The sequence below is a fragment of the Diadema antillarum genome, unplaced genomic scaffold (assembly GCF_040938485.1).
Source record: "Diadema antillarum isolate AM-2024a unplaced genomic scaffold, OU_Dant_1.0 seq00000286_RagTag, whole genome shotgun sequence".
Lineage (NCBI taxonomy): Eukaryota > Metazoa > Echinodermata > Echinoidea > Diadematoida > Diadematidae > Diadema > Diadema antillarum.
In genome coordinates, this window is record NW_027271314.1 from 833,750 (window position 1) to 1,102,681 (window position 268,932).

Genomic DNA, 268,932 nt, shown 5'->3' on the forward strand with positions numbered 1-268,932 from the left:
ATCAGAGTTTACGACACTCCTGTCGCTCTGAACGAGAAACAAGTCAACTCTTCATGGGTCATATAACTAATCACTACTTTAATGCAGAAACTCACGTTTCAAGCATTCACAATCTGAGTTATAACTCAGAAGAAAATCATTTTTGTCATTCAAGGTTGCCTTACTGTTTTATTTCTTGTGTCCTTCATTTTTGTCTGCAGCACATCCCAAAACATTCTTGAGGTCCCATGTTTGTGTCTTTGCGTAATAATCCTTGTTATACTCTTTGTTTATTTCCATCTTTATTTTTGTTTAATCTTGATAGTAATATCATAATAGATAAGTTTACTAGCATACTCAAATTCGAAGGTATTTCTTCAGTCCTGACAAAGCATTTTTTTTTAATGCTTGAAATCCAGTTTGATTAATATAATTATCAATTATTGCTCCGCCAGGCAAACTTCGGGCAAGCTTTCAGGCTGTCAAGATGAACTATTGTTAGAAAGGCATGTATAAGATTTAAATAATATTATGTCAAAATGCCGGTGTATTGGGCTGTAATATGTGTTGCGTATACACGTTTTGAACCTTAAAGGGAAGGTAAACCCAAAGAGAAATGTGGATTGAGTGAAAGCAGCAGCATTACTAGAACACATCAGTGAAAGTTTGAGGAAAATCGGACAATCGATGCAAAAGTTATGAATTTTTAAAGTTTTGGTGTTGGAACCGCTGGATGAGGAGACTACTAGAGGATATGACGTATGAGTGGACAACAATACAAAGAAAATATAAAGGAAATTCAACAAAAATTCACTTTTCTAGAATTATGAAAGAGCAATGGACCAACCGCTTTCAGAAAGCAAGGGGAATAATTGCTACCCTTAACAAATGTCAATATCAAGTTGATGGAATTTGTAATTTTCTTGAAAAATTGAATTTTGTAGTATTTTCTTTATATTTTCTTGGTATTGTTGTCCACTCATACGTCATAACCTCTAGTAGTCTCCTCATCCAGCAGTACCCACACCAAAACTTTAAAAATTCATAACTTTTGCATCGATTGTCCGATTTTCTTCAAACTTTCACTGATGTGTTCTACTAATGTTGCTGCTTTCACTCAATCCACATTGCTCTTGGGGTTTATCTTCCCTTTAAAGCGTGCTTCATCACATAGTCCTAGAAATACGTTGAAAGCGTGCTTACTGACATAGTCCTATTTAGATTAGTAAGTTACCTTACATTAACTTTGCATACGTCGAATGATTATCATAATCAATCAAAACATCGAGGGGTCATTTCAATATCATGCTAAGACATGATTCTATTAGGATTATGTAAAATGCAGTTCTTATTCCAGGAAACACATGATAACTGATGCCCTCGTATTCTATATTTGCAATCAGCGTGAAAAGAAGAAGAAGAAGCAAAAGCCATGTTTCTGTAATGTTGGATGTTATAATATAGCATGAAATACCTTTCCAGTGCACTCAAAGACCATTATCACCATGAATTAAGATCAGTGGGGACAGCTTAGAAAAAAGTTCAAACAGTCTCTACCGAGATTTTATATCTATCATTTTTTTTTTCTAGAATAATCGCTCCAGAACATAATTACAGACATCATATTGAATAGTATGTATATATATGAGCACTACATTTTTTTTTCTTGACAAACATTATGATAATAAAACATTACAATTATAATGGTAACAGTAATGGAGACAATGTTAACAATATGATTGTGATTATGGTACTACTGCTACTGCTGCTACTACTACTACTACTACTGCTACTTATACTACTACTACTGCTACTACTACTACTACTACTACTACTACTACTACTACTATACTACTCTACTGATAATTCTTCGTTCTCCAGGTAGCCTTTCCAGTGTTATCACTGCTCACTACTAGAGAGCCTTACCAATAAGAGCAGCCTTCAGCTGCTTGGCATTTTTCTTTTTGCTCAGGATGGCAACAGGGATTTTTACTTACTTTTTGACTATTTGACATGTTTGTATTCGATTCTGCTTTCATATTTATGAGCGTTATTCTTTTTTATTTGAATCTATTCTCTTTTTGAGAGGAATCAAACGAAACTCGATTGACAGTATAGTTAAAATATGTTGAACCAATGTAGCACATCAGATATAAAACAAAACGAGAGAACACCAAAGACGTGTCTAAACAGACAAAAAATACACACTTAGTTAACAGAGTGAAGGAAATAAACTGAATTATGCTACATAATAACCCCCAACACCTCCAGGTTATAAAAAAGATAATGCATGGCTTTACTACCAAGATGACCAATGCATGGAAGTCTCTAATACTACAGTATATACAGTAAATAATGATCATAAAGACTTTATAAACTATTATGAAAATATAATACTAATTTCAGAAGGATAAACCTACAGCACTGACACCAGTCCACTAAAACACTCACAATCACACTTACACTAAATCACACACACAATCACACACACACACACACACACACACACACACACACACACACACGCTTACACTCAAGCACACAGACACAGACAAACACTTATCATACACACAATATGAATAGTTTAATCTGTTATGGCAAATCGCACGTTGATGAATTATTTACTGGGGAGTTTAAAGGGATCGTAAAGTTTTGGTTGAGACCTAATTTCAGGTTTCTAACATCTTTTGGTGAGATAATGAGAAACATCTTATGAAATATGAAAGAGCATGTAATTCTATGAGGAATTCAACGTTTATTTAATGAAAATTGGTTTTGAAATGGCTGAGATATCCAAACAAGAGCGATTCTAATAAAGTGTAGGACCCACACTTTGTTACGATCGCTTTGTTTTACTTTGTTTTTGGATGTTTCAGTCATTCCAAACCCGATTTTCATCAAATAAACTTTGAATTCCTTTTAAAATGGTATGCTCTGTACTATATCATAAATGTTTTCTTGGTATCTCGCAAAAAGTTAAAAGCCCAATTCTCATCTCCACCAATACTGTACCACCCCTTTAAAGTAGCTTTGTTTTTATGACCAATCAACTTACCTACTTTGTTATTGTTCTATATCTGTCAGTCTTTTCCCTCCCCTGCCTTTATTTCTTTACATAATGACCAGTGTCATGTATTATGTATGAAAAGAGAAGATATCATATCCTTTATTTATTGGTCTAACGTGAAAAGTATCTGTAAGCAAACGCGGCCGATTCAACTCGCGTCATTCTATCCCTTAGCTTTTTTTTTTAATTCTCTCTTTCTCGCCTTCTCCTTTACTTTTTGTGCAACACCTCTTTCTTCATTGTATTTTTTTTTTATTCGCCTTCTTCCTGATGTAAGCTTTAGGATATATCCCAGTATAGCGTTACCGTACGATTAAATCGCAAATGCGGAAGCGCAATTCGTCAAAGTCGGATATGGGATAGGAAATGTTTGTGAAACCTTATAGCGTTTCGCATACGTTAAACGAATCGTGTAATCGGCCGAAATTTGGGTTTTTATTATAAAAGCAAATTCAAGACAAGGTGTAGAAATCCACATTTATAGCTGAAGTATACACCGCAAAATTGGATGTTTTAGCCGAAAAACCCCCAAACAAACATCGAAATCTGATTTTATTCAGGTATTATACCTTTTCCTTATATCTGAACTGTTTTGTCTGATTAGTGAACTCTAAGAATAACGCGACCCTCAGAACTTGTCAGATATACGAAGCATTTGACTATTCTTCTCAATTCCTTGACTCTGCACGCTTGACAACATCTGCACTTCAAAAACGACATTCTGCATATTTTTTTTTTTCTCATGGCCGACTCTCATACCGGTTCCTGTTGCAGTCATTCGGAAAGTCAATATGAAAGGCGGGTACAGGATATGATAATGCACTTACAAGAGGTGGAGTTCAGTGATTCCAAGATCAGAAAATCGATGCCACTCGATTTCAACAGGCTTTTCTTGTTAGCCTGCTGTGCAAGGAAGTTAGCATCCTCTCCTCGATTCGAATCATAAAATCATTAATATTTCTGCTAGCTGCATTGACTGAAATCAACGGCTTTACACACCTTTAAGCTACATGAAAGCATGCACTTAGTTTTCCTGTGACCTTTTAAACAGCGCGCTAATTTGCGTGCTAATTAATGAATTTGCTGCCTTTAACCGGATTAATCAGCACTCATTAAAAGCGTAGACGTTCTCACAGTAGAGTAGTAAACAAAACGAATCCGTTAAAACAATAACAACAAAAACAAAACTGCAACAGCAACAAACACAGAACAAGGCTCGGTCTACGTCAATGATTGATGGTGGTATTTTCCTCTAACGACCTGTAGTCTTAACCCAAAATGATGCAATCAATACCTACGTTGTTTGCTTGTTGGTTTTTTTTTTCGCGCTTTTCTTTGAGAATACTTTCATGATTGTATGCTTGCCTTTGAACAGCTAAATCTCATTACATCATTATTATCACCACCATCAAAGAAAGTTTTCGGGTTCTTTCCATTTTTTTTTTGTAAGCCACGTTTCTTCTAAAAATGAAATAATTATAATAACCTAAGTTGAAATTTAAAAATCATATCAAGTCTGCCCATCTTATTTGTTGGAAAATTTTTGTACTGGCATTATCCTCAGTTTCATTTTACGATTTGGAATTTGTATGTATGCTATACTGAGTATATCACTGTTGGAAAGTACACAGTGTGATGACACTGTGTTCACATAGTCGACTATGTTAAAACGTTAAAACGATTTTTCTGATCTTGGAATCATGCACTGAACTCCAGCTCTTGGTAGTGCATTATTGATTTGATTTGATTTGATTTGATTTGATTTGATTTGATTATCATATCCTGTACCTGCCTTCCATCGATTTTCCGAATGACTGCAACAAAAACCGGTGTGAGATTCGGCCATGAGGAAAGAAAAATGCAGAATGTTGTTTTTGAAGTGCAGATGTTGTTTAGCGTGGACTTGAGGAGATCAGGCAATTGAGAAAAAAAAAATGACTGTATGCTTAGTAAACCTGAAAAGTTCTTAAAGGGATATGGTAATAGTTTTGGTGGTAATGAGGATTTGGCTTTTAACTTTTTGCGAGATACCAAGAAACCACTTATGAAATAGTCAAGGGAATACCATTCTAAGAGTAATTTAAAGTTCATTTGATGAAAATCGGTTTTGGAATAGATGAGTATCAGTGTTCACACTGTGTTCACAAAGTCGACTATGTTAAAACGTTAAAACTGTTAGAACTCGTTAAAACTGTTAGAACGCTCAAATTTAACAGTGTGAAAAGATTTCACACTGTGTTCACACTGTGTTTCAGATTGTGGGACACTGTGTTCTTTCTAGCATGGATATCGTGGTAATCACATCAGGGGCCTGTTTCATAAAACTTGTCATCAGTGACAACTGCCACATTTCTATGACAAATTTTCTCTCAGCCAATCAGATGCAAGGATTTCAGTAGCTTGTCACATCTATGACAACTTGTCGCTGATGACAAGTTTTATGAAACGGGCTCCGGTTTGTATCATTACTCATTGATACCGCCTTACATCTTCAATTCGATTCACAATTGGCTGCCGCCTTCTATCTTGATTGTTTGCCATTCCTCAACCATGGTTATCAAACTAGGAACGTACAAAGGCTGATATCGTATGAAAGACAGAAAGATATTATTCAGAGGGGTGAAGGTTCAGGTGCAAGCTTCTTCACTTTGTCTCCCTCTACGAATTAGATTTGTTAAGATCGCAACTGCTGATCTGTAAATTAACAAACATCTTACCAAATTTAATTTGTAGAGGGAGACAAAGTGAAGAAACTTGCACCTGAAGGCTGATATCACAAACAAACGTAACAGTCAGAAGCCATTCAGACATAAGTAGTCAGTCACTGTCATATACGCCAGTCAAAGAAGTTGAAATTCTTGTTACACTAAACAGACCTCATGTCGACACGCCTTTCCAACACCATGGAAATAAATGTTTATTTCATTGATGGAAATAGATGTTTTACGGCATCATGTTGCTCAGTATATAACTATGCGATATTTGTCGAAGAAAAGTCCAGTGACCGGAAGGTATGCTTTATCTCTTGTCTCTTTTGTTTGAGTTGTAATAAGATAACATCTATGGATAAAAACTTTATACGCCGAGCGCTGTGGCTTGATGAGGGATGACAATGATTTATAGCATCTAGTGGTTTTTCTTTTGGTGGTTCTTGTCAGTGATCACCAATTATCTTGTCTACCTTGTCTATAATCATAATGTTTATCTTGTCTATAATTATGTTTGTGCATTAGGGTCGAGTTATTCATGGAGTTGTTTAAGTTTCGTGTTTCCTTTGATGATATCTTTGATGAGTGTAGTTTTGTTTGAGTATTATGTTCGAGCTTTACGAAAATGTTTTTTTTATTACATTATTGTGATAATGCCATAATATGTAGTTCATCACCCACAATGAACTTAATTGTCATTGTTTTATCGATCGGAAATTACCATTTCATAAAATCCAAGCCACAACCTTTTTTTAGTTATCATGGTTTTCGGACTCATCTATCATTTATCTGCCAGCATAAGTTTCATTGCTACCGCCGACACTAAAGATTTACTTTCTCCTCAAGTGTCCGTTAGTTGAGTCTCTTCTTCATCTTTTTCACGCTTATTTCTCATGGAAGCTCGTATCTGTCCTTTTATTATATGATTGATCATTTGTCTAAACAACAGACAGAAGAAAGAAGAAGGGGAAGGAGGGCAGACGCTGATAATTGTTCAACCTTACTACCAGATCTTTATTCAATTCCAATTTCAATTTCAAATAAAAATTTTATTTCCAATAGCACATTTTTGTTGTCTGATACAAATTCAAGGAAAACAAAACGTACGATGTTTTTCAACAGTTTATTATAACACATTTGAAACTAAGGAGTTTTGTTCGCAAAAACCGATAAGTCCATTCTTGAAGATTTTGAAGTACTGGTCTCTGTCATAAAGTACAAAATAATACATTTTAAATGATATATATTGGTCACTACAAGGTACATTTTTTGAAGTTATGGTCAAGAGAAGCAAAAAAATTCTTATTATTTTCTTTATTTTTCTTGACCTTTAATCGCAAATATCTCCATTCAATTTTGGCAAATATGGACTTATCGGTTTTTGCGAACAAACACTTCTTTATTGTTCATAATAATTGTGTCGGTGGAAAGGAAATCAAGACTCATGAAAAAGACAATCTTGTAGAAATGTGGGCCACCTAGGAAATCGAACTTACAATAGAAAACAAAAAAGGAAAAGGAAACAAAAACATACACAGGACAAACAACAAGAGACAATGGGAAGGGGCTGAAAAGAAAGGAAAGGAAGGAAATAATGTTGACTATTCTTATTCCAATTAAACTTATGAAATAAATCAGGCTGAAAGCAATCAGGATCGTTGAGTCCTTCATATTTATTGCCACCATCGGAAAGAAACATAATTCTCAGCTGCAATGCATAACCATGCAACGTTTGCATAGCACAGGCTGAAATGTAGTCACAGTCATTACTCTCAAAGATCTTTTAACGTCACTGCGCGTGAGTGACCAGTAGATGGCGCTCGTTCAGGGGTATATTTCTGCAACTTGAGCGCCGGACTGTGCGGGCCCGCTGCCTGCAGCACCACGTCGAGTTGTGTAAAGAATTATTGCGATGGTTAACATCAGGATTTGGATATTACAAAATCTCCTTAAAGGGGAAATCCAGTCCAAATATAAAGTTAGTCTGATAAGAAAGAGTAAAATATTACAAGTTCAACGTTATCATTTTGATCGAACTCGGATGGAAAATAAGGAAGTTGTGACATTTTGAAGTTTCGCTATTTTGAGGGGAAACAGTTCTTGAACAGTCAATATGAATATGCAATTGGAAAAGTGAGCAAGCCATTCCCTCACACCCTTACTATATAGTCTGTACACAAAATTTAGAAATTTCCAGTTTTTCATTGCAACGCAATTATGCCCAAGGCTCTAATCCTCATATATCTAACCGATCACTATAATGTCTGAAGTTATTCAACCAGGAATAACTTTTTTCTTGCTTCAATGACAGAAACATTGCATTTTCGTCATTTTTTTTTTACCCGATCAATGGAAAATTGTGAGTTTATGACATTGTTATCACTATACAAGAACTGTTTGGTAGAAATTAGCAAAACTTGAAAATGTCATAACTTCCTTATTTTTCATCCGATTTCAGTCAAATTTTTACCCTTGAACTTTTAAGATTGTACTTGTTTTAATCAGACTAACTTATTTTTTGGACTGGATTTCCCCTCTAAGGTGAGTATCAATTACACGTATCACATTCTCCCCTTTCTATTTCTCCCCATAGCATTCCTAGATAAATGTACACTTTAAATGCTTACAAAGATCGTTATACATGTAGCTTAACATAAAAACTGTAGACCTTTCCAGGCGGTTGACGTTCAAACGGATGAAGAAACATTGCTGCTGCATACAACTGTTACAGCACATTGCAAGTATACAGTCTTCATCTGTCTTCATTTTCGTCCTCGCCTTCCTAATATTCCTCCCTCCACTCATCCTACAGAGTAGTATGTTCTCTCTGCTCCCTCCCTTTATCATACTTCTCATTTCGTTGTCCTTCTCTGCTCGTTTTCCCCTCTTTCTCATCCCTAGTTTAGTCCTCTTCTTATCTTGCTGCTCCCTATTCTTTCTCATTCCCCCATTCTCCTCCCCCTTTCCCCCTCAGTTTTCGTCCTTCAATCGACCCTCCCTCTCCTCCTCCATTCCATTATCTTCTTTCCTATTCTTGGCTCACCTTGTCTCTCTCTTCTCTTCATCCTTGTTCAATGTTTCCTTTCTTGACTCTTCCTCCTTTCCCTCTTCCTCTTCCACATCAGTCTCCTCTTTTCAGCTCCACTATCATTTCTGTTTTGCTCACTCCGTTTCCAATACCTTTATGCTATGTGTATCCGCAAAATTGAACGATATTAAGGCAAAAATGTTAATAATTATCGTAAGTACGATTGCTGGTGTGTCTTTCTCATTCCTTAACTCTGAGACTAGTTATCTCTAATAACCGAAGCAATCCAGTCCACGTTGCTGCTGACCCGTATAAACACGTTTGGTGTGTATGGCGTGCCGCATGTCGTTCCACCGGACACCGTTCCGACAAGGACCCACCTTCCGTCCCGTTGAATCACCAGCGGTCCGCCCGAATCGCCCTAATACCATAGAGGAGAAGAGGAATGTGTATGGGTTAAAACCTCAACAACAACAACAACATCAACAACATCAACATCAGCATCATCAACATCATCAACATCAACATCATCAACATCAGCATCAACATCAACACCAGCATCATCAACATCATCAACATCAGCATCATCAACATCATCAACATCAGCATCATCAACATCAACAACATCAACAACATCAACGACAACGATAACAACATCAACCACCACCACCACAACAACAACAATAACCGAAGCACTGTTTCCTATAGCTGTATATCGAAATCGTGATTCCGCGTCGCAAACCTGAGAACTACGACAACGGTCTATTTTGGTTGTTATCATGTTTGTGTATAAAGCTTGTTTTGTATTGTATTTGTACAAGAAATGTTTGTGTTCTTCTCAGACATTTTACCAGATGTGAATCGAGTAACCTTTGATGAAATTGCAAAATGAAAATATTTGAACATCTATCATTCGGAATAGAGACATGTTTTGTCGAAAAACTAAGAATTAAGGTTGAATGTTTGATAAACGTGCGCTGTATGGGAATTAATGCTTCTTTGTGAGGCAAAATTTCCAGGTGCGGTATAGGCATGTTATCAACATCAAAGTGACATTCAAATTGTATGTTTTGAAACGTACTTTGATTGGGGTAAAATGTCACTTACGTAACATCCACTCTGCACCCCTCTCTCGTAGCCAGCACACACGATTCGCGTCTGCAGTGTCTCCAGGTCGAAGAAACTCCACCGCTCGCACACTTCCGGTGGGATCACGGGGAGGCGAGCAGCGTTCAGAGTGACGGGATTGTTACCTGTCAAAAGAGGGCGCCATAACACTCTAATGAAAACACAATATCAAGGGCAAATTGAGAAAAAGGAACAATACATCGTAGCACTGAAAGTTTGAGGAAAATTAGACAATCTATTAAAAATGTGAAATTAATCATTTCTATTATGCAATTACAAGATTTCTTTATAAATTCTTTATGCTATTTTCCATACATGACCTTGTTAAAATCCCTTGCAGTAGTCTTCTCATCCAGCAAGAATGGCACCAAAAGTTTAAACATTCATTACTATTGAATTCATTGTCAGATTCTCCTCAAATTATGACTGATTTGTTCTGTTGATGTAACTGCTTTTACTCTATCCCTATGTATATTTCGGGTTTGGTTTCCTTTAATCCAAAGAGGTCCCTCCCGATATAACCAGCCCTGCATGCAAAAAGGCGTGTTTTAATCGTTATTATAGTTTCATTTCAGTAAAAACAATTCAATGCAATTTGATTTCAATTCAATTCAATTCAATTCAATTCAATTCAATTCAATTCAATTCAATTCAATTCGATTCAATTCAATCCAATTCAATTCAATTCAATTCAATTTATTCAGAATTATCTTTGAACATCATTATCCTACATATGAAATAATTATAATAGCATTTTCCCGAAAACAGTAAGGTATACACTCTGTACAAAACTGAACATGACTGAAATTCACGGTGACAATCATGGACTATTATGCAGATTGAAGAATAGAAGGTAAAAAAATGTCGATTTGGAGCTAGTATGGAACAAAAAATTGGCTGAATAGATTATGGTCATGATGGTACAATGTATTGTGGGATATGAATGCAGAAGACTGTGATCAAATAAGCAAATAGCTTAAGATACAGCAGCGTAAAAAAACACCCAAAACAAACAAACAAACACACAAACAAACAAACAAACGTATAAAACATTCGTTAGGTGTAAACCAGAAGCCAGGTTGTCTACTATACTGGCATCACTATGTTTGGACTGTATGGTTGCTTGTTTGTTTCGCGCGCAAGGATGACAATGTAAAGTTCGAGAACCATTTTCTTCCCATAAAAGAGGGCCTTGCATAATCACCACACACAAAATTATCTTTGTATCTGTGTTTCCATGGACCTACTAACGAATGGACTTTCAGCGAATCCAACCACTTTGAAGTACGAGGTCCGCCGCCACCTGACTATGCGCATCTCAATGAGTACATACAGGTTTTTCGAAAATGACGATTGCATAATGATTAATGCATCGTCACTGACAAAGGAACTATTTCCTTAACTCCGGATTTATTTGGCTGATGCGCCTTTTCAGGCGGAAACGTCTTTAAAAAGCGCCAATATGATGAGAAGCAGCAAACGTCAGTGCATGACTACATACATGTCATTTGCTTGGAAATTACAGATTGGCTCGCAATATCTCACACATACAACCCTGCTCAACAATGAGACATACATATCCGCTTCCCTTTCTGTCTCCTTTTACTCTGGAAAAATGAGCGGAAAATATGGAAAATGAGATTAGAAATTATAGTCAATCAGTTAAAAAGTTAGCTTTCTCTTTTAAAAGTATCTGCACTAGCTTCGCCAATGAAGATATCTGAGCGGTGATATACTGAATACATACCACAACTGCACGTGCATTTTCCTTGATTTAAGACAGTAAATATTTTCGGCGCATTTGGTTTATAGAGTTTTCAAAGCTGCATTGTGTTTTGCTCTGGCTTGCCGGCGGCGGAGATCATAAGATCGAAGCAGGGAAAATGTTTATAATGCTTTCCGTGACATTTTTGACGTAGATAGAGGCATGCATAAATTAAAGAAATGATGAATGTCCACGTGTAGTAGGTCCATGATATCAGCGTTACTCACTGCTACCCGAGTCGCCCCAGCCTGCGACGGTGACGTATTCACCCGGCGCAACCTCAAAGTCGGCATCCGGTAGACAGACAGGCCGGACCAGGGCCCGAGTAGGTGAATGGCCGATCTACTTTCACCAGAGCCTGGTCGTGACCCGGTCTGCTGCCATTGGGATGATGGACGACCTTTGCGACGACCCGGGGTTGGATGTACTCGTGGATGTCCTTCCGGTCAGTGACACCGGCTCGTATGAAGAAGTGGCCGATGGATCGCTGGCTGAGAAGTTGGCGCACCAAGGAGATGATTGATTCAGAAGCAATCAATGATAATTACTGTGATCTTCTCAAAGTTTTCAAGTTGACTTCAACGTTAAAGCACAACAACAAAGAAATCGACTAGCAAATCAAAGCCGGTAGAATGTGGTGATCAATGGATTGCAGTACTGCGTATAGCACACTACATTACTTGCTTACAGACGCTGATATCGAGAGGTGTTTTTGATTTTGAAATAGACTGTTATCCGTGCTAAAGGCAAATACCGTCTTTTAGAGGTTAAAAAAAAGAATATCCAAGGTACCGTCTAGAAAGACTTTGATTTTGTTGTGTATGACAGAAACACCATTTAACGATTCGTCGCCTGATGAAATCGATGTAACGTAAGTCTACGTTGCATAGATCGATAAATGCGATACTACCACTGGGCCCAGAGTTGCAGCCTACACCCTTGCACACTTGTTGAATGAACGCGAGTGCAAATAGCATAAACAAAATCTTCTTTAATCCTGTGGTTCCCTATGAAATAATAAAAAAATGTGAGTCCTTTATGCTCCACTGTGAAGCCCTGATTCAGAGTATAATATTATGCATGAAACGCTAAGCTAGAAAGTTTACAAGGGATATCAGCTTTGCGCCTTTTGTTGTTGTTATTGTTGTGTGTATGTGTGTGTGTGTGTGTGTGTGTGTGTGTGTGTGTGTGTGCAAAGGTGAGGGGCATCAGCATCTAGTTGCTGCCAAAGGGTTGAGTCCTTTTTAAGGTGGACGTATACAAAAGGAATGAAGAGAATTTGTGATTGTGATTGTGTTTTGTTTGTTTCTTTGGGTATATTCTACATTGTTTTCAAATTCAGAACAAACTTGACGGCAGTTACCTGACACAGTGCGCAGCTGTGAGAATCCAGTTTCTGTTGATGATAGCCCCTCCACAGCTCGCTCCGCGAGTGGAATTGTAAACTGTAAGTGCGATAACCAAAGATACATATAATCAAACTAAATTTATTAAAGTGAGAGGGCCTTCGTTTGTTTTATTGGTTTTATTTAAAACATTATGGTTAACGACGGGTGGGAATGAGAACATAGAAAGTATTCCATCGTCAAGATTGTAGGAACTTGAAACTCAATTGAGGAAGACTATGTAGATAGCATTTCAAATCTCTCTCCCTTTCAAAAAAAAAATGCATGGTTTGTTAACGTTTTGGTAAGTCAAAATACTCAGAGAGCATAATCTTAACTACCAAGCGTAAAACAGGTGTGTCTCTCTTCTCTCTTCCTCTGTAGAGACTCAAGCCAGGCATCTTAAAAGTCGACTGTTATAATAACAGTAAATACAGCAAACATTCATAACAGTCACAAAGGTTGCGAATAATCCGTTGATGTAAATATTATTCAACTTTTCCGCTTCAAACACCTCTTCTGATATGATCAATCAAATTTATACAATATGAGTAACTTACCGCTAAACATGACCAGCCACGGATATTCGCCCCTCCTCGTGATCACTCGACCGCCGTAAATCTTCGATGCCAATGCTGGTGTTATACCGCATTCTGTATCAAAAGTAGCCAATGATATCAAATAAAGCAATCGCTCGTTTGTTAGGTTATAGCACATCTAAAAACTGTTTTCTTAGGTAACCCCTGCTCACAATTTCGTTATTCTCCAAATCTTTCATTTTTTTTTTCAAAATCAAAGAGACATGTACAGTGCATCCATCCTGCACGTAATAATGCAACTATGCAGGCTACTGATTCATGATGAACGCCTATGGCAAGCCAAACGTCCCATAAAGTTTATCATTCGATAAAGTTTTTTTTTAAATTTATGGGACATTTGGCTTGTCATAAAAACGTGCTAGATGCGTGCAGTCTAGTGATTATCCCACTGGATAAATCGCTGTGCCAAAAGACACAATTTCAATATGACAGAGCACGAACACTAAAGCAAATGATCTTAAACACGCCTTTACTCCGTACAATTCGTCTAAAAACATAAACAAACTACCTGTGACGATGAAAAGTCGAATCTGAACTATACATCTTTACAGAGTTAAATGCGATGATATGTAAGTACATGTGTACTGAGTGTTAAAGGATGAAACAAGAGAATATTAATATTCTCTCATACTCAGCTTTACTGGGCCTATAGGCACTGAAAACTCACCGCACATTTCGTCGGCACCACCCTCACAGTCTGTCTTCCCATCACAGACGAAATAGGCATTATCGTCCAAGCTCGAACACGCGTCTAAAATCCAGGTGAAAGTGAGGGTGAGAAAGCGTTAGGAAGAAGGTTCAATTTCATGTAATCACGATGGCATCAATTTCTGCAGACGAATTTCCTGGCCTTCTGACATTGTTATTTGAATAATGAGTAGTTACGGTCAATGCTTCTATGGATGAAAATTTATGTGTCTGCGTTGAATTTCCAGTGATAGTCCATTTTGTTTTCAGTTGCCTTGCTCTTGAATACAATGTAGATAATCATTGTCATGACGGTACTTGTATAAAATGGTTGAAAAGTGTCATGTGGAATACTAATTGAACCAAACCGAAATATCCGTTTTAGAAGAGACTTCTCACCAGTCGTTTGATCGCATGCTGTCTCGTCCTCACGTTGAGGGCAGTCTTTAATCCCGTTACATCTCCGTGATATCGGTACGCACGAGTCATCAGAAGTGCATAGGAACTGTCCATCTTCGCAAGAGGCTAGAAAGAGAGCGAGAAAAAAACAAAACAAAACAAGAATTATTCACTAAATTATTAGGGAGGCGCCGACAGTGAGTTTTGTCCATCTTGAGCAACTCTCTTACATTGACATTAAAGGGATGAAAGTTTTTGTTGGCACGCGTTGATTGAGATAACACCCCCCCCCCCCCCCAAAAAAAGTATATAATTATTCGTCCGAAGAGGAAAGTACACGCTAGATCAATCAATCATTTTTTGTTTGTTTTTGTTTTTGTGAGCATTTTACAAATATTTATGTCAAGGTCCACATTTCCTTGTTATAATCATATTGGGCATGTCAAGGCAAATTCTATAATTATTGTTCCATGCTGTGTAGTTTCTGCACTGACCACTGTGCAGTATGTATGTATGTTTGGGTCTAATTGCCCCTATCCGGTTGCGTGGAATAGCATGTAATGCAAAGAAATCACAAACTCTGAACAGGAAAAGGATGAGGGAAAAAAAAAACACCGATGACGAGAAAAACGCCCAAATAAAACCAAGTTGAGATTGCAATGGTAGATGCGTACGAGGGGCCGGAGTTTCCACCATGCACCCGTCCTCATCCTCTCCGCTGGCGCAATCGGGGTTCCCGTCACACCGGGCACTGGGTGGGACGCATTCCCCGCTCGAGCAAGGTATGCAGCTAGGATCCACACCATTTGACTCAGTACTAACCTCTGGGAGGGGAGGAGGTAAGGTGTTGAGAAGTTTGGGTTAAATAATATATATTCATATTTTCGCTTTTCTGGGGAAAGATCACGCATCCACCCCAACACACACACACATGCACACACACATGCAACCACAAAATTCAACGCAATCTACCAAAATAAAAGAGGGTTTGACAGGAAGACCCTTAACATGCGATAATAACAAGTTGAGGGAATGTGTGCTTTTCATTAAAAAAAAGAGAAATTTTCTGAAATTTACTTTATATTTTGCTATACATCGTTGACATATACGTGACCGCACAAACTGTAGTAGTCTTTTCATGAAACCATCGCTGCACAAAAACTTTCAAACATCCGTAATTTTGTATCGGACTTCCGATATTCCTCAAACTTTTGCTGATGTGTTCTACTAATATTGCTGCATCCACCCATATTTTGGGAGGAGTCTTCGCCTTTGAATGTTTCTAAAACAAATTTATGGCGCTATACAAATGATGTGGATCATCACCATCATCACTATCATCATCATCATCATCATCATACTCTCTAAAAAAAAAAATCGAGTGAAAATATTCACTCTTAAAAGAGTGAACACAAAAAAGAGTGGATTTAGAGTGAAATTGGAGTGAATTTTGAGTGAAAATGTTCAATTTCACTCATTTTGGAGTGACCTCAGGGATCACTCGAAGATTTTGGAGTGATCCCTGACATCACTCTAAAACGAGTGAAAATGAACATTTTCACTCAAAATTCACTCCAATTTCACTCTAAATCTACTCTTTTTTGTATTCACTCTTTTAGGAGTGAATATTTTCACTCGATTGTTTTTAGAGAGTATTTGAGTGAATTTGTCCTTTAAGCTTAGCAGCATTTATTCATACCTACCCGTGGTGCAGTTTTCTCCCTCCACAAGTATCACATCTGTAAATACTGCGGATCATCATCATCATCAACATTATATTTGAGTGAATTTGTCCTTTAAGCTTAGCGGCATTTATTCATACCTATACCCGTGGTGCAGTTTTCTCCCTCCACAAGTACCACATCTACAAATGCTGCGAATCATTATCATCATCGTCATCATCATCATTATTATTATTATCATCATCATCATCATCATATTCAAGTGAACGTGTTCTTTAAGCTTTAATAGCAGCACATACCCATGGTGCAGTTTTCTTCCTCCACACCGCCGCGGCACTGGTCCACTCCGTCGCACACCAGGCTTGGTCGGAGGCACTTCCCGTTCGGGCAGCGGAACTCGCCCTCCTCGCAGCTCGGTATGGTCTCATTGTCTCGAAAATTAAATCAGACACATCATTTAAACTTTCGTTATTGTTGTTTATAGTCTCTCTATTCACATTTTGGTAAGAATTTTATTCATCTTGCAATAAGTAATTAGTCAACTTCATCTCCTTGCATGAAACCGTGCTAGATGACAGTGCACATGCAATTGATTGAGACGGTGATTCAAAAACACTATTAAGATTTTAATGATTTCTTTCTTGCGTCAGTGGCAAATTTTCCTGCAAAATTCATCCAAATCCGTTCCTAATTTTATGAATGATTTTGCAAACAAGTAGACATACCAACAGACAAACAAACTAACGCCGGCCAAAACATAACCTCGTTGGCGGTGGTAATAAAAAAGAAAAAAAGAAAAAAATCGATAACACAAATCAGGTTGTAAAATTTGAAGCATGATGACAGAAAACATTATTGCCGTTAGCTTGGCATCTTTTTTTTTTAACTCACCACAGTTAATTTCGTCATCTCCTCCAAAGCAGTCCCGAGCCCCGTTGCACACCTTGTCTGTGGCGATGCACTGGAAGGATTCGCACTGATGAAGACGGCCGGAGCAAGCTGCAGGAGGAGCAAAACATCGTTAAACAGTTCGACTGAAAGTGACCTTTTATCTTTATTATTATCATTATTATTATTATTATTATTATTATTATTATTATTATTATTATTATTATTATTATTATTATTATCATTATTATTATTATTATTACTACTACTACTACTACTTCTTCTTCTTCTTCTTCTTCTTCTTCTTCTACTACTAGTATTACCAGTACTATATACTGCTGTTATCATTATCATTATTATCCTTTTTTTTTTTTTGCTGGGGGGGGGGGGGGGGCTCGTGACTTAATAGGTTTGCATTCAAACCACGTGGATTACTCGAGTGTGAGCGTATAGTGGTAAAAAAAAAAGAGTAAACAGGCTAGCAGGTGCTCTCGAATGGTTCACCGAGCATTGCCTCAACGTGTAAATCCCAATGCCCACTGTGCGACCTGAGCCTGCGAGCTGGTGGGGAGCTGGTGCGAGCTGTATGGGGCGCCAAGTGTCGCATGGCCTATTTCGTTACGAAATCAGTCATTTCGTCGACGAAATGACAACATCGTAACGAAATGACACCATTTCGAAGTAACTTGTAACTTGGACTACACGCCTGGATACAAGAATTTGATAACTACTGGTACATGAACTAACATCTACTTCTACGTCTACTATCTGAATTATTTCTGCTTGAACAACTTCGTCCACTGCCGGTCCCTCTGATACTACTTCTATTCCTAAATAATGATTATGTCGCGTTTGGGCAAACTATCAACATATCATGGGAACTTAGGAGACAGTTACTTTTTGGTTTTTAGTTCTTGAAGTGTTTGCTATACACGTGAACGATAACTCTTGTAGATATCAGTATAAGACGCAGCCGATAAAACGTGATCCTCATATTGGTAAATAATAAAACACCAATCATGAAGGTGGGAACATATCCTTCCCGGTAAAACATTCCTTTATATTAAATGGGTTAGTCAAATACCGGTTAGTGATTGGCTAAACACTGTCACGTGATGGAAGCTCATTGGTTATGTTCGCCCATGGGCAGAACATTTTTGTGATGTTCTCCCATGGGAAAACATTTTCACGTAACAAATGACAAATGATACCAAACGATTGAACGATCATCTATTTTTCACGCAATCGATAGGATAAACTTGCCTATTTCATACAATGTGAAAAAGCAGATTTGACTAACCTATATAATATAACAGATGATGACTTTTGTTGGCGGGGGAGGGAACAAACGTTCCACCCTCAGGGTTTGAAATACCATTTCGGGAGGCTATAAGTCCCTCGACTTCATCTCGGGACTTATAACCTCCCTCAATAGCATTTCAAACCCTTCGGGTGGAACATTCGGTATGTTCCCTCCCCCCGCCAGTCATCATCTATATAATGTATAACTATATTCTATTATAATGACTGAATGACAAGTATCTTGGCGTACTTGGACAGTCCTGCTCATCGGAGTGATCGTCACACTCGTAACTGCCGTCACACCGCTCCCAGTACGGGATACACACGCTGCTATTCGAACACTGAAACTGCCAGGATTTACAAACTGTGGAAAAAATGAAAGTGTAGAGAAAGTGTAGATTAAAGGGAACAGGAGACAAAGATAAAGGGAAAAAGAAAAGCAATGATGAAGAGATTTGAATTAAACTTTACATTGTGTTGAAGTTGACTTTAACAGTTTAACACATAGAACACAAATGTAAGAGTTTTCATCAAATCCGTGAAAAAAAAAATAAAGATAAAGAAAAATGACAGTTGTGGCAACCCAAAATGCAAATTAGGTGGGAGATAGGCCGAGTAAATATTCAAAATAAAACGTAAAAAGAAAACATCTCGAATACAATTTCTCGTATTCTACAAGCTGTCTTTTTCGTGGGTCCTTCCATTTTCCACGTTTGAGTATTGTTATTTGATTTTTATTACTTTAATTTTCATGACAACGTATAATTAGCTACTATAACAGGCTCCACAATATTGTATCAGTTTACTTGTTTTGCCTATGAAACCGTATTCTCTGTTACCAAATAGAGTGAAATGCCTATGATCTCGTCGAAAAACGAAATGAAAAATTCAACTGAATTGAATTGAATAGTGGCTGGCAATAACCTCTGTATAATGTATAGCTATGAATATAATAGTCATATCAATTATAATCATTCCTTGAACTTATGGAGTTCCTTTTAGTTCATAACTTTCTTGCTCTATGTACTATATCGATGAAACTGTTACTTTTCGGATTTGATGCTCTCTTTTATTTCAGGTCGACCTGAATATGGTTTCGAATTGCACTTTCGCTATCGCTCTCTCTCTATCTAAACTTCCCTGTAGTACCTCTGAAATTCTCTGCCTACAATGGTAAATGCCGTTGCGAATGGAATCTTCGATGTCATGGCTTTTGATACTGACACTCTAAAACAGGAAGAGCGCGGCAGAGCCCATCCGCTCTGCTGACTCCAATAACCTTATGCCTGAAAGACTTCAAGGTTGCCATGGTATTAAACCACTCATGACACCAGCGAATTAAAATAACAATGAAGTCCCACATCTGTGCATAATTTCCCATGCACACATGTGTTGGTCGCTCGAAAACAATTTCAAGCGATTCGATAGAATGCCTTACGATAAAATGTGTGATCATTTTTTTTTTAGTTGGATACCATTTTCTAAACTTTATCAATAGTTAAATCTCTTTCAGATTGATAGCTACAGTATAATACGTACATCATTATGTGGAGTTTGTTCAATTGGTGGGCTAGAATTTTTTTTTTTTCAACAGCAAAACAACACCATAATCATATTTTGAATCCAAGACCGTTTTTGCTCAATTCCATTTCAATCATCGACACTGCGCAATATATCTTCCTAAATCTACTACGTACTTCGTAGACATTGAGATATTGCAAAAATATCTTGATTAGAAAATGTCCTGAAGATTACGCCTTTCAACCACAGCAATCTACAGATCAGGCCTCAATGTATGAACAGCAGATCAAACGATCTACCCAATAACAAAAATAGTAGACATGTACAATAAGGTAAGCAATGTTGCACTTGAACAATTAAACCTTCCGGCTTGATATTTCTTCGACAGAAAGCTATACTAACAACGTCATTATCAATGTCCCATTATCAGGGTGCACGTGCAGGCCGAAAATTGTGTTTCAGGTGGATCATTGAGCTTGAGCACAATAATTGGACAAGTCAATAGAGGGCGGTTTTTTTTTTCATATGCGGGGCACTGGTACGTCGAAACGCACAGTGCATAGTATTATGATCTTTAATACAGTTTATTGTACATAGGTAGGAAGAGCATTAGCGATTATGTGCACGACTAGATTTTGTGATTACAATTCACTTCATTTTCTTTTTTATTTCGTCTCCAAGAAAAATTTGATTGCACATGAACATTTGAATACACATAACTACTCAAAAACGATACAACAGAACAATCAAGGAAAATGATGTGAACCAATATGAAAGGGTTATTACTTTCATGATAACTGACGAGTCGAAATTGATCGGAAATGGAGAGGACTGCTAAAAAGCAAAGCTTGTAGTTTGCAGTCTCTTCACAAACAATGACTAATATCTGACCAGTTAAATAACAAGACTAGACAAATTGCGTTTATTAAGAGAGGAAAGACAAAAAAATACAATCATTCAAACAAACAAACATACAAACAAACAAACAAACACAAGGCAGCTCTCTTTCTATGAAAAGAGAAAAGATAAGTGTGGAAGGAATAACAGGAAGAGACTAAAGATGACGGGGAAAGGGTGAAGGAAGAGAGGTTGGAAGGTCAATACCAACGCACACAATGAACGAGTTCATGGTCTCACGGAGGTATAGACAGGAGATTGTGTTATAAAACGATAAACGAGTATGATTTAAAAAAAGGACTTGAAATTAGCGCCTACAAGAGTATGATCATTCTGCCAGAAAAGAATTTTTGAATAGAATAATTTCAAAGGAGAGTATTAAAACACCAAGCTTTTTTCATGCTGTTATCGAGAGAATTCCAAAATTTAGAGCCAGAGACATGAGAGAGGGGAATATGCCTTTCGCCGAAAAATAGTTCTATAGTCCTAACTAACTGTTACCATGACAATGATAGTGATTCTAATTAAGTTACGATGTTTATCACGACTATGACAGCTCCCTAAGCAGCTCGTAATCAAACAATGAAATGTTACTATTATCTTGAACAAGAAAATCGTATAAATACCACAATTTTGTTCATCTTCTCCTCCTGGACAGTGCAAGTAGTCGTCACACACGTTGTTCTTATAGATGCATGGGCCTCCGGGACACTGCCACCGCTCCCCAGTGCATTCTACGGATGCAGATTATACCAGACGTCATCCCGGCGTTGCCATGGAAACAAAGAAAAAGCATTTCATATCTAAGATTAAAGACAAAGCAAGGCAAACGAGTCCCTGAGGCTAAACAGATCATAAACCCCGCATCCCTTTTAGACGCCGCACTATATTACTGTAATTATGTTTCGATGATACTACAATATGTAAGTATTTATTTTTATACACAAATATTGATAATCCTCTGCTAATGTGTTGATGATTGCTCTCTTTTAGCTCTTGACCTTCCTTGCAAAGATTAGATTTCTTTCGTAACGATATCATTGACTCTATGACTGATATCCATCGACTTGATTTGAAAATTGAAGACTAATATAAGAGCAAGCAATGACTTGGAAATAACGCGAACATAATAACAGTAACAAAGAATGCCTTCCAGGCACCAGGCAGCGCACAATGTTACTATAATTACGTTTTAGCGATCCTACTGTCATGACTGTAAGTACTTTCTTCTTTATCAGAACATTGATAATCCTCTGCTCTTGTGTTCATGATTGCTCGCTATTTTTCTCTAGACCTTTCTTGCAAAGGTTACATAACAAGATGACTGACTCTATGATTTTGCTCCATTGATTTAATTTGAAATTTGAAGACTAATTATTGTAACAGCAAGAAATGACTCGGAAATATCATTAAAATATAACAGTAACATATGGCATGCCTCCGAGCAACGCTACGTCTGGACGATCCTACGTTACGCATTTCTTCTTGCACGAAACATTAATCATTTTCTGCGCTTGTGTTGATGATTACTCTCTTTTAGCTCTTGACCTTCCTTGCAAAGATTAGATTTCTTTCGTAACGATATCATTGACTCTATGTCTGATCTCCATGGACTTAATTTGAAAACTGAGGACTAATATAACAGCAAGCAATGACTAAGAAAAAACAGAGAAATATAGTAGTAACGTGGCATGCTTCCAAGCATTGTTACTATGATTATGTCTGGACGATCCTACTTCATGTATTTCTTCTTGCACAAAACATTGATGTTTTCTGCGCTTGTGTTGATGATTGCTCTCTTTTAGCTGTTGACCTTCCTTGCAAAGATTACATAACGAGATGATGTTTGACTCTATGATTGAGTTCCTTCGATTTGATTGGAAAAATTAAGAATGATATAACAGCAATTAGAAATAACTCTGAGATAAAACAAAAATATAACAGTAACATGGCATATTTCCAAGAAATAACAATTTATATTGCTTTTGCCGATTTCTTACCAGCATGTAGCATTTTTTTTCTTAATTGCCCCTTGTCATTCCTATGTGTTATATATTCCATTGAATTGTATTGTATTGTATTGTTTATCGTACTGATATACTGCGATGTTTTTAGACGAATAGATAATAATAATAGTAATAATAATAATAATAATAATGACCAGTTAACATGGAAAAGACAATAAAGCTTATCAACGATATAAATGTTGACCGACTGATGAAAACTCAGTCAGAAAGATTACTCACCACAATCCTTTTCGTCGCTGAAATCGCCGCAATCGTTCGTGGTGTCGCATACAAACACGCGATTCACCGTGTAACCGACATCGCATTGGAAATCTGACGGATAAACGAGCGATTAACAATGACGAATAATAAACTGATATTGCCTTTAAAATTACTTTTGCTACTTTTGCTACCATTACTAGTTTTTTCTATACAACAACAACAGCTACTACTACTACTACTACTACGTACTACTACTACTACTACTACGTACTACTACTACTACTACTACTACGACTACTACTGTTGTTGCTGCTACTACATTTACTACTACTACAACTGATAGACTGCTGCTATACTACAACTACTACTGCCACAACAGCTGCTACTACTGCTCAACAACAACAGCAATAATCACATGTACTACTACTACTGCTACTACTATTCCTACCACTGTTGCTGCTGCTGCAAGACAACTAGCAGCTCCGCAAGAGTATTACGTCAAGCGTGGGACGATGATAAGGAAAAGAAAAAGAAATGGAACAGCGAGACTCGAAGTCTTTAGAATATTACCTGAAGTGTAACATCCTCGAGAAAATGATAACACGATTCACTTCAGCTGTTAAACATAGCTGTTCTCCTTACGTCAGAACAACTAACATTCAATTATGGGAACCTGTTAAAGGGATGGTGTGCCGTTTCAGCTAGGATGGAGCTTCAGGTTTCAAACATTTTTTTTTTTTTTTTTTTTTTAGAAAATGAGAAAAGTTCTATAAAACATGAGAGAGCATATAATTCTGAAAGAGAAATAAAAAAAAAGTTTACTTGATGAAAATTGGTTTTGAAATAGCTGGCATATCCACAACAAAGCAATCCTACTAACAGGTAGGATCCACCTTTCACTAGAATCGCTTTGTTTTCACTTTGTTCTTGGATATCTCAGTCGTTTCAAAACCTATTTACATCTAATGAACTTTGAATTCCTCTGAATATTGTTTCTATGCTCTTTAAAGGGACTGTACAGTACTGGTTGAGGTGAGAATTCATGTTTTGAACATTCCTAAGTGAGATAATGAGAAACCTCTTATGAAATATGAAAGAGCATGTAATTTTAAGAAGGAATCAACGTATATTTGATGAAAATTGGTTTTCAAATGGCTGAGATCCCCAAAAAACTGATAATATTAAAAAACGAAAGGCCACGCCTTTTATTAGGATCTCTTTGTTTCACCTTTTTTTTGGATATCTCAGCCATTTCAAAACCGAATTTCATCAAACAAACTTTTGATACCCCTTAGAATTGCATGCTCTTTGACATCTCATCGAGTGGTTTCTGCATATCTCGCAAAACGTTAAAAGCTAAGTCCTTACCTCAACCAGCACTGTATACATTCCCTTTAACATTTCATAGAGTGGTTTCTACAGTATTAGTATCTCGCAAAAAAATAAATAAATAAATAAATAAATGCTGAATCCTCACCTCAGCCAATAGTATACCATCCCTTTAAAGTAATGTGTACAGTATACGGACATTTCTGAAACTGCGAAGGAGTCGCGGCTTAAGGATATGATCACGTAAACACATAAGCCAACCTCACCACAGTGAAGTTCATCATCCGAGCAGTGGGTGACATCGTCGCAGACACGAATACGGTCGACACAGCGGCCGTCTGAGCACTTGAAGAAGAATGGGTTCGAGCAGGCTGTGGACGTGGACGGTGAGAAGGGATAGTTTATTAATCTATCGGTGTTCATTTACGTTAATGAAAGGTAGTTTGTCAATTAGTTGCAATAAAAGCACCTCGAGGCAAGAATCGTAAATACTCCGTACCTGCTGCTATCAGCGGGGTTCCCACTATCACGACTGGCGCCACGATTGAAATCGTGGTCTTAATCGTGCAGCAAGCGTGATGGTCTTATCAGATTGTATCAGATCTTAAAGATAACATAAAGTTTTGGTACCTCAAAAGTTTCCCTGAATTTCCTTGTCTTAGTTTGTGTTTCAGGTTAAAGTATCTTTCATATAACTAACACTGTGAGACTTACTCGCCCCAGAGTGCTCTCATGTTTTAGTAATCATCACATCTATTGCTACCTTTTTGTGTTTTGTTTTGTTTTGTTTTGTTTTTGTTTTTGTTTTGTTTTTGTTTTTTTTGGGGGGTGCTTTTTGTTGTTGATTGTTTGGTGAACAGGTTCGGTGTTTGTGGGCGTGTGTGTGTGTTTGTGTGTGTGTGTGTGTGTGTGCAAATATGTGTGTGTATCTGTGCTGGAGTGAGGTATACCTGGAGTATGCCTATCTAGAGGGGGAAGTGTTTTGATTTGATTTGATTTGATTTATTTCTGCTTAATTCCGTTACATCAGATATGATTATGGTACATGTCATTTATGACAAACAGTATATCAACACATAGTTTTTAGTACAATTATACAAGACAAATACAAACAGCTTATGGAACTTAAGCATAAGGGTCTTCAAAATAAGCCGAGGCTTGACGGTATGGAGACTATATGCTTACCTACTCTGAATAGAATAGGGATATTCTATTCAGAGGGGGAAGTGTTGATGAGGTTATGCGGGTGAGCGATGAAGGGGTAATGTTTTATAGGTATGGATTATGTACAGACATTGATCATGTACATTTGTAAAGCTTTTGTATGTATTTGTGTACATAGGTATGTAGGCTTTTTGTTGACCCCTGATAAATAGGTATGCAGGCCTTTTGTTTGACCCCTTAACAATATTTGATTTCATTATCTAATAATTACTGCTGTGACGAGTATACGGACGAAGTCAATGGGTATATTTTGTAATGTGTATTGTACATACATATTGGTTTTGCTGACCCATTAGGCAGCGGGGATGACTATAATTGTGAAGCAGTTACTGTGTATTGTATAGTAGAATAATCAGAAATTGACACAATGACAGTCCTAAGAATCATTTTGTAATATTTTGATATAGGCCTACGTTTGAAATGTCACGCAGCAAGCAACACAACTACATGTTGAATTGTAATCAACGATGGATGATGAAATCGAAATAAAATGTTGTTTGAAAAAAAAAATAATACTATGTTACATAACATTCAAAATGATCCGATCCTCTTTCTTAGCTTCCATTTCATCATATAATTATTTTCTTCATGTATTGGAGAGAAAGGTCATTTTGTCTTGCTGTTTTTTGTTGTTGTTTTTTTTTTTGGGGGGGGGGGAAGAGGGGCAATCAGCTGATCTTATTTGTTTGGGTTCGATATTTCATTTTTTTGTGAGGGGGGAGGGTGAGCATGTCGATTTAATAATCTATTAATTCCTTTACGTTTAATATCAGACGAGGGAATATCTGAAGTTATGGCTGGCCTGGGTGCTGCTTTCTCTCTGATAACATAATCGTCATTAGCAATACTGCAAAGGTTACGTTGTCATCATCGTCAACCTGTCAAGCCTTGCCATCATCAATGGTTGTGGATAAAATTAATAGGCCTAATCACTCTGCATAATTTAAGTGAAACAATGAAATCCATCGTCAACCGGACTATAATATTCCCATTCGGGTCCAATCGCGCCTTAAATGGGGGTCGCTTTTGATCCCGATCGTGAAAGATATCGTATCTTATCTCAGCAGCCCGTTTTGGTTCGCGGTATTCGTATTGGAACGTTGCTGCACGTACCAGATCGGGGATCCTGATCGTCATGGTCATGTTAGATCGGTTCCAATCGTGAACTCAATCGGGACAATCCTGTCGGATCGTATTTGAACGGCAGACCAGATCGTGACAGATCGTATCGCTTGAAATAGACCAATCGTGACATATCGCATCCAAGCGTACCAACACGTATTGACTCGCATAACCTCGTATCGAAACGTGAAATTTCAGACCAGTTCAACAAATTTTCCACGATCAGTTACGAATGTCCAATCGTGGCGTTCGCAATGGATCGCACGATAGTGGGAAGCCCGCTGGAGCGGGGTTCCTCTAAAATTTTGCTCAACCAACCACAAAAGAAAACATGAAAAGTGTCACAATAGATGTGAAGGGGTCAAACGTTGGATGATGAAACAACAACAAGGTTTAATTATTAGACTATATGATACACAAGAAATAGAATACTTCTCACCCCCCCCCCCCCAAAAAAGGATACTGTTGTATACTTTTAAAAAGTAGCCAAATGAAGACATACCATTGCCATTTTCTTTTTATTCATTTTTGTTTTCGTAAAAAAAAAATGCCCAAAGCGATTACGGGGAACTCCTTTTCGTGTGACTGTGGAATGGTGATATGGATTGATCATACATGTATGAAAATACCTAACAATTTATGATACAACTTTCATTTCATGAAATTATAAACCAATAAATCATACCTTTAATACAAATAATGTTAATGAAATGCCTTAACAATCATACAATTTACCATTTGGAAATGGTAATCTAAAGATGGAGGCTACCACCTCGCGGAATGCAAAATATAAACGATTTGCGAGTAAAATAAGGGAAATGTGCACACAAAAAACATAAGCAGAAGGAAAGTGGAAAAGCCGATCCCGATCAACACGGTTAAGACGCACGATTAGATGAGATTTGCTGTGTTTTGATACGATCCAAGACAATCTGATGCGATGATCACGATCCAAAATTAATCGTGTTAATCGCACAAAATTTTTGAGCCGTCCAAAATTTTTCTAACGCGATTGCCACGATTGACCTCAAGATCTGATACAACCTGATACGATCAAATTAGGTCACCACGATTGCTTCACGTTTAAGACTACGATTTCAATCGTGGCGCCAATCATGATAGTGGGAACCCCCGGTCGCTTTATACTGATTAACAGGCGGAAGATTGGTAGTCCAGTGGATATAACGCCTGTCTAGCTATCAGGAGGTCATTGGTTCGAATCCAACCTGACCATGTACGCACATGTTTTTTTGTTTTTTTGTAATGGCTACTTCCAAAAATTATAAATAATCGGTGGTTTTCATTCATTTTGACATTCGGTTGCAATAAGGAAGCCGAATGTTTGCCGATGAACATGATCAATCCGTGCGGCATACGCATCTTCATTTGTATTGTCGAATACCGGTAATTGTCAATTTTGCCTCCAGTGGCGTATGTACCCCTCAACCCTCTGTGACGTTCAAAAGAGGTGCAGGTACATGGCCCAAGGAACCAAGTTTACGTAAAAGTCTATGGATAAAACGTTGAAAACGCAATCATTATTAATCTTCACAATCCAGAACGTCGGATATAGGTAAATTTCATACCAGATATTTATTTGAGGAGCAGGGCCGAATTGTATGCGGAATTACGCGTTGTACTTTTGCTGACACTTCCCCATGTGTATATTTATTTCATTATCTTTGCGCGATAGCAATATACATCAAAAAGGTACTTATGTGAATGTCCAACATCTAGTAAGTGTTCAAATATGTACTACCACCCCGACGAAGGAGAGAGTGGGGGGGGGGGAATAGAAAAAGGTGGATTGAGACACACACACAGACACACAGACACACACACAGACACACACACACACACACACACACAGACACACACACACATATATATATATATATATATATATATATATATATATATATATATATACATATTTATATACAGAGAGATAGTGAAAGAGAGAGAGAGAGAGAGATGAAAGAAGGGGGTGAAAACGAAACAGAGAGGGGAGGGGTGGGGGATTTAATGTTTTATATGTCATTGATACAGTAGGCGGCATACCCGTGCAACACATCAAAACCGTCTCCTTCGAACCTAATCCGCGCAGTCACCGAGATCAGCTGTGTCCGGTTAATTAGCTCAGAATCTTTCTTCATTACATGCCATTAAGATGTCATTACACTTGTACGCTCTGATAGCTACAAGCGTCGCCAAGCTCAGCTGTTGAGGCTGACTTTGCTTTAGATTGATTTTACCCCTGGTGGAGGCAATTGCAAGGTCGGATAGTCATGGCACGAGCTGGAAATCTGTCAAAGACCAGAAATCTTTCGGCAAGGAGTACGGAGACAAAGTAAATGTTCAGCCAGATGTGCCATCTTCCACTTCATTCGAAACGAGTAAATTCTGCATATTTTATGCACCAGGCTGGAACATGGATGCACTATGTGCGTGACATTATTATGCTATGAGTTCGTATTTATGCATGTCGAAATGTGTAAAGCTAACAGAGATAGGAGTGGATAGCAAGTGTATAAATGGTGTACTTCGCATTAAAGCTTTAACCATTGTTGGTGCAGTGATTTGTGTCACACTTAAAGTGTACGTACTGTAAACTTTGAAGTCTAATCAGTCCTCATTCAGTAATATTTTACTGAAGGGAGACCTATTTCACTTTGACATTCTTTGCTTTTTGCCATTGATTTGTCATTCAAGTGTGGATGGTCATTCTTCTCGTTGTGAAAATGAATGCTTCTACTGTACATCAATGCGACTTAGAGTAAAATAATATCAAACCTAATTTAACGAAATGACTTGCCATCATTCAGCGGTCTCAATGTGTGTGTGTGTGTGTGTGTGTGTGCGAGCGCGCGCTCGCGTGTGTGTAATATGTGCGTCTTCATGACAATGAATAATGCGACTGAAATAATAATGATAATAATAACAATAATAATGATAATAATGATAATAATGATAATAATGATAATAATAATATTGTACATATTATAATATATGAAAAAATTGAAATTCGAACTTACCACAGCCCACCTCGTCTTCTCCAGAAACACACTTGTAGCTTCCATCGCACCTGTCCTCCTCGCTATAGCACGCCCTCACGTACCTACAAGGCAATTCGTCGCCGCTGCACTCCATGGCTGCATCTACAAGAAGGATCGAACGAAGCGGAGCATGACTAAAAATAGAAATCTCTTCCCCTATCTTTGCCACACCGCCGACGACTTTTTAAAAAGACATTCACAGTTTGATTTTGATGAAAATCATTTTTGGAATGGCTGAAACATCCAAAAACGAAGGAAAACAAAGCAATCGTAAAAGGTAGGTCCCGCCTTTTATCAGAATCGCTCTGTTGTGGATATCTTAGCCATTTGAAAACCAATTTTCACCATATAGATGTTGAATTCTTCAAGGAATTACATGCTCTATCATATTTTAGAAGAGATTTCTCATTATCTCACAAATCTGAAGTTAGGTCTCAACTAAAACTATATAATTCCTTTAAGAATTTTCGAAATGTCGTTCATATATTTTTGCATCAAAACTCTTCAATTATATAGATAGATATGTGTATGTGTGTGCATAAATATGATATCAATATGTAATTATTTTTATGTTTAAATTTCAAAGCAACATCATTACAATTTGGGTAACAAATGAACGACTTTACACAGACTAAATTCGCAAGAATTTCAAAAAGTGAAGTAAATTTCACGAATAAGTAGCAGTAAACGCAATGTTTACCACGTTAGGACTCCTTCGTCAGTATAGGTGTCTTGACCAGTGAAAGTGCTGCAATTTAAGTCTGTAAAATACGAAACATTCTGATGTAATAGACTGCTTATAGACATCGTTATTCTCATTAAGCAAACTTAAAGCGTAGTATGACAGACACCATGAAATTCACCATGGCTGTTCATAAACTTGGTCGCTTTATTTGTTCGTTTGTTTATTCTGTACGATGTCATAGTGACAGATTAATTTTCGAGAACTACTTTCTAGCAAACAACAATGCTCGCTTCATTAGACATCAGTGCAAGTGGGGAGCACACCATGTTCCCGGCGTCCACGTCCGCCCCATTTGCCCGAAACGCAGTGCGCCGTGGGTAGATGAGACATTCTCCTGTTTTCCCCTCTTCGTATTCTAGTCTTGTTCGTTCCAGTCCTTGCAACGGTGAACATAATGACGCTGTTCTCATGGCGTCTGGTCAGGTTAGACTGTCAATACTTCCATTCTCGTTCCGCTACGGACCGCCTCCAAGTTTTGTTACAGTCTATTACGTGCCATCGTGTTTCGTTGTGTTCAACCCGTTTTATCACGGCATACAAGATTCCTCATTAGCACCGGGACTGCCGTGACATTTTTTTTTGGACAGTTTTAAAATCTGACATGACATCTACGGCAATCACGGCCTGGCACATTTGCCTATCCCGTGTCAACGCGTTGTTTCACGTCCATTCTGTTTAGTCCACGGAGGCCTGAAACAACCGTGGTAGCCGTGTTTGCCGGGAACATACATGGTGTAAACGCAGCATAACTAAACCTACCGTCAACGTGAACGGCCGTCACTTTCGCAAGGAAGCCGCTTTCCGCCGTGCCGTCGTCACTCAAAAGTTGGATCCACAATGCATTGCCCGATGACGTCATAATTGGTGGGAGATCGTATCCAGTAAAGGAGGCGATAAATTCTCCCTCGGCTTCCGCGGAGCTACCAACGCGTACCGAGTCGTAGACTGTGCAGTGTCGAAAGAAAACGGGACAGTATTATGAACACCAGAATATAGAAAGCCCAAGACAAAACCGAGAGAGAGAAAAATTTTGGAAAAACTGCAGAGATAACAATTAACGTCCTGATAATCTTAGTTTTCAGGGATGGATATGTTATATCTACTTATTGAAATATAAAACAATCATTTTCATATTTTGTAATCATTCTAATATGACATATGTGTATATTGTTATACAATATACATACATATATATATATATATATATATATATATACATACATATATTTATATAGGTATTTTGTATATTCAAGAAATGAAGAAACACACATCTTCGATATGTTGTAGAAGCCAGAGAAAACAAGGACAGTAATTCTTGGAGGATTTCGAGGAAAACAGTTTGTTTCAGCCAAGCTATTACTTCACTCTGAATCATATGCCTCCGTGTAGATTTGGATTTGATGATGTCATTGGTGTCTATGGGAAATGCGTGTTGTAGCAAAATCAGTCCGTCCTCAACGGGTTTAGGTGCTTAATGACTTTCATTCCTGTTGGGAACTTGTCCTTGTTGGTAGGCAATGTTAATCTACGTTGTTAACATCATACTCTTTTGTTTTCAAAAGTTCTTCGAAAAAACAATACAATGTTTAAAATCGGCATGTTGACCTGGTTGCCTTTTATTCCACACTTCCTGCAAAAGCCATATAAGGTCTAGTTATATAGAAGCAGGGAGGATACACAGGAAATATCGTCTACTGCAAATTTACTCTCAAAACATTGTAGGAACCTCACAAAGGTTAACGGACTTACAGTTTTCAGTACGCAAGTCGAGGAACTCGATGGTAATGCGGTAATCGTCTGGAGCCGTGATCAGCCAATACTGGGTGCTCGAGTCCGGGTAAGGGTCGGGGTAGCCCGGGGACGAGACCTCCCTCGATTCGCCTGCCGTAAGCTGAACTTCAAATTGTTCATTTTAGATCAAAAGAAAAAAACAAATAATGAGGTTTACGTGAGTTTTGGCAATTATTTTTCTATTCCAGATAACGGAGATGTACTAGTAGTTTTATTTGTTTCATAGAAAACGGCCTACACTTGTAATTCTTTTACAATTAAAAAGGATAAAGAAGGGATGAGCCAGTTTATATCATTTTGTGTTGTAGCACAAAAGAAAACAGTCAATAGACAATGAAATGATTTAATGAATGAAAACTGTTATAATGTCGTTCAAGTTCTGTGTATTCTTTATAGAATGTGACAAATTTGTGATAAAAAGATTTCCCTCCAGTGTGGATCAAACCTTTCAAATAATCACAAAAAACTCTTTGAGGTAAATTTCCTATTTATTCATGTCTCCGTGTGCTACTAAAACATGTCACTGTAAAACAAATTCAAAGTTCGAGTAAAAGATTGTGCAATGTTGAGGTCTTTAACAGCTCCGCTTGTCTCATAAAGTTACTATCCAATTTAAAGTTTCTGTGTGTTCTCCGTTTGGCATTTGTTTGGTACACGCTTCCTTGGTTGATTTGATATGTTCTTACATCCATTTGTCAAAAATCCGAGCAAGTTCTGCATGCTGCAAGAAGTTTAAATTACCCATCAAATTTTGACCAAGGTCACGATCGATAAAACGCATTGTTAAATCTCTTCTTTCTATACAAGTACCACCCCCCCCCCCCCACACACAAAGTATGTCATTGAATCTGCAAAGGGCTGCCTTCATTCGCTAAACCTTGGCAAATAGAAAAAGAAAAAGAAAAACCAAACAACAAGAAAATGACTCACTTGTTCCGGTATCCTGTATGTCCCCTGGGCCGTCTTTTGTCCTTGGCCCTTTACAGTATTGAAGCAATAACACAACAAGGGACGGGAAAATAGCATATTGCATGATATGGCGTACACATAATCTTCGATATACAATCATGAATTCACCATTTTACATGACAATTTATCTCATTTTTCCCTTTCATCAACAGATAAGAACACAACAAAACAAAACAGAAAAGCATTTCTTTCTGTTCATTATCCTTTTCATTATTATAATCATTATTATCATCATCAATATACACATACTTTTTCCCTCTCTCTGTGTTATTTCAGAGTCTGCATATCTTTTTAAAATATCATGTGATGTTGGGAATGCATTGTGCGGGAAGTTATTAATACCTCGACCACTTGTGACCGTGCATCACAAAACAAACAAGAAGTCGCACCCCTTGATCTTATGTGAGGACTCGAAAAATGGTTCAACCAAGTCAATCTTGAGTTTTTCATATTTTCTGAAAGAATTATCCTTTTTCTACATTATTCTTCAGTTTCGGATATTGACATGAATGGGAAAGTGTGTTTTTAGCAGTTTTTCTACGGCCTTATTAAGGGGAGAGTAGAATGACCAGGTATGTCTTAGAGGCTGCTTCTCATTTCTTGAAATCCTTGGCACTCTCTTCACTTACATGTCTAATAAGTATTGAAAGGATGAGGCTGCTACTGCTTTGAAAATTAGCATTAATCTTGGACAGAACTTGTTAATAGAACATGCTGAATTTCACCTAAATCTGATTATCCCTTCATTGTTGTTGGTCCGGTGGTTTACATCCTGCGTTTTGTCCCTTATACAGCTAGCACGGCTTGGTAAAGATTAAGCGCTTGAATAGACTCTGTAACTTCAGAGCCTCTTTTCTCCGTTCACACTTTTCCAGAGTGTGTGCTTTCTTTCCAATGTTTAGATAGGTAAGGGGAGTCCATTTAAATTGAGTTATACATCATTTTAATGCTTAGAGTCTGCTCTTTCAGAATCAGCCCTTAACTAAACATCCATGTCTGGCATTTTTTTGTTGGTTTTGTGATGCTGAGTCACACTTAATAATAGCAAAATGCAGTTGGATAATACGATTCGGGTTTGTCTTAGTTTCTTTCTTTACACATTTGTTCTTTTCTTTTGCGTGTTTGCAATACACAGGTGTCCATAGCTGTGATTTTTTAAACAATGAATAGAAATTGCAATTCTGCATGGAACCGTAGCGCTGGTCATGTCAGGGGAGAATCGATAAAAAAAACAACAACTCACTGAGAGCGATCCCGAGCGCGACGGTGACGATGACCAGGGAAAGGAACACAATGATTGCAACCACCAGACATATCTTAGGGGCCTTCCTCGAGGACTTCCTCGGAGTCTCCTCCTGGAACTTCTCTCTCTCATCTCCAGAGCTGTTCAAGAAGGAGGTAAAATTACCCTAGATCCCACGACCCCGATACTCACGAGTCATACAACCCTTGGGCATACAGCACAGGAATTTGACATTGAAAAAAAAAGTCCATGAGCCATGCAGTCCGTAGCAAGAATCATTCAGCCCATGAGTTCGATATTAGTTAAAAACAGCCTACGACTTCGACATTAAAACACGGGGGTTAATGTGTCAGTTTCGTGGACCTTGTTTACTTAGTGTCGAATTCATGGGCTGTATGACTTGAGGGTTGGAGGACTCGTGGGTGTCAGGTGACGTAAACCCGGTAGTGTGCGCAGTTCTTGCTCTAATGCCACGCAAATTTACACTGAGGAAAAGATCTGCTGTGAGTTTTTCATGACTGTTTTAAATAATAAAGGTAAAGTACTTGATAATGTTGTCTTTTTGAAATAAATAATAATTTTCAACACTTTCCTTTGCCTAATGAGTGGAACATAAAAGTGCTCTTTGGCGGATTGCTGATGAAATACTCAAAAAGAAACCTACGGAATGTCCTGATAGCATTACTCATAATGATAAAGTTATTACTAATCCTGACCAAATTGCAAATATTTTTAACAATTTCTTTGTTAATGTTGGTCCTTCTTTAGCAGCATCTATTCCCATAAATGATATCAAAAATTATAAAGATTACTAACCTGAAAGTAATCAAAATTCTTTGTCTTTTACTCCAATTAATGAATCAGAAATTATTGACATTGTTCGATCTCTGAAATGTAGTAATTCCTGTGGGCCGGATAACTCAAAGGTGAATTTTTTGAAAAAAATAATTTACCCCTTAGCAGCCCCTCTCATCCATATATCAAATCTATCCCTACATAACGGTGAGTTTCCAGACTCTTTTAAAATCGCCAAAGCTGCGATCTTGAAAAAATATATAATTCATAAAGAGAGAGAAAAGACAAATAAATTGAAGAAAACTCATACTCCATATCATCACCTGTCTGCTTAATAATCTCTTCCTGTCATTAAACACTCTTTTTGCTTGATTCTACGCTAGCAACTATCACGTAAAGAATTAATACTCCTGAAAGAAACTTGATATAAAAATGCTGATAATTTCAGTCGTCCAGGAACATAATATGCTTTTTCAACCTTTTGAATAATTTGTTTGATTTGTTTTTGTTTCGTGATGCATTGTCATAAATAAATAAATGCACGTACATGTATAGGGCCTATATATTTCAATGTAGGTTTATACATTAAATCAATGCTATCAAGCTATAGTCTCTTGTTTAACATTTTCCATTGTAATTGTCATCATCATCATCGACATTATTATGATTGGCAGTATCACGTTTTCAAACGTGTGTGTGTAGGTGTATCGCTCGCGTAAGTGTAAATTGGTCCTTTCGGCATTTTTGTTTGTTTGTTTTGTTTTAAGTGTATGGGCGTCATCACGAGAACACTGTCCTTTATAGAAGCCTATTGAAATCAATGGCTCCTTATTACACAAACAGATTTCTGAGAAAGAGGCTCTTCTAGATCAATTTCGAGACACAAAATATATTCTAAAATATCATGATTCTTTTCAAGTCGTGAAATGTTGGCTTATTATATTTGTTGAATGTCTCATTCTACTAATATAAACCAGTTTATTTATCTTGGTATCGATTTGATGCAACGCTACTATCTATGGACCAAGCTCATCGTTTTCATTAACACTTTACCTGTACTTGACATTTAGTTATTAAACGCGTGTTATTGACACTTTTAAGAAAAGGAAATTTTACCACTGTTCATGTTTTTCAGTCGGAGAGGCACTTAGATAGCAGTCTCATTTATGTGAATTGTAATAGGGCAAAAACAACAGATTCTTTGTTGAAATTAAAGAAATTACCTTCAGTTGCTTAAAGGTGGTACAGTTTTGGTTGTTGTAGAGGGATTTAACTTCTTGTGAGATAATAACCACTTGTGAAATATCACAAGAGGCGTACGATTCTAAGAGGAATTCAAAGTTTATAATAGATGATCAAAATCGGTTTTGAAATGACTGAGATGTCAAAAAACAAATTGAAATAAAGTGGTCCTGATAAAAAATGGGTCCCACCGTTTATTAGGACCACCTGCTTTGGATTTTGTCATTATATTTCATGGATTTTATGCATTATCATTTTTTTTTCATTTTATTGTTTAAATGAATATTTCATAAAAGGGTTTCTCATGCTCTCACGAGAAAGTTCATATTTCATGAACTTTATTCATTATTTTTGTATTTTTGTATTATTTAAATAAATATTTCATAAAAGGGTTTCTCATGCCCTCACGAGAGAAAAAGTTGAAAACCTAAACCCCATCTCAACCAAAACTATACCCTCCCTTCAAAACATGAGCGAACAAAACGACTCAAAATATATCGGGATTAGTAATTTAAAAAGGGGGACACACAAACACGCACACACACACACACACACACACACACACAACCGATATGTAAATTCAGTGACAGCTTAGGGCCGTGAGGAGCAATCGTAAGTAGCAATCGTAATGACCAAGACTCTTTTTAACCAATCGCTATCATAAATAATTATGTAATCAATTTAGGTGTGCAATATTTTAATTTTAAAGATCTTATCATTTTGTTTGTTTGTTTGTTTGTTTGTTTTTATTTCTGCATTCAATCAGATGCAATTTGAATGCAAACTTCAAAAAGTACAAAGACAAAGAATAACAAGTGCAGTGAAATAAATCGATAACAGTACATAAATAGATACACATAGGTGATTGCATTGAGCAATGTAGATACACAGAAAGATAAAATAAGATATACAGTATTTTTCAGTAAACAACAGAGATCATTGAATACAGGAGACCACCATCATAAGCGATTAAGCTTGAAATGGATGTTCTCATCAAATGGATGTTCTCATTTTGTTCTCATCAAAAACAGTTAAATGGAAGGAAGGTGAAATCTAAGGCAGGTTTCTTAAGTAGATATTGGATGATTTTGGGTATTTATTTAATTTCATATCCTCTATCTAAATGTGATGTCTTTATTATTGGTCTGTTTTGATAAATGCGTTTATGTTCATATGTTCTTTACATATGCGTTAATTTGATTCAGTTCAATTCAAATAAAATTCTATTTCCAAAAAAACATTTTTGTTGTCGATACAAATTCAAGTAAAACAAAAGCTACAATGTATACAACAGTATCTATACATGTACAATATGTACATATAAAACTGATTGTTTTCAAAATAATTTTGTTATTGGAAAAGGGATGCCCACTTAAAAGGCAATCTTGCATGTATGTACAGGAATGCATTGCATGAGGGCTCACACAAGTAAAGGCGATAGTAAACTAATAATGACTTTTGTGAGCACTATAGCCCATGTATTGCTTCCCTGTTTATTCTTTTGTGTTTTAGTATACGTCTTACTGTACCATTTCCTTGTGAAAGTATGTTACATCACTGTAATTGTTTGATTGAATAAATGATTATCAGAATCATAATCATCGTCATAATAAAAACAATAATATATGAATTTTCGGAGATAGCTGCTTGATCAGATAATTGCTATTGGGATGACACGCTACCGGCACTAGAACAATAAACTATTTTGTGTACTCTTGCTTGGCTTTAAGTGACGTCTCATTAATCTAATAATGTTGTTTCAATCGTTCTCATAGCACTGTTTTCTCCTTTTACAAAGAGATTACACCATTAGTCGCCACCTCCTGGGTGTATACTAAAGGTTACAATTATTCGGAAGGTTCGTAATTCCGAAAATGAAATAAGTTTCGCTTTTCAGAAGGTTCGTTGATAGAAAAGTTCGTTAATTAGAAAGTTCGTTATAACGAAGGTGTGTTGTTTTGAAGGTTCGCAATTCCATCAATTTAATGATGTCCGTTATTCCTAATGTTCGTTAATCCGAAAAAAAGTAAAAATGTTCGTAATTCTTGAGGTCAGTTCCCCTTGTCATTTTCGGATTAACCAATCTTCGGAATAGCGAATCTTCTGAATAACAAACCTTCAATTCACTTTCGACTTAACGAACCGTATTTCATTTTCGCATTAGCGAACGTCTAGGGACTAAAATATAGAGACTTTATGTGTTCAAAATGACGTACCTTATGAATAACAATTTTTATTCCATTTTCAGATTAACGAACACAAAGAACATAGTATAATTATGACCGCTGAAAGCTCTTGTCAACTTTGAATAGCGTTGAAAGAGAGAGAGAGAAAAAAAAATAGGAAGAATATGTTTTCCGCAAAGGAAACGCTTTCGCGAATACATTATTATAGGACCTAGATATTCTCAAATGGGAAGTCAATGTACACATCTGAAATATCCATCAGTCACTGGGATCATTCAGTGCAAAGTTCGAGGCCAGACAAGAGCAAGACGGAGAAGGACACTGGTATCGCTGGTATGCCAGTCATTTCATACGCAAACCACTCCTTAAAGGACAAGTTCACCTTCATAAACATAAGGATTGAGAGAATGCAACAATATTAGTAGAACACATCAGTGAAAGTTTGAGGAAAATTGGACAATCGATGCAAAAGTTATGAATTTTTTTAATTTTTGTGTTGGAACCGCTGGATGAGGAGACTACTACAGCTTGTGAGTCATATGCGTACAACAGTATAAAGAAAATGTAAAAGAAAATTCAACATATTTTCACTTTTTTCGCATAATAAAAGAGCACTTGACTTGCCTCTTTCTAAAGGCAGGGGGAATAATATTACCCATAACATTTGTCGGTAACGAGTCAGGGGAATGTGTACTTTTTTCAAAAGATGGAATTTTGTGAAATTCTCTTTATATTTTCCTTATATTGTTGTACGCATGTGACATCTAAGTTATTCATACACTGCAGTAGTCTTCTCATCCAGCGGGTACTGCACAAAAACTTCAAAAATTCATAACTTTTGAACGGATTGTCTGATTTTCCTCAAACTTTCAATGATGTGTTCTACTAATATTGCTACATTCTCTCAATCCTTATGTTTATGAAGGTGAACTTGTCCTTTAAGCCTGTTGAACTTATGTTCACGGGGATATTAGACATGTTAGATACAGTACCAGAGATATTTGCTTTGGTATAAAAGTGGAATCAGAAACAAACTACACAAAATACAGATCCTATAAAAGGAAATGAATACAGAGTGTTACTATGTGGAGTGCATATTGTGAACCTTGGAAGAGCCTATTCAATTTAGTCCGACACCTTGGTGTAATCATCCATTGATGTAGAATCGACATTACCAAAAAAAAAAAAAAAAAAAGTGGTAGAAGACTAGCGTTTGAAAAACGCAATTTGCATGAACATTTGTATGTTACACATTCCAGCAAAATGGCTACCACATTGCTATGAGAAGAAACATGGCAAACAATGGCATCATTATTGCCAAGCAAAATATTTTGGTGGAGTTTCTGGGCCTATAAAAGACCTCGATGCTAAGAAATGCAAGATACGATGACCAGAGACAGAGGCCATGAAAAAGGCTAATATTCCTACCTGTTCGTGGTGGTCATAGTTTTAAGAAACAACACTCTGGTCCTCGCATGAAATATTCCAGGTGCGCGCTTGTAGGGCCTATAGCTAACAGCACCTTTCCAACGGATTCTCCTATACGACGAACTTGACTTAACTTGACAGCGTCAACAACGTCAAGGCCTAATGTATTACAAGCAACGGACGTAAAGTGAAACAGACAAGCTGTGACGCCTGACCGGGGGTAATGAGCGGTCTCGTTCGGAGTTCTCGGGTCACTACCACCAGCAGGCCCGGGGTTAAGTGGGTCTGATACGCACACCATTCGTGCGCCTGGTATCAAAGAGAAACATGTGTGGTAGAACAACACCAAGCGCTGCTACCTAATACCTGAAGGTGAACTTGTTTTACTAATACCTTGTTTCACGATCTTGTCTATACCCATGCTGATTAAAGGGCAGACGTCGTCTCTACATACAGACACACGCACACACACACACACACACACACGCACACACACACACACACATTCACAAACACATTTTGATGGGATGCTGCGAAGGTCAATACAGTATTGTTCACACTTTAAAGTTGTACAATGTTGTATGCATGTTCTGAAATATCCCTTTTCTCTAGGCGGGGGATGTTAGCTGGTAGATTTAACTATATAACTCAAACAATGTATATTTTCCTTTACTCACCCCCTTAATCCTTATTAGCAGACTGATGTCCAATATACTGTATTCGATTACGTGTATATGTTAACAGAAAAAGAATGTTCTTTGAAGGTCTGTTTGGCCACAAAAAAAAGTATATATATATATATATATATATATATATATATATGAAGAGTTTCTTTGCAAAAACCGATAAGTCCATATTTGTCAAATGGATATATTTGCGATTAAAGGTCAAGAAAAATAAAGAGAATAATAAGAAAATTTTTGCTTCTTTTGACCATAACTTCAAATATATACCTTTATATATAGTGACCAATATATCATTTAAAAGGTATCATTTTGTACTTTATGACAGAGATCGTACTTCAAAAGCTTCAAAAATGGACTTATCGGTTTTTGCAAACAAACCCTTCATATATAATTGTCTTGAAAATTAATATGTATTATGGCCCTAATAACACGAAAAAGTAGAGTGTGTATTCTAATTCTGTTTCACCTGCGCATTTAAAGGTATTATTTACTATTTGCACATGAAACAAAAACCCAGCTTTAGTGTTTTAAAATAGTTCTAAAGTGCGAGTTAGAGATTAAAACAACCAAGGTCAAAGTTTGAATCAGTATAATCAATGTTAGATATTGTTAAAATATACAACATGTGAACAATAGTTATAATAGAAATCTTTGGGGACTAAACCGTCTGCAGTTATGGTTTATTGAGAAAAATAGTGATATCTCCTTATATTTCAGGATTTATTGCGCAATGTTTTTAAAATAATATAATGGTAGGGTGTTTTTTTGATACAACTGACCTGTACTTAATAATCAGTATGCATCAAATATGATTTTTTGAAGATTTTTTAAATCATTGCTCCCAATGGTAAACAGTACCTTTAGATATTCGCCATCTGTCTATCTCTCTCCTCTGCCGTCTCCTCTCTCTCTCTCTCTCTCTCTCTTTTCATTGTTCTCTTTCTCTTTCTCTGTCTCTGCCTGTCTCTCTGTGTTTATCTGCGAAAAGAACTGCACTCTGAAAATGATATTTCTCTTGTGTATGCATCATTGAGTGAAGTATTACAGATATAAAAACGACAACATAACCAAGTACTATAAAATCGTAATCACCAAGTTTAGATTTCGCGCGGATGATAACAAATCCTACAGAGACTGCATATCTGTAACTTTAACGATCGTCGGTATGACGCTGGGTGAAATCGAATATTGCACACTTGGGTTATTTTCCGTGTCAACGATGAAGAGAAATACACTTAAATAGCGCCATCTATCGCTGCCATACACATTTGATGTTGGTTAGACACTTTCTTTCACATCATGTAGTACATAAATCGAAAGCTCCATGTGTAGATTTGTGGAATTTATTGTGGTTCTTGAGCAGAGAAACCAATACTCTGACAAATCTTAAACAAATTACACTGATCAGTGTTGATGACACAGGAACCTCACATGTTTCAGAAATGTAGCAGTGCAACTCCATTACAATACCGCTTGCTTAAGTAGTTCCCCTGTGTAAAATCTATGCATGCCTTATTCTTTTGTTCTGCTTCCTTGAGCCCAACTCATGTAATCTTTTGGTGAGGCTGCATGTCAGCATCCTTGTTCATTGCAATTTATTATGAATTTTGCAAGCATTCTTATTCCTCATCCTAGTCACTATAAATTGTGAAACTCTGCACTCAGCAACTAATTTGTACTTGTTCAATAATGTGAAAGTCTGAAAACCATCCGAAGGTCTCCTTATCCTCAGATAGGCCCTGTCACACCTCTCCGGGTAAGCTACGCAGGCTTGTTGCGAGTAGGGATTTTCCAGCACGCAGGAGAATTTTCTGCGGGCGGACAAGGATGTTGGCGAGTTCCATACTTGCGTCTTACTGCTAAACGCGTGCTATTTACCTCATACTTGCGTGTATTCCGTGTGACCTGCGTGAGAGCTTTGAAACCGATCCATTTTCAGCTACACTTTGTACGAGCGACATACGGGGTCTGCGAAGTACCTGCGTGGGAGTTGCCTGCGAGGTGCTGCCGCTATTAGGGCCTCCTACTGGTATTCTGCGTGTACCTCTGCGGGCAAGCCCCCGCGACTCACCCGGATTGAGTTTTGAGCATGCTCAAGGCCTTGTCACACCGTGTATGGGGAAGCCTTGCGGGTTGACTTGCTACCCGGACCTGGGCCAGTTGTTGGTCCGCACCTGAGAGTACCCAGTACGTATCTCGCCTGTAGTTGCCCGGAGGTGCGCACGCAAGACCGATTTACCCGCAGCCAAGTTTTGAGCATGACCAAAACTTTTTCCGGGTGAGTCGCGAGGATTGCCCGCAGAGGTCCACGCAGAACGCCAGTAGGAGGCCCTTAGCGGCAGCACCTCGCAGGCAACTCCCAAGCAGGTACTTCGCAGTCCCCGTATGCGGCCAAGATAATGACATTCTGTGGGACTTCTGCCATTCCTTCAGAGGGATTCCTTCACCTAGTTGTCAACCCTCATTCGCCACCAATGCGCCTGATACGCAGGTCACACGGAAGTAGAACGCAAGTAGCACGGGTCCAGCAGGTAAGACGCATGCGAACCTTGCCCAAATCCTTGTCCGCCTGCAAAAATTGTCCAGCGTGCTGGTAAATCCCCACACGCAACAAGTCCGCCTAGCTTGACCGGAAAGGTGTGGCAGGGCCTAAACTTGGCTGCGGGTGAATAAGACTCTGCGTGAGCAACTCCGGGTAACTACGGATGAGATACGTGCCTAGTACTGTCATGTGCGGGTCATCTGCGGGGACCTCCGGGTAGTAACAATTGTTCTTCGCAAGTTACACGCAAGGCTTGCCCGGAAAGGTGTGACACGGCCTTAGTAGCAGATGATATTGTGTACTTCTGCTGCTGTGTGTATATATATCGCCTAACAATCATTCACCCTCTGTGTGTCATATTGATTGAAGGTATGTATGTGAAAGGTGTACACATTTGGCTCAGTGGCAAAGAACGGGTTACCGTCTTATATCAAGTTCGTTTATTTGTTTGTTAGTTTGTTTGTTTTGAACACAAGAAAAAAAAATCAAGTCAATTATCATAAAGTTAAAATATATACCTTTGTTTTCTATAGTGTTTGGGATTCTACGTTGCTTTTTAGATCAAAGCAAGAACTGTTAAGGAAGTTTTTTTTTTCATGCTTAGCGATTGTAATTACTTTGTGCACACGCTCTGCCAGGACTCATTTTAAAGCTATTCCCTGATTCCCTGTGTATTAATATCACCAAAGATTAATTTTGCATTTGTACGTATAGCATTGATATTGTTTTGACATTACGATGTAAAAAGGAATGACCTTGATTTGTTTTACTTCGTGTATGTTGAATTAACTGTTATACTTTGTTATTCTGTTGCAGGGCCCCCTAGAATAACAGTGTATAAACTACTGACGGGACTACCTTGGGTAAAGAAAACTGAATAAATAAATAAATAAATAAATATATAAAATTCATTTATTTCAAAGGAAGCAAAGTCCGTAAGATTTAGTTCTTAGACTTTTATCACTGAAACACAATGTGACAACAATGTATGTGGGCTGGTCAATTGTGCGACATTGAAAATTCCATTGAAGGATTTTAATCAACTATAGTACAAAGGGAAAAGGACAGCAGTTAACAACACGTCTCACGTACTTCACCAAAAAAAGACTAGACAACTCAAGCACACACACACACAGACACACACAGACACACACACACACAGACACACACACAAGGATGTCTTTTAAGTACTTTTAGAACATATAAAGTTAAAGTGGAGGAGATAGCTTCTTTTATTCATCAACAAGTTCCACATTTTTTGTCTTTAAATTGCAAGGATGAGTACGTTAAGAAACAGTTACCTATTAAAAGAACGGAGGTATGAACTTTGATAATTGCCAAAGCATCAATGACAGCTGTAAACATTTCGTTTGATATTGTAAATTATATAAATGACATAAAATAATAAGATAATAAAAAGATATTGTGCGCTGTTCAGCAGGAGTTGTAAACGTCAGCCAAGGATTTTAATCAACTATTACAAAAGGGAGGACAGCAGTTAACAATGTATCCCATTTGACAAAGACAACACTATACAAATCACAATCACTTACAAGTGGCTTACAAATACGTTTTGTACTTAGTTCAGGTAGCAAGCTGTCTATCTCTATTCATTTACAAGGTTAGCGAGATAACATTCTTTCCTCTTCCAGATTGCTAAGAAAGATGATTAAAAAAAAAAGTTACCTGACGGGGGTGTGTAATTCGATATCAATAAGAGTTTGACATCAATGGAGATTGAAGATGCTTTCGTATAAAAATTGATTCAATGATAATGATTAATGTGATTGAGTAGAGTAATTTTATGTATGTATACTATAATAATTGACAAGAAATAATTAGCCATCACAGTGCCGAAAACAATGGACCATGTCAGTTGTTGTTTTTCCTCCGTTTTTATGTGAAGCTTGATTGAAGTTAGAACTCAAGCATGCGGGGGAAAAATCGTTCTGACACTATGCTTCATGTCTAAGACTATTCCTAATCCTATGCGCAGTTTAATAAAGATAGGGTAATTTCATTTTTTTTCACTCTTGTCTTATTTCCAAATTTCGGAGCAGCGCCAATTTCATTTCAAGGACCCACACTTTGACAATATCCTCAATTAAGGAATTTTTTGAGCATTTCGAGTCTTTTAGAGGTTAGAAAAGTTTTAAGATATCGATCTATATTCCTTACATTGCGCTGATTAACTTAACTAGTCATGTTTGTTTTTCTTTTTTTTTTACTCTCAGTATAGCTTATCAAAAAAATGTAAACATTGAATCGTATCATTGAATGGTTTCTTTTCTTGTAATCTAACCCCGACTTCAAACTCATTTCTTCACAAAAAAAAGAAAGAATGAAAGATGCCTGTGTGCGTGCGTTTCGTTTTGATGATAAACACTTGGATTTCGATTTTCTGGTTTCTAGTCTGAGCTATACATAGGATGTATCGGTCCCAATAACCCACAACTTGTGTGTTACGTTAATAAAAGCAGCAATGCACAATTCACAAGTTGGATTCCAAACAATGTTATGATCCATAATATGTATGTGTGAACGGATCGCTTTATAATGAATACTTTGATATAGTTAACACGACATGCAAGGGATCACATTGACGCACTTTGCTAAATAAGATCGTTTTCCATCAACGAATGCATTGCAAATTTCAAACTCGCTTTTCTTCCTCGACCTTACATTGTCTTATCTGCGTTAATTCCATTCCATAATGGACGCAGACAAATAGAAAAAAAAATCTTTTTTTGATGGAAAAAATAAACTATTGAATTGAACTGAATTGAAAAAAGATAAAACCCAAACCAGCAAGATGGGTTTTAATGCAATGATTGGATACCGTGTGACCACCCCCCCCCCCTCGTTTTTTTTTCCTTTTTTTTTGGGGGGGGGGGGGGGGTGAGAGGGAGTGTTGGCTAAGAGAAGTTGCAAACGCCGTAAATACACGTTAAAACTCCTTGGTAATTCCTCTCAGCGATACATACCTCCCCTATCACTCCCGCGGGGCGGGTGCAGCTAATTTATTGCTGCCATTTTGGCAAATGTGACGGCGACGCCACGCCACGACGCGTGGACAATGGCGTGATGTGTCGCTGAAGGAGTTGTGTGAGGGTGAAACACGACGAGAGCTTCACGCGGAGCCGCGGAAAGTTTGCTGAGGCGGAAGGGGTTAACTAAAAAAAAAGGCTTCTTCAAGAATAAAATGTATGTGCTCCTACATATTAGTCGGTAGAACAAAATATGCGAAACAATCGAGGCCATTGTGAGGACGAAACGCAACGAGTTATCTTTCGAGACTAGCTTTCACATCAAAAAGAGGGGAAAAGGGTGGCCTGTTTTGGTTTTCGTTGTTTACAGATTTATAGTTGTAGTAACAACGATAAAAGTATTTATTTTCCGTGTAAAATAATACAAAGAGATGGATTGCCGATATTCTGCTTAGTCAACAAAACAATAGTGATCTTCCATGGGGTCTAAGCAAAGAGTGCATGCACATTAAAAGAAAGAATGAAACAAACAAACAAACGAAATTATAATACATGCAGTATATCCAGTGAAGCAAAAACAAATACAAGAGGAAATGATCATGAAGATGTAATTGCAATGAAAAGAAAATACCAAATTTTCACAAAACTGTTCAACGAAAGTGAAATATATGCACAGGCCTGTTACCATGATCAAATCAATGAAACAATTTACAGAAAATGCAAATCTTGTATAAATTCGTACCGTCTGAATGTTTTCTCTCCATCCCCGCATAAACTTCTGCGTTTTCCCTAAAAAAGTGGTGCATTAAAACATTTTTCCCCCTCAGGTTTTCTTTTGTACTTTTTTGTGCGGAAAGGGTTGCTTATTTTTATGAGTTTGTTTCTGAGAGGGACTACAGTAATATACAAGCTAAGCTTTTCAGCAGTTCCCTTTATTTCCGTCAGCCTATACAGGTTGTTACAACATTCATTGATTCTATGTGACTTTGTTTAAAGTTTGTTTCCCAATCATATCGCAATTCAAGCGCAAATGTACATACTTGAAATACTTTATATGTTTACAATATGTTACATTTATGATTATACATAATTTACTCGTTAGAAATGAAAAACAAATGAAATGAAATGAAATTAAAATGAATAATTTGAGCAAGCTAAATAGATAAATGGGGACAAAAATTAACAAAATCCTTGGATAGATCTAGAATATGAAATATTCCAAATCTATGGGAAGCAGATTTTTGATAGAAATGACCGTTAAAGTATACATATGATTATCAAGCAAAATAACACATCAAGTGGGTATATACCCACCAGTAGCAATATAAAATTGGGTAAAAATATGTTGTTTAAGATAAAGGTTTTAAAAAAATCGTATATTGATGAGTAGAACTAATACATAGGTAAATTGACATTCGTGAAGTGAGGGGGACTGGCAAACAATGTAGATTTCACATAGCGTTCAAACTGATTGAGAAGATATCGAAGTACAAATCTTTAAAAAAAGCGACACAATACTGCATCTCATATTAATCTCTAGTTGTATCTCGTTATACATCGATTAAAAAAAATATTAAAATGTATGTACATGTGATTCGTGACCAGGTTGTAAAATATGCTGAAACTTGATTTCCTATAATAATGTTGTTTTTTTCTTCGATGCAACAAACCCTCTATTTTTCCCCATTGGTTTGGTATATACATGGGCATATCTGGCAGATCAAATCAAGGTGAATAAACGAAGAGATAGTGCCTCCACTAAAAAAAAAAGTATACATTTAATGTAAATATGTATATTACTACCAAATTACACACGCATGCGCACTTTCGTTTACTTGCAGGAGCTCGTCAATACATGTATTGCACATGCATTGCACTATCTTCAAACTCAGCACATTCATCGTATTCCTCGTCAAATAGACCGTTTCATAATCTTTGGTTTCCATTTAAGAGAAGTATAGCATATGCTTAATTCCGCATCATATTCCCTTTGATACTACTGCTGCCAAGAGCACTTCAAATTTTCAATAGTTGACCATTTACAGCCTCACACACACATACACACACATACAAACACACACATATACACACGCAGTGTACTCACACACATACTGTAGATATATGGTTCTTATTATAAACTAAACTAGCTTTTATATTATTTGATATTGTGACGTTTATTTAGCATACATTTATATGCAGTATAATCATGGTTATATTCATGAAATATGACAACATGCTAATTCATTCTTATGTGACTTCCTTTGTATAATTAACATTATTGTACCATTTTATACCCAAAACAAACACAATGATATGCATACATCTTGTCTTAACGGTAGGGTTCCTACTTGCCAAGTTGATCTTATCTTCTTCTTCTTCTTCTTTTGGCTCAGTTTCAATGTAGATGGAAATAAAGCAGAAACCTAAACTGAGTGCTTGTGATATTCACATTGAAATCATTTTTCCTTGTTCTTCTTGCCTTTATTCAATTATGTTGTTATGTAACGATATTTTATTATGGTGAACTTTGTCCTAAAATGGGGATTGATTTTTTCCTCCTCTGTTTCTGATGTACTATGATAATTTTGGAAGAAGAATTAAGTGTAGGGCGTTCCGACAATCATTGTGATCAACAGCGAATAGCAATTATCTTATCTTGTTTTTGTTTTTGTTTTTAGTTTGTTTGGTGAGGAAGTGTTAACACGAGATCTCCAGTATCAAAAATTGAACGAGCCCTTAGTGGGTGATATAGACATTCCAGAAGGATAGTACTAATATCATGACTTAATGATGACTTTATGATTAAATCAACCTTTCGTAGGATACAGTGTGCAGTGTCGAGTGGTTTCACATAAAATATGCTCAGATGGAATAAAAGAGAGTGGTATATTACGCCCACGAAATTACGGTCAAATCTTTTGGGAGGGAAAATCAGCAGAATCATGTATCTATCCTCTTCTTTGCAAAGCAATCACATTATCAATACCAATAGACAGCATCGTCCAGTTGGTCATTTTGTACTTTAACGATGTATATATAGAAGCAATGGGTTATTAATGGTATGGACATGTTCTGGGAATTTGAGAGATATGGCTTTATTGTCTCCTGCAGACATTACGTGGTATAATCAAGGGGCTCAAAGTCTATCAACTCTCAGGCCAATGGGCTTTAGTTTGAAGACAAGAATTTGATATGAACGAATTAGTCTCCCTTTATAGCCAAGACGCTGCTATCTGTATAATTTCCAGCATCTATCGTAATTATACATGCTGACCAACGTGAGGCTGAAAGAAAGACCGTATAAACTCTGACACTATCATACAGTGCGTATCAAAAAAGAAAAGAAAAGAAGGTAATCCTACTTTGGAGGGCTACCATTTCATGATTGTCAGCTATGGGTAGCGCAACGTTGGTTGTGAGGAAAGAAAAAAAATCTTCCTCTTTTCAAAGTACGTATCACACACACACACACCCACACACACACACACACACACGCTCACCTACACACACAGAGAATGAGAGTGGAAAAGAGAAGGAGAGAAGACGAGGAAATAATTATATAGCTGTAGATGAAATAAGGTACAGAGTATAGCTGAAGATATACCTATATAGAAAATCCCTGAAACAAAAATATTCTAAACATCCTTTTATGTTTAGTGAGTGAGAGTGGCACTGCTTTTGATATTATCATGCGATGAATTAAAAAAAAGACTTCAAGAAATCTAGGTGAAAAGTTTTTGGAGTGAGCTTTGAAACAGTGGGTGGAATTTAATCACATTAACAAGTCGAGTAATTATGAATAGATGACTTTATCTGAAATATATAATGAAATATATCACGAAGAGTTGTATTTCAAAAGTTACATAAATAAAAGTGTCTCTCCTAGTCATTTCAAAATAAAGGAATAATTTCGAGTGTGATAAAAAGTGGCATGTTATTGTCAGTAACTAATAAGAACCTGAAATAGACCACTCACAAGGCTCTGTTTAGTATATAATTTTGAAAGTTTTTATTTATAGATATTAACCCATATCATATCAACAACAACAACAACAAAAAAACTGAGGTGACGACGAATATTAAAAGATATTCTTTTCCGTACAAGGAAAACAACAAAAAATAAACACATGTATAGAATCTCGTGGAAAATTGTGGAGAATGGGTTATTTAATAGCTCCATAATTTAATGACAACAAAGTAAAGTTACTTCTAATAAACACTTATTAGTGCTTGTACATCATCAACATCAATTGCATAAACACGCATGTATCCTATAAGCTGTTTTTTTTTTCTCTGACCTTCTTTATGATGCTTTGGTTGTTGTTGTTGATGTTTTTTTTGTCTCTTTCCTTTTACTCCAGTTATCAGACTGCGCCTTTAAAGGCACCGTGGATTTCCCTACCATCTACATTTGATATTTCCAGAATCATGAGAATCGTGCACGCATTTTTGATACAATTCTGTAATAAGAACCCCCCCCCCCCACGGACATGTTCTTTTTATCATAAGGCTTCTTTTCCTTACCACGATAGTACAAACCGAATATTTCTCAGAACTCGTCTACTCCTTCTTTATAACCATAACTGTGTTAACAACCATCGTTATAACCACACGCCACAGGCACTTTGTAATTTAGACTGTCGGGAAACTGTCTCGTCAGCGAAGAACACTATATAGTCTGTGTGACCCTCATCAGCACACATCTATTGTACTCACAGGAAATCTGGTGGTCGGAATTTGTGATAGGCTGCATCTTCGAAAGGAGAACGGCCCACAGACCACAGGGCAATATATCATTGGGGAAGCGTAATTGGGTCACCGCGGGACATTACGTGCCCGTCACACCTTGCGCGTGCCAGCACCCATCCCCCGCACCATCGGGAAGATGGTCCTGTTAAAGGCCCAAAGACACAGGTTTCCGGGAAACGACATCTACCAAAAGTCGCCAATCACTTTCAATAGGAATCCCTCGAGAGAATAGGCTCGAACCTTGTAAAATGCGGTTTCGCCTCAAACAACTGTGTGAAGTATGATTGTTTGCCGATGCTTTGTCCTTTTTATTCGTTCTCCTTGTACCCCAACAATTCATAAACAACTTCATACCAAACTGTCAAAGAAATATCACCCAGAGTAAAGTAGCGTCAGTCGGAAGGCGACACCGTAAACATAGGCATTACGCACTCTATACTTTTTCGACATATACATTGTAATTAAAAATAACTAAAAGTACACCATTATACAGGAGCCCATTACTTTATAAATGTCTATCAAACATTAACGAAATATCAAAGAAATATCACCCAGAGTAAAGTAGCGTCAGTCGGAAGGCAACACCGTAAACACAGGGTGTTACGCACTCTATACTTTTTCGACATAATTCAGAACAACTAAAAATAGATCATTATACAGGAGCCCATTACTTTATAAATGTGTATCAAACATTAAAGAAATATCAAACAAATATCACCCAGAGTAAAATAGCGTCAGTCGGAAGGCGACACCGTAAACATAAGATGTTACGCACTCTATACCTTTTCGACATAATTCAAAACAACAAAAAGTACACCATTATACAGGAGCCCATTAGTTTATACATGTCTTCTTCATCAAACTTCGAAAATCTTTTGTTGATGTTTTTTTTTTATTCGTCTCTCACCATATCCTTAGTAGACGTCAATCGTTAAAAGGTTGGTTTCGCATCTTGCTATTGTTTTGCAAAATGAACACCCTGTTTGAAGAGCTTAAGAATCAGTCACGCTTTTGAAATGAAAGGACAATTCACTTCAACCCGTGGCGATGACACGGGCAGAAACAATGCCCACACGTCTTGAGCCCACAGCAAGTTGACGTAAGAATGTCGTACGTCTTGTGTGAGAGAAACAGTGTTATGATATTATTTCTACTAGGTTTTTGGTAACTTGCTATAACGATGGCATAGCCACACCCTGTACCCTCGTGGCAACGAGAATGCCACTGAAAAAAAAAAGTTGTCAATAGTTTGCTCTCATTGGTTGCGTAGGTAACAACGTGAGACGTAGACGTAGACTAAGGAAACAACTCTAGTGTATTGTTGGTATTCTATTTTAACTTGTTTGTTTTCATTGTTCTTTCCCAATAACAACATAAAGAATACTTTACTCTCTGGCATGCGTTTTTGCGAGGATTTTTGTTTTGTTTTGTTTGTTTGTTGTTTTTAGTGCAGAAAGATAGCAGTTTTCAAAGCCGTTGTTTTAATTCAACACCTTTACGTAGCGAAACATAAAAGAAAAAATACATGACTAAGAATCGAAACAGAATACCGGTCATGCAACCTCTTTCACGAACATAGCTCACCAGCTATTGATTCTCCTTTAAAAGGGACATTACAGATGGCTTTTCATAATTTCAAATCATGTATTACATAAATCGACAGCTCCATGTATAGATTTGTGGAATTTATTGTGGTCCTTGAGCTGAGAAATCAGTATCAATACTCTGAAAAATCTTAAACAAATTACACTGAACATTGCTGATGACATAGGGGCCTCACTTATTTCAGAAATGCTGCAGTGTAATTCCATTGCAATACCGCTTGCTTAACATGTTCACCTGTGTGAAATCTTTGCATGCCTTCTTCTTTTGTTCTGCTTCCTTGAGCTCCAACTCATGCATTCTTATGGTGAGTGAGGCTGCCATGTCATCATCCTTGTTCATTGCAATTTGTTATAATTTTTTGAAAACATTTTATCCCTCATCCCAATCACTATAAATTCTGAAACTCCCTACTCAGTATAACCAATTTATGGTCGTTAAAATGTATAAGTCTGAAAACCATCCGGAGGTCGCCTTTAACATCCTCCGTCATTATCTTATTTGGGTAGGGGGTGGGGTGCTCTTTGACTCACACCTTTACTAGTCACACGAATATAATAAGATTCACGTTAAACATTGAATGATGAAAATACTGATGGGAAAGAATGGACGCAAATTGATTTTACCTAACCACAGGTAAGTGCCCCCGAATTGGAAAAATGAAGAAACTCACCAATCGCGCCGGAAGTACCCCCTAATGGATCCAGAGTGGCGAGCAATACAAAATGAGGACATCATTTCCCCGCACAACAAGAATTATACCCGTATAGACAATGTGAAAGAAAAGAACGAAAATAGTATGGAAAATACATTCGGATATCAAACAGGCCAATTCTGACTGTTTCCTTATCCTTTATTTATTGCGAATTGTGCTGATAAATTGGTGCCACGTTTGATTAATAACACATTCAGTATCTTTAGCGTAGGTTCTTTTTTAATCTTTATACATCTTTCTACTTTAAGCCTGAATACTGTTTCCTGTCTTCTAGGTAAATGAGACACGCAAATACATGCAGTTGTGATTTGGTGAAATCAGTTATGATAAATTAATTTTGTCTTTATCATAATTTTCTTCTTCATCAACACGTATATCAAATGTAGTATACATTGTAGCACAATATGTGACCCTGCATCACAAAACCAACAAAAAGTCTTCAGACATAGATTTTTATTTAAGGGCAGACTCTGAAAGAGCAGACTCTAAGCTTTAAAGTGATATATAACTCAGTTCAGATGGACTCTCTAAACCTATATCTAGATATCGGAAAGACAGCATAAGCTGTGGAAAATGTGAACTGAGAACAGAGGCTCTGAAGTACAGGGTCTATTCAAGCGCTTAATCTTCACCAAGCAAGCCGTGCTGGCTCTGCGATGAATGGAACAAAAGACATGATGTAAACCACTCGAGCAACAACAATGAAGGGACTATCAGATTACTAGTAAGCTGAAATTGAGCATGCCCTAATAATTAACACGTTTTTCCATGATTAATGTTAACTTTCAAATCACTAGCATTATCTTTTCATAGGTTATCAAAGTTGAAAGTGTTTGAGTGTGCCAAGGATTTTCAAGAAATGAAAAAAGGTCTCTAACACATACCTGATCACACTACTCTACAAAAAGAGGGGTTGTAGAAAAACTGCTGAAAACACACTTTTCCATTCATTTTATGATCCCAAATTAAGCATAATATAGAAGAAGAATAGATCTTTCAGAAAATATGGGAAACTCAGAATTGACTTGGTTGACCCGTTTCACCGTTTTTTAGTCCTCGCATGAAATCAATGGGTGCGAGCTTTTGTTGGTTGTGTGATGCACGGTCACATAGTTGAGTACTGTCAGCCATATTCGCAGTTCACACTTTGCTTACGTACTATGTACTCTGTATAGTAAATGATATGTGTAGGCCTGTATGAATATGTACACACACACACACACACATATATATATATATATATATATATATATATATATATATATATATATATATGTATATATACATATTCATTTATTCTTTAATTTGATTTACTTAATTCTCTCTGTTCTCTTATCCATACGATGTTTGCAGTAGTCGTTATTTCCATCAAATTATAAGAAATAAGCCATGCAAGCCTGTAAAAAAACGAATGAAGTGTGGCTGACCAGAATACGAATCCCTCTCGAAAAATTACACTTGATTTAGAGGCTCCACGCCTTTTCTAACATTTAAAAGTCTACATTGACCCGTTGAGGACGGACTGAATTTGCTACAACACGCATTTCCCATAGACCCCTGCCCGAGTATACTCGGGACTCGTCCTCAACGGGTTAATTTTCTTACTGCGTAGATTCAGAAAATACGTCATTATTGTTGAGTAAAGCAACCGTAGTCTTTCTTTAATGTATTGTTATTTGAGTTTGAGCTGAAAAAAAAAACCCACTCCTGCATGAAGTGAAAAGTAATTGATGAACTTAGATAATAAATGAAAGACGAAAGGCAGAGAGTTGTTCGTGTATATTTTTTCTGTAAATGTTCCCTTTTAGCGCATGTGAAACGGAAAATTATTTACTGATGTGACGCCACTAAATATCATTTAAATAATGTATTCTACACACTTTAAAAAAGAAATGTAAATCAACGTTGTTTTTATTTCCATCTTCAGGTAACATAATATATACATATGAAGAGTTTGATTCCAAAAGGCGCTACATCCATCATTTTTCAATGGATTTAGCACCTTTTGGAAGCAAGCTCTTCATATATACATTAGAATACATAATTGAAGAGCTTTCAGCCCAAAGGCGCTAAATTCATTGAAAAATGATGGATTTAACGCGTTTTGGAAGCAACCTCGTTATATACAATATGAAAAAAGGGGGATTGCCCGTTCAGCCATATTTGCAAACTACGAATGTTCTTCCACATATTTACAATATGAAAATAATGCACTGTATACACAAAACATGAAAGAAAAGAGATCGTTTAAAATGAAAATCATTTACAGAAGTGGTACAGTGTGAGTCTACAATAAGCAGAGATAAGTAAAAAAAAAAGAAGAATAAGAGGAAAAAAAGAATAAACCTAAAAAGAAGCATATCCCCTCTACCCCCCCCCCCCTCCAAAAAAAACATTATGAATGACATTACGTTTGGTACTTCACTGTGTCTCATATATATATATATATATATATACATATATTGATTGCGTTGATATTCCTATGTAAATTTTTAATGTTGTCACCCATATAGCACTCAAAATGTTTGATTTACATTTTCTGAAATAGTAGTTCATCATTTCGAGTGTTATTTTTTTTCATTTAACAATTAACAAAAAGGTTGGGAGTGACAATATCTAGAATGCATTTCCTATCGTGTCACCGATTTTCGAGTGTTGCTGCTTCAAACAACTTTAATATGTCAACTTACTTATCGCTGACGAATAACATCTGCTTCCACAAATTTTGTAATTCCAATGTATTCATTCATCTTTCTATTTTCGACGGAATCATCAGAACAGAGCAGACAAAGTCTGTATAACTTTCATCCCTGGGATATCGCGAAAATACACACTTGGCATGATTGGTAAAGAATTGAATATGCTTTTTTAATTGAAAGAAGCGCAAAATTTTGAGACATTTATGAAGGACTGTTCGGAATGTTAAAGAATATACTATCTAGGTTCAAGCTGCTTCAAGTGTATAGGAAAATATGGAATATGATTTTTTCCTCCATATTCTCATACAGGGCATGGTCAACATTTGCGACAAAGATTGAAAAAACATTGGTAAGAAATGAAAAAAAAATGACATCAAAGGAAATGGGAAGACACATTCATCATTTGTTTATGTGACCGTGCACCACAAAACAAACAAAAAGTCGCACACCTTGATTTTACAAGAGGACTCCGAAAAGATGAAACAGTGAAACAGGTCAACCAAGTTAATCTTTGGTTTTTGATATTTTTCTGAAAGAACTATTATTCATCTACATAATTTTCAAGTTTTGGGGTCACAAAATGAATTGGAAAGTGTGTTTTTAGCAGTTTTTCTATAACCTCTTTTTTGTAGAGTATAGTGTGATCAGGTACGTCCTTAGAGGTCCCTTTCTATTTTTTTAAAAATCCTTTTCATACCCTTCCCTTTCAACTCTAATAGCTTTTGAAAAGATAGTGCTACCGCCGTTAAAATTGGCAGTTACAGTGTATATCATGGACAGAATGTGCCAATAAAGGATGCTTAATTTCAGCATAATCTGATTATACCTTCATTGTTGTTGCTACGGTGGTTTACATCCTGTTTTTTTTTTTTGTGTGTGTCTTATTCATCCACAGCCAGCATGGTTTGGAAAGATTAATAGACCCTTTGAGTAGACCCTTTACTTCAGAGCCTCTTTTCTCAGTTCACACTTTTCAAGAGTGTGTGCTTTCTTTCCAATATTTAGATAGGTTTGGAGAGTCCATTCCAGTTGAATTATACATCATTTTAAAGCTTAGAATCTGCTCTTTCAAGATCCGCCCTTAACTAAAAATCCATGTCTGGGGACTTTTTGTTGTTTGTGCTTTATTTTGTCATGTAAATATATATATATATATATATATATACACTGCTTTTCGAAGAAACCTCATATATCAATTTATATTTTTGCTGTGTGATTTATATCAACAATTATTGTAAAATGAACTTCTGGTTTTTCACAGTTATGGATTTGTTTCTGCTTTTTATCATTTGTTTCCTTGTATCCCTGTGTTTACGCATAGTTTCTGTTTTCGTCTATCTGGGATTTGAATGATGGAATCCATGAATACTCAATCGAAAAAAAAAAATGTCTGATGTCCCAGGTGTCATCTTAACTGCAATGTTTGCTTGCCTTATGAAGCTATTTAAGTAAGGAAATGATAACTCTTGTATTCATCAGGTACGTTCGTGTTTTGATTCCTCTAAACATCTTTATACTGCAATATGATTATGAAAAAAATGCAGCAGTGCGTTCTGAGAAGCAAGCATATTCGAGCACACTCTTATACCGCCGGTAATACAGCTATCCACACACTTCTTCCTCCATGCTATGTATGTCGAAAGGTTTGGCAAGAGAGTAAATGTTTAAGAAGAGAAGATTGTGCGAAAATAGTTTCTGAATCAAACTGATCATTTTGTTGTTTAAAATGTGTTGATTTGATTAACGTTCATAACATCACCTGCATTAATAAGTATAAATGACCGGTATACACAATTAGCACAAACTTAATCTATTTAAAGTATTGAGAATAGTGATATAAGAGATTGTAATTGCAATATTTGTTGTTGTTTGGGTTTTTTGTATTGTATGTTGATTTCATTGTGCTATAGTTAAGATGACTTAGCCCGATTTTTTTTTTTTTGGTGGTTATTTTTTGTATTTTTTTTTTCATTACTACGTTGTATCTTGTGCATATTCCTTAAGTACATAGTGTAATGATCCTTTGCGTATAATTTCTGCAATTCATCCTGCGGGCTGCGATGGATATTGATCAATAAAACACCTTTCAATTCAATTCAGTTCAATTCAATTCAATTCAATTCAATTCGATTTAATTTAATTCAATTCTATACAATTCAATTCAAGGTTAACTCAGTAACCGGCTTTTACTAATCACAGAGATTGAAATAAAGCATGTCACTCTTTTTATGCAACACTAGTTAGTTCGCACACAGTAGAAGGGATAATAACATTTCCATCTAAACAGTGTCGAAAGCAAACAAAAGACTGAGCACCTGCAATATGAACTATGATTTGTTTTTCAATCATTATTGTCATATTCACTGTGCTAGATAAAACATTCTTAGTTCTTTTTCGGTGAAAAAGGCCACCGCCCGAAGACATCATTCATTTTGAATGTCAAGAAATGCGAACTCGTGCAAATGCCTCCTCAAAATAGGCACGGTAACGACCGATGGAATTTCAGAAGACGGAAGTTTTAGGCTGTGTTCAAGCAATTTTTTGAAGCCAGAAACGCAAACATGAATCATCAATCAAAACGCCTACATGAAACACGTTTACATCGTCCATATGGCAAGCTCTTAATAATTATTCCTATTTCTTGATATCACAGAATACAATTCTTGATATCACAGAATACAATTCTTGATATCAAGAATTTCTTCTTGTTGAGTGCATTAAATCGTTTCTAATATCAGAAATTGAATTCTCTATAGCAGAAATTGAATTCTCGATAGCAAAAATTAAATTCTTGACATCCAGAAATACTTTTCAACAAGTAGAAACTCTTTATATCAAGAATTGGATGCTTGGCATCAATAATTGTATTTCGTGACGTCAAGAAATAGGGACTAAAGTTAAAATGGATTGCCATACATTCATGCTATTTTTTATCGACGCTGGTTCTACCTCAACTCAATCAATTTGCCACTGCGCACCGTAGTGCGCAATTTGACCCAGGAGGTATCGGTCCTACTTTCGCGCGCACTTTCTCAATTTCTTTTCGCACCAACCTTGCCAACAAGGAAGCCGCGGCCAGGAAATTACGTCATAGAATCATGATTGCAAAACTCCGTTGAGTTCATGCAATTCCAGCGAAACTGATTCTGGCAGAAGCATATCACAGTATTCACCTTTTTTCGGTATTTCATGTTGGCGTTTTGATACAAGGTTATTTTAACGACAAATTATGAATGCATTCGTGCTTTAAACTAAACGTGTTTGAAAACCGTGATTTTTTGAGAAAAAATGGAGCATGAACGCAGCCTTATTGACACGTGTTGAGGAAATGTGATCATATTGTCATAGCCAACAACTAAGGCTCGACCATAATCAATCACGGAACTACAACATTTACATGATGGATTATACAGACGTATGTAACAGCCGCCCTACTTTTGAAGCTTTCTTTTTTCTTAATCTTCTCTCAAATCTGGAGACTCTTTCGAATAGGTGTATAAAAAACGGAAATCAGTTTGCCTGTTTACGCCATCACCGAAAATGCAACATCCTGTCGAAATATCAAACATTGTCAGAAACATTATTCATAAGACTGATGTATACGCAAAGACTTGCATGATGGCATACGCTACCGATCTTGCTCAACTGCAAAAGCTAACCTGCAGGTATTTTGAGACATGATTGAAAAATGAAACAGAGACTAAACAAAAAGACAAATAAAAAAAAGGAAGAGTGACTTTCTTTCCCATCATTTTTCACTTGATAGGTTCTTCGTTTAATAGTTTATATGTCATGTTTAGTTTTTTTTTCCTTCATAATTCCCGGTTTGATATATTACCCAGGAGGATAAGCACCTGGAACGTTCATTTTGTATCAAACTGAAAGGGCAAAGCAAATCGTTGATTGGGCACTCTGATCTGTGGGTAATCCTGGTAGACGTTAGGTTTTGCGTCAACGACTGTGCGTGAACACGTGTGTATAAGAGTAGAGGGATGAGATACTTTCATTCCGGACGCTACCCCGATAGCAGCAGTCATAAATCAATAACACTTACAGTTTACGAGACAGGGTAAGTATTTGGTAATAGGTCTTGTCTTACTTCCGATGATACTGTAGCCGCTTACAATGCCAGCACCGGAATTCCATGCTTGTATTCGCTTTTGTACACATGACACGGCCTATATAACTGTATGTAAGTCATGACGAGGGAGTGAGAAAAGCAGAACGAAATATATATCTATATCTATCTATCTATATGTATATATATATATGTATGTATGCTATACATATGTGACCGTGCATCAGAAAACAAGCAAAAAGTCGCACCCCTTGATTTTATGTGAGGACTCAAAAAAGGTGAAATGGTTCAACAAAGTCAATCTTGAGTTTTTTATATTTCCTGAAAGAGCTTTCCTTCTTCTACATTATTCTTGAGTTTGGTATCTCAACGTGAAAGGAAAGGTGTCTTTTTAGCATTTTTTCTACAACCTTTTTTTGGGGAAGAGTAGAATGATTAGGTATGTCTTACAGGCCACTTTTCATGTCTTGAAATCCTTTGCACACTCTTCACTTTGAAGTCTAATAACTTTTGAAAAGATGACGCTACTGCTTTGAAAGTTAGCGTTAATCATGGGCAGAATGTGCTGATAGAGCATGCTCAATTTCAGCTTTATCTGATAATCTCTTCATTGTTGTTGGTCCAGTGGTCCCCATCCTGTTTTTGTCCCTTTCATGGCACAGCTAGAACGGATTGGTGACAATTGAAGCGCTTGAATAGATTGTGCCCTGCAGAGCCTCTTTTCTCAGTTCATACTTTTCCAGAGTGTGTGCTTTCTTTCCAGTATTTAGGTAGGTTAAGGGAGTCAATTTGAATTGAGTTATACATCATTTTAAAGCTTAGAGTCAGCTCCTTCAGAATCTGCCCTTAAATGAAAATCCATATCTGGCGACTTTTTGTTTGTTATGCGGTGCAGGGTCATATAATATATATATATATATATATAGGCCCTATGTATGTATATATGTATATACATGTATATATATATATATATATATATATATATATATATATATAATACATATATATTACGTAGGTATATATACAAATACACACATATTCATGTATCATATTCAAAAAATATATCATATGATATCATAATACATACTTGGCTCTGTGTGTGTTTGTGTGTGTGTGTGCACGTTTCTAAGCGTTGTTTTATGCAGACTACAGAAATGTAGGAACAACACTTTACACAGCAGCAACTCGAAGAACAGACACATAAAGAAATTAGGAACAAAAAAAAAAACACCTGATATGGCAATTGATTTCTACTTCTTATATCATACAAGCCAAAACTGTAATCATGTGTCATCGTGCTGTTTCCTTTTCATCTATTTTGTTGGAAAATACAGATAAAATTGAACCAGTTCCTATACCAGTTACCTACTCCTAGCGTAAAATTTATACGCCTACCACCAAAACATCGAAGAAAGAGACTGAAACATTTACTTGCTTTAATGCCTTCTCACAAGAACCTAATACAACAATGACTATTATTGATTATTGATTGAGTGAATAACGAATACATTGAGTTATTTATCTAATCATATTCATCCATAACAAATTATTAAAATAAGATAACTTGAAGGGTTAAAGCCACTTTTATTCATTTGCAGATGATCAACTTTAATTAGTGCTTCAAAATAGTTCTAAAATGTGAGTTTTAGGGATAGACATGAAAATAGCTGGATATCACGTATTTCATTGAATTTTGTTATATTTGATGTATTTTTTTCATCGAGAAATATGAAAATAAATTGAAATTGAAATTGAAATTGAAATTGAGATTGAAATGTAAAAGTGTTAATCAGTGTAATGAATGTAGAATATCATTCATGTATACAACATCTGAACAATAGTTCTAATAAAAATCGTTTCTATAATAAACCGTCTAATCATAACTAATCATATATCCTTATATTTGTGGCTTTATTGCGAAATTTGTATATGGTAGGGTGTTTTGTGATACATCGGAACTATACATTATTATGCATCAACTGTGATAACTCGAACACATTTTTAATTACTGCTCCCAAAGGTAAACAGTGGCTTTAGGAATTCTCTTCCGATACCCATTACATCATTATTTATCGTAAGTTTCTTAGGTGGTCATGAATGGTAAGGCATGATATGACATTATCTTAAAAAAGATGCTTAAGCAATCCCTATCAAATAACATTAAGTACACACATGCAAAAGACAAGTCAGTCACACACACACACACACACATACTAGCATATGGAGAAAGAAGGAAAGATAGAAAAAAAGGCGTTCGTGTGGGGAAGGTTCTAAACAAGACGTCACTAGATGTCTCAAGGAACTGTGGTGTGACCACAATTAAATATAAACGAATTGACCTCCCGTCGGGCAACCGATGCGTATGTATGGAATGCACTTTTTGATAACATTTTCAGAAGCTAAAAAGCATGATCCTAGGATGTGTTTTGTATAGGGCATTCTTTCAAACGGCGTTGCATAAGATGGTTTCACATGATTTTATCTTAAAACACAGAGCGAAAATGGTCAAAGTTTGTGAATGACAATCCTTTACAATTAAGTGTGCATTACGGTCTGGAGGGCATTGGAGATACAAACCATGTTCTCTGGAACTTATGTCGCCGGAGCAAGGGGGCGATTTCATGCTGGGGGAGCCATCGTGATTCCGACAAGGATGAGGCAAGATCGTTTTCCAGAGGATGGGAATGTCGTCGAATCATCGATATATTTGCGACCCTTTCGCGAATGACGATGTTGTCTTTGTTGTCGCCATTGTTTCGACTTCGACAATCGCTGCCAGATGTTGAAGGCGTCCCTCGGCCCGGCGAAATCATTGTAGACAAGTCATCCTATTACAATCGCCCCAATCCGCCTACCAATCGTGCCCCGATGAATAGCGCGAGACGATCTTGTCACACTCTATAAAGGATGCACTTTTCCGAGGTGGCTGCCTCTGATGTTCGAGAGATGAACGGAAACGTTACCGTGCTTTAAATATGAGACGCCCGCTCTTGAAAGCAGTCGGCTGAACGTAATATGGGTCATCAATAAAACGTAATAAGAACCCCAACGAAACATAATCCATGTTACCAATTACATACTCCCCATCTCCCCGTAGGCAAGGGAAGGTGCCACATGAATTGTTAAAGCTGATGTCCATTGGTTTCGCAGCAGTATAATTTGACGAAATATGTATGTAGAAGTTTAAGACTTAGTATGCAATTGATTTTACGCTTCCTTTGTCACTACTATTATTTCAACTACTTTTCTTTGTCATAAACAATTGACACCATGGAAATAATTGTACATTGTATGTGTCTGTACATAACTCTATAGTAACATTCTTTTAAGAAAGATGGTTTGAAATATTAATGTTGAGGGTAATGACAAATAAGAAAATGACGCCAAACCAGACTGGCACTAGTTCTGTCGGACAAAACAATCTGTTCCATGCTTATGAGTTTTCTTGCTGAAAGTGATATTTCAGAAATCTCACTCTTTTCTTTCTAATAATAACTGATCTATGGAAAGAGGATTTAACTGACTGTTTAAAAAAAAATCATTAAAATGAGCTTTCTAACATACTTGAAGAAGAACGTTTGTGTCTGTGTGATTATTTCAAAATGACATCCAATGCAATACATATATATTAAAAAAAAAATATATATATATATATATATATATATATATAATATAGAATATAATGCGCTTAAACATATAATAAGATTGTTCTTGATTTTGAGGTATATACAAAGGTGTATGGGTTTAAAAATGTAATTTCCATTCATGCTGGATCGTCACTCCTGCAAAATGGTCTTTTTCACCATCTGAAATCACACACACACACACACACACACACACACACATCTCTACACACACATGCACACACAGACAGTCCCGCTGAAATGACCGATGTACAAGTGCAACCACTGTGAAGAAAAATCATAACTGGATGCCGGAGATAAGAAACGAATACATAAACATTGCATTAACAAACAATTCTGATATTCATTGTCAAGTAAGTGCTTCAAATATATTCAAATCATTATGGGACAGGGTTTTCCCTTCTAGTATGTTTTCATAAGTGATTTGTCTTTGTTTAAATGCGCCCATATAATGATCATAATTTCATGTCGAGCATTAGTGACATTGTGCTGTTAGGTGAATTTTTGCAATCCTAAATTACAAATGTGTGTTTGACGTAAGACTCACAGTAATAGGATAATCTTTCATATTATACTCTCCCTAATGGAACAACCTCCTCGGCCCTCCCCCGTAATGCGATACCAAACCACACTGTATTATAGACAGACTAAAAACCATCCTCATAAAGAAGTTGTATTAAATCCAAGAGACAGCCTGATGGGTGCTTGGAACTAATATCGCTATGATAAGAGTAATAACGGCGTAGCAACGACATTCGTCCATCTAACCGATCTTAAAATGTTACTCCGAGTCAACTCTGCATATAAAGCTCTCGTCATGAATCGTTAGCCAAAATCCATTAGCCATAACCACGACAACGTGAGCAACAGCAACAAAATTTAGCTAGATGCAATTAACTTAATAAAGATGGAATAATATGAACGTTATTATCTTGTCATGTTGTGTCCATCAGTAACTTCTCTCTGCTCTATATGGCACACTTCTTTGCAAATCAGCATTTCTCTTAAAGAAGAAATTTATAGGAAATAATATCATATAAATTGACTGTTTTCCATCATTTAATGTTATTTTGATTAATTTCTGAAATAAATCATGCAATAAAGTTGTCTCTGCTTTGAATATAAGAATCTTTATTTTTACCAAATTTGAGCACTGGAAAAAGTTCGATGCGGCTACGAATAGTGCCAAATCTGCGACGTCACTAAAATGTGTATGCAACCCAGTGGGATTTCCGTATCTATAGGCAAACTGTGTGCACTTTTCAGGAAATTGGTGTGTAATTTGTTGTCAATCAAGAATAAATCGTCCGCCAAAACTATATATTCACGTCGTGAAATTGTTTGTTTGTTTGTGTTCATTGGAATCATTTTTTACACCCATAAATTTACGGAAAAACAAAGTTTTAAAAGCAAAAAACCTATCGTCAGCTCAAGATTCACGATTGCCGTGATCAGCTATTCCTTCGTACAGCCACAATTTGCTGTTATTATCGACACAACAAATCGATCATTGTGGGGGAATTGCGTATAGCTGAGGTAATCTTACATACTCATGAAGGATGATAACTAAGTCAAAGAGCTGTAATTGATTGGAAATCATTTTTACACCCATAAATTTACGGAAATACGACGTTTGAAAAGCACAAAACCTACCATAATCAGCTCAAGATTCGCGATTGCCGTGATCAGGTGTACGCACAACTGTACCAGCAGAATCGACAGTGAAGAGGTATTCCTTGATGCCGTGATTTCAGCTTGATTCTTCTTCGAAATGGCATGATGAAGGTATGTTAGATAAATGTGACCTTCTTTTTCTCTTGTGTGTCGGTTTAAATTCTAATTTCTACCTCAACTTGCTAAAAAAACAGTCTAACAAAGCGGGAAACTGCAACATTTCCGTGCTGAGCAGCAGTCACGATACACGTGTTGCATGCAAGCATGCACCGCTGCTGCAGCGATCCCCATAGTATAACACGTAGGTTGCTTGTAAACAAGGGGGTCCTCGGCGCAGTTGACCAATCGTGAACACGTATTTCGATCACGTGTCTTGGTAAGCAACAAGGCTGTTTACGCGTCTGGGAGACGATTTGCATAAACTTACGCATGTTTCAGACGAATTTATGAATGAAAGTGAATAGCATGACATCATGCCATGACCACATTTGGAATAAGCAGAGGTGGAGCTTTCTGTAGGTACCAAATGTGTCAGGGTTCAACGCAGAATATCTAAGACACGATCGCCAAAAGAACGGTCATTTTCGCCGTAAGCGAAGGCGATTTGGTCTTTAGACCTAATATTTTGGCCAACTTTTGAGATTGACATCCCACTTTTCTCTTCAAAATTCCACGTTTTGTAGGTTGTATTTCGAAATGTTGTTGATATCAATCAGAAACTAGAAAATTTCCCCTACAACGTGATACCAAAATGTCAATTTGGTCCCCGAGGTAGGTCATTTTTTGACCCTTTTCGGGCTGTAGCGCGAAATCACATTTGCCGAGAAGTTTCGAGTTTTGCCAGAGCGGGTCTCATATAGCCGTTCGGCAAATCAACTCATACACATTTGGTGACGTCGCTCAAATCCGATGTTTCTTGTAGCGAACGGAGCTACGTGGTCATGAAAATTGGGCGTTTTTTTTTTCAATCTCAAAAACAGTTTGGGGGTAAAGTTTCATCGTCTAAAAGATATCCAGTTTTGTTAACTAGCTTCTTAGCTTTCCGTAGATATCAAACTTGTCATAATTATTTCTAGATTCTCTATAAATTTCTGCTTTAATTAATGGACACACTTGCTTGTTTGATTATCACCCCCTTAATATTCTTTGAACCTCTGTGTCAGAAATCTTTCTATCAAACTTAGTTCGATAAAATGTTTACATACTTCCCTTCTGCGGGCGATTTTCAAAACTGTTTTATTTTTATTTTACCTCACTCATATGATTAAATGCATTATCTGTTCTGGAGTTAACGTCTACTTTTTTGTGTATAGCCGTTGTCAACCGAACTTCTCAACCTCTATTTCTTCGATAAAAGCTAACTGCTTTTGTTTGCTTGCTTGTTTGTTTTTGTGTGTTGATGGGGAAGGGCGGTTACGTCACTGATCACCTGCAGTTTGTCTGTATGTTGTGGATACAGACGAAAAAATGAATAGTGTAATGAGTAAAGAAATATCGTAATCCACATCACTGTACAACTTCACAATTATAACCATTTGCTCCTAAAGAACTTCTTGGAGGGATATCTGAGATTGTTTGTGTAAAGAATTCATGGCATTATAGTACTTAACAATAAAGATTCTTTATTTGCTTTTACCACGCCATACTAAGAGCCACCATAATTCTATATTATATTCTTTTTTTATACTGCAAATCATAAATGGTATAAGTTAACGTTGGATGCTAACACAAATATACAAATACGTTCCCATGCTGTAAAATCGGCGCTCTCAAATTTGTTTTTCTTTCGTTTTCTGACAGGGGTGATCTCTGCTATTCCATCATGCACTGATCATCTGCTTTCCACATGGATTTCCTTGTCTGATGTCTTGTCTGTTTGTCCATCCATTGAATCATGTCTTCCTTAAATGTAACTGAGCATTATCACATTGTAAAGCGAAATCTTCAAGCGAGGAGTCAAGGAGCGCGCGTTAATCCGTATATGCAAAGGAAATTTGCATCGGATGGATTCTGTTACTGTTTCAATGGTTATTCAGCCGTCAGACTTTCGTTGCATTTATTTTTCACTTGTCATTCAAGATTGATCGTGGAGGCAGAAGAATGCATCTTGTGTCATGAAGAGAGGGGCATTATGGAAATACTTGCACCGACAATTTTGTTCATCTTGATGTATGGCCGTGCATGCGTTGCCTACATCTGGCATCCTCCGAGCGTTTGAGGATAGCAAGCACCAGATAACATCCTGCATGATGATGCAAATGGGAGCTTTTCAGAGCCCCCTTATCCTACCCTGATCATCAGAACTATTACCATACTCATTACCATTACCATTTAGCACACAAGAAATTCCATTTTGTATTCCAATCGTTATTTGCCAGACAACAACAATGTATTGTGCTAATACCTTTAATTCCCTGAAATACATTTCTTATTTCTTGTAATAATCGTATGAACCTCTACGCAGATTTAAAACGTATTCAAAATGTTAGAATGTAAGATTCAAACAGAGGCAGACACTAATGTTTGTTTTTGCTTTTGTTGGCTTGCCTGTGATCAGAAAACATGTACGCACGCGCGCTTTCAGTTCGGGGGAATGGTGTGACAGTTGTGAAATTCCCGCTAGATCTCTTTAGATATCAGTCAAACAATGCAGGGATTGCGGAACAGAGAAAGAAAGGGGGGGGGGGGGGGCTGTCTGCCCCAGACACATTTTAATTCCTTAAGAATTTTTTTTTTTTTGGGGGGGAAAATCGGAATGAAATCGGAATAAAAATCAAAGCAAACATCAAAACAATGCCCACGACTTTCTGAAGGTTTGGTTAATAAGATTCTTCCTGTCGGATGAGGAGGAGGGGAGGGGGAGGAGCAGAGGGAATCATTGACCCTTGAACCCCCATTCATACACACACTAAAACAAAAACATCAATAAACAACAACAGCAGCAACAAAAACGTCCTGCAGCCCCTGCAATGCATGCGGCGCTTTATCTATTTGGAAATTTATATACTGCTTTGACAAAAAAAAATTAAAAAGAAATATTAAAAAACGCAGCTTCATTCTTCTCGTATATCACATGGTTATATACTCAGGATTTTCGAATCTTTGGGACCACTACAACGTATAAATATCGAATATATCACGATGTTTGTAGACAACTTTAAACACCTATATACATGTACTAGAATAGCTTCAAAATTATGGAGTAGCTACGTGGGGGTGTCTTGTCCGTGTTATTATTTTTCTCTCAAGAGAAAAAAAATAACGTCTTCTGAATCTGTGTACTAGAGTATCCTCTTGAAAAAAAAAATCACATACTTCAAGGAACAGGGAGCAGTTTTCATAAACGATAGCTTACAAATGCTTATATACATGTTAGTCGAGAGCCTGCTCAGGTAGCCATTCAATCCATCGAAGAGTAAGACTGTCAGAGAGCGCAGCTCCGGCCCTTGCAGGTAGCGGTGTGAATGGCCCTGCTGCCCGCCCGCAATCGGCCTCAAGCATGGCAACATAATTGTGGCAAGAGAAACTACTTCACTTTACCCGACAAGCATACTATTACATCAACACTAAAGTATTACTTAAATCAGCTTTTAAATCAACCAATCCACAATTAGACCAACCTGTAGGACTCTGGGGTCTGTCAGGGAGAAATGAATCTTTGATTTCCTTAACTGATAGATTATGTTGAATAATGAAAATGAATAGGCTGGATTGAATACTAGCCTGCGAGAACTTGACTATACGTATTGGTTTATACGTCACCTCAAATTGTTTTCGGAAGTGCGCCTGTCAGGCGGTAAGGTGTAGACATGTTTTTATTTTTTTTTCCGGAAATCTCATCTCTGGTCATTTGCAAAATAGAACGAAATTGTGAAAAACAAGAAGTCTTTGTCACAAAATGAAACTTTGATCAGGAATGAACACTGCACATAGTCAGATTACTAAGGGGGGCGAGGGGGGGGGGGAACCATTTTAGCAGGTCTCTTAAGTAGCTGCTATGGCGCCAAAGAAAACAACGGAAACAAGACGGATGTGAAAATGACCCCTTTGTACTGTTTCTATATCAACGGCTTACTCAGTAGAAGTAATGTGACAAACAATTGTCACAAATTATTCCATGCACCGATGCAAGGAAAAACAGAGAGGGAGGGAGATCGAGAAAGGAAAATGAATGCAAAGAGAGAAGGGGGGGGGGGAGAAAGAACAGATGGAAGAGAAATAGAAGGAGAAAGGGGAAAATTACCAAATAGAAAGTGAGAACATCAAAATTACTGCAGAACGCGACATGCATATCATCAAACATAGAGAAAAATAAAAAGAAGAAAGACGTGATCTCTGAGAATGCAAGGAATATGGGTGGAAATCTATGTTTCACTTGCCTTTTTTTCAATGCTAACCTCGGAAAGATATTCTAATTAGAACACACAAGAAAAAAAAGAGATGATGAAAGGAACACAAAATGAGGGTTGTTGTTCTGATACTTGATTCCTCCTTCACTTGAAATTAGATATAGGGAACTACCTGGTTTCCATTTAAAAAAATGCACAATTAGTTAAGGGCGCTAATGTTTATCGCTCTTTCCACAATTTTCAATTGCCACTATACGGTTATTGCGGTTTGTGTATTAGACAGGAGCCATTGTGTACCTTTCCTTCTGAATAATTGAAAATGTAAATTCCACATTTTACACCGCATCTTATGGGCTCGGAAAATTCGATAATATTCAATGATTGTGATATCCGTATAGCAATGCTACTCTCAGTATATGAGGAGGTGGTATGCGAGGAGAAGAAGACGAAGGGATAAAAAACAGCAGAAAAAGGAGAGAAGGGAAGGCCTTTGGCGAGGGAAGGGGGGGGGGGGAGATCGAAAGGCAGAGATGAAATGCATAAGGAATAGTAAATGGAACCAGATGCGCCCGATATCTTCAGCCTATTATGGGAATTTTCTCATCTCGAAGACAAACGGATAGTGTGTCATTTATTGCAGTCGCATTCTTACAGTCCCATATACATCATTCCTGTGTCGTGATGGTACTTTGTTTTCATTTTACACTTTCAGGCTAAGCTTGTCAAGAAAATAGTTTCTTTGTCTTTTTGGTAATAAGAACACAAAATCAGATTTTTACGGGTGTGTTGACTTTATGCCGTTTAATGTTCCACAGCAGTGGCGGATCCAGAGGGGGGGGGGGGGGGGGGGGGGGCACCGGACGCGTGCCTCCTCTTTATTTGTTTTTATTAAAAACAAAAGAAATAAAAAGAAAAAAAATGAGATAAAACCCGGAAGTAGCACCAAAAATATCCTTGCGCCCCCCCCACCCCCTTTACGAAATTCCTGGATACGCCCCTGCACAGTGCATATCGGGGCCATCCCACGACCTCGACACCCACGAGTCATACGGCAATGGAGATACACATTAACGGAAAAAAAAGGATCGTGAATCATACTCTCATGTGAGTCAAGCACCCACGAGTCATGCTGCCCACGAAATAGACACCAAGCGAAACAGGCCCACTGTAGCACTGACTAGCTAGACACTAGTAAAACAGGCCCATGAGCTAGACATTAAAGGACAAGTCCACCTTTATATGCATGTGGATTGAGTGAATGCAGCAATATTATTCGAACACATCAGTGAAAGTTTGGGGAAAATCAGACAAACCGTTCAAAAGTTATGAATTTTTAAAGTATCTGCATAGTCACTGCTGGATGAGAAGACTACTATAGTGCATGATGTTATATGCGTACAACTGTATAAAGAAAATAAAAAGAGAATTACACAAAACTTTACTTTTTGAATAAAGTGCACATTTCTTCGACTTGTTACTGACGTATGTTAAGGGTAATATTATTCCCCTTCCTTCTGAAAGAGAGAAGTCAAGCGTTCTTTTGCTATGCGAGAAAAGTGAAAGTATGTTGAATTTTCTTTATTCTTTCTTTATATCGTTGTACTCATGTGACATCACAAGCTATAGTAGTCTTTTCATCCAGCCTTGAGTGGGTAGAAACTTCAAAAAGTCACAACTTTTGAACGGATTGTCCGATTTTCCTCAAACTATCACTGATGTGTTCTACTAATATTGCTGCATTCAGTCTACCCACATGTCTATGAAGGTGAACTTGTCCTTTAAGTAAACAAGGCGCACAAGCTCGACACCAGGTTATCAAGGTAAATGAACTCGACACTACGTACATTAAGCCCCGTGATGTAATGTCGAACTAGTGGGCCTTAAGACCATTACTTGCCTAGAGTCTACCTGGAGGACCGTATAGATTATGGACCTATTGTCGTTGATGTCAAGCTGATGGGCCTTGTTCACTTTAGTGTCTATGTCGTGGGCTGTATGACTCATGGGCTGTACGACTCGTGGGTTGTATGACTCGTGGGCTGTATGACTCGTGGGTGTCGAACTCGTGACGTGCATTCGTTGTAGCACAACCATCAAATTATTAAATCCAGAGTTTCCGGTTCACTGACGTCATTGCGATAATTATTTGCCACATAGTTATCTCTGTAAATATATCGTTATCATTAATGGTCTTGTCAAGTGACCTTCTTGTCCAAACCTTTTTAGATAAGTAGCTCTTTAGTGGAATGAGACGAAATATTATGGAAGAAGAGCTACTAGAGAAAAACCCCAAAATAACCTCGTTGAACAAAACAATTCATTTTCCCTCTCCTAGCAAAAACAGTCTGTAAGACATTTGAGGAGCGGTTGTTGCTTTTTGTCATGATTAAAATGACATATATCGTCTCATCCTTTCTCTCACCTACACACTACTAATATGCGACGGCCCAGGGGTTTAACAACTGAAAACACACCTTTCACACACCATACAGAAAATAATAGAATGGGGATTACAAAAAAAAAAAATAAAGGAGCGGCATATATGCTATGATTACGCTATAGTGAATACTGGTTAATTACTCTATTATCTATATACGTGTACGTTGGCCATTTTTTTTCTTCTTCCGATTTTTACTTTTGATGAAAATCTAGCCATTTAAAGGCAATAGCATATATAATAACAACCACAAAAGAAAAACGATTTTTTAGGGTGTTCTCACAGTTTTAAGAATTGAAACGAGTCTTATTAAAAACCTGCTCACATTTTTTTTTTCACCGATGACCAACTAATGGACATTTATGAGTATCGTCTGTTGTTTCATTAATCCACTTTATGAGTCCCATGTGTCATTTTTGCAACCATTATCTCCATTTGCTTGGGCAAGGACACGCACACATTAAAATCAAATTATTAAATGCAAAAGTTAAAAAGATACACAAAAAGACCAACAACAACAACAAGCAAAAAGTAGCAAAAGGGTATATCATAAACAATGCAGAGACACTAATATGTTTGCACCTACGCGTACACGTGCAAACGCAAGTTAGTTACACAATGCACTGAACGTCAGGAATTATATAAAGAAGTAATACATAGAGGTAAAACTAATTAACGCATTAACAAAGGAAAATGGAAAAAATACTTTTATGAATAATGGAATCTTCGTAAAAAGGTCTTCTTTTTTTCGAAAGGGGCTGGAGACATGCTTTTGATACTAAAGTAGATTATTCAGAGAATTATATTGTTGACATGATCTTCGAGGGGAGTTTATATTGAAAGGAAGTGAAATAGATTGATGTAGACAGAGAAAAGAAGTGATACAAGAGGAAACGATAGCGATGGATGGTTGGAGAAAGGAAGGTATTTTCGAGTCTTCGCTCAGCACTTTCTTCCAATGCACGACCGAGTGACAAACTCGAGAGTGATATTGATTTGTTTGTTTAGCCGTTGATCCTGGCTTGTTCAAGACGACATTATGGCGGGACAGCTCCCATATAACGACACTCGTGTCATGTGAAATGGTCATTTATCACGTAATGGGAAAATACTTGTCCGTTTCTCTCCCCCCCCCCCTCCTTTTTCCCTTTTCCCGCGCGCCTCCGGCTGTCAGCGATAGCTGCCGTCCACACACGCACACAATGACTTGGCAGTCTTACCAATTATGCATAAACTATCTACCACTCCTTGCAGCGAAATTGGGAAAATGAATGAGCTAAATTATTTAATGTTCACTTGGAGAAAAAAAATAATATGTGCCATTCGCTCATGTTCCGTCGTTATAACTCACTCAGAAAGCGATGCGTTTATAATCTTATTATGTATGATCAGCGGCTGCCCGCCGGGTTCGACATCGTGGTCTTGTTATTCAACAATAGATGTTGTAACATTACCGTGACGATAATCGCATCTTTCTTGTTGTTGTTCTTTTTTCCAATGGGAATGACTAAGCGACAAAAAGCTAAAACAAAAGAAAACTCACACTGTATTCATTCTATTAATGACATAGATGAGAGATTGATTGGAAGGACTGCAATAAAAGCAGAATTTACAAAAGAGCCAAATCAACATGTTCAGCAGCAGGAATCAAAATTGACACATCTTGTAATATGTTTTCTGTCTGCCTCGAAAGGATCCATTCCCAGCACAGTATAATTATGCTTCAAAGAAGGTTCTTCTTTGCCTTGCTATAGGCTTCTTGACCTCAGATAATGGAAACTTCGAGTCAAAGTATCAGTCGGGTTGTATGCTGAGATCACAAGTTTAAATGATCTTAAAAAGGAAAACAAATCGCTAGTTAATTTGCTTTTCTGCGTTGGTTTTGTTTAATAAAGGAATAGATTTAGAAACAAGAAAAACAACAAGGCGATCTAAGAATTTACTTCTTGTCGTTGTTTTTGTGCATTTTTTAGCCATTAATGGTTTCACCCACGTCACTCTCAACTTCCTGTTCAAAAGAGTTCTCAACGTTTCATTCATATTCACAAATGCTTATAGGAATGAGTGAAGTGAAAAACGGAAGCACGTTGTGGATTCGTTACATGCTACTGCAGCCGATCATTCTGCGGAAGCAGCTTGAAGTAAAGTACAGAAGGCACTCAAATTAGCCTCTGCAGCTGCTATTCTTTCCTCGAAAGGATCCCTGAATACAGGATAAAAGAGAGGGCAGAGTCGGTTTTTTTTTTTTTTTTTAGACAAAAGAAGAAGGTCTCTTGTACAGTTCGGCCACGCGCCATGCCTTCTCATTAAACCCCTTCACTTGATAAATTTCATTGTTTGTTTGTTCGTCTGTTTGCTTTTACCATTGGATGCTTTCAATTCAGCCAGAGAAAATATCAATCACAAAGACACTTTTGGTTTGTCTATCCAATCATCTACGTCATCACTCTCCTTGGTATGTATAAGTGTTAATAAAATAATAACTTTGCGTGGTTTGTCCATTTATTTGCAAATCTCATTCAACAAACAAGAAGAGGGCCGGTTTAATGGCAATTATAATCATGATGGTATACTATTCATTAAAAAAAAAATCAATGAAATCATGGGGAGGTGAACAGCTTAAAAGCCAATTCGATATACAAAGAAAAATAAACAATATCACTAGTTACGTTCAGACGCCAAGCCTTAACCTCGAGGTTAAGCTTGTAGTTCGGGACCGTGAAGACGCACTTGTAGTTAGCTAACCTCGAGGTTAGCTCGATGTTAAGAGCCACGAGATATCTTAGGGTTAGCGCTCTAACAACGAGCCGCGGGTGGTCCCCATTCGTAGTGAAGGACCCTGTGGACACAAAACCAACGCACTCAAAGGGGCAGGAGTTTAACTTCGAGGTTAAGCTTCGTCGTGTGGACGCATGTCGAAGTTAGGGGGCGAGAGCTTAACCTCGAGGTTTGCTAACCTCGAAGTTAGGGCTTGTCGTCTGAACGTAACTACTGTCTCTATGGCCTCAATTTACAATATCTTTAAACAATCAAGTCATCACTTCAGTCTTGAATTGTAGCAGATGGTGCTTTCAAATTGATGAGGCGTTACTTTTTCTGAAAAAAAAAATGATCAGTTTAGTCATAACTAAACGGTTAGTTATGACTTTTTGTCTCTTAGCCAACTAGTTAAACAATAATAACAATAACACAACTAATAATTATTACGATAATAACGCTAATCATGACAGTGATTATGCTATTTGTATGATAATGATGGTACCAAAGATGATGATAAGCTGATATGGCCAATGTAACGAACATGGCGTGATATTTTGGATTGTAATATATACATTTATTCTGGACTCATGCAAATAATATAAAAGATTGATAGACTATCCAATGACTAAAAAAACTACTATCAAGGAAGAAATTAATCAATCTGGAGGTTAATGATTCAATGAAAAAAAATTAAATTAAATATCAATACTCATTTTTTTTTTCGTTACGTCAGGAAATAGAAATTCCAAGTCATTGGGTATGAAGCGATATAATTCAGTTCATTCAGGATGTGAATATTCATGGAATATGTATGTTCTATAATGTAGTTATTAAAAACACATTTTATTTATCATCGGTATACCGGTTAGGCCCACTGTTGACCGTTATTTTTGTTTTGTTTTGCTTTGTTTGTTTGTTTGTTTGTTGTTTGTTTGTTTGTTTATTTGTTTGTATGTTTGATTTTTGGTAGGGGGTTTAGTTTGGTTGTTATGCATTTTTATGCGCCTCTCGGATGGAAAAACACTAACTCTATAAGAGAGGGTCCTTCATAGGGTGTGGAAAAGCAGCAGTGATACTTAAATCTGTGCCTCAGAGATTCATTTCAGACACGACCCGATTCCAAAATGCACCTTACTGACCCAAAACATACACGTTCGGTGCTGGCATAGAAAATCAGCCTGGGGAAGCTGTCTTCTTTTAAACTTTGGTCTGGTTGTTGTTGTTGTTGTTGACGTTGTTTTAGTTAGTGCGTCCTGTGTGTTTTTCTTTTATGCATGGGCAAAAATTGCAGGGCCTTCATAATTTTCATTCGATACGAGCAGAGCGGAAAAGTAAGGCATCGGGTGGGTTGCCATTACATATGGGATCGACATCAGGGACAATACTGGTGGACTTCGGTATCCCGTGATGCTCTCATTTCCCCGAAGGTACGTCCATTCACTCTTGTAATATCTGTTACAATTTCTGTACACACGCCCGCTGTCGTTCGCCGGATTCTGATGGTCTACATTCCCGCCACTGACAGCTATCGACCACGCCGGTCTCAGCGCAATACCGAATCAATCACGAGAGTGTTTCCACTGGTAAAAGCAATATGGAAATCTGCATATTATTGCAACCAATGGTGTAGGGATATAATGTCACCCACATTTGGATTGATGACGGCATTTTACGAAACATATCCACATCCGCATGTAAGTTTCACATTGACGGGTTGAGGGAAACTCATCGCATTTGTGCTTTTTATCGACTATTCGACTACCGATCATTCGTCATATGTGCACCGACAACTTGGGCGGAATTGACTGTCTTTTACGAGTAAGATAAATTATAGATTATTACGATGAAAGCATCAACGCTTCCCCGAATGAGAGATTATATGATCGACACGAATTCTTCTGCCCTCTTTGTCGGGAGCGTCGATCATGGGAACATTGATCATTATTTCAACTCTTATGCTTAGATTTTTCCCCTATTGAGAAGACAATAAAAAAGGGGAGGGGAGAGGGGAGAAAGAATCAAGAAAAAAAAAACTGTTGGTAAGAGGTTAAGAGATGGTGGAAATGTACTGAATTTGCCAGATCACGTTTACGCAAAATTACATAAAATATATATGTACGTTACTTTTGTATCTTTTATTTTTATAACAATTGTATTTTCTAGCTATTGATTTTCATGCCAACGTCAGAATAACTTTCTTTCGGTGCTAGAACAATGAATTGTTTGAAGTGCAGACAACATAAAAAAAGGCTTTATTTGCCTTGTGAATGCATGATAATGAAACGGCATTATTGTCCCTGTAAGTACATGTTTGTAATGGGGTCTGAAGAGGCCTCATCGTAACGGAGTACTCGTGGTGAAAAAAAAACACTTACGTCTGGTGGTCATTACGATGACAGTGAATATTGCGATTTACCTTGAAATTTATCTGCCTGTGGACCCTAGTGAGAAGACCGAAAGCGCACAATAACAATAAGAAAAGAATCCCTCGTACACTGCTTGAAATTTTACAAATATAACACTGTCTGTGTGTTTTTGTTTGTTCGTTTTTAGTTTTTCAACTGCTTTTCCCTTATAACCTCAAAGCAAATGGGTCAGAACTCATTGATTGACTAACCGCTCTTCACGCTCATATTGTTTCTCGGGTATTAAGTTCGAGAGCGGCGGATAATTACACGCTCACGTCCTTGAAACGGCGGACTTTTCTTCCCAAATAATTAGTTGGATATATAGACTGGCATCAAGTTATACCAATGAGTTCCTTTTGTGAATCCTCCTAGAGTAAAGCAGTTGCCGGGAGCAGTTTATGTTCTAAAAACTCAATTCAATGACTGACCAATAAACACTTGAGATTGCGTCATCCCGTAGCCTCGATTTATCAATAGTATAGTTTTTGATTGTGATGATTCTATATACAATGATACACGTGACTGATCTTTCACGTGATTCTTTCCGAAAGCTTTCATTCAGCTTCGAGTCCGCCGAGCATAATGTATGACATTTGGTGACAATTGGATCATTATAAATCATTAATGTCATACAGTATGTGGTACTTGTATTTGTAATGAAAGTTGCACTGAAGTATACTTTCATACCTCACCTAGTCATATTAATCTCTAAACATTCTCTCATAGTCATTACTCGATCGCACCACACGTATTGTCACACCAAGGTAAAATGTGGATGACTTTGCAATATTTGACATATCAGGAAAGCTTTCTGTATGTATTTGACTAATGTACTTCCTCATTTGGTCTTTTAATACTCAGAATGTTCTTTTATGTCCTAATTCCAGGTTTTTATTTGGGCAACATTGCCCATAAATAGGTAACATTGGACTCGAACCATTATCCGATCGGTCCCGTTTGCTCAAGGAAGGAAGTCGGGTTTGATGAAACTTTATTTGCTATAGGCGATTGATCTTTGCCATGATGGCGGTGGCTATAACCCTTTCTGCTTTAATTGAAATTAAAGGGACGATTACTTTATCATCGTGATGTTTTAAGAATAGGCTGGATAGATACTTGTCCAAAAGCCAAGATCTTGTATAGGCTCTGTGACTCCTTCTCACGGTATGTCCTTCCCCTAATATTCAACTTGATATTCGTCTCGATGTCTACCCATACATATCAGGGCAATTACCCCCCCCCCCCCCCCCACCCGCGGTTAAGTACTGGTTAGTGATAAGGTTAGAGTAAAGATTAGGGTTAGGGTTAGACTTTGGGTTACGGTTAGGATTAGGTTTAGGTCCAGGATTAGGATTAGGGTTAGGGTCAGGGAAAGGGTCCGGGGCAATTGTCCTAGACCCCTACCCATATATCATATAAAGTATGAAAACATAAGCTTCGATCGATGAACAAGCATCGTCATATATTTATTATCAGAAATTAGAGCACTAGTAAAGTAAAGTACGCAAAGTATTGCACGTTGACTTTCTCCCAATGTTTGAGCAGATAACCGTTTCTTCACTTTAACTATTAGCATCCAGCGATGCGTGACAGCGTAACCTTCTCGGCATGAATGGTTCATTGAAGGCATTTATCACTGGGGGTCTTTTCCATTCATGTACGACCTATTACTGGGGTAGTAGCTTAATAGTTTTCTTCTAATTTGCATTAGAATTGCTTTCACAAAAATCAAGATCGTCAAATTGACGATTTTGTACGAGCGAAGCATACCTACAGCAGATGATAATGTAAGATTAAAAAGTGCGTAGTGTCTCCGTCGTGGGAGGCGATCAGACAAGTTTTTTAATGTTTATTGCAAAATGCATAGCGTTTCGAACATTTAAACAAAAATGGCGGACGGCAGGTTTATAGTTATAGTGTTGATAATAATGACGTTGTTTGATGGCTGTACCCGGCGTTTAGGCCATTTACTATTTCTTCTCTTTTACTGGAGCATTAAGCGTTGATGCCTGCGTAACATTTTCGGCATGAATGCTTCGTTGAAGGGACGATCATTGGGGAGTCATTTCCATTCATGTAAGACCCATTACTGGGCTAGCTTGAAAGTTTTCTTCTATTTAGCATTTACAAATGCTTTAACAAACATCAAGCTCTTTAAAATCTATAATCTTGTACGAGCGAAGCACATCGCTGCAAATAATAATAAAAAAAGATTTTAAAAAAAGATACGCGGCGTCTCCTTCATGGCGGCGAGAAGCTTTGTTACTAACAGACTAAAGTCCTTGTAAATTTTTCGAATATATTAATGTTAAATAAGGTTGACAATCGACAGTTGTATAGTTACCATGTTGATAATAATAGCACGATGCGCGCATAATAATGCAGAGCACGGACAGTTTAAGGAAATACGTCGCCAATATGAACATAAAATAAAAATGAGCAGTATCATAGCAATGGCCCGAACTTACAAAAGAAGCTTGGATTGAAGGTTTTCATGACCATGTAGTCCATGTACAAAAACTAGAGCGAAACAGACGTCTGCCGAAACATGCAGGCGTATCTTGCGCATGCGCATGTCAGCCAGCATTCTCTATTGAAGGTCTGTGGGCGTATTGGGTGTGTCGCGCGCAATCGATTTTGCATAGTTGATGGACAGGGAGAAAAGTACCTACAAAGGGTGTCTGTGAGTTCCACCCTGAAACACAAGGTACATACAATGTACTCTAAAGACAAGATTTGGATGTACACCCCTTTCACAAAAGATTCTGAAGTTCTCATAGACCTATTACAAAACCCAACAAAGTCTCTTGACATTTTTTTTTTGAATGTCAAATTCTATTTCAATCTATTTCTGCATTTTGTTTTCAAGACAGCAATGTACAAATCAAAATTCAACAATAAGAAAGAGATTACGGTATCTAAAAATAGGACTTTCTTGGGAAAATGAAATTTGACAAACAAATCCAATGAATAATTTAGATACAAAATACAATAGATTGTTGCATTTTCTTTGCTATAACAAATTTCATGTTGCAGAAGGAGTTACAATAAACACCCTAAATGATGTTTGATTATAAGTGACAGCCCTTTCCTATTGTGACAAAACACCTGAAAAAGCTTTACCAAACACAGTGTTGCCCACGAGTGAGGTACTACAGGCGAGCCTCCTTGGTATCCCTACAATACCAACACAGCCCTACAGTACGTGCTCGCTTCTGCAATACCGGCTAACCTCTGAAATAACAACACACCTCTCCAATACCTGGGTATACTCTTGCTATACCAGCTCACTCCTGCAATACCAGCTCACGCCTGCAATACCTGCTCACTCCTGCAATACCAGCTGACTCCTGAAATAACAACGCACCCCTGCAATACATTCTCGCTCCTGCAATACCGGCTCACTCCTGCAATAACAACACACCATTTCCAGCGCACTCCTGCAATTTACCACCTCATCCTTGCAATACACTGTACCTTCATGCCTGTTCTTGCAATACCAGCTCACTCCTGCAATACCAGCTCACCCCTGCAATATTAACACACCCCTGCAGTACCAGCTCACTCCTGCAATACCACTTTACCCCTGCAATGCCAGCTCACCCTAGCAACAACATACCCTGCAATACCAGCTCACTCCTGCAATACTAGCTCACCCCAGCAACAACATACCCTGCAATACCAGCTCACTCCTGCAATACTAGCTCACCCCAGCAACAACATACCCTGCAATACCAGCTCACTCCTGCAATACTAGCTCACCCCAGCAACAACATACCCTGCAATACCAGCTCACTCCTGCAATACTAGCTCACCCCAGCAACAACATACCCTGCAATACCAGCTCACCCCAGCAACAACATACCCTGCAATACCAGCTCACCCTAGCAACAACATACCCTGCAATACCAGCTCACTCCTGCAATACTAGCTCACCCCAGCAACAACATACCCTGCAATACCAGCTCACTCCTGCAATACTAGCTCACCCCAGCAACAACATACCCTGCAATACCAGCTCACCCCAGCAACAACATACCCTGCAATACCAGCTCACCCCAGCAACAACATACCCTGCAATACCAGCTCACCCTAGCAACAACATACCCTGCAATACCAGCTCACTCCTGCAATACCAGCTCACTCTTGCAATACCAGCTCACCCCAGCAACAACATACCCTGCAATACCAGCTCACTCTTGTAATGCCACCTCACACCCTGCAGTACCAGCAGTCAAGGGAAATCAGCGGGGTGGACCCTCCAGCTTAATAGGGGTAAACTTGTAGACAGTGGTGACACCTCATGGATTCGTGGTCTATAGTCGAGCTTTTCCAATATTTGACATGGGGAGGGGGGCTGGGACGGGGTTAGAGATGGAAGGTTCTTAAAAGGTTCCTTCCTCCCTCGTAGCCGTATAGTAGATCCACAATTAGTGTGAAGTGTAGGGAGGTGCTTGAACATTGAGATTTGCAGGAAATCTCTGATTCATAAATATGCCCGACTGGGGACAATATGATTATTTTGTAGTATTTGTTTTATCTGTTTATTTGTTCACAAAGACATCATATGGATTAATCTGTCTGACTGGATAGAAACATTCAGTGTTTACACTATTCAAAAATGTATCATCTGTATGGGATAAATATTGAAAGAAGCAACTGCACATCATCATGTTACTTAGCGGTATCGTTCACCAGTCATACGCTTTGGGATAAACGACTGACGAACAGTTATTACGGAAGGATCGCACAAGGGAAGAATTTTCGTTCAAGAACTCTCGCAATACAAATGCTACTTCTCTCGCGGAGATACAAGTGGGTCGCTGTCTGACCGGGTTCTTTGACCCCCAAGCCAACCAACATCCAATCTTGCGCCTTTTTTTTTTGTGACTGGAAACATTGCCGATGTTAGCACACTTGCAACCCTACCAACATGCAGCAATGCTAAACGTGTATTCTTGTTTTCTGACTTAACACGTTCCATACGCGAACCTGGTGGCCTGTGTATTAAGTCTATGGGAATTTCAGAATTCAGTACGGAACGGGTTAATATCACATGTGATTGAGGATCCATACGCCTTCAGGGAATACCAATAACAGTAGGCTTATACCGCGCCCGATATTGCCGCAAAACTCTGGCAGCTTAACGGTGTGATTTTTTTTTTTGTTACTCGCTATAAACAAGGACGATGACTCGTAACAAAAAAAAGAAAGAATAGAAGCATTCCAATTTGGAATCAGTTTATCGAAGCAACTTAAAAACAGTTCCTTTTTTTTCCATCACTGCACTGCCTGATTTGTTCCTGACTATTTCGTTTTTGTAGGAGTCCATGTTAATGCTTCACTTCACAGTATATCTAAAGTTTGTCGTTGGAGAAACTTTCTTTAGAATATTTCATTAAGTTTTAGAATAAAATGTCCTTCCTTTGACTTTGCATCCAATAATGTATTCATCTTAGAGAGAATGCAACATATAGTTATTCATATATTTGATGCCATAACGCTTATTGATAGACGTCACCCTTTCTCGAAAATCAACAACAAATTGATAAAGCAATTTTTAATTCAAGCTTGCCTATTAATTCTTTCCGGCTGTGCTTATGGTTCCATGACATATGCTCAGCGACATACTTGCTCCAATGAAATATATGCACTCTATGGCAAACATACATTCTATTAACAAACATAACCCTAAAGAGAAAACACTAATTTTATCCTCACATAGAACTAAACCTAAAACCCTATCACAACCCTAACTCTTTACGTCCTTTGAGAAAATAAGACGGGAGGGTCGCAGGAGCAACAATTTTCCCCTTCCACTAACCCTTTAACCCTCTAATCCTTTGGCTAACAGATCCTGTATACACAAGCACACATGCACATGCACACACACACACACACAAGCACACACACACCTTCATGACTTTAGAGGAAAATAAAACCAAAATTCGTTTTAAATTGGATTATAAGCTCGCAATTAATGACAATACACATCCTGTTTCAACTTTAAGGCAGTCCAAACGGGCATACAGTGGAATGCCCTGACGTCCATGAACATTACCTCCCAACGAACCTATCGATGGCCTCCTCACCCCTCCCCCCCTCCCCCTGCACCACCACTTCAGACGTGGAAGATTGACTTTGCGGATGCCGAAAATTAATGGACATCTTTCCATAGATGTGACCTGGTTTTAATCAGTCCTCCCACACCTTTTTGGGAAAAGTCGAATCCCATGCAGATCTGTTTTGAGTGGTGAAGAGCATGACTAAGATAAAAGGTTTAGAGAAAAGAGAACTTCCTACATAGTCCCCTTATTTATTTGATAGAATAAAAACATAATAATCACTCAAAAAGAGTCAACGGAATCTCCTTACAGAAAAAAATAAATCTGTTCCATCCGGGGAGATGAGAAGAAATTTCGTCTCACGTCCCTGTTCTATCTTTCCATTTTTTATTCACAACATGTCGCGTAGCTCAGTCCTCGTGTCTGTGTATCAGTCTGGACGTGTACAAACCAGTGGAAGGAAGCATTATTCGTTTTTGTATAATTATTTATTTGTCCCGAACGTTACAATTGGCGAGTAAAGTGTTGATTTGATAGTGTGATGACAAACAGACTTTTTTTCTTTTTTTTTTTGCTGAATGTGTTGGGAAAGTCTTTTTTTTTCTTCGTCAAAATCGTAAGCTTTCATCACATTACAAAATCTAATATGAGAAGAAAATAATAGTAATTGTACTAAAGTTATTGAGATACACACCTGATGTCTGAAAATGGGTTGGGGGGAGGGTTCAAGCATGTAACGGAAAAGCATTGTGTCGTCATGACAGTAATGAAGAACTGACACTATCAAGGGATCCAATTAACCCAATGAATAGCGCCATCAGGCTAATTCCATTACGCTCAGAGCACGGTTTAATTGGGTTATGTGACATAAACAGGAACTCTCGCTCGCCCCAAGTTTTCACGACAATGTGACACTGACTATACAGTGTCAATTAAATCTCTGCGGGGGCCCTATATGTAAGTCGTCCCCGTGGGGACACCCAGTGTGGTCCATGATAAAGCCCTACAATTATTACCTAGGGCGAGATAAAGTATCATCTTACGGCCCAATCCCAGAACGAAACTTGCGATGCAAAACACCAAGCGCGTCCAATCAGCAATGTGTTTATTTATATCAGGCCTAAAGCGCCAGAAATGTGATATTTTGGCGCCACAAAAACACGACAATGAAATGCTTGACGGTGTAGCAGAGCGTCGATATCAACCCAGTGTCTCGACTTACAGGAAGAGAATCCTCTTGACTTTGGGGATTACTTAGAGTTATCAGGAATATTAGAACATCATTTCCATGTCCTCGGTGATGTTCAAACTCATCGGATATCCGAATCTAGCACACATCATGTTCTGTCTGCAAGAAGAACTAAGTAGCGTCAGAAAATACCCTCAAAAGCCCGAAGTCTCTTCTTCCATCTCTCTCCTTTTGTGTGTGTTTTGTCCTCTTCCTTTCTGTTGCTCCTCCTTGCGCCTTTGTTCCAAAACATATCCGTCTTCTTTTTCTCTGTGCCCTAGCAATGTTATTGACAATGATGATTTTTATATTACTCTTTTACATTACAGGATGAAAATATGGTCTTGATTAAGAAACACCTAACACGAAGTTACGCTCAGAGGTTTGCTGCCATCTTTATTACTATTTTTTATTGTACCATAGTTGCAAACATTTCTAACACCATCATCATCATCATCAACAACATCAGCGTGAACATTGACATTATCATCGATAATCTTTAAATTCTATTCCTCCCTCTGAAAAGACCGGAAATGTTTCTTCACCATTTCACTTATCGTCGTCTTTGTAAGGTACAACCTTGCAACGTCCTCCATTTGGTAGTCACTGGCATGACTGACGTGAATCTAATCCCTTTGCTATCTTTTAAATGCATATATCTGTAATGGATAGAGGACATAAGATAGGATGAATAATAGGAAAAAATAAAAACAATTCTGAAATGTGATTTAGCCGAAATTGGCTAAAATGCACAGAGGATGTGAGAGGACATAAATTTAAATGAACGGCTAATAATAGGGTCACGGAATTTTGCACATGCAAAAGGAGATAAGTGACTAATGCTTAAGCTTCCATTTCAGTTTAAGACTTAGAACTACACCGGTCAAGACTTTGCTTTCATTATAGATCAGTCACAACAATAATGAACAAGCCGAAATGAAAAAGACATGTCATTTAATGTTGGCTCATCTTACTACTGTTGGAGACGAGTTTCTTTGGGATGTGATCTGTTCTCAAACCGCAGCTTATACTGAGAAATCCGTAGTTTACGAGTTTTCCTTAACCTATCTATTGCGTGTTTTCTTCAGTGAAGTGCCACCTTTTTCTTTTCAAGCCGCAGCAAAAACACACACACATACACACACAAAAAAAAAACACCTCTCGTTACTTTCTCATTGATTCATCATTTTTTTTTTTCGGTCCCTTTTTCCTTTTTGCGTAGCTCAGTTTATTTGATGACCCCTTTGAGAGGCTAAATTCTAATATTTGTCACAAATTGATTTGATCTATCAGCGATATCATGACATTAGAGGGAAGTCAATGGCATGTATCCAATTTGATAAGTGTCTTGCTTCGTTTTGGATGTAAAGCCGCAAAATCCTTGTCTCCTTTACTTCATTAACATGTTCCGAGTGCTCTTTTCTTGCGAAAGGGAATGTTTTGATCTCCCAAAAGAATGTTTGGATCTCGGCGATGTATTTTTGATCGCATCTAATAATTCGTCGGCACTTGTTGGCTTAGTGCTGTGATGGGGGACACTTCATAGTTCACCAACAAGGGCTTATTTAAAATGATAAAAAAAAGTATGATCGCTTTCGAAATGATTGCTTCGGGGAAGATGATTGCAAGCTTTGTAATAAGTTTCTTGTGATATGATTGAAGTGCCGATACATCCAAAATATCAGTGCTTGCCTCTGTAATCCTCGTTTGATGTCGTCAACAATGAGCTATTTCTGGAAATGAAAACGACAAAGGGAGAGGTGGTGTAACGCAATCGCACTTTTACATGGTATCAGGTATTACGTGTGGGAAAGGCTTGTCGTTTGAGATCTTTTTTTCATTCTTAAAAGCAAAAAGAATATCTGTTTGAAACATCTTATTCGTTTAAATGGGAAAAGGATTACACTTGATCGTGTTTCATAGATCATCGTGTTTCAAAAATCATAGCACTGAAACTGCTTTGTTGAAAATCAAGAATGACATTCTCCTCAACATGAACTCGCAACAGGTCACTCTAATTGTGTTGTTGGACCTGAGCTCCGCTTTTGACACTGTTGACCACAAAATTCTTCTCAGACGTTTGCACACCAAGATAGGGCTTTCCGGACATACACTGGAATGGTTTCAGTCATACTTGCTTGGTAGGAGTCAGCGAGTAACCATCTGTGGCTCTCAGTCTGAGAGGTTTGATCTGCACTGTGGTGTCCCACAAGGATCCTGTTTGGGTCCCCTCTTGTTCTCCATCTATACATCTGACCTGTTTGATGTCCTAGAAAAACATCTCCCACGCGCCCACTGCTACGCTGATGATACTCAACTTTACTTTTCATTCAGGCCTGATGGCAATGTTAGTGAAAGAGGAGCTGTAGAAGTGATGGAGTGCTGTCTCAGGGATATTCGAACTTGGATGGTAACAAACAGATTGGATCAATGATGATAAGAATGAGTTCCTCATCATTGACACACGACAACTCCAAAAGATCAACATTCCCAACATCAGGATTGGCAACGCTAACATTGTTCCTGCATCTCATGTCAAGAATTTGGGTTGCATCTTCGATTCAACCTTGAACATTGATCAGCATGTCCTAATGACAGGTAAGGCAGCCTTCCACCATCTGCACAACATCCGTCGAATTCACAAATATCTGGACCAGAGATCATTACTCATCATCATTAATGCCTTCATCACCAGCCGCCTCGACTACTGTAATGGCCTGCTCTACGGTGCCACTGCTACCCAGATTGAGAAATTACAGCGGGTTCAAAATGCAGCTGCCTGGCTTGCCACAGGCACATCCAAATTTTCCCACATGCAACCTGTACTCCGTCAACTGAACTGGCTTCCCATCAGGTCCAGGATCCACTACAAGATACTTCTGCTCACTTTCAAAATGTATCCATGGTCTCGCCCCTCCTTACCTATCTGAACTCATAACCATCCGTCACCCATCCCGGTACACCCTCCGCTCCTCACAAGGTATCACACTGAATCACCCAACCTCCAAGATGCTGGCCACACTTGGTGATAAAGCATTTTCATCTGCTGCTCTCAACCTGTGGAATCAACTACCCAAAACTCTCCGCAACCAACAATCTATCGTCACTTAAAAAAAAAAAATTTAAAAACTAACTTGTTCCGTTAATATCAATAATCCACTGGTAAGGCGCATTTGAACATGTATGTTTATGGAAAATGCGCTATATGAATGTATTATTATTGTTATCAATATCATTATAAATTTTCTTTCTGAATACAGAAGCGAGAACTGTGGCTAATCCCCAACCTATGCTAAAACGCTGCGCAGTGGTGCATTTCTCCACGTTTAGAATCATCTTGAGTACTTATCATAGAGATATATGTCGGTCGCATTCAAGTTCAAACTGATTATGTTACCTCTTAGGAAAGTGTGTCGGTGTAAATTAGAATTTGATACTGAGTTTATGTTTTGTATTAAAAGAAGAATAAACTTCAGCCTACATTATGTCACACTGTTATTGTGTGAAAGACTTTGGTTAAAGTGAAATGATACCTACGATGATGATGCATAAACCAAAATATTTGTTCACCAATACTGTTTCAATAGTCGCGAAGTATGCAAACCATAATATCCCATATACAAGATGAAAACAATTCCACAAACATTATATAAGGTTTCACGTCAGAAATTAATTTCGCCATATGTAAATTGCCGTTACAAAAACGATGAACGGTTATCAGACTTAATGAGTAGACATCTCCAGAAATCACAATAATTACATAGTATTCATGGCAACCTACGTTGTAATACACTATTATTATAGGCAAAGACAGGATTATTTGAAACGAATTACTAGTACTTTGTGGCATATGACAAATGATATTGATTAAAGTACCTCTGAATGAGGAATACATTGACAGAGCTATTTTCTGTTAAAATTCGCATTTTTAAATAGTAATCATATTTTATCTCTGTATTCTTGTTCTGTTGTGCTGTTGTAGGGCCTACTACACATAACCAAATGGCAAACCTATGAAATAAGTCCTTGAGTTGCAAGGGCAGTTTTTGTTTTTGGAATTGTTCAATTGGGAAAAGCACTCATCAAGTATAGATCCAAGAAGCATCATTTCTTTATTGATGAAGATAAATACAAATAATAAAAAGACTGCGTGGACGGTTCTGAGGCTTAATGGTGTATCATAAAGTTATGGCCGCATTACCAATAATCACGATGTAAATAAACTCAATGACATTTTTCAAGAATAATTTCATGAATTTGAATACATTTTTTCAAGCCAAAACGTAGTTCTCGTATGCCTGCAGAACTATCGATTTTTGCACTTAAATTTACACAAAAGCATTAGAAATGTGTGAAATAACGCTGTAATAAGACGATTTCAGTTGGGTAAACGACGAAAATGCGAAGTATTAACCAATAGGCTCCGTCGGAATTAATGTACGCAGTAAATTGCAAGTAGATTGTTCCGCATGGGATTCAATACTATTGCTTTGACACTATTCAACTATCACGTATAATACCAGCAGCCTTCTTCATACCTACTTCTGAGCGAGGAGGCGCTTCAGAAATAAATGTCGGGTAAACCGACTTTATTATTACAAATTTCTTGTTAGAGCTTCGCAATATACTCCAACAGAATCCCAGATGATGGATGATGAATTTTATGTTCTTCCGAGTTAACTACTGTTTAGCTTTAAGCTGCCTTACATAATATTTAATCTAACGGTATTGAAGAGGTCACTTTGGAATTCCCCATGGAAATAAGTTTTTATGCACTTCGCGAAACTGTGATATTTGTCCAAAAGTAAAAGCAAAAACAAAACGGAAATGAATAAATAATGATAATGACGAAGACAGTTTAGGATTTTGTATTGCTGTCACTTCCGGCTGCCAGCTCAACTGTTTCTAAGTTCATCAAACTGACTAGCAAACCTATCTCTAGCGGCTCTAAAGCGTCCATGTATCACTGTTCCTTTTGATACCAGCTATTATTTAGAAATGTATGTGCGACAACGAATCTGTGATATCATTTATTTAAAATGAACTTGAAAAAGGTAATGAGGCATCGAAAACATAAAAGGGGAAAATGTGACTACACACCAATATTATTGGCAGGAGTGATTACGAAGCCGGAAGCCGAAGCCGGCAAAATAATACAAAGCAACAACAATATCAACAATTACTACTACTACTACCACTACCACCACCACCACCACAACAACAACAAGCACATTAACACTGCAACCTCACAACATTAGTCTTAGTCGAGTGCCTACGTGCTGACAATATTTACCGCAAGCATTTCATCACCTAGAATTTCCAGATCAAATTTGACGTCACATCGCGTACATAATAAGTGGTACTAAGGAAAGCTTTGTTATCAATCGAAATAATGTAAAACAATGAATTCCAAAATCGCACGAGCCTAAGATCAGTGGCCCTATTCATTTTACAATTTGTTGATGAAAATGCCTGGAAAACGTTGCCATCACAGTTCTGTTAAGCAAAGGTGAAGACATTTCTTTTCATTCATTGCTATGAAACTGCGGATGACATGATCACGTCACCAGTATGCTTTAAGCTTCTATACTTCGGTGTTCAAGTAAATTAAGGCCAAACGATCATCCCAAAGGTCCTCATCTGCGGTGGTCACGTTTTCCACTAAAGACGCCGTCTTCTTTGTGTCTGAGCCAATTATAGTGTCGTGATGGTCGTCTTTATTCACGTTCCAATGAGCACTGAATTTTCGGGCATAAAACCTTCAGTCACACTAGTGTAGCAGGGTGCAGTGACATTGTAAGTTAACATCTTCCTTAGATCGCTTGCACTTCGCAGGAGTGTCTCCGTAGCAGGTTCCGTGACTGGCAGCATGGATAACATTCTAGGGGGAAAACAATTAGTAATCTGAATTCAGACAAATAAAAACATAACAAAACAAGTGAAAAAGTGTCTATCATTCGGAATTACTTTACCTTTAAATCAACATGCTTGAGAGGAACACTCTATACGTGAATGTGCTAATCTTAATACATGCATATAACAAGCTTTATGACTAGATTTATGCTTCTTTCATAAAAAGCTTCTTCCCCCCTACAAGCTATATCAGAGTTGAAATAATTCGAAGGGGCATGCAAAGACTATGCTATTATATATTTCTTATATAACTCACTGTGGCCTATATACACTGGTATGAGCACACTTCAGCTTCCCCTTCTTGAATACATTGATTATGTGCATAACATCTATTATGCCTTTTTCATGAGTCTCTACACACAACTATTCTTTATGTCATTTAAATATCTTTTCTTCAAATTCAATTCTGCGTCATGTGCAACGCGTGATTTAACCTTACGTGTAGTGTCATCAGAAACAGGACCGGTATATAGACAAATGATGTTATAAGGACTACTTGAATGTGGGAAAATCACTTTTTTTTTCCAGTACTCGAAAACACCCTTGCCATGGATTTCGCTATTGTTGTCGATACTTTCAATTATCACGCTTACTCGGAAAAAAGGCAAAGTTGCTTTTATTACCAGGGCTATAAAATACTTTGCTAAGTGCACTTTGAAAATGTATGCCATCAGAGTGACATTTTTTCTTTTCTTTTTGAGACATTGAAAAATAGTTGAGATGTCAAGATTGTTTTGCTGTATTATGTTTTTTAAGCATTGAAGCAAGAATAGCATTTCAACAGAACTCTATCAGAGCAAAACAATGAGAATGGATACTACGAATGGAGAATGGAGACTTTTAGACAGACAAGGATATTACAAAGACAAACGAGAGGAGACTCAGGATATAGACAAAAAATGATGAAGAAAGCGAAGAATAGAGAAGGATATGAGAGAGATGAGATGGAGAAGGGGGGGGGGGGAGGAGGGGGGAGGGAGCCAAACGGAGACAATGAAGTCTCTATGCATGGATAACAATTTTTAACACTTTTTTGCTCCACTTATTTCCTGTCCATTGGTTTGTTTGTGAAATTTGTTCACATGGTACTCATTGGCCATGAAAGAGTAAAAAAAAAAAACTTTCAATGCTTTTAGCCCTTTAAACTCAAAGAAAACTAAACAAAGTAGATCTTTTTTTCTTTTTGTTTTCTTTACAGGCAAATCTTTCCCGTTGGTCAGAATTCTAAAATGTGAACCGTCATCATGCAAACCTGACAAGGGTTTGTGATATATGTATATATATATATATATATATATATGTATACATATATATATATATATATATATATATATGTATATGTATATTTCCTCTTTTTTTTCGTGACAGGATTGTAAAATTTCCTTCTTTTAAAATCTACACTATTATGTTAGTACTTGTTGCATTTTCTCAATGTGATATCAACTTTTGTTGATGTAGATGCAACAAGCATGCGGAAGGTAACGTGAATCAAAAATGTGGTTTGGTTCCAAACGATTGCTGATTTACTTATGAGTCATAAAGGTAAGAAAAGACATTTACATTCGGACAGGAAATATAACAAATCAGTCTTTTGAATTTTGAAACAAACTGAAAGTTCTAATTGCTTCACATTACTTTGCCGTTTTGGTTTTTCAGGATAGGTTACGAATGATTACGTTTTTGGTCTGTGGTGTAATTCGCTTTATCACCCAATCATCGAAAGGGTGTCAGCTGTTGGAGATTTCCAGTGCAGAACAAGTGCGTCACCAGCTCCAAAACATCGAGCCACCCTAATGTGTGGATTGACGCTTTCCATGAAAAGCCGCGTCCGCCGCGAAACTCCCTCAACAGGGATTAATATCCCCCACTTCACACAAGATGTAGACAGAAGGAACTATAAACGCGTAACCAGATCTGCCGCGCGGTGGCGCGGTAAACACCATTTAAGCAAACATAGAAATGCTCATGGCAATCTGTGTATAGACGAATCCTATACATTATATAGGTCTAGACAGAATATTATTTAAAGAACGCCTACTATGTTTGATGGCTATAGCTTACGTCTTTAGATATAGAATAAAAATCACACACAATGTGCCCATTGTTCCTGTCGTGAACATATAAATCATTTCAAAACTCATTCGACGTTAATATTTACCTGTCACAAAGTGTTGCTCGTATCTCACTTCCCCAGTCTTTTCAAGTATAGTACAACTTTCATTTCTTGTTCAGTATCCCCATTGTCACACTGATTTTCTCTGAGTAACTGTGCATGCATATGTTGCATGATGCATTACGCATAATACACTCAGTAGGCATACATCTATAGCCATGTATAGATGATTATGAGTTACAAATCGTACTCTTACTTTCTTATCATCTTTTTAGCGGCGCGGCTTCTTTCCACTGTATTTCACTACGCATTCATCTCCAGAAATGTGAATGTCTAAAATCATGAAGAGTTTTATGGCAAAAACGACCTAATAACTCCATTCTCGTTCAATTAAGATGTTTGCGAACAAAGGTGTTAAAAAAACAAAGAAAACGATAAGAAAATATGCGATATAATCCTCCTGATTTTAAGAATAATCACTGTTTTGGCTGTTACAAGATGGTGAGGCATTTAATACTGGAGTGGCCTTGTTCTGCTCCATCCAATGATAGACATACTTTAAAATGTTTGAAATGGTGCTTAGCTCATTTTGCGATGAATCTCTTCAAATGCATTTATATTCAAAAGCAATATTAAACGTTGGAGGAAAAGTTCAAGGACAAGTGCCCCTGTTTACCTGCATATTATATTACAATATATCTGACCTTGATGGCTATCACCCTCCTTGTCCAACACGTGCTGACTGGTCGAAGACCCCAGTGAATTGATTTTTTAAACACTTTTTTAGTCAATCGATGCTGCATTAAATTTTTTAACGAAAACGGGCATTGGATTTTTACTCTGCGTATATTTTTTTTTTGGTCTCTCTACGTCAGCCGTTTGCTTGCAATATGAAACATAGTGTTTCTTTCCCGGTAAATTAGAAAGTATGGTTTCATTTCGGTACGGTAAAAGGTGTCACAAGGATAACAACCTTTCGCATTTTGGTTGCTTATATGATTTCGTATAAGGACCGATTTTAATGCACACGCCTTACTTTGCTTTGGAAATGCAGACCAAAACAAAGCGATCTCTATTTTTTGCTAAATTCATTTCGTTCGTTTGCTTATTTGTTTTCTGTTTTCTTCTGTTTAAAAATGACGTCAACTAAGGTGAACCGGATCAAACTTTGCAATTCATCATTAAAATGAATTAGTGCAATACGTCATACGGTGGTTGGTAAAACTTAAAACCTATAGTTGGGACTCTTTGTTTACAGAGCCGTCTTGACAGCTCATAATGTCCTTCTGCTCGGCAAAATAGAGGCAGACCCATAGGAAAGCCAATGGATATGAACGACATTGACAGCTGGAAGCTTTACTCAGTATTCTTAGAGCTGACAGTCCGCCACGTGAAAACCAATCATCAATGCGAACAAAAGGGACGGGGTCGGTGGGGGCGGCCACGCGGTGGATGCCGGTCCCTCTCCATGAAATTTATGGTCAGGCTCATGTTTCACTTGATTTATGAGCGCGAAGCGATGCAAAGATTCGTGGAGAATAAAGGCGAAATAACAACAACAACAACAACAAAGATAATCATATCCAGAAGCGCAGGAGCTCTACCCGTTTATTCCATGCACAGAATGTTCGAAGTCGAACCATTTTGATTTAGCTCTAATTTCTTCGTTTAGTTCGTATCAATATGCAACACGGAAAGGGACTTTATTACTGATATTGCATTATGTCTATATTTTAACTAATAGTTATTATTAAAATGATGGGTGCCGACTCATCATGAAAATATAGAACGTGACTCCAGACTAAGCAATTTGGTAATAAACATCATCGTCCTCCAGGGAGAGGCCTTTTCAACGGTTCTCCTGAGAAATCGTTACGCCATTAAGGAAGGGTTGAAATTTCATGCGCATTCGTTACATGATGTGTTTACCCAAACGATGTTTCTTCGGAAAGACGTTGTCATTACATGTTTGCAATATCCGCTGTCAGTGATATCTTCATGACCATTATTGTGTGTCGCATGAATGTCACTATAATCACCGACTGAAATCCATGTGATCATTGTTGTGAGTTTATCCTCAAAGCGCGACTCTATACCACGTTTGAGATTCATGACGATTTATCGAAGTATGGAATCTCAACATGTTTTCACCGTTTTACGTTTTACGTTACGTTTTAAGTTCAAATTAGAAAACAAGTTCTATGTCATCACTTCACTAGGCCCTAAATAACTTATTCTACGCACAAAGATTATAATAAACATTAGCAAAGAAGACACAATCCCCATATCACTTTGTGTGTTATTGCAGGGATGTAATAGTTTGTCGAGAAGGTGCCAGGTAAAAATGGCAGGGGTAAAAATGGCAGAGGTAAAAATGGCAGAGGTAAAAATGGCAGAGGTAAAGATGGCAGAGGTAAAAATGGCAGGGGTAAAAATGGCAGAGGTAAAAATGGCTGAGGTAAAAATGGCAGCTAGAGGTAAAAATGGCAGAGGTAAAAATGGCAGAGGTAAAATTGCCATTTTTACCTCTGTCATTTTTACCTCTGCCATTTTTACCTCTGCCATTTTTACCTCTGTCATTTGTACCCCTGCCATTTTTACCTCTGTCATTTTACCTCTGCCATTTTTACCTCTGCCATTTTTACACCGAACCGTCGAGAAGGGGGGGGGGGGGGGGGTTCCTGTGCAAAGACTGTGGTAACCCTGTAGATATTCGTGCCTTTGTGGTCTGCCCCTGGTGACTTACTGTACTCGGCAAAGGGCATCAACCAGTAATATTGCGCCCAACATACGAAGAAAAAGACGATGTTCATGCCAATGCGAGCGAGCCTTGTTAAGGGTATTGCTTTTTGATATCACCATCTCCACCAACCAATTATTCGTGAAAACAAATAACTCTTTTGAAATGTCAAAAATTTAGCAGTTTTGGTCCACTTCCGATGAAAACTCTTTTATTTTCTCAAAAATTATAGTTATGAACACAACGCGGTGTTGTAATTCAAGGCTTTGGATATGGAGTATTAGCACTCTCCAGTAGCGAATCCAGAGGGGCGCACCGGGCGCGCACCCCTCTTTATTTTTTGTTAAAACAAAAGAAATAAAAACAAAAAATGGGCGGGCGGCGGCCTCCCCTTTACGGAATTCCTAGATCCGCCCCAGGCCTGCGCTCTATGACAATCACAGCCACTTATGCACCACACGTCTTTTACACCGTTATCGTCATCACCGATGCGTGCATTTGTTCGTGTGCCAAGTTACCCCTGGTACTTTATTCTTCACGTTAAATCATAAGCTCATCGATAGCACAATGGTTTGCAAAAGCGATGGAACCATCCATTTTGGCGATCTCCTTGAAGCCTGATGACTTTTTATCGAAAGGGAAATTCCATATATTGTAAATGAATGGTGAATAAAAAAACTCCAATTGAACTCGTTGAACAATGAGCTAGTGCGTCATAATACCTCTATCCACTATACCATTGTCACCATGTACGTATAGTATTACTAATAGTGCATCTATGCTAGAAATGTTTTTTATTTCTTTGCTGACACAGATAAATTTGAAAACGGCAGCATCTTGCTGCTGCATCCCATCCCCACCCTTACACACAAACACACATATTTTGCTTTCTTTTGTTGCTTTGTTTTTGTTTTGTTTTTTATTTTATTTTTATGGTTTCTTTTTCCAAAAACCTGTAGACCAGAGGATCTCTTTGCTAAATAGTTATAACTTTGATTTCAGACATTTTCTTCTCAAGGAGTATAAAGGCTATGCTTGTGTGTGTGTGTGTGTGTGTGTGTGTGTGTGTGTGTGTGTGCATGTGTGTGTTTGTTTGTTTGTTTGTTTTTATCTTCCACATGTGGTCATTTCTTTGGGCCAGACTGTAGAATGCAGGCGGGACGATGGGAACAAATGGTTTGTGCTGCCCAAATAATTATTGTTAAAATTACTTTTTGGCTTCCGTTATATCCCGGCATTGCAACAAAAACTTTCGCCTTCAGAACAAATACATGTCTATAAAGTGAGAATAGTGACGTACTTACCAGTATCTTAATTGATTCTTGCATCAAGAAACTTCACTCATTTAGGAAATGCATTTGCATTGGATAGATAAGGTTAACGGACGTATCTATCTCAATTCATTTCAAGTCTTCGTCAGAATCATTTTGAACATTTTACAAACCCATCCGTTTATTTTTGACAGTCCTCCTCCTTTTCCAAAACATGACAGAGATATTGAAGCATGCACAAACATGCTTTCACAAAATGAAATATCCTCAGTAAAAACGGATGAATGCACGAACGTGTGGGAATAAGAACAAATAATATGATTGTGAGATATGAAAGCCTCTATCTGCCCCCCCCCCCACCTCGTTGTGTACGTGACACTCTGCTCACTATTTGAAAAATTGATCCCTAGTTCTTTTCTTCTTTTTTTCCTGATCCACTTCAATGTGATTTATAGTAACACAAAAGCCTAACCTAGAACTGTCAGTTGAGCTGGTGTGTTCAGCGCTACGAACGGAAGCATAATTATGTTTGGGGTAGGAGGACTGAATTTTGTACAGTCGGTGCTTTCTTTCTTTAAGTTTGTATGCAGGGGGCGCTCCAGCTAATTACGACTAAATACTGTACTTCTAACCCATATTTTATTGATGGCTCATATCCAAATACATGAGTGGAGTTAATTTTGTCCTCAAGCTTGTCTTGAAACAACCAGAGATAGCAGTATTTTCCACAAACGACCAAGAACAACAATGTTTAACACTGTGGTGTAAATGTTCCTTTGCCTCAGATACAGATACAAATAAGTGAGCTATTACGATAGTAATCTATTTGAACCAAAAAAGTATTAGTAATATTGACGTTAAATAAGCCAGAAATGCAAAGGAAAGCCAAATGTCACTTACATGGCCACTATACAGAGCAAAAGTCTCCGATCAATTCCACTTGATTCACACAAGTTTTAGAATAAGAAAGAAAAGAAAAATTATTAAGGCTGGTTTTAGCATCAACAACAAGACAACAGTAACAGTAATAAAAACGGGCAGCGTTGATGTCAATGTGTCTTTTATGATAGGCCTACTACGTACGATAAATAAGGGTTTTTTTCTTGGTTAATTTTGAGAATTGCAAATGGATGTAGGGATATGGATATATAGCTTGACAAGCGCAGGAGTCCTTGTTCTATTGCAGAAGACTGTGCACTGATATAGACGCCAGAAGGTGACGGGCCAACAATATCGGAGACCGTGCTGGAATAGGAAAAAAAAGATCACGAAAGAAAGAAAGGAAATCGTTAGTGACACAAATGACAAGAAATGAGAAATAAATGCTTTCTGACATGAGATGTCGAAGAAGGCTGTGAGAGATGCTGTTACAAGGTAGTCCGTCGCAATTAGGTCGAGAGAGGATCGTCAAGATCGTAGCAAACGGCCGAGGAGTGAGACGCGGGAATGCGAGTGGTTACATTCGGTCGTCTGCGCAGCATACGTCACAGAAGACGAAGTCAAGAGTTGGCGGGAATCGAGATAAAAGGCGCTCCAACGCACGAGCCGTTGTCAGAACAGCGATCGGAATCAGGGGCCCAGCAGCATTGGCGTTTTGCAGTCTACATCATATCCGTACTCTCATTTAGAAGTTTTGCAAGTCATCGAGAGGAGAAGAAGAAGCATTCGATTTCTGGATTCAGTTTGGCAGCTAAAAATCGCAGGATTCCCCATCTACTTGTGAATTACGTGAGCCAGGGACAGGTAATTTGAAATAGCTTTACTTGTCTTTCACACCTTTGATATACACGCCATTCCTGCACAAGAACGAGGTAATTTGATTCGTTATTTTGCGCTTTTTTTGGGGGGTAAATGGATCACATTATCTGCACACAAATGTAAACAGGTAGTGCATGCATGTGGCGCTCGAGTATGTCATGTGTGCGTGCTTCAGTTATGATGATTAGCGAAGTTATTTGTAGGCCATCTTTACATTCAGGAAACTATCGCAGTTGCTCCAGCTTCTCCCCCTTCGCTCTCCTCAAAAAGAGCATTGTGAAAATGCAATTTTATTCCCATATTCAGAAATCTATCGCTTACTCCAGCCCCTTCCCAGCTCCTAACAGGACCATTTGAATGTAGAATTTCATTCGAAATTCGCAGATGAACTGTTAACTCACTCAAGACATCTTTAAAGCGATGCGTAAAGCAACGAGATGTCCACCATGTCAAGGAATAGCATCCCTCTGTCAGTCCGATGTCAGTGGAGCTTGCGAATCTATTAAGCCTGATTAAGCGGAAGGCATCACTTTCGGCGGCTCATGTCTGGTCGGTTAGCTAAGCCATTGCCTGTGGAGACCAAATGAATCCCGCGCAGAGTCTATTGGGATTTTGGACTTCTCGTAGCGAAAGGGGTCACCGCACGTGCCCTTTCTTTGCTGCGACTCTTTTGCTGCTGTAGATGCAGGGGTGCTTGAGAGGGGCGTGGTGGTGGATGGTCTTTCCCCTTCATCCTGCGCGGTAAAGATCAACCCCCTTTGCGCCCGCTACAATTGCAAAAAAGGGTAAACGACTAGCAATGCCATGATTTTTGCATAAATAATATTGTAAATATTGTATAAATAAGTGCGATCATTCGGTGCTCTATTAAGTGTCTTTTTTTCTTCGTATTTGTATGTCCGTATGATACCCAAATAAGCTCTAAAAGTATCAATCTTTTTTTTTTTATTTGTATATCCTTGTACATACTTTTCAAAATATCTATGTAGGTTTGTTGAATATATACATAGTGAGGCCTGTGTGTGTGTTTAGAGTGTGCAAATCTTCTATGAGAGAGGTGTTTTCAAGGCTTCTGAATGATTCTCAACGCTGTCAGGATGTCTTAAATACAGACTACCATGTGGACAGTGCTCTTCTGTATAACTTGGGTTTAAATCTTGAACTACTTGTTATACCGCAACAGACAATGAAAAGAATGAAAATCCGAACATCAACATACTGTCAAACCTCATGCGTTCCTCGAAAAAATATTCATTATCTGACGTCGGTTGTATTATACACAGAGGTTTGAAACAAAGTAGTTCCTGCAAAATACCACTGTGATGAATGGTAAATCCCACGTCTTAAACCATCCCTGGGATTCCGGGGTGCTTTAGCCGGGAGGTTTCAATCATGAGATATTAAAATATATCTCCATGCATGGTAAGAGGACTATTTTAAGTAACTATCGTCGTGCTTTTGTTTATGGCTTTACACCTGCAGTTAAAGATGTAAAGAACATACAGTTTTCTCTTTAACGGATCAAGAAAACGAAAGCTTATTATTTCGTTTATGTGAGTGTGTGTGTGTGTGTGTGTGTGTGTGTATGTGAGTGTGAAGTGGGAGAAGATAACACGTTTTAAGACTAAGAGTGAGAGCGGGAAAGGAAGAAAAAGAGAGATTGTAGAAAAGGGCATTTCACGACGCTAGGGTTTTACTCAGTTAAAGAAAGGCGCTGTCCATATTCTTAGCTGTGTAAAACACAAGGGTCCAAAAAAATCGTGACCTTGATATAAATCCGTTTTTGATTTTGTTTTTGTTTTTATTTGCAGGGACCACATTGTGTCTGACGGTATTTTCCGATTTTAAAGCCCTTTATGATTTGTGCGGGAAAAATATCAGATAATAATGCAACATTCCCGCCAAAATTATTTGCTGTTCTACACTTACACTTTTGTCAATAACTCATACCATTCAGCCACTGTGTAGAGAACCATAATATGTCAGCTTACAATCAGAGTTTACATCAAATTAGAGGGACATGGCCGCGGGATATTATTTCATCAGAGCAACCGCCATTTCATTTCTTATTGCAAGAAAATGAAGCCTTTTGAACATTCTCGAGAAGAATTTGTCTGATATTCAAAACCCTACGACCATGATTATTTTCTCCTCGTTTGAGTCATATTGAACAAGTTGCCTTAATCACATAATCAAAATGTACGCCAATGTCCACAGAATTCCGTTGATCGTCGTGACGTGCTGACTGTTAAACACACAGCATACGCCACAGGGCACACAGTACCAGCGTAGGTAAAATATATCAACTGACCCCAGAGACGCCTCCGCTCAACCATAGGGTTATATGATGCCAAAGACAGATGCTCAGTAAAAGTTACTTGACTTGCCACACTCTTTAATTTGTTAAACTAATAAAGCTCTCTCTTTAACTTGGCAATCACTGGTAATGGAAACGAAGGAAAAAAAGATGGATGTAGCGTAAAGAAAATATTGAATAAGAATGTTTGGAGACCCTTTTTTTCGGAGGCGGAATAGCGCTTGCAAGAGTTTATATTAAGATGATATTCGTTTTGGGATTAGATACCTGTCAAATTTATACCACCGGCGTGTTTCTATTAGGCTGTCTGGATCGCAACTTAAGTGTTACAGAGAGATTCAATGTATTGCCATGCCTTTCTTCAACTTCAATCTCTGTGGGGGTTACTTTCTCTTCTGCGGCGTCTTCAAAGATTTCGCGCCATTAAGTCATCTTGTTTCCTGGATAATAATAATTCCTAAAACAGACTCGATCATGGCTGTAAATCGTCTGTGCTTGAATATCAACACGTTGAAAAAACAACAACTTGTGTATACCATTATAGACATAATCTAGGTTACGCACGTCATTATTGGGTTGTTGAATGAATCTTAGGTTTGCGAGAGATTTCCCTTTCACACTGCGGTCTAACATCGAAAAATTTGTTTAAGTTAATTCTTATGGAAATACAGTATTCAATTATTGTACGTGCCATGACAAGTTAAAAAGCAAATTCTTAATGTATCGTGCTGTCCTTGTCTAAATCAGTTAAAGCCTTTAATACTGCACAGCTGGGCTATATGATTGCAATCGGAATAATTACCTCTTATACATCCAAAGGGCCTCCCTGTGTAGAAGAAAAATACTCCTACATTGAATGGAATACAGTATGCGAGTTCCGGGCATAGCGTGGCGCAACCCATTAGATGTCATCACGACCAGCGACTCCGCTGTCGCATCCGAAACGGATGCATCATCCACAGACACGACGCAGTGGGTGCCCTTTTGCTATCCTTCAGATACCATTTCGTGTCGCAGGGGTGGGCTATACGGACGGTTAAAATTGGAAATCATCCATACTTCTCTCCGCTCGCCCTCATACATCATCTTGCCATGGCCAAGTGGCATTCTGTGAGGCCTTTAAACGGACGGTAAATGGAACAGTATTAAAAAGAGAGAGAAAGAGACAGGGGAAAGAGCAGAGGATTAGAAAGAAAACAACAAGAAGAAAAGTTCACATTGCACTTTTGACTGCCCATCTACAATATGGAGACTGAGTGATTGAGTCAATCATGCAGTCTTACCTGTAGTTAATGTGTAGTTAGGCTTATCTGCTGTAAAATCTCCAGGCGTCACTCCAACAAACACTGAGTTTTTTTTTTTTTACTTGGGTACTCAAGTCGACAGACGCTTCTCGCCTCATTCACTCTTATTGTAGCGTTCGACGCAAATCTGTGAATCGGAATAAAAAAAAAACATTTTATTCAGCTCGCAGTCACCTTGATATTCTTAGTATAAAGCTCCTGTATTTCTTTGAAAGTTAAAGCCTTTTGACTCACATGGCTACATAAAACAACAAAGAACACTGAAAGAACTTTGTAAAGAAAGTCAGCAAACGATTGAAACAGAATTTAATAAAAAGCTGATTTGTCTTGAAAAGTTACGATCATGACGATTGAAGTAGACTGTATCTACAACTGATACCACTAGAGAAAAAACCCACAACGCATAATTATTTAAAAACTCTCTGCTGCCAGAACTAAGCGTTGTATCAACCAAAGTGTCATATACGTGGTTTAGGAACACAAATCGACAGCGATGGTGTCTTTGCACTGAATATTGTTTGAAGACAAACTGATAAATATGAAGATGAGAAACATGTAACTAGAAAAAAAGATACCAAAAATTTAGTTTCTATGAAGGAGTCGAGGGCATACCAGTACTTCACGCCTTAAGATCCTAAATAAAATTACACTATGGATACAAAGTCTTCATTTTGTGTAAACCTACCACAGTTATACTGATTTGTGGGTGGGGAGTTGGGGGAGGGGGCAGGGACTGATAACAAGTAATTTAAAATCCTAGTGGCTAAATGTTTCATTGAAAATAATTTCATGTGGTAGTGTCACTTTTACCACAATTTTCGGATTAGTTTTATGCCGGCATCAACGCCAAACAAATCTTATTACCAACAACCTGAAAAAATACTTAAAAATTGAATAATCTGATGACTATTTCTTGAAAGTTAAACGATCGAAATCTCAAGCACTTTTTGTCCAAAGTGTCTTTCTCATTTTTGTTTTAAATATTGATAAGTTAAGTTTTAAATGCATCGCCTATTAGTGCAAAAGGAACGTGTGTATTTGTTTTGTTTGGTTTTACTTTTATTTGCCTTTTTGCTGCATTGAGATTTATCACTAAATTGAAATATACAGTCACGATAATAATGGTTTTGCATTAGTCAGTAAGTTGGTGAGATATCCAAAGAAATTTAAGAAAATAATTGATTTCTAGATTTCCGTTTTGTGAAAATCATATTTTACCGACAGGAAGTGTACTGGGAAGAAAAATTCTCAGATTTATGATGTATTTCTCTTCTTTACTCCACAGCACAATACAACCTTTACCTTTCCTCATTTCGTCCGCCCCACCAAAAACATGTTTTGTACGGAGGGTTACCAGCTAGTAACGACACAGAAGCAAAAACAACAACAACGAAACAATCGTAGAGAAGTCGCCGATTCGGAGAAGGCTTAAGGCAGTAGTGTAACACCTGACCAAGTTGTAAAACCACTAATTTCTTGGTCTTTCAGAGCTAAGGCAAGTGTGGCAGGCAATCTATCAAAGGAATCTCTGCCGGCTTTCAGTTCAGTTTCAGCCGTTACCGCCTTTTCATCGAGCTTGATCACGTTCTCCTTGTTTATCCCCCTTCCAATTACCCGGCACGTTTTTCTTTGAAAGTATAAAGCTCACAGCCATTGCGCTGGTGATTAATGGGGCACTTGGAGAAATATTGTCGACTTTTGGATGTTGTTAAACGAGTTTTGAAAAACAATCGCGATCCATGGCTTTAGTAGTATCTTGTAAAACGGGACAGGCCAGTAATGACAAATAACACGATTAGGTACAATTGAGGTTACTCTGTAATCCTAAGCGTTTTGAAGCATATTATATCCATTTGTGGAAATATACATACTTTGTGGCGTAAATTGTTACCTAATTTTTTCTCGCTCCTGGTGTGTTTACAGAAATGTACAGATATTATGGGATTACACGAGATCAGGTTGGAGAATCTATGTAATAAATTCCAGCACATGTGTGAACGCACTGGATACTAAACACTTTAGAAGAAGAAGGGGAAAAATGTGGCTCTCATCCTTTTTGAACCTTACTGAGCGCAAATAATATTTCATCATATGGCAATTGAATTGATTTCACATCTGTTTCTAGAATTAGATAAAAAAAGGATTCCTTTTGCTTTTTTTCAGCGAAGTGCATTATTCTTTCCGTGTTGGGTAAAGCCAATGCTTATCCAACCTTCGCAAGGAAATCTAGCTTAAATGCTCAAGACACGTAGTAATCAACAACCAATCTTTATATCAATATAATCAATGTTTATCATGCTTTTGTAATTCTGAGGTAAAGATTTGACGTTGAAGTTACGGCTATTCATATATTTTCCAAACATTTATTGAAATCTAACATCAGTGAATATTCTTGGAGTTATTTCAATTTTTCAATTAATTTGTGTAGATTGATTTGTTTTGCTATTTACGTAAGTAAATGAAATGAAAAGGGATGAAAACAACCACTACTTTCTTTAGGTAATCATACGGGTGAAAGAGTGATAGAATCGAGTGGAGAAGTGAAATATGTCAGGTTTTGTATCAGAAATACTAGAAGCTTTTTTTAATATCATTTCTCTTTTACCCCTACTTCTCCCTCCAACACCCCCCATTTTTATCATTTGAAAATTATTCACTATACTCTGCAACGGCCGTAGTAAAACTCAGAATGTCTTTGTTGTTTATTAGAGTAAACGTGACATTATCCCAGTACTTCGCAATCATTACGCACCTCACCTAAAGTTTTGACCATTCCCTTTAAGTCGCAGATGATGATAACAGGATCACCAGATCCTGATATTCCCTAATCTTCGGATCTGATGTTCCTAATTTCGTCTTTAACACTCGGCATGTAGATTATAAGTTTCTCACACTCGGCATGTAGATTATGAGTTTCTCACAGGTTGGCGTGAAAGCTGTTCGCGCGCTAACTGTCATGGACCAGCGGCTGTCACTATATTCCCTTTTCTCCCCCCCCCCCCCCTCCTCTCCTCCCCCTCTCTCCCTATCTCTCTCTCTCTCTCTCTCTGCCTTTTTTTCAAATATATCTTTCCCTTCTCTATGCTTCCTCTCTCCCTCTTTTTTCCCCGTAGTTTCCTATTTCTCTGCCTTTCCAATCAGTGAATATTTGATTCCCTTCCAAATGATTTCATTGTTCACCAGGGAGAGGTGAGAACTTCACAAAAACATACTTTCCTCGGCGGGGCACTTTTTCTTCCCTTTAACCTGGCTCCGATAGCAGGTTTTACCATTAACTCCCGCCTCATCAGTCAAGCAAACGTGCTCAGTCGGCAAAGATAATTTCTGAGTTAAGTGACGGTAAGCTTAAGGGTTCACGTTTTTGTTTTGTTTTTTTTTTCTCGCGATTTCCCTTTGACATGTACCTGCGAGGCCATTCGTTTTCACCCCTTTTTGGATTGCATTTACATCGAAATTCTGTGGGCCCTCGAGAAAGAAAAGAAACATCTATTCATATCAGAAATCTACTTTCAAAGAAGACGGTGACAGATCGACGTTGGTTGGAAGGCTTTTTTTTCAGAACCATTGACAAGAATCATCTTGAGGTTCGTACATTTCTAACCTCTTCCTTCCTGTTTAAGGCAAATTTCATAAGCCTGATGACTTCTTGTATCAGCGTTGAAGAAAGTGTTATCAAACAAAGAGAGAGAGAGAGAGAGAGAAAAGGCTATAGTTATGATAGCTGAAAGGGAAAATTCACACGCACAATTACATTCACACTTACAATAATTATATGCGTTCTACTTGTTCTACATCTTAAGAAGACGGCAAAACATTAATAGCAAACACAATGGCTTTACCCATTCACATTCTTTTTTTTTAATTTGCTGTTCACTTTATATTGATTGATTGATTTTTATGTCAACATTTCCTCTCTTATATAAAAATGTAACACAAAGACAGTTGAACAAAGTTATTCAGAATTGATTGAATCTAACAGTTGAAAAAGGTAGGTGATTAAGAACGGCAGTATTCCATGATAGTACAAATAAAGAAATGTTAAAAAGATACATCAATAATAAAACCCAACAAACATTATTCTTCACGTTCTCTTGCCCCTACAGAATCGACTATTTCACACGGCGTTGCAATCATCCACAAATGCAAAGGTGATACTGAAACCATGTCAAATGAAATAGAAAACAAATAGAATGTAATATATTTAACAAAATATACTGACCAATTCTTAACGGCAGATGTGTTTGTAAATGACGTCAAGATTGCTAGCACGAGCAAGGAATTCCCTTTCTTTATTTGGTATTGTTCATGATTTCCTCTGTACACAAAAATAGTGTAAACATAGTACAAATTACAGACAATGTGGCTTAGTAAAGTTCCCCTATGGTCTTCAATGATTTTAACATCATTGTATATCATATTGACTGAATGACTCTATATGTGACCCTGCATCACAAAACAGACAAAAAGTCGCCGGACATGGGCTTTTAGTTGAGGACACATTCTTGAAGAACAGACTCTAAGCTTTAAAATGATGTGTAACTCATATCAAATGGACTCCTGTAACTTATCTACATACTAGGAAGAAAGTGCACACTCTAGGAAAATGCGAGCTGAGAAAAGAGGCTCGGAAGTACAGGGACTATTCAAGTACTTAATCTTTACCGAGCCATGCCAGCTGTGCAATGAAGGGGACAAAACACAGGATGTAAACCACTGGAGCAACAACAATGAAGGGATTATCAGATTAAGTTGAATTTGAGCATGTTCTATCAACACATTCTATCCATGATTAATGCCAAATTTCAAAGCATTAGAGTTATCCTTTCAAAAGTTATTAGACTTGAAGGGAAGAGTGTGTAAAGGATTTCAAGAAATGTATAGGGGACGCTAGGATATTTTTATGCACTTTGGGGGAAATATCATGCATGCAAGCATAGACGGCTAGATGTCAGCACGACAAGAGGTATTTACCATCACTTTCATGCTTTCTCACAAGTTAACCCTTTCGGTCCAGGGACTTTGGACAATTCTGTACAAAGCTATATCAGGGCTTTCTCCGCCAATTGCCACTCAAAATACGCAAAGGGTTAAGAGAAATAGGAAGACGTTTTAATAGAAGCGTCCCCAAATCATGATTAAAGCACCATTCTAGAGTGTACTTGTCTCTTTTCAACTCGGCTGATGGTATGGACTGCTAGCTCATTATGACTGGTATACACCCAGCAAGACATACCATTCCACGGTGAAGTGATTTTCATTCTTTCTTGTCCGTAAGGGAGGTCTACGTCCTTGCAATTTTACGCCCCAGAAGCCAGGTAGGTAAATGGAACAAATTGCACTGTAGGGGATGACCTGCTCCTGTAGGTCAGAGTAGTAGTGAAGTTTAAGGGGTGATATTCGTTATTCTGAAGGTAAGTTATGAAATATGGTTCGTTAGTCCCTAGATGAAAAAAGAAGAAGAAAAATCCGCGTACTTTAAGAGGAAATCCACCTCAAAAAAAAACTCAAAAGAAAGAAAAGAATATTCCCTACAGAACGATACAAACATGACAAATATTGGATGAGAAATAAGGAAGATATGACACTATGAAATTTCACATTTTTTTCTGAAAACATTTCTTTACCAGTCCTTATGAATATTCAAATCAGCAAGTTGACAATGTCATGCTCTCACAATTTCTTATTCACTTCATATAAAAAAATGACAGAAATCTCATATTCCAGCTGTATAAAACATAATACTTGTCTTAAAACTACCAAAAATGTAAAATATTAATTGTTAAAACCGATCTAACTTGGAAGAGGAACATGGTTTTATTTGTCTTAGCTAATGTTTTTTTTTCCGAATGTCGTTTATAAGATACCTGAAAATTTGTGAGGGTATGACATCATCAATTCGCTCATTTAAATATTCATAAGGACTAGTCAAGAAATGTTTTCAGAAAAAGTATGAAATTAAAAAATGTCATCATCCTTCTTTATTATCCCATTGTTGTCATTTTTGTATCAGTCTGTAGGAAATATTTTTCTTTTTGATTTGAAGTTTATACATTATTTGGGTGGATGTCTTCTCCAATACGAACCTCTGAAATCACGTACTTTATACTCGTTGTTGAATTAATGAACCTCCAGAACAACGAACCTTATTTCAATTTTGGAATTATGAACCACTGAAATAGCAAAACTTTTGAATAACGAATTGTGACCGATTTAAGAAGGACAGTTCCACCGTCTTGATGAGTGTCTCAGAGGAATTGATTTCAAACAGGGTGTTAATCTTAACACAGAACAATTGAAATACCACCCCCTCCTCCCCCCCCTAAAAAAAAAAAAACAGATCATGCTAAACTTACTTATCAGCGGGTAAATGGCTGGAAAGGAGTGAAATTCGAATGAGTATTTATCATATGAATGGCGAAATACGAGGAAAACTATGAAAGTACATTCCAAGGATAATTTCGAAATGCAAGTATTTTAGCACTTTGCCTTTTTTTTTAAAATTATCATTCTCACAGGACAATGGTGCAGATTGCATGTCTCAACTGCTAAAATACCTGTACTAATCATGTCATGCTAAACTTTCAATTAAACCTTCTCTGTCATTCAAAAAAAAAAACAATGGTAGGAACCCCTGGTGGCTTTTTTTAAGATTTCTTTTTTAGTCCTAACGAGGAAGTAAGTCTTAACTACTTAACGGCAATTTCAAAAAGTATCATCCGTAGATCATTAAATGTATGTTCTATCAGCTTTACAACTAGCTTTACAAGTGGATTGGATCACAAATTCGCCCTACGCACTTTCTTGATCTCTTTTCTGAAATTCCCCATTGGCAGTTTGTACGCATTAATATTGACATTTACAATCATGTCATGTTGCTATGTGCGTCTTTTTGTTCTACATTCTTTTTGTCATTTTGCCTCATATTTGATTATTTAATATTTTACTTTTGTAAAATAAGAAAGTTGAAGTTCTTTCACAAGCACTGCTTTTTATTGTTGACACCTTAAAGGGGATGGCTAGTAACTGATCAGTGGGAATCAGTGGGAATGCTGAGGGATGATTGTTCCAATCCTTGTGGGGTTTCCAGGTTAGCGTGCCTGGTCAGTGACGGGGCATTAATCTGCACATTACTTGAATATGAGACCGTTCTGAAGCAAAAAAAATGTTCACACAACAATAGACATATAATGTACTCTTAAATGAATCCCACAAGGATTGGAACAATCATCCCCCAGCATTCCCACTGATTCCCACTGATCGGTTACTAGCCATCCCCTTTAAATTGATTATTTTTCCCAAAGCATATTGCAATCCGTTTGGTTAAAAACTTTTTCAAGATTTCTTTCTCAAAGATTATATGCCTAATATTAATGTTTTATATACCATGTTATTATTAAAGGAAATTTAATTGGCTATCAACCTGGTAGGTTAATAAAAAGGGAATTTTTATGCATGAGTGAATACATTCGTTTCTCTCTTTCATGGCACAAGGTAAAAATTGCAAAAACGGACAAGTTGTTACTAACGCGAATATGCTCTTCCATAATTATAACAATGAGAATAAAAGACAAATTCAACACAATAAGAAATGCAAGTTGATTTGCAAAAATCATCCTCTGATCTCTATGTCTCTATAACCCTCCAAAGATAAAGAAATGGAAAGAATAATGGAAGAGAATGAAGAATCTTCTGTCAAATCCATTTTCAAAAGACAAAAGAGAAGAAGCAATGGTAACAAAGATGGTAAAAATTTGGAATGTTATTCCAAATTAAAAAAAAAAAAATGAAATAACATTTGGTTTGAAATTGAGGTTTTAAATTTCTGCCTGCTCCTTACAAGATAACATAAATAGGAATTAATTCGAATATATTCAAAATTTAGGAGAAATTATTGTCCATAGACATCATTTAATTTTTTTTTTCTCTTTTAAATCTGTGTTTGAATCTATCATAAAGCAACAAATTTTCCCATTTTTTGTCAAAGCAACGTGGATGAATATAATAATAACAGCATTTTACACGAGACTGTATAGACGCAAAGAAGTGATCACTCCAGAAATATTAAATAGTCACAGCAAACAGCCTTATGACACACACACACACACACACACACACACACACACACACACATTTATATATATATATATGTATATGTATATATATATATATATATATATATATATATATTCAAAATATCACTCACCAAAACAAGAAAGAAGGTTAACACTTTTTCAACTTTATATTTCTCATAGAATTTTTGGGTAAAGGTTAATGTATTATATGCCATATTGAAGGTAATTTAATTGGCTTTCAACTTGGTAGGTCAATAAAAAAGGAAACTTTAAGCATGAGTGAACACCTTTGTTTTTCTCTTTCAAGGCACAAAAGTAACAGTTGCAAAAATGAACAATTTGTCAGTGCTCTTCTATAATAACAATAAGAACAAAAGACAAATTTTACACAATAAGATACATGAATTAAGTTGCAAAAATAAATCTCTGATCTCTCTAATATCTTTGAAGCACAACATATCAATAAAGGCCAAAAATAAGGGATAAAAATGAAGAATCTTGGGTCAAATCCAAATTCAAATGAAAATATGAGACGAGCAATAACAACAAAAATGGTAGAAATTAAATCTGTTTTCAGTTAGGAAAATTGTAAATAATATTTGGGTTTTAAATACACCTCATGAATTCTTAAAAACGCTAAATGAAAGAGTGAAATAAAGAAATTATGTTTATTTAATCATCTTTAAGCCATTACTCCCTATGTCGTTTGAACTAGTAAAGCTGACCGAAAATTCTCAGTTTCCTCCTTCAGTTTCCCACTTTGTTTTTGTTTTAGGTTATAAAGAGATAAAGAGAACAAAAACTTGTTTTTGCTATTTCATTCGTATCTTTCATTGTGTTAAATGTTTTTTTTTTTTTTTTGTCGTTGTTATCTTGAAATGTATTGCCAAATGAAATACATATCAAATTTTGCAATGTTCACTTTTGTGCCTTGGAGGGCAAAAAGGAATGTGTTCACTCATGCGTAAAGTTTCCCTTTATTTTAAGCTACTAGCTTGACAGCCAATTAAATTATCTTTAATATGGTATATAATGCATTGGCTTTCATCGACATCTTCTGTGATGAATATCAACTCGAAAAAGTGTTTACTTTCTTTCTTCTTCTTTTTTTTCGCTGAGTGTATACCATACACACAATATAGACTGCGTAGGACAGATAGGACAGTTCAATGACATTCATAGATTCTATTACATAGACCTCAGCCACGACTCTTGACATAAGAATTTTTTAGTACACGTATTTTGCCATTTCCTTTTAGATACCTACAATGAAGTTTAATTGTGCATGCAACTTTCCGCGCTCTACGCTCAGCAAAATACATAATTACTTCTCATGCAATTCTATTTCACTGCGGCCTTCGGGCTAGGTGTAATAAAAGTGCACTTGGGCGCATTATGTATTTGCTGGAAATGAATAATTTACGATGGTCCCTCGGAGATCATGCACTTTTAATGTTGTAAACCACCCACACTTTTGGGGTAATATGCGCTAAAGACACCTATATTGACCATGAACGCTGTGTAGCAAAGAAAAACTTTAAGATGTCTCTTAGTAGAATCAGTGACAAGAATTCTTTAGGATCAGTGAGCTAGACACTTCGTGTCACGTGAGATAGAATGGACTTTCTCAGAAGAGATTTCCTGAACTCCTTCTTTGATGATCGATGTAATTACACTTTTGTCGGCAATTATTCATATTGTTCCATTCAACTACAACTATGACCTCAGGGTGGATATCTAAATAGTAAAAGAAACCTTCGTGATCTTCTTGTGTATCCTACAGGGAGAGAGGAAGGACGTGACTTCGAAAAGCCGTCTAATTAAATTTTCATGATAATCGATCCAGGACACACGGTAGTCTGCCTCCCCCTTTCATTTAAAGATTCAGTAGCGCGGGAAAACACGCGTCGTCCATTTGAATCAATCTGCATTCGCTGCACACCGCGGTACATTCGAAAACCACGAAAACCGCCCGTCAGCCACGTGTCAGCGAAAATGTGCATCGAAACGTACGCTCATCGGAAACGGTCGACTCCAGTCAAGATTATTGAGAAATAATGATATATTATGATTTGATATCAATTTCATGGTTATAGTCATGTGACACGTCGTTAATGAGCAAACGAAATGTAAGAATTTTTGTATTTGTCATGAATTGAAAGTATCATAAAGGAACAGCCTCATACCCAGTTCCAGAAACTTCAAGAACTTTAGAATTTAAAACTTTACGAATTGAGTATTGATTGAACATGTTAATTTTGTTCTTTGAATGGTGCCTGATAATTCCAAGCGCGTGACAACAGACGTGACTTAATGTAAAATTCATGACCTATTTTGTTTTAGCTAAAAAAGAAATCAATGTCAAGATTGAATTGCCTCCGTAGAATGTTAAATTCTCTTCTAAATGAGTGTTTTTGAAGATAGAGTTTGACTTAAAAAAAAACACCATATGTCACTGAAAAAAACTGCACTTAAAAAGAAATTGTCCCATGCCCCATCATTTTGCCATAGGTACTTGTCGTTGCCGAATGTAGAGTCATCCTATTTCGCCATCCCTCTCTTTTTTTTTTACTCCGTTCTTTTTCTTAAACCTGAGATATGAATTAAGATAATGAAGTCTGCATAAAGCAGCTTACTGTCAATTGGCGCTTGGAGTTTTGCAGGGTGGGAGTTACAAAGCTGATGTGCAATCTGCTCACGAACTGGATCCTTGTACGTGCTAGATCGGGTATCGGCGCCCGAATCCTCCCGGCACCACGCCATCACCACTCGCATGCATCAATTCATCATGACTCAAACTGCCGCGTCTCTCCCCGCCCTCCTTACAATTCTATGACAACTTATATATATGCATATATATATATATATATATATATATATATATATATATATATACATGAAGATTATTATCGCCAAACAAGCTAACTCCATTCTTTTTAAATTTCGATCTTTCCGATTCAAGCTCCCCCCCAAAAAAAAAAAACAAAAACACAACAACAACAAACAAACAAAAGAAAATCACACAAAAAAATCATGATAATATGTGATCTCTTTTATTTAAAAAAAGCTTGGGTAGTAGCAGTACTAATGACAGTAATAATAATGACAATAATAATGGTAACAGTAGAATACATTTTAGCGCGCTTAATACATAGTTTACAAAGTGCCATACAATATACCATCATAAACTATACCATAACATAATATAATCTTACATTATCAAAATAATAATTGTTAAAAATGTTGCAAGTAAGGTGTCACTGAAAGGTTTAAAATCATGGACTTACTTTAAGATATTTAGAAATTGCGTCTAGCCCATTTAGCAATATATCTCTTCACATCTATTATAGTGCCACCATGTTAATGGGGCGAAAAGTTCTCAAATTGTGGGGAAGTATGGCTGGTTGTCTGATTCTTAGTTGGTTCTCTACCTGGAAAACCTGTAAAGAAGGTCGAGGTGAATGCACGGGTAAAACGAGCCAACCAGATTTTGTTTTATTCGGTTCTCTTCCTGCTATGGCCCAATTAAAGTGTAAATGTTGGCGACATGGGAGAGAGTTGCATTCAACATTAATTCGCAGGGCTGTTTTTAGGCGCTGAAATTGGAACTAGTCTTCGGAGAGACCGATGCGGCCAAAAAATAAAGGATGGGAAAGAAGCATCGATTTTTCTTTCTATTCATGCAAGCACACTTGGGAACACACACACAATACAAAGCGCACAAACACACATATGCCTTCACACGCACACACACACTCTCTACACCCCTCCCCACACACACACAGACACACACACTTCCCTAATTCCTCCCAGCAGTTTGTCACCTCTCATCATTGGCGGGATGGAACATTATTTTCTAGAAACTCAAGTGGGCCCACTCGATACGGGTCCCACTCGTGACAGCGTGACGGTGTCGGTCGTGTCTGTGTGAAACCCCTTAAGCGCCTATTAAAAATTCAAGTGGTTCCACTTTGTAACTCAACTCCTCTGGGCTCACAACTTGACATAGTGCCGCTAATAAAATTCAACGAGTGGGATATCATGCCGTATTCTCTAGTTCCTTTTTGTGTCACATGGGATACTTTCGTTTCTGTCATTTGGTTAGCAGCCCTCTGAATTCTCCTTTCCGAATTATCTTTTCTTTTTCTTGTTATTTGTTTATTAGCAATGGTGATATACTATTCATATCGTTCTATGAATGGAATGTTGTACACACGCAACTTTGTTTTCACCTATTCTATATAATCTACTTATCACCACCATGTTCATTATCATTATTACTGTTATCAGTATTGTTATTTTTTATCGTCATAACTTTTATTGATCATGTGTCATAAAATATTTTCACTTAACTTGCATTTGTGAAAACTAAACACATTCTCCAATATATATCTTTTCGTCTCTCTTTCTCTCTCACTTTCTTGCCCCTAACTTAAAAACACTGTTTGCCATTGGAAGAAGTGATTAAAAGATGTTTGAGTTATCATATTTGATGCGCATAATGAAATAGTTCAGTTGTATCACAAAACATCCCACCATATAAAAATTTGGCAGTAAAGCCACAAATATAAACAAATATCACTAATTTTCTCGATACGCCGTAACTGTAGACGGTTCCTTCGAGGGATTTTGATAAAACTGTTGTTCACATTTTGCATATCTATGATAACAATATTCAACATTGACTGTACTGATTAACATTTTACATTAGTTTTTTTTTTCATCTCTATGGCACATTTCATAACTAAAGTTTTATTTTTAAGCATTAAACGACATTTTCATCTGCAAACGGTAAATAGTGGCTTTAACCTTCTTGCCATTGTATCCGTATTTTTGAAGAGGCTCACTTGCCCAAACTAGTCTACAATTGCCATGTGGTTACACCTTACATCTCCGCGAAATTCAGAATGCTACAGCTAATCTCCTATCGCGGCGTTTTCACTCCACCTTGTTATTTTATTATTGTAGCCTTGGAGAAGACTAGGGTAAAAGTGCCACGTTTTGCGCGAAATCTTTAATAGATTGATTTTCCGCGACAAACAACTATTAATGTTTCTGCAAAAGATTGACATCGGCTACCTCGGAACCCTATGATGGCCTGATATCGATTATTTTAATTATCGAATTATTCAGGCAATAAAGTTGTTGTTTTCTTTTTCTTCAAATGGCACATTATACAGTTGTCCCAGGTAATATACAAAAGAAACAAATCGCACAATCACACAAAACAACATTCGACTTGAGAAATAATACTAAACTCAGAAACTCTGATAACGGTGACAGGCAGATAAGGTGTTTAGTAGTAGTTATCTGGATTTTTAGATAATCATAGTCCTATATTACCATAATTATGTAAATTACAATAGCCATGCGAAGGGAAAATACTCATCAATACTTCAGTAAAGGGCTATGCGAAATAAAGTTTATTTATAACCATGAGGTGGAATTGATCAATATTGTTTCTTTAATAACAAAATTCTCAAGGTTAGATACCTATTCTTTTATCAGCTACACTTATCTGTTCGACAGGGACATGGAGCTATCAAAAGTATGTAATGGTATATTTTGTAGAAGTACCAATGCTCATAAATACCCTCTTAGATGGCCTAACGAATTCAACGAACCTTTACCTCGCACATTTCAAGCACAAAATATATTTCATAGCACGGGTCCAAATTTGGGGAATCAGTTAAGTGGTTATCTATAAAATGCTTAGAGGTGTAGCTGAAGTAAGTGTACTTATTTCAACAAAACAAGTCAAAGATATTTGTTGTTAAACATCTGAAAAGGAGGTACTTTAAAAAGTTTATATACCACCAAATTATTTGCATAACTCCCGATCTTCTCATTTTCCAGCCATGAAAATTTGTGTTTTGTTTTACTGCAATATCTGCGACAATAAGTGATCAACGTGTTAACACTTAAGGCCAGAATTTCCATGCATGTCCACCTATACCTAGATATCCCTGCTCCACGCAACACTGGAACAACGAATGAATGAATGGATGAATGAATGAATGAATGGATGAATGAATGAATGAATGAATGAATGAATGAATGAATGAATGAATGAATGAATGAATGAATGAATGAATGAATCAGTGGATGGATGAATGAATGAATAGAATGAATGACTAGATGTGAGTCAAGTGGACCACGAGGTGTGACGAGCTTGACATCCTCTGATGTCATCGGCGGTATCTTTGACATACTCTTCCATATCTAGCATTATTTGACCTTTAAACAGTTCGTGGGGTGCCTAGACATCCAGCGTATATGGCGTTAGCACAGGTTCATATCACAACTGCAGCCTTATTGGGAATCATTTGTTTAATTTCTTTCTGTGTGTGTGTTTTGTTTTCATCACGATTTTATTTTCTTGAGTCCACGAGTTGTTGTGTCTCTAAAAAGGAAAAAAGAAGTGTGTGCGCTGAAATGACATTTGGGATGAGGACGTAGTTGGCATAATCCATAATCTACATAATCTGGATTATTTGTTAACGAGTTACGTACTTATACCAATCCAGCCACCCTGTTGTTTTAGTTCACCTATCTCCAAAGCAGAAGTTATGAATTAATTAGTGTCTCAACAAAATCGAAAAATAGCAAAGAAAATAAAATCAAAATTAAATTGAAAGCACGGTCTGTGGCGAAAAAAAAAACCAGCTTGAAATACAGAGGGTCTCTTGCGTCTGATGATAAATTTCTTGTTACGATTGGAAGGATGTAAATCGCTAGCATAACAAATTCAAAAACACACGGGCGTTCTCCTCTTGTATAATGATTGTCAACCATTCTTAAAATGGAATAAGGTCCGTTATTCCGAAACACACAATTTCCTTGTGCGCAAGCAAGGAAGGACCCCAAGGAAGAACAGCGATATATTCTAATAAGATTACTGACATCGGCCATCCTCCGTATCTTATTTTGATGAACATGATTTTGATATTTTATCTATTTTTCTATGTGTTTCGGAAATAGATACAAACAAACAAACAAGGGTTCTTTAATCCGAATACTTGTGGCGTTTCTCAGAAAGTTCGTTATTCTGAAGGTTCGTAATTCCGAAAAAAACCCAATGAGGTTACCTAAGGTTCGTTAATCCGAAAAAGAAATACGGTTCCTTAATCTGGAAATGTAAAATGTACTAACGACCCTTATGTTGTTATCGGATTAAGGAACCTTCGTAATATCGAACCTTATTTCATTTTCGGAATAACAAACTGTAACCGTCAAACTGAACCCAAGCTGTCAGTACATTCGAAGCATCACTGTCACAGAAGTGCGCATGAACTCTGCATAGAAACTGACTAACGATAGGCTATCGTCACGAAATTATGGGCTTTTTCTTGTTAGAATTGTGAATATCAAGCTTCGCGTGTCACGTATTGGTGTGGACATAATTCCCATCCGACTGACAGATGCTTTTAAGAATCACTCTCTATTCACGATTCTATACCTTCTTATACCCCGAGGGGGTAGATACTTTGTATTAGCACCACTTTTGTTGCCTCCTTCTGGATAGAAAGCACACTGACGACTGAGGACGGATGCTCAACGAGAATAAAGTTTATGAAGGTCATTAGAGTAAACAGGTAAATGTTCAAAATGCGTCGCGGCGCACGCTTGTAATCTCGCAGTATATGCCCCCATGCCATGCATTAAACACCAGTAGAATGTCGGACTTTTAAACGTGGTAAACTATTTCTTGGCTGATCCATAAAAGTTTCATGTATGCGAGTGGCAATCCCATCAGCCCGTCAGAGGGGTTACACCGCATGTTTCATTCAATATTACGGGAAAGGACAGAGACGCTAGTATGTTGCTAGCTGCTATTAGAAAACGCACTGGTGCAGAGTGCAGGTCCGACTAACTTCATCAAAAGAGACGGCGCTCTAGAACCTAACAATTTGAGTTAATTTGTTTTCGTTTCATTGCGTTTTTGTACCACCCACGACCGAATTTTGACTGAGTTACACTTTAACACCAATGTTCTGCTTCAAACCCAATCTCCCACGTTATGTTAAGTGTAATCCACTTTTCCGAACAACAAAAGACAAATACCAAAAACTGAAAAAAGACAACAAAACAAAGGAAACGAAAACGTGAACAGTCCTTAAAATCAAGTTTCAGAACTCTCCTATTTTGGTTTTCCCTCTCTCTTTCATGTCTTTGTTCGCTGAAACGCAACATTATCCTTTTAGGTATTCATTAATTTCAAGTTCCCATTGATAAGAAAGAATGGCGAGGTCCAGAATGGCGAATCATTATGGCTATAGTGCGAATTGTTTGCAATATTTATTGTCGAACAATCATGGATCATTTCCAACGTGTACTGCCATTATGAGATCTGGCTTGCGTGAAAATTTAGGCTAATGACTCTCACTTCATTATTTGATAAACGAAAGACTTTTTATTCCTGTCAGAAAAGCGTAGGGCATTCATTGTCTGATTGTACCTCATCCGGCGTAGGGATACCTCTTTTACTTTACAAATGTGAATTCCTACGTTAGGTAATATTAATGATACTAATAATGATAATCATCATCATCATCATCTTCATCACCATCATCAACATTATCGTCGTCATCATCATCATCATCATCATCGTCATCACCATCATCATCATCGTCATCATGAACGTGGCCCGAACAACTCGTACTTAAAGCCTATACATGCGCCATTGATGATATAACAGCTAAAACTGTTGGGGGTCTAACAGCAATACTGTTAGGTCTAGGCTCTGTGAGGGAGACATGAAGATGTCGACATGTATCACGCTACGATTCAGTGTAATGGTTGTTTTCAATCTTGTGGTCAGTTTTAAAGAGAAGGACATCAGATATAAAGAAGCTCATATAAGTCGCCAGTAAGCAACACTTTTTTTTTTCAAATGTTGGCCAATCGTTGGCCAATCTGTGAGACGACATTTCGATCTATAGTAACCCTATATGAAAGGTCAGTCATGATTCATATTTTTAGGTGATAATTTGGTTCCATCTGGAGTGTGGTCCTTTGCCCGGCCTTAAAACGCCTCCAGCGACACACGGTTTCAAGCATGCACTGACCGCCTACTCAGCGTTTTGTTACGTTCAGAGCTTCCGCGGCCACCCTTCAAATTTGATGGGATCTGAGCATCCTGGGTTACTGTCGCTTGAGGCAGTGAATTAGCCAGTAGGCCCCACGATAGTCCCACCCACGTCATTGACAGGACGATGGTATGCCATGAAATATTAATTTACATCAAAACTCTGCACGTTTATGGGAAATCTATCTGGAGCCTTGTCATGAATCATCATTATCATAGAATGTGTTTTTTGTTTCAATTTTCCAATTGTTTTTTGGATACCCCATAGTATAATCACTTCTGAATGCGCGCTTAGGTGTGACTGCGCTGCAAAAGGTTTCAAAACCCTCTCACGCCTGCCAACAGCGCTGAACTGTCGTTTATTGCACCTTTTCGATGGGTCACAAATTCCTTTTTCAAAAAGTGCTTAAAGAGATGGTATAGTATTGGCTGAGGTGAGAATTTAGCTTTTAACTTCTTGCGAAATACCTAGAAACCACTTCATGAAATGGTAAAAGCATACAATTCTACGAGGAATTCAAGTTTATTTGATGAAAATCGGTTTTGAAGTGGCTTAGATGTCCAAAAACAAAGTAAAACAAAGCGATCTTAATAAAAGGTGGGTCCCACCTTTTATTAGGATTGCTTTATTTTGAATGTCTCAGCCATTTCAAAACCGATTTTCATCAAATTAGTAAACTTCAAATTCATCTCAGAAGTAGATGCTCTTTTATACTTCATAAAAGGTTTCTGATTATCTGAAAAAAAAAAAATCATCATCAAAAAATGTCGGAAACTTCTAGCCCCACGTCAACCGAAACTGTACCATCCCTTTAATTCACTTTTCATCAAATTGGACTTTTTGACAAAAATGTTATAATTGTAAATAGTCTCTATTACTAAACTCTTAGAGTACTGAAATTCTTGTGGGGGAAAGGGGAAGAAAATCAGGCAACGATAAATCAGTTTTGTTCCAAAAGGAGCTAAATCCAGCAGGATCCAATCACGAACCAGTATACAGGCTTGACCACTCTTTGACCCCAGAGTCAGACCAGTCAGGCTATATATATTTTTAAATGTTTCTTTAACTCTTGAGCAGGACTAAGTCGTTTTGCTCATTCTGCAGGTAGCGAAAGGGGTAATACTTTAATCTTACGCTATTTCATGCACCTTAGGATGCGGATACCGAACCTTATACACGTAGATTTTCCTGAGGCACATTTTCTTCATCTCATTATAGTGTAAAATTATAGAACATTGCACGGAAGTCATTGCCCAGAAACACTTTGGAATCATGTGAAATAAAAATCCATTTTTTTTCTCCATACCGTCAAAAGCGGATTTAGCACCGTTTGGAAAGGAACTCTTTGTATGTATACATCCGCAGTAATGAGCGGTTTTGTCTCCGGTCGACACATGTGCATTCGACCTTTAACGTAAAATAATCATGTATATATGTCGTCCGTATTGCGGATATTTCTAGACCGTAAAGACTTGTGAGCGCGCGCGTTTCACATCGTATTCTTGACGCCTGCAATTCAGATTAACCTGCAGGACGTTTCAAATGCCTAGAAAGGTCCATATTTTCTTGTTTCAGTGTACTCAGCTTCGTTTGTGAACGTTTGAACGCGTTAATTTTTGTATTTTGTTCTTGCATTTGAGTTGAATAGCTAAACAGGATAATATCAATCAAATAGAATTAAATTCTGGTATGAAATAAGAAAGTTATAGCATCTTAAAATCTCTCATTTTCCAAGAATATGAAGTTGGTCGAAATCACACACTCAATCAGGACAGGCGATGAAAGCATCACGTCTTTTGTTTCCTATTTGTTTTCTGTTATAGGCAATTCAGCAACCCTTTAACCAGGAAGATATTTTGATTATAAATTTGAAGATTGCAATGATTTGATGATAAGGATGCGTGTTTTTCTAATTGATTTCATGCTATCATAAAAATGTATGGAAGATCTATGAAATCGTTTATAATCATTGGAGATCAGTTATAATTAACAATCATTTACAATCATGTACATTGTATTAACGTAAATTTAACTGAAACATAATACCGAATTGCACTTAAAAATCACCGAATTCCCCCCGTGGTGATAATCATTTTCATTGCCGTCATAGCGTCTCCTTGGTCAGAGCAATGTTTTAAATTAGTACTTTGTGTTTTGTCACTCTGTTTTTGCGATTTTTTTTATGATGTAGGTTTTAATTTCATTCATTGGGGGCATAGGCTACTCAGGGAAGGTGATCCTACGAATAAAAAAGAAAATATAACGCTTAGGAAGCAGATGTGGGAAGATTCAGGTGGTCTTTTTCGTAAACATCAGCTCGAACGTATTGATTTATTGAATCCTCGCGTCATCTCACTATCTAGACAAGGGTGCAATTCCAAGACCTTTTTCATTCATTTTTTTTTCATCAAAAGTCAACGTCCTCCTGCTCTATACAACTGAATAAATTGAGGCCTAATGGACGATTCGGGGGTAAAGCGGCAAGTGCTTCTCTAATTACAAGAAAGTTCGGTAGGCTGGTATACAGATCATAAGTGAGATGACACGCCGCTACTCTTCATCAGCGATTTATGCCTTGCAGGGCCACGAACAAGGATTTTTCTCCTTCTTTGACGGAAAGTGAATGGGGAGGGGGGGGGGGGGGAGAGGGGGAAGTCTTTCGCAAATGCGAACTTCTGTAACATTCTATAAAGAAGAAGAAAAAAGTAAGCAAATAGAAAGAGGTGTCTGAGCGCGGTATCAGCTGTGAAGCGATTCATATCAGCCCTGCGCCATAAAGTGGATTAGCTATAACAGCATCCGACATTCATTCGAGGAGGCTGATCGATTCCCGCGAGAACCGACGTCGTTAGGGTTACAACACTAGACGTGGAAAGCCATATTATTTGAATGCATTCTGTCGTGATACGGAACGCGACCATCCCCACACCTGGCACTATGCCTTCGCTTCCTCAAAATGTCATTATACCGTTTGGAGTGAATAGAATGGAGTGTCGCATATCAAAGAGAATGGGTTTTGTGTACGGAGGGACATAAGCCTCTCAATTTCATCTGTCACGTAGCACTAGAAGCAGCTTCTCTTTCGATGTTCCGCTGATTCAAAAAATTGCCCTCGTTCTTATCGACAATTGTGTGAGCTCCAGCAACGTCATCTTTTGTTACCTGCAAGTTGACCACGTGATCTAAAAATTCCCTTGGAGGCAATCGTTGCGCAAGTGGGCTTTGTGTGCGCGTGTATGCGTCTGTGTGCGTATATGTGTTTGCTTGTCTCTGGTAACGTGCTGACCCTATGTCAGAGAGAGGAGCTCAGCACCCTCAACCCCCTTAGCTGTCTGTTTTCTTTGTTCTGTCCTCACCCTTTCCGCTATTCTTCTATCATCTCTCATCTTCCACGTTGTCCCTGCCTACTAGGCTAATGATAATATAACACCTATAGGCCGATAAGACAACTAGAGGCGCCTGCCCCCTGGAAAGGCCAAGACTTCACCGGCGTCGGCGGGCGGGTCCTCTAACCGTTGTTGCCGACGGGAATGGCGTAACCCTGCATTTCGGTGCAGGAGTAGGCTGGCGACATCTTTTCCTAAAACCTGTCCCCTTTCTTCTTCTGTAAATATCTCATTTGTAAATATTAAGAATAATTATAATTAGATTTTTGTAAATAATTAGAAGTAGTGTAGGTTTTTATAATTGAATTTAAGTGAATATTTGAATAAATATATTTTTTGGAGCAAATTGCCCATCCGGCAGACAGCTCCACAAATCTAAAAGAACAACAACAACAACATCATGTATGCATGTTTGTGTGTGTGTGTGGGGGGGGGGGGGGGAGGTACAACTTTTGAGGTGTGAACTCTGAAGTAATTGCATCATATTGGTGGAGATGAGGATTGAGCTTTTAATCTTCTTCTTTTTTTGTGCAAGATACCACGAAACCATTCAGGGAATAGAAGCATACCATTCTAAGAGGAATTCAACGTTTATTTGATGAAAATCGGTTTTGAATGGCTGAATCATTGAAAAACAAAGTATGAGGGATTGTGACAAAAGGTGACCCCCACCTTTTATTAGGATCGCTTTGTTTTGGATATATCAGCCATTTCAAAATCATTTTTTTAAGTCAAATTAACCTTGAATTCCTTGTGGAATCATGCTCTTTCATAAGTCAATAGAGGTTCATCATTATCTTACTATTAGAAACCTGATGTTAGGACACAAGGGCCTATAGGATCCTTATAGGACTTCAAAGCAGCGCAACAGGGCAAAGGTCAGCCTTGTTGGGAGGCTATACTCATGCAATGTGCATGTTTTACATTAAAAAAAGGTACTCAGAGAAGGACAAGACCATTATTTTCATTGAGAAGCAAACTGAAGTGCTATATAACAAATATTCCACGTGTAAAATTTTGACGATGTGTGTCAGTACTGTACTGCATATAGTGTCCTTCATGGTTAAAAAGGATGACGTCAGTACTCGTCATCGCTTTCATTATCTTTCTTGTATTTCCTGAAAATAGCCCAGTTAAAAACGGATCAAGGGTGTCCAGCTATGACGTAGGAAGCACTGCAAATAATTCATTAACCTCTTTAATATTTCAAGTCGGACTTTAATGGCGTTTGTGAATGAAGGCACTTTATTTCATCTCAATCTCTTTTCAGTATATTAAAGGTTACCGACTGCCCTGTCTCACCCTGCATGAGTTTCTAATTGTGAGAATCTGTTTACCCATATGGTTACCTCGGTGATTTTGTTTTTCTCTCACTGAAATGTCCATCTCTCTTTTCTTGTGCCTTTTCTTTCACGATGATCAATAACTGGAAAAAGGATCATAAACTCCGAAAGCCTACCTGTCGTTACGTATCACGTCATTTCTCATGAGGGAAGTGAATGAAATGTACCCAGAGACATTGAAACGAGTGCGTTAGGAAGTACGACAATACGTCGTGTTGTGATATTTTTCTCAATCCCAACGGTTTTTCTTTATTGTTCGCGAGGGTGTATGATTGATTACAGAAGTATACATTTAGTAACCCTCTCTAGTAAACATTGCTCATTTTCCAAGAACATCGCTCAAAAAATGACGTTTGTGAGCTCAATAACAAGTGTCTGATTTCAGCTAAGCATATCAGGATTTGTAGCCGGGGAAAACGATTTCATATTTTTATCTTACTTTCATTCGATATTTGAGGCTTGTATATCACCTAAATTGAGTTTCAAGGGTGTATGCCACCTAACATCGGCAAACAAGACAGCAATGTAAGAGCAAGTATGAACTGTGCTCATGCTCGAACTTATCACCTCTCTTCCTCTCTCTCTCTCTCTCTCTCTCTCTCTCTCTCTTCCTCTCTATGTCTCCCTCACTTGTTGTTTTGGAAAGTAATCTGATTGGACGCCTGTAATAGTGCTTTTGGCCAGGGATCGCTTTCAAGATCGAGGGATCAATGTTGAGGGCTGTCTAGAGCATTTTCCACTTGAAAAAAAAAAGAAAACAAAAAGATAAAGAAAGATATACTGCCAGATATGAGACGGCCGAGGATGAACTGATTCGTAGAACTATGTGGATATTTTTTCCCCTTTTTTTTTCCAAGACTGAATTTTAGTGACTTGTGTTCTGGAACATTTTGAAGGAAATGGTGGTGTCGTTTTAAAGGGGAAATCCAGTCCAAAAATAAGTTAGTCTGATAATAATAGAGCAAAACCTTACGAGTTCAACGGTAAAAATTTGACTGAAATCAGATGAAAAATAAAGAAGTTATGACATTTTGAAGTGTTGCTAATTTCTGCAAAACAGTTCTTGTACAGTGGAGAGGAATATGCAAATGAGTAAAATGACCATGTCATAACCTCACAATTTTCCACTGATGGTGTACAAAAAATGACGAAAATTCAATGTTTCTGTCATTGAAGTCTGAAACATGATGTTTTTCCTGGTTGAATAACTTCAGAATAGTGATCAGTTATGTATATCAGGATATGAGCATCGGGCATAATTGCGTTTGAATGAAAATATAGAAATTTCAAAATTTTATGTAAAAACTATATGGCAAGTTGTGAGGGTACGACATGCCCACTTTGCCATTTCCATATTCATATTTGCCGTTCAAGAACTGTTTCTAAAAACTTCAAAATGTCATAACTTTCTTATTTTTCATCTGATTTCGATCAAAATTTTACCGTTAAACTCGTAATATTTTACTCTTTCTTACAAGACTAACTTATATTTGGACTGGATTTTCCCCTTTAACTTATGAATTAAACTCCACTACTTTCTTCTTGTAACTTTAACTATACACTGTGAAGAAGTAGTAGTGTTGAAAAAGAGGGGAATCATTTGAACAGAAAATTTCCGTTCTGTTTTTGTTTTTGGTGTTTTTTTAATTTTCTGATGCAGTCTCCCAAGTACCCTGATGTAAAGATCTGGCTGATGAGGCAAATACTGTCTTCCGCAGATTATCAATATTATTTTGTGTGTGCGATACGTGTGTTGCATACCTTGGAATCGCCGCATTGAGCCTATCTATAGCCTCTTCAAGATCTCGTACGATGTTTTGCAATGGCGAGATACCACGATCATGCGTGAGGGTATTCCCAGCAGTAATCGTAAGTCCAAATCAGAACGCCATATCTCGTCCTGAAATTTTAACGCCTCCGTCTCGGAAATCATTTGACGCATACAAACTACACCACACTATAATTTACGAGGTATTCATTCTTTTCTCTCTCCCTCTCTCTCTCTCTCTCTCTCTGTCTCTATACGATATATGTTCACGTTTCTTATTCTTTCTATCTATGTAATATTATCTATCCAGCTATCTATTTTATTGTCCATTCCCGTAATTGTCCCTCTTCCTCTTTCACTATAATGTATTGTGTATGCAGCACGTATAAAAACCATCATGTTTTTCCTTATGCCAATAAAAATCATACGGACGTGCAGTTATTAGTCATTCCTGTCAATGACGTGCTAGGCTATTGACTCTTTCCCCTCTTCATGTTGCTCTTTGTGGTTATTGACCCGAGCATCCACGCGTCCTAGATCGCATCAAATTAACATGAATTTTTTAAATTATTATTTTGATTTTATGTAAATTTCGCCTTAAAACAGAGATTGTTGTTGAGAAGAGGAATACAACACGATGAAAACATGCAAGTTAAACAACCCGAAATCAGTGGAACATCTGTCTTGTTGTTTTTGTCTCCGAAAGAAGGAAATTCCTTTGCCAACGGTGAAGCAACGCATTGGGCTTTAAGGTACATATTGGGGAAACATGAGTAAGATTACGTTTACCTGTGCATAGTCATTTCATTTCACTGTTATAGTTAAGTTTCAATTTGTTTGAAATCTACATCGAAGAATGGGTTCATCGGTGCCAAATTATATCAAGAGAGGTCGGTTGTTTTATTTTTATTCTAAATAATATTCATAAACGATTGATAGGTAAATCCATTCATCATACACTGAATGCTCAACCAATCAATTTCCCCTTACGCTCCTGCAGGGACAACTGCGACAAAATTTGATGACAAATTGCAATACTCGGGAGACACAAGTCGAATGATAGAGAGCGGGGGCGCCCCCTACCGAAGCGAAAGGAGCGATAATCAATAGCTGTTACCCGCTTCCCCTGAGGGCGCACTGCCTGCTATTCTACGCGCGCACAACCGCGCGTCAGTCGGTTGACAATGACGAATGAGCCCTATAATGCCTATAGCCGACTTTTTTTTTCCTCCTCCGAGATGAAAGACAGAAATTTGCAAGCAAGGGTTGTGTCTCGGGCACGATTCCTCATCGGAATGAAAACGCGCCTTGAGCGAGCGGGTCAACAGTTCTCATTGTTTGATGCATCGCTTTCCGCGTGTTTCCAAGTCATGTATGCGTAACACCAGAGGGCGTGATCAATTTGAAATTTCCACATTCCCCGCTACACCCAATACACTCACTCCTTGTCACTCTCGTAGCTGTTCGGTTGCATTCCAAAGCAACTACTTATATTTCAAAGTAAAAGAAAAGAAAGTGTCGGCTGTACACTTCTGATGTGACTACAAAAGGAATAAGAAGACAAAGAAAAAACTTTGAACGCAAGTAGTTGCTTCGAAATAGCTCCTGTGGCGAATGTACTCTGATAGATTTCTGTTATTTGAACGAGAGCTGTGCTTTGCAAACAATGTAGCCTGTTAAATGATTTAGTACCTGACCTAGTCCAACAATAACGAGATATAGGCATGTGAAAATTTGGAAATCAAATGAAACTCACTTGACCGGTCTGTTGTAATCTACCTCTCCATTCCCAAGTATAAAGGTTCACATACTTGCTTACAAAAATAAAACGACAGCAAACAAACGGTGAAACACTTATTCAATTAGAAAAATGAAATAAAAGGGGGACAAAAACATGAGAAATAGATCAGAACCGAGCCAAAGGACTCTCAATAACCCACTTGAACTCCTCCAAACTCGTTTTGTTTTGTTTTCCTGGTAATATTTTGGCTCGGTAATTTAGTATTATTGCAGATGAATAGCACTGCCGGGTTTGCGCCTTTCCAATTATATAAGTATGTTATCATAATAGTGAAATTATTCAATATTCAATTCTGCCTTAACATCAGTTACCATTCGCCATGAACGATAGAGTGACGTTTGTTTTGTCAATACTAATGACAATGCACTCCCCCCCCCCCCAAAAAAAAAAGCCCGCCAAAATGTCACGTCGATATTGACAAAGACGACAAAAATGATGTCAGTACCTGCAATGACGATGTCAAGTAACGGTAATCAACATGGATTACTCACATCTTTGGTATTGTCATGTGAAACAGGAGTTACGTAAGAGCTTGAAAAGCATGCATTTTAGTGCAATATTGTTCGAACACAACCAGAAGATACATTTCCGCTGCTGAAAACGCTCTATGAAGACTAAAAAATGGCGTCATAGCTTGTGGCTGGTAAGGTGGTGGATACGGTTACACCCAGTGCGTGTTCTCTGCTCATTAGAGCCGGAAATACTGGGCGAGAAGTCTCGGGGGTTACTGTGTGGTTGAAACACAAGACCACCAAACTCGGCTCTGAGCTTTCTTTCCTTCTTTCTTTCTTTCTTTCTTTCTTTTCCCCTCTCTCTCTTCGCTATTTTTCTCTCTTTTTCCTTCTCCACCTCACACAATCCTTCTCCTCCTGTCTTTCTGATATTTGTCCTCTGATGACATCATAATTGTGCTTGGAAGAATAAAAGGGAAACACTGGGACCACTGGAATAACGAACTTTATTTCAGTTTCCGTTTAACGAACTTTCGGAATAGAGGACCTTATTTCACGCTGGATTAACGAACCTTCGGAATAACGAACCCACTTCATTTTTGTAACAACGAAAATCTACATTATGTGGATTGTGTGTGTTTCCGAACAAAGAACCTTCGGAATAGTGAACTTTATTTCATTTTCGGATTAAAGGATTAGAGCGTCGGCCTTATGCCAAAAGGGCCTTAAAGAACTTCCCCTGTTATGCCAAAAGGGCACTTATAGTGTATAAAGTCTATAGCGTTAAGGACCTTTTGGCATAACAGTGGAAGTGGTTTAAGGCCCTTTTGGCATAAAACCGACGAGGATGTAATGGAAACACCAGTAGGGTAGACACTGATAGTTTGCTCTTTCTGCTGAAACTGTAAAACACGGGTATTATCATTGTAATGTTTGGATCAGCCAACGTGTTTAGAAAATGGTAATTTTGTTTGTTTGTTTGTTTGTTTGTTTGTTTTTCCTATTATGTCATCGAAAAGCTTATAGTCTCCAACCTTCAACTGCACCGATAATTCACATTCAGCGTGTTTATTATACATGTTTTCATTAGGTCACACTCAAATAACAGTCACATACACACATACTAGATATATTAATGATGCTGTATTTTTTATATTCATTATATAATATTATCATATTTCATACAACTTTATTATACATATATATGATCAGATTGTTTCATTTTTTCAATTCATTTCTTCAGGCTTCTTCACAGCAAACAAGCCCAATGTATCCTATGAACATAGTGCAAGCTTCAGTCCTCCCCTTCCCCCCTCAAAAAAAAAGAGAAGAAAAAAAAAATCAATAAAATGAGCGACGCATTAGCATTCTCGAATTGCAACATTCAATGAAAATGAATACCTCCCCATTTTTTTTTTTCTAAGAATCAGAATACATCAGAAAAAGATCAGAATCGCGTGGGTGATGGGATCGAAATGAAATTAACAAGACAGTAGGGTGGAAAACTGATGTTCATAATGTCTCCGTTTTCACTGCAGGAAACGCGATCTAGACCGTGAAATGGAATTGAGGGCGTACTCCCCTGGAAAAGCCATGCTGGCGTATCCGTCTGCAAAAGCAAACAAAAGCTCTAAAGGTGTATCTACACGACTGTTGCTGTTTGTTTTTTTTTTCTTCTTTACCTCATTGAGCACGGCGCTGAATGCTGATGGCGTGTGAAGACGATGCATTATCGCGCTTTCAGGGGATCTTTGCAAGTGTGTTTTCTGACAAAACAAGCCGTGTGTGTATTCGTTTCAGGGTGATCTCCAGGTATGAAGTGCATCACGTCAAATTCCGCTATCCCCGGGAAGAGTTCCCGTCATGACCGGTTCAGATTGTCTCAGTTCGTTATCGCGCTCCAGTGAAAATGAAACACACCTACCATGCTACTTGCCATGGATTTACTACTAGCAGCCTTCATTAATTTTGTTTCTGAGTTGTTCATTCATCGTATGGTTGTTCATAGACAATGCCTCTACGTCTTATGTTCTACTATCAACGTAATATTTTTTGAATGAGCTTAATAGCTACAGTTCACATCAGCCCCAACTATCACTTTCGATGTCGTTATTGTTGTTGTCTCGTTCATTTTTCTACGATCGTAAAATAACACAAAGACAGGTTAATCGAAAAGCCTCACACCTTATAGAGTTATTCTATCGATAGAAATATGTTGGAAGAAAATTGAAAAGATCGTAATTAGTGCTGCTTGCCTTACAGCAATTGTCCGATGTTTCAAGGCTCTCATGTGCGTATTGTCGGGATGAAGCCGGCTTCAAGCGACAGTATGAGTATAATTGTAGCTCCTTATTAATCAAAATAATCATTTGAAATGTTTTTGATGATATGGCATCATAGTTGGCATTTTATTCCTGTGCACTCATGATTTGTGACTTTTCCTCCAACTTTCACTTCTCGTATACGTTGCGTTCAGCCTTGGGAAGGAACTAAACATAGAAAAAGACACGTATTGACATTCAGGAGCTTTACCCTGCTAACTCTGGGATGGGAACCAAATTAAACCATTGCAATCCATTTATCAGCAATGATAGCATTAGAAGAGGGCTTGTGAGAATGCCCCCGCTAATTATCGTCTTCTTGGGAGGAAAGACGCCTTACAAAAGTTATCTTCGCCCGCGAGCGACACACTTTCAAAAAATTGCATTGTTTTCACAACCTCTTCTAGAAGTGATTGGCCGAATGAGGTCGTCTCCCGTATTAATTCTGGGGCTGCCTAATTTCATTTCGGCCAATAGATGCTCGCAATTTGATCAGGGTAATTCAATCAGAAATGGAGAAGCAATGGGCTTGAGCCATGCCACGCTGCTCACTTGTTCGCTCGCACTTGGCGCGTGATCGATCAGAACGTTGTGGTGCTATCCATCAATCGTCAATCCCATCAAAAAGCGCGGGAAGACTCGGACACGAAAGCTCCCAGGAACAATCACCCCCTCATTGCATTAAGTGTGAATAGTTTACACTAATATGAAGGACTCAATTTCACGTGGATAACGATCTCTGGAGCACACGCCGACTCCGAGGTCATTTACAAAGGTGTAAAAACGTGCAAGACTCTTAGAGCATTATTCAACATCATTTTAGCGTGTCCCATTTTACTTCATTATAAGAGTTGTTTCATCATTTAGCAGATGCTCTACCTTGTTGATTGATTCTCCTTTTATTCTTCCCCATGTTCCCTTTTGTTAAATTTCGTTTCACCGAAAGAACAGTCTCTTTCCCTCCACCCTTCTCTCACCCCCCCCCCCCCCCAACCCGTGTGTATTCCGTCGCCGCGTTGAGGCGTCATGCATTCTTGCGTGAATGGCGCTCTTGCTGTGTGCACGATTGCAATCCTCTCTAAACAGCAGATCTTTACTTTGAATCTAACTCAGATGTATTGTGAGAGCCACGTGACTCGACAGGATGTTGCACCAAAAAAAGTCCTTCATGAGCAAGGTGTTAATCTTATTTGGCACCTTGTGGAGCTACTTACATGTAGTATAGCTTCTGCGAATAAGGGCACGCTCCTTTGAGGCGGCTGTGCTTCCAAAGTTGCAGAGAGTACATTAAGAAGAAGAAGAAAAAAAGATAATTTCATGGACATTATTTTCAACGAGCACACAAGGAATACTCCCAGTGCACCAAACTTGCATTCAGCTTACATTCTTCATCATCTTTCCCCGTGAATAAAGCATCGATATATACCACGGTTTAGTCGCAAGAAACCCTCAGAAAATTCGGAGTTACATGACAGTTGCCCCTGCAACAATTGCTCCAATGAAATATCTGCACGTTATGCCAAACATAAATTTTACCCACGAACATAACTCTAACCCTAATCCTAATCCTAATCCTAATCCTAACATCAAACTAAACCGAAAGCCCTATCACAACCCGAACCCTAACCCTAATCGTAAGTTCTTGGAGAAAATAAGACCGGAGCAAATGTCGTGTCACCTAAAATATCAAAGGCACCTGGCGACATTCCAAAAGGAGTTTACATCGATTGGTATTTTGAAGAATCACGCAGGAAGGAACGTGCTTCTAGACCTGCGCCCCTACCTCCACCCGATCATTGTAATGGACAATGACGTGGTCAGGTGCGCGCAATAACGTTGCTTTCAAATATCCTTTTGTCCATGCGACGACAACGGACGTGCAAGAATACCTGAGCAGGAGAGGAATGTAGGGAATCGGATACTCTCTCCCACCGGTCGTCGATGACACCACCCCTACAGACACGACACAGAGAGAGCGTCCTGCTTAGCAACGACATATTACACAATATTTCATTTTGATCACGGAGCAAAAGAGTTTACAGCTTGCTGAGAATATTCATTTTACTGACCCAGATGTAAGAGGTCAGACATGGTTTTTACAATGGGTTCCAAAGTGCATGCCGTTTTTCGTGACCTGTTTATAAGGCATTTGTGACTGCCCAACTCAAAACCCACCTTAAGCCACAAATTGGATTCTCTATAATTTACTAATATGTCATTTTGGTTGACTGCCTGAAATTTTTCCTTTTTTTTTTCTTCTTATCTGGGAGAGTAATGTCATCTCCACCTATACATACTATCAAAATTTGGCGGCTTAGAAGAAAACCAAAAATGACATGACATCTTTTTTTCCTTCGGACAGGAGGTGCTTTCACCGTTCAAAAAATAGAACATGTTTTCATGGGTATACTTCTTCACAGCACGCCTGAGTGACCCTAATCTTTAATCCTCTTATCCTCCATTTTCTATCTAGCTCAACCTCCGAATTCTTTCTTATTCAATCAGTTTTTTTTTTTTTAATGGGTTAGGGTAGTCCAATTTTAACAGCTTCCTTTTTAAACAAAGCGGAAATTCGAGAATTCATCTTGGTCTATTTTTTGGGGGGGAGGGATTGGGAGGATGGGGTTACGCAGGGTGGTCACATTTGTCATCATTTTACATAGTTCCTCACCTTTAAAAGCACATCATGTACATTGTATCACGTCAATGCTCTATTATATTCATTTCTACTCGGAAAGCGAGAAAATAGTCGTGAAATTGTAGCAGTCCATAGCGGCAATTCAATTGTACGAACAAGTTCTAATATGGCAAGCAAAGGTTCTTGATAAAATTTTGCCCCTGGATTTAAAGAAAGGATATGTGAATGGAATTAATCTGTTGAGGACGGACTGATTTTGCTACAACATGCATTTCCCATGGACACCTGCCCGAGTATACTCGGGACTAGTCCTCAACGGATTACTAGCAATAGGATTGGTCATCAGATTTCCATTCATATATTATTAACTGAAAAAACAAACAAACAAACAAATAAACAAACAAACAAACCAAAAGCCGCTGTTCTTTTTTTTCTCTGTCTGTCTGTGTGTCAGTGTGTCTGTGTGTCTCTCTGTCTGTTTATTTGTATGTTTGTTTCTATCTCCATCTCTCTCTACCGCTCTTTCTATACTTCCATCTCTCCCTCTTCTTTGTATTTCTTTAAGACTCTCTTCACATATATTTTTTCCCATTACTTCCTTCTTTCCTATGTCAAAGCAATCTTTGGATAACCTGCACTCATCATCAGTGAAGCCTAGCTAGGAGGTATTTCCCTAATTTCACGAAAATAACGGGTTAAATAAACGACAGAGAAGACAAATAGCAAGAAACAGTAGGAGTGTCTCCGGAGTCCATCGACAGTTTCGTACGTAAAAGATGCAAGCGGAACGGCCGCGGGCGTGTACTCCATTAATATCTCATCGAATTAGTAAAACATATCATTGATCTACGTGTATGCCTTCCACTACATCTCTTGCAACGCCGGAGGCCTATGCGTTATCATACATAATATAGATAATTATGAAGTTCTTTTGCTGTTAATTTATACTGTTGAAGCGTCTCCATATCTATCCCGTAAGGAAAATGAGTGCTTGTGTTTTTATTCCAGTTAACATTCTCATCATGCAAACAAAATATATGAAGAATGCATTCATTTGACACTTCCTTTATCCGATCTTTTCAAGCTCAATGCCTCCCATTAGCGACTGATTGCGAGCTCCCGCCAAAAAGAAAGTGTTCACCTACCCTGGAATCATAGACGCAGGGACAATAGACAATACGTTGGTTGTTTATGTTGTTTGAATACTAAACGGAATGGTCCTGACAAGGAATCTTGTGATGTCGATAGCAATTTCAACTTCTGGAACAATCAGTCCTGCGTTTTGTTCACTATGGAGGAGTAATACGTGGACTTTTGGATCTCACAAAATAATGTTTGTCTCATCAGCTACCTTTCTTCTTCCTTTTTAGTATGCATAGGATAATTATCGTTGTTTTTTTCACAGTGACAGAAATGCAAATGAAAGGCACTAATACTTTGATAGTTGTATGAGGTAAACATTTCACCTAAAGATATATTCTTTTACAGAATTTTATATATTTGATTAAGAATGAAGATTAGTAAGATAGAATGAGTTCTTTCAGTCGCCTGTATGGTTTTATGTGATAAATTTGACATCTTCAGAACACAAAAACGACATTAAATCTACAAAATGAAAACATCACACCTTCAGTTTGTATCATGGAAATAGAATAGTTTTTTTTTTCTTCCTGTGGAAAAGAAAAGGCTAAAAATATATCACTTCATAACTTTGGAAGATAAGGAAAGAGAAATTCTTTGTCTTCTTAGTCCTCTTCCGGCTTTTACAGCCCCATGCATTATTTGCAACCCCAAAGTCGTCGATTGATTGATACCGTGCATTAGCGGCGTTGACGGAATAATGTAAGCGCATATTATGAATATTACTGTCGCAGCTATGTTCAGCCCCACGTACTCATATTTATGTGTGCCTTCGAGACTCGTTGATGTCAACGGCAGAGAGCCACAGTCTGTCAAAAGGAAAGGGAAAAAACTGATCCGTCCTTGCAATGTGGTAGTCAGGGGCATATCGCTTTCAGGCAGGCTCGTTAGGACATCAATAGGGAACCAACCGAGTTCGTTCAGGAACAAAGAAGAAACATCACACGAGAATGCAGGCGTGGGGATTGTGTTCACTGTCTTGAATAATGGCCTATGGGGAAAAGGACCTCGCAGTGGTGACGCGTTTTTTTAATTTTTTGTTGTTGTTGTCTGAAGCACAGTGATCCGTCATTTGATATAAGGCATGGAACCAGAGCCAGCTCATGAATGCAGTTAAGAGTGTAAGAGAGAGAGCATTGACAAATACCCATTTAAAAACAAGCTTTCGTTGGATCTGTCAGTAGATACACAGCTGCCAAATGTTTTCCCTTTACCTTCATCACTGTAAGCCACGGACACAAAACAAATTGAAATAGGATGTTCCCTAAACTTGCTTGATTTTGCGGTGTTTACACTATGACCGTCACTATGCTATTACCATAGTAGTGCCGGATGATAATGATAAGAAGTATAACAACAAGAAAGATTTATGATTTCTCTGATTCCCTCACGCATTCATCGGTAATAAGCAAAAACAATGATCCGATGATTCAGTAAAAGATACAATTTACATTTGGCGCCTTTCTGTTAAAAATCTGTCCTTTACCCATCTTCATCCCCGCATGTCAAAAGCCTCAGTGTTAGCCATGATATGTTAGAGAAGTGCTGAGTTATTACGTGGACGCATATTCCACATTTCTGCGTGGGTGCAAAGACTCAGTAGGCGTTTTCACATCAGCCCGATAAGAATCCAAGCTCGAGATATTCTTAATGTCCCAAGTCAGAAAAATAGCGCGCTATTTCAAAACATCGGGCTGATGTGAAAACGCCTAATGACTGTCTCCGATTAGAATGAATGTAAATTCGAATAACGACGTGGGTATGCTCGGCCAGAATATGCAAATCAGCCTGGACGCTTTTGCTGTAAGGTTTTTTTTTTCTTTTCTTTTTTTCATGCTAAAGTAATTGTGAAGCGTAACACGCGCTTGGCAATATTACGAATCAAGTTTTGCGAAACCTTCCAGGCGTGGTAAAATTCACACCAGCTTAAACGTCCCTGGCGCCACCACCGTCAGTTCGCAGCACTGTTTTTAATGATACCAGGAAGAAGGATAAGGGGAGAGTGGGGATTACCAAGGAGAAATGGATATTCTTAGACATGGTGGCCGTGCGTTTCATTTCCAGGAGCTAGTCTTTGAGCAAGCCGCTAATTCAAAGTTGTGCAAAGAACCTTAGATATTCCAGTGAAATATACCAAAACTTAATAAACCTCCAAAACAAACTTTTATCTCTTTGTCAAAATCCGAGAATTTTAGTTCAGTTAACTCATAATATCGTGAAACGTTAGATGGCTTGCGAAATATAAAGGAAAAAAGGGGGGGGGGGGAGTAGTTTGAAAATCGAACATACTTGCTTCTCTTTGTATTATATTATAGACTCAAAATACTTTCAAACAAAGAAGGTATCGCGCGTATTTGTTTTCTCCTCTGAATATTGTTCTCATTTCATTTTCAATCCTTCTGAAATGCCAATGGCAGCTTCACTAATCCGACATAATATTCATGTTCTCTCCAAGGGATTCTTGTCTTTCTCCATGCTCACGGGTTTGTCTTTCTTTCGCGTGTGACTGACGTTTTCAAAGGAGAAAAGCAGTTCATCTTTCGCGGGGAAAAAAATGTTGCAGTCAGCGAACGCAGCCAGTGTCTTTTCTCGTTCCGACAATAACCGTATTCGCCAACCCAACACACTTGGCTGATCTCAGCCACACCTGATGGACATAAACATGCATGAGAGTATGATATTCCAAACCATAAGTATGCACTGTTCCGCAAAAGGTTTCACTGTAGCTTCCTATCAAACAGTCCTGAGACATCAACTATGGCTTCATATCAGAAAAGCTCTCAAAAGTTTCCGTTAAACCTTGCTCTACGTGCTGCGGATCCACATAGCCGTGTTCTAACTGTCACTATCCGCATCCTGTAAATGTATACCTATAGTAGTATAAGTTAGGGGTCTGAAGAAGAGAGACGATGTGTGTGTGTGTGTGTGTGTGTGTGTGTGTTTTGTGGTTTGCTTTTTCGTCGTGTCTATTGATTCAGCATGTAATGTTGTTGTTGTTGTTGTTTGTTTGTCTGTTCGTTTGTTTTGTTGTTGTTGTTGTTGTTGTTGTTGTTTTGGGATCTAGGTTTCTTTGACCTGACACATCTCTCTTTCTTTATTCAAAGCTCATTAAAATATATGTGACCCTGCACCTCAAAACAAACAAAAAGTCGCCAGACATGAATTTTTAGTTAAGACCATGTTCTGAAAGAGCAGACTTTAAGCTTTAAAATGATGCATAACTCAAATCAAATGGACTCTCCTAGCCTATCTAAATATTGGAAAGAAAGCACAAACTCAGGAAAAGTGTGTACTGAGAAAAGAGGCTCTGAAGTACAGTGTCTATTCAAGCGCTTAATCTTTACCAAACCGTGCTGGCTGTGCGATGAATGGGACAAAAACAGGAAGTAAACCACCGGAGTAACAACAATGAAGGGATTATCAGATTAACATGAAATTAAGCATGCCTCATTAACACATTCTGTCCATAATCAACGCCAATTTTCAAAGCAGTAGCACTGTCCTCTCAAAAGTTATTAGAGTTGAAAGGGAAGAGTGTGGACAAGGTTTTTCAGAAATGAAAAAGGGATTCTAAAGACACACCTAATCACACTATTCTACCAAAAATGTTCGAGATAAACTGCTAAAAAAACACACTTTCCTGCCCGTTTTATGATACCAAACTTTAGCATAATGTAAAAGAAGACCCGCTCTTTCAGAAAATATGAAAAAGTCAAGTTCGGCTAGGTTGACCCATTTTACTTATTTTCAGTTCTCACGCAAAATCAGTGTGTGCGACTTTATGTTCGTTTTGAGGTGCACGGTCACATGAAATCACGACTATCTATTATATGCATCCTATAAAATGCAAAATGTTTTTCTGCCAAAAGTGACTTTCGTAGACGTTTTTTTTTTTCTACACAGTCTTGTACATCAAAGGTTAGTGCACGTTTCTCCCCATTACAATCTAACAAAATCACTTGTTCAGAGATCTCTTGCTGGCTCTGTGATCTAAAGAGCAAACAGACCCACCTGTGGAAATACAAAAGACACGTACATGTAAGTCACCGCAAAAGTAAGGAAAATGATAGTCGAAGAGCACCAGTGATATCATTTTCATTGGTAACAATATCTTTTTTCATATCTTAAGCATAATATTCAACTATTCTAGTACATTTAACTGTCATTTTAACATTAAATTACAAAATACATGCTCTTATTTCCAACTCTTTTATTTCATTTTTCTTTTCGCTTGCAGCTGGAGACACCGTCAATGTTTTCTACTTGATGCTGTCCCCATAATGTTCTTGTTGGTGTTGTCTATTTCTTCTTAATTTCTCCTTTTGTTCTCTTTGTTGTGTGTGTGTGTGTGTGTGAGTGTGTGTGTGTGTGTGTGCGTGAGTGCGTGCACGCACACACATACACACACACACACACACACACACACACACACATACACGCACATAAAACAAAGCAAAAAAAAATGTTTCCCCACGTGTACTTGCGTGAGTGCAGTGACTGTTTGCGAGTGTGGGTGATTGTGTTTGACTCTTTTCTTTTTGTTTTCTGGTGACCTACCCCCACAAGCATCCGCTTCTATGTAGGTTACCCCGGACATAATCTTAATCATCCAATATAAATGTTACGTACTCGACGTGGATTTAAATTCATTTTGTGTCATATGATATTATTTAAAAGTCTTTATGGCATACTGAATTTACAAAATATATGTTACGTGTAATTAATCTCTGTGGATGCATGTTACGTATCTTACATATACAACACTGTTTTATCATTTGTGTGGAAACTTAATAAATATGATATGAATATCGAGTGAGAAATGGTGAAAGCATAGAACGAAGTGTCTCCAAAATGGACAAAGGTTTCTGTTCTTTTTCTCTACCGCCTTTCTACTTCTCTTCTCTTTGCTTGTTTACTGTCTTTATCTATCTATCTATCTATCTATCTATCTATCTGTCTATCTATCTATCTATCTGTCTATCTATCTATCTATCTATCTATCTGTCTATCTATCTATCTGTCTATCTATCTATCTATCTATCCATCTATCTGTCTGTCTATCTATCTATCTCTATGTCTATCTTTGCTACTCTCTATCTTCTCTTATATTTCAAAGAGACTGGATATTGGACTAACAAAAAGGTTCTGACACATCTGGCAACTATGCGCTGTCCGTGCTCGGAATAAACATGCGCAGATATGGGGAATCACTTAGTTCTTTTCACCTGGCCCCATCTTTTTGCTGACCGACTTTTAACTCCGTATCAATCACTAATGGCTTGTGAGCGAATTGTTTAACGCGCCCCAGCACTGACCGACCGAAATGTCAATTCAGAAGTCATGCCGGGCTATCGACATTCGATCTAATCTTTAGCAGGGCAGAGATCGCATAAAAAAGTACGGTAACACAAAAGGAGATTCGTTTTTCTCCCCTTTTTCTGAGGAGGGGTGCACGGACGGGGATGGGTTGGGGGCGAAGTGGAAGGGGGCGAAGTGGAAGGGTACGAAGAAAGGGTGAACGGGCGTACTTTAAAAAAGTTTCCGAATGTTTTCCAGTGTGCACGTGCACCAACACGCGAGTCGACTCGTCTTACTTTCATATGACTTCCTTATGATTGGTCACGCTTGCAACATTTTATTTTTCTCTCGTCGTCCACGCAAGTCAAATATTTCCGATGTTCTACTTTCACTCCTCTGCAGATTTTTGGAAGGTTACAGCACTTCCCGCGGTATGGATGTCCACTCATTTACGATTCATAGATACAAATATAGACAACTGCAAACACATCCAGAAAGGAGAGCTGGTTCTATGTTAGTTTCTTGTTTGTTTTGTTTTGCAACTGCACGTCTGTTATATATTTTTTTTTTGTATGAAATGATATTGACTATGGGATGGCTTCGGGATTCATGAGTCGACCATGAATGCTTCATATATTTTAGGGGAAATGATGTTTCATGAAACTTCGCAGCCACTAATTTCCACACTTCCCACCATCTATCATTTACCACCTTATGACAATATTTACGTATTCTATGCCTCCTCTCTTCATCCCATTATAGTATTCTCTATTTGATATCATTTAAGCGTTCCTCCTCATCAGTTTTCAGCATTGCTTCTATGCCCAGAGTGAAAGATAATCGACCCAAAATACAAATTGTGTTTGATGGATTTTGACTGGTTGCAATTTGGAATATTACACCCCAACCTAGTTTTCAAATCAGCCCGCAGCGTTGTCATTCATGACTACATTGACATGGAAAGATAAAAGAGAAAGAAGATCTAGGTCAAAGATGTACAAAGTGTGCTGAAAGAAAGAAAGAAAGCAAGCAAAAAGGACAAAAAAAAAACTGCCATGGAATTTTTCTAAACAAGGTAACACGCGAATTGCAGTGCATGTTGTGGGCACGCAAGCACATCAATACGAATAGAATTTCACGGACAAAGTCTGCGCACATATATCATCGAAATTGACCGAGTGCATGCTGATGATAAATCGAAGAAAGTCACTTAAAATCACATCTAACGGGAACCTTGATGGAATATGTTAGGCTAATGGAATATTATGCAATAACGATTAAGTTCTTGAATGATTCAGCATGGACAATCGACATCTTGTAGGAAGTTCACATTTTTTTTAACCACTTTTGAAGCATAAATCGCATCTGATCAGATTCGCACTTGTAACCTCCACTTTATCAAATAGACGAAGCAGATGTCACTCTTCAGCATTACTTGAGAAAGGTCTCTCAAACCTGTCAAAGCACAACGGCAAATTGCGTGGGCACATCAATCTTTATAGGGATAAATTTCCCGAAGGAGAAGGCGTAGATTTTTTTTTCTTTCCTTTTTGGTTTTACTTCTGAACGAGAGCTGTTTGGCTACAACAGTAGATCAAGGATGTTTGGGGTGGGGGTGGGGGATGGGGGAGGCAATACAAATGACTCACTCCTAGCCCAGGAAGATTTCGGTAAGAAAAATCAAAGTCAAAAGGATTGTCTTCATTTGAAGAATTTGAAAATGCCTTGCTGAGAACACCACGTTCAATTTCAAGATTAATTTCATATAATATAACTTTGCATGAATATGGTGCTTTGTCAATATCTCTGATGAAAGAAAAACCCTATCATGTAAATTGTGAATGCAGTACCTTGACAGAACCTTGATGTGTAGGCTTACTTAACGGGGGGGGGGGGGGGGGGGGGGGGGGGAGGGGGAGGGGTTCAAAAAGCTGTTCTTAAAGTTACGAACAACTTAAGAACGGCTGGTGATCAGTTCTGATGTGCTATACTTGGTAGAATTTATATAATTCAGCACAAGAACTGATCACCAGTCATTCGTAACTTAAGGAACAGCTTTATGAACCCCCTCCCCCCCCCCCCCCCCGAAAAGACAAATATAACTTGATGTCAATCTTGCAGTTTGTCCTTCTGGGGAGGAATGCAGTGCAAGAGGCACCGTGGCCACGTGACTATGCGGCACGGTAGTCACGTGATACCGTATAAGGATTCCATGACATATGACAGATTAGTTGCCGTCATTGTTACTTAATTCACATGACTGAGAATCTGTTCGCTTCGTGGAAGTGATAAGACCACATACTTTTCGACCCTAACGAATAACTATAATTTGGAGAACGACCGACTGCTTATTCGTCTTAAGCTATCTTCGTTAGATATGAAATATGCGTCGTGACTCACGAATTCTATATACAAACATTTAATATAATACTATGTCCTTTGATTATGTGCTGAAATTTTCCCCCACGGCAGTACATACAGCTATTGCATGGGCTCAGAAAGACCAAAGTTCAATGTATTCAGAAATTATTGAATGGGGAATCCTGTCACTTTGCATTGCCTTCTCTTTTTTTTCTTTCTTTTTTGCGATGGATGGTTTGATCAACTTACCCCCGCTCAGCCGGAGCGGGGAGTAATATTTAACTCTGGAGGGCTTGTGAAGGGGCAGGTGGCCTGGTACTAAACACCACTTTGGAGCCCCCTATCTAGCCCGCCTGGCTCTCCTTGCCCTAATTGTACCGGTCATTTCTCACAATAAGTTGGCGCCAGTACGTCTCTAGGTTACCAGAGTCTTATAGCTCTGGTAGGGAGGGCTGTAAGGACACCGAGTGTGAAGTGCTTGTCATTTCTTTCCGCTTCTAGAGCAGTCTGTAACTCGCTTTTTCTTATCAACCCTTGTCGAGAACAAAATCCATTTAGTGTTGAAGGTGACTTTAATCTAGCCTCTTTCCAGGAAGTTGACGTCATCAGTACTTAGCTGCTGTTTTGCAATTTTACTCTACTGTTGTACTCAATAATGTCCTTATTGAACTGTTCCTTGTCGTACAATTTACATTCAGTTTGACAATGTTGTATATTTTGCTCCCCATATGTTTTCTTTATACAATCGTACCCAAGAAAAATGTGTATTAATGCGTTAGAACAATTGATATGATTTATGATATATTGTCAAATATTGTGATACATCGTATTGAAAACGGAATGCAAAAATAAACTGAACTTAACGAGTTAATCGACCTGAACGAGATGTTTTTACCAACAATATTTTCTCTCTACCCATGTGTATAAATGGGTAACTGGCAGTGCGAGGGTAAAGACAGGGCCTTCGGGTCTTGCTTGCAGTGTCAACACTGAAGAGGCATTATACCTTGTACAAAGAAAGCCATATTGTCTAAAGGGTAATCATATCAATACAAAGCTCATTGTTCTTCAATGAGTATAAAGGGCAGTGTGATATTTCACACTGTGGTATTCGTGACAGTATATGGGAAAGTGACAGGATGTTGTCTAAAGTTGAGACTCAAGGTGAGGTTGCCTTGCCTAATGAAATGCGGCGCTAATTGTTGAAGATTCCAAGCCGTATCTCTCTTCCGGTGACGTAACAATATCCTCCCCTCCCCCGCCTCCCACGTTGCCGAACTAATGTTAATACCAAATGCACGTGATGCAAACCAACCTACTCCCCCATTGTCAGTGATTGTTATCAAAGATGCTTACGTGAACACAGTGCAACAATTGTGTTAATTAATATTTGGCGATAAAGGGGGAAAAAAAGATGTTCGGAGTGAAACGATCGATATTTGACGCCATGCCCATTTATTCTTCAGAAGATGACATTGTTGATGTTATAATTCGCAAACTGACTAAATAGTCACGATGAAGCAATTTACAGAATCACTATGAGTGAAGATAAAAGGAAAGTAAATGGGAACATGGTCTAGTTAAATGACCAATGCGTAGGCCAGAACCTAATTAAAAAAAAAAAAAAAAAACTGGCTTTGCCAGCTCATTAAAAAAAAAAAAAAATTATTGACATGTGGTGACGGCAGAAAACCTAAGAAACCTAAATATAATAGAAACTGGCCACAGTAATAATACCTAGTGTGCTGTGAAATGTGTGATAAACAAAGGGATAGACCCATATAAAAAGATGAAAACATAGCTGTCTGCATTGGTTACACTTATTCGCCTTTTGGCCTCTGAGGGAGTCTATTATGCAAAGACACAGTTTCTTAAATGTCACCATACGGCTGTCTTTTGTTTGAAGTGCGCTAAATATTTGATAACGCTTTCTGAAAAATTAGAAGGTAAACGTATAGGCTAATATCATCCAAAAGCAAATATCGCAGGGAGGAATTGAAAGGAAAATTTCGTGTTCTCCTCAGTGCATAATCATTATCCTAATTGTCATCATCGTCACCATTACCATTGTTGTAGCTACATTACGAAATTAACCCCCACTACCTTCGTAAACCTAGTGAGTCCTTCACCAGCGCCATAACGATTTTACGATTTTGTCTCGGAGAAACAAGTCACTGAATTTGATTAGACGAATCATTCATACATCAATTTACGGGCATCTAGTAACAGCCGGGACAATAACTTTTATGGATGACGGCTTTTTTTTCTTTTTTTCTTTTTGTTTACCTTTAAGTAATTATCTCTTTGAAATATTCATAAGTTTAAGAGCTACTGGCTTCCAACTGAAAAAAAAAACCCACAAGGAACCGCGGAAATGGCTGTCTCGATTTGTGCCCCCATTGATGTTAATCTTCACGCGTTGTCTTCCTCAAATGAAAACATCGTCCGTGCCACGCCAAGGCCATTCTCTTATTACGGGCTTGATTGGCCTGGCAGTGGGACTTCTATTCTCTAAGAGCTCTCATTTTCTAGTCGTTTCGTGAACCAACAGTAGAAAAGCAAAACCCGAAGCCCTTCCCTCCCACGTAAATGATTTTCTTGAAAGCATTATTGTATCCCCTTCTGTCTTTTGCAGGGGCTGTTAATGTAATTACTGCACTAAAAAGCAAGGATGACACTCGTTCAATTATCTGCAACGCACTCTCTGGTTTTCCTCATTAGCTTCGCGAACACTACATGAATATGAACGTAACCCTTAAAACACTGTTTGCCTTCATTCGGCATGAGAGCCTGATAATGTCTTACTTAATATTTTGTGAATTTCGCACACGTTAGGAACACAGTCATCCCGATGACACTTGCCAAACCGTTCCCTCTCCATTTTTTTCTGTTGTGGCAAGATATGCACTTACAGCATGAGCGAAGGAAATGTTCTTCTTACTTTTTTGTTCTTGGATATATACGATTATTGGTACCGCATAAAGCCTTCCTAGTATTTTATCATTTAAAAAAACTAGCGAAGTGTTTACCCTTGGGATAAAAGAGACAAGTAAAACACACACACACGCACACACACACACACACACACACACACACACATACATACAAACAGAAATCAGACCAAGAAATATCAGAATATTAGAACATGCACCATGCATTCTACTACTGAGAGGGTTTGAGGTACAAGGAAGTACGCCCCCAACCGCCCTTCCTCCTCCTACTCCTCCTCTTCTCCTAACATCTCCCCCACCGCTACCATCCCATACAAGTAAGGATGAAACATCATCATCATACGAGCCACACTTTAGTTGTTTGACGACGCAGACACAGCTTGCAATATCGAAATTCTTAATCCCTCTATGCTTTCATATCTAGACTAGATTCTTTTTTTTCGGTCATTGCTTTGGCTTTAATCTTTATAACGATTGCCGAAAGTATCTGGCCTGTGCCCCCATAGCTCCGGTGTCCCCGCTAGGGTTTTTGGAGAATAATTGAGGCAAGATCACACTCTCTGAAAAGCAAGTTTTGTGTCATTTTCCACGCCGCTTTCTAAAGATGTCACTTTCTTCCAATTGTCCCTGCAAGGCCCGCTGCTCCCTGCGCTTTATAGAGTAATGCCATTGATGTTTTCATATTTTCGCACGCCTAATGCGCTGATCTTCCACTGCTCTGGGGGTGTACGGCGTCTTATAGGAACAGGCCACTGGAGATATTGGCACCGTTAATTGCTGGTATTAGGGTGTAGAAGAAGCACTTACGAATGGGTGAAATTGTTGCCCGAAGGATTTCAAAGAAGAAAAGTGAGAAGAAATGAACAAAGGAAAGAAAAAAAAAGAACAAAAACTCTTGTCCGATCAATTGGGAATATAGAGGCTAAAATGTTGGCTGTGTATTATGATAATACTAATAAGTTAGGGTACCCACTTTCTAAATATTCAGGTAACATTAAAGCGATATTTTAGAGGCAAACAAAAACAACACAAAAATCAAGAACAATTATTGTTGTGTCCTAAAAGGTGAGGGAGAGGCAATTAGAGGAGTTAAAATGATTGAGACAAAAGTTTTGCCTCAAAGCACAAAATGTGGATGTCTAGTTTTCTTCCTTTAAGACGGAAATTTATTCTCACCATCTATAAAAGAGAAAAAAAATCAATCAATTTCCTCTTTATCTCTGATTTACACATGAGCGGTTTTGCATCTTCTGTGTCTCCTATGAACCCTAAACTATTTTAAATGACTCTCACTCATCAGAACAGAATCATAATCTTTTTGTTTATACACACTTCTTATGGATGTGTGAGGGCACCAAGTTTTGTCACTGAGTAGTTTATAGTGCACCGTAGCTTTATATTGGGAACAAAAACGTCAATAAAACAATCTGTATTAACATTTACTCTCTCTATCTCTCTCTTTCTGTCTCTTTGTCCCTTTGTCTGTGTGTCTGTCTGTTTGTCTATCTGTTTCTCTTTCTCTACACGTGCTTCCTGGCTATTGATATACATTACGGCATGAATTGCATTGCATTGTTGTGCATTATACAAATCACTATTCATACCTGCGTTTGTCAAGTAAAAAAAAAAGGTCTATTACCATGATTACAGGGAAGAGAAGCTCTAATTTGTCAATACTTCACACGCTTTGTCGGTGAGCTGCCTCCACACATTACATTGTTCGTTTATTTTCTCCTATTCAAACAATGATTGTCGAAGCGAGGCAATCTTCGTTATCGGCCTCGGCAGCAAGGCGTCAAAACGATTCCTGTATTCGTTCTTCCACTGCACGGAACCCTACATGCTTTGGCCCTTCGCGACAGTAGCTCTCCCAACTCATCCATAATTTGTCATCTCCCATCCCACTTTCATTCCTTTTGTTATTGAATTCATCGGCTTGTCAATTTCATCTCCAGAGTCGGTTCCGTCTGGCTGTTTTTTATTTATCGTTTTCTCTTTTTTTTTATTTCCACACCCGCCTACGCATCCAGACACCAATACAAATGCGTGCGCTCGCAGAGCACACATATGCTATATATACATAAACATAGATGTGCACATACACAAACAGACACATACACTCACAGAAAAAAAAAAAAAACAGAGACAAGTAATGCGTATATATGTGTCTGGACACTTTCCTTTATCAAATTATACCAGTCGGTGTCATGCGATAACCGAAGACACACAGGCGCAGCCCGCGAAAGGCTTAGGAGGACGATAGCAGTATGCCTTGCAATTCATGATTCATCATTTCCGAAGCCGTCAACTTCGCCGCTCCTTTGAGGATCACCTGCTCGCCATGATCGATCAAGAATCGCGATACAGACGAAAACTGATGCGAGAGCCACCCATGCATGAACCGCTCCAGCCTTGCAAAAACAAAGGCACAAGACCAGCCTGCGCCGAATTTCTCTCTCCTTAAAATAGGAAGTTCATTTCGTCGAGACGTCAAATGTAGCGGAATGTCCTAATGTAGTCTTACAAAATGTATTTCGTTCTTTCCAGGGATACACACCGTTTGTCACCAATAGAGAATGGGAATACAAAGGTAGTAGTAGTAGTAGTAGTACATTAGTGGTAGTAGTAGTAGTAGTAGTAGTAGTAGTAGTAGTTGTTGTAGTAGTAGTAGTAGTAATACATTAGTGGTAGTAGTAGTAGTAGTAATAGTAGTAGTAGTAGTAGTAGTAGTAGTAGTAGTACATTAGTGGTAGTAGTAGTAGTAGAAGTAGTAGTAGTACATTAGTGGCAGTATGTAGTACATTAGTGGTAGCAGTCAGGTAGTAGTAGTAATGAGATGTATTGCCGTGTAGTCATTATGGGGAGTTTTGAAGAGGCGTTCAGATGGTACAATATTTCTCATGCGTTATTAGCTGTATCTGGCCTAATTAATAGCTAAACACTTCAAAGTTGTGAAATCTCGCTGAAACACAGACACCGTTTTCTATAATTATTTCCCCAAGAGTTACAAAGGAGGAGCCGTAAAAGGGGTTCGTCAAATGTTATTCATAATGATCATAATTCCAGTAAATAGACAACCATCATAGTAAAAAAGACTCTTCGAAATCATCTTGTTTTAGTTTCCATAATCTTCAAAGGAGTCGGTTAACATATGAAAATAACCAATATTTTCGTTACAACCTTTTTTCTCTGCTGCAGTTAAGTAAAAATCTGAGATGTCTAATCCAATCAAATGCATGGTCCATCATGGCCTGACGCTTTGGGAATTCTACTTATGAACTGATAAAAATGTGTTTTTTTCCTCTTTTAATTCTCCTCCCTGCTATACTTCTATATTGCCCACAGCAATATAGTCCCACATCATGACAGAAATCACCCCATGCAATATCTCCATCTTATGAATTCTAGCTTGAAATCAAAAAAGTCTCTTAACAGACAATATCTCGCTTTTTAATCCGAAGCTCGACACGTCGCCAAAGTGGTAGACTCAATATCAGCATTAGATGTTGTTGTTTTTTTTTCTCAACGAATACATTGAAAAGAATACAGGAGAGAAAGAGAGGAAAAAACAACAATTCTCAGATGACAAGATGGATTAGCAAACATAATTGGCAAAAGACTTATTGAATCTCTGGTGACGATATGAACTTTATATAGCTCAAAATACGAGTCATCAAAATGAATGATGGAATGCAGTTTGCAAGATCATGACTGTTAGTGTCTTGCGTGGAATATGAATCATTGTCTTATAGTGGGCGGCATGATCTACATGTATGCTCAATTTTAACATCGTGATCGTTCCTTAGACCAAAGTTAATGTGAATCACTCATTTTCCCATCGGATCAAGGTCTGAATCCATGTTTTGATATTATACGTGTTATACAAATGTTAGTAAAACACGCCGTAAAACACGTCATTTTAGTATATCAGAAAGTGTCATAATGTGGGCAAAACAACAAGACATGAACGATCAAGTTAACTGACTTGCATCGTTGAGATATTGAAGGAGAAGCGTTTTTTTTTTCTAGATGAAAATAACTGCATCTGTGTTTTCATTTTATTTCATTTTCAGTAAAATAGAGATAGTTTTATGTGCAACGAACCCCTAAGATTGATGCCTTTCCATTAAAAAGAGAAAAATTTACCAGATCAGCAAAAGATTGCACATTAGAATTTGAAAGAATATCCAATTTTCCAATCATAACAGTAATCAATGAAATAAAATAAAACTAAGGTAACTTTGCAAGAAAATTTGAAATAAAGACGTGTAATCCAAAAACTGGATCTTCAAGTCAAGATCTTTCTTTCTTGTTCTTTGCCACAAGTGGCCAAAAATTTAGTTTAGAATAATAAGAAGCGATGGGTGAAACAGACTTTCACGGTGACAGGATCCAAAGACATGGCGTATCGTATTTCCAGACTTGGGAAAGTCCAATATTGACATGAGGTTACCCTTGAGAAATCACGTGGACAGGTCTGCCGTGAAGTGACCCTTTTCTTATCCTTTTCCCCCCTGCACTTGACATTTCATGATTATTTGGTGAATGCTGATGTTCGTCTCTTATTCGTCATGATATAAAGGGTGTCGATTTCACACGTGCATTAGTTCTTTCATTAAACTGGGTTTCTTGTGTTTTTGTCTAAACGTATACCTTTTGATAATTATCAGGATGTTCTCGATATCACCAACGATTGATCTTTAAATACTTTTAGACTATAGTAAGGGTGGAGTGGGGGTATACAAATGTAGATGTTTATATCATGTTGCCTGTCGCCTATCTAAGTTCTGTTCTCGTATTTCAGAAACCATGTGGATTCATGAACTATGCAAAATAATGATAATTTTGCCAAACATGGCAAAGGGAGCGCTTTACATACCATGATGCCGAGTATGCAGCACACGTCTAGCTAAGCCTGCTCCCTGTCTATATATCAGATTACAGTCTGCTAGGATCGAGTAAGGCATGGAATAGATTTTTTTTTCTCCCGAAGTGTCGAGAGTGGCATATCCGAATGAGAGGCAGCACCAGGAGCTGTTGGAGGGGAAATCCCCCGGGGGATCACTTTCCAGAAACGGCGGGCGCCACCTCAGTCACCCGGGAAAGCCAGTGCCTAAGGACGACCTGTTTTGGTGGATTTTGCGGCGAGCAATGAGCCGACGGGCCGATAATTCTCCCAGCGGGCGGGTTGCTGCTGGACAAGTTCTGTCGGGCTTTCTTGCTCTTCTGTGTTTGGTTTTGTTTTTGCTCTCACTGAGATAGATTTGATATGGTCTGTTCAAGTTTTGTTCCCTTTCTTTTCTTTTCTTTTTTTTTTTTTTTTTTTTTTGGGGGGGGGGGGTCTTTGCAATACTGGATTTCATAAAATTACTGCAGTTCATGAAACTTAATGTTTTCGTGGCTTATCGGTGAAAGCACGCAGACACACATTCGTTGCGCAAAGAATTGACATGGCATAGCATGGCAAAAATACAAGAGGGCCAGAGCCTTACAAAAGCAGTTGCCCTTTCCAGTCCCAACGCACCCCTCAGAAGCTTATAGGATATGAAGCATACAACTGCAGTTCAATGCTTAACGGTGCACCACGTATTCTTTCTTAGGTATGTATGTAACCCAGGAAGGGGCCAAATACATACCCAAGGGCCACATACAAGGGTCACATACATACCCGAGAAAAAATATGAGGTGCACCGTTACGCCTTCTACCACCCATCGTTCTACCGCCACGGAAGCCTTCAAAGATTTCACTTTAATTCAAATCAATTCAATTATTTATTTTTTCATCAGTTAAAGAAAATACATTATGCAAGGTGATGTATTTATCAATTCACCTTTTGAACGATTTGGAAGGACAAGTCATTGAATATGATGTGATATTAAAGCGAACAAAAAGAATAATACACACTTTGCCATTGTAACCACCACCCCCATGCCCCCCCCCCCCCCCCCAGAAAAAAAGAAAAAAAAAAGGAAATATGGCAAATATGGGGAAAAGAGTGTTCAAGTAAAAAGCAACGCTTGTGGAACGTGGATCATTCGAAGAAAAAAATTACCCAAATAACAACACCAATATACCAATAATATAATTTAACTAGTTTATTCTAAATCGATCTACGTAGGGCATACCATTGGATCATTTTATCTTTGATAATGGTACTGATGATACAAAGCATACTATAGACAGTACTTGTTCTGAGCACTTGTCTTAAATACTTTTGCAAACAATTGCAAGTTTACGAAAATTCAGGACATGGGCACAATGGGCATAGCGACATTCTGCTTCCGGCTCCCAAGATGGACTGTTAAAGGGCCTGTACAGTACTGGTTGAGGTGGGGATTCATGTTTTGAACATTCCTAAGTGAGATAATGAGAAACCTCTTATGAAATATATGAAAGAGCATGTAATTTTAAGACGGATTCAACGTTTATTTGATGAAAATTGGTTTTGAAATGGCTGAGATATCCAAAAAAGTGATAATAATAAAAGGCGACAGGCCACAACTTTATTAGGATCTCTTTGTTTCACCTTGTTTTTGGATATCTCAGCCATTTCAAAACCGATTTTCATCAAATAAACTTTTGATACCGTTTAGAATTGCATGCTCTTTGACATCCCATAGGGTGGTTTCTGAATATCGCGCAAAACGTTAAAAGCTAAATCCTCACCTCGACCAGAACTGTACACCCCCTTTAAGCACCTAGCAGTGTTTCTCTTAGTGTAAAAGTGAAATATTCATTCACTTTAGACCTTGTTATTAACATAACTTAACTTAGTTCCAGCCTAAATTCAGTCAATCTGCATACGGTGAAAGGCTTATTTTATCCCCCCCCCCCAAAAAAAAAAATACATTCGAGTATAAATGGAAACACATAATTTCTATTCCCCCAAAGCTTACTGCAAATAATAATACGGATTTTTTTAAAAAAGCTAATAAAGAAAAACAAACATGAAGTTTGGATAAAGGACGCTATGGATGGAGTAATTGATTTGTAGAGAAAGTGGAAGTTAAATGGATTTGATCTAGGATGAAAGTGGTATTCAACGACTGCAAACTTCTGATTGGTCTGTAATTTCCTGTCGACATTTGCAGAAACGGTTCTAAGCCTACGGTGTTTGACTCAGTTCTGACAGGATGATGTATCGTTCAATGTCATTGCAGTGTGCCACCGCTGTCCAAGATGGCGTCGTAGATTAAAAAAAAGATAGACAATAAAACTGAATGCACCTAAAGCAGTTAGCAACGTGGGAGTCAGACGTGTTAACGTACGTGATGGATATGTGGCGGCAAATACTGCAGGAAACAGCCCATTCATTAAAGGGACGTTCTAGACAGTTTATATAATTTTACGTTATGTAGTTTATAAATTGATAGTCCCATGTATATAGATTTGTGAAAGTTATTGTGGTCTTTGAGTAGACAAATTTAATAATCTGAAAAAATACCACCAAAACATATAACGCTCAACAAGCATGATGACACGGGAGGCTCACATATTCCAGTAATGTAGCAAAGTCATTCCATTACAATACCACGTGCTTAACAAGTCCACCTTGGTAGAATATATCGATGCATGCTTTCTTCTTTTGTTCTGCCTCCATGAGCACAAAATCATGCATTCTATTGTAAGTGTTATGTAAAGCTACTATGTCATTATCCTCGTTCATCGGTATTTGATATGAATTTTTAAAACATGTTTATTCACTATCCTAACCACTCTGAATTCTGTAACTCTGTATCCAGTATAACCAATTTATGGGTGTTCAAAAGCAAAAGCCTAAAAATCATCCGGGGGTTTCCTTTAATAATCCCTCCGAAATGCAAATGTAAGCTAATGTAGAGTAGTGACAGGACTCTACAAAACAACAATAAACAAACAAACAAAACACGATAAACAATACGATTATTTTCATGACTGATTTTTTGACACATTGAAAATTCAAGCAAGATAACAATTTCTCTCCAAATCATTTTATGATACCCTTTCCACCCACGTCTATCGATAAGATCGCCCTGGTTACAAAGACCAATGACACGAACTAACTTTCATCATGTTTATAGCGTCTCTTTTCTCTTTCCTGCATGAAGAGTTCACATCAAACGTAGATAGACATATCTGGTAGGGGAATAAATCAATTTTGCCGGAATCTGTAACTGTTATCAAGGCATAACCTATTGCAAAATCCTATTGCAACATTGAAATTACGACAAGCAGGAAGATGGGGAGACAATATCGTTTGATTTCAAGCATGTTATTAAGTCCTGAAGACCTAAATAGAACCTAAGATCTGTTGGAAGAAAAGGGGAGAGGATGGGAAGATAGATGATGAGACTCAGATGTCTTCATTGCCATACAGTAAATGTTAGCAGACTATATCATGTAACTGCCGATACATACGTGTAAATAAAGGTTTTCTCTTCCGAGAGATCTGTAAATCCAGGTCAAGCAATGTACCAAATCTAGATCAAAGCACACCAGAGGCATGTTAAAGTTTTCTATTATACCCAACCCACTCCTTTTTTAATCATCGTACCATAATCTTCTGACCTACTCTGCAAAGAGGGACGGAGAGAGAGAGAGAGAGACACACACACACAGAAAGAGAGAACATTAGAAACTAATGTTGAGGCTCTAGGCAATCCAAGTACAGAAGGAAAGCAATAGTTTATGCTCTAGACTTTGCACGTTCAAACGCATATAGACTAATACAAGTCTGTCACTGTCTGTAATGTGTCACCGCTTCAGTTTATAGAGCTTCTTATTCATGCTTAACAGACTCACATGATACTTTTCCTTTTTCATTTTCAAATTGACCGATATTTTCCGTTACGGCATATCCATATATTAAATCTTACTTTCTGACCAATAGGTCTATATTTCACTTTCATATTCAAGCATAATGAACACTTTTAGCCAAGGTGGCAAAAGTGTTAATATTGCACCTTTATACGCAATGTACGAGCTTTAACACTGTTTCTCATCGACTTTGTCTAATGGTGCATGTGAAGGCTGAAACACCTACATTGTACATTAATAGGATGAGCATATTATACGAAGGCAGCTAAGACTATTTTCCAGAAAAAGGAGATGGTGCCTTGTATTACACGAGATTAGTATCTTGCAAGATAAACACTCAAATGTTTAGAGGATCCGCATTTTGTTTTCTATCTTTTGTTTGATAATGAGAATTCCGAATTCTCATTTTGTTCCGCTTTGCTTGTTCCTCTGAATTTAGCAGGTGATATTCGACTTCAAAATACGAGAGATGTCGTTTGAGTAGTCACTCAAGAGTACCCATTTTAATTCTTATCACAACTTTACTATTTGACAGTCTTTTTCCATGTCAGAGTATAGGTCCTAATCTCTTGATATTCGTACTCTGCGTCGACAGTTTCCTCACGCGTTCTTTTGTCATAATTTCTGCATTATTTCCTAGATTATGTATGCCTTTAAGGATCTCTGAAATCTTGATGAGCCAGCGTCGGTCAGAGCCGGGGTTGATCGAGGCATCGAGTGGTGTTAAAGAAAATAACGATTTTTCCCGCGCATTCCAGAGGGTATCCGCGCGCGGTAATTGGCCATACGGTTCCTCGCGGACATTATCCGCTTTATTGAGTTTGGTGGGGAGCCCATGCTTCACGGATCATTTAGTCGCCGCTCCCAACGTGTAGAATCCCTGACGGGGCTCGCTCGCCTCGACTTCATAACCATCTCGTCCGTATTCCGTCTTCAAAAGCAAAATGACAATCTGCATCCTTATCTCTCTACCCCCCCCCCCACTACCATCTTCCCCACCCCTCTCCCTTTTACTTGCATCATATTTTTTCTTTCCTTTACGGCTCCAATGTTTTATTCTGTCCTTTTCTCTTTCCACCCCCTTCCCTAACTTTGTTTCCTGTCACCCTCATCTCTTCTTCTCTTGCTATCAGTCTTCCATGTGATCCTCATCTCCCTGTTCATCACTTTTGCTCCTCAAATTCTTTCACCCTCAGCCTAGTGACTTTGAGTTTGAGTTTGAGTTTATTTATTTTACCACGGTAAAAAGCTTGCTATCAGCTAAAAGCTGTTTTTCAGCAAGGCCGTGAAATGATAACAAAAACATAGAAATCATACAATGAAGAGAAATACAAAAAAAGCCATAATAATTACAAACGAACGCAAAAAAAAAGTCAAAAAAGTCACAAAGTGTGCGAAGTGTAACATAAAAAGTATATACAATTAACACAAGAAATCAAAATGAGAATTGAGGAAAAGAATTATACAGAAATACACAAAGGTTTGAAGAAATTGGCAATCATAATATCACATTGCAAAGAGATTTAAACGTTTGAAAATGACAGACGAGCTTCTAACGAAAGGGGGGGGGGGGTCAAATGAATTGACACACCTCTTCTGTGAGCAAATATTTGATTATACAAAATTAACACTTGGATATAAGTTGAATATAAATTGTTTCAATCATACAAATCTTTTCTTTATTTCTGTTATGAATAATTTGATGTCATTTCATCTCCTGGTCTGCTGATGTCATTAGACCATCGGGGTTGAGCGTTTTTATCGCTCTATACTCTCATATTTTTGCTTGTTTTGTTTTGTTTTGTTTTGTTTTGTTTTTGACGGGGGGGGGATATGGTGCCACATTTACTTCCATTTTCCGTCTCACACGTCTTCTTAACGTCCTTTTACCTCTATCGGTACATTTCTTTGATTGTTCTAAACGTGCAACTTCAAAATTTTGCTCACTCGCTTTGTAATATTGGCGCGCAACGGTAAGTATTCAAGTATATTAAAAAGGCCTAGATTCACGCGTTGTGCGCCATATTATGGCTGATCTTGCAATGAGTCGCAATTTCTTGAAGAACCATAAACTACGAGACAAGGTTTGAGATATACCAGGACAACGCATTCATTCTGTTTATTTACAGTTCTCTCTTCATTTCTGTGATACGACGTAGGCCTTTAATATTGAATAAGAAAGAGGAAAAACAAAACAACCAACACTCAAACGTTAACCCCTGACGCAGTGATGTCTGAAAGCAACGAAATGATATACGGTGCACATGTTGTGCTGATGCATACTGAGTTTACAGTGTCATGTAAGAGTGTTTTTGCATCTAAATAATTGAAACGTTGAAGCATGTCAGGACTGTGTACACACCCGATAAATGCAATATAGGGATACAATGTCACTCAGATCATTGCAGATACATCCGCGCCAACCCGGGACCCCATGAGACGACTAACAATAGAAGAATGCGAAATGAGAACGAGGTAAACATCGTCACATCAGACAAAATGTAAGATTAAAGGTAGATTCCCATTAGATTAGCGTGTTGTATGACTATTCATATTTTGACCCGTATAGCTAAAGGGTGTGGTAGGATACATTCAGTTTTATTACAAAAAGTTATGAAGACGGATGCAATGTGCAACGTCTATACAAAAAGTAAAAAAAAACCCCAACTACAATAATGAATGTAAAACAATGTACATACAATAATTATTTGACTGTTTTTATAGAGGTCGATACGTAATAAGTACGTACATAGTTTTGTATGTGTGTGTGTGTGTGTGTGTGTGTGTGTGTGTGTGTATGTGCTTACATAGTTATTAGATGAGGGTAAGAATAAATGAAATTAGGACACCTCAAATTTACCTCCGTTTTCACTTTTCCATAGAAGTGATTTTGAGTCCGTTCCAAGTCAAATTGAGCCATCTTTGCCTTTATATCGGCATGATATTTATAGTGGTGAGGCCTGTATGCCTTGAATGACATTGTTGGGCTTTTTTTTTCTTTGCCATGCATAAGGAACGCAGCAAAGCCTCATTGTAAGGAACAAAAACCGATCTTTTTCCATAGCTCTATCTTGCTTGTTCCTGCTTTTCTATCGCTGGACTACAAATTGAGCACTCTGAATGGAATTTGATATCGACCTTCAGTCCGCTGAAGAATGCGTTCTCCACCAAACCCTTCATTAGTAGGATGCATTACAAAAACGTGATTCAAATACTGACCCCGTTTGACGACAAATTCACAAATTACATCATGCATAATTAAAACTGGATCCTGACCTAATGCCATTCGTCAACAATTTCTCGTTCGTTTAACCTCCTCCACACCCGGTCCCTTTCTTTTACACATTTACGCCCACTCTTCCTTCGACGTGGGCAATGTCATGTGACACGTCGTAAGTAGTCGGGCATTATCTGCAGTGTGTGTGCGGTTCATTGTGTGTGTGCGTGTGTGTGCGCGCACGCGTGTTGTACGCACAAGGAACATGATGTAATTGGCTGAAGTTGAAGCTTAATTCGCGATGTCACGTCGGGACTGGCAATTTGCTCGGGGTCATATATAGCCACCCACGCTATCCCCAACCTGCTTATCACGCCGTCGCATCGGCTAAAAAAGTCGCGGGCTGTCGGGACGAAAGGCATCCGGATTACATCTCGGGCTACACCGGATTTGGAGACATTAGTCGAAGCGTTCGAGTGGATGACAGCCCATGATCAGCTCTGATCTCAGAGCGCGGATAGCTCACTTATCCCACGGATACCTTTTCGACTTGTGATTTCTCGAAAGAGACCTTGTCGTGCACGTCCGTAAGACAGGCTTTCCTTCCACTCCTTCCCATTCCTCCCCCCCCCCTCCCCCGTTGGTGTTTTTCCCTCGAGGGCGAATATAAATATATGAATTTGGATTTCACTAACTTTCTCATTTTTATTTTTGTTGGCTAATGTTGGTTTGTGGGAGTGGACGGTCAATGCAGAATAAGTTTAGGCACAGACAACTTATGATAGGAGCCTCTTCCCCAAAAAGAAAAAGGCTGGGTTGATCAATAAAATCGGTAGACGTTTATCTTTGTCAAACACTTGTTGGCTTTTCAGGTGTACAATCTGTGTTAATGTTCCAGGTAGACGGACAGTGTTATTTTGCAAACCTGGGGATGTAATTATGTTTTACTTGATTTTTATTTATTTAATTTTTTTTCGCTAGAGAATTCAAATTCAAGTCAAGTGTTAAAAGGAGATGGTGATGCTTAACACGATCATGCTTACTGTCATAATTACATTTCCTTTTTGTTTTATTTTTCACCGTTTTGACTTGTCTAAATCCAGGTCCCACACAGGAGTAGTGTGAACGAAAGCCAAGCACGGGGCATAACGGGAGAACATCTTCGGCAGGCGAATGAACTTTGGGGTGTCCCTTCACGGATGACCGCATTGACAACTTACATAACGCACTTCGATCGCTTCTTTTCAGACTCACGTCCACACACCACGACATTCCCACAGTCCTATTTACAGACTCACAAATAAACACACAAGCATACACGCATAAATTTAACAGTAAAGCACGCATAGGTGCTGCCCAAAACACATCCAACACAAACACACACACACACATATCCTAATCACAATGAAGACGATTTATCAGGCTCTCGTCGCTTTCCTCGTGGTTCTTGTGTGTGCGGCGTGGACGTGTCAAGCCTTCAGTCTGCAGGCAGACCTAGCCAGGAGAGAGGCGGCCGCCGACGCACTAGCCGAAATGACCGACCAGGAGATTTATAACATGCTTGTCAATCTAGCTAACGGTGAGTGCAACTAACTGACGATTTCAGGTGTTACATTCAGACGGTGATCTGCACCTCGAGGATAAGCTCTATGGGGCGCCAAGTGTCGCTTGGTCGATTTCGTGACGAAATCGACCGTGCGACACTTGGCGCCCCATAGAGCTTATCCCCGAAGTTAAGGATCACCGTCTGAATGTAATTAGTTTTCGGTAGATTTGCCCATCTAAAAATTACTTAGATGAAAGGGATAACATATTCTCCATTGGCGGCTAACCGCGAGGAAAAAGCACGTCAGGGATATCTCTTTCACGGGTATCGGTCGAATAGAATTATCTAAAGGTGTAATCATTTGTTATCCATGTTATTGATTGTTGCTGTTTACTGAACTACATCCACCGTGAATTTTTTTTTTCTCTCACATAGATAATGTCATAGAAACATAGTTTATCTGGCATAGAATGGGGAATCGTGAGCAATCAAACGCACCACAGAGGTAATTAATTACAAGAATGTAGTGGTGTCATCTGTTGCATTATTTTGCGATGCGATACACTTATTGCCACAAAAACAAATCACACATCAGAAGAAATCTGTTTTGAAAACAGATAAGGTTTAAGGTGTTGGCGTCCTGTCGTTGATACAATGTATTCAATATCGGTATTCCATTATGTTAAGCTGAAGGTTTATTTACATTTATATTATGTGTTTCTGCCGCGTCTTAGTCTTTCTCTATTTCTGATTTTTCCTTGATCAATGAAACAAAACTTCATGTTATTTTCCATTCTTATGCGTTTACTTTTCTCGTAACTTATTTGTGCACTAATATCTTCTTTTTTTGGACTTCAGGTCAATCCTTTAAGCGTTGATATTGACGGCTGAGCAATATGAAGCGTGATGTGCCTTTAAAGTATTTTACGCAAATTTTATTCCGTCCAGTAACCATGGTAACTAAAGTGAACTACTAGATGAACTAACCTAAAAAAAACTATAAACTACCAAACTAACCAACATTTTGCCCAAAATATTCTTTCATGGGCCTCATATCAGGTTATTTTTTTTTCCTACGCATTTTGAGCATTTTGTGCAAAGATATCTTTCCATTAGATGTAAGTGCAGGAAAATGTATGCTTACGCGCATAATTCTTTGAGCACCGGCGTCTATTTTATCGGATTCAAAGAAAATCTCCACAGATTTAGTAGCTCAAAAGTTTGCGAAATGTACGTCATACCTGTCACACACCTAGGACGATTTATTTTGCGGACTTCAAAGGAGCTCAAATTTTTAGAGTATTTCCCATTTCAAATATGGCAATTCAGCGTGTAATATAGAAGTCAGAGCTAAAAGCTTGCGGAGGTGGGAGGGTGGAAGAATAGAGAGGTATAAAAAAATGGAACAAAAATATTCAGATAAAAGACTGAAATCTCGCCACAAAATCAACTCCTGTACCAACTAGGTCGTAAGACTGCAAACCTTCATATTCTTCTTGCTTATGCTAACTTGTACTAGTCATTTTGTGTGTGTGTGTGTGTGTGTGTGTGTGTGTGTGTGTGTGCTTCTGGGTGTGTCTGTTTGCGTTTTTGCGTCATACTGATGATAGTTGAGCGCAGCAACAACAACTGTATAATCTACTGAGCTGCAAGAACTACTTAATACTGTTTGCCTCACCGTCGGTAAAATTTTTAGTAGTGAATATCAAATGAATATCAAATCCATAAAACATATCAATTTACTATGCTGATTTACACAACAGTATAGACAAAGTTTATGAAAAACTTTCACTATAAAACAATTTAAAAATGCAGGTGTGTGGGGAAAGGAATGCAAAGAGGCTTTCTGAATTCTAGTATGAAACGTTTAGTATTTATACATATGAATACAATATGTGCGTACAAAATAATGTACGTATGTTTTCATGCGTAACATTTCATTTCATTTAATTTTTATTTCATTTCCGGCCAAAGCAAATGATATGACAGTTGCATATAAACAAATTAAGTACAATGTAACTTTTACATATCCAAATGAAATTTAAATACACGTCATTTGTTTGCATGAATCAATAAACATACTTCAGTTGAAGAAATACATGGACAAACATATGTACTGGTATGTCTGCACAAATGCCTTCATAAGGATGTGTGAAGGAGCTCGCTACATCCCAACTTCTCCGTCTACTTTTCATTTACGGGCAGAATTGAGGAAGAGGTTTGGGCTTGAGGTATAGGCGTTGTGTCAAGTGCCACTGGGACGCACACCCTTAATGGAAGGATTACTAGCAATGCCTATAACAGATGTGGGATGTGATTATTTGCGCGGACAAAAGTATAATGAGATGACGCAAGCAGAAAACTAAGGCGAGAACGTGAGGGTGTCAGTGTAGAGGAGAGATCTATAAAAAGATTAGAAATTATTGTGGGGGGACAGGATATGCAATCTGTATAAGATTTGAATGTATTTCCACATGATGTGCATTGTGATAGTAGGGTTGTCAGTCTGCTCCGGTAACTGTAATAAGTCCTCTTTTTTTGCCTTATTCTTCTATATAGTTCCTGTTGTTTAAGATTTTCATGCAATGTTCGGGTCATTACCCTCAGTTTTATATGAAGTAATTTCATCCAAACTTTCTCTCTCTCTCTCTTTCAGTCTAGAGTGACATTGCACTTTAGGCATCGAGGAATACTGCCAGATATGATTGACTAGGTATAGGTTTTCTTCCTTTTTTTAATATTCATGTGACCATCAAAGTTCAGACTACCAAAATGTCCTGCATTACTTTGTAAGAAATTCAAGCTTTATCGAGTTTGTATATCGTATGTTTGTGTGCTCCAGAATGAGAGGGTTATTTTTGTATGTTCTTTTTTTTTTCAAAGAACGTCGGTCTCCAGACATACCAGAAGACGCCGTTTTATTTCTATCAGTGCTTAATAAAGTCTGAAACACTCTTTTAAATTTCTTTTCATATCATATTTAAGAGAACCTAGACAATGATTGAGGTTTTTCCCTTTATCTTAATTGTATAATTGCGTATTATCACATGAATCATTCTCTGATATCGTTAAACAGAGATGTATTCATTCGCTCAGCTTGGTCATTGCTTCAGGAATAAATCAGGTCTAAAAAGGAAATGTCCATGTCATTTTACTTGAACAATACTCTTTGAAGGAACTTGTATTGTTGCTGCTGTGAAAATATTTCTTCATTAGAATTCAACGGCATTCATTCAAACGAAGATGGAGAAAGAATTATACTTTATAATATCACCCCACAACTGTTAATTCAATTTCCATAGAGACTTCGAGTAACGCTCTGCTTCTCCTTGATGAGTCGTCAGTAAACTTTGTCGCCATCCTACACAGATACTAGCACAATTTCTGGAAAGAAAAGTACATTAAGATGATGAGCACAAACTGTAAATATTTTCAGGGAAAGATCAACAGTAGCATCGTGTCCCGTAAGATATTCTCAAACACACTCCTTTTACAGTAAGGGTTCAAACCCTGTTTGTTTCGTTGGTCTTCTCTATCTTTGTCCGTGCATTGCGTTATACTGCTATACGCTCATAATAATACTGCCGAAGAGCAATTGCTAGCCATTACTGTTGAAGGCGCTAACCCACAGGCGCGATGATAACCTAATTCAAACTATCACTTTTCCCCGGCGTGAGTAGAATACAAGTTAAGTGACAGAGGGGTCTCGCGCTATTTTGACTTCAACAACCCGGTGGCTTTGCGGGTAGCTCCGGCTAAACGATAGCTAATCCTGACAGACTTCCGAATCGGGCTGAAATCCATAGCCTTGTTCACACCAAAACTCAAGGGGGCCACTCGTTCTCGTCTGTCAGCCGACCTTCCATCACGCTCACGCCGACAGCATCGCTCTCCGGCGCGTATTGCCTCACGGTTTGCGAAATTAGATTCTCAGAAAAAAAAAGTGTGTATTTCTGCTATGTTGTTCCGTTTTAGCTTTAATGATTTCTGTGTGTTCTTCCCGACATCCATCCCCCCCCCCCTCTCCTCAACGTTCTCCTTTGCAAATGTATTCACCATCGTCTTCCTTTATAGTTTGTAGCTAGAATACAGCCATTGCCCGAAAGCGGGAGCATGCGGTGAATATTCAGTAGAGATCATTTACCCATGTAGACGGTGCTTTGGGACTGGGGCTACTTGTTGTTTGATATCCCGAAGTATCCATTGTGAAGCGGTAACTGCAGTTTGATATGCCTTTACGACGTTTATAAACTTCCCTCTTCAAAGTGCAACGGACAGGCAAAGTCACCCATCTCAAACCACCCTACCCCGCCCCTCTCTTTAAATCTAGAAAATATGCATTATTCTTGAAACCAATATGTAGCGAAATTCCCTAACATCTTGTGAGTGTGTGAAGATTTCCTCTCTGTAACAGAATGACACCGAAAGTTGCATTTGAGACAAGAAAAAGAAATGTTTTTGAGGTTCCAGCAATTCTTTAAAGGGTTTCATTTCCTTTAACATTAGTTTTTATAGTCATTATTTGTATATGCCATAGGTTAAACTATGAAGAATAATAAAATGATGCCTTGTATCTGCATATGATCATTTAATTTTGACACGACCCACATTTATATAGGGCATGAACATTTAAAAAAAAAAAATCAATATTCCCCAGGTTATGTGCTGTTTACATCAGAGCGGCTTCTCCTGTAACACAATGCAGTCCTCCTACTCATAGTTCCCTATTTTAATGTTTCATATAAGAGAGATTTGGATCATACGACCTTTTGGGGTTTCAAAACTTGTCAACACACCGGATGAAGACCGTTTTGTTAGGGGTAAAGGTGTTTGCGCGTTTGTGAGACCGCCTGTGGGTGAAAACTCCATTCATATATCACATTCAGTTCACTTTATGTCGAAGTCCTAAGCGCGCTGTGTGTCTGTTTTTTTTTCCTAGCCTGTATCAAAATAAAACATACTTTCTGCTATGTGCTCTGTGTATAATCAAGTCTTACATTAAGAGCATGAGGGATAATCATCTATCATGATATCTAAACTTGAAAACTGAAAAATTACACAATTACACAATTAACAATGATGATCCTTTGTTACAAAAAGAAAAATGCCAGATTTCCATGTAAATAGAAGTATTGTGAAATGCGATTCTTTTTGACAATCAAGCCAAAAGATAACGCTTTAAATCAAATTTATTCAGACGCTGTGCCTTATTTTGCTATTTGTGGAAATTTCGAACATTATATTATCGTATTATTGTATATCGTGGACATTGCATTAAGGGTACTGTTTACTTTTGGGAGAAGTGATTAAAAATGTTATCTCATTGATGCATAATAGATTATGTGGAGGTCAGCTGTTATCAAAAAACATCACACCATATAATAATTTCGCAGTAAAACCGAAAATAATAAGCAGATATCACTGTTTTTTCTCAAAAACCGTAAGTGTAGACGGTTTAATCTTATTATACAAACGATGTTGTTATAACTATCATTCACATTTTGTATATTCAACAATACTTAATTTTTATGATACTGATTAATAGTTGTACATTGGTTATTTCTATCCCCAACTGACATTTTACAACTATTTTGAGGCACTAAGGCTGGGTTCTCCTTTTTTTTTTCTTAGAATCTGGAAATGGTAAATAACGGCTTTAACAAGCCACTTTTATCTTCTCGATATAAAGTTGTGTTATTACGCACTGCAATAAGAACAGGAAGCAGAAATTAAATAAAGCGCATTCAATATAAAGGCAAAACGAATCACAATTTTTTTTCATTGCTTACACGATCGATTCTACTCCTGAATATTCATCACAACTGTTACATCTAGTCTGCCCACCAATGAAATTCAGCATTGTACTTTGCCATGGATACTGCACGGTGCTGCATATACCGCGTGATCAAAGGCCGGTGCTGTTTCTCATTTATTTTTGGACCGTCAGTTTGGAAAGCATTGCCAAAGAACTCCGCTCATCATCCTCAGTGTCAATTTTCAAAAAAGAAATATCGTGTAAACTAAATCTGTTCGACTGGACTTACTTGTTGAAATCACGGAGAGAACAGTTTTGTGACTCGTCCGAGTCACTCCTTCAGCCCTGTCTGACTGGCGAGCATTCTGTGATTTTCACAGATTTGATTTACAAGATTTTAACATACCATCTGGATGAATCAAAATCTGCATCAATAATTCAAAACAGAATCTAAAAAGGGCGATTTACTTAACAAAGCGCATATTATGTTATTATCATTCTTGAAATGCGATATAAATGTTAACTATTATTTAAGGCATGGATAACGAGAAGAGAATCTTGTTTCTTTAATTCTGTTGATGATGTAAGACGGCAAATCAAATGATATAAGAGGTAAGTGAGAGTTCTAGTATACACAGAAATGAACAGAGCACCTCAGGACGTTTTCTCGGCGACTCAAATTCAATTTTGTTGGTTCACGTGTTGTTATTGTTTTTATTTCTATTTTACCCATCGGACATCATCAGACTCATGAATGGAAGCAGCAATGAACTTTTGCGTAGGGCCTATAAACTGCAGGTGATCGTAAACTAGCAGTGCACGTTTTCTTTTGCAAACATTGTTTTGTAAGTACAAATTGCCATAAGGGAAGGGTTGCATCGCAATGCAAAGTATCCAAAATAATGCACTAAAACGATTCGTTTTGGTACAGTGGGCTTAAACACATTAAACCTACGAGGGGTGTATCTAAGACCCCGTTTACAGTGCGAGGCTCGGCCGCGGCTCGGCCGCGGCCGAGTCCAGCCCCGCTTCAGTGTAAACGCGCAAAAGGCCAAATGCGAGGCCAAAATTGGCCTCGCATTTGGCCTCGCTCTGGAGGTGGTCTCGGCCTTTTCTTGGTGTAAACGCAAACTGGGCCAAATGCGCGGCCAATTGCGCGGCCAGTTTTAGTCTGGCTTCCAAACCCTCTACCTGTATCTTTCGCTGTTCAGGATATTAACCCCCTCAACGTCGAAAACTATTATAGTTTAAGGTGGTTTTGTCCTGCAAAGGATTTTTTCCTTCGGCAAAGGCCTTTGCCCGAACGGCGACTTCGTCGCCACGGAATTCAGTTGGCAAAGGGTCTGAAAACCAGACAATACCAAATTGCGTTAGTTTACAAGCAGAGCGCCACTACGACCAAATAATGAAAGGTTTGAATCGAAAGCGCGGCCGAGCCCAGCAGTGTAAACAGACAAAATTGCGAGGCTCGGCCTCAATTGCGCGGCCCAGTTTGCGTTTACACCAAGAAAAGGCCGGGCTCGGCCGCGGCTCGGCCGCGGCCGAGACCACCTCCAGAGCGAGGCCAAATGCGAGGCCAATTTTGGCCTCGCATTTGGCCTTTTGCGCGTTTACACTGAAGCGGAGCTGGACTCGGCCGCGGCCGAGCCGCGGCCGAGCCTCGCACTGTAAACGGGGTCTAAGCCGTGGTATCTCCTTTTTGTTTGTGCTCTGAAGTTCATTCTGCCCATTTCAACCTTTCGTTTGTATTTCCATATGTTTTTCTCTTCCCTCCCTATCTCTCTCCTCTCTCTCTCTCTCTCTCTCTCTCTCCCTCTCTCTCTCTCTCATTCTCTCTCTGTCTTTCTGGTTTTCGACTCATGAGGAAATGTTTGTGTATTTGTTTTTCATAGCCAATGGCAATGAATTATGAGCTGTTTGGAAGTAAGATTACGTGTGAAATAAATTTAGAAAGGATATCCCCGAGATCTCACCGATGTTATCATAGATTGTATATGAGTATCTATATGCTAATTCCGCAGAGAAATAGGCTACCATCCATGCAATTACTCTGAAATTTGACACCGTTTTGTTTTTTGTCTATCGCCTCGCTGTCTTTGATGTTACCGTTCATGCCCCCCCCCCCCCCCCGATAAAGACAGGCAGACAGACATCAAAAAACACCATCACACACAAACATACACTGTATGTATGCGAGGCTGTGAAGTCATCCAAAATTCCGACAGGGCGTTTGCAAAACCGAACGTTTGCCTATAGATACGAATTTCATATCCAATATAAAGCAGTGAATTACTGGACGTCTGCGCGCACTCTGCGCAACAAAAGCAGTACAAAGTATACTGTCAATGCTTGAATAAAGATGATTTTCTTTGTTTCTATAAGTTTCTCATTTTCGATCGTTCATCTTTATTATGTTTGACACTTATTCCCAATAACAGCAGAGTTATTTAAGAACTTGCAACGCGTCAGATATGTTATGTGAACATTGATCGACTTGCCAATAACATTCGATAAACTGAAGCAAAAACAAAATTCTGAATAATTACAACTATTTTCCTTTGGAAACTGAAATGGGGGGGGGGGGGGTCAACATCAAACGTATACTTAGTGGGAGTATAATTATGATTCAGGAGTTACATGTACCTGTATTTTTTCAGCAACCTAGTGTAACATCCTACATTCTGCAAATTCTAAGTGAATAAAGTTATAAGAGTTAGCTGAGAACTTTATATTTCTCTGTGCTGATGTGATGAGAGCTATATTACATGTAAGTACTACAGGGCTAATGGTGTCACCATTTTCAAACCTATTCGCAGTTACTATCACGTCATGTCATACCACTCAAAGTAGATAATTATGTTTGCATGCATGTATGTGCTCTTTGCGATCCCAGAAAAAAAAAAGAAAACCCGCCGGGGGCACGTAATCCATTTTGGATTAAAATTGACAATTCTAATCACATGTTATGATAACAGGTACCTCGATTTGCCTTGCTCATTTGTTACTTTTTCGATCGCTGATTTCCCAATGCTTCGAAATAATTTCAGAAGCTGTACTAAAGAAAGAAAAAAAAAAGATGCTTCAGAATGCCTCAAGAATACAGCAATCCTTCTGACGTTTATTACTCCCTCGGGTATGACAAGGCATCTAGTACTTAACGCGACGAAAAGTCGTTAATACAAGATGGAATTATGGTATTATAGCTGCCGAGGGCATCAAATGGTTGGCAATCTTATAATTTCGTCTTTTCCTCTTTACTAAATGCAAAGGGAATTACTCTCTGTGTTATATTTTCCACACTTCAGCACTCATATGATTTTCTTAACAATTGTCGTATTCACCAGTTAGGTGATCAGCAGTGTTGTGTTTTGTTTTACGCGGGAAATTGACAAGTGCAATCACCTTTAGAACGGTTTCTCTTTTTACGTAGCTGTATTTTGATTGTCTATCCGAAAGTCATTACTGCGATCGGAAGAGATTATTCGCAGTTACGTCATGTTCTACCACTGAAAGTAGATATGTTTGCATACCTACCCCTATATGGCAATTAGTGCTTACAAAATAATGCTTGCAAAAGAAAACGTGCACTGCTAGTTTATGATAACTTATATTATGTATATGCATATATATATATATATAAATATATATATATATAATATGTGTGTGTGTGTGTGTGTGGTATAAATATGATAAAAATCCTCCAAACAACCACAAAGCCCATCAAAGGTAACAAGTGCACCAAGTCTTTATGCTGATCCGATAATCCCTCTACATGTGGTTACCATGGAGCTGCTTCATATCCTCTTTCTGCTTCGTCCACAAACATCTACTCAGTGGACTCAAACAGACCTAAAGCTTCAAATAATCCTTCCCTCAAATCTGTCGTTCATGTATGCTTGATTTTTCCTTGTTCATTTTGAGGCTCAGAAGAAAGAAGAAAAGTAAAATCTAAATTTACGCCACACTTACTTACAGGACTACCTTCAGGCCTGTTGATAAGTAAGCTTGCCTGTACAATGGCTAAAAAAGGACCAATTGTGACCGTGCACCTCCAAACGAACATAAAGTCGCACACACTGATTTTGCGTGAGGAGTGAAAATAAGTGAAATGGGTCAACCTAGCCGAACTTGAATTTTTCATATTTTCTAAAAGAGCGGGTCTTCTTTTACATTATGCTAAAATTTGGTATCATAAAACGGGCAGGAAAGTGTGTTTTTTTAGCAGTTTATCTCGAACATTTTTGGTAGAATAGTGTGATTAGGTGTGTCTTTAGAATCCCTTTTTCATTTCTGAAAAACCTTGTCCACACTCTTGACTTTCAACTCTAATAACTTTTGAAAGGATACTGCTACTGCTTTAAAAGTTGGCATTGATTATGGACAGAATGTGTTAATGCGGCACGCTTCATTTCAGTTTAATCTGATAATCCCTTCATTGTTGTTACTCTGGTGGTTTACTTCCTGTTTTTTGTCCCATTCATCGCACAGCCAGCACTGTTTGGTAAAGATTAAGCGCTTGAATAGACGCAGGTACTTCAGAGCCTCTTTTCTCAGTTCACATTTTTCCTGAGTTTGTGCTTTGTTTCCAATATTTAGATAGGTTAGGAGAGTCCATTTGATTTGAGTTATACATCATTTTGAAGCTTAAAGTCTGTTCTTTCAGAATATGGTTTAACTAAAAATTCATGTCTGGCTACTTTTTGTTTGTTTTGAGGTGCAGGGTCACAATTTATATTAAAGGCAATAGACTGGTTTCATTGTCAACAAGTTATTGACAAGATTGACTTGATCTTATAGCTGAGATTTTTTTTCCGCCTGTGTGTGTAATTTTTCTTTATGTGTGTACATTTCTTTTAATTTTTACTTCACCAAAACACCTGTGCGCTCAGCGTAGAGTCCTAACAGTATGAACAGTGTCTAATATGCGGTGCAGAATTTCACCTGATTTATATGACCACACATGATTCTGAAATCACAAGAAAACTGAAAACAAAGACACCATACACCTTCTCCATCTGAAGATGTTTTAATATGCATCTCTCGACAGCCCCATACCATCACTTCATCCCTGGCTAATTAGATACTCTGTCTTTTCATTCCCCGCGGCAACCGAAAATGAATTCTTAGCCATTTTGTCAAGCATGCACTATGGCCACATTGAGCAAAAGTATCTCCCTAAAACAGGTCCCCCACTCTTGGTTAAGTATACAAAACCACTTAGCTCATTGGACGTATGAGTACTGCCCATTGATTTTCGCCAACCGAACGCAGTCAGCCTTCTGGTTGTATCTCTAGCTATAAAAGCACCCGCCTCTTCCATCCTGTTTCTTGTCTTGCTCCAGGCGTATCGAAAAGGGGCACCGTCAAGCACCTTGGCCTTGCGAACGTCGACAACTGGAGGATGATGAAGAACGTCAACAAGCTGAGGAACCTGCTATCGGGGGGCAAGCGGTCGGAGCAACAACTGGACGCCGACAAGTAAAATGTGGTATGTCCAATCCTGGGGGGGGGGGGGGGGGACGTTTCACGAAGAACTTCAGTCGAACTTAAAAGTTAAGATAGACTTGAGATTATCTTAGCCATCGGCTTCTCTTTACAATTGATCTTATATTTTCAGAATCCATTTCAAATTGTTTTCAAAATTTACAGGGAAAAAAAATCAATTATCCCTTACTTATTTTGTTAATCTAAGCCTGGATGAAAGCGTCTCCAAATGTTTCATTCTTATAATTATGAAAACTTAGAATACTATTGAAGAGACACACAGCTTACTATGATTTTATGTTGATCGTGAATTTCAAGATCGACTTATATTCTTTGTGAAAGACTCCCTGGTTTGTGCAATTATACTCAGTCATGACATCAGTTCATTTCTGTTAGTCAGCACAAAAAGGTGTAGTGCGTGTTTCCCCCTCTTTCTAGGGTTACTATTTGACAGTGTATTAACATAAATATGGTCCATTTGCCACGTGGCTTGTCTATATTGTCAAGAAAAACTTAATAGCATTACTTACCCCTTTAACACTAAGTAAATCATACTGTCCGACCTCATGATCAGGCAGCTCTTGTGTTGATCGCGTGAACGAATGATTGTACCTCTTTTAGGTTTTGATAATTGAAATTGCCACACCTGCAGCAAGTTTCGTGTTTACTATTCACCATCCCTCTATCAACGAAATTAACAGCGGTTCCATCGTATTTCACATGTTATAGAGAATTGTCTTATGTTTATATGTATGCTGACACACTTTTTATTCTTGACCCGCTTTATATCATATTTTGTATCTTGCTTGTATGTTATTATTATTTTTTTTACTTACTATATGTATAGACGTCTTGTGAAATATGAAAATAAACGTGCTGGAACGGTTCACTGTGTCTCGAGTGTAAGACCAGTGCAGTTTCAGTTATTCAACTCAATTCAGTGCAATGCAATTCAATTCAATTCAATTCAATCCAAATGCACCATTATTCGATGTAATGTGTACATATACTTAGTATGTTACCCTGATTCGAAAGCTTTGAGAGCAGTGTCTTTAAAAAAAAAAAGAAAAAGAAGGAAAAAAACCAACAACATAGCGGATAACAACTACTTTCTCTTAGTCAGGAAAAGACGACAGTTTTTTTCAATACTTTCGTGATATTTTGTTTAAGTATTTCAATATATGTGTGTCTTTTTTTTTTTCAAATTGTTCATTCACCATAAGTCACCAATTGAATTTTCTCTTGATTTTATTCCTATGCAGGCTGTTCAACCAGAAATATTTTATCAAGTCATCCCCAAAGTAACTGATGGTCTTTTCTTGTTTGTTTTTTTTTTTGTCATCCGGACGGATATTTTCCCCACTCGTGTTTCATTCTTGGCAACTCTCATCTGTCTTATCAGCGTCTTTTCTTTATTTTGCCATCAAATAACACATCATGGAGACCGACCTGGCCGCAGCGGCGGATTAGTAACAGCTGCTCTCTCTCAAGATATGTTTTGATCATCAAAATGGACAGTTGAACAATTTTGATTCTCGATATCTGACGCTAATGGCAATTCGGCTGATTGGACGGCCAATGTTTTTGTTGAATTAATCTAGTGAAAAGCAACTTATTTCAGACAGGAAACCCTCGTGGAAAGAAAACCTCATCATCAACACGAAGCAGAAAAAAATTATGAAACTTTTTTTTTTGTTTTCTGTTTTTATTTTTTTTTCTAGTATTGCGGTAACCAGAAGTGGATGAAGCAATTCAGAAATGATGTTACCAACTCTATATGAAAACAAAGGAAAAGAGTAATGTTTTTAATTGGTAACAAATATTGCTTTCTGAGGCGAATCCCAAGGGGTGACAGAGATTACGGATGAATAACATGAAACGTAAGGAGATTACCCCCCAAAAAAAAAAAATCAGTAAAAACAGCGTAAATATAGATGAGGGAATTTTAGCAAATATCTTGGATTTTGACTAAAGGGTAGGCAATGTGATACGCAGAAAAACACACTACAAAAACTCTCAAACTCTCAAAACATTATTGATACATCTTTTCCAGCAAAATGATATTATGGTTTTCCATAAATATAGAAGACCTAATTTGTCCTAATGTCCGGATAGACGGTGATTAAAGTTGTGATGTCGTATAACATGATGCCAAACTGTTTTTATTTTTTGTTTTTTGATAGAATAAGCTAAAAGGTATTTTCTCTTCTCAGTTTTAGAGAATCAATTTGCAAAAGTTGTCAACAGCACATCTATTGTTTTAAGCACTCCAGCATGTCTGTCCTTACACCATGGATACTATCTGATTTTCAGAGAAATTAACATTTGTATGTACATATTTCAAATGCAAATAAGCTGTATATGAAAGATGATATTGTTTGTTTAGTCGGGTACTTTTCATGACTTGGGTAATAAAATACCTTTCTTCGGTACTGTTTATCATTGAATTGCAAGAACAACGACATGGTCAGCCCAGACTTACTAAGAAAAAAAAATAAAATTGGGGAAGTAAATCCGGGGAACGACTGATTTATTCCGTGTAATTGTAGGAAATGTATCTTTTTGATGTGGTTCCCTCATGTGCGTGGTATGTGAATCTGTCTGATTATCGTTGATATACCATGCGTAACATTCCTTGAATTAATCCTGAAATTAAACTTTCTGTGCGGGTCGACAGTATCAATGGTATAATTCATACCAAATCTAACATTTCTAAATTACCGTGTTTTAAAGCGTTGTTCGCTTCCTTTTTGTCATACCTGTTATGAGAAAATGTTTATATCTTTGGTGAAATCTAGTGTTAGTAGGTATTATATACAGGCAAGAATAGACACAAAGTAAGCAAAATCCAAATGTTGCTCATTAAAAGCTAGACTATACAGCAAAATGAAAGAGCAAATGTAAATGGTCAGATTTCTGGGAAGTTTTGTTGGTCTTCATGAACAGTTTTGAGAGTGCCTATATACCTTGTAAGGCCCCACATTGTATTTTTATTCCACAATACATAATGTTATCATGCCCTTGTACACACATGCAATGAATTGAACATAATAAATAAACGACTGTACATTAACAATCTGAGAATATTAATTGTGTCCTGTTTGGCGTGCCACTCTTATTCTTTGTTTTTCATATGCCTTCACATCAGATTATGGATACGTTGTTTGACATAAACAAGGTGATAGGTCATGTCTAAGGCTTTCAAAAAATGAAGTCCAGTATCTCTCACAATTGAACATTGATAGTACATCCAGAAGTTCTTCAAATCGTGATAAGTCGAAACCTACGGTCTATTTTCTGTTGCTATTTTTTCTCTTCACCTCTATGCTTTTTTTCTGCATTTTGTATGTTAATTTCATTGTTTTATTTATTTATTACTCTATTTATCTTTTTATCTATTTATTTATTTATTTATTTATTTTCATTTATTTATTTTTTGTCGACGATATCGTCTGTGTGTTCCCATGTACTGTCTTTAAATACCGAAAAATCAATGAGACATGATTCGCTTTTAAAGCAGCAAAGAAAGTACCTAAAATTTGCGCAAACTCAAGTAGGATGGAATGATAGTTGTGTGCTTGATGGTGCGTGGACATGTAGAGTGTAAAGGTCCTTTTTACCTTCGGGAGCAATGATTTCAAAAATGTTCAAGATATCACACTTGATGCATATGTGTAGGTCAGTAGTATCGCAAAACATCCTACTACATAAAATTTTCGCAATAAAGCGTAAAATATAAGGAGATATCATTATCTTTCTCAATAAAGCATAACTGTTGACGGTTTAGTCTGGAAAATTTTTTATTACAGCTATTGTTCACATTTAGTATATCTAACAATACTTAACATTGATTATACTGATTCAAATTTTTACATTGGTTGTTTCTATCCCTAACTCACATTTTAGAACTATTTTGAAGGACTAATGTTGGGTTTTGTTTCATCTGCAAATGGTAAGTTATGCCCTTAAGCACAGTGCTATCTATATACGTGAACACATTGTTGTTGTTGGCATCCATCTGTCTCGTGAGACAATGGTATATACCTTGCATATGACACTCAATTTATTTCTTGCTGGAGCATTTCCTACTATGGCTGAAAAGGCCAATTCTTGAATGGCAGTCTCTGCTACACTTGCTGCAAATAAAAGAGGTTGGATGTGGGGATGTTATGGGCATAGCTGCTGACCTCTGTTTGCGAGCTTTCCTGGATTCCAGTGTCTTTGCATTTCTCTGTGTTTCCCCATGTATGATACCATCACGTACGACAAGTCTCCAACTTGTACGATCTGCAGCAATGGTTTCCCAACTCTCCACTTTCAAACCATTTGCTTTCATGTCACGCTTGCAGACATCCTTGTACCTGAGGTTTGGCCGACCAATAGCTCTGGAACCAGTGGCAAGCTCTCCATATAAGATGTCCTTTGGGATACGACCATCATCCATTCTGTACACATGTCCTATCCATCGTAGACGCCTTTGACTCAGCAGGGAAAACATGCTTGACATCTTAGCATGTTTTAGGACATCAGTGTTTGGGACTTTATCCTTCCAAGTTATGCCCAGTATGCGTCGAAGGCAACGAAGGTGGAAGCTATTCAAACGTCTTTCCTGGGATGCATACAGAGGCCAGGTCTCACTGCTATACAGCAATGTGCTCAGGATGCAAGCCTGATAAACGCAGATTTTGGTGTTTACTGTAAGCTTCTTGTTCATCCATACTCGTTTGGTGAGCATAGCCATAACAGTAGAGGCCTTGCCAATACGTTTACCCAGCTCAGCGTCCAGAGACATGTTGCTAGTAATGGTTGAGCCCAAGTAAGTGAAGCTGTTGACAGCATCCAACTGGTAATTGTCAATAGTGATGGAGGGAGGGGTTTCAACTCCCTGGCACATGACTTTGGTCTTCTGTAGGCTGATTGAAAGTCCGAACTCCTTGCATGCTTGCGAGAATCTATCCATGATAGTTTGGAGGGCTTCTTCTGTATGAGCTGCGAATGCTGCATCGTCTGCAAACAACATTTCCCTGATTAGTACATGACGCACTTTGGTCTTTGCCTTCAGACGGGCCAGATTGAACAGCTTGCCATCAGATCTTGTGTGTATGTAGATACCCTCGGTAGCATTCTCAAAGGCATAGGACAGCAGCATAGAGAAGAAAATACCAAACAAAGTCGGTGCCAGGACGCATCCTTGTTTCACCCCGTTACAGATTGGGAAAGGTGCGGAGATTGACCCATCATATCGCACTGTGCTGTACATGCCGTCATGGAATGAAGAGATGATGGCCAGCAATTTTGGAGGACAGCCGATCTTCTGGAGCAATCTGAAGAGCCCCTTTCTGCTAACTAAGTCAAAAGCCTTTGTTAAGTCTATGAAGGCTACATAAAGTGGTTTCTTCTGTTCCCTGCATTTTTCTTGCAGTTGCCGGAGAGAGAAGATCATGTCAATGGTAGATCTGCCTTCCCTAAAACCACACTGGGATTCAGGGTAGATGCGGTTGGCCAAGAACTGCAGGCGGTACAGAACAATACGAGCAAAAACTTTCCCAACTATATTCAGCAAAGAGATTCCACGGTAATTGTTACAGTCACTGCGATCTCCCTTGTTCTTGTACAGAGTACTAATGCTGGCATCGCGAAAGTCCTGAGGGACTGTACCTTCCTCCCAGCACTGACAAAAAAACTCATGGAGGTGTTTAAGGAGAACAGGTTTCCCACACTTGATGACCTCAGAGGTTATGCCGTCCTCTCCTGGTGCTTTTCCACTTGCGAGTGAATCAATGGCATCGCCAAGCTCCTCTACAGTTGGTTTGGCATCAAGTTCATGCATAATAGGCAAGCAGTCAACAGCATCTAGGGCAAGTTCAGAGACAACATTTTCCCTTGAATACAACTCAAAATAGTGTTCAATCCATCTCTCCATTTGCTTCACCTTGTCAGTGATGATTTCACCTGTCTTTGTTTTAAGAGGGGCAATCTTCTTAATCTGTGGGCCTATGGCTTTCTTGATTCCCTCATACATTCGTCTTACATTCCCAGTGTCAGAGGAAAGTTGGATATTGTGACATAACTTCATCCAGTAGTTATTTGCACAACTTCTGGCTAATCTTTGCGCAGCACTCTTGGCAGCTTTCAGGACAGATAGTGTTTCCCTGTCTGGATTGAGTTTGTAGTTTAGATAGGCTTCACGTTTCTTATCCAGAACTGCTTTCATTGTACTTGCATTTTCCTCAAACCAATCAGGATTCCTCCTTAGTTTCTTCCCAAAAGTAGAGAGAGCCGCTGTATAGATAGTGTTACGAAGGTTGTTCCACTTTGAGTTGCAGTCTTCATCCTTATCTTTTCCTTTTTCCATGCAGTCTGAAAGGTCTTCCTTGAGTGTATTAAGGAACTGATGAGCCAACATTGGGATTCCAGTGTTGCAGGTGTTGATGCGAGGCAGACATTTCTGCTTATTTCGATGCAGCTTCTTTGGTTGTAGTCGAACTCGGCTACATACAAGAGAATGGTCGGTATCACAGTCTGCACTATGGTAACTGCGGGAGATGAGGACGCTGCCCAAATTAACACGCCTGGTGATTATGAGATCCAACTGGTGCCAGTGGCCTGATCGTGGATGTTTCCATGAGACTCTGTGGCAAGATTTGGTCATAAAGTAGGAATTGGTGATACAGAGAGCTCGATATGAGCACAATTCAAGTAGTCTCTGACCATTCTCATTTAGTTTTCCAATGCCATGTTGACCAAGGCAGTCGGGCCATGATTCGTAGTCAGCTCCAACTCTTGCATTGAAGTCACCAAGTAGGAACAGGTGTTCAGACGCAGGAATTCTGCTAATGACAGCATCTAGATCATCGTAGAAGTGATCCTTAACATCTGTTGATGAACAAAGTGTAGGGGCATAGATACTCACGATGTTGACCATACCTGCAGACGTTGAAAGACGCAAGGTCAGTATACGCTCAGATCCACCTGATGGGGGTTCAATTGACGAAAGAAGGGTATTTTTCACAGCAAAACCTACGCCATGCAGACGTGGTTCGTCGGGAGCCTTTCCTTGCCAAAAGAAGGTATAGTTCTGTTCTTGCAAAGAACCACTGGATGAGATCCTGGTTTCTTGCAGTGCTGCTATATCAACATTAAGTCTGGAAAGCTCGAGGTCAATCACAGCAGTTTTCCTTGCATCAGAAATCTGCTGTAAGTCATCAGAAAGGCCAGTGCACATAGTTCGTACGTTCCATGTTGCCAAACGTAGGGTAGGTAGTTTCTTTGTCTTCTTCATTGATTTGCCTGGTGCAGTGTTACAGTCCACTTTTCAAGTTTTGCTCTAGCTCCAAGCACCCATTGAAGCAGGTGGACTGTGGCGGGTCAGCACCTTATTGGCTGGGGGCTGCCCAGCTTGAGGCGGGCGGTAGCTGTCCAATGAGACGCGATGGCCTCTCCCACCGTCGAAGACAACCCGTAGCGCCCTACTTTACACCAATCAAGTTGGACTTATAACTCGTAACTGCTGTCTTCCGTGTTGTGCTTACGCTGCATAGCGAAACTGGAGTGTCCTCTCCAGGGTATAAGCCTGGGCATACATATGGATACCCTGAGTTGCCCATGCATCAGAGGACCCCTCTCGGCCTCGCTGATTGAGTCCAAAGGAATGCGCTGCAATACGTTTGGCACCAGTTTGGCTGCAGGAGCTGCCGGAGTGTTGACAGAGTTTATCCACAGACCGCCTATCGGGGCTCCACTCCGTGTTGCTGGATGGCCGGTGGCTCATGTTTGAGCTCATACGCCCTTAAGATGGATCTTCTTTTTCATTCCATCAGGGTGTCCAGCCACCCTCCTCACCGTAACTTCCCTACTGGGAAGCCAGTGGGGTTTACGGTTTAGTCGCCGAGAGCTCGACCCTGAGACAGGTAGTACTGGGCTACAGGTTACCAGTAGCAGGTCCCCCCAGGCCGTAAGGCCAGGGAAGAAACCGACCTGACCCCATTGTGTAGTTCACTTTAAGAAGAGGGGTTAAACGTAGAAACAACAATACACACAACTGAAGAGTTTGCTCAAATATAAGGAAGCCATCATCAGAAAAAAAAAGTTTTTTGTTGTTTTTCGATGATTCTCCACTTGTTGCACAACAAGGAATATTCATGGAGTTTTGATTGAAAATATTCCATATTTTCTCATTATTTTATTTGCTTTTCAGCAGGATTAATCGCAAATCTCTCAAATTGACAAGAATGGAGTTAAATCGTTCTGCTATCAAACTCTTCAACAGTTGATCTCTATACAGTATTGCTGAAAATCAAAGCTTTAAGCACCTCGACGAATAGAGTTTGCAATGCTTCCATCATCATAGACGGTTTCATATATGGCAGTGTTTTATTGCAGTGTAAATGATGGGAAAGGTACATTTTGCTGACATTTGCGAAATGGGAAGTAAATGGTATTGAACAATACCTACCAGTATTAAGCATTTAAAGGCATTATTTACCATTTACAGATGAAACAAAAACCCAGCTTTAGTGCTTCAAAGTAGTTCTAAACTGTGAGTTAGGGATAGAAACAACCAATGTAAAAATGTTAATCAGTATGATCAATGTTAAGTAGTGTAAGATATACAAAATGTGAACAATGATTGTAATAAAATTGTTTATAAACTAAACAGGTCCAGTTATATCAGTGATATCTCCTGCAGTGATATCTCCTTCTATTTTAGGCTTTATTGCAAAATTTTTATGTGGGAGGATGTTTTGTGATACCATTAACCTACACATATTATCAAATCAAATGCGATAACTCGAGCATTTCTTAAATCACTGCTTCTAATGACAAACAATACCTTTAATAAATACATCACTTACGCTTACGTAAAATAAATATCTCATGAAGTGGAGATTTGCAGGGTAGTTAAGGGGTTAGCAACAAACATGGAGAAGAAAGAAAATCTTGTAAGTCGTGGTTAAACTCCTTCAAAGATTGCTTCCTGGATGCATGATTATAATCTATTGTATTTGTGAAACAGATCCATCATTATGTTTGATGAACGGTTGTGTTCTGCCATAATAGTTTATATTTTGCACATGGACATCATGTGAAACAGACGAATAAATATACTTATATCATGTTTGCTGCTTTCTACCTAATGTCTTCATCTTCTTTTTTCCAACACGGATATCTACTTTCTTCTACATTTTATTAAAATTGTATCTTTATATCGTCAGGGTGAACAATACGAGCGAACAAACAAACAAAGAATATACTTAGGCACTCATACCAAAATGTCCAAAATGTGCATTATTTTAGCGAAGAAGATCGCAATATACTGTTATGCACACTCATACATGCCAAACAAAGATAAAGTTACCTTTGTAATTTATTTTGTGATCTAAGAAGCTTTAAAGACACTGTTTATATCTGGGAGCAGTGATTTAAAATTGTTTGAATTATCATAATGATGCATATGTGTAGGTCAGTTGTATCACAAAACATCTTACCATATAAAAAATTCGCAATAAAGCATGAAATATAAGGAGACATCACAATGTTTCTCAATAAACTATATACTTATAGACGGTTTATTTTTAGAAACAATCTCAATAAAACTGTTGTTCACAGTTTGTATATTTGACAATATTTAACATTGATTATACTGATTAACATTTTTATTCATTGGTTGTCTCTATGCCTAATTCACATTTCAGAACTATCTTGAAGCACTAAGCTGGGTTTTTCTTTCATCTGAGTTCGCTGTTAATGTGCTCAAGACATTGTCGATACACAATAAATATTCTTTCCCGAGGGAACGACATACTATAGCCATAAGAAGGACACAATTTAGGCGGAAATGTGACTATAGATAAGATTATACGGAATAGCAAATTCGGCACATTTTAAGACCTTTCCTACTGCGATGTATAATGAAGTATTTTGCTCGTACAACGTAAGTCGGAAATGCAGTAGCGAGGCATGTCACCTAATACCCTACTTTCTAAATGTATTACTACTTTTTTTGCTAAATCAAGAAATAAGCTTAACAGTGATAGCGGAAGCCTTCAAGCCGACGTTAATTCTAGTTTTTTATTTATACTTATCCAAACGATGTTTACATTTTCACTTCATAGAAATAAATTGATATGACGTGCAAAGGAAGGTCTATGAATTATCCTGTTTCAGGAACTCAAATAAAAATGATATTTGAAGATCTGAACGTTTCGCCCCTCTCACGTCTTCAGAAAAAAAAATTGTCGTTTGCAATTGTGTCCTCAATCAAATTGGAGTTCCAGTTTGCCTTAGCCAAATCATGAAAAAGAGTACGTATCAGAAATTCGCTGTTTCTTTTATCATATCATCGCTAAATGGACGCTAATGAATTGATGGTCCCAAGCTCTTGCACAGTAATCAGCGAAATTACCGGTATTATCTAGATTAAATGTGACATATTTGAGATGGCATTTATCATCGGTACAATGTAATTCTCTCCAATTATTCTTGATAATCAATATTGTCACGTATAAACACACACACACACACACACACACACATATATATATATATATATATATATATATATATATATATATATAATTATATACACCTGGTGATTCTATCCTTCTATGAAGAGTGCTCGATATCCTCAAAGGAAGAGCTTTAGACAGAAGTATTGGAACAAGTTCACGCGGTTGACTGCAGGTTCATCCGTATTTATTGCAACTCGGAGTTTCATGCAACCTCCATGAGGCGCAATCATCAGGCAATTATTGCCTGAGACCACACAAAATGAAATAACGTGAGGCTTATAGGATATTACTGGAAAACATAAGTTGGACTGTTAATGTCGATAGAGGCGGAAGCATGTTACATTCGTAGCTATCAGGAGTGGTTTCAGTGGGAGTTTTTACGGAGGGTAAGTCACCAAATCAAGCACAATTATGGTAGTCTATGTCCTGAACATCTTTGTCAGTGCATCCTTACAAATTTCAATTCAATTCAATTCAATAGTTAATATCCATCATCACAAAGAAAAGGAAAGAAAAAGTTGACATAATCCAAACTGATACATTTTTTTTCATTTCTCTTACACTCGTCTGATAAAGGATTTTTTTCAATACAATATAAAGTATATTGTGCACGAATGATGTAAAAAGAAACAATGCACTTTGTCATGGCAACAAAAATAGTAAATATTCACAATGATGGAAAACAGTGTTCCACTAAAAAAGCCACGCTTGTAAGACGTGGAACACTTGAACAAATCAACAACAGCACCAATTTGTTATACCAATATATTCATTTTAAATTCTTCTATATACTGTACATTTTACTCATTGATATAATCTAAACATGACAAACGAATTAAAAAAAACCCTAATTTAGAAATTAGGCACAAGTCAGGTTACAACATAACACAGTCGCGAGGACTGCACAACCAAATTTTCTCACAATTTCAAGGATGCACATAGAATTTTCACCTAAAGGAAAGCATTTAATGTTATCCTTAAGATATTTAATTCTTCCTCCCGACTCCCCACCCGCCAAGTACGCGCTTTCCTACAAGGTTGTCGTTGCAAATGATTGACGCTTGCAATTCATCGACGTAAATAAACACCGATTATTCAATGCTGATTTACCCCATAGTGATAAAAAAAAAAAATGTGCCCATGATTTTCATCATGGCAATTACTCATAAGCACAGAAAAAATTATAAAAAATAAAAATCGGTGTGTATTTAAGTTTTATGAAAAGCAATTTGTCAAACAGTTGCCACAGAATAAAAGGGGTCGCAAGAATCATTCATTTGAATGAATGTACTGTATCCGCTTCCAAAGGGAGTAAAACCCATCAATAAAATTATCTGGTATACTATAGTAAGCCATACGCAGTCTCGCGGATAAACGCCTGCCTTGCATTGAGGGGATCGTTGGTTTGAATCCCACCGGAGCCTATATACTTCCATGATTTTATCATGGCTATTGCTCAGACACTGAAAGATCATTTGTGCATTAAAGCTATGTCACTTAAAGGGCAATTTGTCAATCAGTTGCAGTAAAACCAACTCGACGCTTGAATCATTAATTTGAGAGGTTGACATTCTTCTGCAAATATTACTGAGCTACTTGTTAAAGATTATTGTACAATTGTTTAAATGTAAACAGGAGAAAATGTATGAAGGGAACATGGATTGCGTAAAGAAAAAAACAACAACAACAAAAGCAAATTCAATGCAGAAAACACAAATACTTGCAATGATTTAGTAGGAGAGGGCATATAGCTCCTGCCCTCTCGGCAAGTATTATCTAATCTTAACTCTGAACATGGATTGTCAAATTATACAACCCTGCACAAAAAACAAACAAACAAACAAACAAACAAACAAATCAACGGTCGTGCGAAACCCACATATTTGCTATGATTTAGGAGAAGGCACAGCTCCTGCTCTCTCGGCTAAGTATTCTTTAATCTTAACTCCAACACACACACAAAACCTCATCGTCACATACTTTTTCTTTCAGAAAGAAGAAAATGCTTCATCGCGTCAGAATAGCTATGTTTCCTTTATACAAAACGAGGTGTCTATTGACTTATTAAAACATTAATCTTTTAATGTCCTGTAATGTGTTGCAAATAATTGCCGATTATTTGCGGCATTTATTGTTTTGTTTCAGAAAGAACAAAATGCCTCATCGCCGTCAATGTTACGTCAGAAAAGCTATACAAATATACAAAACGTAGTGTCTATTGACTAATTGGCTGATTAGTGTCTATTGAATATTGGCTAATTCAAATATTAATCTTTTAATATCAGGTAATCTGTTGCAAATAATTGCCGATTATCATTATCATCACTTGAATATACACCATATTCATTCTTCCGATTCCCTTCTCCAGTTGAGGCACTTGTGTATCCTGCCAGAAATCTAATGCTGGCAATCATTTCTCCAGGCAGTGAACGGGCACACACACACACACACACACACACACACACACACACACACACACACACACACACACTCACACACACTCACACACACCTACACACAAACACGTGAAAAACATGATAATACATTTTCTGTTCGTATTCTTTATGTTTGTGTATATGATTTTTTCATTGCCGTATTCTTCTATTGTATTGTTTGTTTTCTTTTTATTTTCCATGAAAGCAATGAGACATCTGCTTATAACAATTACAGGTAAGCGAGTGAATATCAAATCCACTGTAACCATGAAAGAATCATTTAATGATACAAAAATAACGAAGCCCTGCCCTCTATATTATATCAATCTGGGTTATTTCTAATAATGCTTCTTTTATTATGCTTTCTTCCCCGACGGGGAAACCCTCGACGGGGATTCCCCGTCGAGACTCCTGAAGAAGGTGGAGGCCACCGAAAATTTGAGTACAATAAACTCATTCTTTGTTGGCAAAATAATGCATTACTAGTTTATTTCTTGATTCTTCGCTATATATATATATATATATATATATATATATATATATATATATATAACGTCTGTTGAGAATGACAAGGGCTTTAAGTCTTCTCGAACACTATGGGTTTTGTGGTCACTTAACGCCCTTATCATTCTATTTACATCCACGTGTGTATGTGTGTATTAGTGTGTGTATGACTGTTTGCGTGTGTTTGAGGATGTGTAAGTCAATTACGTTTTTACTTTTCAAATGACCTTCTATGAGATGTTTTATGTTAGGTAAAGTTCAGCCTTTTTGGTCCTATTTTGTCTAGAATTTCTATTCTTTGTTTTTGTACGGAAAATTTCTTAAAGCAGCAACCTAGCTGGGACAACAAAGCCAGAATAGGAATGTAAACCTTATTGTGTTTGTATAACACCCCCCCCCCAAAAAAAAAAAATTAAAAGAAAGGAAGAAAAGAAATAAAAGAGAAATTTTTAACTTTTTAACTCATTCTTTGAAAATAACTCATTTTTGTAATCATTAACTCTATTTCTTACATACTATCTTGGACTAATACTTTGTAGAATATCGTCCATTATCATTGGTTATGAAATTGTCAATAATTAGATTCAAATGTGACTATAGTATGAACGTTCACACGTTTTCTTGATCATCAAAACATCAAAGGCCCATGCCATTCTAATTTCCTCCCCCTTTTTTATGGACACACTGTTTCCATAAAATGTTTCATGAAGTCAAATAGTCTCACTTTCTTTACCTTTACAACATTTCATCATCCACTAAAAATGTCAGGGAAAGACTAGTGTATGGTGCGAACTTATTTTTTTTTTTAAATTTACATCTGTTATATTATGAATATTCTGGAAGTGCAATACCTACGCTGACAACTTACCCTTAAAATGAGTTTCCTCTCTTCTTTTTCTTCTTCCCCATCATCTTCATCTTCATCTTCATCTTCTATTTCTTCTTCTTCTTCTTCTTTTTCTTCTCGTTTTATCCTCCTTGGACACTGGTGAACCAACAGCAAAGGGGATAAACACAAATATGGGCCAAAATATTTCTCAGTAACTGTACATCTCAGTTATAACATCCCATTTAACGAACATTATTTCGTTTTTGAAAATATATACAATATATCCGGATTTAGAAACTCTGGAAATAATGCACCTTCTAACTGATAACCCGTCGGAATGAGCGACAATGCCACCACATACCTATAAACACTTAAGGAGTTTCATCTCCAAACGAGTTACCTCAATTTTTGTTGAGATATTTGCCAAGAAAGCTGCTAAAAAATGATAAAGAATATGAAATATTTCAAACATAACTTCAAAAATATTGCTTGTCATTTTGGAAGTGAAGTGACACTGGAAAGGTTTGATTTTGCTCAGTCTAATTATGGACTTACTTTAAAATGTTCAAAATGGCGCTTAGCCCCTTTTGCTATCAAACCCTTTATTTTTTCCTGATGAACAACCATCATAATAAATTATATTCAAAAGTTAAAACTATTGGTCATGACGAAACAAATCAACATTATTTTTTCTTTTCTTTTCTTGGAAGCTCACGGTATCAAAGAATCAATCATCAAATGCTGCGGTGAATATAAGGTTATTATAGGACACAATATAGGCAAGAATGACTCGGATAAAAAGACAGTGATTACAAAACTGATCATTCTCCTCTCATTTCTCAAGTCTTATTATATTTTCATGCTCCATGAAAGCCTGAAAGAAACGCCAATGAAGGGAAGAGATTGTCTTCCATTACCTCAATTTAAATGTGTCTCTTCATGGCGGTCTTACAGTCTTAGGAAATCAACAATACATGTAATTTTCAATTTTGCAGAGTTACGGTACGTAAATGGGGAAGATTGATCATAATTCGTGATTGAAAACTGGTAAGTGTGAGACGGATCGACATCCGCGCGCCTGGGTTCAAAACAATTCCTGTTTTCATGGCATGATGTAGCATCTGCCTTAACTATGACATTGTTAAGGTCTTCCAACACGGGTTCCCTCATGTGCTTATCCTTCAAGATCCCTATACTACACTTTTTTCCGCTAGGTCTTTCGTTTGTTGTTTTCTGTTTCATTCTCTATTTTAGCTTTGTTTTCTTCTTATCCCTTAGAGTAAAGCATGTACGACCTTTTCTCAATGATTTTTTCTTGCATCGAAAGCACTCAGCAAGAAAAAAAAAACGAAAGTATTTTTTTTTCTTCGTAGGCATATTTTTCATCGAAGATTTTGATAAAAATCAACGTATTATTAATTACCATGTAAAAGGGCATTTCATTAGGTAATAAGCTAGTAAGTTAGTACAAAGGGAAATTTTACGCATGAGTGAACACATCCGTTTTTGCCCTTTTGCACAAAAGTAAAAATTGCAAAATTTGATATGTTATCTTTCATTTGGCAATGCCCTTCAAGATAACAATGAAAACAACAACAACAAGACAGTGTAACATAATGAGAGACATGATTGAAACCGCAAAAACAAATTTTCGTTCTCTTTATCTCTTTATAACCTAAAAAAAAAAACAAAGTTGGAAACTAAAGGGGAAAATAAGAATTTTCTGGCGCTGGCAGCTCAAACTTCAGACGACATATTGAGTAATGGCACAAAGATGATTAAATAAACATAATTTCTTTATTTCATTCCTTTTATTTAGCAATCTAAGAATTGATGAGATGAATTTAAGAACAAAACGTTATTTTCAATTTACCTAATTTGAGAAAAAAAATCAAATTTCTACCATTTTGTTAATATAACTTCTTCTCTTAATTCATTTGAATTTGGATTTGACATAAGATTCTTCATTTTCTCCAGCATTTTTAGCCATTATTGATATTTTGGGGTCCAAAGATACTATCTATAAGGATCAAATAGGTTTATTTTTGCAACTTAATTTATGTTTCTGATTGTGTTAAATTTGTATTTTGTTCTTATTGTTATACGGAAGAGCACTTATGCATGAATGACAACTTGTTCATTTTTGCAATTTTTACTATTGTGCATCGGAAGAGAAAAACAAAAGGTGTTCTCTCATGCCTAAAGCCTCCCTTTTTATTGACCTACCAGGTTGATAACCAATTAAGTTACCGTTAACATATTGTAACATATTATATAACACATTAACTTTAACTAAATATTCTATGAGAAATATAAACCTGAAAAAGTGTTTACTTTCTTCTTTTGCCGAGTGTATATTACCTTTGGGAAGGAGCGTAGGGAGTCAAAAGTCCCTGTCTTGGTGTATGATATCTAATCCCATGCATGGCAATGTGTTACATCTAACTGCATTTGCATTCATTTCGTATCCTCTGTCACTATTTCGCCATTTCCGCTTTTTTATCCAGACAGCAAACCATGAACCGCCAAATGGCTTTTTCCTCCAGTGCCAGGTGTAAATGGGTAATTTTGTTTCATGAATGTAGCTCAATATGCGTTTTTGTTCCTGGCGTACGTTGGAAAGGGGAGGGTCAATGTCCCCAGTAATTGCGCAAGGATACACTCAATCGCACACCTAATGCGTTGCCTCGCATCTTCCGTGAAGTAAGAATGAGCTGACTTCCTCTTCCACCGGTTCCTCTGATCGCCTCGTCATCTATCTTGTCTGTATTTGCTTTGGAAACCGCTTTTTGCACTGGTTATCTTCGCAAAAAGCAACAACAAAAAATATTGTAATAATGGTAGCACTAAAAAAGGAAAAAAAAAAGAAAAAAAAATCAAATTGCGTACGAGCATTTAACCATGTTTTAATTAAACCCCTTTTTTCCACAGAGTGCAGCATTTTGCAACAAAAGGCAAGAAAAAAAATATATAGCATGTTTCTTGTCGAGCCTTTATATACGCCTAGCCATCAACGCACTTTAAGAAATTTCAATAAGCCCTGCTTTGCAGTTTTACCACTTACACCAGAAGCATGCTTTTTCCTACGAGAAAAAAAAAAATGAAGATGATGTTTATATCATTTCCTTAGCCCACTCTTTCATCTTGTTTCACTCTTGCTTGTTGGAAAGAAAATAATGAATTAATCAATTTAACCACAAAAACATGCGAGAAGCTTGGATTATATAGGTTTACTTTGGTCCTACTGGTTGTTCTTGTATGTCAGTCTTTCTTGCTTTGCTTATTTTGGTTTTTGGTAAATTATGGTGTCACATGCAATCTCTCCTTTCCTTTCCTTTAATTTACAATGATTACTTGCATAATCATCATACCATATCATATATCATACATATTCACAGCATTCGTTATGTTTTCATCGGGAACTAACTCAATGCTAATTTACAATCAGTAAAAATCGAAACAAAGATATGCAAACAAACACAATCACACATACATTCCCCAGCACAAACATAAACACACACACACACACACACACACACACACACACACACACACCGTAACTTTGACTAACAAACTGCAATTGTAGGCAAACGAGTAGTTGCTCATTACTCTTGCTCTATTGCTCTGCTACTAAAAGGGAGTGCATGCAGTCTGAAAGGTTAACCGACTTAGAAGTGAGGGAGAATGAAGACAAATTCAAAATGGATAGTCAGAGAGTATGAGAAGGAGACAGAGTGGGGAGTTCGATAGAGTAGAGGGTGAATACAAATGTCGAGGGAAGCACAGTTGAGGGAAAGATAGAAAGGGAGAGTGGTAAGGATGGCAGCTAGTAAGTGAGGGAGTGTCAAGAGTAAGGAAAGGTTGAACTGTTGAGAGTAGGAGAGTCAGAAATGAGGCAGAGTTGAGACTGAAGGAGAGTAAGAGTAAGACTCAGTTGAAAGTGAGGGAGGGTGATGATTTTATACTCACATACTCAGAGTCAGAGTAAAGAGGTAAAGATTTGAGAGTAAGGAGTGTAAGAGAGATTCAGGAGTAAGACGGAGTTTAGAGTGAGGGTGCAAAGAGTATTGCTCAGTTGCAAGGGAGGGAGAAACAGTGCAGAAAGATACAAAGTAGACTTTGAGGAAGAGTTGAGACTAAGATATGAGACACAGTACACAGTATAGAGTGAGAATTTCTCAAAATTCCCTGACTATTCTATATAATGCATTGATCTTACCACATATCACATACTGCAATATCGTTTGGGGAAACTGTGGCTCAACTAAAATTAATCCAATTCTTACCCTCCAAAAACGTGCTGTACGTTTGATTACCAATTCCCGTTACTTATCCACATCCAATCCCCTATTTCGTCAACTAAAAACATTGAAAATTGAGGATCTTCACACCTTTCAAACTGCTGTTTTTATGTATAAATATACATTTAATTGTCTTCCAAAAATTTTTGATGGCTTCTTCACTCCAAATTCCACCGTTCATTCATATCCAACACGTCAGTCGTCCGATTACCATCTCGAAAACCCCAGAATCATTTTAGCTCAAAAATCATTAAAACATAATGGACCAGATATTTGGAATTCTTTACCCCCTAATTTAAAACAATGTACGTCGTTGAACATTTTCAAACGAGAACTAAAAAACACCCTCATAATCCAGTATACTTCTGACACATAAATATTCATACCACCTGGTCAACAAACACCCTAAACAATGAGTTCACGGCCATAACTGAAGTAACATTCACCTCATCACACTGATACACAAAATAACACTCAACGTACAAACCAAGATTCATCCCAACACAATGCACACTGCACTGCACCGCACGTCCTTCGCACAATTACTTCCCACTCAGTGAGTGGCAAGATTTTCTTTATGTATCTCTTTATTGTGCCCTTCGCACAATTACCCCCCACTCAGTGAGTGGCAAGATTTTCTTTATGTATCTCTTTACCTGGGGCCATCTTCCTCGTCAAGCTTAGCTTATGATGATGGTCCCCTGCATTTCATTTTTATCATTTCCTATTGCTTCCTTTCATATATGATATTCGTTCTTGAAAAAAAAGAAAATGTATGTAAGATCCAAACGTTACGAATATTAGCTGTGTAAATGACTATGTAAGTATTTTGTTGATTTGTTGATTTGTATTGATTTTGAAATGCAGAAATAAAAACTGAACTGAACTGAACTGAACCGAAGAGTATTGCTCAGTTGCAAGGGAGGGAGAGACAGTGAAGAAACACGCAGAGTAGACTTTGAGGAAGAGTTTAGCCTGAGAGAGATATGAGGCGTCAAAACTGAGCCGAAATAGGAAATTCTGGATAAGCAGGCTGTGTAGGAATGCAGGATACAGAAAGAGGAGATTGTAACACGGTGGAGAGTGAGGTAGCGTACAGAAGGCGCAAAGACGGTCTATCAGGATGATGGCTGAGGTAGAGTAGAGCTGATGGAGCTGGGATGGGAGTGTGATAGAGTGGAAATATGAGGTAGAGAAGAGCTGGAAAAAAGCAAAATGAAACAGACTGTAGACTGAGGGAGGATAGCGGATGGAGGAGGGCTTTGCTCAGTGGAGAGTAAGTGGGAGTAGAGTTAGATGATGACACAGTCCACGAGTCATACATCCGACGAGTCATAATACAGCAAACGAGTCGTACAGCAAACGTGTCATACAACCCACGAGTCATACAGCCATTAACTAACTCTCTCTCTCTCTCTCTCTCTCTCTCTCTCTCTTGGTTGTCTCTCGAAGTCCTAGGAAGACTAGGTGTTGCGCCCTGAACTCGTTGATGTGCCCGCATGTGACTGCGTAGTCAAAAACTGGAGGCACACATGCGATTGCAGGCGGGACATGGAATGCAAGACGGTGGGACACAGGTAGATGCAGCTTGATGTCGTCTCTCCCGAGCTGCTGCAAGGCGTTGGCGGCGGTTATCTTCAAAGGCAGTTATAGCCTTCCTTGTGAAGGCTCGCCATCGATATCTGTCTACAACAGCTGTCTCAAGTTCACGGGGTTGTAAATGCGCCCATTTGAGGTTGGCCTTGAGATTGTCTTTATAACGTTTCTTGGGACGGCCTTGATTGCAATTGCCGTGTGACAGCTCGCTATAGAAGAGCTGATGAGGGATTCTTGACTCTTCCATGCGAATGACATGGCCGGACCATCGAAGTTGAGCTTGGAGGATTTTGGCTTCAATGCTTGATGTCCTGGCTCTGTCCAAGACCTCTTGGTTTTTTTATTCGATCTTGCCATTGAATATGCATAATGGACCGCAGAGAGCGCACGTGGAACTGTTCCAGCTTTTTGGTATGCCTGCGGTACAGTACAGTGTCCATAACATGAGATGACAGGACAACTGCGTTGTACACTTTGAGTTTTGTTGAAAGGCGAACGTTTTTGTGTTGTAGGACTTTCGTGCGTAGTCTTCCAAGTGCCGAGCTGGCCGTCTGTAATCTTGCTGCTATTTCATTGTCAAGAGTACCATCACTTGAGAGCGTACTGCCCAGGTATTTGAAGCTTTTGACATCATTAAGCTGTGTGCCATTTACAGTGATGCTTGGCTGGCAGGATGCACTGTTCGGTGCTGGCTGGAGGCGGACTTCTGTCTTTCCGAGACTGATTGTCAGGCCAAACGTCTTCGACGCTTCAGAGAACCTGTTGACGATCATCTGTAGGTGGTTCTCTTTGTGTGCCATCAGAGCACAATCATCCGCAAACAGAGCTTAAATGAACCTTTCCAGCACCTTTGTTTTCGCTGCAAGGCGTCTTAGATCAAACAGCGACCGATCTAATCTGTACCTAATGTAGATGCCGAGCTGAAGGTCTCTGAAAGCGTGAAACAGGACTTGTGCGAAGAAGAGGTTGAACAACACAGGGGCGAGCACACAACCTTGCTTTACACGATTGGAGATGGCAAATTTTTCGGATGGTTTGCCATTGGATAGAACCTGACCAGTCATATTTTCGTGGAACAGTCTAATAAGTGTGGTGAACTTTGCTGGGCAGCCAAGTTTCCTAAGAATTGTCCAGAGTGCTTCTCTGTTGACACTGTAGAATGCCTTTGTTAGATCTATGAAGACAGCAAAGAGGTTCATACTCTGCTCAATGCACTTTTCCTGGACCTATCTCATAACAAAGACCATGTCAACTATACTACGATTGCATCGAAAACCACACTGAGTCTCAGGGAGGTTGTTCTCTGCAACTGTGGAGATCATCCATTAACTAGGCACTAGCGAACAAGGCCCACGAGCTGTACGGTCCACCACCTTGACACTAGGCAAATAAGGTCCATTAGTCCGACGCTATCGGCAAACAGGGCTCACGAGTCCGGCACTAAGCTAAAACGGCCCACGAGGCTCAAATCACTGTACGCAGTCTCGTGGGCCTTATTAATTTTGCAAGTGTCGAACTCATGGACTGTATGACTCGTTGATAGTATGACTCATGGGCCTTGTTATAATGTCGCGCTCGTGGGCCATATGACTTGTGGGTGGAGGTCTCATGGGATGACCCCAAGATGAAAGGCGGCGTGGTAGATTGGAGAGTGAGGAAGAGTGGCGGTGGGGAAAGGATGGAGGAGAGTGGAGAGGAAAAACAGTTGAGCTGGTTGAAATGAGTTGAGACTGTTCAACAGAGTGAGAATAGAGACAGAGAGATGAGGTGGTTCAGTCGTGTAGCTTGTCTGCCTGGGAACCACTGCGGCCCGGGTGCACAGCTTTCATCATCACTAAGGCCCCTTTTTATTAAAGATGTTACAGCTCTTGCTGGAATGGCAACTTCCAGTAGCAACAGCCAATCAGGAAGCTGGATTTTGCCAGTACCGTGACAATTGCCATTCCAGCAAGAGTTGCTGTCATCATCATCATATTATTATTAGTAGTAGTAGTAGTAGTAGTAGTAGTAGTAGTAATAGTTTTGTCATTCATTTATTTTTTTATTTTTTATGTATTTATTTATTTAGTCATTTATTTATTTATTTATTTATTTGATTCGACCAGGTAAAGAATAAAGGATAGCGGTACATATCATAAGCATAACAAACATGAAACCAAAAATATAATGAACATTACAAAGGGATACACTGTACTGTACAGTACATGTAACACAAAACGAAAAGGAAATAAATGGAGACAACATGTGGGTCAAGGCACATGAAAATAAAGACAGTTGGTAATGCCCGTAGGCATGTGAGCTCTAACATGTTGCCCCTAAGAAACATTTATTAATAATTAAGTACTAAAACATTATCCCTCGACCCCTGACCCCCTACTCTTGACCCCATGGCCCGCAGCAATCCTCAAACAATCCACTAATGATAACATCCAATTATACAAAACATTAGGCCTACTCCAGACTGTCTTCAAAACGTGAAAAACACAACAATAAAACTCCAACATAATCATTCAACCATTGACTCCATGGCCCATATCACTTCTTATGAAATAAATATGCAATAATACATTGACATATATATCCAATTCTATTAGATATAATTTTGTAATGAAATGAGGCCCAGGACACAAGAACCTATGTGCATTTCACTTGCAGATCTGGACAAAAATCACCCAGTCGCATCATTTCCTCCATCGAGCCAAGAAAGTCGAGACTTCAACGAGCAGCTCCTGATAGCTGCATACCTTTCATTCTCAATTCGCATGGATTATTCGCTGTCAAAATGCGATATGTGCTGGATAAGTTGAATTCCCACTACGCAAGGGTTGTCAGATGTCTTGTCTTTTGGGCAGGGTAAAGAAAGAAAAGATAGAAAGAAAATTGATTCTTTTGTTATCTGAGAATAATGTTCCAATTTCGCCGCGTATTCATTTTGAGATGCATTCACATATCTGTTGGCTCTTCCATCCACATTTCTTTGTATTGTCCATGGGTTTTGCGTGGGAAATAGCCAAAGATATATTAGAAATAATTTCTGTACTCAACTTTATGTGCCCTAACTTAAGGTTAAGACAGGGAAAAGTAGTATACTCTCTCAGAAAATACTCGAAACTCATGTTATGTAAATTCGTAGGCCTGCATAAGCATTAACTCATTTCCAGTCAAAAACTGTTTCGTTGCTCTTTTACCAAAAAATTATAGAGTACTTTAAAAGCCAACAGTGATGAGTTCGTTTGTTTGTTTATTTATCAGGTGTTTATGTTTATATTAGACTAGAATAACTTCCTTTTATCAAGATTTATCTTCTAGCATTTCTGAAATACTTGTTCTTTGGTTTTTTTTTTCTGTTGTTTTTTTTTCTTTTTTTGGAGGGGGGAGGCTGGGGGCTTCGTCCTTCTGATCAAGTTCTTTCAAACCGTTGTAAATATCTAAATAACATAAACAATAGAATCGAATTGTAATCTTTGTTGGAATTATCTATACATTTCACTCTCTGACCTGTCATTTGAATGTAAGACATAGTACACATTAACCAAAAAGAGCACTTAGATTACACACATACATGTACACACAACAAACACAAGCACGTATACTCACACATGCCCAACCTCGTCCCCCAACTCACGTTTGCACGAGTATATTCATGAACCTACGAACAACGCGCAGTCAGTAGTGTATATAATCACATTCTTTTTTTTTTCTTTTTTCTTTTTTGAGTACTGATCACAACAGCGACTTTCCGTTCCAAAGGAATGGGTAGTTTTCACGGCCGACCGTCTGTGGCGGTTCATATCTACTTCTCGGGCGTCACGGCGAGATAATCTGGCGCACTTTGTCTGAGCTGGCTTGAAAATTGATAGTCACCGCAACACAATAGAATTCGTTCTGCGAAACCAAAATACCCATGATTAAACCAGATCTGTTGCAATATAGGAGGGCAATATATGCAGCGACCCCTTTAGAGTACCACACTTACGTCTGTTACATCCCTTTGCGTGTGTGTGTGTGTATTTCCGTATCTGTCAGTATCATATTGATGATAATACACTCAGCAAAAAAGAAAGTAAACACTTTTTTCGAGTTCATACTTTTCATAGAAAATTTTAATGAAAATTTATGTAATATAATAGATCATGGTGGGTTGATATAAAGGTACACTTTACGCATGAGTGAACAGAGTCATTTTTATCCTCAAGGCACAAAAGTAACAATTGCAAAAATTGATATGTTGTTTGTCATTTGCAAACGCCCTTCAAGATAGCTATGATAGCAAAATACCAGTTTAACACAATTAGACACCTGAACTGTCACTTTATAACCTCAAGCAAAAGCAAAGCTGGAAACCAAAGGGAGAAAATGCGAATTTTCTGTCAACTCAAACTTCAAAATGACATATTGAGTAAAGGCAAAAAGATGGTTACATGAACAAAATTTTAAAGTTTATTCTTTACTTACAGTGTATAAGGTATACTAATTCAAGAATTTATGAGACAACTTTAAGAAACCAATCTGATTTACAATTTTTCTAATTGGAAAAAAAAAACCCGATTCAAATTTCTGCCTTTTTTTATATTGCTTCTTTTCATATCTCAGTTGAATTTGGATTTGACTGAAATTCTTAATTTTCCTACATTATTTCAAAATTCTGTTAATCTTTGGGCCTTCAAAGATAATATAAAGATCATAGGTATACTTTTGCAACTTAATTCATGTCTCTTATTGTGTTTAAATTGTCTTTTGTTCTTATTGTTATCTGGAAGAGCACTGACGCATGAATGACAACTTGTTCATTTTTTGCAAACTTTACTTTTTTTTTTGCCTTGGAAGAGAAAAACAAAGGGGCTCACTCATTCGTAAAGTTTCCTTATTTATTGGCACACCAGGGTGATAGCCAATTAATTTACCTGTAAGATAAATACACTTACTTTCAGTCAGGTATTCTGTAAGAAATATAAAGTTGAAAAAGTGTTTACTTTCTGGCTGAGTGTATATATGTATGTATATATATATATATATATATATATATATATATATGTGTGTGTGTGTGTGTGTGTGTGTGTGTGTGTGTGTGTGTATGTGTATGAGGGTGTGTGTGTGTCCTCTAAGACCACAGGTCACCATTTTTGCCGTTTCCACATTATCACTCTTAGAAAAACTCATCTACCAAAATATCGTTTGGATTCGATATGTTCATATCTACCGGAGACGTGTAAAGTTTTTAAGCATTCTCCTGACAGTAAATGATGTTTTAGAAGTATGTTGACATAACATAGCATTAAAAACTTCAAGGAAAGTGGATTCCTAGTTTTTAAATGTCTTTAGACCAAAATAATGATGAACTAAACAGCTTGTTCCAGATTTTTAGAAAAGAAAATGTCCAGCCATTTCATAGTACACGGTAACCTATACTGCCCTGCTAATAATGCACCTAATGCCTCTTCGCATTTTGCAAGGAAGCAGCTAACAATATAATTTTCGTTTGTAATACCTAAATTTAAAAATTCCATATCCTGTTGGGAAAAGAAGTCAATTCTTGTACATCGCATAAAAGGAATTACTAAGACAAAACCGTAGCCTGCTATTCAATGCAAGAAACTCTTTTGCATTTCGTTAATTTCTGGCAAACAATAGATTTTCATTTGTGTATTCCTATTAATGTCAAATTCTTTTATCCCAAGAAAAAAAAAAGACAAAAAGTCATATTTCAAACGGAAATACTAAGACAAAGCCGTTGCTGATATACAAGACATGGATGATGTAAAACGTCATCAGCCCCACCCCCCAAAAAATATTTGGTTAAGTTCAATTTTTTTTCTTTAAAGGGATCGTATAGTTTTGGTTGAGACCTGATTTCAGGTTTCTAACAATGTTTGGTGAGATAATGAGAAACCTCTTATGAAATATGAAAGAGCATGTAATTCCATTAGGAATTCAACGTTTATTTGATGAAAATTGGTTTTGAAATGGCTGAGATACCCAAAACAGAGCGATTCTTATAAAGTGTGGGACCCACCTTTTATTACGACCGCTTTGTTTTACTTTGTTTTTGGATGTCTCAGCCATTCCAAACCCGATTTTTATCAAATAAACTTTCAATTCCTCTTAAAATTGTATGCTCTGTACTATATTTCATAGGTGTTTTCTTGGTATCTCGCAAACAGTTAAAAGCCCAATTCTCATCTCCACCAATACTGTACCATTCCTTTAACCTCGTATTTCACTTACCTGCGATAAACTGCAATTGCATTGCATTTAACGATTCAAACGTTGCGAAATGACAGTACGAGAGAAAAATGTGTTTGCAATGATTTTGCGGCACAACGTGTTTTATCATAACCATTTTTTTTTCTTGTCACCGACCACTGTTTTTTGTATCTGCTTTGGCAGGCGAAAGTGAAGCAAACTTCCGTCAAATATGGCGTCATTCCCCCAAAAAGTGCTGAACGAATTCGCAGATACTCTACAACCTCTACAAAATATCACATATCACATCAGAAAGGAATGGCGTCGCAGGCTATCACCAAAGGTTTCTATTGTCTGAAATTATCAATTCATCGCCATGTTAAGCCTGACTTGGACTGCATTTGTGTCCATTTTGTCGCGTATCATCCTATCTATGACAGCGACCACCGCGGGGGTGTTTAGGGACTTGCACGACTCTGCCAGAAAAAGAAGAAGAAAAAAAAATCACATACTACGTTTTGCGGCGATGGTTGACCAAGCCGCTTCGTCTCATGTTTCCGGATGTCCGATTAGGTGGTTGTTTGCTCGAGTTCCCTGCGAGGGTTGCCGGATTATCAGCACAGCAACAACAACGACAATAATGATGATTACAAGTATGATATTAATAACAACAACAACAACAACAACAACAACAAGTTATATATATATATATATATATATATATATATATATATATATATATACATATATATATATATATATATATGCTACTTAGCATCTGATCTCTTTTATTCTCGAGTTCATTCAACTTCTATTTTTAGATCACAAAATCACGTATGAAATCGGCCTGTTAAAGTGTTCACACAACAACAAGTTATATGCTACTTAGCACCTGATCTCTTTCATTCTCGAGTTCATTCAACTTCTATTTTTAGACCACCAAAGTCAAGTATGAAATTGCATAGCATGTAAGTGTTCACACGTACTGGAATGGTCTGTCACGGTGGAGTATGCTGGATGTATTAAAATACATAATGGCGGTCGTGGTTTCAGTCCGTGGTGTTGTCTATATAAAAAGAGAGTTACCTGTGACACGTGTTCGGCCTGTTTGAAAAGACGAGAAAAGGGACTTAAGCTAATCCATATCCCATTCTCTCTCTACGTATATTTTATTATAGTTATATATTTTACAACAATTTATAGAATGCTTTCAAGAATGTTGCTAGTCAAATGATTAGCAGGAGGAGCAAAGAGTGTGCAGCAAAGAAAAAAATGATAATGATAATAATAATATTGAATAAACAGATAAATGAATAAATGAATAGATAAATAAATAAATAAATGAAATAAACAAACAAAGTAAAACAAAACCATAAAAGCGTCACAACACGGCGTGTTATCCTGTGGCACACTACTGATTGCTCGGTGTAGCCGCTAGCGGTGTTAGCCATCTGTGTAGAGTGCTGTGTAGCTAGCTAGCTGTGCATTATGTGCGATCCAATCGAGTACGTGCACGTTCACCCCGCACGAACCCTATATAGCGCCTTTTACGAGGTCGTCTGTACTGCCGATCGAAAAGCGGTCTAATTACATCAAAGTATGAAGTTCTATCAGCAGATATATGATACTATTTAAAGATAGTTTATAGGCCCATTTCATAAAACGAATAATGCAGAGTTTTAAAATTCTCGACGTTAGTAGAGATGAATTTAGCGCACTCTCACCTGTGCATTATTTATTAGATTTTGTATGATATGATGATGCACTACTATATAGTCTATTATTGTAGTTGGTTCGGCAAATTCTATTATGAGATTTTGATATATAAAAGACCCCGTGGTTGAAGTTGAAGTCAAACGTCAGCCAACGATTCGTGAAAGTAAATGTATACGCACTTGCTTCTTAGAAACCAATGAAGATATTTCTTGAACACTCAATCCTTTTTCTTGATAACTCATTGAAATAGAAAAGGACTAAAGTAAGTTAAATTAAGTGGAAAATGATATCTAGATCTTTTGTGTAAAGAACTACAGAATTACAATTTTTCGACGCATTCAATGTATTTATAAATCTAGAAACGCTCGCGAGAAAAATGTATCAAACGGGTAGAGTCACATTGATAATAAAACATGCAAAATCAAAATCGTTCATCTGACTCTCTTGCAGGGAAAGCCAAACATGCGTGTGAAGAGTTTGATATCAAACGAATTAACTCCACTCTTGCTGATTTGAGATATTTGTATGATTAGTGCTGCTAAAAGCAAAGAAAGTGATAAGACAACATGGGATATTTTCAATTATTACTGTATTCACAGTAGTTGATGTTATTTTACAAGTGATGTATTACTAGAAAGGTTTTACTTTGCTCTATATGTTATGATGGACTAATGTTTACAACATTAATATTTTACATTATGCTCCTCTGTGGTAAAAATAGGAATGATTACGTTCTTGGATAGTCTGTCTGGTAGTTTATGCAGACAGCGTAGTCGCGCAAATTTGTTATTACATGACCTTTTATGTATTTTCTTTTCTGATGAAAATCATTTTCTTTTTTTTTTAGGGGGGGGGGGGGACGAGGAGGGGAAGAGAGTAGAGACCTGGCTTTAAATAGGCTTTAAATAGAAATGTCTTTCTTTATTAGGTCCGGCAAAGTTAGTTTTAAAACGTAAACCGAAGAGGATTTTATTTTTGGGGGGGGGGGGGGGGGGCAGGAGAGATATTTCCCTCATTTATGAAGTCAGTTTGATATGACTGATGTTTTCCCATGTATTCATTATAACTTATCTGGGATTAATTTCTTCAAAGTCACTGTAGCAATTACCATTTCCTCGAAACAAACCTCATTCTAGGGATTCTGCCTGAAGTCTTCTTTACAACACAAATCATGTTTACCGGAATGATGGTAAAGGGCCGTTTATCCGTCACCCTTAGGAGCACGCGTACGCTCAGTGTAAGTTATTCCGCCGAATACGACCATAAATCATCACCTTACCTTCATTGTTACTGATTTCATCTATATTTTACAAGATCTGTTGCTTTAAATGCAACCTGTTCTCCCGAGGGGTTAATTTCTTTCTGCCGCTTCATACTTAAACGCGCTCTAATTTTAGTCCGTGGGACCGGCAGTCACTGCCACCTTCCATGATGCATGAGCATTCCTCGCCCCGCCTCGATCAGTAGGGGGCGTGCGTCTCCCGAGTACGCAGAGCAGCTCCTCCGGTATTTCGTGTAAGTGTTAAAAAGGTCAAAGCCGGGAATAATCAATTTAAACTCCTCATGTTTTTCTTAAAAGATGCGACAACTTCGCCGAGGGGGGCACACAACCTATACAGGCCGTATATATACTCCCTAATGATTCGCTGAAGTGTGAAATAAGGGAGAATTGCTGGTTCGTGGATGTCAGGTATATTTATGATCGATCTCGACGACGGAAGAGAAACGATGACGGAAGAATTGAAGTTCCAATACAGCAGAAAAAATATGAGAAGATGATAGGATACGACCATGCGTCAATATTTAGGGTCAATATCTCCTACAAGGATTCTTTTGACAACGGGCTGTATAAGGGCGTCGAATTTAATGTAATTGCTGATTGATTTTATAGGACAACCATAGCAGACGATACTGCCATCCTGGTGGTTCGCAGGCGTGAGCTTTTTTAGTGTTTTATCAAATCAATAACAGGAAAATGGGGGGAAATATTTTCATAACTCAATCCTTGCAATTACCTCTTATGTTTTCCGAGCAAAAAAAAAATGGAAAGTTTTGATTTAGCTATATTCAATCATTTTAGTGATATTTAATTGTTTATGTGCTTGTTTGTGTATTTCATCATTCTTTTTTTTTTTAATGTAGGCCCTATAAATAGCAATGTCATTATCCGTGGCCACTACATCCTAGAATCAATGACTGTGCTCTCCATTGCTCTAGTGTTTTTGCACTTTGGCTATACATATAACGCTATGCAGGACTATTTTAGTGTTCAAGTTCCTACTTGCCATTTAATTTCATTCGGAAATGATCATACAATCGCGAAATGGGTGTTCATACAAAGAATCATTGACGATTTTTGTGGACATGAGGCGCATTGTATACTGAAAGTGAAACCATTATAATTCATTGCTCAATTTTGTTTGCCTTCTCTTTTCTTTCTTTATTATAGCCAAAATTCCACCAACAAACTTTGCATAGATTAAAGTCTCTACCGGTATGAAAGGTGAAAATACTGCATAAGTGGAATATTGGTGATCGTGACACTCACCATTTCTTTTCTTTTTTCTTTCTTTCTTTTTTTTTTGGGGGGGGGGGGGAGGGGGGAGGGGCGATGAAACCTTCCATCAGAACTAGCAGCAGTTTAGACGGTTTAAATAGCGTAAAGTGGATTAATAATTTTTCGGTTTCCCGAATGATAGTTGTAACACTACGTTTTCGAATCCAAAATTCTAAGAATGGTATCAAAGGGATGAAAGAAAGGCACGTGACCTTGACCCTAATCAATCTTTTGACACACCATGCAAGCGTTGTTCATTTTGTTAATAATAATAATGACGTCTTCTTTACCCAGGGTAGCCTCTTCAGTGTTGCCACTGCTCTGCCAGGGGGGCATGCAAAGCGTTGCCAGGTAGCCATTTATACACCTGGGTCGAGAGAGACGTGGTGGGAAAAAAATCATCCAACCCTTGTCCACGGACGCAAGCACTGGACGGGAATCGAACTCGGGTCCTCCGATCGGGAGTCGGGAGTCTTATCCACTAAACCATCAGTGCCCCCACTGCAACAAGCACTGTGTGCTTGTTGTACGCCACGACACACACGCTCACGCACACACGCACACACACACACACACACACACACACACACACATCGGGCAGTTTTGTTATGTTTATGTTTTATTAATGTTGAAACGTGGAATATGGAACAATAAAAACAAACAAACAAAACAAACACATACACAGAGACAGACACACACATGCACTGACTGAGGGAAAGTTCTCGGGTATACTCATTCTTTCGATACGAAGAAGAATAGAGTCGAACACGAAGAATCGGATTTGAAGGGAAAACAAAAATGTTATCATTATTACAACTTTGACAAGTTTTGAGAGAATTTTTAACAGAAAATTCTGTTCGTGAAATGGCTAATCTGCGGTCCCAATAACGTGTGGAAATAAGATATAGCAATGACACAATAAAATTGTCGCTCAGCATTTTTTCCGGTGTGCGTGGAATTACCGTCGTAATCATTCTTTTATTCTGTTTTACTCAACGAAGATGCCTCCACTCAGCGACATCATGAAATCCCTACAACTTGGAAAAACAGTGACTCTTTCTTTTCCTCTTTAATTCCTGTCATAACGGAACTTTCGGGAAGATTTCTGTGAAGAAGAATGCGGAGCGGATGGGCGCGGGCGGGATCACTGATCACAACAAGGAAGTATAGTACTTTATTTGTAGGACCTTAAGACTAACTACATTAGTGTACGATACATATTTACCATAGATATCAGTGGGCGTGGATGGGGGCGACAGGGGTGGTCGGAGGGGAGTATTAACTATAGAGGCCATGACGTCATCATCTCATCGAATTTGCATGCGAGACAGTAACCAATGTCATTGACCTATATAGGAAGATATGCGAAACCTCGAAATTTGACAACCTTCTCGATTGTGTAAGACTGCAAAAAACAAAACAACAAAACAACAAAAACAACATCAACAACAACAACAACAACAACAACAACAACAACAACAACAACAAAAACAACAGAACAAAATCTGCCGCTGTTCTATTTCTTCTATTGTAGCTTATAAAGAGAGTATGGTCGGCTTGAGTGCTTTGAACTAAATTCTCATTTTATATGTTTGCCCATCTTTTGGGGAATTTCATCCGACGTGGCTATGGGGTAGGTATACATGGTTATCACTTTTAAACGAAATGCGCGCGTTTACAGGAAAATATCTCAAATATTTATTCCAACTTTTTTTTTTTTTTGCTTTTTTTTTTTGAGTCAAGGAGGCTCTTTTTGCCGAGGTTTCTAATTTCTTGAGCCTTAACCTCATATTAAAGGTCAGTCGAACACTCTCGGCAAATTTTGACGAGAAGGGTCTGACGGGCGTGCATAAAGCCGCCAGTGGAGTGTGAAATTTTTCTGATTGAGTAGGCGATTGAGTTTCAAAGTACTATTTCACCAAGGGTTAGGGTAATTCGCAGTACCTGTGGGGAATTGTTTAAAAATTGTGTGTTCTATAGCTTTCGGATTATCCATAATCTGATTTTGTTCTAAGGCGCGTTGCTATGGTATACAGTAAGTATAGGTCAGCATTGTTTGAACAAAAATGCCATTCGCAAAGTTCCACTGTATAAGGTAGGAACAGAATTAGGCATAATGTTAGGATAAATTGTTGAAATGTTCTCATCTTCAAATGTCAATGTCTTTCAATGAAGTCCTTATGGGATTATTACATAAAATAATTTTACCAAAGACATTGAGGACATTATTCAATGGTTAGAGTTACGACAGGGCCATCTTCAAAAGCAACGAATCGTTTTATACATAACATCCCAAAGGATAGAGACGGGGTGGTTTGTGGGAGGAATTGTATTAAGTTAAAGGAGACACCATAATTACTATAATGTATAAAACATAAACTGAGATTCATTCGTAACGTCGGCGATAATGGCGACGATGGCAACAAAAAGTAAGACTATATACCAATGACATGACTCAACGGTGGCATCAACGGAAGTACACTGCCAAAAGATCGGTGTTTGATTTAAAACCACATAGGTGTTAAACACAAGCCAGTGTCAATAGAGGGCAACACCGACAGGTGTAGAAAGTATGTTGTGATGGTGTAAAAGTATTCACCTGGCACTTCTTTGTGTTAATTTGACATGTAGCTGGTGATTTTTTTTTTTTTTTTTGACACTGCACCGGTGTTAATTCAACAATAACACTCCATACGTGTTAATTTGACATTACTGGTGTTCATTTCAATGGTATAACATTCGCTCAGAGTGAATAGGAGACCACTCAACTGGCGTTAATGTGGACAGGTGTAAAAGTGTTCTCGGGTTTCTTTTCATAAATCAAGGTCTTTACCGGGAAGTTCTTGTTCGTCTTGTTGAAGTTCAAAATCAATAAGATTAACGGGAACTATAATTACCTATCAAAAAAGAGTTTATATTTTGAAGTGAAAACGGGAGGTATTCTATTGAATACCACAAAATAATGAGCACCGGAAATTTAACACCAGCTCGGTGTTAAACACCCGACTTTTTTCAGTGTAACATTTGGACATTGTTTGCAATGATGACAAGTCAGTGACGTAATAACAATGTTTATGCATTCATGGTCTGTGTTTATGCATGCAAATGACATTCAGCACGATCCTACCCTGTCAATGCCTGTACAGAGCAAATTCTTTTTTTTTTTTTTCGTAGAGCGTGTAGCATTTTGGTTTCCACCATATGTATACACCTTCGCGAAAAGTGTATACCAGTAGTATGTTCCACTTACAGCTCATGCAATGTCTCTGTGGGTTTTTTCCTCTCTTTATTGATGTCTTGAATGTATTATATCATATGACTTGTTTTGGCAAAGACGAAGGTAGACATTTGTAAATCATATCAGCGACATAATAATGCAAGTGTTTTAGCTTGTTTTCTTTGTTGGTGTAAGAATGACATAGCATAATCATAATTACAATTCCTTTCTTTTAACATCAAAGAGTAGAAAAAACAACACATATTACAAAGTTGAATAGTAGGCTACATCTATCTGTATATCTACCCATCTATCCATCTACACATGCATATAGTACAGCTATAGTGTACATGATAACTATAATGACGATGCAATATAGAGTCTCGAGATTTCCATGCTGTTCAAAACAAGGCCAACTCATGCGTATTCGCAGTATAACGGGAGAACCCAAAACGAGCTGCGGTGAGAGTGCGGTTCTGTCGGTAGACCTATCGGGTGTCGGCCGGCCTGTAAATCTAGCTCTAGCAGGGTTCACGGTGGTTGTGCAATCGACAAGCGTTAAGTGAACGAGATTTACGATATGGGGGGTTTTCGCGCCGACGAAACGAGACTTTCTTGAAAATGAGGCGGGAGTCGGTCGACCTTGGAAAATGCTTTGCATGTTTTGTTTTTGTTTTATTTTTTTTGTTTCTTTCTTCTTTGGTCGAGTCATCGTCAAATTCACAGACCGATAAGTTACCTTCTGCAGGATATCTCGTGTGGACATAACTACAACATAATTCAAGTTCCCATAATAATTACAGGTGGATTGAGCGAATGCAGTAATAATCAGAAGAACACATCAGTGAAAATTTGAGGAAAATCGGACAATATCCGTTCAAAAGTTATCAATTTTTAAAGTTTCTGTGCAGTCATGGCTGGATGAGAAGAATACATGTTTTGATGTCACATGACAATGTAGAACAAGGAAAGAAAATAAAGAGAAAATTCCACGAAATTTAATTTTTTTGAAAAGAAAAATACAAGTTCACATTCCCTTGAGTAATTACTGATGTATGCTAGCGGTAATATTGCTCCCCGGGGCTTATGAAAGAGGCAAGTCAGGTACCTTTTTACACGTGAGAAAAGTTCAATCATGTTGGATTTTCTTTATATTTTCTTAAACTCATTCTACGCATGTGACATCGCAAGCTGTAGTAGTCTTCTCATCCAGTGATGACGGCACTGAAACTTGAAAAATTCATACACTGCAAAAAGTCCGGTGTTAAACAGTGAACACCGAGCTAGTGTTAAATTTTCGGTGCTCATTTATGGTGTTAAATTAACACCTCCGGGTGTCATTTCCAAATATTAAACTGTTTTTGAAGAGTTTCTTAGTAACTGCACTTCTTGTTGATTTTCAATTTAAACAAGACGATCAAGAATTTTTCATTAAAATACTAGATTTTTGAAAAAATGTTAAAAATAAATTTACACCACAGTAACACCAGCTGGTGTGGTCTCTTATTGAAGCTGGACGGGTGTTAAACCATTGATATTAACACCAACAAATATCAAATCAACACCATGTGGTGTCATTTTTTAATTAACACCAGTACAGTGTCAAAATAACACCAGGTACAGTGTCAAATTAACACCACGAAGTGTCAGGTGAACACTTTTCAACACCATCACAGTGCATTTTCAACACCTGTGGGTGTGGTCCTCTATTGAAGTTTGATCGGTGTTAGATTTAACACCCATGGTGTTAAATCTAACACCGATGTTTTTACAGTGTAACTGTGAACAGATTGTCTGATTTTCTTCAAACGTTCACTGTTGTGTTCTACAAACATTGCTGTATTCACTCAATCCACGTGTAAATGAAGGTGAACTTGTCCTTTAACTGTATCGAACCATATCATATAGCTCCATGATCACTATCGAAGGAAACAGACTTTTCGTTGCGAGTATTATTAAACTTGGATGACGCCTGGATCATTCATCTTCTGTGATTCGGTGTCCATAGCAATGAATTCACCAAAATGCAAATGAACAGTACAAGGAAAATAAATAACAGGTCATAGAAAGAGCAAGAAGAAGATGAAATAATATCTATGTTGGAAAGAACACAGTGTTCCACAGTGTGAAACACAATGTGAAGCACAGTGTGAACACATTGTGAACGCAGTGTGAAATCTCATCACACTGTTAAATTCGAGCGTTTTAACAGTGTGAACATTATTATGTTGCCTCGAACACATGGGCTTAGTGGCAACTTAACGCCCTTCTCATTCTCACCCGACGAATTCAACACTCTAAAAAAATCCGAGTCAGAACTGACCCGGAACTGGGTATGTTGGGGTCACACACCGTTCCGGGTCAAAAATGACTTGGAATTTGGTCATGAAGACCCCGAATGGGGTCACCCTGACCCAATTCATGACTGTGAGTGGGTCATATCTGACCCCATTCCTTGTCATTTCTGACCCGGAAGCGTTTATTTTTAAGACGGCACAGATTGGGGCATGGCGCGTGTTAAACCTATGGGAAAAACGTTGGGTTTACAATAGGGTTTTTGGTTATGGTTATGGTTAGGGTTAGGGTTAGGGTTTGATGGTTAGGGTTAGAATTAGGATTAGGGTTAGGTTTAGGGATAGGGTCCCCGATAGATTTTTAGTTTCCCCAATCTGTGCCGTCTAAAAAAAACACGCGACCCGGAACGGTGTGTGACCCCAACGGACCCAGTTCCGGGTCAGTTCTGACCCGGATGTTTTAAGAGTGAAGGTGTGAGACAAAAAGTCACAATCTGAACCCCATGTGAACAATCGCACCACAGTGTGAAGTCATCTTCACACTGTTAAGTTCGAGCGTTTCCACATGTTCGACTGTGTGAACACATTGTAGCTATAACACACTGTGGGACGCTGTGTTCTTTCCAGCAGGGATGAGCATACCACTAATTTACAGTGGAATCCCCCTCCCTTAGAATTCATGTAGAATATAACTATAGGATATACTCTCGATCATGATTGTTATCAACCCTTAATACCCAATATCATCATGATCGCTAGAATAGTATCAGTTTTCTTAATCATGTATTAAGCGGGAACGTGAAAAGTCATCATTTCTCGGAAATCGAAACCATGCACATATCGTATACATTAAAAATGTGTTACAGTTGTTTTTGTATGCGTAGCCTGTATTACCAGTGACCACGAGGGGAAACAAACAACGTGATTTTCTAGTCTTGCCATACAGGGTTGGATCGTGATAACCAAGTATTCCATTCCCCTAAGAATGACATTTGCCTAATTAAGCCAGGTTAGGTTTTACCAACACCTGTACTGTACAAATGTGATTACACATTGACTACCCCCACCCCCACCCCCCCCCACACACACACCCTTTCCCATTCTCTTTCCAGCTCCCGCTATCGAAATTGCCCATGTCTAATGAATAAATTCGAGTAATTCCAGAAGCCCGTAACTGAGATGAAAGCATAATGACGCGAGCAGAAATTGAAACAACCTGCAAAGCGAGAAGTGGGATCGGGGTATAGATGAAAGCGCGCAGAAACTGTCGGGAGGAATATAAGGGGAAGGGGCCTCTTGGGGGCCACTTTCTGACATTCATTGGGGGCCTGAGTCAACACCGTGCCAAATTCGGATGCTCATCCTAAAGCGAGTTATTGGCACTTAATGTCACAATGATGGATCAGATTATTAATTGGGGGCAGGGCGGCGGATTTCGTCCACATGCCGTCTATTGAAGTGGGCCTACATGATTGTATTCTAACTACGTATCGCTGCGGCTGGATTCGTTGGCCCATGGGTTGGTTGGCCGGGTGGCGCTAAGCACATATTGACCCAGATCAATAATCGTTGCGGAAACAATGTAATTATTGTTATATAATGCTAACGAGGGAAGTAATACTAGTAATGCTTGTAATAAACATGTAAAACATGGATCATAAAACTGATTTTTTTTTTTTTTTTGGCAACGAAGTGTGGTATGATGTTACCTATTGTAGGAACAAAAACGTTAGTTGACAATCTATTCAGAAGGCACTGTATATGACTTCGCTTTTTCCCTTTTTTTATATCGAATGACACAGGAAGGTGATTTGTTCTTTTTGTTTCATTATTGTGGTTTCCACAAACAAAATTACATAGTAAAAGAAGAAAGATGTGAAAATTATTGTCTGTAAGTAAAGGAAAATCCTTTTTTCAAAACAGCTCGTTTGTCTTAAGTAAGCTCCCTACATTGACCTATACGGACTTGAGTGTATCCATCTATTATGAATGCACTACACTGACAGGATGGCAATGCATTTTTTTCTTTAGGTCTACAGGGATTGTGAGTGTGTGTGTGTGTGTGTGTGTGTGTGTGTGTGTGTGTGTGTGTGTGTGTGTGTGTGTTTGTCTCTGTGTGAATTCACAAAACGGATTGTTTTTTGCTACTATTATTACCCTTAGAATTATCATAAAAAAGAAGAAAAGAAATTGAAACTTTTGTTTGTGTCGGCTCTGCATTACTTTGATTACGTCGCAGCTCAACATGTGGGAGTATGAAGAGTAAATGGCGTAACATAATTTAAGCAACACACACACACACACACGCACACACACTGATTATGGTAATGACTAAGGACTTTATTAGCGAGAAAAGCAGCCAAGGGAACTTCATTATACAGAGTCGAAATTGAGCCCATGATCAGCATAACCTCTTGGGCCGGACAATTTGCAGTCAAAGAAAATATTTCTGAACGAAAACCTAATTTAGGAGCCATGATATCTGGAGATTTCTTGAGTTTTGTGTGTTGTATCGCATACGGTTCAAATAAATACAATTTTTTGCCCCGAAGCAGTTCAAACTATAATTTAAGCGGGGATTTTTTTTTTCTCGCCCTCTAAAACTCTGGGGCATTGCAGATCTGTCTTGAAAGCGTTTGTACATAAATAATTTTCTCTGTGAAAAGAAGTATAACGTAACAATAATGAGGAGTCATAGCCAAAACAGACAAACAAAATAGAAAGGGGTATGTTCAGTGATGAGAACATTGTAATAAAGTACAAAGTGCCGGCGGAAAGAAGAAAAGCTTTCATTTAAACATAGGAGCAGAAAGACTGACAGACAAACGGACAGACAGACAGACAGACAGAGCTATATTCTTCAATTATGATTTAAAGCATGGTAGAGTATGATATAGTTCATTATTATGTCATTAGTATTCTTTCTTAGTGCATCGATGTCATAGAAGAGACTTTACTGAGAGATTCCATGACGACATTAATGTGTGGTGGTCGAAGACGCCAACAGTCCTGTATGCTCGCCAGACAACCAAGAAGCGGCAGTTTCTACTCAACTTTCCGCCCCCATAATATACAGGCATATTGAATTCCAAGCAAAAGCCCATCGACGGCCGTAAGGCATTGCCCACAGACGTGGCTTCAAAGAAACTTTTTTTTTTTATTCCAAGCAGAATTCTTTCCACGCCATCCGTGAAAATACTGGCGCATAATTGTTTGCGACAACCCAGCCTGCCATAAGTGCTGAAAACTAAACGCATAAAATACAAAAGACACCCAAATATGAATAAATAAACTACCAAAAAACGTCCAGCTTTGGGAGATGCATTAATAGCCGGAAGCGAATCCATTAGGATGTGAGACGAATACAATATCCATGTGGATATATACAGCCATTCGTATCAATATGAATACAACTTATCACCGTATCCCTATATACCTATTCTACTATTTCTTCCGAAGGCATAATTCAAAGTGACAAGAAGTTCATGTACATAAAAAGAGAAGAAAACTCGTAATGTATTCTTTGCTTTATTTCGCTCATATGGTTCAGTGCCGTTTTAGGCACTAGTAGGAGTTTACATAATCGTCCCCAAATTGTAATTCAGCAATGTTTTGCAGTTTGTGTTGTTCTATTCTATTTTCTGCTGTTCTTTTTGTGTCGGGTATATTGTTATGATTTGCCACCTTCAGCTTTAATGGAACGCAACATTTTGTTTTTGTTATATACGTTGTCGGTAGAGTGTGTGATTCTCTTTTCTAAAACAAACGTCTAGACAATGGATTTGATACAATATTCTAGTCCCTAAGTGTAAGACAGGATGCTATGTTTCAGGGTTGATGTTGGTTACGTAATAAGCTCATCATAACTCCAACCGAAAGCTGCTTGGGAAAAGTACAAGATTGGTGCATTCCCTCGTTCTCAGGCAAGATTATCCCAGGCGACACGGACCGACAAAAGCTCTGTATAAGAACTACGAATAGGCCTATTATAAATTGCATTTGTGAATTTGGTCACAAGCTTGCTGCAAATAGATTGTGAGGTGAATGCTTAAAGGCATTATTTACCATTACTATATTGCACATGAAAAGAAAATCCAGCTTTCCTGCTGCAGCGTCAAAATACAGTAGTTCTAAAATGTGATTTAGGTATAGAAACAACGAATGTAAAAATAGTAATCAGTATAATCAATGTTAAGTATTGTTAGATATTATACAGTATGTGAACAATGATTACAATATGACTGTTTCTATTCTAAACCATCTACAGTTATGGTTTATTGAAAAAATAGTGATATCTCCTTATATTTTAGGTTTTTTGGTAAATTTTTACATGGTAACACTTTTTGTGATACAACTGACCTACACTAATGAATCGTATCTGAGAACTCCTGTTCCCAAATGGTAAACTATACCTTTAACATCACGACAGCTTGGCCCATACAGGCGTACATCTGATATATCCATACGGAGATTACCATGATCGATTAATACTGTATAAGAAAAGTTAAACATCCATTTTAATGGTGAAATAATAGAGAAATCCCTTCCCCTTTGGCATATTCACGTATACGAGTGCAGACAAAGTAAAATTTTGACCCTTGCGCCAATCACAATCAATTTGGAATTCTCATGCTATTTAGAATGAAAGGGCTGTATTTTTTTTTACTGTATTGCTATGGATATACAATGTTCACTCTTTAAAGTTATATGTATATGTATATATGTATATATATATATATATATATATATATATATATACTACACACACACACACACACACATGTAAAACTTTTAAGAGCCAACAGGCACTAACACACACGGAGACGCTACAGAGGTACAATAAAAGCACAGTCAAATATAACGTTCAAAGTATCATTCAATTTATTCTAGAAGCCATCCGTGTTGTGTGACACAAAGGGGAGTCGCTCTACGGCGACGACCGAGCGAGGGCGCTAAAGCAAAATTGAGACAGACGCGCAAAACATCGCACAAAATAGTAAAAAAGAAATCGAGTTTACTATTTGGAGTTACATATTACAAAGACATTACATCCCAGAATCAAATTCAGAACTCTCTCATCAAATATTAATATGGTAAGTATGTGGCCGTTTTGAATACAATGGGAAATGCTGGCCACAGTTTGGTTGGGCAGAGGTGTGTTCTGGGGCCCGTTGCATAAAAGTTACTATTATGGTAACTTTGCCATCCAATGGTAACTACCATGGCAACAATACCCAACAACCAATCAAAATCAAGAATTCCATGGAAGTTACCATTGGATGGCAAAGTTACCATAATAGCAGCTTTTATGCAACGGGCCCCGGGTGTCATTTAGCCTTTGATAAAATTAAGTGAGGAAGTATCAACATTATTGCTTTAAAATTTACAAACACCAGTATGCCGTAAGACAACCATCGAAACTGAATTTATGGTGCAGAGTTCATCAACCATCTTTAGTACACATCATGATCATTATTATCTCCTTTTTCGTAAGTCACCTCATATCACGTCAATCTCGTTGTTGCAAAACGTCAACATAACAAATCGTCAACTTTCTCCATTTTGTATAGCACCCAGTTCAGATTTAAATCAAAATGAGACAAATTATTTTAATAAAAGGAAATATATAGATTCATAACTGCTGCAACACATGTTCTCTGCTTGGTAGAGTTTTCGTTATTTGTTATTCTTTTTTTATATAGCATACTAGAGAATTTCTTTTCAAGTTCCATCACATCAATATGGATGTATTAAAGGAGTTACTGAAGAGGCATCTCTTCATATACTTTATACCATACAACCATCTTTGCAGTCAGTACAGTATTAGGGAGCTTTAGATTTTCGCAACGCAGACGTTCGGGGGGCGGGGGGGGGGGGGGGACAAAATCCTATTCTGTGTATGCGCAAAATTGCTTTAATATCAAAATCGATCTTGCGTCATGAGTTTTCACGGTCAGTTCTGGGCCATTCTTCTTTATTTTTTTCCTTTTTTTTGCGTCCGCTCATATCACGAAGCAGACAATGATCAGAATATTATGAGGGCGCCATTTTTCTTTGTAGAGGTTGCGTCTTCGCTTAAATCTTTGCAACACGACGTAGGGAGAGAGGAGAACGGCCAATGTGAATCGTCGTCTAAACGTCCACGTCGCAAATTTAAAGCTCGCTATTCTTGTGCGATCTGGTGTCACAAGTTAACTTTTTTTTTTTTTTAATTGAAACTGGGATTCTAACCTCCACGGTTAAACTATAATGTGAACAGCGTCACTGTCCATAGCACACATAAAAAACAAAGATACGTTCACGAATACATACTAGTACATCTTCTCTTCTTAAATCTTGATCCATAAATTTTTCATCTTCTTCTGCTGTAACGGTTCTGCTTTAGTGTTTGCTGTACAATAATCAAGTTGGCAAAGAATGGCAAAGAATAGTCACATGGAAAGAGCAATATCAATTAAGACAAATTTCATACAAAGTAATCACTCACTACTTAACACACATATCCACTGTACATAGAGCCCCAGTACTATGTTAAGGACTATTTCACAAAGTTAAATCCATTTTGGATTAGTATAGAAACTTCTCGATTTTTTTTCTTTTTACCTTTGCTTTGATACATATATTTTTTGAGAAAAATAGCACATTGAATCAAAAAGAACAATTTCATCAAGCTTGTCACGGAGGTATAATATCTGGGAATACATGGAAAAAATACAGAACAAAATATATACTATTGATATAATGTGTGTATATATCTTTATATCACAGACCTCAGTGTGCAATATGAATTCCTGCTGTTTAATATGACTTATACTTGTATGATACCACTATAAATGTAGGTGATATTATTTTGTCAGCTATATTGTAGTGTTATCCCAACAAAATATAAGTACTGCAGTTCTTGGCATAATCCTGTACTGTAACTACCTCAAGAAATCGCATATTTCACACCTATATCTTATATTTCCGTTCTGTTAACTAACAAAGGCACATATGATCTTTCATAGTTTGAAAACATTTCCATGAGTATCACTTTCCCCTTCTCCGTGAACATTGTCAGTAGCTTGCATCGATTTATAAGATCTATATGATGACAACTTAGACCATCCTGCTCCTAAAGTTATATCCTACACTAACTCTTCTCCAAAAGTTTCTTTGTAGCACGGTTTAACCATGTCCAGCATAAGAGATGTAGACAAAGATGTAGAAAAAAAAAATGAGAGAGAGAGAAAAAAAAATGACTACTACAGTAAGCTCCTACAATAAAGCACTCTAGATATTTGATACATGACATTGAAACTTCCACCCATTCACGCTCAGGTTTTTGCAAGCTGTGGAACATACACACATATACATGACAATACACATACACATGCACACACACTCACCCACACACACATACACAGAAATATGTTTAAGTGACCACAGTGTGAAATTTCAAGTTTGACCTAGCAATTACATAATCACAGGAAAACTGTCATGTAAGAAGCATACACACATACTTTAAATATCTAGTTCATCTGTGTTAAAAAAAACAACAAAAAATAACAATATCTCAATGAACACAATTTCTGAAAAAACTAGAGAGGAGAGGTAAAAAAACCCAACCAAAACAACTTGCAATGTCTTAAATAGTAATGAGATAATTGAATAGGCATGCTGGAAATATTTTGAATAGTTTAGGGTATTGTGGACCAGCCATACATTTCATCATAATATACAAAACTACCCAAAGAAAAAAAAAATGAAAACCTGGTGATAAAGTACTCATCATCCCACTTTTTAAATTATGGGTATGTTACATATCTTGTAATGAATTCTAAAGAGCACAATTTATTGTCATTTCATTTTATCAAAACAGCAAATTATCATATATTTGATTACAATTCTGCACTGTAAAAACAAAAAAACATAAGAATAAATCTTTCCAAATCATAGGGATATCTTTCTTCAACTCCTTTTATGTCCAGTTTTCATTTCGTGAGAAAAGACCCAAAATCAGACTTTCTTTTGTATGAGTGATGAAATTCTAAGTTGAAGAGTGAAATATGTACTAGAAAACAGTAAATGTAAATTAAATCCTGAAGGTTGTACAAGGGATGAAAAAAAAAGGTTCCCATAATAAAGACGAATACAAGTTAATGCTGTTTGAAAGAGATATACTGAAATACAATGGTCATATCTATGGACGGCCATGGAAGTGTTATAAGGCCGTAAAATACACCCAAAAGGGGCTAAGAATTTGAAGATAAAGAACCGCAGTTTGAAGTGAGAATGTTCCATAAAGGAAAGCTCATCAAGAAAAGCTGATAAAAGGCAACTACACTGTAAATGCTGAAAGGGAGAATATAACAAACAATACAAACCACAAGAAACGTTTTCTTTCATTACGGTTCCAATTTTGTGTGGGGCGAAAGAGAACAAGAGAAAAAATAATGTGAACAATACATGCAATGGGACAAGTCTTCACCACTGTAAGCAATGAGGTATGTGATAGTCTCCTTCAAGACTCACGACCAATTAAATTCCTGCAGCTTTTCATATTAAACATACTGCTCAACAGGACTGCTGAAAATGTACACACACTCCAATAGGTCTTACGTTTTGCGAAAGCATAAAGTGCGTTCTAGGGTAGTTTGAAGAAATTAACATCTGTACAATTAGTTCAGTTCACACGCACTGTACATACACAAGTAAGTACAGATGTACATACACTGTACCAGTATTAAACACAACATTTCATGCAGAGACATTGATCATGTATTCATGGCATATGAACAGGAACTTGGCCAAAGCATAGGGGGTCAAGAATCATCCCAGTATGTCCAACATCGAATGGCCTCGTAACCAGTGGACGAGCGTAAATCCTTCACAAGTCCCTACAGCGAATCATATCATCAAAAAAAAAAAAAAATGATTGAACAAAAACACCATCAATTGTGACCACTCGATCAACAGAGTCGCATTGACATTTGAAAGTACTATAGAGAGCACACATGCCACATTAAATCAGCAAATAATGGTCCTCCTTTCAAAAATCTGAAGGCAGCCAAGAATATCACATAGTCACAAAAGTACACAAGGAGGTCATCGATTGGTACATACCAGTATCTCACAAGCATCAGATGCACACATAAAGCTATTTTTCAATGCTTCATATTTTCATTCCACAAGAAGAGTCTTTACATGCACTACCACTCTATGGCATCAATGCTTTCTGGCTTATTGTACTTCCCTAAAGTGTACCAATACCTTGGAAAACAAATTTGTGTTACAGCTAGAATATACAAAAAAAAAGGAGGTCATTATTCGCCTGTGATAGCCCCTGAAAGTATGCATATTTTGATAAATCAGACCATACCTTTATAACAATTTGCCACTTGTGCTCCGTAAGTGCCGGTACTGATGTGTGTGCATTCTAGCTATACGCATTTGTTTTCAAGAATGATATTGAGATTCCATGATGATTGGTTAGCCGATCAAATGCACGCCAGGCATATCACTATTGTTCAAGACGTATTTGGAAAAAATATATATATATTGATAGCCCGATCATTTGATAGGAAGAATCTAGTGATCAACTGGCTATTTCAAGTCATTTTTGTTTTTGAATACTCTTTAGAATTCACATTTAATCCCCAATAAATGAAAACCAGAGAGACAAAAAATTCTAATATTTTGCAGAGGGGATATCTCAAGTATATTCTACAAAATTATATAGCAAACATAATACTCAAGGTATTGGTACACTTTAAAAACAATGAGTTAACAGACAGAGAGAGAGAGCGAATGAGAGAGAGAGAGAGAGAGAGAGAGAGAGAGAGAAAGACAAAGAGCGAATGAGAGAAATAAAGTTCATTTATCAATTACCTTTAGATCATACATGTATAATGTCCAACAGTGTACAATGTACATATCCTGTATGCTTTTTGTTGTTGTTGTTGTTGTTGCTGTTTGTCTAGATAAGACTCATATGACACCTGTATGGTATGCTGCTCTTATTGCTTTTTGCTTCTCACTCCCTTCCCTTGGAAATATGAAATGTCCTTTCCATGGTGGTCACTAGGGCACACTGATCCCACCATTACCTGAAGCATTCATACAGATGTTAAGTCAACACTTTGAATAGATCATCATATTGTGTATAGATATATTCTTACATGTACATATACAAAAATAAAGAGGTTGTTTGTGTGACTCGAATACACCAGGAAAGCTGTCAGAGGGCCAAGGTACTTAATAACTTGAATGTGTGTCTTCCTTTTTAATCCTTTGGACAGACGAGTTTGGACAGTTGCATTAGTGACCCATTAAGTTTCCTGATGGCTATGTTGGTCTTTGGAGCAAGAAGGCAATAATTAATGCATAAGTTCTGCTATGAAATGATGACATTGACATTTGTCTATTAGCAATTCAAAGTTTTAATTAACTCTTGTCCGTCCGACCGTCAATGTGTAAGAATGCTTTAAAATCTGTACTTTCCTCTGTTTTTTTTTTTTTTTTTTGGGGTTGTTATCCGTTCCTCATCCCGTTATTATCCCGTTCCTTATCCCATTCAAAATATAGATTGATCTTTATTTTGCATTATTTAATGGCAAATTTGTAGTTGAGGGTGTGAAAGGAAAACTTGTACTGCTTATCTGCTTTCACACAGGCGGATTACCAACCAATCTATTTTTTGTCGATGAAAAGCTCTCTGAGAATTGCAAGAAAGGTGGGTTATTAGATGTTACAAACTGCATTACATGTGTATCAGGATTTATGGTTATTGCCCTGCACATTCAATTTCATGTATGTATCAACTTTGTTGGTGATGGGTGACAATTGCAAAAGGGCAGAGAAAATATGCACAAACATATAATAACATCTATGTTCTTTTTTTTTAAAACAAATACACCTTTCACACATGTTACTCGAGTGATTACCCAGGACATTCAAAGAGGAATCAAACGGGTAACACCTTTGAAGATATTCTTTCATACTAGCAACTGAGCTCCTCGTTGAATTTCTCTTCTCAGCTCTTCTGCAGTTTAACCTGTTGAGGATGGGCTGATTTTGCTATAACACGCATTTCCCATAGACACCCGCCCAAGTATACTCGGGACTAGTATTCAACAGGTCAAGTACACGTTATGGCGCATGCACAAAACGGCTCACAAGATGTTGTTGGTGTGCAAACCTTCATGTTTCACCCCAGAGTAGTGTATATCCACGATGCCTTCATACTGCAGCGTCACCCAAGAGTTAACCACACATGGTTCGAGGGTATAAAGATTTCTGAAAATTTACCCGGCATTTTACGTAGGGATTTTACCGGCGATGCCTTTCATATTAAGAGTGTAACCCGCGAGTTCCAGGGTAATCTCGGTTGAAATTTGCTATGAGTGAAAGGGGTATCAGCTAACCCTGAATACTACAAGAAACTTCCTCTAGACAATGGCAGTGCAGCTCATCTGGCTGGTGCAAATTAAGATTTTAACTTTAAACACACTTAATTCATGCACACATTACAACATTTTCCTTCAAATTCCATACAACACTTTGACATCAACTTTTTTTTTTCTATACAGCCTAGTACATTCATCCAACATCTGTTTTAAAGGTACTGGCACCCACGGACAATAGACGGTATACACATATATATTTTATCTTGCAGTAGCACACATACGGGAAACAATACTGAACATGACACAGGAAACACTGCGTCTCTCGTAGTACCTTACAATATGATCATTCAGGCAGTGAGATATATAAAATATAAATGTAGATCACATCAATGTGAATACGGCTACATTGTATAATAGTACAGCGCACTTCACCGCCAGCAGAGTCATCTTTGCAGATTACATAATCATTGTCATCCCCGCTTCATTCTGATTGCATCACAGGTTGCTATTCATAAGACAATGATCTTGGGGATGAGTACCTCCATCACTCATCCATTTCTCACCTGCACCACTAAAATCATCGGCTGAGATTGAGAAGGGCGTTAAGTTGCTATTAAAGCCATAGTGTTCGAGGCAACTTTACGCCCTTCTTATTCTCAGCTGACTATAATAGCTTCCCCATCCATCCCCCCTATCCCCTGAAGAATTACTGAACCTGGGGGGTGTTTCATAAAGCTGTTCGTAAAGTTATGAGCGACTGGTGATCAGTTCTTGTGGTGAATTATTGAAATTCTAGTAAGTATAGCACATCGCAACTGATCACCAGTCACTCGTAAGTTGTTCGTAACTTTACGAACAGCTTTATGAAACACCCCCATGTACCCATCTTTACATGAGCGTGTCTTAAGATACTGCAAAAGTGGAAATTTTTGTGAATTTTGTGCAACACAATACTAGCTTGAAAATAAGAGCATGCACATTTTTTGCTTGTTGTATATCATCTCACTATCCTTTATTTCAAGGTAGGCATATTGTCGGGGGAAAACTTTTATACTGTTTGTAGTTTTTTTGTCATGTTGGCTAGTGCTGTAGCATGAGGGAACTTGCTGTCGTAATGCGGGCCAGTTTGAATACCTTTCAAGACAGTATGTGCTGTGACAGGCCTTAACTGGAGTGGCAGTGGTAACCTGTTTGAATCCGCCAAATTAAAAACACGCACAAAAATTTCCGCCTCTACAGGAAATTAGAGGAAAGTGTCAATAATCACACTTTCCGCCTCTACAGGAAAGTGTATGTATGTATGCTGGAGAGTGATAGTTTAGTGCTTGTTCATTTTCTTCAGTCCTGCATCACTCTGCTCTCCTGTTCAATCGCCAACCATGACATGGATCTATTCTTTCATTCACAGAGAATGTTAAAGAATGGTAGATCAAGGATTTTGAATGCTGACACCGTCATCCGTATCACTTCTTAGATATTCATACATGTACATCGTGCTTGTGTATGCACAGCATTCACATCAATATAACCTCCAGCTCCACACATGTACTACAGTATATGTATAGGCCAGACTGCTGTTTGTTTTCACTCCAATCATACTGGAACTGACGTACATTGTATACAGTACCCGACCATGAGAATGACAGTATTTACCATTTACATGTATTTCTAAGAATGCCAAAGAAACAGACACACCTGCAGCAGAGTATATCAAAAGATTATTGACACTTCTATAATTAACTCTACACATCTGGGGACTGTTATTAAAGCATATATCTACTACTACAGCAGTCATGTATAATGAAAGTCCTTCAGATGATAGATATTTGGCCATATCCAACAAAGCAGTTTGCAGACCATTCCCGTATACATTCTACATTACAAAACACCTAAATGGATCCTTGTCATTTGATTGGTGGTTCGATAGTAATCATTTGTCCCTTTTTACGTTTACGTCATCATTCATGCAATTGTGGCTCCATTTAACGTGCAATCTTGGATCCATGCGATTTGCTCCATTGCACGCATGCTGAGAGAGCCCTGCACACTACGTAAAACACTGTACGAAAAACGCTTGAATTGCAGTATGCATGCGTACAAGCATATTGACGGACAGCGCGCTATCATCTAGCGCTCAACACTCTCTCAATCTCAGATCTTGCATATTCTCTCTCGTCTCTAATTCATAAAACATCAAATGACACTGATCTACTGTTAGGTGTTATATAAAGCAAATAATGCATGTTTTCATTCGTGCAATGGACAGAATATTTCATATGGGGAAAGATGAAATTATTGATCACTTCATCTTTCACCTCATGAAATATCCTGTCCATTGCACTCATAAACATTAATTACTTGTATATTATCAATAAAGCAACTAAAAATGAAACAAGGGTGTGATGACAGGGTGTATCTATCCTATACCAATATAATTAATTTTGCTTTGTTACACTTGAGAGATTTAAAGCACTTTCCTCTCCCTCAGAGAATAAAAGTAATATCCCCAAATACATTTTTTTCCTTTTTTTTTGATAACTCAGAGCAGTGGCTATCATAATATCTTTTTTTGAAGGCACCTTTTCATTTTGAACTTGTAAACCAAGTGACTATAACAAGCCCAATATATGGTCGCTTGAACCACGCACTTGTATTCATACATAAGGACATAACATCACAAGACACAAGACACAAATTTACGTTTTTACACAGAGGTCCTATGATAAAAGATGTAACGTGTACAAGTAAATTGTTAGGCTCCCTTCGTATATGAGAGGGTGCACCACTCCTGTGCGTCATTTCTGCCAGCAGAATAATTTTATACGCCAATTTCAATGCTTCTTCGACATGGCTACAGTCAACACAAAAAATACTTTAACGACCTTTTGCTGTAGTAAATGTGCACAACGTCTCTATAACAATTCATCACACTAATGTTTGGATACAGTACTTGCACACACACAATATCAAACAGAAGTCTGTTTAGTAAGGATGGGGGCATAACTTGGTTATTTCACCCCAATGTTTACAGCCAGTGACTATTCAGAAACTTCTGAAAACTCAAAAATACAGGATTGTCTCAACACGCTGTTTCATAGTGCATATATAAAGCATGACATGACTGAGTATCTTTGCTTTGTTTACATTTCATTTCACTCTTTCTGCAAAATTACAAGGACAGAAATATTTGAATACAATTTTTGTAATAGGTACTGTACAGTTGACACATTTCATTCAATGATGTCATTTGCCTGATCACGATTGTGTTTTCTTGAAACACATATTAGGTTTTAAGACGGCGACTGCACTCTGGCATATATCATGTAACTCTTTACATTGTAGAAAACATATCCACGCTTTTCGTACTATTAAGAGGGACAGTGACTCCTTAGAATCGACTGTCGCGCAAGTTAGTTGTGACACTTCTCAAGCCCTCTGATTTGGTGAAGTCAATTGTGGAGTAATTTACCTGCTCCAGTTGCTTCTCCTCGTTCGGGGAGCGCCGGAATGGCGACCTCGATCGCTTCTCTCTCAACGTCGGGGTGGAGCTCCCACTGATGTCCGCGACGGGCTGTCCGATGTCGACATCGATGTAGTTGAGTTCTTTTTCCCCGACCAGGGATGACTGGCTGGAGCGACGAGAGGAGTGATGTGACGAGGGGAGCCCACCGAGATTGATGCCGTCATTCCCCCGACCCAGGCCCGTCAGCGAGTTGGCGCTCCCGCGCGAGGGAATGTTGATGCGGTTGCCGAGCGACAGGTCTTCCAGCGACTTCTGGAGGAGCTGCTCGGCAACGGGCCGCCGGAGCCAGGATGGGGAGGGCGGACTGTTCGGGGTGTGGCGGGGACTCGTCTTCACGCCTTCCTTCCTACCACCGACGTCCACATTGATGTAGTCGTGACTGTCCGGTAATGGGTGTGGCTTGTCATCTAGGATTAGCGGGGGCACCTGTCGTAAACTCAGATCCGTCTCAACTTTGGTGGAGCTCTTTGACCCCCGGCCTCCAAAGTTCATATTCACATACTCCCCGTTCAATGCGTTTTCCACGGAACCATTCTCCACGACTGCTAGCCCCTCCTTCATCGTGTTTACATTTTCTGGGATCGATGTCCTGTGTCTCGATTCGGGCGCATTCACCGTGACCTGGACAGTGCTGTCAACTTCATCCTGTGACTCTGTGTACGCCACGTTAATGTAGCGAGGCTCTTGGGCTGGCAGGCTGTACCGCTGGCTCGGACTTTTAACCGTGTTGTTGTTATCGCTGGAGTCCTGCGAGCCCCTTTTTCCCCGTGGCTGGAACTCGATGTTGCTGTACGTGTCCACCACCGGCTCGCTGTGTGACCGCTGATGGAGCGATGAGCTCACGGTCAAGTGATTGGACATGTCCTCCCCAGCCGAATTCCTCTTGTTGTTACTGACGCTGCCCCTGGGCAGTGTCCGCTGAGCGGGGAAGCTCCCTCCACTCCCGAGGGGTGACACAGCGGGAGGAGCGGGGGCCCACGCCAAGCTGGAGTTGTTTCGGGACGACGAAGATGAGGAGCGGTTGGTGGAGGGGTTCATCAGCATGTAGGTGGATGGTTCTTCGTTGGTGCTCCCTGCCTGAGGGGCTATGGTGATTGGAGTTGCTCGTTTGGAACCTAGGAAATCAGGAAATCACGTACAAACCTTCATTAAAGCACTGCTGGTAAAACGACTTGCACGTAATCAATTATCTCTTTATCTGTGATTTATAAAACTATGCAGGAGCAATTCTTCCTTTTTTGTTTGAGTGTTGCCTGCGCTAATAGACAGAAAAAAAAATATATTAAGCATAGTGCTGCAGACACTGTAATAAAAGGGAAAAACACAAATGACTGTATACACCATATATTTCACAAGATTTTTATTTTCACAAATTTGCGAGTCAGGTGCCAGTCGTGAATTTAAAAACACACAAAATTATGACATGAAATGCTATGTGCATGACTACATTTCTCTGTCCATTACCAAACTCCATGATCGCAAATTAAACCACTAGTGAAATCATCCAGAAGTTTTGATGCGCAAAATGCCCTAAATACATGGCGTATTGTCACAAATGTACACACTAGTAGATATGTACATGTATGATGTACTGTATGCATGGTTGTTTTACATACAGGTTGACCAGATTAATGGAGAACTTTCTATTTGGTATAGATACAGTACATACAAGTTGATCAGATTAGTGGAGAATTTTCTATTTGGTATAGCTACAGTACATGCATGTGACAGGAAATACATTATAGCTCACTCAATCTAGAACGATCTAGGAAGTGCCTACATATTTGGCTGAGTGATGCACTGTCCCTGTAGCCCAATGTGATTGTTAGTTATTTTTGGTAGAAAGTTATGTACATAGTTAGGCAGTGAGTCAGAGCTAGGATTTCTGGAACGGTCTTGAACTTGCTAGTAATACAAGTGTGTAGCCCCAGGTTGGAGCAAATTACAGATCATTCCAGAAGGGGTGAATGGACCTATAAAGCCACAGAAATTCTGAAGTAGGCAGAGTACCCAACACCTCTGCTCTGAGAGTTACGTCACTTCTGGCTCTGAAGCGACTTGTTATAGTCAGTCCTGCGTTTAACCTGCTGACCTACTATATTTGTGGAGACAAGGCCTGGGAGACATTTTGCCTGCAGAGAATTGATTCACCTCCATTGGTGACAGACTCCATTCTCATGTCAACGGACATTGCTACGTCAAAGCTGTGACGGGCTGGATTCCTAGCTGGATATCATTTGTTGGATTAACATTACACGCATCGACTGGACACAGTCGTCATAACGTCTGGAATTTACATGTGTCTCTGTGGATTCATACCGTGGATTTTACATTGGATAACCATAACCTGTGTCTATCGATTAACGTCGCAGGAATCATTCATCAGTGCATCAAGGATCATTCATCGGTGCATCTAACATCGTCTTTGGACATTTCCGGGGACTTACATGGGACTTTGTGATTGTACCTTTGATTGTTACACACGAAAGTGACCACACTGTAATCATAAGTGACCATTGCAGTATATTGTATTATAAACATTACGAGTCTGTACCACCAATATCACTGTTAATAAAATGCCTGAACATTGGTTGATTGTTTCTTTTGTGCGATCATTCTCAGTGTGATTTTGGTTGTAACAGTATATAGTAAATGACCAATGCAACTAAACACCTGACATTTTTTAGGTAATGATAAACACTAAAGGATGATTGAAAGAGAAACCAAGATGACCAAGAATTCTTCACCTGGACTTGGTCCCATCATCATGTAACCCTCATCCTCATTGGCTGCTGGTGGTTTGAGGGCTCCAGAAGCCAGTCTGTGACTGGACGACGGGGTGACCAAGGTAGCCGGGGAGCTGGAGACCAAGGAGGCGGAGCCTGGCCGGGATCGGTTGCTAGGCGTCATGGCCATGTAGGAATCGGGCTCATCTGCCACAACTGTCACAAAAAGGAAAACCGAACATAAAAACATAATGCCAAGAATATAGATAAAATGCCAATGCTTGATCAACCAATCAAAACAAACACATTAACCCGTTGAGGACGGTTTGATTTTGCTACAACACGCATTTCCCATAGACACCTGCCGAAGTATACCTGGGACTCGTCCTCAACAGGTTAAAATCTACATTTCATATAAAGGAAGAAATCATTGTCACACATAATGGCAGGATGTGAAAGTGACAGTTTTGATGTACATTGTAGGTTGGTCATGCACATACAAACTCAAAAGAAAAAGAAAATAGCTACAAAGCTGACATTAAACATTCTGATTCTGTATGCATCAGAATGTGGTTGAACAGTAATGGTCCCATATACTCACATCCATGTGGCTTGTCTGCTTTTAAATACCACAGCTTTTGACATTAATGGCTTACAGCACATTTGTTGCTTGTTCGTTTTGTATTTGACTCTTCCAAACAACCCAGAATGTATGTATGTATGAGATGAGACGAACCTGACAAAGTCTCAGCTAGGGCTTAAAAACCTTTTAAAGCTGCCTGTCTAAGGGAATTCTTGCGATACCTCCAATACTTGTTTAATACAAATCCAGCTACATATACATACGAATGAAAAGACAAACATCTCAGTAACCATCTCATTAAAAATTTGAAGATATACATGTAAAGAATATGGCACACAGCTTTTGGTGCGTCTGCCCGGTAGAACTTGTCCACACCAAGAAGTCTCAGATAGAGACACAGAGACAAAGAAAAACAGACAGAGACAGGAAAAGACAGATGTACAGACACAAAAATATGCAAACAGACAGATAGTGACAAAAAGAGGACACACCATGGACTTGATATTAAAGGCATCAGGAATACTTGCGACTTTTGAAAATGACCGGAGACTACACACCAAATACGTACCCTGATATGCAACTTTCATAAAAGCAACTACAGATAAACGTGGACATCTCTTAAATTATCATATCATCCATTGCCACGTCTGACTTTCTCGGGTATAAAACCAAAATGAACAATACCTAATGGGTTTTACCCCCCAAAGGCAAATGGAACGCGCCCGCGGGTATTCGCGGAGCATGAGAGAAAAGTCGAGTGAAAGTTTCTCTTCTCATTTCCTGACTGACGCGAGTCGAAAAAACAACGTTGACAGCCCTGCCAGGCGACGTCGGGGGCAATCTCCCCCCCGAATCTGACGGATATCGATGGGATTTGGAAAGACGGCCGACTACTGGATGTGAATATGAGGAGGGGAGATGATGATTCAAAATGGAAAAGACTCATAATAAAGTGACGTGAAGAATGACACACGGACATGGGTGGGACTCCAGGTAAAAGGTGTATGCATTTCTGAAAGGCGTCTTGACATCAAAGGCTTCTACCAAGAAATGCCCTGTGATCACGAGCAATTATGTGTGCAAAGTGACCTCCAGCAGATACATGTACACTGTTTGATATTAAAAACAAAGCGTAACAAGAACAAAAATTCTCTAACTGAGGAAAGATTCCACTTCAAGACTTTTCATACATGAATGTACACTGTACATGTAGGACCTGGATAGGGTTGACCATTGCAAATTTTTCAACTCCAACTACACTTGTAATTTCCATAGAGCACATGCTAGCCACTTTGATTTCCAGTGCATACCATGCCTACAACTTCCATCACGATTCTTGTACACTCAATGTTGGTTTATGACTACATCCATCATAGATGCATTCTCAAGACATGGCAGAACAATGCAGGATTTTCATTAATCTGAATAATCAACTGAATGAATGTGTGAATTTTGTTTTTTCTTTACAAAGCCTCATTGAAGTGGATTCATATGAGATTTAAGTTTAGGATCTGTATCATAAGCTCATTTAAAACATTCATATATTACGGTTTCTTGCCTACTTGATTAGTTTGTACATATAATATGAAATCTACAGACTATCATATATTTAAAATGTCGCTTGGTTTGGGTTAGGAACTGCAATTGATTCATACAGTTAGAATGGAACCATCCCACACTGACACCAAAATTATTACAGGTGTGTGCTGAGTTTAATAGGTTGTCACTACACAGGGGTACATCTACACTGTAGCCCTAGTTCTCTGTAGGAATAATTCCTATTATCTATCTGGAGCATGACCACAATAGTGTAGCTGACTAGTATACAATTGAGTATACACAGTGATCAATGATTTATCAATGAATGGTGTTCACATAAAAATGATGGATTCATACAATGTGGAAATGGGGGTTGAATCTGGACTTTGCTGTGTTTTGTACTTTATGCAAGAACGGGTTCGCAGGTAGCGTGGTATATATACCGTATGTCCCAAAAAAAATTACAACGGGATCCTCCGCAATTATAACTTTAAAAATAATGAACCAATCTAAATACAATTTCAGGGTACGAAACTGTAACTCATTGCCCACATCTTACAGAAAACCCCATTCGATTTGCTTCAGTGGTCAAAGAGAAATGAGGAATTTTGTAGAGCATGTCAGAAATCTCTTCCCTCCCAAGTTCTGTCTATTTTGTTCACACACAAGAGCATCAAAGTGCTAAACTTCGAAGAATCAGACTCATGACATGCTTTACAGCAATCCACATTTCTCTGTGACCGCTTAACCAAATTGAATGGGGTTTTCTGCTAATTAGAGCTAAAATGTTATATTTTAAGACCCTGAAGTAGCATTTAGACAATTTGATCATATTGGGTGTTATAAATGCGAAAATCTGATTGTATTTTTTTTTTGGGGGGGACATACTGTATACTATGAAAAAAAGAAATAAAAATCAGGTTTGTCAGCGACATGCACATAAAAGAAAAACAATGAATACGTGAACAAAGAATTAAACATATAGACACTAAATACCAATTGACATTCAAATACAGTGTATGTGATGGAAATGTTGACATGAAGGCAGAGGACCCCTGGATCCATATAGGTGAATGGAAAAAATTTATACTGCCATAATCTTTTAATCTTTTCTGTTTTGTTTTTGTTTTTGTTTTGTTTTGTTTTGTTTTGTTTTGTTTTGTTTTGTTTTGTTTTGTTTTGTTTTGTTTTGTTTTGTTTTGTTTTGTTTTGTTTTGTTTTGTTTTGTTTTGTTTTTTTTTTTTTTGGGGGGGGGGGTTTTAATAGTACACTTGTATGTGTATGATAGGAGTGACAATCAGCCAAAACTATTTCAACACTTACGGGAAAATGTGGACAAAAAATGCAAATTACGCAACTTTAACCCAATTACTGATATTACATTGTATATTGAATGACAATGAATGGGATACCACGGAATATTGGCCTTAACTTATCGTGCAATAAGCCAATGGTCAGAGAACACATGTTAAAATCTTCGACAAAGGCTAGACAAAATTATGTTATTTCTGTAATAGGAATTTTTTAAATAAGTACAACATGTCTTTTGATGCTGAGATGTACGTGTCACTGTAACACTGAAAGAACAAGGCAAAATGGGATATATTTTATGGCATAAAGAGTGAATAGAGGTACACATGTGTACATGTATAATGAATAGAGAAAAGAGTCTGGGATGATGTACAAAACATAAATGATGACATACAGAAAGGGAAAAGATACATGAGATAAAGGAAAACAAAGAAAAAACAAGCCATATATACCGGGTGTCCCAAAAAAAGCGGAACGGTGGATTTTCAGTACCTTGCGGTCTAAAAGTTATATATCTTTTGACATCATTAAAAAGAGCATCTTCCGCAGAATACTATGATACCAAAATTATTTAATTTGGTTCAGTACTTTTTATTCTACACCAATTTCTGAAAATGCAGTGATTGTCAAATTTCGCCAGATTTTTGCGACTTATGAGTTAATAATTTGAGTGCGACACGCGATCCATACGGTGAATATTGTGTAAGCTCGGTGATCCATGTCAACAAAAGATACAGCTTTCACATTGGGCACGGGCCAGGAAAAAAAACAGTGTGTGTGTGTGTGTGTGTGTGCGTGCGCGCGCTCCCAATATGAAAGCGTTATCTTTTGTTGACATGGATCAACGAGCTAACACAATTCACCGTATGGAACGCCTGTCGCGCCCAAATTATTATCTCATAAGTCGCAAAAAATTGAAAATGACTGCATTTACAGAAATTGGCGTAGAATAAAAAGTGCTCAACCAAATTTAATGATTTTGGTATCATGGTCTTCTGCGGAAGATGCTCTTTCTAATGATGTCAAAAAATATATCACTTTTAGAACGCAAGGTACTGAAAATCCACCGTTCCGCTTTTTTTGGGACACCCGGTATATAAAAGCAAAACAAACAAAAAATTGACTAACGGGGAGATAAGCTCCGGGGCGAGCTTTCGCTGCTAGACACACATGGGAGGGGTGCGGCATGCGGGGTGTGGTTCTGGTAGAGGGGGAACTCCCTTGGAATAGCCCCTCCTTGCTGGAAGAAAGGGGTGCTTCCCGCCATCGTGGGGCTTACAACCGGAGAGATGGCCGGTGACGATGCCCGCCGCCAAGAGAGGGCGGCAGCAGTGGAGTGGGTGGGGCGTCGCAGGATGGTTGGGGAGAGGCGGTGAGGGGTGTACTGGTGGGAAGGGGGGTGTAGGGTGTGGCCGTAAGCCCTGGGAACAGGTAAAGCTAAACAATGGATGCAAAAAATAAAAATAATTACATGCCAGGCAAAATAAAGAAAGTGACATCAAATGAAACGGACACTGACATTGCTGAACATTCAAATAGTATTAGCTGTAAAACGAATTTAAACAAAAACAAACAAAAAAATGAATCTACCAAGACTCATACAGATAAGAACAGTGATCAAAGAAGATAATTTATGGTTGTCTTTGTTTTGAATATGGAGAAAAATATCTCTTCGGTATCCTACACTTTTGTTCACATCCGTAACATGTACTTCCTTCAGATTTTATTTTTGTTTGATTCTATTACTTTTTTGTTCATTTTTTTTCCAAAAGTACATAATGAGCATTTGGTGTTATCAATGTGATTTGTCAACAAACAAACAAATGAATATGTTTGTTGATGCATTCAATATGTGCGGTCAGTATTGAAAATTATATACATACATTCAAACATGCTGCACCAGCAAGCATCACACGGTTACTCCAAAGTTATAGATTGGAAAACTAAAAACAAAACCACAACAAATGACCATCGCATTTTCAAGATATCAAGAAACTAGATATATCGCTACGGCTACTGATATGCCTCCGCCTTAATGCATGGTTCTCCTAATAGGTCTATAGTACAATGTCTTGACAATGTGTGATGACAGTTTCACACAATTGGCAAAATATTAAAATGACAGGTTTGAAACAAATGTGCTGAATGTTCACTTTCCTAGAACTAGGTTCAATTGGATGAATGATTAAAATGTCAGAGTACAGGTCGGCCGTAATCTGGCAGAACTCCCTAAGTCGATTTTGGTCGATTTTCAGGTTTTGAGTGTTTTGTGTGTTTTTTCTCATGCTCTTTCAAGTGGGCCAAAAAATAAGTTGTGAATCGGTACAGAAAGTTATTTTTAGAAAGTAATTTTGGCAAAATTCCTGAGGAGAGAGGGCGATTAATCTGGCAGAACTGCGTAAGTCGAGATTCGAAATGAATTTTCCGATGTTAATCAGGCAGAACTGCGTAAGTCGACTTACGACAACGCTTGGACCAAGGTGTTCCTGCATCCCGCACAGACATGGTATATCTTAACACGCGCGTGCGCGACCTTGGTAGTGACGAACGCGCTGCGCGTTCAGGCTAGCAGTGCCTAGCTAGACTAGCTAGCTAGACACGTCGTACGGTTACGTGTATTGTACACGACGACAGTCGCGCTAAAGCAATAACCCTCGTTACTCTTGGGGGAAATTGCCACTTTCTTTCCCTTCATAGACTGGCAGGCTTCAAAACAGGTCAATATGCGGTATGCCTTACTATTAAGTTTTGCTACAATCTAATGCTTTTTAAGCCTAGAGCATTTCTAGATCTAACAAACGTTATAGTTTGCATCTTGTCTGACATCACGCTCCAGTCAACTTTAGGCCTACTTAGTACTGCTGCAGCACTTGTCCATTGTTAGTGTACGTGAAATCAATGTACTGTGCGGTAGCGTAGGTCACGCGAACAACAATATCTGTAATCCATTGACCATAGCTTCTTATTTTGTTTTTCATTGTAATAAGCGGTTAGTGGGCTTGGATCTATGGGATTGATCTCGAGAAGTTTAATGAATATCTGGGATACCGTCCATAACGATGGCATTTTCGATCCAATCCTACAGACGTCAGAAATTGACCAATACTAACACTTTTACAGTTTACTTTTTAATACGGGTACCGTACCGGTACTCTCAGTAGAGTTGTGCAGTAGGGGCCTACTAGACTACTGCCACTGGGGCCTACCGTTACTTAACTTAGGCTGAATCGCCGGTTATTCTGTCTTTACTCAGTTTTCTATTTTTCTAGATTTGATTCGGCCAGACATTCTTGAAATCTGTAATATGAAGAATCTAGAATCTACAGGTTAAACGCTAAATCATAAACATTTAGCCCTAGAAATAGATCTGAAACTTAGATTTAGATCAGTGTTCTATACATTACTACTAGTACTACTAGACATTATAGGCTATAGACTTTATAGTCTTACCGTTAGTCATTATAGATAGGCAGGTTAGGCTTTACGTTGTTCTTAGATCTTAGATACTATAACATTAGTACCTTCTAGGCCTAGATCCCCAATAAACAGTCTAGCTGTAGATTTAGCCCCTACCTGGATATAGAGTCTAGATCGAGAGTCTAGACTAGAAAATCTAGAAACTCATTTTTATTGATCTACTAGTCTGTTATAATGACGCCCCAAAATAGACGTCTGGATGTTACATAGACCTAGACAATCGAATAGACAGAGTTCGAGAGTTCTCGTACGTTTTTAATAGGCCTGCGTAGATAGTAACGGTTAGAACACTACTACCCTAACGTTAGTACTGTAGTGACAATAAGGCCTACAGTAGGAGTCGACACAAACGAGAACTAGGGTCTATTTTTTTATTTTCTAATAAAGCTGTAAATAAACTTTTAGTCAGGCCTAGCTCCTAGTATTCTTTAGTTTAAATAGAGTTTAGGCCTTCAGCCAAAAGGGTCTAGGCTTACTCTTACTTTGGGCATAGAGTAGGAATACTAGGATATGAGATCAGTAGGCCTATCGTATGCAGATTCCTACGTACAGCTCTACTAGTCTCTAGATGTCTAGTGTATCGTTAGGCCTGAATAGACTACGGTCTAGACGGTCTACAGTGTAGTACCTGTAGTCTTGATGAACAATATAGCTTAACATCTAGAACCTAGTCTAATATTATTCTTAATCCAAATGCAATGCTTCATGAGATCGACAATAACCCAAGCAGCAGCCAGGCTTTTGATGTAGCAGTACTTCTTGTGCCGCTAAATAATACTGAAACATGAACACAGACTGACAACATTTGGGGAAAGCAAGTTATTTTCCACATACAAATGAATGGATAAAATGAAATTAAATGTGAATCAATAATGATGACTTTATACAATACAAATATTTCAACAAAATTGTACTCGATCTAAAATATTCATTGTTTTGACACTGCATCCGCTGAATAGTGAGAGGATGGATGGTAAAATACGATAGACAACCCGCAGAAAATACACCGAGATACGTAGTTCTGGTTGATAAACCACGTGTTTATCAGCCAGAACTGCGTATCTCTAGGAGATACGCAGTTCTGGCTGATAAGCACGTGGTTGACCACGAAAAGAGATACGTAGTTCTGCCTGATGAAACACGTGCTTATCAGGCAGAACTGCGTAACTCCTAGAGATACGCAGTTCTGCCTGAAAAACCCCCCGCATGGCCGAAAACTTACGCAGTTCTGGCTGATCAACCCGGGCACGTGACCAGAGATACGCAGTTCTGCCAGATTACGATCGCAAAAATTTGGCGACGATTAATCTGGCAGAACTGCGTAAGTTTTTTAAATTGGTAATTTTTACTACTTAAAAAGGTCAAATTGTCATTTTTTTGCTGGAAATAAATTCTTTAGACCAATTATGACCGAGAAAAGAGGAAAAATGCAACTCATCGTATCTCAGTTTAGAAAGGTGTAACATTGAATCTTTAAACCCGATTTCTGGCGTAATGTGTTAAAGGAGATACGCAGTTCTGCCAGATTACGGCCGAGGTATTTGGGGAACTGATGATTTTGACTTGACTTTTGACCCTTTTATAAGTTTATGCATTGAGTAATTTTCAAGGTATTGAGAAAAAGTATAATTTCAGTATCAAATGGGAAAATAGCATTATCTAAACCTGGCCTTTGACCTTTGACCCCACAGTTCCAAAGAGAATCACTGTTAGGTTGAACATGCATAAATATGTAAGTTTCATGATGATACCTTGACTTACTTTCGAGATATGGAGGAAAAAGTGCAATTTAGCACTTTCACTTGACCTTTTACCTTTTGACCTTTGACCTTTTGGCAAGAAACTTCCCCAAAAATATATATTGGGTAATACATGCCATACATCAAGTTTTAGAAAAAAAAACCTTCAGGCATATTGCATTTTAAGGAAAGTAGTGATATTTTGAGGAGTTGACCTTGACCTTTGACCCCCCTGACCTTTGACCCATGACCCCAACTTCCCTAGATAATCACTGCCCATCGGTACAAGCATATATACTAAGTTCCATGAAGATACCTCGAACCATTTGCGAGATATGGAGAAAAACATGAAATTTCAAATTTTTTTTCACAAAATAACCTGTGACCTTTGACCTTTGACCCTAAAATCCACACAAAGTATTATCCCCCAAGGATATACCCTCATACCAAGTTTGATGTAAAACCACCACACGGTTCTTGAGATATCGACAAAAACAAAACGGGACGGACGGACGGACGGACGGACGGACGGACGGACGGACGGACGGACGGACGGACGGACGGACGGACGGACGGACGACCCGAAAACATAATGCCTCCGGCCACTTCGTTGCGGAGGCATAATAAAGCGGTATAATCTGATATCTGACAAAAACCATGCACTACCTTGGAATACACAGTAATACAGGGAACATTTCACACATTGATACAACACATTCAAGCCTGTCTACATTAACACCAATAAAATAAATCAAAAATACACATTTTATGGACAGGTGACCACTACAGGCAGATTTTGTTAGGTCGGCACATTGTACCTGCATATCATCAGTATGTTAAATGAACATTCACAAGATGGACATGGGTGTTGATAAATGCAAAAAGTGTAGATGTCATACAGTTGTACTATTTAGTCAGGGATGATATTAAAGTTTGTTGAAAAAAATCAGAAATCAAAATTTTCAGAGTGTGATTTTGATGCATAGAAAAAGCACAATGTGTATAGACTTGAGAAAAAAAAAATCTGAAATCAGATTAAAATCTACAGAATGTCATGCCTGCTATTGTATTGGGTCTAATAAGAATAAATATTGTGATTTTGTGATTTGTTTTATTTCAGCTTCCCCTCCCCCCCCTTTTTTTTTTGGTGGTTGATATTTTGGTTGGGCAAAAAATACAAATAAAAAAGATGCTGCAATTGTATACCATGGTCTGGTTCAACCTGGACAAATTTATCCTAAATATTAAGATACAAGGCAAACTATTACAATAAAGGGACAAAATTAGAGAGACATTTGTGGTATATTACAGATCCTTAGCACACAAGCATCATTTTTACCTCCACCAAGGGAGGAGGTTATGTTTTCAATACTGTTGGTTTGTCCGTGTGCAAAATAACTCAAAAAGTTGGGAGCAGATTTGGATGAATGACACAAGGAACAAATGATTAAATTTTGGTAGTGATCCAGGATTTTTTAAATGGATTTTATGAAGGATTTTCGATATTTTGGCAGGTAGGGTCAATGAACTTGGGAGTTCAAGATGCGTGTTTTTGAGGTTTTCATATGCACACTAAAGTGCGTACTCCAGTTTCTGCTTGGGCGAGGCGCAGAGCAGCTGAGGGTTGATGACGTTACAAAAGGCATCTGTAATAGGAAATCGGGCAATTTTCAGCATGCATACAAATTTGTACATATGGGTGGAAATCACTGATCTCTCATTGGTGGAAAGTAGCTGCTCGGTGGAGGTTAGAGTGCTTCTCTAGTTATCTATACTTCTTTCTTTCTTTCTGTCTTTCTTTTTTTTTTTGGGGGGGGGGGGGGGGGCAGGAGTTATCTTTACCATAAGTTCAATAAGCATGATATCTTCATGACCATATCACCTGATTTATGCAACAGTTTTTGTCTACACAATGCATTGAATACCAGTCGCCAATTTGCAAAAGTTTCATGCTGCACAAAGGCCATCAATCGGCTCCAATTTGTGAAGTTTCATGCAGAGAATGTTTCTGGTTTTACAGTGCGTGCAATCTCACTTCCAATCATGCACACTTCAGACTCACTTTATAAAAAGGCATGCACTTTTTTTTTAAAAGCTTTAATGCCTCTATTGTATGTGAATAGAGAGAGAGAAGGAGAAAGGGATGGGTTCAACGCTGATCCTGACCTTTGGAGGACGCAGAGGGCGACATACTCATGTATTCTTCGTTGGCCTCGTGATGGGACTCCTCCCGGATGGAGGTGTGGGAGGGTGAATCAGGGGTGCGGCTACGCCCCGATGTGCCAAACCTATTGGGGGGAGATTGAAACATCGTGGGTAACAAATGCTGGAGGTGTTTCGTCACTTGACTTTTATCACAAAAACAAACAGCCAAACATGCAATATTTCCTCTATACCGAAACAAACAAACATGGAAATTGACAAAATGAGTTCTTACAATCTTAACCGTGGGCAAGGAACATAACTTCAGGAAGCATGCAGTAAAGTTCAGTTGAGAAAATCTTACTGACCACCGAACCAATTTTCCTGAATCCTTTCCATTATAAAGGAAAAAAGTTGTCTTGCTGGTCCTACAAACCAGTGGGCAATTCCGTGGTAACGGAATTACAAATCAGAGAATTTTGGCTCATATTCTTTCACCCTGTATACAGGATTGATTACTTTGCCTTCTCTTGATACATTTAAAAGATGCAGAGGTACTCACACTGTCACCCCAAATACAAATTTATTAAATGTTCTCACTTGGTTGGTTACAAAGGAGGTCTATGTGCGATGGTAACGGAATTACCAGAAAATTTAGTCACAACCTCAACTCTGACTTTGGGAGTTGTTTCTCTGAAATCTATAACACATACACTGTAGGTTGTTGTCTGATTTCATCTTTGATTGTGTTGACTTCAATTCAGTTGTATTGTTTTTCAAATATTACATCACATTTTCAAAGCAGCAGGCTTTTCCCTTATAAAGTCAGTGGTAACGGAATTACACAAATGGTAACGGAATTACGCCTTCTGAAATACACTGGAAAAAATACACATTCTTGGTACTCATGTATTCTGAAATGTCTTGATAAAGATTGTGTATGCCTTTAGCTATAATATAACCACTAAATAAGTACTCTCTAGCCTTTGACCTTGAACTGGTACAAGTGTATAGGTGCCAAATGAGTTTTTATTGTCAAAAAACATAAAATAATCAGGCTAACGACCGTGATTTGAAGTCGTTACTATGTCAATCAAGATCGCATAACTTCTAAGTACCACATCCATCAAAATTTGTCTACTTTCAAGTTAAGAATTTCACACTCTGCAGGTAAATGACATCTAAGACACATGGTAACGGAATTACGCTAGAATAGCCCTACACAAGTACAATTCTATAAATCCAGTCAACAATACTCAAATTTTCTTGTATTTCTTTTGTTGATATCATGCAAGACAGATTTCTCTGTTTTCTTCTTCCTAAATATGCCAATAATTGACAATATGTGTGAATTACTTACAAGTATTGTACATATATATTATGTGCACATGCATAAGAAAATAATAAAAAACTGTCCGAATTGACACTGAATTCAAATCTAAATCATAAAGTGCCAATTTACAGTGCAAGAGCACAGTGTGCAGCCCCATCATTGAACACAATGTTTAATATTAAGGATGAACACTAAAGAAGCTTGAAACTTTTAATTTGTTAAGTGAAAAGATGCAGTTGTGGTTCAATGACAAATATAACAAATTACAATTCAATCATAAATAGAAAAGAAAATTTTCTTATATGATTATGGTACTGCACCAGTGCTTAATCATTATTATCTATATGTTGTGGCACATATTAATCACTAAAAACTTGTGACATTTTACTAATAGCTGAAGTTGCCCCCTGTGCATAATTTGATAATTCCCTTACAGTGTAAGTCCTACTTAAGCCCACCAAAATAAAATGAATTAAACTAAAAGGAAATAGAAAACAGCAAAATAACTTTAACAAACTACAACTTTTACAACCATTAGAGTCCACCAAATTCTGTTACAATGTATTTCATAGAAAGGTAAGAGGGCCTCTTTTATCCATCTGCAGCTCACTGTGTTAGAGTTTGATTAATCAACCTGTGAATAATGTTAGTATTTACTTCTGACCACACAAAATTTCCAAATGACATCTTCAGAAAAATAATCATGACCAGGCCTATAAATTTCCTACAAGTTTCCTGTCTCTGTCTTTCTTCTTTGACTTTGTCTATGTTCTCATCCTGAGTGTTGCCATAAATTTACTCACAAGAAGTGTGCATCTTCTCTTTTGCAGTAAGTTGTATTTTGACTGCCTGAAAGCAAATTATAAAATACACTGTAATGGCACTTGTATGAAAGGAAACTGGATTGTACAGCAAATGGTAACATGAAGAGTAAAGGTAGAAGTAGAAGCCCATTGACTTTAATATTTAAAATCTTCTTAGGATGGGAAAGTCTAGGCCTCAATGTTACATTTTAGAGCTGTATCACAATTACTGACTGGGTAAATGTTCATCACAAATGGTGTTTTTGTCTTTATTCCTTCGAACAAGAAAGGATTAAAGAAAAAATTTCAAAGGGTAGCAGATGCTCTGTATCAAATGGGCATGAAAATCAAAATAGTGGAAGAATAAGAAACAGATGAAAGAAGGTCATAGTCATACACTTACCATTAAAGATAAAGGACTTGAGGATGAAAACAGGACATGTTCAATAAAAGGTCAGACTATCGACTTGGTGATAATAAAGCCTTTAGCATACAGAAAGATCAAAGGTGTCACATTCAGTGGGCATCCTGTGTCAAGTAATGACTTCTATCACATTGTGTATGATCCTTCTCTTAAATTCTTGATCTTTGCTCACAAAAATTATCCTGTTCATTTCTCTCTGTCAGTAGCAGTGCTCTCTTTTCCTTTTAAAGAAATTTTGTCCTTCCTCTTCTTTGTAACCTTTGTTCAATTTATGCTGCATCATACCCATTCAATAGTCCCTCATCACTATACTTGTAGATTTTGTATGAAACCATGAGACTTTTTAGCAAGAAAATATACATTGATATCTCAGAATTCAGTATGATTTTGAACATTTGAGAATGAGTATCTGTAGCAAACCTTATAAAGTTATCAGTTAGCACAGTCTCCATGTACACATGTAGTTCTTGTACATGAGAAAAGGTGAAAGAAGGGAGGAGACTTTCAGCACAAGAAGTCTTGTCAAGCGTGTACCCTGATGTCAGGACTCACTGTCAGAGGCATCCAGCTACACTGTATGCCGAGTCATGTCAGTGTATCATACCACACAGTTTCACTCCTTTACTGCCAATCACTAACACTGTTAAGCTCAATAATAATGCCCTGAAGCTATTTCATGAACAATTCACATACATATTGGCACGAAAGTAGGATATGTCATTCTCTTCCATATTAGATGTGCGTGTAATTCCGTTACCATGTAATTCCGTTACCACAATTACAGAAGAACTGAAGGAGATATTTCACAAAATGTTTTGTGACTTTTCAGGGAGTCACATGTAGAGAAAAAATTTACATGGGGAGAAAAAATCAGTGATTAGTTTGTTCAGGAGAAAACTTTTTTCAATTTTATGGTAACGGAATTACGTCAATTTGTCAGTAGATTTTGAAACTTTCTCCAAAAAATATCATAATGAGAGTGACTGAATGCTTCATTACATGTGATTGTTGAAGCATAGGAAGAAAGATGTTGAAGTATGGATAAAGCAGAGAGATATTTAAGTTGTTTCATTTTAAATTTTCATTTAATATTGTAAAATTTTAGATAAATACAATAAATAGTCTTCCAACTTTAAAAGTGTGTACAACAAAAACGAGGAAAGTTATTGGAAAAGGGTTTTTTGTTTCCGTAAATACAACAATCCATCTGTACGGGAAACTGAAATTTCTGAGCATTTACTTAACTTTGAATTTTGCTGTTTTTGCCCTTCCCATACGGAATTGCCCCAGTATATAGTGTATCTGTGTCAGTTCTTTTGAACAAAAATGAGCATCAGCAAGTTCAGTATTAAAGTTAGAGTCATTGGAATATTCTAAGTCCGTAATTTCAAGAGGTTGTGAGGTGTCATGCATACAGTAGCAATGATGGAAACATGGAATGATCGCTTTTCTCGAAATCATCTGCCCCTCAAGACTGCTTTCTTTAGATTTGCTGTGTTACCCCGTGACTACACCTGAAATTTTCCTTCTTTGATTGAGAAGGACCTATGGTGGAATACCTGGAGTAGTAGTGGTCCTCTGGTAAATGAGCATCGGGGGTGTACCTCTCATCCACGTAGCCTTGAGGACTTTCACTGCAAGACAACGACGACAAGTTATCAAATATGATGACAAGTACACGTGTATATCAAAGTCCTTGACTTTAATACACATTGTACACTGCAATGCAACTTCACCCTAAACACAGACAAGGTTGTAGTACAGTACCAACTTCATTCACAAAGATTTCTTACCCCTTCATCCTAATAACAGGAACAAGCTAAATCTTCTCATCATTACAATATTCTTTCATCTCATACTCATCCCTTGAGGACCAGTCCCGTGTACACTCGGGCGGGTGTCTATGGGGAATGCATGTTGTAACAAAATCAGTCCGTCCTCAACGGGTTAAATTCACTTGCCAAACAACCATTTCCAAAATGAATCCCCATCATTTATACACGAACGGCAACTTCATTAACACAGGGTGGGGAAGGAGCCTGTAAAGCATAATTATAACTACAATAAATGGATAATTATCATCATCACTATCAACATACATTGTAATCATGATGAGATCAATGATCAAACTTATCAATTCTAATAATAAAAACACAAAAAATAGCAATTAAAGATAATAAAAAGTTTTGGTACCTCAAAAGTTTCCCTGAATTTCCTTGTCTTGGTTTGTGTTTCACGTTAAAGTACGTTGTCTGTGAGAATTACTCGCGGCGACGCCCCAAAGTGCTCTCATGTCGTAGTAATCATCCAATAATGGTTTCGTACCAGAGCCGTCGCCGTACGGCGTCGATAAATATTGTACGAAACCACTGACTGCGACCAGCAGCGTGCAGCCCATTGTACGCATAGCTAACTGCGACCAGCAGCCCCATACGCAGAGCGTAATGGGGCTTCGCATTGTAGCATTCAGGATCATGACAGAATTAGTATCGCGGGTAAATGTCAACTTAAAATCCAAAAATTTCTTCGATTTGAAGACTTACCAATTAAGTTGAAGTATTGAAAACAGGCTTCAAACAACGTTTGGTTCTGCCAATAGTCCCTTTCTTTTCGAATTGATGACTGAATGTGACACGGTCGAGAGGACCTTGGGAGAGCTACATACACTGACTACTATGGCCAGCACATGCGCACACAAACATCTTATCTGTTGATGGATTTGAAATTTGTGCGCATGTGATGTGTTCGCATGCACTGGCTGTAGTATTCAGTGTATGTAGAGCTCTCCCAAGGTCCTCTCGACCGAGTCACATTCAGTCATCAATTCGAACAGAAAGGGACTATAGGCAGAACCAAACGTTGCCCGAAGCCTGTTTTCAATACTTCACCTTAATTGGTAAGTCTTCAAATTGAAGAATTTTTGGGATTTTAAGTTGACATTTATGCTGCGATACTAAATCTGTCATGATCCTGAATGCGACAATGCGAAGCCCGATTACGCTATGCGTATGGGACTGCTGGTCGCAGTTAATTGCATGATTACTAAGACATGAGAGCACTTTGGGGTGAGTAAGTCTCACAGTGTTAGTGATATGAAAGGTACTTTAACCTGAAACACAAACTAAGACAAGGAAATTCAAGGAAACTTTTGAGGTACCAAAACTTTTTATTATCTTTAAACAGGATGATGGAGCTTAGCTAATGCCGCAGTGTTAACCTACACTGGCAATCACTTTAAAAGCTCTAGTACAGTATGATCCTGAAGCTGTTTTTACCTGAGGGGACTGTTTGGTATGGGAGGGGAGTTGGACATGGGCGGGGCCGCCATGCGGTGCACGCTGAGGGGTCGGATGGGGCCCCCGCCCATGCTGCTTCGTGGGCTCAGGGCCGGCACCGAGAACCGGCCACGGGTCTTGGTCGGGCTGCAGACGGACGGATGGAAGACAACCAAAGAGAAAGTAGCGTGAGTGCATGAAAGAGAAACAAACAGCAAGGGGGGGGGGGGGGGGGGGAAGGAGATGCACATCGTACCACTACATTGATTAGCTGTAAGTAATGATTTCCACTGATGCATCCCCTGACTGAACAACCACCTTGAACCCAGGGGACGTAATCCCAATACCAGCTGGTCCTCCGAGCCCAATACTGGGATTGTGCCAGGTGGTATCATGGAGATGGAACAAAAACATGACTCCTCTTTCATTGTTTGCCTCTGCACAAACCATGAAGTAAACTCAAACAATGTTGACCATGACTGTGCACAGGTGAATTTTGAAAATGCATAAAATGTGAGTTTAAAGGCACTGTACAGTTCTGGTTGAGGTGAGGATTTAGCTTTTAACGTTTTGTGAGATATTCAGAAACCACTCTATGAGCTGTCAAAGAGCATGCAATTCAAATGGGAGTCAAAAGTTTATTTGATGAAAATCGGTTTTGAAATGGCTGAGATATCCAAAAACAAGGTGGAACAAAGAGATCCTAATAAAAGGCGTGGCCTGTCGCCTTTTATTATTATCACTTTTTGGGATATCTCAGCCATTTGAAAACCACAAACGTTGAATCCTTCTTGAAATTACATGCTATTTCATATTTCATAAGCGGTTTCTCATTATCTCACTTAAGAATGTTATACACCTGAATCCTCACCTCAACCATTAATGTACAGTCCCTTTAAAGTACTGTAATAGAATACATTGCATTTCCCTCAATGAATATGAATAGTGCCTGTTTTGTCTCGCTTCTTGGCGACTCGCACATGAGATGAGTATTATAGTGAATGGATATGTCATCAAGAGGATAACACATGGCCGCCACGTCATGTTCAACTCCCGGACGATCGACGTCGCGGAAAACGAGCAATTATTGTACACATGGTAAAATGGGCAGTCCGGAATGAGGGACAGATAATGTTCGTAGTATAACAATGAAGTGATTCATTATGAAGATTGTGACTAATTTTCAGCACAAAGCAGTAAACTGGGCAGTGATATTGACTGACACTGAGTGACTGGTTTTGGTGATTGCAATGGCCTTTTTTTTTCACAGTGACAATGGTTCGTCCAGCCTACATGTACAATGTATAATTTCAGTTCAAAGGATTCAAAACTATGAAGTTGACCAATTTTATAATTGTATGATCCCTAATTCTCAATGGCTGGTTATTTCTGTAAAGAAATGAATTGAATTGTTTAAAGGGGATGGCTAGTAACTGATCAGTGGGAATCAGTAGGAATGCTGGGGGATGATTGTTCCAATCCTTGTGGGATTCATTTAAGAGTACATTATATATCTATTGTGTAAAAATTGTTTGCTTCAGAATGGTCTCATATTCAAGTAATGTGCAGTTTAGTGTTTCCAGGTTAGCATGTCTGTAGAGTGACGGGGTATCAAACTGGACATTACTTTAATATGAGACTGTTCTGAAGCAAATACTTTTCACACAAGCACTCTTAAATGAATCCCACAAGAATTGGAACAATCTTCCCCCAGAATTCCCACTGATTTCCACTGATCAGTCACTACATTTGTAGCCATTCCCTTTTAAGAGTTTGAGTTTGATGAAACATTGCCAAAGATTCCCGCAATGCTTGCTTCATTCCACGCGTTGAGTCCCGAGTATACTTGGGCATGAGTCTAAGGGAAATGCATGTAATAACGACGTTCTATTTTGAATTCCCTTTCAACAATGCTAATAGTTGAACATCAACATGTAAAAACACAAGATGTGAGGATTATTTGGTAAGATAGCACATACATGTACAGTATGGCAAGGGGATGTGTAAAAATGCCAAATGAGTTGAGAGTTTGTGAAATACAAGTTTAGCCCATGTTTCACCCCTGAGGTTTATGCGTTTCACATCAAGGTGAGTAGGGAGCTTTAGATTTTTGCGACGTGAATGTTCAGAGGAAAAACCTGTTCTGCGCATGTGCAAAATAGCTCATCAATATCAATGTACAGTGTACACTGTATTTACATGTACATATGTGACCCTGCACCACAAAACAAACAAAAAGTCGCCAGACATGAATTTTTAGTTAAGACCATGTTCTGAAAGAGCAGACTTTAAGCTTTAAAATGATGTATAACTCAAATCAAATGGACTCTCCTACCCTATCTTAATATTAGAAAGAAAGCACAAACTCAGGAAAAGTGTGAACTGAGAAAAGAGGCTCTGAAGTACAGTGTCTATTCAAGCGCTTAATCTTTACCAAACCGTGCTGGCTGTGCGATGAATGGGGTAAAAAAGCAGGAAGTAAAACCACCTGAGTAACAACAATGAAGGGATTATCAGATTAAACTAGAATTAAGCATGCCTCATTAACACATTCTGTCCATAAATAATGCTAACCTTCAAAGTAGTAGCACTATCCATTCAAAATTTATTAGAGTTAAAAGTGAAGCGTGTGTACAAGGTTTTTTAGAAATGCAAAAGGGACTCTAAAGGCAAACTTAATCACACTATTCTACCAAAAATGCTTGAGATAAACTGCTAAAAACACACTTTCCCGTCTGTTTTATGATCCCAAATTTTAGCATAATGTAAAAGAAGACTTGCCCTTTCAGTAAATATGAAAAAGTTAAGATCGGCAAGGTTGACCCATTTCACTTATTTTCAGTCCTCACGCAAAATCAGTGTGTGCGACTTTTTGTTCGTTTTGTGATGCACGGTCACATATGTGGTTGTATATCTTGTGTCGTCTTGAGTTTTCACTGTGCATTCTGGGCCCTGTTTTATGAAGAGTTATAATTGATTATATTAGTTAATTTCTATGATAAGTCTATGGCAGCCTGTGTAGTAAGGAAATTTATCATCGATATAATATCTTTTCATAAAACGGGGCCCTGGGCTATTTTTGCATCTGCTCAATTCATGATGCAGAGAGCTATTTGATGCACTGATCATATGGGGGCACCATTTCAGTTTTTATACGTTGCGTCTTCGCATAATCTAAAGCTACTTTGCAACATAACGCAGGGAGAGAGGAGAACGGCCAATGCAATCGTCTTTAACTTTAATGTTCACGTCGCAAATCCAAAGCTCCTTAGTGTGAGAGCATCATGACACAGTACTTACCTGTCGGGAGCTTTTAGCCCCTTCTCACCCTCACTCGAGGTCCTGGGACGCAGCTTGTTACCAAACTTGAGCAGACTGCACAGAAAATGGACACGTACAGATAATGGATATGGAGTCATGAAAACAACAGATCACTCATAGTACAGTAATGAATGTCATGTCATGACACATATATACTACATGTACACGTATGACTGTTTAAAAAACAACAATGTACAATAGTCACAAATATATGAAGAGTTTGTTCGCAAAAAAGGATAAGTCCATATTTGCCAAATGGAGATATTTGCGATTAAAGGTCAAGAAAAATAAAGGGAATAATAAGAAAATTTGTGCTTCTTTTGACCATAACTTCAACAATTTACCTTTATATGCAGTGACCAATATATCATTTAAAAGGTATTATTTTGTACTTTCTGACAGAGACCATACTTCAAAATCTTCAAAAATGTTGAGTATTACTTTTACTCAGCAGCGAATTGAGGTTGAAATGAAGCATCATGCACTCAAATACTATGCACTTTTTGAATAAAGTGCGATAAGCTGGAAGATGGAAGATATGATAAGATAGAAATGAGTGAATTCATAAATGGAGGAGTTCAAGTTTAATTATATAGTCGCACAACTGCAAGTGAATGTTTGGAATCGGATATGAATTTCATGACTGCACGCATAAATGGTACTGCAAATATCATTGAAAGTATACTGAATGGGGTATAAAAATCTTTTTTGATAGTGGGATGAAATGTGCATTGCAGTAGTCTACATGAGGTGAGTTCATTGTATGCTTTGGTCAACTAGAAAACAAACCAAAAAAAAAAAACAATGAAACAAGTAAAAAAAAATTATCCTTAAACCTGCACGGTTTTCCCATTCTACCAGAAAGAAGAGGGAATGTCCAAAGTGTGTACCAACATGGTTTTCACAGCATCATATGCTCTTTACGACAGTAAAATACATACACTGTGGTAACACTGAAAATCCTGTACCCTCTTTACCGGGTGTATTCTAATACAACTGCAATGTGAAGATTTTACAGTAAAACAATATGGAGATGTTTTTCTCTTTTGTTCAGTGTGGCACAGCATAGTATACAACGTAGATGAAGATGTACACTGTAATATTGTGCAGCACTGTGTCATATTACACTGTGATTACTGGATGACATTTATTCACGTTAGCCAGTGTGGAGACAGTGACAGTATGTTTTATGTGCAGAGCGATACCATGGGGTTGGAAACAAAGTAATGGTGCAGGGAAAACAGTGTTTTTTTTTTTTTCAGTTTGTACACACTGTTAACGCATTTATCATTCAATGAATTCATTGAGTATACGCAGACCACACTGCGGCAAGTACAGTAGTGTGAACATGGGTACACCAAATATGTCACACCCACACTACTAAACAAGTTTTTGTATAAAGACACAAAATGACACATGCATAAAATCTTCTAAGGGGTCAAAGGTTGAAAGGCGTGGCTAGGACAACTGGCCCTCTTTTTTTTATACCAAGACCATCTTTCTCCCTGCTACAAAAACAAAACAAAAATCTTGTCCATTCATACTGACATGCAAGAAGATAAACCAAGAATAATTATGCAATATGCAAAATCTACAAAAAAAAGAGAGTACTATCAAGACTTTAAATCATGCACTAAAGGAGAGGAGACAAATAATCTGATAAAACAACCCAATACATCAACAACATGTCGAGTTCAAAATCACACAACCACCGAAAGGCTACGAAAATCAATACATAGTCGAGCACTGAAGTAAAAAAAAAAAGAAGAAGAAGAAAGTATTAAAGTGCAAGAACTTTCATGCTGCAGATAGACTGTGGTAACCACTCCATTCCCCCCCCCCCCCCCCCCCGCCTGCACACTTCTTACAGACACAACTAAAATGTATACAAACTCAAAGAAAATTCTACCACAAACAGACAAAACCTTGAGGAGATCATCAAAGTGCAACTTATGGTGCAGTGCACTCCCATTATAACGAATATGGTTATAACGAAATTCCGGTGTAATACAACGAAGTAAAAATTCAGGTCGCAACATCATCTACTCTATGTGTTTTTATTTTTTTTAATTTTTTTCCCGTTCTAATGAAATTTCGATGTAACAAAAGAAAACTGCCGGTCCCGAGGACTTCGTTATAATGGGAGTCCACTGTCTCCATTTGCCTTGCCAATATTCTGTACATATAGCAGTACACAGTTGTGCATGTGCAGGTGATGTACACGGTACGTATAAACTGTGTGTGTTGTGTCTTGTGTGTGCATTTGTATGTAATGTGTATGTGCTTGACAACATGATACATTTTATATCCATGCAAGAACAAGAAGGGAATATCAAAACTACAACAACAGAACATGTATCAACACAGGAATACATACACACACCCTTTCACTTTGCAATGCTAAAACTATGCATTTTACTTCTCATCACTGATTGCTTTACAAAATGATGCTCTCTTCTTACATTCACCATAATAACCATAAAAAGAAAAGGGAGATCAACGAAAGGAGATTTCATATCATTTCCTAGGCATTTCAGAATGTGGTCCATCTATCAAATTCCTGTTTCCACTGCAATGGAGAGTTCATTTGCAAAGCACAACGGTAGAAGATAATGTGCATTATATTCCACATACTAACAATCTTGCTATAGGATTGGTCAAGAGCTGATCACGTAATAAAGCGTAGTTTTGCCCATCACATCACCTGAGAAGAACTAGGTCACTTGATAGTACACAGTGCAACGCACTTTCACTTCAGTGCCGCGCGGTGTGTGCAGCAAATTCATTGTTTTGTCATCTACGCGCACACGTAGCCTAAGCCCTAAGGATACCTAAAGACAGCTAAAACGGTTTCAGATGTGGAATAAAATGGGAATTTTTAGGACCCTATATGTGGAATATAAAGCAAATAATCAACTTTTAGTTTCAGGCAATGAGACAAACTATCACTTCCTCGGCGATCTGAATGTGTACGCCATCTTTCCTCAGCTGTGCTTTGGAAAGACAGCTACATCCAGATCGCCTCGGAAGTGATAGTTTGTCCCATCACCTTCACCAACGTTGATTATTTGCTTACTATGGTTCCATGGCATCTGCTCCTGCAATAATAGCTTCCACGCAATATATGCACACTAAGCCATGCAATATATGCACACTAAGCCAAAAATAAAGAATTCTAACCACAACCATAACCCTATAAACCCTAATCCTAGTCCTGACATCAAACTAAACCTAAAACCCTATCGCAATCCTAACCCTAACCCCAAAAAGTCCTTGGAGAAAATAAGACTGCGAGTCAGAGCAGCTGTCGCAAGAGCAAATGTCATGTCACTGTGCTCTACACGCTCATATTCCCTACACAAGACATCCCAACAAACTAAACCTCGCTAGAGCCTAATTTAGTTTTGATACTAAATACAACGACATGGATAACTGGTTGAACAATATTTCACGATGAAAACTTTCGCAATACAAACAATATCATAATTTGACATTTGAGAAGAACCATAAACACAAAGTTGAATATGAGTGTATCAACATTGTATGCTATTAAGGTGGCATGCATACAGGAATGACCAATCAAAGTAAATTTGCATTACTGACTTTTAAAGCATGTTTATGTTTTTCAGGCAAAAACGCTTTAAAACAGAGAGAAAGAGAGATTTATACGACAGATAAATTAAAAAGAGAGAATGTAGTAAGAAGAGTATTTTCAGGAATTAGAATGCAAACATTTTGGCGGTTTACAGAGAGCAGAGATTTAGCTGGGAGGTTGGGGGTTTTGCACATGAAATGGCTTCACACTTTAAAGCTCTTCTATAGGCAATTTTAAGCTGATGAAAAAAAATTTCCAAAGAATGTCAGAAATGACTGTTGCTGTTTTTTCTACATAATGTCTTGCATTTAGCACTGAATTAATGCAGCTTTAATATGATGAAAAGCATCATTAAAACAGAGGAAAATAAAAGTAGAAGAACAGCAGGAAAAAAAGAAATATGGGGAGAAGAAGAAAGAGTTAGAATAGAAATTAAATGAACAATAAACTACAGGAAAAATTACAAAAAGCAAAATGAAGAGAATGAAACACACTGCAATGAAAAAAAAAAAATGAGGAAGAGATATGTTGGGAGCAGGGAAGCAAAAGTGTCAGAACATCTAACAGCATGGTTTTGGCTGCTGTGTCTCCATTTATTACCAAATCTCTACAGTGCATACCACTTTGGCCTTCCATAGTTTCTACATACCATTGTACCAGTTGATTGAATTTTACTGTGAAACCCTGATAAAAACCAACGAGGGTAAAATGATGTTCTTTCAATGAACTCAGAAAAGGCTGGGGCAATTAGTGACGAGAATTAACTCTCAACCTCTCAACCCTGTATATCCCACAAGATTATATACACTTGTATAACCAGAAAAATCAAGTCTGACCCAGTATCATTACACATTTGTTGGAAGAATCATGTAGCTCTGAGAGAATATCAGTATTTCTGCTTCAATATAAGCTTCCCCGTTAACAGTTCCACATCAACTTATTCCGCTCAGCTCTTCACTGTTTGTTGTTATGTTGAACTGTGTCCCTCTAAAACAAAAAAAAAAAAAAATCTATGAAAAAAGACACATTCAAACAATTTTTTTTTCAGCAATACAATCACTTATTCGCCATCCTAAACTTTCCTACAGCTGTAACTTCATTTTAGCAATTTCAATGAAAATCTGCATGATATGCTTTGAAAACAGTTGCATTAAAAGAAAAAGATACCTGGTTTAGACAGATCTAAAAATGGAAACATGTTAAACAACTTTGCAATAAAAAAGAAAAAAAATGTCCCGAAAGTAGAGCACGAATAAACAAATATTTTGTTTGAGATACCATTGCCATTTGGTGCACACATATGGATAGCTGGCGGCAAGATGGAAGAGCATGAGACAAAAACAAATGCTAAGTAGCATTATGAGTGGGATTCTCACGTAGGCGAATTAGCGGGACACAAATCTTGAGATTTGCATCACAACTGAAATCTCAAGAATTTTGACCACTAAATCAGCATCACAGTGTAAATCCAATGAAATTTCGCGCTTATTTCTGAATCATCATCTGCTCTGCCGGGACCGTGTGAATGCTGGAGCAACTAATCAAAAGATTTTATATCCCATCATTCAAAGCGCGCATCACAACAGCGTGTGCACCACAACGACAGTGCCTGTACCACTCCACTGTGACGCGCAAGAACAAAAGGGCAAAAAGAAGCGCATCATGCAATGAAGCACACTGTGTGTACCAGTTTAGCAGATTTCATGCATGCGTAGATTCCTTGGCACATTGCCGCGATACGCAATTAGCAGGATTTTCTCTGTCCGTGTGAATGCTTGCAAAAAATCTTGAGATTTGATTGTGATCGTCATCCCGCTATTTTGCCTGTTTCGCGTCCATGTAAACGCTTCCAATAAATGTTCAGGTATAAAATGTGATTGTTATCCCACTATTTCGTACATGTGACTGCGGCTTTGATGTACAATGTAGTGTGCAGCCATTGGCACACACTATACGCATGGAGGCTTCTCTATATCACCAGATACAATGACAAGCTCTACACGACATAACAGGCAAAGAATGGGAATCATGGACAGCTTAGTGGTATATTATATTCAGTATATGGTTGCAGGGAAGTGGCATATCACCAAAACTGGGAATTAATGGATTACAATTTGACACTTCATAAAAACCACTGCTGACTTAAAGCTTTTTACAGCCAACATGCAAGCACAACAGCAGAAAAGCAGAGAAGAGGCCATATTGAGATGGGAGATTATTTAAACTTCTAAAATTAAAATTGGGGGGGGGGTGGGGAAGATTCAAAGCATTTCTATTTTAGGGTAGGGATTGAAGTGAAATTGTAATCAGGAAACCAATCTTCAGAGCGTACATCTAAAGCCACTATTCGCAGTGAGATTTGTAGCAGAATGATGTTGATATGTAGAGGAGAAACACAAGAGCCATGAAAATTTGCCATCTCGCAGGAAAATGCATAATTATAGAATGATATGATGTACTTTACACACAACAGACAACAATATCCAGAAGAAGTTCAATATCTTCAAGCTATGGTGTACAAAAAATACTTGATCCCAAATGACAACACTCTGTATAAAAACTACCAGGACTTAATATTCACCAGACACAGAAAAAACAACCGTACAATAACTTCACAGAAAAGAAACACCATCTATTAAAACTACAGCTGTATCAAAGGCAGAGCGGGAACATTTATATGATGGGGGAAGGGTGGGGAGCGAGAGAGGGGGTAGAGACAGAGGGGCATTCAGGAGAGGGGGGTACCTTGATCTCCCCCGTGGAACAGTGGAATGTCCCATGCCGCCTCCCCCTTCACTGCATGTCCGTGGTCTCATAAAGGAGTTGGTTAGATTACTGGCCCCACGAACGCAGCAATGTGAGTGGAGGAAAGATGGTCACATGGTCATGCATATTAATCATCAGAACCAGAGGACCACCTGTGTGTCCTTGAGCAATATACACTGATACACTAAAACATATGACCCTGCATCACAAAACCACCAAAAAGTTGCATGACCCGAATCTCATGTATGTGAGGGCTCAAAATTTGTGAAACGTGTCAACCTTATAAATGTTTAGACTTTTATATTTTCTGAAGGATCAATTTTCTTCAAGATATATCAAATGTTTGATATCATAAAATGAAATGATTTTTTTTCTTTTACTTTTCTTTTTTGCAGTTTTAAAGAACGCTTTTTTTTTTCTGTGATTAGGAATGTCTCCAGAGGTTCCTTTACAGTAATAATTTCCTTTCTTTAAAATCCTTTGCACACTCTTCACTTTCAACTCTAATAAATTATGGAAGGATGAAGCTATTGCATTGAAAGTTGGTATTAGCCAGGAGTACAATATACAAGTACCTATAAGAGTGTGCAAAATTGAAGCTTGATCCGATAATCCCTTCATAGTGGCTACTATCAATTTTTATATCTTGGCTTTGTGTGTGTGCATGTGTGATCGTGTGTCTCACTCAATGCACAGAGCACCGATGGGTGAGATTTCCAAATAAAGCAGTCAATAAAAAGACCCTAAATTTCAAAGCTTCTTTTCTCAGTTAACACTTTTCCAGAGGGTGTACTTTATTTTAATTATTAAGGGAAGTCATTTGTATCGAGATATTTGTCATTTTGAAGGCTCTGCTCCTACAGAATCTGCCCCTAACTACACAAATCTGCGTCTGGCAACTTTTTACTGGTTTTGTGATGCATTGTCGCATATTCTTAATACACAGAGTCTGATTTTTTTTTTCTTAAATTACTTTTACTTTACAGCGTACAAACTCTAGCTACGTCCCTTTTCAAGTACAGTTGTACTAGGCACATGCCATGTTGTAGTACGACATACATTTGTAGATATTACACTACTGCATACACATGTATAAATGTATCCACCCAAATTCTTAGCACTGGTACATGAATGCAGTAGAAAGTGTGCTGCATGATATCAAAAGCCAAGTTTGGAATAAAAATGTAATCATAATGGTATTGCATAAAAGTGGGAACCAATGCAACAGCCATGACAGGGTACAGCCAAATCCCTGAATACACACTGAAGGTGCTAAATAGCATTGTTTACTGCAATGTTTCCATGGTTTAATCTTGACAATGTCCACCTTGTGAAAAAAAAAAGAAAAAAAACACACAGGATTTTTTTTTCCCTTCTCTATATCTACAAGCAAGAAAAAGAAAAGAAAGACAAAAACAGATATAATCTGCCTTGTCTTTGTGAACTACACATTGTAAATGTCTGTAATGTTTTAGAGAGGACACACAAATAACTGCTGAATAAATGTGGAAATTGAGAGAATAGTGTCTGCCAAATTATTTTTCAAATATACAAACATTTTCGAAAGAAATTGTGAAACCAAAAATACTCTTTTAAGCCTTTTCAACATCTCTTGGTCATGAGCTAAAAAAAGAAGAAGAAAAAACCAGAAAGATAATTACCAACAAAATATACTACTTGGAAGATAACTATACCAGTGAGCAATATCTATCAGGTAATGAGAAACTGGGGACCATTTCAGTCCAAAGATTCTTTCCAAATGGTATTGTGCAAATGTTAAAAATGGCAATCTGTATCATGTGATCATAATTTTATCTCATCCACAATTTTAAACAATGTGTTCTACTTTTTTTTGAAGGTTTATAAGTCCTGTGTCTTTGCTCTCCTCCTATTCTTGTGGTACATTTTCCTTCCATAACACACTCAACACCAGAGAAGCACCACTATGTAGTTTAGATAAAGAGAAAATGGGTTCCGACTCATATTCAATCCACTTTTAGGAAATATAATACAAAAGACTGTAGAAACCTTTGTAAGTTTACAGAGAAGAGAATTGAAAATAAATGCTTTACATTGACTAGGTGTCTCCAAACACTGTGATACCAATGTGAACTTTTGAAGGTAATCAAATTTTGTAGGGAACTCAATAAACATGTGTTTTGTGGTTCCCAACAGATGTTTGTCTACAGCACAAATCAAAATTGAGAAACTACTCTTTTTTTTCCACTCCCCTTCCTTTATACATGTATTATGATAAAGATCAACTGAAAATTCTTTTTATAACTCATCTATGATGTTACTGCATCATTCTGTTGATAAGCTACTTGTTTTTTTTTTTCTTTATAAATCTTCTTTTGTGGAGGTGGGTGTTGTAAAAGCCAAAATAAAATTGCAGCTAGATTTGGTGGTAACACATAAGAAGTTGAGGGGTATTACTTGCTGGTCCATTCTATGTTTTTGCTTTAGATCTAGTTCTCATAACTTTTCACCTACAATGTACTTTTAGGTGGAAACTTGCACAAGAGAATTTACCCTTTGAAAGCAAGAAGACTTTAGTTCCTGTGCTCAGATTTTGTTGACACTAAATGAGCTACAATTTCAAATACACTGGACAGCAAAAGAAAGTACCCACTTCTGTCAAAGGCCGCACACAAAAATTCACTCCCTAGAAATAATTTTTGTACACTGGTGTGCTACACTGCCCCTTACTAATCACATGCACATAAGCAAGTGAATGTCTTCATAACAAAGAAGAACTTGACATGCACAGCATCTTGGTCACTGAATCAAAAGTCCCACACAAAAGCACTTTCCACCACACAAAAATGGCTACTGAATGGACAACATTTTTAAACAACCAACATTGATCCAAGCTCTGCAGGAGGAATGGACAGAACTTCCCCAGGACTACGCCAGACAGCTTGTCCAGAGCATGTGTCAGAGATGCCTAGAATGTGTCCAGACACGAGGAGGACATACACATTATTGAAAATTGATGTTTGTGACTGCTTTTTTCGTCCTGTGACACTGATTTCTGCGTAAAACTTGTAAGGCTCATTCTGTTACATTTTGTGACTTTTGATTCAGTGACCAAGATGCTGTGCATGTCATTTTTTTTTTTTTTGTAATAAAGATAATCACTTGTTATTGGGTATGTGATTACTAATAAATATTGCAGCATACCTGTGTACAAAAATTGTTTATTTGTAGGGGGTGAATTTTTGTGTGCGGCCTTTGACAGAAGTGGGTACTTTCTTTTGCTGTCCAGTGTAATTTAAATCTTAACATAATAGCAGTTGGCCCAAACCCTCTTTGTTTTTGTTCTCCTCTTCTTCTTTTTTTTTTAATACACACTAGTTCAAGTCTTAAACTCAAAAGATCATTCCTCCTCAAAAGATACTTCATACACATGACCAAGTTTCACAAGAGTCACGCTTCCTTATAGATAAAATAAGAACACAAAATAAGACTGCACAACACTAGTACAAGAAAAACTCAGTAATAACAAATCATCAGGCCAGCCATTGAAAATAAAAATAAGAACTCACTTGACAACTTACATGTACACTGGTATACACATTTGACAATTAACAGTGAACTCCACAAAGAAAAGAAAAATGAAGGAAACATATAAAAGTAAAGTTCACATAAATACAAACACGATCAGCCCACTTTGTGCTTGGCCATACAGTGTTGAAAGAAATTGTATGACCACTTCCATTGTGCAGTACAATTAGCACAAACAATGACCATCACTAGTATAAAATGTAAATATACATTTTGGCGCACTCCGCTTTAATATGAGATATAGATACATATCAGCGGCATTTTGCATGGCACTGTATTTTGGGGAACTGGTGAAATATCCTCTGGACGAAGCATCTGTGCATCATCCGATATGCCTCTCCTCTGATGGTGTAGACTTCATCATGGTAAACATGAGTACACCAGAGTAAAACTTAACCAAGTGTGCTTCAGCATCCCCCAACCGACTTCTAGGTGAGTCTTTGTTTCTCAATAGAAATAAAGAGCCCACCCCAACCCCCTTCCCCCCTTTCACACTTTTGAAATAAGACACAGATTCACGAGAGCGACATGCAAACCTCCCACGGAATAAACAGAGAGCAAGATAGGACCAAATTCACCGTGTGAAAGTGGCTGGTGATCACATACCCAACGTAAGATCCGATAAAGTTACTACACCACTTCCAGTGAGCTATAAGTGAGCTGAAAGTGTTTGCATTGTGCAGCCGTTAAGTACAGGAGGAAAAAAAAAAAAACATAAAGGGAGAAATTAATAGAAAGGAAACAAAAAGAGAACAATGGTGTAGAGGTATGATTATCAAAAAAGAGCTTAATTCATCACCTCCACGACCCAAATATGCCATTATCTATAGGCTAACTAGATATGAGAGATGAAAGGCCTAACATGACTTGAATACATGCAACAAAAATATAAGTACAAAAAAAAAATAAATAAATAAAAGATAAAACATTTAAAGAATAGACATTAACATGATACAAATTATATCTATTTTTGCCTATTGCAACATTATATAATTTAGCCACATTTTTTTTCATTACTAGTCTTCTATCTTTATGTTTATTTGTTGTTGTTGCATTTTTTCCTACTTAAAGGCATAATTTACCATTTGCAGATGAAACAAAAACCCAGCATTAGTGCTTCAAAATAGTTCTAAAATGTGAGTTAGGGATAGAAACAACCAATGTGAAAATTTGAACCAGTATAATCGATGTTAAGTGTTGTTAGATATACAAAATGTAAACAATAGTTATAATAAGAGTGTTTCGAGACTAAACCGTCTACAGTTATGGTTTAATGAGAAAAATAGTGATATCTCCTTATATTTTAGGTTTTATTGCAAAAATCTTATGTGGTAGGATGTTTTGTGATACAACTGACCTACACATATGCATCACAAGTGATATCTTGAACACGTTTTAAATCACTGTTTCCAAAGGTGAACAGGACCTTTAAGACCAGAGAAAGAATCTGTGGCCTATTCTAGTAATTGTTTGAATATGTTTGTGTTCATATTCTCTCCCATATGAAATTATGTGTCAACAAGTTATCACTATTTTGACATGTCCAATGATATACCATATGTCCAAAAAAAAATTACAACAGGACGCCCCGCAATATCTTTAAAAATGGTGAATCAATCTAAATACAAATTCAAGGTATGAAACTATGACTCATTGCCCACATCTTACAAAAAATCCCATTCGATTTGCTTCAGTGGTCAAAGAGAAATGAGGAATTTTGTAGAGGATGTCAGGAATCTCTTCCCTCCAAGTTCCGTCTATTGTATTCACACACAAGAGCATCCAAGTGCTAAACTTGGAAGAATCAGACTCATGACATGCTTTATAATAAATCCACATTTCTCTGTGACCGCTTATTAAACCAAATTGAATGGGGTTTTCTGCAAAATAGAGCTAAGATGTCATATTTTAAGATCCTGAAGTACAGATAGCATTCAGACAGTTTAATCATATTGGGTGTTATCAGAATGTGAAAATCTGATCGTAATTTTTTGGGGGACATACTGTATAACGGGATGTACCTATTGATAGAACTATTGTAATGGTGACTTGAGAGTATAAAATAAAAATGATGTACTGTAAAAGTGGAAATATCCACGGTGCGGAAATTGTCATGCAAAATGTGTGACCAGACAGGAGTGTGGAGAAAAAAAGCACATGCTTGCTATTATGTACCGCTACATAATGCCTCGAGTCGGAATTAAAAACGTGAAATTAATTATTACTCAACCAAGCACGAAAATATCCACTTTTACAGTACACCGTACGCCCACTTACAACTACCATCTTGTGTGTTTGTGCTTTTGTACAAAGTCACGAAAAATAAACTGGCTCTGTACGTGAGAACAGACAAGGAGATCTACATTGAGAATATCACAATGAAGATAAACACAAAACAATTCTACATTTAAATTTCACAAAAATTTCCTATGACATATGTAAGAAATCATTTAATGATTAAGTTCTTGGTAAAATTCTTCTGTCTGATGTTAAGCACACAACACCTAGACCTCCCAACCTTTCTGACTGAAAAATAAGGGATGATTTGGCTCAAAAGTAGGAAAGAACGAGCAGTTCCCATAGGAGTGCATAGAAAAATTATCCAGAAAAAAAAGGAATTAGTGTTGAAACAAGAGCTGGGAATGGTCGAAATTCAGATTCTTTCCTCCATAGTCAGTAAGGTTGGAAAGTCTGCAACACCCCGTGACACATTCGCTTGATCGGCTTTGTGGGACACCATAGACATTCTCTCTCAGGCAAGCGTCACCCTGCAAAGAAGCTATTATAGTGTAGTTGATCGACCTTTTTCCACCAGTATGTTCTGATCTACAACATATATTCTGATGGATCCAGACAGTGACAAGTTGTCATAGATGTGACAAGCTACTGAAATCCTTGCATCTGATTGGCTGAGAGCAAATTTGTCACAGAAATGTGGCAGTTGTCACTGATGACAAGTTTTATGAACGGGCCCCAGGAGAGTGTTTCATAAAACTGTTCTTAAAGTTATGAACCACTTAAGAACGACTGGAACATGTTCTGAATGTGCTATACTTATCAGAATTTCAATAATTCAGCATAAGAACTGATCACCAGTCGCTTTTAAGTCGTTCGTAACTTTAAGCACAGCTTTATGAAACATCCCCCGGGACTTATAAATGTGTACCAGCTGAGCAGATTAATGCTAATCCAACGAAGAATCCACATGTACTTGGTGCAGAGAAAGAACTGTGTAAATGTACACGTACAGGTAGCTACAGCTTCTTCTACTGTGCAAAACCTTCAGAGAAACATTCACATCCTTCGCTCACACGTGATGCATTGTTGAGTCATGCTAAAGTGAAGACATTATTAAGTTGAACTTAAGGTTCTCATTCAAAGTAAGCCACCAAGGAAAAAATTGCAAAGGGCGCCCTCTATACAAACCTCACAGGACTGCTGCTACTGGCGATGACGTGTTCCTCTCTTGGTTGTCCCTCCTCCCCCTCGCTGCTGACGCGTACCCGCGAGTTGGAACGCCCGGGGCCCTGCCGGTTCGGCACCGGCATGCTGTCGCACCTCGTGCGCCATGAGGGCCCCAGGGTGTTGGCCTGCCGACGCCCGCCGGATCCGGACACGCCCTTCGGGTCGGTCCCCCCGCCGGAGTTGATGGTGCTGCTGTGGCTGCGTGGCCTCATCTCCTCTTGTTGCCGTACCGACCGCATCGCTCTTTGGAGACACAGGGAGAAACATCACACAAAATACTGTGGTCAGCAAACAAAATTCTATTAGCAAAGGAGTAAAGTTAAATTTACCTCTTGAGGTTTGTTTGTTTGTTCATTTCCATCTGAGAAGATGGCTGGAAAGCCCATAGCAAAGGGTGAACACAGCTCACTGTCCAACTGTCACCATTTAGAATTTGAAGACAGTCTACAAATGGTCGCCAAGACAAAGGGCAATTTCTAGAATGTCAAAGGCACACAGAAAAATATATGATCATTCTGTTTCACGCTCGATACTGGTTGAATTCGCAAGGAATAAACCAAGAAAATCAAAGAACATGTGGAGGAGGTGACATGACATTGATTAAGCCCAAACAACAACAACAACAAATCCAATCAGTATCGGGAATGACACCTGAGAACAACCTCATTACAGTGCCTGATATTAGTATGACATAAACACGGTTTTACATATAACTACTAGGTGGAGGACACCATCCTGCAACTTAACACCCCTGAAAATTTTGTGACTTTCTATACAGCATAGTGACATGTATGTGTAAAGACATATAGAGGAATTAAAGCCCAGTTAACCCATTGAGGACGAGCTGATTTTGCTACAACATGCATTTACCCACAGACCCCTGCCCGAGTATACTCAGGACTTGTCTTCAACAGGTTAAAAATCAATCTGAAATGAGAGTGTGAAAATGAGTGCAATTTTATAAAGCACAGCAGTGAAAATTTGATCAAAACTGGGTAAAAATCAGGGAAGTTATCAAATCGAGACGTTTCACTAACTTTTGCAAAACAGTCCTGAAACAGTTCATATGAAAATGCATGTAACTGAGCTGATAATGTCATCATCTGACAATATTCCACTCATCATGTCGGGAAAAAAAATGATGAAATTTCAATTTTCTGCTATATACAATGTATGTATAAAACATGATATCATTCATGGCTGAATAACTTCAGGATACCATCCTTTCTCCTTTCTGTCTTGTCTCTTAGTCTTCCTTATTTAATAGTTTCATTGCTGTTCCAGTCTCCTTTGATATTCATTCACATGTGTGTATGTGTGTCTGTTTGTTTAGACTACATGTATGTGTTCTCAGTGGGCTTCCAGACTTTTTTTTTTCTAGACCTCTTTTAATTCTTTGTCCATCAACTACCTTTTCTATCTATGTTCTTTACCTGAGGAGCCCACATTCTACAAGCTTTGTCTTTTAAAAGGTCCCTCCAATTTTTGCAGACTGCGTATTGCTACCATTTTTATCACTTCAGTTTTCATGACAACGTATAACTTCAATAAGGTTCCACAATTATTGTGTACTCTTCTCAGTTTGCTTTGCTTTGCTTATGAAACATTATTCTCTGTTACCGAAGAAAGTAAAATGTCAATGTTCTCATCTAAAATGAAATAAAATTTGAATTGAATTGAACTGAAATGAACTGAACTGAATTAAATTGAATTGAATTGAATTTAACTGAAATGAATTGAATTGAAGTGAACTGAATTGAATTGAATTGAATTAAACTGAATTGAATTGAACTGAATTAAATTGAATTGAATTGAATTGAACTGAACTGAACTGAACTGAATTGAATTGCGTTGCATTGAATTGAACTGAATTGAATTGACCTGAACTGAACTGAACTGAATTGAACTAAATTGAACTGAATTGAACTGAATTGAATTGAACTGAACTGAACTGAATTGAATTAAACTGAATTGAACTGAACTGAATTAAATTGAATTGAATTGAATTGAACTGAACTGAACTGAATTAAATTGAATTGAATTGAATTTAACTGAACTGAATTGAATTGAAGTGAACTGAATTGAATTGAATTGAATTAAACTGAATTGAATTGAACTGAATTAAATTGAATTGAATTGAATTGAACTGAACTGAACTGAACTGAATGTTCTCATCTAAAATGAAATAAAATTTGAATTGAATTGAATTGAAATGAACTGAACTGAATTAAATTGAATTGAATTGAATTTAACTGAACTGAATTGAATTGAAGTGAACTGAATTGAATTGAATTGAATTAAACTGAATTGAATTGAACTGAATTAAATTGAATTGAATTGAATTGAACTGAACTGAACTGAACTGAATTGAATTGCGTTGCATTGAATTGAACTGAATTGAATTGACCTGAACTGAACTGAACTAAATTGAACTGAATTGAACTGAATTGAATTGAACTGAACTGAACTGAATTGAATTGAATTGAATTTCTGTCTTCCTCTTTTTCTTTTTTTCTTTTTTTTTCTTTTTCTTTTCTTTTTCTTTTTCTTTCTTTCTCCCTTTACATCTCTGTCTCATTCTCTCCCTCAAAAAACAAAACAAAACAACAACAACAAAGAAGCTTTCAGTCTTGGGGGAAAGAGGATGATCTTTCACTTTTCTGCCCTCTCCTGTCGACACGTCAAACCATCTATCTTTTTCATCTCGCATCTAATATCATCCGCACATGCACTTAACCTGATACCCGGAGGGATCGTGGTCTCAGCGAGCCACTCAAGCCTCTCTGACAAATTGGAAGCGGTCACAGCCAAGCGAGGTTGAAAAGGGGGGCTCAAAAAACACACACACAAAAAGACTACAACAAGAAACAACATGACAGCAACAACACTACAACATCTTTAGCAAAACTTTCTGTTTAATAGCCATCTTGGCTTGCAAAAGGGCAGTTTCCTGTTGTTGCTTTGCGATATTTGTAGCAGATCTTAGATAAGCACTTCTGGATTATAAGGAGTCTGTTGCACTTATTTTTTTTTTTTTTCAGTGTGCATTGTCTTCTTAATGGTCATCATATCAAAGGTAAAGTGGACACATTTTGTATATTCCACACACAAAAATGTATAACCTGAAGGGAGAGATAAGATAATAACAGAAAAGACATCCTGACAAAAGAAAAAAAAAAGACCAATCGCTGGAATTCCATTGGCTTTACATACTCGAATGTCTCCATCTGCAACAGATACACACATCTTGTGCTGAGAGAATGAAACCTCCTACTACGCATTGCTTTTCTCCTGCCAAATGCGGGAGAGATGGAATCTCTGCATGTTAGATTTGAACCCAAAACTTCTCATTTCAGAGAAAAAGCATCATCCACTATGCCACAGCTGTTTGTTTGTTTGTTTGTTTGTTTGCTTGCTTGTTTTGTTTTTTTTTTTATTTGGGGGGAGGGGGAGTACTTACTCAGCTTTGTGGATGCTTAGGGGTGGGGAGGTGGGATGGGAATACTTACTCTAAGGAAGCTTCGTGGATGCTCTGGGCGATGACCGTGTCTTCCACCTGCATCCACAGCTCTCCCGGTCCCGTCACCGCCTGCCTCCCGACCTCCATGAAGAAGAAGCAGTCGGAGTGACCGCAGCGACGAATCGACGACAGCTGTAAATGTAAAGCAAAGAGAAACAACAAGTGAAAGTATGTCTACCAGACAGAGAAAGAGTGAGAGAAAGTCTACCCATAAAAACAAAGGAGCAGTGAAAAAAAAAAAGATCAATCAAATACTTTGCTGAAAGACAAACCACAATGTACATCCTTTGTTAAAATAATCTTTACTAAAAGACAAAATAAATGTCTACTAAAATTGCAAACTGAGCAGTAAAGGCTTCACTTAAACTGGACTGGATGCTCCTTTAACCTGTTGAAGACTAGTCCCAAGCATTCTCGGGCTAGTATGGGTAAATGGTAAATGCGTGTTATAGAAAAATCAGTCCCTCTTCAATGAGTTAAAACACTACTATCAGTCACTATCATAAATGGAAATTGTATGTATTAATGATCACAACATAACTGCTTCACATTTTTCTGATTGGCTTGTATATGAAACACTATTTATGTAACACCATGTTAAAGTTGTCAACAATGGAGTGATTGTAATGATTCTTCTTGGAACAGTTATACGTCCTACATCGTTCCCCAAATGCAAGAAACTTTTGAAATTCTGCAACTTTCTCACACATGTTCTCGTCCAATTGCCATAAAGTTTTCAATGTTCTGTCTGACAGACTACATTCACTACCAAAACTAATTCTAACCAGGAGTGAGGTTACTCTTTTAACTTTAGACCTGCATTAATAGAAAAATGAAACATAAGCAATTTGGGCACCTATTCCTACTTGGAGGCTCTATACTAAGACTATGAGTGAAAATATCTGAGTTTTTTGTGGGTTTTTTTTTTCAGTCATTATGTACAACTGTTATACAAAGGTAGGTACATTCACATATGAATTACCAGATTAGATACCATGGTAATTTGTTGACACCATTCTCATTGGTGGAAAATAAGAGTAATATATGTACATACAATACACCATGGTTATTTGCTTGTTACTGTTCTTATTCACAATATACTAATGTTTTGTTCGGTATTAAAGCACTGCGCACGCGCATATCCCTTTATACGGGGAAGAAGACCAGAAATGTGGCAGGTCACGTGACAAATAAACTGCTGTCTGATTGGTGGAATTCATGACAAAACACACACTGAAATCTTGAATGCATATATTGCCTGCAAAGTTTGAATTAATATCAGATACCTCAGCATTTCGCAATTTATCTCGTGGCTTATTTCGTGCTGTACCTGCATTCAAATTAAAGAAATACCGTGTGAAATATCACGGTGTCTCCCCGCCAGTGTGAATACACCTACTCTGATGCTGATTCTGTCTTTACGCAATTGTTTGTTGTAGGGCATATTTGCATTTACAATCATGGTAAAGAAGATAAGGACGGAGTCACTACCCTCTACTGGAGATGCAGCAAATGCACAGCAGGTGGCATGGCCGCTTTCTTTCCCTGACACCTTGATTAACTCTATACCATGCTTTGTTCATAATTTGGCACACATTCTGGAGGGCTTTCTTTGCCAACTGGCACAAATGTCTAGACACTTCATATTCTGCCTTGGACTAAATAACATAACAATGTCAGAATTTTGGAGCTTGGGTATTTGTTCCATGTTCATCGTGTCACTGCCGGCAACCAGGGACAGCCTGGTGGTAGTGCTGCTGCCCGGAAAGCAGTAGATGACAGGTTCGACTCCCATTGTTCCTTTTTTCCGACATGTTTGTTAAATTACAGATTAGCAGTTGCGATCTTACAAATTTCATTTGTTAGAGGGAGACAAATTGAAGAAAAATGCCAAACTCAACTTCATATGTGACTGTCAATAAATAGCGATTACCTCATCCCTTTAAAGTGGCTTTTCTGTTGGACTTGAAACAAATTATTGTTAGAACCTGAGTGGGCTTGCTAATTCTTACGCCCAGGTCAAATTTGGGCTAATTCCGTTTAGAATGCTAATGAAAAAGTTTAGCATGTTAAATCTACCATGTTGTAAGTGCTTGAATGGGCATACTGTATGAAGGGTTAAGATATTTCATACTTGTAGCTTTACAATAGAGGAACTTGACGTAAAAGGTATGTGTGTGTGTGTGTGTGTGTGTGTGTGTGTGTGTGTGTGTGTGTGCACCTGCAAATTGTCATAACCAGATGTGACTGATTTCTTCTGAACTTCAACACATGGGGAGTCTTATCATGTTTTTCTTCTATCTTTAGAAAGTGACTTGGCTAGTGTTGGGAACAATGGGAACGCACAACCTACGATTGCACACTATGTATACCCATATGGCATTATTTAAACACATTGGCCTAGATTCACAAAGGTGGATTATATCAATATCCAATCCATGGTTTAAATTCAGTCCATGGACTTTAAACAAGAGTAACACAGGTGTGCCTTCCACATGCCAAAGGTAGCGCTCGTTCATTATTGGACGTGTTGGCATAAACAGTATGAGATTTACACCATCACATATTCATCTGATCAAATTTAACCTATCTTTGAGAATTCCAGTTACTAATTTCTTCCTCTTTGCGTGGACAGCAGCAAATACAAGAACCAAGATACAACTCTGTTATCAAAGTTTATAAAAGTTGATTTCACCTTTAATTAAGAATTGAGATGATGTCATTCTTTAAAACGCTGTTCCACTACCATGTGGGTTTGGCAAGACTAAAAAAATAGATGAAGAGTGCATGTCATCCTCTGATAAGGACACCACCCACTCCCGGTTGACTGTCCCCGATTCGGCTGGCATCTAAACGGAGCGCAGGTGGGTGAGATCACCTCTGTGCAATCACAGGCTGTAAACAGGCAACTGGGCGAATGAAATGTGGGCTGAAACGCCTTTTGGCATTAAAACCTTATTTCCATCATCCTGTCCAACAAGTCGTGGTACAATTTCCACATATTCATTAGTCATTATTAGGGTCAAGTTATCTGTGTAAAGCTACGTAAGAAACGGTTTCGCCCGACTAGTGAAACTGGCTCTTAATAATATACACATCAACTTTCTCTGGCTAAGGCATAGTAACAGTAAACCTCAGAAGAGCTCGGTCTCTACGACAATCCTACATGACTTTGGGTGGGGTAGTGTAGAGAAGGTGGGCGGGGGGATCATCCAAAAAGACAGTAGAACAGTCGCTATGGTACAGGGAAACACTTGTATTATTCTCCGTCGGAAACTCTGGTTCTGCCCCAAGAGATGTCAATGAACTTTTAAAAAGCTACAACATTCAATGAAACCCCCATTGAGAGAGAGTATGGTACATACATCATATGTCAGTGTTGCACTAAAGGTGGGAAGCACCACTATGGAGCTTCAAGGGATTCAACTGCAAAAAGGCAGCATGTCTCTGCATAATGTACAGCAACATACTTTGGAGGCTTCAGAAGTGTCATTACCATACCATAAGCACTTAGCCTTGTCAACACACTCGCTATAAGAAAGTACATTATGTAGAAGATTAAACTTAATTGTGTCATAGTACTAGATCCAAAAGAATGGGTGATGTAAATGAAACTAAACGTAGATGAAATTTGTGGCATTTTAGTCCATCTTCCTTATTATGCATCTAAACTATTATAGCAGTCATGGCTACATCTTTTGATATTTGACGCAACCATACGCCATCACCTTCTCCCTTGTGCAATTCTCGCGAACTTCGCAGTGGTTCGATGCAAACACCTCGTGTTGGGGATTGATAATTGTGATTGGTATCATTACATTAATCTGACTGTCGGTATTGGAGCTCGATTGAAAGCAGTTGTTTGTATTCAAGATAACACTAGCACTGGCACTACGGTGCTGTACGTAGCACCAGCCAGCACCAAACTTGAAATCCCCCATTCTATGTATCTCACAGAGAGATGAAAAAGAACAGACAGGTTGATGAACTTAAACATGAACTTTGACAGGTTCAAGAAGCTTTTTATCTATATACATCTTGTCCCGGATGAAAAACCCTTTGGCCTGATTGCAGTGACACTGTGGCTCAAGATGGGTTTAGGTGATGAGTTGCCTGTCATACATGTATTCCCATAAAGTCTCCGAGTAAGGCTTTTCAGAATATGGCGACTTTAAAAGAGATATATCGCATATCGTTTCTAATTCCTCCCAGGCCAACGAAAGGTCTCTGGGGATTACCAGTAATGACATTAAATGACTAGGTAAATCCACCGTGAAGATGCGGCGCTCTGATTTCAACCCCGGTGAAAAATGATATCATTTACACCGTCATCAACGACGCTGTTTACGCAGAGTAGAATACTCCTGATTTTCTAACCTCCTTTGAAAGCAAAAGTAAAAAACTCTTCTAATTTCTACGACAGCTTGAAAACATGAAGCCAGCATTATCTTTTCTGTTTTATTATTTGCTATGAGATATCAATTGTGTGCATGTGTGTGAGTGTGTGTGTGTGTGTGTGTGTTCTATCTCTCCAAAGTGTGTGTGTGTGTGTGTTCTATCTCTCCAAAGTGTGTGTGTGTGTGTGTGTGTGTGTTCTATCTCTCCAAAGTGTGTGTGTGCGCGTGTTCTATCTCTCCAAAGTGCGTGTGTGTGTGTATTCTATCTCTCCAAAGTGTGTGTGTGTGTGTTCTATCTCTCCAAAGTGTGTGTGTGTGTGTTCTATCTCTCCAAAGTGTGTGTTCTACAGTATCTACTGTATCTCTCCACAGTGTGTGTGTTCTATCTCTCCAAAGTGTGTGTGTGTGTGTGTGTGTGTGTGTGTGTATGTGTTCTATCTCTCCAAAGTAATGTGAGAAGCTGTCCACAATCTTTTTCTCTAAATGCTACAAAAGATGTTCTCTTGTAATCTTGGCATACCCTCCCCCATCCCTTCCATTTCTCATGCAAGAATCTACATTTCTTATGGTTCGATGATACAATGTACTACATCTTTTTACAACATTCCAGTAACTGTTTACGGTATCTATTCAAAGGGTAGAATTTTTTTTTCCTCAAATACTTAGTACTGCATTGCAGAATGATCCCAAACTGATCCTGTATAATCAGTTGCACAATAATGAAGACTAAAAGTTTCTGACCCAAATCTATAAACTGTTGTATTTTTTTTTTCTGAGGCTGTGAAGATTTAATGAATTATTAAACAGATAAACTGAATATTTCTTCAACATTATTGCACAGTGAATTGTCAAAATTACCCATTTAATGACACCATTCCGAAGCAAAATCACCCTGCGGCTTGATGAGTTCAGGTACGTACGTAGGTAGGCTTCTTAGTGCAAGCTCTGAACGTTTCTCTTCAAGTTTCTGCTGCACCCTATCACCACTACACATCTGTGAACTAAATGTCAAGTCCAGGCTATCTCTCTCCCAATACACCATAGCAATATTGGGGGGGGGGGGGGTGACAATAGTGTTCAAAAATGTTATCTTGTGTTTCTGACAATACACATAAAACCCAAATGAGTCTTCACAAACAGGGGCCTGCAGCAGCTGGTGAATTCCCACGCCAACTTTGACTGGCAAAAATGCAGTAGTTTCTGAAAAAGAGCCACATTTTTCAGCTACAGCCCTGTACACTGGAGTGGCGGATCCAGGCGGGGGCACACTGTTGCCCCCCCCCCCCCCCCCCCCCCCCCCCTTACGGAATTCCTGGATCCACCCCTGCACTGAGATGCTTTTAAATATGATAAGACTAATATTTCACATACTGTACATGCCATATATTTAGAGATTCTAAAGTATTTTTTCGCGAATCAGGACTTACCAACAATTTTGCAAGTGGTAAAATTTGCGATTGTTGAGTACAGCATTCATGTCAGGATCAGAGCTGATATTTTCATGTGTTTTTAAATTCGCAAATAGCACCCATCTAGTGAAATCGCGAAAATAAAAACCTTGTGAAATATTCGACATATACATTGTACAGTAAGTGGTTTTTGATTATCTCACAAAAAAAATTACTTGTAAAACCTGAATCCCCATCTCAGTCAAAACTATACCATCCCTCTTCCAGAGGTAGCTTGGACAGATTAATTAAAAAAACTAAATTAATCAAAATGCAATTCATATAAAAACACTGCACTATTTTTTTTTTCCAGTAAAATGCCAGAACAGTAAACGTGAGTACACAAACAAAAAGGGGATTAAGCATCGCTCTTTGCAAAAGGGACTGCATTGTAAAACTTTGATTTCTCACACTCCTTCAAAAAGTTGTAACAAAAAGTCCTCCTACTCATCATTATCTTTCTCAGCAGTCTTCTAGTTATTTAAAAAAAAAAAAATACACAGAAAAAAAAAGAAGAGAAAATAGAACATGATTGTGTAAAGCATCCAAGGAGAACCAAACAAGTTCAACCTTTCAGCCATTGCCCAAGACACTCGTTTTCTACACTGCAAATCAACGACAACGGGGGACAGCCCCCTCATTAAGGCATTGCCATGACAACAGCATCGTCATATTGCGATATTTCCATCACCAGTCCTGTGTCGAGGGAACAAAGAGGAGGCATGGGGGAGGGGAGAGGGGGGTGGTGGAGGGGTACTTCCCCTTCCACTTCAGGGTATCCAAAGAGGTGCTTGATGGATGGACCACTGAAGACTTTTGATACCTCAGCCTGACCCTCCTATTAAAAGTGCCAGTCCCCTCAGATGTCTTCTTCTTCATCTTCTACTTTTCTCATTTTTTTTTCTGCTTTGTGTCTGTATCGTAGACAGAATCGAAACATACGATGGGGACCGGATACTCACAAAGTGTGTGAAGATGTTGTAGTTCAGAAAAAAAAAAAAATGATTGAATATCTTTGATCATATGCATAGTCAGGGCTGCTAACATTCACGCATCGCAAAAATAGAAAGAGGAGGGAGAAGAAGATTGAAATTCTAAAGAGCTAATAGGGAGATACTTAAATATAATTTAGATGCATGTGAATGGCCAATGATAGTTGCCTGATCACGGAGGCTTGTATATTCTTTGTGGAAACATGAATAGATTTTTTTTTTTTTTTTTCCCAAGAGCATCTTTCATTTTCCCACAGACTTGACAGGTCTCCACAGGGTCTCTGCAGTTTTACTCGCGCTTGCACTTGAGACAAAAGGATTCCTTGTTTGAGGCTACAACTGACATGTAATACAGTAGTTGATAGAGGGATGACTGAAGGTGACAATTGACTCTTTCGATAACCAGACAAAAGGAAACAAAGCTACAGCATGTACATGTGCACTATTAAGTTTTCCAACTGCTACTTGAGTCAATCGAGGGGAAACAATAAACCAGGGGGCAATGGAGTAGATGGCTAAGATTGGATGAAAACAGTGATGATAAAAGCAGTGATGACATCACTAAGAATGAAGTTGTACTCACCAGGATCATTATCAACATCATCAACATCATCATCATCAAGATGATGAAGAAAACAGTGATGACATTAAAAAAAGAAATGACATCATACTCAATGAGATCATCATCACCATCATTATCATGGTGATGATGACAACAGTGATGATGAAAACAGTGATGATATTATTAGAATGAAGAAGTATTGTACATCGTATTCACCAAGATCATCATTACCATCATAATGGCGATGATGACAACAGTGATGATGAAGGCAGTGATGACGTCACTAAGAATGAAGAAGTACTCACAGAGATCATCATTATCATGGCCATGATGACAACTCAGTAATGATGAAAACAGTAATGACATCATTTGAATGAAGAAGTATTGTACATTGTATTCACCGAGATCATCATCACCATCATTATCATGGTGATGATGAAAACAGTGATGACATTATTACAGAATGAAGAAGTATTCACCGAGATCATCATCACCATCATCTTCATGGTGATGATGAAAACAGTGATGATGTCAATAAGAACAAAGAAGTACTCACAGAGATCATCATTATCATGGCCATGATGACAACAGTAATGATGAAAACAGTGATGACATCATTAGAATGAAGAAGTATTGTACATCGTATTCACCAAGATCATCATTACCATCATAATGGCGATGATGGCAACAGTGATGATGAAGGCAGTGATGATGTCACTATAAAGAATGAAGAAGTACTCACAGAGATCATCATTACCATCATAATTGTGATGATGAAGACAGTGATGATAAAAACAGTCGGATGACATCGTTAAGAATGAAGAAGTATTCATCGAGATCATCATCATGGTGATGATGAAAATAGTGATGATGAAAACAATGATAGCGTCATTAAGAATAAAGATGTACTCACTGAGATCATCATCATCATCATCACCATCAACCCGTTGAGGACGAGTCCCGACTATACTTTGGCAGGGGTCTATCGAAAATGCCTGTTGTAGCAAAATCAGTCCGTCCTCAACAGGTTAAAGGTGATGAAG

General features: G+C 38.1%; 2 protein-coding genes and 1 pseudogene across 2 annotated transcripts; 1 reads left to right on the forward strand and 2 right to left on the reverse strand.

Annotated features, from left to right (window-relative positions):
• Window positions 1-9,041: 9,041 nt before the first annotated feature.
• LOC139730032 (uncharacterized) lies at window positions 9,042-130,073 on the reverse strand (annotated as a pseudogene).
• LOC139730021 (uncharacterized) lies at window positions 98,620-172,910 on the forward strand. The gene is made up of 4 exons (XM_071640938.1): window positions 98,620-98,796; window positions 158,170-158,645; window positions 169,710-169,855; window positions 171,114-172,910. The coding sequence occupies exons 2-3, from the start codon at window positions 158,471-158,473 to the stop codon at window positions 169,847-169,849; spliced, it is 315 nt and encodes a 104-aa protein (XP_071497039.1). The 5' UTR covers window positions 98,620-98,796; window positions 158,170-158,470; the 3' UTR covers window positions 169,850-169,855; window positions 171,114-172,910.
• A 47,604-nt stretch (window positions 172,911-220,514) lies between these two features.
• Window positions 220,515-260,622, reverse strand: LOC139730033 (uncharacterized; the record flags this gene model as incomplete). Its single annotated transcript, XM_071640949.1, has 12 exons — window positions 220,515-222,019; window positions 223,652-223,846; window positions 228,192-228,484; window positions 233,865-233,925; window positions 234,446-234,567; window positions 238,541-238,615; window positions 240,257-240,403; window positions 243,557-243,631; window positions 249,918-250,007; window positions 254,112-254,165; window positions 256,932-257,213; window positions 260,480-260,622. Coding segments are annotated over 12 exons (2,787 nt in total), but the record flags the coding sequence as incomplete, so codon positions are not given.
• Between the last annotated feature and the right edge of the window lie 8,310 nt (window positions 260,623-268,932).

What these genes read in the sequence shown, in the direction of transcription:
- LOC139730021 (XM_071640938.1), top strand. Translation starts at nt 158,471, where the DNA reads ATGAAGACGATTTATCAGGCTCTCGTCGCTTTCCTCGTGGTTCTTGTG. An exon ending in GCTTGTCAATCTAGCTAACG is followed by an intron (nt 158,646 to 169,709) that starts GTGAGTGCAACT and finishes GTCTTGCTCCAG; the next exon opens with GCGTATCGAAAAGGGGCACC.